We start from the raw sequence: 248,196 nt of genomic DNA on the forward strand, positions 1-248,196 counted from the left end.
GACGAAACTGAAGTACTTAATGATTGGTTGAATTAGCCACTCTTAAATTTGAAACGTTGAAACAATGAAAAATGTTGACTCTGACTCCGCCATGGCCATACTGACACATTATGTATATTTGCATCAAATTACCAACCAGAATTTGGGTCCAGAAAGCTAAAATGAGGCTTTGTAATTGAACTAAATTGAAGCAAAAATGTGGCGCTGTAATTTTCTTGATATAAATTTACATTCACATTTGCTTTCATGTTTGCAGTCGTGTCTTAGTCACGAATGAAATAACGAGTCAACTAAAATGCCAATAATATGCTTCATGTATAATGCATTGCAATTGCTTTGATCAAAGGACCACAAAACTCTAAAATATGCAGCAGACTAATTATTGTACCCTGGTTGTTGGGATGATTTACTCCCACTGTCCCAAAAGTAATTTAAGTTTAGACAATTTCCCACTAATTGTCTGGAACAAAGTAATTATCGTCGGTAAAGCGTTTATCCAAGGGGAATTTTGTGTAAGATATTAATTATTAATCTTATCTTTACCAAAATTCTTATCTCGATTCCCAGCCTTTGACATAAAAATTTAGCCTCTCTGTCGTGCTAATATTTGATAATACTATTGACTAATCCTGGTGCATTTTATCATACCAATATAGCTCATTGCTTCAGCTTTGGTTGATGTCCATGGCAACCACTAAGAATTGTTTTGGGGCAGCTTCTGGGCATTTTTACTATAGCTTCGGGCTATGTCCGAACAATAGCCCTGCTCAGTAATTACGATTTATTATTAAGACGACTCATCTTGTCAACTGCTCTTAATTGTCCTGATTTTGTTATTCGTTTAATTCGGATGCTCAATTTCCAAATTGTATATAGTTTGACGTAGTGTCACGGCTAGCCATCCTGTGTCCAGTGGCAGGAGGCCATTCTTTATAATGTACCTCACGTGCATCGCTCATTTTCTTATCATTGGTTTCAATCCGCTTAATCATAGCAATTACTTTTATTTCCGGTCAAATTTACTGTCGACTGTGGACTTGGGTTCGGTTTCGTTGCCTAGTTTGGTTTGATAATTTCGTGTAATTAAGTTTAACGAGATGTTACGTACTGAACTAAAATTAAGGGCTTATAGTTTAGTTGGTCTGTAGATTCTGTAGAACAATCCTGACATTTATGGATGACGTTCGAATTTAAATTGATTGGGCTGTCAAGTGCCAGTGTAACATAATTAGTGATAATTTTGGTGACATTTTATAATACGACAAAGTATAATTACCATAATATTGTATTTTATGTATGACGTGAGATGAGCTACGTTAAGCTTGAGTTACGTATCAACGTTCATGTCATGGTCATACAACCCGCAGACATGCGTCCTCTCACTATATCAGAACACTCGCATATCCTCCCCACCAAGGCATCAATCTAGACAAGAAAGGTTGTCATCGGGTGTTATATATCCACTTTATATCGGCTCTCGATCGATCGCGATTGTTTCTTGTAGATCAGCATATAAGGTTGCAAGGTGTGACAGCTTGTCAATTGTCACAGTTATATAGCGTCACGTTGTTGGGAATACCTGCCATTGACCTAAAACTGACAGTACTGTTCATTTCATTACCGCTCTCAGCTCACTCTCCTTCTTCTACCTCTCTTTGAAGTGTCCAGATGAGTCATATTGTTTATTACGGTCACCGTCCTCATCAATCACTTGACTACCGGTACGTACGTACATTCAACTGAAATGTACATGTAATATGTTTCGGATCTCGTCCGAGTATCATATAATAATGATCCATTGTTTTATCGTATTATATAGTGCGGTGATAGTTAGTGCGGTATGAACAGTGTCTGTGGCCAGTGCATCACTGTTTTATACTTTATATGGTCTGTGTACGTGCACTGTGTGTTGCTGTGTCATGGCTGGCTGTTTGCGTGAACTTGATACTTATATTTTAAATACCTATTCAATATTCATGCGACTTTGCTTACTTGGTAGAACTAGACATCGCTCTTGGATCTTCAGGATTTGTGGAGTTGTACAACCGCAATGCCTTAATTGGGTGAAGGAAGGAGACACCGTCGTCAGTTATTACTTGTAATTGTAACGTGTCATGTCTTATGTCAACACCCAGGTTATCATTCTTATCCCGAGCGTACAAGTAATTGCTTGCAACGTTATTTAATCTAGTAAAATCGTTTTGCGAACTTCTCAGAACTAGCTAGAAAAATTTCAGCAGATTTTCTTGGGCTTGCTTCTTTGCTTGTGTGAATACCGGTGCTCCAGGCGACAACCAACAAATTTTGTAATTTTGTAGTTGCCCTATCACCGACATGCTATGTTGAATGTTTACATTTCAGTTCAGAAGTTCTCAACTATGTACCTACACGCATATGGCAGTACCTAGATATGTGATTTCTGGACATTTTGTGCAACATAAAGTTTTCAGCCTGTTGCAGTTGCACGGCCTGTTGATAAGTTCAGGGACATTTGTTAAACATAAAGTTACACTGTGACAATAGAAAAACACATTTAGTTTTACAAAATAGCTCCAGCCCGGCCATGTTAAACAAATAACTGAGGGAACTCATTTTATTGTCAGAGTTCAAGAAGGTGGTAATATGACCCATTTCCATTGACACAAAATTAAAGTTGCGCCCTATATATGATATATGTACATAGTCTCTACTGAATTATGCGAGTGCTCGATAACAAAAAACATCGTTACTATTGTGGAGAACCCTTACCGCGACTGTTATTTGAGGTGTCCACATAGTTGTCCCGTTAGCGCACAATTGTTACTGCAATTTCACCTCGTGTTCTAAAGTTCCCGTTACACAGAGCTGTCACAAGTTCCACGTGACATTTTGTGTTGAAACCGCAGGTGCTATCCGCACATTCCGGTATTCAGGCTAGATTATGTTGATGATGGAGCATGCGCACGCACTATCCTAGGTTAGCTTTCGTTTTGCAAGGTTGCATCCGGCTTTTTAAACTAATCAATGTGTTGGTTTGAGCTGCTCCAAAGGTGTGGCAACAGCCTCAGACCAAAATACCTGCCTGTGTTTGCCTTGACTATTTTGAAGATTAAACGATCAAACGCTAATGACTGGACTGTAGAATTTTTTAGCTTCCATCTGTGATCAATTATAGTGAAAATACTTTTGAACCCGTGCAATGTTCACACCTTTATTATGCCAATTCATAACCGACCAGTATTGTGATTCCTGTAATTTTGCTAAAGCACCGCACTTTATATTATGAGTAAACTTCGACTGTATTTTAAGACCCAAGTAGTTAAAGTTGATATTATGAAGGATTTGATAGTTGGAAAATAAATTTTTTTTCCCCGATTTATTGTCCACCTCGCTAGCCTACCCAAAAAGATAACGACGCCACGGCATAATTGACTTATAAGTTATAGTTATTGTATGTATAAAACATGCAATATGTTTGCAAAATGTATCATATTGATTCTCTTAGAGACACAAGAGCCATTGGTTTATCACTTACCTAAGTAAGGCAAAGCATTGAGGAGACAATGTTGCGTCAAATTTCACGAGGGCAGTATTTTTTGTAGAATTAAATTAGCGAATGTTAAACATCATACCAATGCATTCCCTGTCTCGGCTACAACATATTAAACAGATTCACCGTTACAGTTCGTCCTCATTACAGTTATATAGTACAACAGATTGTATGATTCGAGAGTTACGCATAGCGATCTGCTGTTACAGCATCGATTTCAAACACCACCATTTAACCTTTATCACAGTTAACCCTCGTCGGGTATTCAATATTGCTCACTTCTTTACTTGTTCTACAGCGAGCCGAAAGGTTTCGTGCTTTAACATTCTTGATTCTCGCCGTTATTATCAGTCGTAGTCAGGGCAGTGTGTTTAAAGTATTGTGTTATCGTGTAGTTCAAATCCTATGCGGGAATGTTCCTCGTCGTTCATCGTCTTTAATGGGTTGTTGAAATATGTTGAATCTTGGTTTTACGTCATCATGTGTGCAATTAGTATTAAAACCGCGAGAGTCTACCTTTGGCTCGTATTAAGCTGTTACGTTTTAGCTGTCCTGCACATTTATCATTAGAAATTGCTTTATAATGATGTTAATTGGGCAAAGTAACGCGTCAATCTTGAACAAAGAATTTTATACCAATTTAGATCTGTCTGTCTGCTTTAAACAGGTCCGCCGTACGTTGATCAATCGTTTCAGGAAGTCTTGCTGCCTTGAGTGATTCTGCTAACTTGCAGTAATCAGATGTCAGCATTTTGAACTGACAATGACATTGGTGTCATTTGACGTACCCTTTTACGTACTTTCCTATAATACTAGGTCCATTCTAGAACATTGCACTTTTAAAATTATAACTCAACTTGTTGGTAACATAGTTATCAACAAGTTAAGTTATTTATTCGAACTTTTCATCTAGAAGTGAAACAAATTCTTCATGTTATGGAGCCAGGGTGTGGACAGTTATTAGCTTATGTTATTAATTTATGCTAAGTTATTTATTTTATTTTAATATGTTACATAAATGTTTTATAATGGTCAGTATATAACACGTTTTTCATTTCTTTTTAAGATTTAAGAACTTCTCATAGAATCTCTCCACTTTTCTACAACTTTCATATTATTATGTTTTTGACCTTTAGTTTAACTTTTAATTTGTATGTCTCGTTCATCATTTCTGTGGTACGGATTCATGAAGTCCTTTGATGAAGTAGAGTGAGATCTATCATCTTTGATAAACATTCATTTGTCATCGAAGAGTGTTTAATGTATCATAACATTCAATTATTATATATTAGATCATTCCAGGCCACGCTACTTTGATTGAGTACACATAACTGGAGATTCAATTACCATCACCTTGTATAAAACGAACAGTTATGTTAATTATGCTTCAGTAAATTTATGCAGCTACTGCCTGTATTGTATAATAATTTTTATTGTTAGCATATAATTATACGTTCTGAAAATTTATATGTTCTATATATTATTGTCGATTATTATTATTAGCTCAAGATATACATACTTAGTTCCAATTCATAATTGCGTAATATTTACCAAAAATATTTGTAGGGCATGTAAGGGAGCGGAAAGGCCACATAAGAATGAAGGGTGTTCTGTTTGGAGCTTTGGTTGGACTGCTTTTGGTAACTGTGTGTGACTGTGAAGCCGCTGAAGCTACTGAAGCCGCTAAGGCTGATGAAGCTGCTGAGGCCCCTGAAGCCGGTAATTATTGTAAAAAGAAGACTTCAGATGGTATCCCTACCGACGTAAATGGAAGCTGCAATTGCTTCTATAATGAAGTTGCCTTCTACCCAAAGGACCTATTCACCGAATGCCAAATAGGGGATGGTGCAGTTATTTTTCATGTCATGGGTATGCTCTACATGTTTACAGCTCTGGCGTTGATCTGTGATGAGTTCTTTGTACCCGCCTTGGAAGTCATCATAGAGGTTACCGATATCAGTGACGATGTCGCCGGTGCAACCTTTATGGCAGCTGGTGGCAGCGCCCCGGAGTTCTTCACCTCTGTCATCGGTGTTTTCATATCCGAATCACAAGTTGGTGTTGGAACGATCATAGGATCTGCTGTGTTTAATGTTCTCTTTGTGATCGGAATGTGTGCAGTTTTCAGCAAGGAACTTTTGACCCTTACCTGGTGGCCCCTATTCAGAGACGTAACTTTCTACTCCATAGGCCTAGGAATTCTCATTGTTTCTTTCCTCGATCAAAATATCTTTTGGTACGAAGCCGTTGTCCTATTCAGGTTGGTACATATGCTACTGCCTTTTCATGAAAATCAATGAACCCATGGAAAAGTTTGTCAGTGCCCAGATCGCAAAACTGCCTTGTGTTCATCATGAAACGAAAAACGAACAGCCGAATGATGGAAACATTGACCATTCCCTGAAGACGATATTCAATGAGAAGAGCAATGGAGGAAAATCATGCAACTGCCAAGCGGTTCAACAGGTTGGTACCAGATATACTTTGAGTGCAAGTGATTTATCTAACTAGGTGCTTTTCTTTGAAAACGAATTAATTCTGTCGATTCAAATTATGATTTGAGATCATCGCAGAATGAATTCACTCGCTTCGAATTTTGTAAACAAGCGTAAATCCTATTGCAATTTATAAATCACGTTTGTCCCTTGGGACTTGGCGATGTTACCTGATGCCAGTAAAACATTGCTGTGATATATGATTGGGTATTTCAGTGTAAACACCTGTTCACATTGCAGGCATCCTACGAATCGGTTGATAAAAATGGCGATACTGAATCCTTGAGGGAGAACGGAAAGGACGATGCGGCGGTCCTCATTCCATGCACCAATCCAGAATGCCTGAACAGCAAAGTTACCCAGTTTCCTACACTAGCTCTGTGCGCTAACACGTTAGACCCAGTTGGAAACGGTTAGACATCGATCTTAGTCGTAATTACTTGATTATCCTTCCAGCACATTTTTTGTTACACCTGTTGTAAATACACACCTGCTGTTACACAAGCTTTAAAAAACTTAACATTTATAGTAAGTTCACAGAGTTGCCATTCTTGGTGAACCTCGTACTCATAACCTTCCGCATTCAAGCCCTATACTCTACAGTGTTATGATTAGCGCACACACTCACACTGTATAATCATGAAATAAGCTGGCATAAGATCTGCTCTCTGCTAATTTGTGTTTGCGCTGAACTAGCTCTCGCTTCACTGTATATATAACACCTAGCTGGTACTACCAAAACAAACCTTGTGCGCACTATGACTGTACCATGCAATGGTAGCTGGTCATGCTAGGCAGACCAGACAGGCTAACTTTTTAGAGGTGGTCGGCACCTCCCTGCGCAGTTAAAACGTTTTTTTTTGTCCAGTCTGTACAATGCTCAGTTAAGAGCCGACATAGCTTAGGGTTTCGTGATTCAAAGTGTTATAGTGACATGTCCAACATTCACAGAGATTCTTACCCTCACAACTAATTGAGTTTTGAGCACATGTGCCACAGCCCACCAACCGGGCTTGGATCTAGAACCCTGAAATTTGACCGACCATCACTATCACCTGCTACACAAGTGATATAACATTTACCTGATTATGCCTTGACCCGGGCCCTATGGGGCTTGCATCGTCATATTTCAGGTGACGTGTAGCTAAGTACCGCAGATTGTTGTCTAAATCTAGGCCGCCATAACCATGGCGTCTAAATAAAGACATCGAACTACACAACACTATGGAGCCATTATACCAGACTGCTGCCAAATATAGAGATTCGTGAACTGTTTATGAGTGCCACGAAAGTGTGATTTATTGATCTTCTGACTGGCACAGGTATGCGTGCATAATGCATATGATATTATGGCGATGCGTTTTTCTTTGTCAAATTTAGACAATTTGACCCAAATAGAGTTGAAAAGATTAATTTGACATATTACTACTACATGTAAAACACTGCACTCCTACAATTAGATAAACCAAAAGCTTCATTATAGTATAATCCTTTACAATGAAAACGACTTTGACGGTGTATTTATGCGATCACCGTGAATGTACCTTGACACTTGAACAACTTGACGTCATGCAATGCAGAAGGTATGGCTTTGTAGCTGTTAATTTACGACATGTATTAGCTTAATCACCGACGACAGAGTACCGCCTTTATAATAGCCTGCAAATGTAGACGCTTCCTTCCCTCGCTGCTAGGGTGCTGACGCATTAAAGTCTGCTTATATTCTTTATAATACATGCAACTTTAAAATGCTCTCAACAATCTCAGATGTATTACATCATAGATTTAAGGACCTTTCTTGGAGAAATTTAACCAGCCAATCCAAATTTAAGATTTCTTCCAATTTGCTCTTCAGTAATCAGTAGGCTTGCAATAAACTGGACCAGGCCATAATTGTATGATTTTAGACAATTCAGAATAGATTAGTACGCTATGAGATTGATGAGGACAGCCATAGAACTGTGTCTCTTACAGACCTTTTGATCATGGATGATGGAATCGAAATCTCTGGTGAAATAAGGCAGAATAATTTGCAGTAGAAATTATGATATCTTCGCTAAATAATGTATGTAGTACAATATGCCTAGTGCAGAATTGATACACTTATCAATTAAGGCCAGAGGGGGGGGTAAATGGCACTTTTCTAGTTTTCACATATTTGATAATAGCTGCTGGAGACGAAGAAGAAGAAAAAAACCGGATCAAAATCTGACCTTGCGTTCCTGAGATATCGCGCGCTAAATTTTGAGGTTTACCTGTAATTACATGTTAAACTGGATCTTTAAACGGCTGTAACTTTTTTGACCTTTCGATTCCTTAGTTGAGAAAACCGGCCACTCCCTGATCTTGAGGTTTGGTACAGTGGTTCCTTAGACAATTATCCTCATTTATTATGTGAGCGATTTTTTTTATTTGACTCGGTTCTCGAATTATGAGGTTAACCATGTCAAAAATTCGGAAAATTTAGCTGGTTAACCTCATAATTCGAGAACCGAGTCAAATTTAAAAAATCGCTCACATAATAAATGAGGACAATTGTCTAAGGAACCACTGTACCAAACCTCAAGATCAGGGAGTGGCCAGTTTTCTCAACTAAGGAATCGAAAGGTCAAAAAATGTGTTTTGAGATAGATGCAATTTAGTGTTTTCAAAATTTTGAATATTCACTGGAATGTATCACAGTTCGTTAGTTAGGACTTTTTATACACTTAATAACGTTTGCTTGATTAGACCTGGCCGTCCCCTAAATGATTTTAGCCACTTTCAGTAGTTAATGTCCGTGTATTGTAAAAAATGAGGTTAACCAAGACTTCCTGTAAACACTAACTGCTTAAAATTTGGTTGTTAACCTCGCTTTAGACCATATAACACTGGGATTGGTTTATCAATATGTTATTATATATGTAGTAAAACATTTGCACAGTATAACGATTAAGGTTTTGAGGTTAACATGTAATTAACTGGTCAGATATTCAAAAAATGAGAGGTTAACCTCATTTTTTAGCCATTTACGGGTAAAATCTTCTACTAAAATATGGTCAGTTCAAATCACCTTTGTCACGTGATTATAGTTGTAGGCATTGTGATACCAATAGATACCTCACTTCGATATTGTGGTACATTACATAAGTAAGAATCGTATGTATATTCCCTACGGTACCAAAATGTGATGGTTAACCTCATTTTTTTCATTTTCTCAAGATAAAAGTAAAGTCAATCAACACGTCATCTATTTAGAAATTTGTATACCGTAAACTTACCATGAAAATAATAACTCTATCATTTGATCTATTCTCGCTATATCTAAAAGAAGAGGTTAACCTCATTTAATCACGTTTGGATATTACTTTTTCTGATAATTATGAACCTAAAATTTAGAGTTTACATTTGCTGACCGAAATAACAAAAAATTATGGCGTGTAATAAAATATGAACCTCAATTTTATTAACCTCAATGTTGTATAGTCAATTTTGTGAAAATCGGTTAACCTCAATCATAAAATAAAGTTAATCAGCTACAAATATGTGAATAGCAGCAATGTTTTTGTCATCAAAAATTAAATCGATTTAGAAAATAATATTTTGGTAGAATTTTTTGACCCCTTACCCCCCCCCCCCTCTGGCCTTAACATTAAGGCTTCCTGATTTAATGAGATTCATTAGAATTTCCAGGTTCTTGATAGCCACATGACATGGTTTTGCCTACTAAAAAATGGGTTTCAGAGCCTTTGTAAATAGCACATTTTATCTTTTGACGCTTCAGTCACTCTCCGGGATATTTGCATCTTGAATTTGAGACTTTACAGAATTTGTATTTATACATTCCACTTTTCAGCTGTCTATTTTCGAATTCTCTCGATACCTGTACAGTTATTATAATGAAATATGATTGGATAGCTTTTAGCTACATGAGAATAGTTTTAAATGACGAGGTTTCTAGTAACTGTTGATATCCAAGAATGCACGAGTTTTTCCTGGTGAAATTCTCAACATATTTAATTTATTATTTTCACTTTCTAAACCTCTCCACATGATGATTATTACTCAGTTGACGACTCCAGACAAGGCCAGTCTAGAGATATGACCGATGACCAAGGTAATCCTATGACACGACACTTGATAAAAAAATCTTTGCAAATTTGAGATCCGATAATGAATAACATTTGGTATAGATTTATACCTACCTCATTTGTTTCTTGCCTGGGATATTCGTTGCTATGATTTGTCATTGACGTAGAGATCCACTGTGTCCTTGTTCGAAGATTTCAGCACTTTTTAGTTATCTGAAATCGAATAGAAGATGCCATAGAATACCCCAGGTAAGACTTTTGGACATGTATTGCAATTACGATGCATATCTTTGCGAGGTCTGTAGCATCCCCAAGCAACGTTTGAACATGTTAAATGAGGGTGTGAGAGTGAGAAAAGCAGCCACGTAGCCAACCTACTGAGACTTAATACAGTGTTAATGAAGCACTATCTTGAAAGTCAAAGTGAATGCGCCTCAAATTTTGTTAAAACCCTTATCTCTGGGATTAGGGGATATCCCAAAAATTCTAAAAATTGTCTCAATGTGAGACTCTAATAGCCTTTGATAGTGCCAAAGGTGTTTTGACAAATGCAAAGGCTTCATTGGCGTGCTAGTAAGTTGATAGGTTACTTTAGTTATAAAAAGCACTCAAGTTTGTAAAACTTCTTGGATTTGCTTTATTGCGGTGCAGCAATTTTTCATTAACTTTCATCATGTCATGACCAACGATCACTCGGCACTCACATATTTTAAGTAAAGTGTTGTTGAAAGGTCGGAAATGAAAGTATGACACGATTTTAAAAACAGTCTCATCCACTGAATACAAGAATACATCCAGCAACGCTTTTCCCGTCAACCAGCCAGTGGTAGCCATGTTAGACATTTTCAAAGACTAGCATGGTTCCCTTAGCACGGAGTACAAGTATCATGTGCTTTCAAACAGTTAAGCCCGAAATTTCCAACAACTGTTAAAATTGAACAATTCTCCAGAATTCAGTCAGTCTACAATTTATCATAACTTCCGTAGCTGTCGAAGAATTAAACTCTTCTCACCTGGCAAATTGCAACTGATCAGTGATCGTTAATAGTAATTGAAAATTGAAATAAGAACTGCATGAAAACTCAGTTGAAATTAGCTCCGTGGCTGTTGAGATGCACGTGAGAAAGGAGAAACTCTTGGTGAGCAATATTGTCTCATGTCTTGATAGCATATGGAGTATGAACGATTCAGGGCAAAATTAAAATTTTACTTAACAAAACTATGACAGTAGATATTTTGCAGAATGTACTCAAAAATTGTGTTATTGAACCGTTAGCTCAACAGCTTGAAGTACAATATGTATGTATCTATCGCATTTAATTGCATCTATGACAATTCATTTGCATGACTCATAACATAATATTTGCATGGCATGTACATGCATTTGCATCTAATGTTATTCAATTATCAATATCAGCGGTTATTGGAATTTTGCAGTGACATTCGATTGTAACAAAAGTAATCACTATAAATGTTTGTATATATGGGTAGTGGGTACTTGTAAAAGCCCTGTTATAGCTTAATTTTGTCCATAATTCTATCCATGTGCATGTGCCAAGTTTGTCTATTAGCGTGACTGTGAACAAGTGAATCATTAGAAACGATGAAAAAAAATGTTCAATGAAAACGAGATAAAATGATTTTATATGATTTCAGCCACATTCAATGATCGTGTCGGGGAACTTCAGAGGCTTCAAAAGATAAAGCCAACCCCAAGATCCAACCGATCGTTTTCACGCGCTTCCTTGGCAACCCTAAGAGAGCACAGGTTCTCACGTTCTGCTCTCTTCATCAACTTGCCTCCGGTTAACCACACATCCAGCGGCTTGAGCGGAAACAATCTTAATACCCTCGTGGTAAGTTCAGCCTTTTATATTTTTCGCTGAGATTCAGCATTATTGCCTTAGGGTAAGTTTTCATAACAACTTTAAATTGATGATAATAAATAAAATATAATATTGGTCATCTTGATTTCCTTGTAATCGTAACTTTGTCGATGCCAAGCGTAAGGCTGTCTGTCGAAATTTTATCATTTTAGTTTTGTTGATATTACTCTCAAAGTCTTAGAAATTTATGTAAAATGATGGATTCCTTTCATCTTTCCCTGGTCTGTCAAAAATCATCTGAATAACTACTGAGCCCAGATGTTATAATATGAAAACAAGCATTCGTTTGTATTTGACTTTAGTACTTGATCATGCAGCCATGATGGATATAGATATGATGACTTTTTCTTTAATTTTCCGCTCATTAAAAAATACTAGTCTTTAATGAAAACTAATGACCGGATAATGCAATAGCCATTAGGTTTCCCACGGCACTTTATTTATTTTTTTCCATCTTAGCAAAATCTATTCGACTTTTTGTTAAATCAACACCGAAAATCACAAATAAATGTGAACATAATATAAGCACAAACATAATATCATCTGCATCGATAAGAAAGACTTCTCTGTTCTAACTCAGTAAGCTAGAGCAAGTCATCAAGTAATTAATAGAGTAAATCCTGCATGCATTATTCCTGACTGAAGTATATCCGGTGAAGCCCGAACAATATACAATTACAAATAGACAATATGCATTATGCATGATACAGACTGCCATACACTTGTCTTTGTCGTTTTTCATATTATCATGAAAGCTTTTGGGCGAATTGCACTAAATTAGAACATAGCGCCTCTTTGTATTCCTGATAAAACCCGTGCAAGCACAATTTAACAAATTATGACAAAAGTACGACAGACTGACTGACGCAAGGCTGACACACTTACATTTTTAAAAGAATTTAGAATGCAAGTACTTATCACTTTTGGTAAGCTTTCTTTTTCCGAAGCCTTCCAATCTTTTATCAAATATTATAGGAAGAAGGTACAGAACAGGAAACAGAAACTGGGAACGGAACAATTTCAAACAATAAGAAATATGTTCCGATCGTCGTAAGTTTGAGCGCTGATAAATATTCCGTTGATTATTTTTTTTCATCTGTGAGATTTCTGGTACATTCCCACTGTTAAGGCTCTAAGGCGGATCTTAGAGGGATGATTGGAATGAATATAATTATCCGTCTAGATAATGAATCATAAAATTCTGTCATGTTAATCAACAAATCAATTTCGTGTTCGTGATATGTCTGTGATAAATTCTTGTGAGAAGCTCAATAATGCAAGGCAGTTGATCTAAATTTCGTTGTTGCTGCTTCAGCATTTCCAATATATTAAACTATGTATACATATTTCACGTGTATACTACTATACACATGTATGTAATATATGTTGTATATTATATTTATAATAATTAACACAATTTTAGATAAGTGTTGCCTCCTCCGTTCATAACAAATGATATAACATTATATATTACATTATTTCAAGATACATTCATATGTAGTATTATCTAGTCGCCCAAATTATCGATAATTATATATTTTCACTTGCAACTATTCCTCTGCTTAACTAAGCCAGAAAGCACTACGGACACAGTTAGAATCCACGTCAGAGTTCAGTTTCCAACGAAGCCTAGTATATTATAATCGTTCGCTTCGATTTTTTAAAGCTGCCTGTCACTTCGTTGAAGTCTCAGTATATTCTTGGAGACTGTCTGAACCAAGCTGGTTGACTGCTTTCGTAACTTAGTTTAAGTGTCGTGTCCTTTTAATTTCAGTCAACCCAATAAAGTAAATTTTAAACTGCGATATCTTATGAAATAGAAACGCATCTAGATTTGTAAAGTTCATATCCTGGCCTCTGCCTGTAAACGCCTTCGCCAACTGTTCACTGCAATTTTTACCTTTTTTATCCCTTAAAAAAGGAAACAAATGTACATTACAATGTATCAAAATATGCACATTGATATGGTATAGTAAAATAACTTGAATTAAGTTGTTAATATGCCTAACAACAGTCTAGTTATACTTGAATATGTTATCTAGCAACTGTATCAAAACATGACTATAGTGTACATTGTATAACTTCTCCTATTAAGCTATTATAATTTACATCCATGGCTTCTAAAATCCTCCGCTGCGATTTTAGTCTGGCTTCGAAGTATAAGTACTACAAGTTATTTGATTGATGTTAAGGTCCCGGTTGCCACTATCACAATAGAAATCTGCATGAAAAATCTTGAAACTGCTGTCTTGGTTTTTAAGTTTCCTTCATTGGACTTTCTCTATATCGACGCACGTTACATCAACTATCAGAGAGCCCGTCCTTCGGACGCTTAAAATATAGACGTTTCTCGATCTATGGACTGAATATTGATTGTCACCGCACGTGCACTCGTCAAATTTCCTTTATGACATCTGGGGCCAATCAACAAAAATTAAGAAACTCTTATGACTCAGCTTAGTTTGATTGTTATATCCATGCCATTACGAGTGCTGCTTTACACGTTTTATTAGATAAGTTCTCCTCTGTATACGTATCCCATTTATATTGGGTGATTTTGTCACTGTAATTAGTGTTACCAATTATAATCATAGCACTGGATTACTCACGATTCTTTTATAATTAATCCGCATAAGATAATTCGTGTGAGATTAGCGCTAAAACCGTGTTCTTAACGTGAATAAAACCCTCGTAGTTCGATGGTCAGTATAATATCTAATTGCGAGTATGCGTTATCTGGCAGATATTTAGACAAACTAATTGCGAGGCGCGTGCTGCATACGACCTACACACGCCTTCCCTGATCACCATTATACCATACCTTTTATAATCGCTACATATTATCGCGTCGACTCATAACTTATTAGGCCTCATTAGCTGACGTAGGATCAAAAACAAGGCAGCACGTTGGTCGATGCAAGCTGTACATTGCTTTATACAGTGGATAGAGATCAAATTTATAAACGCTTTGCACATTACATGTGAGATCTATATCCAAGTACGTACGCTTTTGGTCGTAGATCGGGGCGTGTTTGCAAACATTTGAGCGTCGGTATAACTCAATATACATTGCTCTAACGAGATTAACGGGTAAGCTGGGCTGGAATAAATAGAAAGAAATACGATTTTGTGTAACACAATCTTTACAACACGGCCTCTTGAGTCTTGAACTCACTGGGCCCCATATATAACTATTTACTTACATATAAGAGCTCGTACTAGACGTACACTGTAGTTAGGGCCTTATGAATATTTTCTGGGAATTAGTTTGCCACAAGCATTTCTGTGCAGGAAATAGGAATGTGTTGTCCACAGCTCCAGGAACCACCCCAAAGAGTTGTAGATCTGATGGGTCATGGGCACAACAAACTTTTAAAATTTATTTCTGCCATTACTATCGGAGTTGTTCGTAGGCTAGGCGCCTGGAGAAAATATACTCTAGCTAGTTATGCCCATCAGATCTACCTTTAAAGGGGGGGGGGGGGGGGGGGGGGGGGGGGGGGGGGGGGGGGGTGTCACGTCCGTCTATGTCCGCTTGTCTCATAGAATCCAAAAAGGACAGGACATAGGCGGACATAGGCGGACATAGACGGACATAGGCGGACATAGGCGGACATAGGCGGACATAGACGGACATAGGACGGACATTAATGGACACCTAAATTGCTAAATAAAATGTTCAATTTTTGCTGTTATAGGGGGATCATGTTTTTTGTCCGTTCGGTACCCTATATTTTCAAAACGGACAAAAAATAGAGCGGACAAAAACGGACAAAAATGGACAAAAACGGACAAAAACGGACAAAAATGGAAATAACATTTAGATGCTTCCTCCTCCTACTCTTCCTCCTCCTCCCCCTGGGTCTTCCTGATCTTCCTCAGTCCTCTTCCTCCTCCCCTCCTCAGTCCTCCTCCTTCTCCTCCCCAGTCCTCATCCTCCTCCTGAGTCCTCCTCCTGGGTCCTCCTACTGGGTCCTCCTCCTCCTCTTCATCCTCCTCCTCTTCCTCCTCAGTCCTCAGTTCTCCTCAGTCCTCCTCCTCATCCTCCTCCTCAGTCCTCCATCCTCCTCCTCAGTCCTCCCCCAGTCCCCCTCCTCCTCCTCCTATTCAGTCCTCCTCCTCCTCCTCCTCCTCCTATTCAGTCCTCCTCCTCCTCCTCCTCCTTCTCAGTCCTCCATCCTCCTCCTCAGTCCTCCCCCAGTCCCCCTCCTCCTCCTCCTATTCAGTCCTCCTGAGTCCTCCTCCCTCCTGAGTCCTCCTCCTCCTCCTCCTCCTCTTCCCTTTCAGTCATCCTCCTCAGCCATCCTCCTCAGTCCTCCTCAGTCCTCCTCCTCAGTCCTCCTCCTCCTGGGTCCTCCTCCTCCTCTTCATCCTCCTCCTCTTCCTCCTTGGTCCTCAGTCCTCCTCCTCCTGGGTCCTCCTCCTCATCCTTCTCATCAGTCCTCCTCCTCCCCAGTCCTCTCCCAGTCCCCCTCCTTCTCCTCCTCCTATTCAGTCCTCCTCCTCCTCCTCCTCCTCAATTCTCCTCAGTCCTCCTTCTCATTTCTCCTAAGTCCTCCTCCTGAGTCCTCCTCCTGAGTCCTCCTCCTCTTCCTTCTGAGTCCTCCTCCTGAGTCCTCCTCCTCCTCCCTCTCAGTCATCCTCCTCAGTCATCCTCCTCAGCCATCCTCCCCAGCCATCCTCCTCAGTACTCCTCAGTCCTCCTCCTTCTCAGTCATCGTCAGTCCTCCTCCTCAGTCCTCCTCAGTCCTCCTCCTCCTCCTGGGTCCTCCTCCTCCTCCTCCTCCTGGGTCCTCCTGGGTCTTCCTGATCCTCCCCAGTCCTCTTCCTCCTACCCTCCTCAGTCCTCCTCCTACTCCTCCTCCTCGTCCTCAGTCCTCCTCAATCCTCATCAGTCCTCAACAGTTCTCCTCCTCCCCAGTCCTCCTCCTCCTCCTGGGTCCTCCTCCTCCTGGGTCCTCCTCCTCCTGGGTCCTCGTTCTCCTCCTCAGTCCTTCTCCTCCTCCTCCTCAGTCCTCTTCCTCCTCTTCCTCCTCCTCCTCCCTCTCAGTCATCCTCCTCAGCCATCCTCCTCAGCCATCCTCCTCAGTCCTCCTCCTTCTCAGTCCTCCAAAGTCCTCCTCCTGAGTCCTCCTCCTCTTCAGTCATCCTCCTCAGTTCTCCTCCTCCTCCTCCTAGGTCCTCCTTCTGGGTCTTCCTCCTCCTGGGTCTTCCTGATCCTTCACCTCCCTCTCAGTCATGCTCCTCAGTCATCCTCCTCAGTCATCCTCCTCAGCCATCCTCCTCAGCCATCCTTCTCAGCCATCCTCCTCAGTACTCTTCAGTACTCTCAGTACCCTTCAGTCCTCAAAATGTTTGTCCGCTTATGTCCACCAATGTCCGCTAATGTCCACCAATGTCCATCCAAGTCCGCCAATGTCCGTCCGGGTCCGCCAATGTCCGTCCGAGTCCGCCAATGTCCGTCCGAGTCCGCCAATGTCCGTCCGAGTCCGCCAATGTCCGTCCGTGTCCGCCAATGTCCCAAAAAACACGTCCGTTGTCTCATAGAATCCAAAAAGGACAGGACATAGGCGGACATAGACGGACATACGCGTGTTTAGCGTCATAGTGTTATTCAGTTATTCAGTTATACTATTTTATGTGGCTATGTTCGATGAACTATGAAAGTTTGTATAGCTTGTGACCTCAAATTCAGTTGAAGCTGTAGCTCGGCAACTATTCTTAAAGTTCTTTAAACAACAACATAATCTCATCTTATTCAATGACAATGGACTAATTGTTCACATCACGAACGAACAACGAACAATGGACATGTTTAACATGCATGCTGGTATTCTCAGCAAGTACAGTGTCCCAATATGTATCCCATCACAACGTTGAGATCATGCATTTAGAACTTTTCTTTTACAGAATGGTGACCTGATGATAGATACACAGGTAGGCGCGCTTCGAACATTTTAGACGTGTTACAGTAAAATGTGCAAGTGATTCTAGAGTGACCTAGCTATTTTAAAAACCTGCTATATAATTTGCGCCAAATGTACTGTTGGATTGTAAATTGCATGAGATCCCGTGGTTTTCAAGTGGTTTGACTAAATATTAAAATTATGATAATATATTAATTTGATCTGCTCCTGATGACCGTCTACTTTCGACGTTAGTGGAACAGTTAACCACCTCCATTCTTCCGGGCCAGACAATCCAAAGCTAATTACCCAAATTAGCTCGATTGACCATCTTCTGTTCATTTTCAACCGATCCTCATATCTTTATTTATAGATTATGCCTTTAAAATGCTCCTTACAATCTACATTATGCAGAAAATGTTTGTAAATTGTGAAGCATTTCATCAATGTATTATCACATATATTTTTCAGGAGGGTGAGAACGATCTACCTCAATCATTCATTCACGACATTTCAAACTCCAACACGGTACGTCACTCAAGTATTTTACTTAAAGCTTTCCCGACTACTTCACCATTTATCCCCTCAAAGCATTAAATTTGCTGCATCACGACTTTGCATCCTTCGCTTTACTGTGATCAAGCAGGGGCTTTCACTTAATACTTCAGATGTTCATGCCATGACAGTTCATGGTAATTTACTGAGATGCCATTACAAATTAGGTGGAGTTTTGTCAAGTTTTATAAAGTTGCTTGCACATTTGTTAACCTAATAAATGCAATGCCAATTATAACTAACTGTCGAAAAGATAATTGAGCTATAAACAAAACTAAGGGATGATGTCGTCACTTCGAACACCAAAATTCTAATCATAGAATTTCCAGGAAACTGAAAATACGTGCACCAGAAATACAACCATCATTACAGTTCTAGTTAGTATCATTCGCACATAATATTGTGATCCCAATGTGGCCTCACGGTCTGCCCATCTTGTACCATGATCTGATGCACACTACAAACACACAACCTTGTCATCTCAACTTACTCTGTCAGCACATGTTAATCATGTTGTGATGTTTGTATCTTGTATTATAAAATTGTGGACTGTGTTCTCAACTGATGATGTTATATTCTGTAATCAGCGCCAGATGAAATGTATGCACTTATAATGTGCATAATTCCAGAGAAATGAGATGTAGTGTTTTGACTCAACAACAGCTCGGTTTGGTAAAGCGTTTTTGTTATTGTAATATTTGACAATATTTTCATACGAAAAATGCTTCAAATATGTTAAAATAAGCGGATTAATGGCTTTGCTGCTCGGCAGTTCTAATTTTAAGTTGTTAGTCGTCGTACACAATCTGCTCCGTCCTTTGAACCAATAGTTTCACAAAATCTGAACGGCGAGGTAGCCTGTGATTAGTCACCCACGCACGTTATAACTATAAGATCTTGGCATTGCTCATACTCTCATAGATATGTGAATTGCGTGACGACATAATGTGTAGCTGCAGGAGCCTTCTTTTACTTGTCAAACAATCTCAATATATAATAGCGTCTAGGGACATGTCTTTGATGATTCAATATGTACGAGATTAATTTTGAATGTTAATCGATCTCGAGTATTCAACAAAAGAATAAAGGATCCTGGAGCGAGGAAATAATTAGTCGCTATAAGGGGAAGTTTCAGACACAGCTAAAATGTTAGTTAAATAGTTCTGCGAGTTTCGATAATTCGATATGGATCTGACACGGTTCTTTGCAGGAGGCGGAGCAAGTGGTCAGTAAAATATCCCGATAATCCAACTTAGTCTTGAACAGTGGACTTTTCTTTTACGCATATAATAAATATAATATAATGTTATAATATACAGCTATAATATACTGCTACAGTATGTATTGATGTTAGAATATGCGGTGGCTATTATTATACTCCAGATTGCAGCAATATTCGCTGTTCAGTGTCAGGTCTGTAAGCTTATAAAATTATAGGTATAGCGTCAACAATTACTGCAACCAATAGCGTCGTAGGACTAAATAATTTGATGTTGGAAGTTTTGCGGAAACCGAGGTCTCGTGTTAACCGGAAGACCTGTAAAATTTAACGTCCTAAATTATGCAAAATTGGGCCTATAATCGTCAAAATGACCTCGTGTTAGCTTTCGTAATTGAGCTGGATTCCTGACTCAGGTGTACATGAGGTCTTCCTCTATACAGAACTCGGACAACTTTTATCTATTTCCTCTATACAGGGCTTGTAAATATCACAAAAAACTCTGTTTCTAAATTTTTAGAATTTCACAGTTAAAAAGGAACACCGATGGAGAAAGCTTTGCCCGTATTGCGTGTATGTATGGGTGTACGGGAGGAGAAATGTGCCAGCACAATATTCAAGAAATTCTAGTTGAAGAAGGCGATGATATTAGCATGACATCAAGTGACAAGGAGTCATTGAAGAGTCTCTCAGCGGTGAGTTACAAATTTAGAGAAAGTTAAGTTCCTACCAAGTGTCCATGACAAACTAGCCATGATAGTAAAGTTGGAGAATAGTTAACATTAAGAATAAGGCTTCTTCTGTTAACGGAAGATCTTAAAGTCTGTGGTGGATTAATTATGTAATCCTTTCGGAGCTCTTTTAGAAATATCTCTAAAGGACCGGATCAATTAGCGAAAGTTAATCATAGTTTTATTTTCGTGACCAATATATTAGCAGCATCGCAATCTTCATTATACAATGAATGAATTATAATTAATTGAGGTCTTCACGGAACGCAGAGAACTGCTCTTGGGCAATAAAACATACGCTTCGTCAGTGATTCATTAATCATAATATTGACCTTATCGAATTTGATCCGCGTTCACGTGTTGCAAAATGCAAATGTATTCCAGGATTTGATGATTGATCGATGCAAACCTTCTGACCAAGACAAAAAGAATCTCCAGATTATTCAAACTCGATGGGTGTCTGCTGTTGCTAAAGCTCGTATAAAGAAAGAAAATCTCCGCGAGAAGGAGCGCGAGAAGATAAAGCGGGGAATGTCTGTTAGGCCTGTATGGTATTAAATATGAAACATGTTCAGTGTTGATTAAGTGTCCGTAAATCGTAGTTCTTGTAGATCAATGAGTAAAATTTATGTGGTCTTCCTTAACTCTGAAGTCAAAATAAATAATTCTTTCTTGACCTTGTACTCTGTTGTGTCCTTACTTTCTGTTATTTTTTATGTATAAGTTTAACAGCATAATATTATGCAAAATATGTATTAGTGTTTTTTTCTGTGGCAATGTATTGCACCAGGAAATCATCTCATACAATCTATGTTATATCAATTGAGGAGGCAGCTTTCTCGAACTAGGGCCAAGGGTTAATTTTAATCTTCAAAAGCTGATACTCGGCAAACTGTTGATTTTGATAAAACGAAAAGCACCACACGAGTTCCCATTCCCTCTATCAGGGATAATGGCAAATCAAAAATCATCTTCAACCTTTCAACCTCACCTTGCCGAAGACCCCTGGCTACTCAATTGAATATGAACATTGAGTGACTGAGTAGTACTACCGCATTTCAATTTTCATGGTATCACACTCCTTTTTTAGCCCTGAAAATTTACAGTTGAACCTTAATCAAGTTCTTATAAAATATCAATCATCAGGCTGCAAGTACACAAAATTCTTTGGCTCGGTTTAAATGAGGATGGTTATGAGATCGGCATTGTTTAGACCGTATAATGTAATATCGTCTCTAGTTGAGACGTCAGGCAGCTCCTGGCACGTGAGCACCTACACCGTACTGCTCTCATGTAACTGTGGCGGTCTGTCAGGCTCGAATAGTGGGAGACAAGCTTTTTCTTCCGCTCGAGTATGAGAAAATTTGTCTGTCTGTCTGTTAGATTGACAATGCAATACAACTGAATTTCTAACTCTCAATACTGGATCGTACCTGGTCAATTGCAATAGAAATAACAATATGTCTTTGTGAATGACCAATTGTTTGACTGGACGATGTTTACTACTTTCAATTATTATTCGTGTTCATTATTGGTTATCTGCACACAATCTGGCCACATTCTACAGAATTCTGCTCCTTCCGGAAATTTCCTTATAGAATAAACCATGATCCTGAACACCGCATTATATATTCACACATTTTTTACAGAATTCTGCTTCTTTCGGAAATTTCCTTATGGAAAAGACCGTCTTGAACAGCGCATTATAATGCATTAAATATTCACACATTTTTAATCTATCCCTATTTATACCCTTTCTTAAATCAAGATCCGCAACTTGCTTGTCATGACCGCAACTGTTTAATGATTTCTGTTTAAATTCCTGAAAAGGTCTCGGGCCGTTTTGCATGCCGTTGCCAGGAATTAATATGCTTTAAATATACTTTCTATATGTATGCAATAATGAATTAATATGCACAGTGCAATCGATTCGATATTGCATGTCAGTAAGAATCTGCCATATTTTCTGACGAACTTTCAATGTAAGTTTCAGTCAACAAAACGTAGTTTTGTTAAACAGTTTTCTGTAACAAATCGGAAGATAGAAGAATAATAATAATTAAATGCTCAGGAACTGTACTTCAGGTGAAGACTGAAGATCCACTATTTGTGGGGTTAAAATAGTATGAGAGTGATAATTACCAGTGGGACGTAGTAAATTTTCTATCGCTCTAGCTCTAGGTTCTGGGATGACCAGTATGTTTAACGAGCAGCTAGATCTATCGGCTGCCGCTGTTTCTTTAGTCTATAAGTCTATGCTTTCGGGTTGTCCTACAAAACTCGGAAAATAACACTGTAAAATATAAAACCAGACGCCCTATAACTAACAGTGCAGTAAGTGCTAAAATGTTTCTTCGCTAACATATACCGTCATCACGTTTCTACGATAGTTCTTCGGCCTTTTTTACAAAGCAATTAAAACTCTCAAGGCAGCTTTAGGAAGCTATAATCTATTACAGTGTAAGACTGTAAGAGTGTACATTCTAAATCCAAGGTTCTTAATATGATTATTGTACGGATCCTACATCAACATGACGTTCATTTGTCATTTTATGCTTTCCTTCCGCACGACAGTGTAGATTCATCCCATGTGTTTGTTCCCAATTCCCATGTATGGCTTTGTGGAACCTCTTTACGTTTAAAGATGTTGTTAGCGGCTGTGTTTAACTTTGTCACAATTCCTGGCTTAGCTACACACTAAACGTCATAATCCCTGACAAATAGAGTGGAAAACCAGCAATTAGCCTCAAATAGATTTTAGTATGACGCAAATCGCATGTACACGTTGGCTGGCATGGTTAAGTCCTCTAACCTGTAAACTGAAGCTCCAAAAGATTCAACGACCATATATCGATTTATCATATTTTGGTAGCTTGAATCCAATTATTTTTTTAGCAGTTCGCTCTTCAATTATCATTCTTACATATAAATTGTAAACATTATCATTCTCATATTATGCCATGTCAAAATATCCGCTATTATGATGATTTAAGAAAGCATACGTACGGTAAATTGTCCGCAACTCGCAACCCACGTGATTCTTAGGTTCTACAGAAGCAACCTAAAAAGTTCGCCCACTAATTTGATATTACTTTTAAAGATCTCGAATAGTTATTGATCTACGAAACTTCTGTGTCATCGGCTATCTTCCAGGATTATGAATTGGCAGATCACTCGGCACTTTATAGATCAACAAAAGAGTGTGTCACTTTTCACGTCAATAAAGGATTGATCTAGAATCCAGGCCACCCCGAAGATTAATAATTTCAAATGGTTCCTCTAAAAGTCATTTTGATCATGAAATGAAATGATCATTGATCAGCCATGATTTATTTAATTGATTCTAATGAAGTTATTGATATCATTAATCATTTAGAGGGAGAGTAATGACGATCTCTGTAAAAATGTAAGTGGAAATGTCTACTGTCATTGATATTTGATTAATCGGTTGATTTATGTACTTAGTGAGTTAATGGATTCTGGGGTATTTGATCTAATTCTATATGATCACGATTGGGTCTATGTATTCTATCGGGTTGGATTTACAGGGTTGATGACGTATAAATCGCTCTTATTCGTATTTTCTTCGGGAAAACTCACTTTTTAAACGTTATTATGTTTTATTTTCGCTGATCAAAAAGCGGCCGGGAGGTTTCCCATATCTGTTGCTCATCATCAGCATCTGACTCGCCTGACTAACGCACTAAGATCAACGTTGTTTGATGGATAGAGGTTAATTTTGCGTTTTTTTTCTCTTTGATTTGTCAAAATATGTCGATTCCCAAGATGCACCCTCACAGAGAATCACTCAAAGTGTTCATGATTGTTCAAATTTGGTTGACATGGATGGTTGCAGAATGTCTCCCAAATTCAAATTTAACTGTTTTTTTCATGACTGGCTGTTGATATATTGCTTTGCAATTATATTGGCGCAACAAATTAACAGGAAGAAGAGAAACGGTCGGAATGATGCAACATAAAATATCACGAAAGTTGACATTTCTTTATAGGCCAGGTTGAAATGACAGAAACTATTGCTGGGGTCATGCTGATCCCCGACACATAATCAGCTATTTTTGATGACATCATTAAATAACTTATACCAAGGATAGCTGTTCAACAAGATCTGCTCTCTTAAACTTTGTTGAAATACAATCAGTTTTAAAATTATATATGTAGTGTTTTGGTATTTGCTTGGAAGTGTCAGTAGTGTACTCTACCTTCCTCACAGGAGGACTCTAACAAGATAGCCTGTAGCGTTGTCTTGATAAAACCATGCAAGTCCATACAGGTATTATGCTCGCTGAATGTCCTTGTTTTACTACTCGGCCTTCATGTGCAATTTACCGTGTGTAGGAACCTTATATCAGCATTATAACAGAACTCTAATAATAGCATGTTATACATGCCTGATTCCATTGAAAAAATTAAGATTTTACTAATAAAGGCTGGCCTTATTTTTTGTTGATCGTCAACGTAAAATGTGTTTGCAGTGTGTCTTAAATAAATCTCGTAATTACTTTACCCGTTAAGTGTGGTTTGCATGGAAATAAAGAGGCAAATTTTGGTATATCTGATTTGTTTTTCATCTAAAAGAGTATTATATCAGATCATAGTAAAATGATGGGCCAAACAATAATCTTGTAGCTGGTGTAGTCAAGCGAAAACTTGCACAAGATATTTTCGTGCCTTTTCCGGCCTAAGGAATCTCCAGTTCGGAAAACCTTGACTGTTGAGTGTTACATGTCTTTGTTCAAGCCGACACTGTATTCAATTATTTAATTATGGGCTTCCTGTTATCATTATGGATTTGTAAAGGCATATAACATTCAACACAAATGTTCATACTTAATGTTCCATAGTTCTGTAACAAACATCCTATAAATAGCGCGACAAATCCCACCATACTCACGCTGGCTGAATAACAAGATGCATTCGGTTTTGCGGCTGCTTTGAATATTTCGCAACATATAGGATTATCTATATCGGTCCCTTGTGAACTCTATAAAGATGCTTTGACGTTGCAGATGAAGAACTTGCAAATTTGGTGGTCAAATTGAAATACCTGTATATTTTTATTAGCTTAAACAAAACAAATAACTAAATTCAAGACCAGATAATAGAGCTTTAAATAATAGCGAATACTAAACATTTACAAGATTATAAATCGCTGCTTGTTGCAACCGAATGTAGCCATAAAAGTGCAGCATTCTCAATTTCATACTCATAAATAATATTTACACTAGACATTAACATATAAATTCTTACCGGGTTTTTGTATTTTAACATTTTTATTGAAACATTAGAAAGCATTTAATATTTATGTCGCATATAATACTCTTAACTCGGAATGATCGACGGGAAACCAATTGCAATTATCAGCATATATAACATATTACATTAAATCAGCTCGTAGTCGTTCTATACTGAATGATCGTATCGGAAATTTCCTATCCTGATCATTTCATAGGATCTGACTAGAGGGTTCCACCACAATTTTATCATATTATATCTACGTCCTTACAAGGTCCCTTTGCATTTAGTGTCTCCTTTTTTGCCATCTGTATGAGTATCTGGTCCGTAAACCTTTTTGAGTTGATGAAAGCCCTGGCAGTCCTGTAAAACTTTCCCCTACTCTGACGGTGGCGGTACCGGTACCGGGGATATTGAGTTTTCTTCTGATTGAGTCGATACTCTGGCCTGCGGACGATATAGATGATTGGGTTGATTATTGGTTGAAGGTAGAACAGCAGCTTTGCCATGCAGGATATCATGGCGACTTTATCAGCGGTCAGCTGAACGCCTAGAGTGTTAGTAAGAAATACCGCTGGAATAGATACTGTGGTGATCATGTAGACCGTTACCAACAGGATCAGTTCATACCCAGCATTGTTGACATATCGTCGTCTTTCTTTTACCAAACCTGTGATCTTGATTTTTATCAGCTCCACGACAACCATGGCATTGATAACAAATATAACGAATCCTCCAATAATATGGAGTATGGGTAACGTCATTTTGTCTCCAAGATCTTCTGTTACGAACCCCCTTGTACCTCCGATGACGTAGCTAACGAAGCATTGCTTGTAAAGCAAGCTGAATCTGGCGTCCCAGAAGAAATTGGAAATCCCTACGAAGGACACCAAGAAAATGTACTTAGCACTCAAGGCGATGTAGATGTGCTTGCAGGTAATGTACGAACGGTACATCCGTGGGTACATGACAATCAGCACGCGTGTCGTACTGAGGATAAGGATGCTAATTGTTGAGCCCCACGGAAAGAGATGGAGGGCGGATGAGAAGAATCGACATAGCCACGGGTTCTGCAGAAAGAGCTGAGGTTTCAAGTAGGAGATAACAACCAACGGTTCCACCAGCAGAGCCGTACCACAGTCGTCTATTGCCAGCGAGAAGAGCTGAAGGTTACTGGGCGAGTTGTAGAGTTTGAACCTCATAAAGGTATTGATCACTAGGATGTTCATGATGAGGCCTACCACACAAAGCATGGTGAAAAGTCCCATACTAAGGACCTCTATTCTTGTATAAGTCATAATTTCTGAGGTGTTCGTTTTGGACCCCAGAACGATTGAGGACGACTCTCGATTTAGCCGTATGCCTCCGAAATCTGTCATCTAAAAGAGTGTATGAGTTGTTAAACGAAAACATTCTGAAAAGATCATACAACAGCTCTTTAAGTTGGTGAAATAAGATACTGGCAATGATAAGAAAGTATGCTAGAAATTCAAAGCTAGACGTAGTTACATGCACAGGTCAGTACAGGACGTTCGCGTACATAGCAATCAAATCATCACGCCCCCCATACAGTTCAACATGCCTTTGACTCTTCTAATCAATATCATTCTAGAGGACCTGATCCGCATCGATTTATATGATTCTGATTATAGGGGACCGGAGGTACTGATACTATACTTGGACAGTGGACACATGGTAGCAGATTGCTTATCTATGTACCAAGATCATACATTGTGACAAGTCTCCGGTGAGCGGTGGTTTGGTCATCTCCAAATCATTGCACACCCATGAAATGCATAATATGTTTTCGATCAGAGTAATCATGGTCGGTTAAACGTTATCGCGGTCTTCTTGATATCTGACGATGCAGTTATTGGATTGGATTTTCAGAGCCACCGACTTAGCGATGACAAGATCTCAAGCTTAGCGCCCGAAGGCGGTGGTCTGCACTGTCAGATAATCAAGTTTATACTGCTGATCGTGTTATCATGCCAACTAATATAAATACTGACTCTAAATTCAGAGCTGTAGATCCAGAAAAATTAGACCAATTATTAGATATAATTGACCGTTACATAGTATTTTGTTTTAAGCTTTATTTCTCTCCATGTATTTTATCATCATGAGAAGAACTGTTGATAACTAACTATAAGCGTTCTCACTCAAAATTAGTCGCTCAGCTGTGTTGAATATGTGTGAAGCATGGCCCAAATGATGTGTTCTTCGAGTGTGTATCTGGCCGGTGAAACCTCGAAAGAAAATGTTAAAAAATAAAAATAGACGCTAATAAATCAACACTTATTTTGTTCAGGAAGAAGCGGAAGAAAAGGCAGAAGATGATGCAGAAAGTGAAGAAGAAGAAAAGGAAGAGCCCTTAGATCTGTCTTGGCCAGACTCGTGTCGTGCCAGACTCTTTTACATCGTTCTTGCTCCAATCCTTTTCCCACTGGCATTTTCAACTCCAGATGTTAGGAGAGCTGTAAGTATCAATACTCTACGTTTGCATGTAAATTTTTTTAAAACAAAACTGTTTTTTGGTGGTACGTACTAATATATAAGATACGGCGGAAAATTCATAAGATACAAATTTGGGTGCACAATATATTATAAACATAACCAGGGGATCATCGAAAATTTACCAAATTGAATCGCATGAAAATATCACGTTACTTATGGCAAGTCGAATGAATTTTATTCTTGGATTGTGTCATTTCGATTCCCAAATTTAACTAAATTTCGAATGGTGATATTTTTTCAATTCACATGCCACAACTCACACGGTGACAGCACATTAAGATCTTGCTTGAACGTAAAGTTAATTTTGTCAACCCATGACATCATGACCATGATATACTAAAATAGATACGTGTAGCGTGAAAGAAATGAGACTCGCGATCGCCTAATTAAGTTTTGTGTCAATTTTTAGCCACACTAAACAGCCATATAACTCACTGTAAATGTCGCATTAAGAATATTTGTTGGTATCTAGCCCGATCGGAGTATGACGATTCTTGACTGTGTACACTGTACAATCTTGAATCTTGATGTACCCCAGAGATATGACATTTGACTCTCTGCACATCCCAGCTTTTGGCAGGCGGCCGATTAAAAGGAAATAGAAATTTGGGGAACGGAATAAAATGAATCGGAAAAATAAGATAATTTTTAAATTCGTATGTGACTAGCTTTCCTAGACAGAGAGAGAAAGAGAGAGAGAGAGAGAGAGAGAGAGAGAGAGAGAGAGAGAGAGAGAGAGAGAGAGAGAGAGAGAGAGAGAGAGAGAGAGAGAGAGAGAGAGAGAGAGAGAGAGAGAGAGAGAGAGAGAGAGAGAGAGAGAGAGAGAGAGAGAGAGAGAGAGAGAGAGAGAGAGAGAGAGAGAGAGAGAGAGAGAGAGAGAGAGAGAGAGAGAGAGAGAGAGAGAGAGAGAGAGAGAGAGAGAGAGAGAGAGAGAGAGAGGGAGAGAGAGAGAGAGAGAGAGAGAGAGAGAGAGAGAGAGAGAGAGAGAGAGAGAGAAAGCTCTCCTTAATAATTTTAAATAACTTGCTATCTTCACAACCCTGGTGTCGTGAGCCAGACTTTTTTTAAACTGCTAAAAATACATGTCAACAAGTTGGTGAAACACTTATATAACCTTTATCGGTAAACTAAATGGTAAACGGAGTGGGTTAGACTTAAAGCATTTCTCTTAGACCAGATAATTTAAAGCTTCTTGTAGTATTCGTTAGTGTTATGAAGCTACCAGCTATTTATTTGGTCTAAAAACCTAAAAAACATTGCAGTGACCTTATACCAGACATCGCATGGCAAGGGTTTCCCAAAAAAACCAAATTTGTCATTAAACAACTTTCTGCTTTGCAAGTCATGTGCTGCGATGCTATCAACATTTTGTTAAAAATTCCAGGGTTTAACTTTATCAGAAACCCTTTCATCCGAAACACCAATTTTTCTTTAAGAGCAGGGACAACATATGTAACTGGTTAGATAGGATTATCCATTGCATTATAATCTGAAATAAACTCTAGCTGCATAAAGATGATGTGGTAGCCATGTTATCAGGAGGGCTCGGTAACCAAAATCCTAATTAACTAGCAAAGATAAAGATAACAATTATTATTATTATAACAATTATTATATCAGCTTATAGATACATGTTGACCTTTAATAAATATTTTTGTAAAAACCGCAATGTACAGTAGTTGATCCTAAGTTCAACCTTGACATAAGAGAAAGAAAAGATTTCATCAAGCTTGGCTATTGGTTAAAAACCAAAACGTACACTGCACATGGGCTAAATAAAATAATGATTATTATAATGTTTAGTGTCAATTTGTTTTAGACATCAGTCGGGCGAGGCCAAGAGAAACCTTTGTCTTGACTTTCTTAAGCCAAAAATCTTGAAGGAAAGCAAATTTGATTAGAAAAACCACCAGATAGTTCACTGAGTCCACATTCTTGCCAATAATATGTCCCGCATCAAGAAGACGCCACCAAAATAATCAAATTAATCTGAGTTTTCTCTCAGCAGTGGTTAAACAACTTTATAATAATATGGAGATCATTTAGCCACTGACCTAATATCACGAGCTCTAGCGACTCTCTAATATCTTTTACCTGAGCTGTAAGATTACTGATATTATATGATGAAAATGTCTGACAGTTTTTGAAGGAAATCGATCGAAAGTTAACCACCAAGACCGGTGTGGGTATAATTACGAGTTATAAGTAAAATGCATGACGGGGCTGTCAGCGCTCAGGGTATCAAGGTGACAGCTTGCTTGATGGCTGTCTGGCTGGAGACAATTGGGATTCAGGAACTACGGGATTGCTTTTTTGGTAGAAGATGGAGTCAGAGATTAATATTATATTAGATTCCCCTCGCAATCGATGTATGATGCCGGCTCTCGTGTAATGTTATCCTGTGAAATTTATAAGGATAATTACCATTATTCGGTCTGGTATTCATCTTTCGTTCTAACAGTTGACAGTTAGTGATTGCAACCATGAACTTAATATGCCTTCCTAAACTATAAATAAATTAAAGTGAGTCAAGATAAGACAATTTTGACGTTAAATTGAAAATTCTATTTCCACACCGCTAAGCGAAGCCTCCGTGTGTGTAATGTGTACTCATAACCACTGGTGAATAGTATAGGCTTTCACATTGAAAAAGTTAAACTCCAGTTCAGGATGGAGGGGATTAGGACACCTCTAAATAAATATTATGCTTAAACCCTCTGTTACATTCTTGATAAATGTAATAGATTTGTAGTGCTGTAATTAGTTTAAAACTAACCACAGTTACAGTAGATATAGTAATAGCAAAACAGATAAAATGTCTTCACTCTTCAACAGAACATTGTTCCTAGATACTTCATTCTAATATATCGTGTAGGTACATAGTGCTCCAGATCGGCAGCGAAACAATAAGCGTGTGAGAATGTATGTGTGTGTTTGATTGTGTTATGACACAGGAAATAGGATTCCTGACTTCTCTCCTATTCTTATCATGTGTATTGTCTGTCAAAATTGTGTAAATCAGCGCTAGGATATGAAAGACATGTTATTGGTGATAAATACTTTTCTTTAGTATCTCCTCTCTGTATAATTTCATCGAATTAGGTGTGAATTTTATTTCTACATTCCGTGAGCAGGAATTTCTCACCCAAGATTTAATTCGTTTTTGAAATTTCGCGAACCGCCTAGGCCTATCGACATTCGACAAATAGTGCAAAAATTGACGGTAAAACTTTTCTTGTCAACTAATGTTAGATTTTAGTACTGCCAAAATGAACGTATCCTCAATATTCTGCTTCTCAATTTGTAAGCAGTAAATTCTAATGTAGGAATCAACATTATCATAGAAGTGTTGAAAGTAAACCCTTTTAATGCTTTCAACACAGCTATAATCTAAACCAGGTATTATTTGGCAAGCTAATAACCTGATGTTTCAGAAATGGAAGATGTTCTTCCCAGTGACCTTCATCATGTCCATCCTGTGGATCGCAGTATTCTCCTACCTCATGGTTTGGTGGACTGAGACACTCGGCCGAACTCTGGGCTTGGGAGAGAAACCAGAGGTTTGTCTACACTTCAAATAGTTTGTTAAACTCTTACTTTTTGTGTGTGTTCTTTACACAGTGAACACACAAGTCAAGTTCAAGTCATTACCTTCGAAGGTCTAAATTAGATTAGTCTCATGAAACTTAGATTTGAAACAAAAGAAAACAGATGCGATCGTGACGTCACAATTCTTGTGACCTTATATAGTGCAGAGAGTACAGAACATTCTATAGTTATTACAATGTATGTATAGTGTATACATCAATATCCTTGGAACACTCCGACTCATTGTAATATTTCTATGGTTAGGTTCGCAAATCAAGTTCCCTGATTATTTTTTCCATCCTAACATGCACTTTTCAGGAACATACAATTATTTTTATTTTGAGAACATTTTCAGGCAGTAGTGTGTAGAGTAAGATCTAGTACCAGATTTTATTTTTTAAACTTTCTGTGACTTTCTGTGACTTTCTGTCACAGTCGATAAAATACATTGACAGCATTTTCATTTTTAAGTTTTTAAATTAATCAAAATTCTGGCTGGACTAAAATTCTTCTGCCTGCCAAGTTTCAGGACGATCCTATCACAAATTTGGGAGGAGAAAAATTGCCCTTTTTGGGAAATTGCGGTTGAAATTCAAGCTTGCAATAGAATTACGAATACCCGCTGACCTTTTTAAAGAACCATAACTTTGGCCAGGATCAATATTTTTTGATGAGATAAAGACCATCTGGCGGATCTTACTCTCTTTGAGAAAACATCATCATTAAAATAAATTCCATGATCGACTATATCGGGACCCCGATATGGAAATTTTTGTCACAATTCATTGACAATTTCGTATCACGTATTATCATTGTCAAATGATCTCAGGCATTTTCACCAAGCTGCCCGATTCATTATTACGTCTGAACAAAAGCTGATATATCAGTCAGGTAAATGGTTAGGGTTAGGAGATGGGGATATTTTGGTTTGAAACTGGGCTAATGTTGATAATATCAACATATTACGACAAAAGGTAGGTTCGGCTCAAATTTTTCGTCTCCAGTTCCGAAGGTATTTGATAGTCCATTGTTGGGTTTACGAATCTTTATTTTTCGCAATATAACAGAATGAATCTACAGTGACAACTCTACTTCGCAAGGAAGGCGCCATATGCCCGCAAAAACACGTTCCGGTCGGATGCATGCACTGCTGTTCGGCCTTGCCTTTAAAATTTCGCAGCTTTTAAAATTCGTTCGATGACATTTATTGTCGAAATAAGAATCTTTTGACATATTTTGACCCTCTAGTAGAAAGAAACGCTGAATGCCGCAAAAGAATAATACAATATCTAATTTTACGTAACGCGCGAAATACAAAATAGTTGAAAATTTCGAGCTGTTGGGCGCTTGGTATAACAGAGAGAGGCGAGTCTAGTACGTCAGAAGGATATGCGCGCTTCAGCCAATTACTACTAAATTGCTTGACATAATTCAATTATAATTATCAATTATTCTTCTGCGTATTTTCCTTTAGGCAAAAATTAGACACATACCTAGTAGCTAATTTATGAACTTTATCAATCGAAAAATTTGAGGCAAATACTGACATAAAGTTTTTTGATGCCCTAGAAAGCGAAGTTTTAGTTGATCCATTATTGATTATTATATCATGATCGAAGGATCGGGCAGGGCGTAGCGGGAGCGGGGCGGGGTCCCAACCATATCATTTATCATAATGTCTACAGACTATAGGGCGTGCACGCTCACAACAACTTTTAAACATCGTTGGTTGCATATTATCAATATTTTCACCTAATAATTTAAAATTGTCTCCTAATAATTTTCACCCTATAATTAAAGAAACGAAAATATTTGTTTCCAACAAAGCGAACCCACAACCTAAACTTAAAGCACAGTTTAGTTGTCATGCGTTAACTTTTAGCGACACTTCCCAAATAGTGCGATGATTAGACAGTTATGAATAAATGATCTCCCCGCTGTGCTTTAATTTAAACATGTCACTATCACCTTTCATCAACATTTGGAAATGCATTGAAACTTCGATCAATAATGAACGTTTCAATGCCCACGATTCGATGCCCATCACCCATGCTCCTTATGCATTGAATTGCTAGAATTGTGCATGGCTTCAGTGCATCGGTAGGAATTCCCGGGTTTCGCCTAAACTCCTAGCTTTTGTAAATAAAGTACTAGAGCTTTAGCCGAGGCTGAAGCAATCAGATGATACGATTTTGGGACATATTATATTATGTAAAGCTGTGTACGTTCGAATCATAGAGTCTACGGCCTGTGATCATATACATGATGATATACATACATACACCTATATAGTGTCCTAACTCCTAGTAGATATTAGATAACCGTAGATATTGCGGTACATCGTACAATTATCTATGGAGTACATCGTATCTAGCCGTTGAATATCTACATCACTTCATTACTATACGAATTCCTTGTTTACCCGCAATCTCGATGGTTTGTTACTCACCAAGTTTCTATAATCGCACCACAAAGTCAAACTACCGTTAACTTATTTTTCTCAGCCTAGTCGAACGGTTTTTTACTGTTCTCAGACCTTGAGACCTTTAGAGTTTAGACTCGCTAACTACGAAGCCGATAGGTCTGACCATTTGTAATCTTTCAGATAATGGGTCTAACGCTTATCGCTGCCGGAACCTCTGTTCCCGACTTGATTACGAGCGTCATAGTCGCTCGTAAGGGTCTGGGTGACATGGCTGTCTCCAGCTCTCTGGGAAGTAACCTTTTCGATATCTGTGTTGGGTAGGTTTTATATATATCAAAACTTGTATGTGTGTTGATGACTGAAACTACATTGTAACAAATCCTGCATTCTTTGACTTATATGTTATGTACAGTAAATATATAGTGTGTAATTAGTATGATACTGCATAATTTGGTTGAGTTAACGTGATATTTCTTGATTCTGATTAAGAGGATAATATTATATTTTATATCTTTATACAGCATCACAGAATGACAAATTGACACTATTATTTCTAACTATGAATCTTATTGCTGTGATTTTATTTTAAAGTATATAATGCATACATATAAATATATTACAAGTACTGCAGGTAGTAGTGATTTCTTGACAATCACCTAGCCAGCTTTATTAACCACAGCACAAATAACTAAACATAAATTTATCCTTTTTACTCAACTTGTTCCCTCCGCAGGCTGCCAATACCTTGGCTTGTTGCAATAGCCTGTAATAAAGAAATCAAGGTCGACGCGGACGGTATGTTCTGTTCGGTACTCATGCTCTTCGCTATGCTCATGGCCATCATCATTATCATCGCCATCTCGAAGTGGAAGATGACAAAGGTTTTGGGACTTTCAATGTTCTGTTCCTATTTCGTATACCTAGCGGTAGCATTATCCATGGGACTAGACGTTATACCATGTATCTTTGACAAATAAAACCTAAATAACCCTAATTCTTTGGGTTAAAATTTGGTCGACAACACCGATCTCTTGTATGATAGAAGAATAGAAATCCAGCAAGTTATAGGGGGCTGATAATTAAGATTTGCTTGCTGGTGAAAGACATTCCTTTCTCGGAGAAGGAGAGGTCAATTTTAATCAGATGTCCGTTGGGTCCTTACAATGTCAAACTTATCCATGGGAAACGATACCTAAGCAAATACCAATACGCTAATACTTTCATGATCATGGCTTCGATTTAATGGTACGTCATACCATGTGACCTGGTGGAAAGATAAAAATCCTTACATTGGCACATGTAACAGGAAGGGGGAGTGTTCATTTGATCTGGTCGTGATGATTGGTGTTGAAATTTTTTCGGCTAAAACTGATGTTAGATAATTAAGTAGAGAGACAGGCTTTTGAGACGTATACTCTAGGTAAGGTGATGCCGATACCTTGATTTTTCCGAGGAAACAGTTAAAAAGCCTATTTCTACTTATTTAAATCATTACAATCTATTCAACCTATTGTGGTCGCATATTCGTTTGGTAGCAAAAATCATTTTGTACAGTTGCTTCTTAAAATTATGATGGATAATATTATCTTAAAGTCATTTTACGCTAGTCTCTTTTACAAGATATATTCAAAAATTTGTCCAAGTTATGTAATTTACGTTTTTTAATCCAACCACTTTAGTTTAGTGGGATGTGTATTTATAACAAGAAATTTCTGTGAACAATTTGTGAAACATGAAGTAATTGTGTCTACTCTATTCAAGGCTAAACAGTGATGCTAATATTAATATTTTTTATCTCTAAAGAATTGTTAATATATTTCTGTAAAATAGTCATAGATGGCACATTAACCAGCATGAGATAGCGCCTGAAATGGCATTTTGTACTTATAGCTTTAACAGCTAAACAAGTTCCCATGGTTTGAACGAGATTAAATTATACAATATACATAGGATTAGGATGGATGAAAGATTCACAATTTGTCGATTCAGGACCCTGTAAAATTAGAGTATCATTTTGATTTAAGTATAAACTGAGTTGATAAATTAACATATTTTCCCTTGTTTTCATCTTGAAGACAATCCAAATGGTTATCTATCACGTGACTAACTTTAAGTTTAACACGTACTCCAGCTCTATATATTACGGTTCTGACGCACAATCCAAAATCATAACTCCAAGGTTGTTAAATACGTATTAGGAGGGAATACGTATTGGAATACGAATACGTATTAATCCTCGAAAATTGACGTATTACGACGTATTCTTTATTCCAAAAATTCAAATACAAAATATGTTGAGGGGACTGAACTTTAGAAAATGGTCTTAAACTTTGATAATATTAATTGCGAGATCGTTTTAGGAAACGAAATCATTAAATATGTATTAATATGTAATTGATAATTTCGCAAAAAATGTTAGCTTATTATCCATGAAATTTGATTACAAATTTAAGTTATCATGTATAACTGCACTCCTTTAATGCATGATCAATGATGAGGGTGGCGCGCAGCTGTAATGTTTAATTTTGACAAATCAGCGTATTACGGCGTATTATGGCGTATTCGTGGACGTATTTAACAATCCATAGAAATTACCGTAATCCGGCGTATTACGACGTATTCTTTATTAGAACCGAATACGTCGTATTCTTTCACGAAAATTTGACGTATTTAACAACCTTGCATAACTCTACTAGCTGACCCTGACCCAGTCTCTAACCAAAGCATTCTGCATTTGTCAAACCGTAACCATATCGAGAATCAGAAATTCCTACTTCCTTATATTATTATTATGGTCATGTAACGCGATCAAAACAGTTCTTCGTTGAAAACTCTTCATGGAAGCATATGCAAGTGTCATGTAGGGTTGACAAAAGGTGCATTTCCCTTTGCGTGCGCGATAAAAAGGGACATGCTGATGCATCGTGTTACATGTGGAGCGATTTTACCTCGGGACCTCAGCGCGGCAGCCCTCAGGCTTTTTCTGTTCATAAACAGATTACTGGGCGGTGCTCAGCCTGTCTATTCGGCGGAATGATTATGATTATGAACATAAATATATTATATAATAGCTTGGGCTCCCCAGGTAAATAAACAGATTGAAGCTACGGCGTGGAATGACATTGACAAGCTGAGCGCCACCCAGTAAGGGTGATTCGGAATCAGCGATCAAAAATAAGTCTTAACGAAAAATCTCAACATTTGAGTGTCTGTGTATATATTGTCATATGTCATACGTTGTATGACCCGCCGCGCACTAGTGCGCGGCTCCCCCTGTATCGTAGAAACTCTACACTACTATAGTGAAGCGACAGTGGGGGTCACCACGTGATACAATGTATATAATATCAATGATTTTGGAATTGAATCCGCGAGCTTACCTAGGGGACCCCAGGCTATTATGTTCATAAACTAATAATAATAGGGGGTGCACCATAAAAATAAACTTGCTCGGATTTAAAAAATGTTTGTACCATTGTTTTCTAGAGACTGTGAGAATTTTCACAATACCAAATTTGTCATACTTTTTTAGAAAGATCAGTGAGTTTCGCCTAGGTGCCATATTTGATGGTGTGCGGCTTTGGGAGCAAAATTAGCTGTAAAAGTCGCGTAATTTGACCAAATTTGACCAAATTCGTTGATTTTTGTCGTATTATTTGGATATATCTTCAATTCCTTGAATTAGATCATTCTGAAAATTGGCGACGACCTTCCAATAAAGCTTTTACACCTGTCCGAAAAATTTGGTGGATATCGGAGTTGATATAGTAATCAAAATGGGGCAAAATACGCTGCTTTTAGCTGTAAGTGTAACATAATGTCTGATGGTTGGATATGCTTTAAACTTTTCGGACACTTTCCTTGTAAGTCTATGAGTAAGCTTACCAATTTTTGTTGCAATCGGAGGTCGGGAAGGATACTTAATATCTATTTGTTTGAAGAAAATTGTGCTGGCCGAAATTAGCGCTAAAAAACCATCCTACAGTCGGCACGCGCGGCTCACTGTCAATGGCGCACTACCTAATAATAAAGATTCGGCGGAATGACAGGCTGAGCGCCGCTTTGACCATTGTTAATGATTTGGCCCGGCGCGTGCTACTTCGTAGCACTTGCCATCGAGAAGAAAGCGGCGCGCGCTACTTCGAAGAAATTTAGACGAGAAACATCCGTCAAAGCGCCGCCCAGTAAATCCGAGCTTGGAGGACTTCGACGCGCCGCGCAAACTAGCATTCTGATCTTGCATCGCTTTGCAGAGCCACAATCTGGAAGGGTTGACATCGTCAATCAAATCCGAGCGTGCTTAATTGTTAATCACTTTACAGTTATAAAAAACATAACTCATTAAGTATTATCAATTAAAGAATTAATAATTTGTTAAGACCTGATGAATTCAGTAACTTCATGCTTGTGAGAAATAATATATGCTCCACTGAACATTTTCCTGGTAATTTTGTGTCAGGATGTACACGCGGGTCGCGTTATATTTACAATGTATTGCAATCAAAAGCAATCAATTTCATATGTTGTGGAATGTGGATGTCACTGTTTTATCATTATTAATTTACTCACCGGTCACACCATCTTCTGTCCTATTGATATTAATATTTGAGTCCGAACGTGCTGAATCACTATACACTGGATTTAATATGTTATAATCACTTATCACACCGTACGAGCTTACTGATACTTCGCTAGTAGTATTAAGTATAGTGGGTTATGTCCAATTTGTATAAGTTTAACTGGATCCTGCAGAAAAAAGTTAAAGGGCTGATGAAATTTAAAAAGTGCTGCCCTTATTTTGTTGAACTAACCTGTAACCTTGTAGCGCGCGATGCGTTACTGGGCCGCGCATCCAATAATGCTTCTTTTTTTTTTTTTTTTTTTTTTTTTTTTAAGAGAGGCTGGGCCAAGATAGCCCACGAGAGGATAGCATTGAGATGCTCTGCCTACCTCTGGGGTGTGGCAACCTTGGGGAAGGTTGCCGGTGAAATCAGAGTGATTGGTGGAGGATGGTGTAAGATGATATATGAGTCAAAATGATACGCTTAAATGCCAGCTGGGTTTGGAAAAGTAAAACGAGACGAGACAGCATATGAGCTAATACTTTAAGTCACCCCGGTCTGATCCAGCTCTTCCGGCACAATTAAGCGTTTGGTGCGGTTTGCGAAATTGACAATTGTGGTGATGTGTTGGTTGTCGAATATGTCATTGACAGAGAGGTAGTAGTCCTGGAAATATTGACCTCTAATTTGGGCAATAGCTGGACACTGTCCAAGGAAGTGTGAGACAGTTTCCTCTCCGTCGCCGCACATAGGACAAGCACTGGTGTTTGATTTGCAAATGGTGTGAAGGTGTTTGTTTAAGCCGCAGTGACCCGTGATGAGGTGAACTGCAGTTCTGTAATCTTGTCTGTTTTTGCTGAGTGTAGTGTTGAGGTTTTTGATGATTTTGGCATGCTTGTGGCCGAGTGTCAGTTTGGTGTGTCTGGGACCGTCAGTTAACCAAGTTTCCTGATTCAGTCTGTTGACTTTGTTGTCGATTTGACGCTTGATGTAGGATTGTGGATTTGGACACTTCAAAGTGGATTCACTGGTTGTACCAAGCTTGGCCAGCTCATTTGCTTTTTCGTTCCCCCACAATCCGATGTGTGCTGCAATCCATCGTATCTCTAGCGTGTTGTTGGATCCGAGTGCATTAAGAGAGTCGTAACAGTCTCTTGTAGTTCTACTTCGCGTTGAAAGCGCAGAGATAGCTTGTATAGATGAGAGACTGTCAGACCATATGATGATATGTGTGTTGGTATAGGTAGAGAGATATTTGCAAGCTTCAATGATGGCGGTGAGCTCTGTTTGGTAAACAGTGCAATAATCAGGGAGCTTGAATGATCTTTCTTCAAGGGTGGTGTTATTGTTGTCAGTTGTGATGATATAGCCAGCCCCGCATCCTGAGTCTGTGAGTGACCCGTCAGTGTAGCAGGTGATCGTTTCACTGGTAATGTTGTCGATGGTGTTTTGAAGTGAATTTCTATATTCAGTGGTATCGGCTCCAGGAGTTGTGACGGTGAAGTGCCGTCCCAGCATCATGGTTGGTGTTGTTAGGTCTCTCGTTGCTCTAGGTGGGATAATGAGGTCTGCCATGAATTGCTTGTTGATAGTGGTATGATTTTTGATAGTTCCCTTCCTGAAAGCGATAGTTTCAAGAGTGAGGCTGCCATAAGCTTGTAGCCTGGCCGCACCCTTTGCTGCTTCGCCTTGCAGGAACAGTATGATGTCAGAAGTGTCGGTGAGGTGATTCAATGCGATAAAAGGTGTGCTTGGCATGGCACCAGACATCATTCTGAGTGCCAATGCCTGAACACGTTTGAGTTTCTTCGCGTTATAGTCCGTTTGAGTGGCCCTGATCCATATACTACAGCAGTAGGATAGGATTGGACGGATGACAGCCGTGTACAATAATGCTTCTTGCAACCACTTCTATCACGCCGTGACCCCCATTGTCGTTTCACTAAGTGGCGTCCCCTTTAGCGTTTCTACGATACATGGGAGCCGCGCACTTGTGCGCGACGGGTCATACAACGTATGAAAAGCATATAACGTATGAAAAGCAATTAATTGACGATGTCAATTCATCTCAGCTCGGCGCGGCACAGTAACGCATCGCGCTACAAGAAAAGCAACCACTTCGTTAGATCGGCGAAATGCGCTACTGGGCCTCGCCGAGCTGCGAAGAATTGACGTCGTCAATTAACAATTAACCTGTAACCCTCCTAGCCCTATAGAGTGTAAGTGTCGTCGATTAATTGCACATGTGGCGAGGTGGAAGCCAGATCAATAGATTGTATATATAATTACACTGCATGCAGTATCACTATTTACCTGGGGACCCCAGGCATTATGTTCATAAAAGATTTGGCGGAATGACAGGCTGAGCGCCGCCCAGTAATATCACTATTAGCTAGTGAGTTATGTCCAATTTTAATTTATTTTTTAAGAATGGTATGGATCCTGACGAAACATTGCACTAAACCAGAATATAGCCCTGGCCTGCGCGCTATACTATTAGTATAACTAAAGAGACAGGTCGCTGGCGCAGAATTTGTAATTCTGTGCAGTGAAAACAAACACATTAAGTACTAGTAGCCTTAATCTTATCAAACTGCAAACTTTACCTGGGGACCCCAGGCCAATAATGTTTATGAACATATTAATATTATAACGGGTGATACTCGTAAAATATTTGTTTCAAATATTATAAAATATTTGTTTCAAATTGAAATAAGACCGCGTCGACGAGTCTGGAGTCGAACTCGGCGCGAGTCTTGGTAGGTTATAAACGGAAACCTACAATAAACATACAACATAGATTGTGGATTGAGGCTGCCGGTGACAGGCTGAGCGCCGCCCAGTAAACTTTGATTAAAATTATATAAGTATAACTAACTTAAATAAGTTAACTAACTTAAATAGGATATTAAAAATAAAATATAAATAATATATCCATTGTTAGTTGTTAGTATTGTTAAGCATTGAGATTGGAGATTGCAACTTTATTTAAATGAAAACATTATTATCATTTATGTCAAAAGTGGAAAAAAGTTAACAGGAGTTTCAATATAAATAGCGATAGATTGATAATGATAAATTGTTTTGTTGGACACACATTTTCATTCACACATATTAGATTTAGATAACATCAGAACTTTTTAATAATATTGCAAAAAAACTTCGCTCGCAACCGACTGAATTCAGGGACTTGGAAGAAAAAAAATTTACGACTGCAAAATTGCAAATGCTCATATTCAATATTGTAATAAAACATTGTATTATTCATTGTTGCCACGTGAATTACATGCAAATATTATATATTGAATTATTCCTAAAATAGTTTTAATCTGGAAAATTATTAATAGGTAAATCATGGGCTTCATCTGCGATCTGCAAATATCTGAAAGTTCAGAAAAAGACAATTTTCAAACAATTCTATTTACGGATCATTAAAATATTTATGAAGCAAAAAGTTTCTAACTTTAGCCCTCCCACCATTTTGCTTTGGAAGTTTATGATTTTCACCAAAACTAAAAAAGAAATTTATAGAACATTTATAAATGCTTCCTCATTCCTAAGCCGCAAACATCAAAATTTGTCAAAATTTTAGTTAATTGAAAAGCTTTAAATAATTGCAGTCACTTCGAAAGTCGTATTCATAAAAAGCTGAAAAAATTTGGTATTCACGAATACCAAATTTTAAAATACAATTACAAACTACCTTTTGCATAGGCATTGCTAGGTAGTCTGTATGCTGTAGTCGCTAATTTTGATGAATCTCTGGCTGTAAAGTTTACAGAAGGTTCTGGTATTTACTAGATGTGTGTATTTTTCGGTGAGGACCAACTTTTTCTCCGACAACTTTTTTGTAAAATCATTATTCAATAGGATAATTAGCTAATTACTTTACAGCCGGATATGTATCAAAATTAGCGACTACCTACCAATTCAGCTTAGCAATTGCTAAGCAAAAGGTAGTTGGTATTCATAAAAGGTAGTTGATATTCATAATTTTTTTATTTGGTATTCATGAATACCAAATTTTTTCAACTTTTTATGAATACGACTTACGCGATCTTATCTGTACAGAGCTAGATATAACTAATAATGTTTAACAATATCAGAAGAAAGAACACGTTGATTTTTCTATTCCTTTGCTCGAGTGTGTTCCTCCGTGTCAACAACAACGATGTTATTTGCTGCAGCTATTAACTGTACCACTGATATCACGCTCTGAAATAAAGACAATAACAATAAAGTGCACTACCTGGACCCAAGTTCGACACGTACTAAAGTTCGACAAGAGAACTTCGACTGTCGAACTACAAACTAGAGTTTTGAAATCTCCGATCTCAAGCAACAATCCCTTACGGTTTTGAAATCTATTCGTTTGTTTGGTTCCCACTTGTCTCATGCTGTTCAACTATGTGTGAATGTAATCTCTATATTCCATATCTATGAACATTTAATGGACATCAGACTGAATTGTTAGTTAGCAGAATTGTAGACTTAGCGGAGAGATAAAAGACTATCGTGGTAACTCGTACTCCGTTTTATAGATCTAGATTGTAGAGTACGCTATATAAATATCTACCACATACCACACTTTATATTATCACAAACGACTAGTAACCGAGTACCCGTCTAGAGATTTGGCTGTTGAACCGGAAACAGTCTGATATCAATCTATTTTCCTGTTAGCTAGACCAGAACTGATTGGCAAACAGGAAAATTAGAACTACGTATACTGAAAGGTTTTGGAATTTCTAACCGCTGGTTGCTAGATGTCAGAAAATTGTTTTATCTGCAATTGAACCCTGTGATCCTTCCTATGATGAGGACCCGGCAATAACCGTTGGATCACAAGCAGAAACTATTTGTCGAACTAGAGTACGCTACCTGGACTCTAGTTCGACTCATACCGAAGTTCGACAGGGGTGATATCTGGCGAACTTAAGTTGTCGAACTAGAATACGTGAATCACCTCCGGCTAGATTTCAAGAAATAAAATACAAAATTCCTCGAGAACCGGTTAAAATAACGTTCATCAACAAAGCAAGGACCTACCTTGAGGACCATAACCGGTGCACAGCAGATAACTACTGATCTGAAGAAACCATAACCTCCGATATTGGGACCTTCACTAAAGTAAAGTAGGTAGAGGGCCGCGAAGAATAACTCGTTTCCTGGGAGAGAGAGAACAGTGTAAATAAATCCAGTAAATAATTTGTGCACTTATAACGCATGGGACCCGGACTCTACGGCGTAAGATTTTCGGGCGCAAAAAATTGAGGTTTGGGTTTGGTTATGACATGCGAGAATTTTTCTGAATAGCTCACGCGGTAGAGTCTGAAGAGGTAAAGTACCGAACCCTTTTTTTTGTAGATTCCTCCAAGTTAATAGATTAATAATATCAGTGAAAAATTCGTCGGTGGATGGGTGGATACTCGTGTAATTCACGAATGACTTATATTACTTATATATAAGTAATAATAATATAATTATATTATACTTAATCACCAATCAAGAAAATGGTAAAAGTTGTGGGAATGGTTTTTTTCGGTATAGTGCCGACAAACCTCTGCAGACGAACCTAAATGATTAAGGTTTTTATAAATTGGAGATTCGGACGATGGTTTAATTGGTGGTTCATTAGTAAGGAGTCTAGTTGTTCATTAGTTGTTGTCATTTATTATAGCGGCGGGTGCTATCTGAAATATATACGAGATTTAATTCGACTTAGCTGCCCCCTCTCTCACTCTCCCTCATTGCGTAACCTGCAATAATTAAATATTCATAGTGGGCCTGACACCATGATTGCTACTGTCCGCGGGGTCTTTTAGGAAGCTCAATTGCTAATATTATTGGAAATAATGTTAAATAATGTTAATTTGTAATTAATTGGAAATAATGTTAATAAAGTTTGTCACTATGGTGATGTTTTATAATTTTGTTTTATAGATGACTCTTGATCGCTTGACAATTTTGTCGCAACACGCAAGCTTTTTTATAATGCAGTTTTGGACAGTTCATACTTTTGGCCCTTTAATTAAAGTTTAAACTGCGACAGTGAAATCCCGGCAGTAGGCTGGGTTACACTTGTAAAATGATAATGACATAAAGATTAATAGAGTTAAACTGCACCTGCACACATTGAGAAGAGAACGGTTCTGTTTTGGTAGTAGTAATACAGTATCGGGTTAGAGGACAGGTCTATAGTCTTGTGTGAGGTGGCACCTGATTTAGGCGGTATAAAATAATAAATTTGGAAAGGTTAGTTCCCCACCACTGGCACTAGCTTCACATCGCGATATTCCCATACATTTTTAAAATCTTCAATAAACTCTATAATGTATAATGTATAATATTTAAGTTTGTATCAGGATACGTTCAAACAGTAGATTTTCTCCGTAATTGTGAAATGATCCTCGTTAAAAAGGGTGATCGAGAGATAAACCATCTCTTTAAGTTTCAATTCAAGATCTTAGTAAATTCTGCAATAACCTGAGTAGTGGGAAGCAGTGAGATGAAGCCAGTGCGAAACTATGTCCAGGACTGCGTAACATTGGAAGAAAAAGAACCAATCTTTGTACAGAAGGCCCAGTGCCATAACCAGCCCTAATGTGCTACATCTGATAATAAATATTATGTTATTAACCTGTCAACCTGACACGTGATAATAGAAGTGTGATATTGAGTTAAGTGATTGGCCAAAAATTGATCGTTTCAATTTCTCATGGCAAACCTTTTTTTTCTTATGCTTCCATAAAAACAACTTGGTATCTAAAAGCTCCCGCCAACCTAATAGTCCGGAAGTATCAGACAAACCTGTCGGTGAGCATGTCTAACATTGCACCCAGTTTTGAAGTCTGGCCGAGCATTCTGGCGGCGTGACCGTCAACCGCGTCCAGCAGCTGACTCAACAGATAGCAGGTCATGGTCACATGGTACATTCCAGGATCTGTTATAAAGTAGAAAGCGACAAACATGAGCGCAACTCTGGCGTATCCGATGAGGTTCGGGACAAAAAGATAAACGTTGGGTTCCGTTGAAGCCATCTCCGTACTACTACTATCCATTATTTGAGGGATAAGCGGTTAGATAAGATGAGATTTGCTAAAACTTGAGAGATTTTAGTACGAAAAGTCGTCGTCGTCGTTGAATAGTATGAAATAAGCAAGGATGGTACTGAACATAACAGTGTCAGCACCAATCAATAGCCAGAGAGCTCCTCGGGCGATCTGAAAAGGAGAGGAACGTAAAAACACTAAAATTAAAAAGTACAAGCAACGTTATGCACTTGAATACCGGTGAGAAAGCAACTGAGGAAAAACTACTCTTGAAATATTATTATTCTATTGTATACGTTGCATTGTATATCGTAAGTTAATTAATGAATTCATTGCGAACAATATAATTATACACTCCCTTGCAAAACGCTCGACGTTAGAAGAACTTTCGAATGTTTCCCTTCCCAAACTTTCCAGCACAATACAACACGTTAAACAAACGATGGAGCATAATTACGTATGTCAAAGAAACAAAACTCATTATTATCTCCGGTTACACAAAACTATTTACTAAACACTGAACAACAAACAATGATCTAATTCTACGCACAATGCAGTGTGCAACGTTTACGTGTACATATTATTAGTTCCTTAGTGTAATCTGAAGCGAGAAAGGATTGGTGCCGCGGCCGCCAGGTTCAACCCTAAAAGTTGGTTGAGCAGTTTTTATTAGAAAAACAACTACCAGATTTACACTTTTTTTCTTAAGAAGGATTCTTAAGAAGGATTGATACCCAGGCAGCATATTATAAAATATTTGTTTCAAATAAGACCGCGTCGACGAGTCTGGAGTCGAACTCGGCGCGAGTCTTGGTAGGTTATAAACGGAAACCTACAATAAACATACAACATAGATTGAGCTGCTGCCGGTGACAGGCTGAGCGCCGCCCAGTAAACTTTGATTAAAATTATATAAGTATAACTAACTTAAATAAGTTAACTAACTTAAATAGGATACTAAAAATAAAATATAAATAATATATCCATTGTTAGTATTAGTAGTATTGTTAAGCATTGAGATTGGAGATTGCAACTTTATTTAAATGAAAACATTATTATCATTTATGTCAAAAGTGGAAAAAAGTTAACAGGAGTTTCAATATAAATAGCAATAGATTGATAATGATAAATTGTTTTGTTGGACACACATTTTCATTCACACATATTAGATTTAGATAACATCAGAACTTTTTAATAATATTGCAAAAAAACTTCGCTCGCAACCGACTGAATTCAGGGACTTGGAAGAAAAAAAATTTACGACTGCAAAATTGCAAATGCTCATATTCAATATTGTAATAAAAAATTGTATTATTCATTGTTGCCACGTGAATTATATGCAAATATTATATATTTAATTATTCCTAAAATAGTTTTAAATCTGGAAAATTATTAATAGGTAAATCATGGGCTTCATCTGCGATCTGCAAATATCTGAAAGTTCAGAAAAAGACAGTTTTCAAAGTTCAAACAATTCTATTTACGGATCATTAAAATATTTATGAAGCAAAAAGTTTCTAACTTTAGCCTCTCCCACCATTTTGCTTTGGAAGTTTACGATTTTCACCAAAACTAAAAAAGAAATTTATAGAACATTTATAAATGCTTCCTCATTCCTAAGCCGCAAACATCAAAATTTGTCACAATTTTAGTTAATTGAAAAGCTTTAAATAATTGCAGTCACTTCGAAAGTCGTATTCATAAAAAGCTGAAAAAATTTGGTATTCACGAATACCAAATTTTAAAATACAATTACAAACTACCTTTTGCTAGGCATTGCTAGGTAGTCTGTATGCTGTAGTCGCTAATTTTGATGAATCTCTGGCTGTAAAGTTTACAGAAGGTTCTGGTATTTACTAGATGTGTATTTTTCGGTGAGGACCAACTTTTTCTCCGACAACTTTTTTGTAAAATCATTATTCAATAGGATAATTAGCTAATTACTTTACAGCCGGATATGTATCAAAATTAGCGACTACCTAGCAATTCAGCTTAGCAATTGCTAAGCAAAAGGTAGTTGGTATTCATAAAAGGTAGTTGATATTCATAATTTTTTTATTTGGTATTCATGAATACCAAATTTTTTCAACTTTTTATGAATACGACTTACGCGATCTTATCTGTACAGAGCTAGAGATAACTATAATGTTTAACAATATCAGAAGAAAGAACACGTTGATTTTTCTATTCCTTTGCTCGAGTGTGTTCCTCCGTGTCAACAACAACGATGTTATTTGCTGCAGCTATTAACTGTACCACTGATATCACGCTCTGAAATAAAGACAATAACAATAAATAAAGTGCACTACCTGGACCCAAGTTCGACACGTACTAAAGTTCGACAAGAGAACTTCGACTGTCGAACTACAAACTAGAGTTTTGAAATCTCCGATCTCAAGCAACAATCCCTTACGGTTTTGAAATCTATTCGTTTGTTTGGTTCCCACTTGTCTCATGCTGTTCAACTATGTGTGAATGTAATCTCTATAATCCATATCTATGAACATTTAATAGACATCAGACTCAATTGTTAGTTAGCAGAATTGTAGACTTAGCGGAGAGATAAAATACTATCGTAGTAACTCGTACTCCGTTTTATAGATCTATATTGTAGAGTACGCTATATAAATATCTACCACATATCACACTTTATGTTTAATTATCACAAACGACTAGTAACCGAGTACCCGTCTAGAGATTTGGCTGTTGAACCGGAAACAGTCTGATATCAATCTATTTTCCTGTTAGCTAGACCAGAACTGATTGGCAAACAGGAAAATTAGAACTACGTATACTGAAAGGTTTTGGAATTTCTAACCGCTGGTTGCTAGATGTCAGAAAATTGTTTTATCTGCAATTGAACCCTGTGATCCTTCCTATGATGAGGACCCGGCAATAACCGTTGGATCACAAGTGCATGGCAGAAACTATTTGTCGAACTAGAGTACGCTACCTGGACTCTAGTTCGACTCATACCGAAGTTCGACAGGGGTGATATCTGGCGAACTTAAGTTGTCAAACTAGAATACGTGAATCACCTCCGGCTAGATTTCAAGAAATAAAATACAACATTCCTCGAGAACCGGTTAAGATAACGTTCATCAACAAAGCAAGGACCTTAGGACCTACCTTGAGGACCATAACCGGTGCACAGCAGATAACTACTGATCTGAAGAAACCGTAACCTCCGAAATTGGGACCTTCACTAAAGTAAAGTAGGTAGAGGGCCGCGAAGAATAACTCGTTTCCTGGGAGAGAGAACAGTGTAAATAAATCCAGTAAATAATTTGTGCACTTATTACGCATGGGACCCGGACTCTACGGCGTAAGATTTCCGGGCGCAAAAAATTGAGGTTTGTGTTTGGTTATGACAAAGGGGAATTTTTCTGAATAGCTCACGCGGTAGAGTCTAACGAGGTAGAGTACCGAACCCTTTTTTTGTAGATTCCTCCAAGTTAATAGATTAATAATATCAGTGAAAAATTCGTAGGTGGATGGGTGGGTACTTGTGTAATTCACGAATGACTTATATTACTTATATATAAGTAATATAAGTATATTATACTTAATCAACAATCAAGAAAATGGTAAAAGTTGTGGGAATGGTTTTTTCGGTATAGTGCCGACAAACCTCTGACGAACCTAAATGATTAAGGTTTTTATAAATTGGAGATTCGGACGATGGTTTAATTGTTCATTAGTAAGGAGTATAGTTGTTCATTAGTTGTTGTCATTTATTATAGCGGCGGGTGCTATCTGAAATATATACGAGGTTTAATTCGACTTGGCTGCCCCCTCTCTCACTATCCCTCATTGTAATTGCGTAACCTGCAATAATTAAATATTCATAGTGGGCCTGACACAGTGACTCCATGATTGCTGCTACTGTCCGCGGGGTCTTTTAGGAAGCTCAATTGCTAATATTATTGGAAATAATGTTAAATAATGTTAATTTGTAATTTATTGGAAATAATGTTAATAAAGTTTGACTGTAGTCACTATGGTGATGTTTCATCATTTTGTTTTACAGATGACTCTTGATCGCTTGACAATTTTGTCGCAACACGCAAGCTTTTTTATAATGCAGTTTTGGACAGTTCATACTTTTGGCCCTTTAATTAAAGTTTAAACTGCGACAGTGAAATCCCGGCAGTAGGCTGGGCTACACTTGTAAAATGATAATGACATAAAGATTAATAGAGTTAAACTGTACCTGCACACATCGAGAAGAGAACGGTTCTGTTTTGGTAGTAGTAATACAGTATCGGGTTAGAGGACAGGTCTATAGTCTTGTGTGAGGTGGCACCTGAGGGGGGCGGTATAAAATAATAAATTTGGAAAAGTTAGTTCCCCACCACTGGCACTAGCTTCACAACGCGATATAACCATACATTTTTTAAATCTTCAATAAACTCTATAATGTATGTTTAATGTATATGTTTAACTTTAAGTTTGTATTAGTATACGTTCAAACAGTAGATATTCTTCGTTATTGTGAAATGATCCTCGTTAAAAAGGGTGATCGAGAGAAACCATCTCTTTCAATTCAAGATCACAGTAAATTCTGCAATAACCTGAGTAGTGGGAAGCAGTGAGATGAAGCCAGTGCGAAACTATGTCCAGGACTGCGTAACATTGGAAGAAAAAGAACCAATCTTTGTACAGAAGGCCCAGTGCCATAACCAGCCCTAATGTGCTACATCTGATAATAAATATTATGTTATTAACCAGCCAACCTGACACGTGATAATAGAAGTGTGATATTGAGTTAAGTGATTGGCCAAAAATTGATCGTTTCAATTTCTCATGGCAAACCTTTTTTTCTTATGCTTCCATAAAAACAACTTGGTATCTAAAAGCTCCCGCCAACCTAATGGTCCGGGAGTATCAGACAAACCTGTCGGTGAGCATGTCTAACATTGCACCCAGTTTTGAAGTCTGGCCGAGCATTCTGGCGGCGTGACCGTCAACCGCGTCCAGCAGCTGACTCAACAGATAGCAGGTCATGGTCACATGGTACATTCCAGGATCTGTTATAAAGTAGAAAGCGACAAACATGAGCGCAACTCTGGCGTATCCGATGAGGTTCGGGACAAAAAGATAAACGTTGGGTTCCGTTGAAGCCATCTCCGTACTACTACTATCCATTATTTGAGGGATAAGCGGTTAGATAAGATGAGATTTGCTAAAACTTGAGAGATTTTAGTACGAAAAGTCGTCGTCGTCGTTGAATAGTATGAAATAAGCAAGGATGGTACTGAACATAACAGTGTCAGCACCAATCAATAGCCAGAGAGCTCCTCGGGCGATCTGAAAAGGAGAGGAACGTAAAACACTAAAACACTAAAATTAAAAAGTACAAGCAACGTTATGCACTTGAATACCGGCGAGAAAGCAACTGAGGAAAAACTACTCTTGAAATATTATTATTCTATTGTATACGTTGCATTGTAGATCGTAAGTTAATTAATGAATTCATTGCGAACAATATAATTATACACTCCCTTGCAAAACACTCGACGTAAGAAGAACTTTCGAATGTTTCCTTTCCCAAACTTTCCAGCACAATACAACACTCAACACGTTAAACAAACGCTGGAGCATAATTACGTATGTCAAAGAAACAAAACTCATTATTATCTCCGGTTACACATAACTATTTACTAAACACTGAACAACAAACAATGATCTATCTACGCACAATGCAGTGTGCAACGTTTACGTGTACATATTATTAGTTCCTTAGTGTAATCTGAGCGAGAAGGATTGGTGCCGCGGCCGCTAGGTTCAACCCTAAAAGTTGGTTGAGCAGTTTTTATTAGAAAAATAACTACCAGATTTACAATTTTTTTTCTTAAGAAGTGGGGTTGGTTCGACGCAAGGATTGATACCCAGGCAGCATGTGGCCCTTGTGGGCTATTTCCTCGTGATGACAAGACATTCGACAGAAAACGTACCACAACAACGGACCACAAATCTAAACACACAACTACAACAACCACGGAACACGAACACACAAGCAAACTGGTATGTCCCTATAATAACAAGGAATGTGATCTAAGTGAGTGTATGTACTTATTGTTATGTATAGCTTAACTATTTAATACAAATGCTGATAAAGGACCCCACTTTGAGTAGAGGCATCACGTTTATGTCATTGTCACCGCGTTTTGACAATATCACCTAGTTTTTTGTTCGTATTGTAAAGCAACGGATTGAGGGAGTGACAGCGCGTGGAATCAGTGGCGTGATTGTTAAGAGAATTCGGGGTTTCAGGACTTCAGTGTAATTGAATAATAATCAGTCATCAGTGTAATATTCTAGAAGACTTCCGGCTCGCTTGACAAACCTGACCAAATTTATGGTTCCACTTGCATTTTGCAGTGCCACTGTTGAATCATTCCGAGTCAGTCAGCAGCAATGTTTAACCTCCACTGAACTTATTGTGACCCGTGCAGAATCTGCACTTCTGACGGAGGAATGAAATACCCAATAAGATTTATTCCTCCTCTGAGGCGGGTTCTCCTTAAACGAATGATTGGCAGCGCTGACCCTAAGGGCTAACCTCCTTCTATAGTTCTATGAGACAAGGCATGGTCTCAGCCTGCTAGTGCCAAACAAAATTCCCGTTAGACTAAACGATTTTCTAAAAATTTAAAGCGAGCTGAAAGTTCCTTATCACTTATCCATAGTTCCATCCGTAATGGAAGTTGCAGTTGTTTTTCCAGACCATTATTACAACATCTGCAGGAGCTTAAAACCAGAAAATTTCCATATAATTATAAATGTCAATATTAGGAAACATGGACCAAAACCACAAGACAGTTTCAGAAGATTAGCTTTACTAAACTAGAGGCGTGACCAATCCGATTCATTTTCAATTGATCGGCTTGGCCAGCAGATTACATTTTTTAGCCGATCGGCCAACTGTTACCAGGATGTAGCCAATTATGGCCGGAGTTGGCTACATCTTATTCTTTGTTACAGTAAGTAACAATCCTTTTTAGCGGATGTTTTTCGCTTCGGATTGGGATATCACGGAACAGTAATCGACTATTTGCAATATCTTTAGGAGCTCTTAAAACCAGAAAGTATAAGGATCCATAAAATAACTAATAAATAAGGTAAAAAACTAAAAAATAGTATCAGAAAAGTGAAGATCAGTGAAGTTTAGTGACGGGTATATAATGAGATTTAGTGTCGTAATGAGATGTATCGTGACATGTTTAGGTTTGAGATAATGGCTGGGATATAAATTTAAGGTAAGAGTTTGAGTTTGAGTTTTTTAAAGTCACGTAGGTTTGGTGAGTGGGTTTAAGTAAGAATCACACTAACGACTAATCAACACAGATAAACAATAAATGCTGTTACATTTAAACTTATATTTATAAAACGTAGTAGGTACGCGTCATCAAATAAAGAATGTTGTGTAATGAAAGATAATAGTTGTGTATATTTAATCCTCGCTCTGAATAATAATTCAATTACAGTAAAAAATTTATATACCGGGCCTCTCCGTGACCGTCTACACCTGGGGTGTAGACGGTTATACCTCGAGGTTACACTTACAGTTTTATAAGACCCCAATAAAACAATCATAAACACTGAAGCTATGTTGAAGTGACAGGCTGAGAACCTCCAGTATGCTTCTCGGGGAAAACGGAAAATACAGAGTATATAGAACAAATTCTGATATAGAGGTTCACATGATCCCAATCCCCAGTATCTGTAGCCTCTCAGATATAACCTTTCAAACGTCTCATAAGCTATTAAAGCTAATGAACTAATTCACTAATGAACTAAACGTTTGGGACAAATGACAAGTGATATGTGGTTACAACTTCGGCAGTAGTCAGCCTACTAGTATTATATAATATTTATAGGCTTGCTATATGGTATTTTCAAAAAGACGGGTAGATCTATCGTCTCTACAAGTAAGTATCGACAACTCTCCTATAGAACGCAAAACGGAGGCCAGGTTTTTAGGAGTTATCGTCGACGACAAACTAAAATGGGCCAGCCACATCCGAGCCGTCAAAACAAAAATGTCACGGTTTATAGGTATTATGTTCAAAATAAAACGCAAATTACCAATCAAAGCACGCTTACAGATCTTCCAAAGTTTTGTACAATCTCACTTAAATTTCTGTTCACTAGTTTGGGGCTTTGCTGCAAAATCCCATATTGAATCACTGTTCACTAAACAAAAGCAGGGAATACGAGCAGTTATGCCGGGCTACGTGAATTACTATTACAAGGACGGTAAGCTTCCGGATCATACTAAAACTACGTTTAAAGAGTACGAAATATTATCTGTACACGGGGTCATCATAAAAAATGCTCTGACTCTGATGCACAAGATAACTTACATGCCTGGCCTTCTGCCGTCGTCGATAAAAGACTTATTTCCTCCCGATATACCAAAGTATGGCACGTCTTATGACGACAATATCGACTGGCTAACAACTTTCTCTCAACCAGATCTACGCGCTAGTGTTCTGTATAAAGGTCCTATATTAGCTATTACCGAGCACAACATTAGTCGCATAACTTGCCCATCTAGCATTTTCTCAATAAGCATATATAAGAAATCAGCGAAGCGTGTAATGATAGAACTACAAAGCTCAGGAAACGATGAAGAATGGCCACCTTTTCTGTTACATAATTTACCCGGGCTACGTAAATCGACAAGATCAGGCACACAACAAATCAACTACCTAGAATAAACTAAGGAATAAATAAAACCAGACGGTTAGCACACTAGTCACTATCAACCATATGCCACTTTTTTCACTGCCCATTCACTGTCATATTAATAGCATCATATAGATAGCGCTAGCAGGTGCTGATAAGACATGGGCTCAGTTATTCTTTTTTGTTTTAACCTCAAGTAGCTTATAAAACAGTGCGTGTGATCATCTGTCGTATCAAATCAATTTAATTGTCACTATATGTTAATAAATCATGATATACAAGTTTTAATTTTTAAAGTTTCTGTTTTTGTTTTTAATGAATAGACGTAATCAACATTTTCAATTTTCATATTCACGCATATTAAATAAAATTATATTGTTATGTATTATATTATTTTGTAAACATTGGCCGGGTATAAAAAACCGGTCCCCAAACAAACAATATACTTATAGCAGGACTAAGGAAATCAAAGCGCAGCAATATCCGTAATGCTGCTTAATAGTTATTACCGTGGGCAGTAGGCACCTCCGCAAGCATTAATGAATCAATTTCACTGCATACCATCACAGTTAATACACTGTCAATAATTGACCATGGCAACCACCGATGGGCTTTGCGATCGATAACATTATTAGGATATGGGATATGATACAACTTTACAAACTGCAAATATTTAAATAACATTGGCATTCAAATACGTCATATTTTGGATTACATGGGCACCCCAGGCTATAATGTTCATAAAGATTCGGCGGAATGACAGGCTGAGCGCCGCCCAGTAAATTTGGATACCTTAGATACAGGCATGATATGGTGAATAATGGATGTGCCGTGAGAAGGTGTGTGTGGGAAGTGTGATAAGATAATGGTAGAAATGAAAAAAGTAATGCCAATGGGCAATAGAGCTAGAATATATGTAGAGATTAGGCTAAACTGTAAACTGTAATTTTGTTCTCATGATCCTTAAATAAAATGTTAAGACTAGATACGTTAGTGATTCCCTCCTCGCCTTCCCTTCTTCTTATAACGCTTCCTAGTGGTAGGGTATTTGCTACCAATAACATTAACAGGGTATTTGCACCCCTACCGAGAGAAAAATGGCGTCAAAACAACTACAGAGGTTCAGAAATCGAAGATTTGTCCTTTGTGAACAGCAAATATGAAAGGTTAACCACGTATGGCGTAAAATAAAGGAGGAAATATTGAGAAACTCTCGACAGATCTTTTAGTCTTACCTGGGGACCAGTAACCCAGGTACCGCCTAGTAACAGATCTACTACTAAAATAATAATGCCCCAAACAACGAAACAGAACACACCAGCTCTCACAACAGAAGCATGCAGTCCTTATAATTATATTCACAATATTAGGTCATACTGTCATAGTATGCCGTATGGTTGATTATTTGTGTGTAACATGAGATCGGACAGAGTATTACTTGTTAAGTACCTGTAATATTAATTATTATATTTAATTTAATCACCTATTAAACCAAACTGGTGATATAATAGTCTACGTGAAATCGTAAAATATCCTAAACTAATAATAATAGTAATATGTATTGACCTCTTCAATGTTCAAGCAAAGCAAAATGTGGAAAATTGTGAATATTTCAAATCGTAGGACTAATAGTAATAGGAGTTCATTATTTGAAAGATTTAAAGTGCACATCATACATGTAACTAATACCATACTGATACACCACTGGCACTACTCGAAGTTCAAATTTGCGATTCATCAGAATACGCTCACCTCTAATCACTAATGATATTTTATAAAAAGGAGGAGTCACTCGGTTTACCAGAAATTCCAAAGAATAAAAGTTTCATTGGTGTCGCAAAAGCAAAAGCGACACCAATGACATAATAATTTTTATTTTACTTTTCACTTTCAGTGGTCAGTGGTGAGTAGTAGTAGTACTAGTAGTAGTAGTACCAGGACTAGGAGACGTTTCATTTTCGAAGACCAATTTTCATGATCATTTATTTCATGATCATTATTATATATAGTTTTACTGACTACTATAATAATAATGTAGTATTAGTATTATAAGTATAACGCCTATGATTTGAACCCTTAACGATGAAAGAAACACACTACAGCAAAGTGCACCCAACGTAGACGCCAGCAGTTCTGCACTTGAGCGAGCAAAATTAAAGCATTGAGGAAATAAAGGATTATAAAAGGGAGCAAACCGTAAACAAAGGCAGCTGGGGGTCACTGCAATCAGAACACTATGCTCCACGCGACGTGGTCGGGCTCCAGGACCAATCACTGAACAGGGCTCAAATAACATATTATCTTAGTGACGCTAATTAGGGGGGACACTGTACATTGTAAATTTATAATTATAACCCAGTCCACTCCTACTACATAATATAATAACACGCGCGCGCGTTGAGTTGCTTCACAACTCGTCGACACTCGACGAGTTGTACGGGTATCACCACGTTAACACTAATATAGTGTACATACTAGATCATAGATAGATTGAGATAGAAGCACAGGGAGCTGAGCTGTCATTACCTGGGGACCTCGTCCTCAGGCTATCGTGTTCATAAACAAACCGAATAGAGATTAGGCGGAATGATGCAGGCTGAGCGCGGCCCAGTGGCAGTATGAGTAAAGCTGTCAACATATTATTATTAATTTTTTATAACAAACTCAACTCTACATATTAAATATTGTAGCGCGATCATGCTGGGGGGGAACCAACGGGCATTAATGGGCATTAATTGTTAATGGGCATTAATGGGCATTAATGGCAGTGGCAGTCTGTGCAAAATTTTAAAATACTGCCATTAATGCCCATAATTTTTATTCGCTTTTGAAACTTTGCATCATGCTGGGTCGCGCCGCCCATCAATGATCGATCAAATGCAAAGCTTCTCGCCCCGCCTTCAGTTTCATTATTAAGTTAATATTAATAACTAGAATAATGTCAATCATCAATGATGATTAATCTCGAAGTTAAAGTGTAGTGATTTATATATTATTTAGCTTACCTGCTAAAGCCTGGGACCCCAGGCTTTTATGTTCATAAACATAATAGATTCGGCGGAATGACAGTGGACAGGCTGAGCGCCGCCCAGTATGCAGTAATTATTTAGCACGCTCGGAGGATTTTAAGCAATGACGCACTTTAGAGTTTAGCGTCGCGAAAGCTTCTGTTCGCCTAACTGTTAAGTTTAGTGTTCGTACTACTACTAGTATAATATAATTTGCAATGCTGTGAACTTTTATACACTAATTATATCATGTCATGAAGATGTAACTAGGTGAGACCGAGCTAATAGTGCGCGGGGGATCTAGTAACGACTATTTGCTCGGTCTCACCTAGTTACATCTTCATGACACTTATAATACTGGCAACTGATCAAACTATGGAAATCTAATAAGCGATCAAGAAAACAAACGCACTTTTAACAAATTCAATGTAAAACTATGGATATATTTAACAGGAGCATATCTATAATATTAATTCATGACAGCGAATATAATAATTATTATTATTAAGTAATTTTATCAAACTGCAAACTTTGATTAAAAGTATATAACTAACTCAAAGTTAAAAGGATACTCGCATTCAAATAGATATAATACATTGCTAGCATTGTTAAGCATGAAGATTCAATATTGCAGCTTTTCAACGAAAACTTTATTATTATTATGTCAAAAGTGGAAAAAAGTTAACAGTAGTTTCAATAATAGCAATAGATTGATAAATTGTTTTGTTGGACTGTACACCTATGCTTTATACTTACAAACATGTTCTTTCATTCACACACATTAGATTTAGACAATATCAGAACTTTTTAACAACATCGCAAAAAAAACTTCGCTTGCACCGACTGAATTCAGGGACTTGGAAGAGAAAAAACAACAACAAATGCTCATATTGTCAAAAAACGATCTCGTATGCGTTGTTGCCACGGGAATAAAATGCAAATATTGGATTAATCCAAAAGTTGTTTTCATCCAGGGCAAGATACTTGAATCATGGGCTTCATCTGTAAAGATCTGAAAATCCGGAAAAAGACAAATTTCAAACAATTCCACTTCGGGATCATTAACATATTACGGAAGCAAGATTTTCTTAATTGTATGCTCCCCACCATCTTGTGATAAAACTGTCACAATGGCAAAACTGAAAATATGTTGCTAAACAAAAATCTAATTTGAAAAAGAGAATGTAATTTTGTTCTTTTATTTAACCTTGTACGAACTTAAAGTAATAATTGTTGCTGACGTCAGCAAGGACACCCTCACCCAGTCAGCAACAGTAATCTAAATGCCTAGATCCCCTACTCCTTTTGGCTGATTACCTAATATGTGAATCCCTAACCAAACTCTACACTTAATTTACAAGATTTTTATAGAACATCAAATGCTTCCTTGGCAAACATCCAGATTTTGGTAGATGAAAAGCTTCAAATAATTACAACAGTCAATCGCTCTTATCTACAGAGATAACGTTTATTAGAAAAAAGAGCACGTTGATTTTTCTATTGTTTTGCTCGAGTGTGTTCGTCCGTGTCAACAATAACGATGTTCTTTGCTGCAGCTAATAACTGTACCACTGATATTACGCTCTGAAATGAAAATAATAATAATAAATCGTAGTTTACTTTCTAAATTTTCCAACAATTTGAATAAAATTAAGGAAAAAAATGAGACGACCGTATGCATACTAGAATAATCAAACTATATGAGCATAGTTACAGATCCATTCTCAAACCACGATGTGACATCTTCGGATAAACCATTTTTACATCCAGGAGGCAGAAAACGTTTTTTTAAAGTTTAATCACGTTCATCAACAAAGCAAGACCTACCTTGAGACCATAACCGGTGCACAGCAGATAACTACTGATCTGAAGAAACCGTAACCTCCGAAATTGGGACCTTCACTAAAGTAAAGTAGGTAGAGGGCCGCGAAGAATAACTCGTTTCCTGGGAGAGAGAACAGTGTAAATAACTCAAGTAATTAATTTTTGCATCAATAACTCATGAGTTCCGGACTCTACCGAGGTGAGGTTTGTGGGCGCAAAAATTAGGCTTAGGGTTTGGATATGACATATTATGACAACGTTTCTAAATAGCTCACGCAGTAGTCCCGGACCTTTTTCTTCTAGGTTCCTCCAAGTTCAATAGATAAATAATGACATAAAGATTAATAGAGTTATACTGTACCTGCACACATTGAGAAGAGAACGGTTCTGTTTTGGTAGTAGTAATACAGTATCGGGTTAGAGGACAGGTCTATAGTTTTGTGTGAGGTGGAACCTGAGGGGGGCGGTATAAAATAATAAATTTGGAAAGGTTAGTTCCCCCCACTAGCTTTTACTGTTTTACAACAAAGTTTAAGTTTGTAACATTATTCTCCGTAATTATGAGATAATCCTAGTTAAAGAAGATCCCTCTGTCAATTCAAGATCTTACCTGTGTAGTGAGAAGCAGTGAGATGAAGCCAGTGCGATGCAATGTCCAGGACTGCGTAACATTGGAAGAAAAAGAACCAATCTTTGTACAGAAGGCCCAGAGCCATAACCAGCCCTAATGTGCTACATCTGATAATAAATATTCTGTTATTAACCTGTCAACCTGACACGTGATAATAGAAGTGTGATATTGAGTTAAGTGAATGGCCAAAAATTGATCGTTTCTCATGGCACATGTGTGGCAAACCTTTTTAAAGTCTACAAATTTCGATTCCAGAAAAACAACCTGGATTTAAAAGCTCCCGCCAACCTTGGTGCGGGGAATATAAATATCAGACAAACCTGTCGGTGAGCATGTCTAACATTGCACCCAGTTTTGAAGTCTGGCCGAGCATTCTGGCGGCGTGACCGTCAAACGCGTCCAGCAGCTGACTCAGCAGATAGCAAGTCACGGTCACATGATACATCTCGGCATTTGTCATAAAGTAGAAAGCGACAAACATGAGCGCAACTCTGGCGTATCCGATGAGGTTCGGGACAAAAAGATAAACGTTGGGTTCCGTTGAAGCCATCTCCGTACTATCCATTATTTGAGAGATAAGCGGTTAGATAAGATGGGATTTGCTAAAACTTGAGAGATTTTAGTACGAAAAGTCGTCGTCGTCGTTGAATAGTATGAAATAAGCAAGGATGGTACTGAACATAACAGTGTCAGCACCAATCAATAGCCAGAGAGCTCCTCGGGCGATCTGAAAAGGAGAAAAACGTAAAAACACTAAAAAGTACAAGCAACGTTCTACACTTGAATACTGGCGAGAAAGCAATCGAGGAAAAACTAAGATTACTCTTGACATATTAGTATTCTATTGTATACGTTGCATTGTAGATCGTAAGTTAATTAATTAAGTCATTACGAACAATATGCACGCCCTATAATTGCACTCCCAAAATGTCTTAAAGCTCAACGTTAGAAGAACTATCTCTAAGTCGTATGTTGCCCTTCCTAAACATTCCAGTACAATTATACTTGACAAACGACACGTTAAACAAAAGCTGGAGTATAATTACAGATGTCAAAGAAATAGAGCTCCCTATTATCTCCGGTCACACTATTTAGTAAACACCGAACAACAAACAATGATCTACGCACAATGCAGTGTGCAACGTTTACGTGTACATATTATTAGTTCCTTAGTGTAATCTGAGGCGAGGGAGGATTGGTACCGCCAGGTTCAACCCCAAAAGTTGGTTTTTATTAGAAAAACAACTACCAGCAATTATTACACATTTTTCTTAAGAAGTGGGGTTGGTTCGACGCAAGGATTGATACCCAGGCAGCATGTGACCCTTGTGGGCCCATTTCCTCGTGATGACAAGACATTCGACAGAAAACGTACCACAACAACGGACCACAAATCTAAACACACAACTACAACAACCACGGAACACGAACACACAAGCAAACTGGTATGTCCCTATAATAACAAGGAATGTGATCTAAGTGAGTGTATGTACTTTGCATACCTTAACTATTTATGCCCACCCGGATTCAACCGTTTCCGCGTGAAGCCGCACCAATTAAAATTATCTCTCGAACAAGCAAATACACATGCACTGCACGAATTGGAATACAAAAAATGACGAGCAACTCAACAAAAGAATTGTATGTTGAGTAGAATTCACAATAGAGATGCAGACTTGAGCGACGAGCGTGTGTATCACCTGATATTCGACTTATCGAGCTTCAGAATGCTCGACGTCAGATTCATGAGAACTCCTCGTAGCGTAGAGCTAACTATGTGCGCGGCTTTGCGCCGCGCAATACAAATGCTGATAAAGGACCCCACTTTGAGTAGAGATATCACGTTTATGTCACCGCGAGCGACAGTCATGACAATATCACCTAGATTTTTGTTCGTATTGTAAAGCAACGGATTGAGGGAGTGACAGAGCGTGGAATCAGTGGCGTGATTGTCAAGAGAATTCAGGGTTTCAGGATTTCAGTGTAATTGAATAATAATCAGTCGTCAGTGTAATATTCTAGAATACTTCCGGCTCGCTTGACAAACCTGACCAAATTCATGGTTCCACTTGCACTTTACAGTGCCACTGTTGACTCATTCTGAGTCAGTCAGCGGCAATGTTTAACCTCCACTGAACTTATTATGACCCGTGCAGAATCTGCACTTCTGACGGAGGAATGAAATACCCAATAAGATCTCTTCCTCCTTTGAGGCGGGTTCTCCTTAAACGAATGATTGGCAGCGCTGACCCTAAGCCCTAAGGGCTAACCTCCTTCTATAAGATCTAGTGTAAACCGTACATTAATTTGGTCTCTACCTATAAAGGAGATATAACTAATATCAGTAGAACTAAAAGCAGCAAGGGTATTGTATCCTTCTTAAATGCAAGGCTGCAGATTGCTGACGTAATATCATGACGTCACATACAATGCAGACCCTCATCTCAGCCACATTTATACATATCAATTTAATACAATCAAATCTTCAGTACAATAAAATATTTTCAAATATGTGACATAACCCCAGGTACACAACACTAGGTACCAGTGACTGGAAAACATGGCAGGTGTGACCACTGTAAAGCACTGATTGACGATAAACAAACTGAAACTGGATCCTAAAATAATAGTCCTTGAGCCCTCACTGAAAGTTACCGAACAATAAAACTGAAAATCACTGGATTGAAGAGCAGCAGAGTGTGAAATAAGTGGCATGATCGGAGGCTGGCTTTTAGATGATAACATGTACACTAATGTCAGTGTAATTGAGTGAGACGCGAAGTTAGGGCATATCTGAAGTTGGATTATCAGGGTGATCTTTAGGAAGGGTTTGTAACCGACACCAATTAAGCGAATAAAGAATATTCAATGTACGTTTAGACAACTTACATACGTTAAGACTACTTACCTATCTTATCTACGACACTGTGTTACACACTAGATTACACACTAAAATACGAAACAACTATAAGGGATCAGACAATTCATTTTAACCTGAAGATAAAGAATACTCACAGTTTGATGATGTGCGAGGACGACCACAAAACCTGAAATGGAAACGATAACAACCAGTTTATAACGTCGAGGGGTCTACAACTTTAGAGGGGTCTACAACTTTAGAGGGGTCTACAACTTTAGAGGGGTCTACAACTTTAGAGGGGTCTACAACTTTAGAGGGGTCTACAACTTTAGAGGGGTCTACAACTTTAGAGGGGTCTACAACTTTGCAGAATAAACCAAAACCTAAGCAGCCCCAAAATAGCACACCTTTTGAAAATAAGAAATTGACTCTTGTATGTCCAATAAACACCAGTGTGCCAAGTAAGTTAGAATTGGGATCTTTTAAAGTTAATTGGTTTTTGTGCAACTAGGCGCACATTGCACACCGTAATTTTAAAGTGAGTATAAGTTATTTAAGCATTTGCTGTGTAAGTATGATAAAAAGTATGGTAAAACTCTTCTTAAGTTAATAAAATTAAAGATGTGATAATATAAGAAAACAACTATAACTATAAAATATCTGAAGAAAGTAATAAATTATAAAGTAATAAATAAGAAACGTACTGCAGCTGGAAACAAATAAAACTGCAATTCTAGAGACAAAACTAATGTTACACGTTTAACTTGATAAACGTTATATCATACATTGGAGGGGTCCTGGTATAAGCAACACGACAGGTTATTTCTTTCAGAAGCTTTCAAATTACTTATACATAACTGAACTCGCCCCGATTTTCTGAACACTGAACTCGGCTCAATGTTTAACAGGACTCGTTTCAATTTGTCGATAGATTGTTGGTTTTTATACCTAAGGTTGTAAAAATTGTGCGGGAAGTTCCAAATTGTGCGGAAAACAACTGTTAGTGCGAATATGTGCAGGAAAAAGACTAAAACTTCGATTCCGCAGCGCCGCACTTGTGTGTTGCCTATGCACTACTTTAGTCAGTTCATATCTTTTTTTAGATTGACAGCTCCCAAATGAACCCTCTCTGTACAATGTACATGACAGAATTAAACCAGACTGGTGACAGTCACATATTCTAATTTCTAAAACATAGTAACATATACTAAACTAATGTGTAATAACCTCTCCAAGTAAAGCAATATGTGCTAAATTGTAATTATTTCAAAACGAAGAAGTTCGTTTACTCTAGTAGCAGGGAATAGTTGAGTGTGCACTTCGATGTGTACTATTTCTGACAACACAGGGTTGTTTGTTAGGTCATTCTTAACCAAAATCGTGTGGGTGCACAATTTGTTTCGCTAGAGACAACCCTACAGGGCAAATTTTCTAAATTACCCTCAGTCGCGTATACGAGATTTTCGTATTTCGGCTCCTGAAGGTCATAGGGACTTCAATTTTAGCTTAAAATTACCGCAATAGCCATATTTATATACAACTTATGAAGCAACATAAGGTCTCCAGTGCTTTGTTTTATAGATATTGACAAAACACTGTTTTTTGGCTCAGCGAACCAAAAATGGGACTGAATTTTGGTAACTTGAACTAGGAAGATCGTAGAGACTTGAATTTTAGCTTAAAATGAGCGCAATCATCATATTTATATACAACTTATAAAGCAATATAAGCCTTTTAATGCTTATTTGTTAAGATATTGACAAAAATCGGTCATTTTGACTACACGCGTGAGGAAAAATACCAAATTGGGCAACAACTTTGGTCTTTTTTTTAACCAGTTTTGTGCTCAAGTTATTAAAATGTGCTTTGATGTTGTAGATCGGGTGTTTTCTTCCAATATGGGTTTCGGTATAAATCCGGAAGCACCCGGTTCATGGGTGATAGGGGTTAAAAACCCTAAAATGTCAGGCGATGGGCGAGACAATTGTCTGAATTTGGTTATAAACACACTTGCACTCTTTGCTAGGGTTTGCTTTTTTCTGCTACATCGATCCGATTTCTAACTACTAATCATCCCCCTCTACATCATTCTCTTTTAGATACATGATTTCTATAAGTTCTTGAAGGTACATCCGGCATGATGTAAAGTCTATATCAAAGCATTTTAATGTGGTCTTAACAAGTTGCAAGATATTCAAGTTCACTAATAAAACAGAGATTGTAGGATATTCTTCTTTTACATATTGAGTAATTGTGGGCTTTTTGAGGGGAGGCTATAAAATGGTCAAATATAACTTGAACGTAAACGACCCAATAATAATATTAAACGTAGAATGAAACTACTTAAAACTTATACAGATTCATGGTGTCCTGTTTCAAGACGCTTGCTCCTGATTTTTAGCAACAATATCAACTGACCCCACGACGTTGTAATATAATTGTGGGTAGGCAATCATTTGATCCATAAGTTTTGAACGGTAGTTTGTAAAAATAATTACATTCTACAAACATTATACGCTCCTACTATGCAATTACTAGCCTCTGGACTAACTCCCAATCATCTGTCCATATAATGGTGTTTCTGGACAGATAGATGGTGTATGATGGCCTTTTTCTCTTTAGTGTTTACGTTCAGGTGGTTCATAAAGGTTTGGAGGCTGCAGTTGTAAATGCCTCGAACTCGAACTCGAACTGCTACTGTCTGGAGCTTGCAATCTCTTCTGTCAGCTGCTGATATCTCTTAATATTCTTTTCTCTTGATCAGCAAAGTTCTCTTTATTTCAGATGCACCTTCTTCGCTTTATCTGAATAGATTACTACATCTGGTCTCAGTGGTATTACACTAATGTAATGTCTAACAATAACGTTTATAAGTGCTAAAATTTCGAACTAGCGGACCATATTCGGAGGAGAAATTTGGGGCAGTTTTTTGCTTGGAAATACTGATTTAATCGAATTTTAACCACAAAATGACTCCCAATAATATTCTTATGGAGAGTGTGGATAAATATTAAATATTTAAAATAATACAGGTTTGACTATAAAGTTGCGTCAATAATCATGTAAAGAATAATAGATAACCTACAATCTTCGTTTGGTAAACCAATTTGGTATCTTTCCTCACATGTGTAACCAAAATTACTCAATAATCAATATGTAAAAGAAGAATATCCTACAATCTCTGTTTTATTAGTGAACTTGAATATCTTGCAACTTGTTAAGACCACATTAAAATGCTTTGATATAGACTTTACATCATGCCGGATGTACCTTCAAGAACTTATAGAAATCATGTACCTAAAAGAGAATGATGTAGAGGGGGATGATTAGTAGTTAGAAATCGGATCGATGTAGCAGAAAAAAGCAAACCCTAGCAAAGAGTGCAAGTGTTTTTATAACCAAATTCAGACAATTGTCTCGCCCATCGCCTGACATTTTAGGGTTTTTAACCCCTATCACCCATGAACCGGGTGCTTCCGGATTTATACCGAAACCCATATTGGAAGAAAACACCCGATCTACAACATCAAAGCACATTTTAATAACTTGAGCACAAAACTGGTCAAAAAAAGACCAAAGTTGTTGCCCAATTTGGTATTTTTCCTCACGCCTGTAGTCAAAATGACCGATTTTTGTCAATATCTTAACAAATAAGCATTAAAGGGCTTATATTGCTTTATAAGTTGTATATAAATATGATGATTGCGCTCATTTTAAGCTAAAATTCAAGTCTCTACGATCTTCCTAGTTCAAGTTACCAAAATTCAGTCCCATTTTTGGTTCGCTAAGCCAAAAAACAGTTTTTTGTCAATATCTATAAAACAAAGCACTGGAGACCTTATGTTGCTTCATAAGTTGTATATAAATATGGCTATTGCGGTAATTTTAAGCTAAAATTGAAGTCCCTATGACCTTCAGGAGCTGAAATACGAAAATCTCGTATACGCGACTGAGGGTAATTTAGAAAATTTGCCCTGTAGGGTTGTCTCTAGCGAAACAAATTGTGCACCCACACGATTTTGGTTAAGAATGACCTAACAAACAACCCTGTGTTGTCAGAAATAGTACACATCGAAGTGCACACTCAACTATTCCCTGCTACTAGAGTAGTTATTTAAAAGAAATCAAAGCGCACATGTAACTTGGCAAAATATTTGTCCAATGATATTTTATAAAAGTGAGGAGTTACTCGATTTACCAGAAATTCTAAGGAAAGAAAGTTTCATTGGTATCGCGAAAGCGAAAAGAAAGAACAAATAATATGACACCATTTTCATTGTACTTTTTTCAGTGTTGACCCGGAACCGTTTCAAGTACTGATTATCATAATCATCTATTTCATATCTACTGACTACAAGAGCCCATGATTTGAACCCTAAACGACAAAAGAAACGTACTTTAACAAAAGTGCATCAGTGAGCAGTTCTACACTTGAACGGGCAGAACTAAAGAAGAACTTGAAGAAATAAAGGATTATGAAAGGGAGCAAACCGTGAACAAAGGCAGCTGGGGGTCACTGCAATCAGAACACTATGCTCCACGCGACGTGGTCGGGCTCCAGGACCAATCACTGAACAGGGCTCAAATAACATATTATGTTAGTGACGCTAATTAGGGGAGACATTGTACACTGAGAGAGATAGAAGCAGGAGCTGTCAACATATCAACAAACTCAACTCTACACTACAACTAATAAGCGAGAAAGAGAGCAGTTATCCAGGTTGCTCTCAGCAATCGCATTATAGAACACCCGATTATACCTTATTTGGTCAGATTGCGTAACCTTATATGGTAACACGTACCTCACTTTTACCATATTGGGAGAGAATGTGTTACATTTGTCACGTGGCAGAGTAACCAAGCGCTTGTAGATCAACGAGATTAAAGGTTGCATGGCAAAACTACTAATATCACGAAGAAATGTGGTTACTGTATCTAAGCAGACTAAAAGCCCGGTTGAAGACACGTATGATGTAACATTGTTGCTCTTTTGATGCTGCTGCAGATCTGCGATTCAAGTAAATAATATAATAAACCACAGATTTACCGCAGACTTATAACTAGTCCTCCTGTAAAACAACAAATATAAAGAAAAGGAATTACACTCAACACAAAACGCACACGCCCAATGGTGTGCCAGATAAAAAGGAACCGAAATAAAGTATTAAATTACGACTAATCTCCTGGCGAGTGGCCTAACAAGGTTTCGTGACATCATAAAGTGGTGAAATGTGGGTGTAATGTCCCCTGAGATTACAGGACAGACACACTTGTAGGATTACGTCATAACTTTCACAGACTTGTAGGATTACGTCATAACTTTCACAGACTTGTAGGATTACGTCATAACTTTCACAGCCAAGAATATACGTTCAAATTGGATTTTTGTAGTGCAGGAGTAAATTTTCGTATGATTTGGAAAATGCCGTTTAGATGACACTTCAGTTTAATGTAGATTAAAATTATAGAAAATCAGCTATATAACCATAAAGAAAATCTAATTGAAAGCGTTAAAACGGCGCCGATCCGAGGTATTAAAAGACATAAGCTTATGTATGATTTCTTAAAACATTAACAAATGAAACGCAGGTTTGCTATACTGAATACTAATTACACTGGGGACTGCGAACCAGCCAGTTTCAAGCTAGTCCATTGTGAGCTGTCAAGTAGATCAATTAAGAAGTATCATTAACTAGACTGCACTAATGCAACTACTACATAGCTTGGCAAGGTTAAATGCTAAAATTGTTAATAAAATTGAAGATGTTATAATATAAGAAAACGACTACAGTTATAAAATATCTGAAGAAAGTAATAAATAAGAAACGTACTGTAAGGGACTGTAACCAGTATAACAAGGAGTAAAAGAGAACAGAGTCTCGCTCTTATTCAACACTAAAATATGTAAATTGTAATTCTGAAGAATTCTAATACACAGATGGTCTGCACATTGACCTGCATTTTATAAAGTAGAGGCAGCTCCATTCTCCACTTAGGTCTTTAGAACTAAGTTCCGAGCCCAAAAATTCAGACTGGGAAAATCGCCCTTGTGGTCACGCTCATTTGTTTTAAATTCATAATTATCTATCTCGTAGAGACTTTTCTGTAGGCTCAAATTAACTGTTATTGGCCAAAAACTGATTTTGGCCACACACTGACCAAATTTTGCTTACTTTTGATAAAAAACATGCTGGATTCTAATTCTAGATGCGTTGAAACTAACCGCAGGGCCGGGGAGTGACGGGGTAAACCGGTGAGCGAAAAGTGATATAGAGTAAAACTTTGTAACTTCCTACACTTTTCAAAAAATTTTCCGGATAATTTCAACAGAGAAACTGAATTTCCGCTAGAATAAAATAATTCTGAAGCGTTGCTAATTGTTGTGAATTAGAATATTAATTCAGCTCCATGATATTATATTTCATCTTAGTGTAAGTTCCAACCATAAAGTGACTGACGTCTTTAGATCAGCGACGTATGATTTATCTTGTGAACAATTAAGTGATCGGAAAATTTGCTAAAGCAAACACTAGAAAGAAAGGACAAGTCATGATTAACAACATTTACATTTAATTATCAATGCTGATCAGCTGATTAGATCATTGTAAAAGGTAGAATTAGCAACTCCATGAGGGTTGAGCCTTGAGGCTTGGTAACCTTCCAGCAAGACAAATTTAGAGAATAAGACACTACATGTACCTTTTCAAGGTCCTAAATATGTATTCCGAACATAAATCTTCTGAATTTATTACAATGTTTTACTTTGAATCACAAAAGCTTTTGTTAAAGAAGCTAACATACATGTATGTGCATAACTGAATTACTTGATGTGTTTAATGAATGTAACGGTTAATGGATGTACTTAATGAGGTAACTTAAGAAGGATACACGTCGTGTGTTTGGTATTCTGTGCGTGGATTATTACTGATAGTTTTGAGTGAGCTGCTAGCAGGATTGATTGTAGAGAAGGGGAGGTGAAGAAGCTGGCGAGGGAGAAGCCCACTATTTTGAGTGGATATACTTGTTGGGGGAGTTGGAGTAAGGTATAGGGTGGTTTTACAGAGCATCTAGACTCTAGAGGAGATTGGCATCTGGCGTTATCTTGTCGCAAATTGCAAACTCTAACAGGTATCTTCAAATGAATCTCGGATCAGATGGTTGTCTAACTATATATGAATATAACACAAATGGGCGTGGCCAAAAGGGCGAATTTCCCAGTTTAATTTTTTGGCTCAGAATTTTTTGTTCTAAAGACCTAGGAGAGGCTCCAAAACTTTTTCAGCCCTCTATTATGAAATGCAGGTAAACATATCATTTCGTTCACAACTGACCAGACTAAGAAAATAAAAGAAAAATTGAAGAATATAGCGTCACAAAAAATTGAGAAGAATAATACATAGTGTTTACAGTACACTACGATGTAGAATGTAATTATAATATTAAGTCTATTAATAATACGCACCGTAAGCTGAGATAACAAGAAATGAGGTAAGAAAGAGGGCAACTTCAAAATACGTACCGTAAGCTGAGATAACAAGAACAGAGGTAAGAAAGAGGGCAACTTCAAGACCACAGTTAGAGCCAGAGTAGGAAGTCTCGCTGTACCGTTGAGTTAAACTGTACGGTATGGGAGCTAATATGTAGAATATCACTGAAATATTATGTAGATAATCAAAGATATTTGTAGAAAATCACTGAAATATCTCATAATTCTTGTATTTTTAGCATGATAGGTCACTAATTACTAAATCTCTGAGGGGTTGAGGATGAGCTGTTTTCCTAACATAATATCATCCATACTGTTAAGGAATAAACGAGTAGGTTAATTAGGTTAATTAAGGAAATTCACTCACCAACAAACGCAGGCCACCAGTTGCTGAAAGAAATGTTTGGTGAACGCTCATACATATATTTTAATGGTGATAAATGCACTGTTAAAAAACATTCCTTCGTAAAAAATGCCACATACTGATGTGTCAAACGGGTGTCAGGACCTGTCTACATGTTTTACTTACTGATAGAGAGCACAGCCAAGGGAAAGTAAGAGTACTCCGACTGAGAACGAGAAGGACAGTCCTATGATACCTGAAATATCGGGGGTTTTTCAAAGTTATATAACTATATTACTTTAATTTAGTCAGTTAGAGGAAGCAAAATGAAATTAGGTAATCTTATCATGTGATAAAATAACAAGCAGTGCAGCCCTCAGATTTATTATATTTATTGTCATGATGAGATTGATGACGCGATGACGCTATTACAGTGTAGTACTATACTATTATGATCATGCAATGAAAAAGAGTACAGCAGCGAGCTAAATTTAAATGAAAAACCACATTTCTAGAACTTACCACTTATAGTGGATCGCATCGCATCTCAAGGAGCGTATACCTATTCGAAAGAGAACACCATTAAATAAAGAATATGTGGGTAGGTAGATTATCGATAGACGATGTGTATTAAAATCCAACATTTTCACCAAACCGGCTTTTTAATAATAATTCAAGCAGATGATGGAATGGGTTGCCATTTCGTGCACTATTCAAGGTATACGAAGTAAAGCTGTCCACGTCCCCACCTAAGTGTCATTGAGACAACAGATTCAGAAATCTAATCTACCGCCTACAAATTCAGGGTAAAAAGACAAAAATCTATTTTGATTAGTTTAAAAAGGATGATGAAGCACTACATAGAATATTAGCCCAAAATATCAGCAACACAGGCATTACTCGATTGACTAGTAAATCCGCGGTAAAATGATCGAACTACAACAAGAGGTACAATATCGAAGTACTGAAGTCAAAGGTGCTTCTTGGCGCTCGATTCTAAAAGTGCTTTTTCAAGAAATTATTGCAACTGTACGCTGTACGCGCGGCGGGCAAACAAAATAATTGAAGGACGTCGCCGCTAAAATGCGCCGCGCGCATTATATTATCAATTATCATCAATCATCCTTGCTTTTATTCAAGAAAGGAATAAATACTTTTAACGGTTAAATAATCCAAGCACTACATGATAATCAGATAATATTGTTACAGAACTACAATATATAAATATTGGTATTATACTATTCCCTATTTAATTGGTATTATACTAAAAAAACATTTTTGTGCAATCAAACATAATAACATGAAATACAAAATTTGTTTATAATCAATTTTACATTTGAAAATATTTTGTAGCGTTTACAACCTACCAGGACGCACGCCGAGTTGGACTCGGAATATGGAACAGATATTTTATTAACGGGTGATACTTTGTATCACGTTGTGACCCCCACGGTCGTTTCACTATGGTGCTGACGATACAGGGGGAGCCGCGCACTTCGTGCGCGGCGGGTCATACAACGTATGACAAGTGATACTCGTATAATATCTGTTCCATAGTCGACGAGTCCAACTCGGTGGGCGTCCTGGTAGGTTGTAAACCTACGAATATTTTACGAGTATCACCCGTTAAAAATATTAAAATGTGTTTTACAAAATGATTAATATTTTTAAAGTACGCATTTTTGGGAAAAAATGTTTTTCAGTTTTTAGAAGTTTAGTCTTTGACACACGAGAAAAGTATTAATACTTTTATCACTACTATATAACAAATAATTTGAGCATGAATACGAAGTTGTTACTTTGAAACGTCGTTAATCCTAACAGTACAGTATCATTTGTCGCAATAAATCAGAATAATCAGAAATTATTTGGAACTGCCAAAAACTATTCATTGTTATAATGCGACTAATAAATAATTTTCCAGTCCGTAAATCTTTGATTTGTAACTTAGCTCCATCTATTGTTTAATTATAAAATCCTTTTTGTACATTGTACAGATTGTAAGATCGTTGCTCTGCGAAGCAAGAATGCTAGTTTGCGCGGCGCGTCGAAGCGGCGAAGTCCTCCAAGTAAAAATTAACCAAAACAATTTTAAAACGACTAAAATATCGCTATTACAGTGACAGACTTTTCAAAATTGAGAAAACTTTCCAAAAAGAAAATATTTTTCTTCGAAAGTGCGTACTCTCAAAAAAAAAGTTCAATGTACCAAATCTTATTGTTTTTATTAATAATTTCATTACCTGGGGACCCCAGGCTATATAAGTGAAACTTAGTAAAATATATTTAGTAAAACGACAATGGTGGTCGCAATGTGATACAAATATGTTTTATATAAAAATAGAAGGAAGAGTTAAAATCGTCAATCAATCAAATTTAGCAGGGGTACAGTGCAGTGAGCACAAACAGCAAAGATCAAAGATGCATACAAAAAATCTGCTGCCTAAGGCAATATGTGATTTGGACCTTAACCGGATCTACACTATACTCAGATTTAAATATTCATTTTAAATTTGCTTTAAGATTTAAGGCTTATTCTAACGAAAGTGTATTTTCCAGGTTGCAGGGGTTTTGTTCAATAATATGGGTTGTTCTGTAAATTACAAAGCTGGTTTTTATAAATTTTACCACAATTTCGAATCCTCTTTTCTATTTTGGAGCAAATGACGAAGTTATGCAGTTTGGTCTGTCAATTTGAGGTCTCCTAGATTTGTTTATGTAAATTTTGTAGATATTTTACTGTACTAGTTTATATTGTATACAAATTTACGGACGAAATGATCCCAGGTGGGACTCCCAACCCACCGCTTCGGTGGGTAGTTGATGCACCGTTCACAAGCAAGAGCCACTTTGGTCTTCTTGCTGTGAGGTGTTTCAGCTACATGGGTTGGCCCCCCCCCCCTTTTTCTTTCTTTTTTGTTGTTGTTGTTTGGTCTGTCAATTTGAACTTGTATTGGAGCCACAAGGTCAAGGGTAAATTTAAAATGTTTTTGCCAATATTTTAGTTGGGGAATATATTGAATTTTTTAAGGTTTCATTTTATATAGGGTCATTGTGATATTATGTGTATACTAGTGTAACCCGTGCCTACGGCCAGGACTTCACAATCGCAGTTGAAATGCAAGTATAAACCCGCCTATTATATTTGAAAACACGAATAACATTGTCGTATGAAAGTATGAACTCTCTCTACAATCCAAACAGACCTCAATGAGTTTCACCTCCCCTAATAAGCTTATAGTATTATATGACATCGAATATCGAGGCTGAACTAATTATGATTTATGTACCAACGTTGCCTATGCAGTAATGGGAAAGAGAGCGAGAAGGGAGAAAAAGTGATCCATTTTATGTCACATTTGTGGTACAAAATGTGACATAATAAAAGAAACCTTAATCAAAACACCTTATTAACATGGTTGGTAATTGATTGGCAGAGAAAATCTTTCTTTGCGTTTGTTTAAATAGATCCCTCATCCCTATAATGTTGTTGTCTTAAAGGGGGCAATGCAGGAAACAAAGTTGAAATAATTATCATTATTTTATATAGAAAAGTTGTAATTCTTTTTACTCAGTGGTCTCAAATCTCTATCCCTGTATTGCTCATTCCTTTGCAATTTTTCAGGTGAAGTTTATCATCTAATGGTCTATGGAGCTTGAGTATGGTACAGACTACAGCTACTGGTATCAAGTTAACGAAAAGAAACTACATGATACTGTACAAGCTAGCTTTAAAAAGCACCACTATGATGATGAGACTGAGAAATTCATAGTTGATGTTTGCAACATTTCATATTTCAAACATATTTTCGACAACACCATGTCCATATTTCTCTTACCATTTGTAAGTGCAACATCCAGAAATGCTTTACTGAATCGTGGAATAATGTTTGTGGCTTCAACAGAACTTTTTGCTGAGATGCTGGCTTACACTGGCAAGTATGAAAGTTTGCTTGACATTGGTGCTGGCTGTGGGAATGTCACGATAAAGTTCTCCAGCTTGTTTAAGGATGTGTTTGTTACAGAGACTAGCCCAACTATGCGTCAAAGATTACAATCTAAAGGATTCACAGCATTAGAGGTTGAAAATTGGAGTAGCAGAACGTATGACGTAATATCTTGTCTTAATGTTTTGGACCGATGTCATGAACCAATGAAGTTATTGGAAGACATTCGTGACTGTTTGACACCAACTGGGGGGTCTGCGTTGGTTGCTCTTGTACTACCTTACCATGGATCAGTAGAGGAAGGACAGGTTTGGCAACGTCAGCGCCAACCATTGCCAATCAAAGGGGCAACTTTTGAAGAACAGCTCTCATCACTTGTTGTTGACATTTTAGAACCAATGGGATTTGAGCTTAACTTGGCAACCAAAGTACCCTATCTCTGCAGTGGGGATCTACAAGCAAGATATTACTCTCTTTCAGATTGTCTTCTGTCTTTGAATGTCAGACCGTCAACAACATCAAGCAAAGGTAACTCAATCGGATCAGATTAGCAATTAGAAATTTCTGATATATTCTAACTTAACTGTGTTACGCTAATTATGTAGGTGAATAATGATTGATTATCAAATATTTAATTTAAGTTTTTACAATGTTTTTAATTATTCATGAGCGTAATATTGTAATATTTATAAATATAATCATTGATCCAGTTATGCAATTAAGTGTTGATCCTTTATAAGCACTAGCAGGAACCCGTCTAACCCTAAAGTGGTGTCAAGACTCGAGAGACTAAAATAATTATTACCTATTTAATTCGCGTTTTTGACACCACTTGAGAGTCCAAATTTTGGGCACTAAAATTATTATTCCTTGGCCAATTTTTTATTTTTTCATGCTGATTTGAAGGCCATTAAAGCATTTGACCCAGTCAAAAAAGTTTCAGTTGTATATGTTTTACGGTTTTTGCGGAAAGTCGCGTTAAAGTTGATGCCGTGGTGTCAGTAAAATGGCACGGATATATACACATATATATATCGTCTCGCTTTATATATAGTAAGATGGATGTTATCATTTATTTACTATTATATCTTAATCATGAATGCTTGGGGTTTGTTTAGGACATTATTCAATCAGTTTTAACATAAAATAAGAAGATTTGACTAACTGTATGACATATAATCGACTATCTAACTAGGACAACATTGCGTTTCTGTATTTTTACGTTAGATGGTGCAACCCCTGTTTGAAATCAGAGCATTTCTATACCTACTTTTTTGATTGATGATTTGTACAAAATAAATCTGATTTGGAATGAATTCAACAAATCGTTAACATTGAATGATTCATTATTTAAGCACGATTACAATCTTTAGCAATGAAATCTATATTACTTTTATTTTTATGTGTAAGGAGTTCACTAACTGTAGTCAAAAATTATTAGAAGTACAGTAGTCAGTATAACCCAGATTTACCGCACCCCGATTTACTGCAAACCCTGATTTACCCCAATAAAACGGGGTTTTACTGTACTAAAAAGAGTTTATGACAATTTCTTTATAAAATGTTACCATATTGAGAAAGTTAACTGCAGTTCAGGATGGAGGGGATTAGGACCCCTCTAAATAAACATTATGCACATACGTATACCCTCTAGTCTGTTACATTCTTGATAAATGTAATAGATTTGTAGTGTTGTAATTAGTTTAAAACTAGTATCCTTTTTCACCAGGTTCACTGAATATACCTGGCCGAAACAATTCCCTGATTTCCAGAAAAATAATCTCTTTCTCTCCAATAGGAATTTAAACGATGATCGATTAGGTCAGCATTCTGGATTCCACCATGCCTTTTTGGAAAAAGAACAGTAATAGACCTTCCAAAAGGGAGATTGAATCATTGCAAGATGCAAAAATGTCACTTGCAGAAAATCTTCCTGCTCACGTCAAGATAGTGGACATCAGCCAGATATACCTAACAGAGATTCCATATGGAGTCTTCTCTGTTATAAAATATCAGCAAAAAGATTGCCTCATAGTCAATAACAATGAGCTAAAGGACTTGAAAGGAGATTTGAGTTCGCTTGATGAGCTCAAAAAATTCGATTTATCGTTCAATCTTCTTAAGAGTGTCCCGAAAAGTATTTCATCATGTCAAGCTCTAGTATATTTGAACTTAGATCACAACGAACTGAAATCATTACCATCAGTTCTGGGATGTCTTCAAAACCTTGAGACCATCTCGGCTAGTTCAAACAAAATCACAGTTATCGCCCCTGAGATTGGAGCTTTGAGGAAACTCCACTCCCTTCTCCTGAAAAACAACGAAATCACCAAAATCCCAGACAACTTTGCTCACTGCTACCGGTTGAAAAATTTAGACCTTGACGTTGAGAAGATCATTTACCCACCCGCGGAAATCGTCATGGAGGGGGGCAGGGCCACCATTCTGTGGCTATGTGACGAAAATAATGTCGATAAAACAGCAATTGAGGGTCAACCAGATACGGAATACGGTACCAAGTTTGAAGCTATCAGCGCTCAAGAAAAAGCGGTAAGTACAGTGATGTTGCACTCTATTATTATGGTATCAAATTTCACAGATCATTCAGCCAGTCAGTGTTCACTCTGTAGACTTGTTTTGATTCGTTTCGTTGGAAGTGCAGTCGTGAGACGTTGGCATCTGAGTTCTGACTTCTGATTAAGACTTTAATAACTCTGAGGTATTTGTGTCTTATCAAGTATTCTTAAATGGCCGAGGACATTTTCCTAAATATTTCTTGCCAAATGTTAGCTGGCAACTTATAGTTAAAGTAATCACCCTACGCGCGTGGGGTGGACTCCTGGGGTGGACTTTTATTCAGCGCGTATTTTGTAGCCTGTTCAACTTGACGTTTTGATTCGTTACTATCTCAATGTCACAGATACACAGAATGTGAGGTGATCATCTTAAAGAGAAACGTCTCAGCTTTCACCTGGTGTAAAGTTTATCTTTGTACTCAAAATATAGCTCGCTCAGTGTGCAATAGAAGTTGACAATACAATAACCACGTCTGCGACCGGTCGTCAGATACCGGAGTGTTGCACAAAATTGGGTCCCTAAATTAAAATTCTATGACACAGTTACCATGCAGAAATGTCTGGAGTAACATTTGGTGAAAATTTGAAGGGTCTACTGTAAATATTGCAAAAGTTATTGAAAACAAACTAGCTTAATCAGAAGTTTTTGGGAAAATTTCAAATTTTGTACGTAGTGGGGTCTACAGGGGTGGACTCTTGCGGCGCGCATCTGACGGAGTGGCTTTTTCAACAGCCGTCAGTACGGCCAATATCAGAGCACAAATTATTGTGAGTAAGACCTTAATGATCAGCTATGAACCCCTCACTAGAGTAGTAACCGTATCTAAAAACAAGGAAATGTTATTCCGTCAAAGCTCAAATTTTTTACTCTTCTCAGTGCAGTTAGTGTTACTATGAATGTACTAGCTAAGTATCGTTGATCGTAGCTGCATTACACAGTAGAAAGTAACCAAGGAAGACTGCTGATTAACGAAGCAATTTCAACGTGAACAGTTCCAAAATACATAATCATGGCGACGATAGTTCAACTTGAACCTTTATAGTTTTTACAGTCTAAAATCACAATAAAATCACGTGAACTGCAAATCACAAAATCAAATCACTCAAATCTGATAGTCCCGTTACAGTACGCTTTCGTGACAACCTCAACGCTTAAAAAATAAATATTATCCAGTCTTGTGACCACCGATGGCCCTAACTCTCCCTTGTCCGCGAGGAGCATCGTTGCGACCATGGGGTTTCAGTTCTTTGTTCTTCCCACTCGGCTTCGATAGATCGAATTGGCTGGAAGTCAATCTATCAGAAAGACCTTTGTCGATCTCAGGGGCGTGGTAAATTGTGGATGTCGGAGTATAAAGCTTCCTGAAAAGATTGAGACATTCACTCGGTCTGTTGTAAATATCAAATAGTCCTTGTAGGCAGAGATTTAACTTATGTTGGGTTTGATAACTAGAGAAGGCGATTTGATATTCATTGATAGTATAAGCATATAAGCATAAGTGATAAGTTTATATACCCTTTTTATGGTACCTCGAGGCTCGATATCTGTATTCAGTAATCATCACTCAAAATCTACTTATTAAATTTATTAACTAAACAAGTTAATGTATTACCGTCCTAGAGAGGTTTCCTGAGAATTTGAAGTCTCTGTAGGTTGCTGGCATGTCTACTAAGCTCTTCGATTGAGGAGTTTTGGACCCCTCGGCGGTCCAAATGATTTATAATGCTGTGGGCATTTTCAACATCTATCGAGGTAAACGCCCTCGCAGCATAACCTGTAGAGAATGAACATGTCATCAATGTGAAGTTCAATGATAAAAATCAGAGTGGCCGATTTCAACGGGCAGAATTCTAATATCATGGCCATGGGGAATGGACTATTTTTTGTCGATTTTGCAAACCAAACCGGCAAACGATTGTTGATTTTCGTCACTAGTCTAAAATGAATGCAAACGTTCGGCCGAACATTTACATGATTAGAAACTTACCGGTTTCTTTCGTTATTATGTACAGACATGGCCGGGCTTGGGTTCCGCATACGATATCTTCTATCAGATTAAAGTTGAACCCACACTTTGTACTGCTCGTGGGAGGAGGAAAGCAAACGGAGACCTTTTCCATGAGCATCTCGTGTAGTACCATCATCATGTCGATTCTGATATCAGCTGCAAAATTCGTCTATTACTAAATGCTAGCTTTTCGAACTTCGTATCTTGGAAATAACAACTTCTATGAAAGAACACACACACACACACACACACACACACACACACACACACACACACACAGACAGATACACACACCCACAAACACATACAGACATAGACACACACACACAGAGACACAGACATACAGGCATACAGGCATAAACACAGACACAGACGGACACACAGACAGACACACAGACAGACACAGTTACACACAGACAAGGACACACAGACACACACCCACAAACACATACAGACATAGACACACAGACACAGGCATAAACACAGACACACACAGACACAGACGGACACACAGACAGACACAGTACACACAGACACACACAGACACACACACATAAACACACATAGTTCACTTCAGTGCACTACATTACAATTACAGACACACGCAGTACAATCAGAGACACACACACGATACAAAGACAGACACAGACACAAACACACAGAGTACACTTCAGTACAATCACAGACGCAGGCACAAAGACATATACAAGAAGAGCAGATTGAAGTACCTTCATTTGCAGATGTTGACGCATTGATCTGTGGGATATGTTCTTCAGTCTGTAACTGATCATCTGCTAGAACTGTCTCATCTGGATCAACCGGAGGAGTATCTTCCGGCAGGAGTCTGAGTGGGTCTATCGGGACAGCCATGGATCGCTCTCCCTACCTTGTTGAATTAAAGACAAAGGTCAACGACGGATGTCGCATGTTAGTCCTGTAACTAAATGTAATCCAAAATAGTGAATAAATAATTTTTACATCTGAACGATTGTATGTCTGAATGGTGATTTTTAATCAATGAACAAAAGTTCAGGATTTTACCTTCTGTTAAGCTGTTAGCAATGACTCTAGCACCCTCTCCCTACAAAACGACCATATCTCGGTCTGAAGCTTTAAACCGTCTTGCCTCAGCAGCCATCTAGCACAGTCGACCTGTCCTGTTAATTGTGTGATCATCAAGTTACCAAATTTAATCCTTCAATATTCAAATAATTGATTATTAGACAAAACAGAGTTTAGAGCTCGACGTATGCTTCAGGGTTTCACACTGTGCTGTAATCAAACGCATGACTAAAACCTCTTGCTACTATTACCAATAAACCCATATTGTTAAGGCGGTCGAATGATTTACCTGAGTTGATCGCGTCCATGAAAGGGTTAAACTGCGTTCTGTCCAGCTTGTTAATGTCCGTTCCAGCAGCCAGCAGTGCCTCCGCCTCCGTCACTCTCCCTGCTTTGCATGGCCAGTGAAGCGTAGAGCTCCCCTCTAAGCTCTTTGACGATCCGACGAAGGATCCAGATTCCCTTCTTTTCTTTTGAGATTGCTTCAATTCTTCCTGGAGTATGCGGATTACCATTTATATACTTCCATACAGGGCGCGTGAACAATCAGCAATGAATTATCAATTAATCAATCTAGTTTTTGAGTAGAAAGTCCACAGATTGTGATACATTGGATTTGATATTGGAAAAGACATAGCTTACCAAATACCTTTTCATGGGCTTTTTGGAGGACAGGGATGACTTATTCCTGCGTGCCATTACACCATAACTATCTGCTGTAACAGCAAAAATTAGAATTATGTCGGACATAATTCTAAAAAATTGGAACATCGTAGTTAATCAGTGTGGTGCTAACAACAGAGAGCGATTTGAACGGTAGGCAATTTCATAAATTCCATTAACGCGATATAAGGATGATTGGAACAGGCTAAAATCTACTATGTAGCATTGATAACTGGCTATATCGCTGCATTAAACGATAAAAGTATTGCTAACTATGGATATTCTAAGTGATCTAGGCAGAGGGGCCCAGGTCAAGATTTATGCGAGATTGCGAGCCAGACTCATCGCACAAAATTTGTAAATAAATGAGGAAACAGAAAAAGTTTAACTTAAAAGTTGAGGGAATTAGGAACTTAACATGTATTTTATACTCTTAAAGTTAACGTGTATTTTATCACTTGTTTATAGCGTGAAAACTTCGACGTAACGCGCGCGAGATTTTTGCCAGATTTTTGCGAGTTTCGTTTAAATCTCATAGCTAGGCTCACGATATCGTGAGATTCTCCGCGAGATTTCGGCATCCTCTTTCAGCACTACATATTCGGTCGCGCGCTTGCATTTTCATCGCTTTTCAGCGTGTTTATTCACTGTACTGTCTAAGTTTTAAAGGATACTAGTTCTTATAAGATCAAGATTCACAGTGGTTACTATAGTTACCATTAAAGGAGGTACTATTCCTGGCTACAGTCTACTCCATCTTTATCAGAATATACTTGATACTGCCATAGGCATAGTGAATATTTCTTCATTAAAAGTTTGAGAAAGGGTCTCTTCAACTGGAGAACTGACTTATTAATCCTAGCAGGTAATTAACTCTGGATCCTTATCACATTGATTCCATTCTAAATTCTAGTATAGTACTACCTGAAGTTGCAGGAACGCGCGAACATCTATATGTAAATATTACATGAGTATGTATGGAATCGTGGCCTAGTTGGTTAATCCGTCGGTTCTAGATTGGCAGACTGCGAGTTCGAATCCAGGAGAGGATAATTTTTTCCACTCTTTTGGCAATTATGAATAACTATACTAATGAACTAATAACTATACTAATGAATAACTAAACCTCTGTAATATAATTAGCATATAATTAGCAAAGTGAAATGAGATTGTTATCCGGCCGCGGAGCGGCCGAAAAATTTATGGTAGTCGTTTTAAAAATATATGGTAGCCGTTTTTTCTTTCCAGACTGGATTCCTAGTCCCTTTTTAAATTTATGTCACTGGGAACCATCGTGCTACGAGAGGCTTACAACGTTTACAATATGTAACATAATATAATTCATAAAAATACGCACGTAAATTTTTCGTTATTTATGGATCCAATAGCAGCGACATACTTACAATTTTGAGAAATAAACATCGAGCGACATAAAGCAACTTACTTACAATTTCGCTTACAAAGGGACTCGCGAAATCTTTTTAAATAGAAAATAATTGGTGGGGCAAGAAATCTTGCAGGCTGGGAGGGGGGTTGGTGGGGAGTACATTTCGCCTCTGCACGTGACACGTGAAAATCGCACTTTTAGTCTCAAAATCCAATCTCATCGCACTTTTTTTAGAATCTTGATAGGGGCAGAGGGGAACCGGCACAGCCAGATTGCGTTGTCTTCAGTGACTAAGTTTCACGATAGTAAAATTGACCTTATTTATTTTTAAAAAGGATGCACAGTTCAAGCAATAAATCGATCAGCTGCTCATATGATATTTGCATTTAAAGGAGGGCCCAGTGCAGTGACAAGTAAGTCTGTTAAGGCAACATTTAGTTCTGAGATTAGCTGAGTCTTGACAAAGATAAGTTGAGTTTCGAGAAAGTGCACACGGATAAAGTTATCAAGTGAAAATGATAAGACTAAGTTAGGGTCCAGTCAACAGAATGGCAGCTGTAACAGAAACAGTTCATTGGATAGGGGAGTAGGGGATTATGACGGAGTGAAGTTTATATAGCAGGGCAAACAAAAAACAACTGACAGCACTGAGCAAGTGAACTGGAAAATTGAGGAAGGGAAATAACTGTGGTTGTCAGCCCTTTCCGTAGCAATCAGGATTTCCCACGAGATCGATCAGGCAATCAGGATTTCCCACGAGACTGCTCCATCCGATGCGCGCACTTTTGTCACGTGACGGCCACGTGACGCTCAAATCGTTGTCACGTGGTACAGAAGGAAGGTTCCTAGAGCGTTGATCTCGACAAGAGGGAGTTTCTCACGGTTTATCTTCAATAACTATCGCTATTTTTATAGTAGAGAGTTGAAACTTTCACCAAATGTTTCCCTAGACATTTCTGCATGGTAACTGTGTCATAGAATTTTAATTTAGGGACCCAATTTTGTGCAACACTCCGGTATCTGACGACCGGTCGCAGACGTGGTTATTGTATTGTCAACTTCTATTGCACACTGAGCGAGCTATATTTTGAGTACAAAGATAAACTTTACACCAGGTGAAAGCTGAGACGTTTCTCTTTAAGATGATCACCTCACATTCTGTGTATCTGTGACATTGAGATAGTAACGAATCAAAACGTCAAGTTGAACAGGCTACAAAATACGCGCTGAATAAAAGTCCACCCCAGGAGTCCACCCCACGCGCGTAGGGTGGTAATACAGTTTCATCTTATTAAAGATCAGGTTTCGTTACATCAAATCTATTTATAAAGACAGTGTCCAAATAAACAGGACCTTACAAATTACTATTTATGAACTTATGAAGGGGTTCGTACATGGTTTAAAAGTCGGCTTCACTGTTATATATGTGTTTAAATAAGACTCTGAATTATCTCGGTAATTACAATATACACCGCTCTTTGTCTACCTGTCATACACCCTACTATATAATATATAGTTTTAAACTTCTTACAGCACTTCAAATCTATTACGTTTATCTAGGACGTTGCAGATGGAATATACTTAATGTAGTCCGAGCAGTCCTCACTCTCCTCGCGTCTTAAGATGGCGTTACTCTTGTCTCATATATATATTATATATAGTATATAATATATAGTATATAATCAGAGTATATTATACTCTGATCCAAGGTTCACAACACGTGACCGCACACTCTCGTGATCAGTCACATTTAATACAACCACTCTCACTCGCTCTGCTCTGACACATCACGACTATTTGCGGGAGAAAAGACAATTAATTATACTGTGTGTGGCTCGTTGTTGTATATATGGAGAAGTATAATTGCAGTTTGCCATTTCCTCTTGACATGTTGTACGGTGCTGGTCTCTTTATAACTCTGGTATGTTGGTATGTTGGCAGGACAGCAGGTTTTGCTTGATGCTGTTCTACAATCTACAGGTGTATTGGTAGTTTGTGTATAATATCGTGTATTTCTCTTTCTGGTTGTTCTTGTTTTGCCGTAATAATGGTATTTCCGGGGTATGGAGGTTGATAATTGGAACCAAATTGAAGACGTAATGTTTGATACAATTGCCCGAAATAGCTTACAGCCTTCTCAAACCTGGATTATATAAGTTCAGAGTGTACTGTTCGCCCACAAGTGTGTTGTTGGCCCACTAATGTGTTGTCACAAGTGTACTGTTCCCCCACTAATGTGTTGTCACAAGTGTGTTGTTGCCCCACAAGTGTGTTGTTGCCCCACAAGTGTGTTGTTGCCCCACAAGTGTGTTGTTGCCCCACAAGTGTGTTGTTGCCCCACAAGTGTGTTGTTCCCCCACAAGTGTGTTGTTCCCCCACTAATGTGTTGTCACAAGTGTCTTGTTGCCCCACAAATGTGTTGTTACAAGTGAGGATGTATTCTGAGAAGGGTGACCCAGCTTACGACGCCATGGTTAGGAAACTCCGGGACGAGCAACATAACGTGAGTGTGGTTCAGATCTGTGGGTAACACTGTGCATAATAACACACAGTGTCTGATGAAAATACATGGTTGATACTGAGTTTATCACAACGTTTAGATGCTTTAGTATAATTAGATTTGTGCTGCTATATCGGATGGTTTTATTGGTTATGGGTAGTGTGGTACCGTAGAAGTTATAAACACTCAACACAGCTGAAGTTTCCAATTCAAATGTACATTTCAAGTTAAAATGTTAGGTTTCTCATCGTTTTCTGATTAAAAACAGTTCACACAGATCTCACAAAATGAACATATATTAAATTACTGCACGATAGCAGTATGGATAGCACATCCACTGTGCCAGCTTTATTTATATTTTCCATTTTGGAAGCGTCTCTGATGGTAATCAGCACATATTATGTAATAGCTCAGAGCATCTGAGCAGTGAGCGGTGTAATACACACACTGCAGGGTGATATCAGATCAGAAGTTATCATACTCGTGACGTTCAAATATCATACAAGCAATTCCCTTGGCAATTAAACTGGATTTGTTAGACAATATATCACATAAGAGATACAGTCTGACCAGACCTCTTCCCCAGGCGGAGGAGATGATGCTGAAGAGACAAGAGCACGAGGCGGAGGAAGCAGCCGAGATGTTAGCAAAGATAAGGGAAGAGGAGGAAAACTTGAGGAAAATATCTGAAAACACCAACACTAGAGACGAACTGAGGGTGGGTACATTGTATCTCCTTACTGAAACTTTATTATTACCCTAACACAATATCACAATAAAATGTAAACCCTTAAGAGTACCCTTACCCTTCCTTTAGTTAATTTATTAGCAATATGATCGTGCTTTGTTGAATTTGTATATCGTTTCAGAAAAAGCGATTGCATCAAAAGATGAAAGAAGAAGATGCTAAAGAGGCAAAGAAGCTTTCAGAATATCTCGAGTTTATGGATGATGTTAAGATGACCAACATCCGGGAGGCTCTAAAGGAAGTAGAGGATGTGAGTATTAATAAGAATGGGGGTGTTTTTCATTAGTGCTATTTATTTACAAAAATTTACAATAAGAGCTATTTAATAGGACATCCTACCCCCCCCCCTCCCTGAAACAGTCCAGCAATTTCACTGTATTCATGTAGAGCGATTATCCCTCATAAAGTGTTTAAAAACCTATAAAATTAATTTTAGAATTGAGTAATGGGGGTTCCAACCTCATTTTGCCTCATTCGGGCAGCCAAAAAGGACAGTGATGCTCAGTGCGAGGGAGCATTTTTTGTTTTACTTTCAATGTATTATTATGTAAGCACTCAGCATTGATCTACCTATGTGACCTATGTTGGGTTTCGTCAAGAAATGGCCGCGGTAAATCGGAGTTTGCTGTAAATCGGGGCGCGGTAAATTTTACTGTACCGCACTTTTTTACACCATCGTATCGGCGTTATTCATTCTATCAGATTTGTGTATTTGAATTTGGTATCGCTGTATACAATGAAATATGATCGAAATGCCCATAACTATGGTCAGGGTCAAACGTTTTTCATGCCGTAACATGAAAATAACTTGGGAAACTAGAATTTTTTTCAAAAATCAGGAAAAACATATAATATAGAACAATTTTTCTTCCTAGAAGTTCTTTGTTATTATGTATTAATATTATCAGATGGCGAGTTGCTAATTCATTGACTTAAAATACTATTGATATTAATTGATAAAAACGAATGAGGGTGATTCCTGGTAAACGAATAACTTGTCAGACTGGATCACAATCCCTCAACGGATTGAGATTAAGTCACATTAATCACGTCATCACTTTTACACACAATGAGTTGGAATATTATGTTGTAAAGTATATTAAGGTTATAATATTGAATTAATTATGCTTATCACCAGCTGTAAGGATAATTCTAGAATGTTACACAAAAATCGTAAATAATTCAATCTGAGAGTATTAAAGGCTGCAAATGTGGCGAATTGTTGAACAGCTTAATTGCGGTGTATTTTGTGTCCAAATGTGCCGCACTTAAAAAGTTTTGGGCAGATGCGGAATCGCACAATTTAAAAAATATTACCGCACCTAAATGTTGCCGCTCATTGCACCAAATATTATTGCGCCAGCACAGTAGAGTTCGTATTTGAAGCAGTAAACGACCGGGGGTAGGATTTGGCCGGGGCCGGGGCCGGGGCCGGGAATGTCCAAATTTTGCCGGGGCCGGGAATTGGCCGTTCTTGAATTTGGCCGGGGCCGGGGCCGGGGCCGGGGCCGTGAATTTAATAAATCCACGGCCAAGTTAGAACTTTTCAGGACTTAGGATCTGAACTTATTTTTTTTTAATTTAAACTATCAGAGGTTACAAAAACAAAGGACTGCTCTTGAAAGTTGGCACTCTGGACATCATCCTTTCAAAATTGAAAATCCATTTTAAGATTTAAATGAAAGTTTTAGGCCGATTTCGATCAAAAATTCCCGGCCAAATTCCCGGCAAAAATTGAAAATCGGCCGGGGCCGGGAAGAAATAGCTCCCCCGGTGCCGGGATTTCACGGCGCCGGGAATCCCGGTCGATTACTGATTTGAAGGGGTGTATCCGCTGATTGGCGGCTTATCATAAACTGGGTGAGCTCATCTTTGAATTGCTCGAGATCTCGAATGACATTCCGACGGTAGGGGATCACATTTCACAATTTAGGTCCCTGAACTGTAAATGAGTTGTCAAACAAAGTGAGGTTTGCTGATGTGTGAACGAGTTTGTCATGTAGCATCGTCGTGTAATGTGCTATTGTACTACCGTAGTGTAATTAATATATAAGTGTGCATAGCAAATGCATAGATAATGTAAATACAATACCACTCACATATTTGAATACACTGTAGAAACATTGTAGGTCGTTTTGACCAAAATGAACTCATAACATTGATCGCAGTGAACAATAATGATAAACACCTAACAGTAACTCGGGCTAATTTTGACCAAATCAGCACCGTATCAACTTAGTCTCGAACGCTTGATGACATCTACTAATTACATATGATGTACTGTTAGTTATAGAGCATCTGACCTTCAAATTCCAACAACCGCTCGGTAAAAGAGAATTTAACACAACATGATAAGCTGTAAAGTGTAAACTGCAATACATAATATGTAGAATATCACCAGTAGTATCTACAATGTAGATCTAGATTGTTCTAGATTGTTCTAGATTGTTCTATATTGGCCCACACCTGTACCCTGTCTGTGTTATACACTGTGTCATGTAGTGTGTAGTGTTGTAGTGTGTACTGTGCGTATTAGAGAGTTTACTCTTAGTAATAGTAATAGTAAATATTATGATGGTTATACCTTTTATTCCTTTGTTTTACACCGCTTGTGTATTAGTCTCCAGAAATATTGAAAAGCTGCAGAAATATTCAAACCATGTGTTATGTACCGTACATGGTATTTATTACTCGCATTTTGAATACTAATTTCTGATAAATATTACATGTAATTAACAATGTAACATAGACTCAACCTTTCAATAATAGAAAGATTAAAAAACATTCAACGCTCGTTCCGATAGATAAGGACTGCAATTAGAGAGCTTAGCCAGGAAATTATCGGAGATGAATGTAATCAAAACTGTTAAGTTATAAGCTACGAACAAGCTTAATTTTATGGTAAATGTACATTTCAGTAATCGATTGGAAGCGTGCCATTATTATACCATGAACATTTGCCATGTATTAGGAATTAGCTTATAAAGCACATTTCTACTGTTTCCGATTGTAAGGCTACATTTATGGCTGATGACTGATATTCATAACAGTAATTATGTGTTTGTTTAATTATTGTAATATTATGTAAGTAATTATATCCTCATTATATCTTAATAATTTCATCGCTCATAAGTCATAACACGTTTCTGTGAAGCTCAGATATTTGCTGTTGTACATTGAACGCTTACACTGTTATACACACACCTATAGTGCGAGTTAAACGCTACACAAACAGTGTACACTGTACAGTGCTTCAGTAATTTCCTCATGTAGCTCACAAACAAGCATCTTATAGGAAGCTCCTACTGGGATCGGAGGAATTTCCCCAAAATGAAACCAGGAAAATAGGTTGATAGTTTGTTGTACAAATTGTACATGAAATTGTTTACATCAGAAGAATTGTACTTCCCAGAAATAAGCTGGAGTGTCCCTCTCTGCATCCCTGTAATTTTACACTCGCACTATTTAAAATCCCCACTTACACCCACTTCTAAAGCTTTGCGAACATTGTATATTACATTACACTTTACAGTGTTGATTGATTGATTACTTGATTGAGGAGCACTACCCGGAGACAGTACTCGGCACTAACGCCTTAAAATCTTTAATTACAATCAAATATAAATATATGCACACATGTATAAATATGATAACGCTATTAGCAAATTTAGACAGTAAAATAACTCTTGTCTCTTGACATAAATTTAGAGTTCAGAGACACAGGGTCTGAAGAATGCGCTGATATTTATCTGGTAAATGACAGTGAAATTGCGCGGTAGCGATAGCATTGTAAAAATGCTCGAAGATAGTCATATTTCGTTCTGAGGTTAAAGTTTTGTTACTCGTCACTATCAACGTAATATGCTGTACCAAATTATTTAAGTTTCTAAAAGCACGAAATTTGAATCGTTCCAGTCCTTGTCATTCTGCTCAAGTGCTTGTACAGTGAGCAAATGCTTGTTGACTGTAGACTTGAATGAATTTAAGAATTTGTCTTGTAGGCAAGTCGTGATGTATTTTTTGTCCTTTTTAATAATGTTGGCCGTTTTGTTGTATAACTTCCGATAACTTAGGGCCAATTAAATGTTAGAAATGCTCTTGTCTGGGTTAAATAAACGGTTCAATGGTGTCAAGTAAATTTATATATCATTTATAATTGAACGGCTTAACTATTATTCGCAGTAATAACAAAAACGTTTGTATCTGTTCATAATCTGCTGCTACCCTCAGAAAGATATAGATGCGGTAAGGATACTGGCGGAAGTGACTGCTATGTTCGAGGAGGAGAAGAGACGTCTGAAGGAGTTCCTGGCAGAGGACGAGGCTATCCTTAAAGAGTACGTTTTAGTGGGCACATACCTCCCACCCCACAACACATACCTAATCACATACCTCCCACCCCACAACACATACCTAACCACATACCTCCCACCCCACAACACATACCTAACCACATACCTCCCACCCCACAACACATACCTAACCACATACCTCCCACCCCACAACACATACCTAACCACATACCTCCACCCCACAACACATACCTAACCACATACCTCCCACCCCACAACACATACCTAACCACATACCTCCCACAACACATACCTAATCACATACCTCCCGCTAGATACGCAGCTAACCACAAGTTGGACATGTCGTTCATATCAGACGAGATGGAGAAGATACTGCAGGAGGAGCAGATGATGGAGAGGTTCACACGCAACGCAGAGCACGAGCTGGAGCAGATGTTCGACATGGTCCAGGAGGAGGAGGGTCAGGAGAGTGCTGTTCACAAGAGAATGGTAGGTTGGTAGTCAACATAGATTCAGTTGTTTGATTCTGATATACATGTATGATGATTGTATGGTCCTTAGTTCAAAGGTAGGTCTAGAATGGTCTTAATAGGGATTACTCTTCTGTCATGAGGAAGAGAAAACAGCAGTGATGATTAAGGTGTAACCTTGATATCTATTTTATTTTATTTGAAACTTTTAAAGAGTTGATTTATATTATGAAAATAATAGTACAATAGTTGTAAGACAAATGTTCGCTTTTCTGGTCATTTTCCTATTTGATAAAATAACAATTATATAAATAACAATAATTTGAGCCCAAAATGTGAGTAAAATAGTCTTAACTCGTAACCTAATAATGCACTGTCAATATTATAGTATGAACAACCCCTTTTCGAGAACTATCTTTTAACCAAAGAATGTGAGTTTGTTTTCAACTTCCATTTCAAGTTCCAGCTTCTGACCGGGTCCCGGGAATGATGTCGCGTCTTCAGACACGTAGATGGCGTAGTTCCCGTAAACAGGTCCGCTCATCAGGTAACCGTCAATCTGCGTCCCCGCGTCACTGCCCTGCAGCTGAACTTTGCACGATGTACTCCACAAATTATTTGGGCAATTTTGAATGTTGGATATCTCATGATGCCACCTGTCACTCGCAGACACTCCGGTGAGGGGGTAGCAGTGGAAGTCGTTTCCCAGTCCGTGGGTGTTGTCGTCGTCAACACCGGTAGGTGACAGATTTCCTCCCGTCATCACGATCCTGTGTCCATTGTTAGAGTACGCCCAGTTGAAAGCCAGATCTCCTCCTACAGAAAATATGGGGTCGTCTCCCATGTTCTGAGCGTTCTTGCTTACGCTCTCTTGGAGAGGACCACCCTCCGTAACCACATCCCTGCCCGGGTTCATGTCCTGAAACCGGGAGAGAAGGGACCTGCCACTCTGTGTAAACCGGAACACTTTCACTGCGTCCACCTCCCCTCCCTGGTGTCTCACAATGGCTATGTAGCTGACGGGGTGGTTCCAGATCACTCTGTTCAAGTAATCTTTAGTCAGAGCCTCAGTGTAGGTTCCAATGAAGACGTCCGTGAGCCCAACCAACAGCGTAACCCATTACGTGGCCATCAGCTGGGTTCAGGTTCATGGCCAGGTGCCAAGTCTTTGTTTCTACTCTCTCAATTCTCTCTATAGATTTCGAATTGGTTACAACCAGTACCAAAAGAAGGGTTAGTAGAAACATAGTATTTGAATCTGAAATTAGTTGTGTGAGGATATCATTTTGTAAAAACCTTATATATATTAACGATATAAAATGTTTAAAATACCCTCAATAATTTGCATTACTATCAGTAGACACTACTAAAGGTTTAAAGTAACTGCTACATTTTATGTAGTTTTTTAAGGACGGAATTATAAATATTGGCCAAAATATTTTCATATGATGGATAATTAAAAACGAACATCATCATTCGCCAGCTGCACACTATGATTTGACAATGAGTTCAGCTGTTAATGTAGCGACAAAAATCCGAATCCATTAGAGTGATTTCTGATGAGAACTAATCAACAGTGCCTTTTTTCCAAATTGTAACTCAATTTAGGATTTTATTAAAATTGAACGTAATAACTGGACAGAAAGCGGAAAACACCTCAAAATATTACAAAGAAAAGTTATCAGAATTCAGGAAATAATGATGTGCCGGCATGTTCAGCAACTCAATATATGGATTTTGTTGGGTGAACCTTCTCTTATCATCTCTTATCATCCAATTCTACCCTGGTTCTTATATTGCAATTTCTATAATACCTAATAAGTAATTATTTCTCTAATTAAGCTCATTTTTAATTAATTATGAACCTTATCTATAAGCTGCTTTCCCTCCTTGTGTCGTGCGGTGGGAAAGTGTTGTTGAAACCGGAATTTCGATAATTTCCTGGGAACACAGTGCACTTATTACAGTTGCACTTATATTCGAGAAGGGGGCAAGGAAAAACCTACATTGTTAAAACGTACCTACATAAATAGCTAACATACCTTCGTCCTTCAATCTACATCCTTTCTCACTCTGAGACTACATTATAGAAACACACCTTAGATTATGAAATGAGGTATTTATAATCAAAAGTAAGATTTATTAAAGATTAGCAACACCTTCAAAAGTTACTCGTTTTGCTATTAACCAGCTACGTGTGTCTATGTATAATGTATAATGTATATTGTATACACGTGACTGTAATATGCTATATCTTTATCAATCAATGCTGGTTGCTGATTGGTTAATCGTTGTCACGTGCCAGTAATGAGTAAACACATGGTTCACCATTCACCAGTATCCAGATCTATTATTCTATTACTTGCAGTTTGCACAGTGCTCATGTAGATCTCGACTATCCCGTATCATTAGATGTACAGTAGATGTGTAGTAGATGTGTAGTAGATGTATAGTAGATGTATAGTAGATGTGTAGTAGATGTATAGTAGATGTATAGTAGATGTATAGTAGGTGTGGCGTGTATAATGTGTGCATTAGTACTTTAAATATACTTTTATTGTCTAGGTATGCTCATTATTGTACTCGTCATTATCATATAATATTTACATGTTAGGTTACATTGTTTCCAGACTCCAGTATTGAAAATGTCAGTTATCACAATGTACATAATATTATTTTATAAATAGTAAACTTTTAGTTTTTGAATATCATGGAGAAATATCTGACATCACAAGGTAGCACAGGTTAGTGTAGCACTACAAGACTGGAACGTGTAATTTCATTTGCAGCAGTGTGACGCCTCCCCCTCCTCCTAATTAAAGAGCACTCAGATAAATATTGATGAGATTAAAGCTCTCGGTGGATTCTACTCTTATCTAAAGATACACACAAACACTACACACGCATTACTGCAATATTACACATAAAGTATAAACAACACAAAGATAACATGAAAATTACACCAAAAGTTAACACTACTGTACACCAAAATAACACGAGCATTACATTCAGGCCCAGGGTTTTGAGCAAGATAAAAAACAGATGTTACAGATGATATTGAAGGATGAGGACTTGCAAAGGAAAATGTTTATAACTGCTCAGCAGGAACAAGATAAAGTTTATAAGGTATGTTCGTTATTATCAGTGTTTAATTAATTAGTTAATTAGTTAATTAGTGTAGGATGCGTCTAGGATTAGTAGGATTTGTGAAGTTCTAACTGTGTACGATTCGTATGTTATCAATTAAAAACTTGATTAGTTGACAAATCTTATAATTACGATACGTCATACAAACGTAATCTGTATAATGTATACTGTGTTTAGTATACATTATACATATTACGTATGTATGGTGTGAGTGTTATGAACGAGAAGCTTTTAAATACATCGATGTACATTGTACATTGTAAAATGGCACCCTACGATTGCTATGGTTCCTATCATGGTTACTACGATTACTATGGCTTCTTTGCACTGCTAGCCGTGAAAATTGCTCTAGCGTAACCGATTTCCCGTGTTCATTTTCACGCAACTCGGTTCACTAATTGGCAAACTTCTGTTTACACTGCATACTATAAAGCATTCATTTACATACTGTATAGTGTATACTGATGACTGTATACACACGATAATCAAACTTGTAAACAGTGTAGAATGTGTAGAATGTGAAGAATGTGTACTAGACAGTGTAGTAGACTGTGTACACATTGTCATTGTAGCTAGTGTAGACACTGTAGACAAACCAAGAGCCCCTGATAAAATAATCCCGGCAGGCTCTCTCGACTCAGATAGAGAATATCCAAGAGAACCTGTACTTGCTGACTGTTCTGGAGAACAACCAGAAGAAGCTAGATGAGCAGGTTTTTATCAGTTTACTGCTTTGTTTTAGATTTTCTAAAGATTTGTTTCCAACGTTGCACGCGAGCGGCATACTTTAGAAGTTCTATAACTTCTTAAACATGTTAACACTAGGTGGTGGATGATATCAGAGGCCAGAGAGCGGATATGGCAGGACTGCTGACCCAGCTGATGACAAAGCAGGAGGAGAGGAGGACTGAGCTGGAGGATGCAGCCAGAATGATAGAGCAGCAGTGCGAGGACGAGCTGGTACGTGATACTCGATGTTACTAGGTGTCACTAGGTGTTACTAATGCTAGGTGAAACTAGGTGTTACAAGGTGTTACTAATGCTAGGTGTCACTAGGTGTTACTAGATCAGGTGTTAATTAGGTTCTGCTAGATGGTACTAGATGACTCTGGTGGTGTCATGAAAAATGAGAATGATAAGGTAGGATTGAGTGGAGAGAGAGGGAGGAGGGAGGGAGGGAGGGAGGGAGGGAGGGAGGGAGGGAGGGAGGGAGGGAGGGAGGGAGGGAGGGAGGGAGGGAGGGAGGGAGGGAGGGAGGGAGGGAGGGAGGGAGGGAGGGAGGGAGGGAGGGAGGGAGGGAGGGAGGGAGGGAGGGAGGGAGGGAGGGAGGGAGGGAGGGAGGGAGGGAGGGAGGGAGGGAGGGAGGGAGGGAGGGAGGGAGGGAGGGAGGGAGGGAGGGAGGGAGGGAGGGAGGGAGGGAGGGAGGGAGGGAGGGAGGGAGGGAGGGAGGGAGGGAGGGAGGGAGGAGAGAGAGAGAGAGAGAGAGAGAGAGAGAGAGAGAGAGAGAGAGAGAGAGAGGAGAGAGAGAGAGAGAGAGAGAGAGAGAGAGAGAGAGAGAGAGAGAGAGAGAGAGAGAGAGGAGAGAGAGAGAGAGAGAGAGAGAGAGAGAGAGAGATCGCATCAAAAAATATCCATCTCAACCGGAGATACTCATACAGCCGATTTTAATGTAGCTCGCACTGAACACAACGTAATTAACACAAAACCGATCAAAATGTCAAAATGTCGCTCGCAAATTTTTGCACGTGCACGAGCGCTTTTGAACTTTTGAACACGTTAATGTTATCATGGTTGCTATGCAACTTCCTATTTTTCATCTGATTTGCACGTGGGCGGTCGTACATACATACAGGTCATTTTTTGAATTAAATAATGATAGTTAAAATATTGTAAAATGCTAAAATACTGGTTAAATTCCTTAAATTCCTTTACTCTGGTTTCATCCTCGACATCCTCTTGAACTTGTAAGGTTCAACTCTTAGTCTTGCTTTTGGTTTCGGTTGTTCTTGTGGTTTCTGTTTTTTTGGTGAAGGTAGATTGGCTTCGAATTTTTGGCTTCTTTCGGGGGCTCTTTTCTTAAGAACTTTCTTGGGGGCGTTGACCCAGGTACCCCTCGTAACTGATTCGGGAAGTTCTTGCTGTTCGCCGATATATGGTAAAAACACTTCTCGCGCCATTACCTTATCAAGCTCCTTTGATTCCAGTAGTTCTAAAATGTACTTGAAATCTTCCCCGTTTCTCCCATTGAATTTATACCTATGTTCGGCGATCCACTCTTCTCTATTTTCATACTCTGCGGCACTACGTCTAAGTGCCCTCAAAGCAAATGCAGGCCACTCGTAAACTGTCATGCCTTGCTCAACCAGACCCACAAATTCTTTGGTGATGGCAATGTCAGAGACAATGACCTTGGCGATCCACCAATTAGCTTGACTCATTTGATATGGGTGCCCCGACAAGTGAAGTGCCTGGGCTAGCATGAAAGGATGGTAGCTAATGTACACGGCCAGTTGGGAGGCGTTGGCAATCTTATTACGGGCTGTTGGGTTGTGGTTTTCATTTTTTGTCTTTTCGACTTGGATAGGGTCAACGTTGTACCAGATTCTTCTAATATTGTTGTAATCTTGAATGAACTGCTGCAGATCCTTTTTGTAGTCTTTGAACACGTTCAGCGGAATTTTCTGAAAACGATATTATATTATCGTTTATATATTACTGAATTATCATGGTTAATGTAAATTGTCATATAATTACGTTTTGAAACGCTAAAGTGTGCTCTTATTTGTTTGCACGAAAACATGTAACTCCTAAACAGATCTAGTGTAATGTTACCGGGACAAACAGATCTAGTGTAATGTTACAAACCTGAACATATTCCCGAACTTCAGCAATGTTGTGAGGATCCATGCGAGTGTTATGGTAATGTATGTCATACTGAGGGAGATTATCTTCTTTGGCGGCGTACTTATCTTTTGAGTATGCAAATTGTCCAATTTCGGAGCACGAAGGCAGCAATGAGTTATCGTCCCACTTGTAGACAGAGTTCTTGCCGATGGAAGGAGTGAGTTTGAGCGTTACTTTGTGGGTTTCCCAGTTAATTTTGAATGCCTCGTATGCCTTTAAAGCTCTTTTCTCATTTTGTTTCAAATCCCAAGCTGCCCGGAACCTTACATGCATATCCTTCTTTTCCGCTTTATATTCCTTGTAATTAAAGGATCCGTCCCGTGGATTACTGGGAATTAAACTGCTATACGAAGAGTAGTCCTCGAACACATCTTCAGGTTCGGGTTCAGGGTCCTCCGCGATCCTTGTTTTGAAGTACATTAGTTGACCGCTAGAGAAGAAATTGCCAATGCTCGATAGGTACCATTGTGTGAAAATTTTACTGTCCGGACCATAGGTAATAAGGCTGGGAGTACGACTTTTGACTTTTTGGATACCTGGCAGGAGTTTCACGGCAGATGTAGCCAGCTCCGTGAAATACAACTGACGTTTTGCCTCTGTGTCAAATCCGGTGTAACCCCGAAAATCATATGTCGCCCCCTGCACTGATCTAAGCTTCTTTTCTTTTGGGCCGGGTACGCCCTTATCAGGCGCCGCGTTTTCTGGAAAGGTGTTGCCACGGTCAATCATTGGTTCCAAAAACATGAGCGCTTCAATGTACAGTGCTTCTTCGAATGAAGAATCCTTTTGTAGGCGAAAGTTTTCTGGGAGTAATAATCGACTGGTATCAGGAGAGAAATAATCACTTGACACTCTGAGATCGTAATGTTTCTCTTGTTCTTTCTTAAACTCAACGTCATGCTTGACAGATTTGATGAATCTGGCTACCTGATCGTTGTGAACTTTCTTGACTGCGCTGGTTACCAGTTCCTTTCTACTCGTTGCATACTGGAAGGTTTTCAAGAAGTCCTTGTGGAAGTCCATATACTCTCCGATAGTGATCTTGTTCCTTTCCGCGATACCTGACTCATCATCCCCAAAGTCAAAATAGTCGTACTTTAGTTCTCTGAACAGACCACGGAGCTCTCCTTCGCTGAAGTTGCTGGGAAGTGTGGCGTAGCTATCTTTGGTAAATCTGTTCACATTGCATTTTACCGCATTCCATCCTGTCTTCGCTATCCTGATTGCTTTGCCTTCGTCCTTTTCTTCAGTAACTCTCTTGCTTTTACCCATCTTTAGTTATTCTGCCGAAAACGAAATAGCTTTGTTTGAATTGGTTTAAATTAAAATTTGGTCTTAGGATCGGAACTTATTGTATTTATACACTTTTGCACGTGCAAGTGTTAAACTTTGGCACCAGTCCCGGTTGGCACCGTGTCAGCCTAAAATCTATCATATTTGCACGTGTCAATACTCGAACACTTGGCAATTTTCCCAAGTCTTGACTATGCGTTGTAATTTAAATGTGTGCCGGTTGGTGCGCGCGCGCCTGATCGTACACAAAGTTATGAAATTGTATACTTTAATTGCGCGAGAAACTGATTAAAAGTACAAATTGTTGGTCCCCAGTTTGACAAGTGTCTTAAGGAGGGATATGACGTCATTTTGAGCATTTCCCCATTAATCTAGCGATGAGATCAAGATTTCTGCAAATCAAGAAATATCACTGTATTCGACTACCTTTTGGGAAATTTAAAAAATGATTTTATCCCGATTATTGTTATCCCTGGAAAATCAAACGCTTCGAAACCTTTGGTCGCATTATTTTTGTTGTTTTATTTGCACCTGAAGCCGGTATTGGATTTTTGTGCGGTTTAGTTTTGGCTGAGCAACCAGAGATCACTGAAAGGAGAAGTTGTGACGTCACCAGTCACGAGAGGTATTTTTTGTGTAGATTATCTGGTTATCCCTGCCACTGGTTCAAGAATGAAGATGGTTCAATAATGAAGATGACCACCCTCTGTATTTTATTATACATATGCACCTGAAGCCGGTATTGAATTTTTGTTTCTGAGACACTGATGTAAAATGTATTTGCGAGCAGAATCTCAATTTAAGTGTTGGCGGTTTCGGTATTTTAAAATAACTCATTTTAAATAAACATTTTATTCAATGTAAAAGGGTATTACGGATGCCCGAATCGAAATATGTTGCCTTAGAAGTCTCTGAAACTTGTATAACTGTCCCGAGTATCTGCTGCAATGTGTTATAAACTCGAGGCTTACAAGTTGATCTCAACATCTTGTCATCCAATCCAAATTTAACGAGAAAAGCTGTCAATTTGTGGTTATTACTACACGGAAGCAACGATGACTAATAGTAATCCTGACCACCCTTTGTATTTTCTCAGGCTAACTTCTGGCTGTATCAGTACCAGATGTTGATGGCCAGTAAGCCGGTGAAGATCCTAAGAGAAGAGGAGGAAGCCATGCACGCGGCGAGTAAAGCAATGCAGCTGGAGAAACCCCTTGGGGATGATGAGTACGAGGGACCACCGGTAAGTGCCCTATATGTTACATAATACGTTAGACAATATTTTGTGTATGTTCATCGTTGATTCATGTTAATCGATCGACCATACCATATGCATATGGTCGAACTTTTGATCGAAACTCCAAAACCAGATTAGTTTGTAATCTCCTATCGACAAATCGTGAAAATTGTTGTGATCCACAGAGGCGGCTCGTGGGAGCTGGCTGGCAGTTTTGTTGGGGGTCCAATCGATGGACTGGGGGGAGGGGGGCTTGGGAGCCGGCTCAAGCTGATCCCTCCAAACTACCGATTACATTACACACAGGGCCTTGTAAATGTAATGTGTAACACTTTACAGGCGACAGCAAACAAAAACAAAAACTTATAACATGGGTGAAACAGGACACCACACGTGTACGATCTCAGCCGCGCAGTATCACAACAGTCAATAGTTCAAAGGGTCCTGGACCCCCAAATCGAGGCAAATCATAATAGATTACCTGTAGTGGGATGCGCACGATGTGCTTTGTAACGTTTACAATTAACTATGTGTTAAAACTGCGCGGCTGAGTAGTCCAGAGGTAGGATTGGACTCCCTACAACACAAAATTTCACGAAGATCATGCGTGCGCTTACATTAAAACGTATGATAGTAAACGAAGACCTTTATATTGCGATTTGTTATTTCCTAACACTATTACTAGTTACTATTTCTATTTTAAGCACCAGCCACCAGATAATAATTTAAAGGCGTCCACGGACGCCTGGACGCCCTCAATAGCCGCCTCTGGTGATCCATGATTCAAATTTTAATGACAACCTAATAAACCTTTTATCGGCATAGCTCAATTTACTGAAGAAGTTGCACATGGAGTAATCCAGTGTTTTAGTTTCGACCACTTGTTTGTTCAATGAGCACAAGTCCAAGTGTCGCTATTGTTTTTATCTGATAGATATTATCACATTGTTGATGATCCGTGTAAAATACACGTTTCCGTTCTGAAAACCATTTCTTTTGACTCATGATTGATTCAGTGATTATCATTTAGAGTAACTTAGTCAGTAGACAAAACTAACGCTGCGAAATCAATCCCGTCTCTTGTTTAAATTATACGGAAATAATTTACACTCAATTAAAACACTGTCATGTTTATCCGGCACATCTAAATAGCGACTTCCACAGGTGCTACCAGATGCATGGAACAACACTCCCTCAGCGCCGACCGCAGACGCCACGCCTACCGCTCCCTCTGATGCGGCCCCAGCTCTCGAACTTGGGGGTCAGGCCCCACGTGGAGGTGTCCAAGTAAACGCAGAGTCGGAGTGCTGCATCTGCCTCGACAAGGCACCTTGCGTGGCGTTCTTACCCTGCGGGCACGTGTGTTGCTGCGCAGACTGCGGCATCGTGTCTGTGTGCCCGATGTGCCGCGCGCAGATAACCACAACTGTACGGTTATATTTCACTCAGACTTAAGGGAAACAATAAAACTATCGCTGGTATAATCAGATTTGTTGTCACGGAAGTGCCTTTAACTTGGTGTTCAGATAGTTTTCCCAAAATTGATTACCGGGAACTCATGATTTAGTCGATTCATTTTTACGGACTGCATTGTAATGCTATCATTCGGCTGGTTTTTTGTATATTATGGCGACGTTTTAGAAATTAAAAAGATACATTTTTTAAGAGGTGATTAAAAGCGTGTGAAAATGAAAATCTGAAACGTTCTGGACACACGACATACCTTTTCTTTCAAAAACGTAGATCTGACAGAACACATTTTTCTTTATTATTTTTGTGTGAATTTGGCTGCGTTTGTTTTACCTCCACATCGTATAACGATACGAAGAAACGGATAGGTGGCCCCAGTTTTAATAAAATGTTTTTGATTATTCTTCTTTCTTGAATTCTTACCAAGATATAATAATTAGTATAATTGATACTTAATTGCATATGATTAGTATTATTGATACTTAATTTGCTTGCACTCTTTTTATGAAGTTAGTTTTTTAAGATTGTCGAGGTTTTTATGTAGATACATGTACTGCACATTTGTAGCTAATTCTTCAAGAAATTCAGCGATGTCCTGTTTTACTGCGTCACACGTGCGATCTGATAGGTTTAAAGAGACTAATAGTAATACTGAATACGCACAGTGTGATTTCATGTATCTTGTGACCAATGATCATGACGTCGTCTCACAGATGTAAACACAAACTTGCAGGAACGCGCTAAGTTCCTTGGCCATACAATACCGCGCTGCTGTGAGCATTGACTGTACCTTCAATCCAATCGGCCGACTGCGCTGCGTGATATTATTATATAGCCAGGTTCTCACACAGCTTTGAGTTTTAAAGAGGATGGGGCATTGCAATGACAATGTTAATAATAAGTTCGATAACTTGAAGACTAAACAGAGGCTACAGTTTGTATACAAAACGATTTGTTGTTACTGGTGAATTCCATATTAGGAAGAAACTGATTTATTGTAGAAAATCCTCAAACAAGTGTTATCATGTTATTGTACATGTCCAGATTGCGTCTTGGTGAAATTCTGTGCGCGAGAAAAATTTCACGCTTATATCGAGAAATTCTCAGCGCGCCAGCCGCTATCGACAATCTGTGAGTGTATTGACTGTAGTGACAGTCCTTCTGCCAGCCATTCTGGTTGCACCACCGAGCGGCTAAGTCTGAAGTTAAATGAGTTCAGGTTCACCAGAATTCAGACTTAACAGCAGATTACCAGACCATACCCTAACCCAGGCTCCAGAATCACCAATATCACAATGGAATGAGCCCACTCTTGAAACTTCAGGGTCAGGAAATAAGGGTGCATGGTAGGAGTGTCATGCCGATTCTCAGATTTTGACACGAACTTTAGGATCATTTTATAAAAATGGACAGAAAAGAACATTACTACGCGAAATAACATAAAGATAATAAAACATTTCACATTGCTGAACTAGAGTAAAATAAAATCAAGAGAAAATGGGTTTAAATGTTAATATCCAAAGAGAATCTTTCAAGACAACAGTCATAATTTTCCAAAATAAAATATCCCAAATTATATTAAAACTGTTGTATTTTTGCCACATATTCTATTCAAATCTGCCATCCCCAAATGTTACACTTTACTTTTCTTTTATCTTTTCTTCACGACAGAACACAGCATACACGATCGCAGAAAAGCTTATAAAAATAGCAGCTAGTGCAGAGATCTGAACAAGAGGTAGATCCTGTAACCAACCGACAGGTAGAGAACTACACACCTCCTCAACCCCCACCACCGCCACTTCCTCCCACCCACACTCCGGATGAGACGTTACCCCGCACGGCGCGCGCAGCAACCTGCACCCCCGCGCCTCCTCCTCCGCAGCAATACCCACATCCAAATCAGGGTGCTCATCAGGGGAAACAGCCGGAATAAAGACTCTAGGAAAGGGAATACAGGCTGAGGTGTAGGGTTGTGAGCTAGCTGGTTGATATCTGTGGTGAACTGGCAGTGTCACATGATGTGTCTCACATAACACACCCACTATGTGAGCGGGGGAGGAATCAGACGGCTGTTCTACGTCTATAGGATCATCAGGGAATACTGGTGGATACCCGAGGTAGAGCCCCTCTTTTATCTGATCGATGTCCATGTAAAAGTAAGATGTGGTGTTCTCCAACAGAAAGGCCCGGGGGATTTCCCCCAGCTCCAGGTTGGTTGTAAGGTCCTTGTGGAAGCCGCTGTTAGCAAGGGTCCGTGTAGCTGATATCACGTGATCAGCCTGGCAGAGCGGCTGCGAGAGTTGGGTGATCCATCGGTCACGTGACTCACAGAGTATCAGGAGGAGGAGAGAAAGGAGGTATTGGATCATCCTAGGAGAGAGTAAGGTAGTGATCATGTGAATGGAGCAGCTTCTTCAATCAGAATAAGCATTTATTATTAGTGTAAGTTTTAGTCCAGTTTGGTAATATTAAACCCAATGGACCTCAAGATCAGGTCATGTTTTAACCCATACTTTCATTTTAAAGAAATGCAGCAAACAATCAGGATTCTGTTCAATCGTGTTTAAGGTGTCGTTCACATATTACGTAATCAGCCGAGGGGGAGGGGGGGGGGGGGGGGGGTTTCCAAACGATTACGCTCTAGTGTAATTTTGACACAATAGCTATGTGTAAAAATGATTACGGAGGGGGAGGGGGGTTAAAAATTGGCCAAAAAGTGATTACGTAATATGTGAACGACCCCTTACCAAGAAAACAGCACACCTTAAAATATGTGATAAAATTCTTAATGTAAATGTTATTAGTTTCAAGAACTTTTTATTCGAGTCATGATAATATGTCAACGTAATATACTACAATAATATTAAATAATATACGAATCGTTATATAAAAATAGAGTTAAAACTTAAAAGAAAACACATACCAATCTGAAGCCCAAAATTCCGTTCCAATACAACAAACATCTTTTATAAAGAATTTTACAATAATTCCTTCTATTAGTTCTAATTCTATATCAAACACAATTACAATGTTCTATCAATTTTACACACATAATTTAAATGTTCATGGCAGTGGATCCCAATCAATGGATTTATCATTGAAAACATCGTCTAAAACAGCTTCATCGACTGTTTCCAAACTAGGGGGGTTCCAATTAGGATTGTTATCTTTATCAATTAAAAGTGCTCTAACCCCCTCAGCAAACTCGCCCAGCGCAAATGTTTTGTTAGAGATGTTACATTCCATTCTCAGACATTCTGTGAAGTCCAGGTTTCTAGATAGTATCTGAGTCCTGTGAGATATGCACAGAGCGATGGGCGACATGATGGACAATGTCTTCAGGGTCTTCTGCGCAAAATCACTCCCGCTTTCTTGAAGTCTATCAATTATCTCTAAAACTGAAGCAGCAGAAAAACACTTAGATATCTCCAGCAGATTGTCCTTCAGAGAAAATTCGAGTAAATCACATGGATTCTCATGGCTTCTCAAACAATGCACTAAATCATCCTCAGAGGAACAGCTCAAAACTTCATCTTTTAACAGCGTGAGTTTACCTAACTCCACAAAATGTGTGACAAAGTCAAGATGTCTAGCATCATAACCCCTGATCCTGTGCCCCGTCAGCGCCAGATACATCCCGACATCACCCAATCTTGATAAAAAGTAGGTAGCCCCAGCATCAGGATAATACCCAATCCTAGTCTCGGGCATAGCAAACATGGACCTCTCCGTCCCTACTCGATACCTGCTGTTACAACACAAACCCATTCCACCACCCATCACAATCCCATCACCTACACTTATCACCGGCTTCTTCAAAGTCTTTAACTTGTGGTGAAGCTGGTTCTCCCGGGTGATCTGACCCAGGTGAACAATATCACCACCCGCACAGAAGGCCCTGTCACCTGCACCCTCCATCAGGACCATCTTCACTGTATCGTCCCTCTCAAACTTGTAGAGATGATCTATTAGGAGCTCCACCATTTCTGAGTTGTAGGAGTTGAGGGAGTTAGGACGGTTAAGGAGGATGGTGGCTACATTGCCGTGGTGGTTAAAGAGGGCTGGAGGGGAGGAGGTGGTTAGGGAACGTTTTAAGGGGGTGTGGGCTACTCTGCGACATAATGCTTGCATCCTGTTGGCGAGATTTGACGAATTAAAAAGGTTTAAAAATAATATTAAGTTTTTGGAATGCATTTCATAGATTGAGATTGGTTTTCAAGTATTTTTGGCGGACTTTATTTTCAGTTCAATTAATCCATGTAAGTAAGTGTTAATTATGATAAAGTTAAAATTTTGACTGCAATAATAAGTAGGCTCAGTGAATTACTGCTACATTACAATATACAGTATTACAACTGAAATAGTGCACAATGTCAGTACAAAAGAGGACCGAGAAATGATCCAGGATTAGTTATTCCGCAGTTTGGCATTTTACGGTTTAAGTATATGGCCATGCAAAACATGGAGTCCAATTTGCCATGCTTAAAGTTAATAGAAAATCATACATCAATTTAAAGAAATCTGTGAATTATTAAAGCAAATAGATCATACTAATCATAATCAAAGAAAAGTTCAAAGCTAGGGATAGTAAGAAACAACGCTCAAGTCTAATCTTTTGTAAACTAAGATACATGAAAGTAGGAATATACCATACGATGAAAAACTCCGGATAAGTTGTCTTGTCAAAGAAAACAAACAACCAGGTGGCGATTTCCAAGAAATAAAATATTAATGACGTCTTATCTGACATATCTTTAGCAAGGTATTTTAAATATAAAATTATCATATGAAGAGGCAGAAAAACTAAAAACGTATATATTAGAGATGTATAAATCACCGCATAACACAGCGGCAACCAAATTTTGTTTAAATTATTACCAGATCTCCACTTCTTAGCATACTGTCCTCCACGTCTTCTAACAGCAGCGAGAGGTGCAGTGACTTTTGCTTCTACGATGGAAACAAAAATTAACATACTGAGTATAAGAGTCACATCGAATTTTAGCCATATCTGCTCGTCGTTTAAGAGTAATAGGATAGATGATACAGAAATGACTATATATGCAACATATTTATAATGATGCAATCCATTCTGTTTTCCCATCTTGAATAAATCATATAGTTCGAAGATGCAAATGGTACAGAACAAACAAGTCTCGAAAGGACCTCCACTGTTTCTTAACAATGTCAATGGGCTCGTCAAATCAGTAGCAGATGTAAAATCCCAAGTATGATCAATTGCGAATTTATCAAAAATTTCTTTAGAAAAATGTTGACAGTTTTTATCGATGACATCATACTTATTGGACTGTAGCAGATTTCTGAGGCGGCGGACAAGGTCAATAACCGACGAGGTTGACTTATCTTTGACAAGCATGTGTATTAGTTTGGGACGAGGTTTGTCCTGAAAATAAAATATAACGGAATCATGATTGTTTCCTCTACTAATATATATACCATCGGTCATTTTATCGAGTGCCCACCACGTTCCATCACTTGTTTCAAAAACCACAAAAGCGTGATAGTCCACAGGGAGGTATTGTCGCTGTATGTAATCACGAACAGACGGTGTAGAACTAGAGAAGGGGCCACTTAAAGGACTACTGTAGACACCAATAGATATAAGAGTAGCTGCTTTATAAGGTTCAAAGAATGGATCAACATTAGTAACAGTGATCCGTCCAGAGCTGGCTGGTTGGACGTTAGTGTCCGAGGCAAGATCGACTAATGTTCCATAATTCTTTGACTCAAAAATCTGCCATGTCTCTGGATTACGAATTAACTGAGTGACCCACAACAAACTGTGCAATGAAAGAACAACAACTTCGAGGAACCTACGACCTCTTGATGGCATGACAGAGATCACGTGACTCACAGAGGAGTCTTCATCTTGTACACTCATCCTCTGTCACTCAGTCACTCAATCACAGCTCCTGACATCTAGGGATAATGTTAATACTTTAATAAGATTTTAAAATAGTTTATTTACATAATTATCTATTGAAACTTAAAAGGGAACGAATTAAATGCCCTACATTGGGTAGGTTAAACTAAATAAAGATGGTTCCCAGTGGTAGAAATGTTAATTCCGCTGGTAGAATTGATAACAGTGTGGAAACTGGAATACAACACTTAACTTCCCATTATGTCAGTGACAACTATATAATATGACCCCCCTAGTGTAAGACGTGTTAACCCACTAGGCGCAGGCCATTATAACATGACCTACTGTCTGACAGAGACAACATGTATTTTCCTTTTCATATTAGCTGATCAATAAATAGTTTTACCGTATTTCAGTGCTGTGGGAATGTATTATTCCTAGACGATGAACTCATCTTTACATTATTATGGTGTCTGCCAAATAGAGTGCCGGAGGAGATGACGTTTTAGATAGAGTCAAATTTAACTTGGAGTCAGTAAACAAAATGTACATTATGTACTGCTAGTGTTCGCTTACGTTAGTGATAGACAAGAATGAAAACACAGTTATCATTTTTAAAGCATGCTAAAATAATTGAAAAATTACTATTTTACAGAATTTGAGCAATGTTCATTTACATAGTAAAAAGATTAAATATTCCGAACAAGAATAAAGATTTTTTAATTTTATACATTTTTTGTTTTTAAAAAAAAAAATCTGCTGCCTGTCAAAATAATTACATACTTATCTAAAAATATTAAACAATATCTGAATTCTAAATCATTATGAACACAACTATTTTTGTCAAGTAACAAAATAATAATAAAGATTCCGAACTCGTTAACGGGAATTGGAATAAAGTCTTTTTTTCTATTTTTATTTCATTAATTATTTATAATTACTATTGTTTTAAAAATCAATCTGATGCTTGCCAAAGCCCCAGAACTCCTGAACTCTCTTTTAACAATAATATCTATTCTGGGTATATGGCTGATGTTAGAAGAGGTCCAGATTTACCATATCCTTGCTCGTCACCAGTCAGCACTGATCGAGCGATTTAAAAGAGTTGAAAACCAGCCCTTTCTTATGATTAACATTTAATGAAGGGTATATTAATGTTGGGGAACATTATGCATGTTTCCAGAGTTTCAGAGTTTTTAAAAAATGATGCTTTTACATACTCATTTTCTGTCTAAGCTCGAATGGCTGTCAATACAATAGATGAACATAAACATACTTCATTGATTTTTAAATCAATTAAAATTAACATTCAAGATACTGTGCCATGCTTGCCATGCAGATTATAATATTTTCCGGGAATTATTTCTATTTCCCGAAAAGTCGTGGACACTGGTAACAGATAATTTTCCGCATCTAGCAAGGGTTGCCAGAGTATTATGAGGACAGACTGCGAGTCACCTCAGACTGGCTGGCGGGAAGTTTCAAAACAAATAACAGTTGCGCACTATATATTATTACACACTATATTGTATCATGCGCACGTATCACATTACACATCTTCCAATCAGAACCGGAAAATATTATAACAAATAATACCTTGGTTTAGTTTCGTGCTCGCCCTCTGCCAAGGCGTCATGCTTTATCGCCCGTAGCATTCAACAGCCAAGGTATTATTGTTTTATAACTATGTCCTATTAATTGATATTTATTTTAAAAGAAAGAGTAGAACATGCAAGTTGTCTAATCTTGATGTTGTTTAGGCCCAGGTGGCAGAGCTGACTTAGCAACCCAGAAGAGATAGGGTACAGTGATTATATAACATAAGAGGCTATTAAAGAAATGACTTATATATCCGGTTTTGCGCCACCAGGTAGCAATTCTAAGCAACGGATATAAAACTGATAATTGCTGCTTTTGGTGATAGTTGTCAAGTTCCTCAACAGGTACACATATGAGAAGACTATAAACATGAGTTGAATATGTTAACGTAAAGGAAATAGGCAACAAAACATATTTCTTTATCATACTACTCTTATTCCACATTTCGCCATTCTGTGCAGCTCGTCTTCTGATAGTACCAAGGGATGAATAGAAAACAGCTTCCACGGGAAGAAGACCAGTCAAAATATAGACCGGACACAACATCAAATTCTCACACACTCTCCTACCAACAAAAAACCGCAGGACACATGATACAACTATCACTATATATACCACATATTGATAGTGAGATGAACCAGTTTCTTTGCTCTTCATGAAAAGAAGATACAATTCGTAGATAAAGAAGAGTGGGAGTAACAATCTATATAGAGTATCTCCATTGTCAGTAAACAGTTTGAGTACGCTTGTCAAATCGACAGGTGATGTGAAATCCCAAGTAAGATCTCTTGCAAATTTATCAAAAATTACTTTCGCGAAATTTTGACAGTTCCTATCGACAACATCATATTTATTTGAATTCATAATTCTTCTCAGACGGCGAACTAAGTCAATCAATAAAACAGAAGACTCGTCGTAGACAAGCTGGTGCACTGGATTAGGACGGAGCTGCTTCTGGATGTAAAATAGTACTGAATCACGGCTCCTTCCCCAGCTTACGAATAAACCTTCAGGCATTTTATCAAGTGCCCACCACATTCCATCACTTGTTTCAAAAACCACGTACGAATGGTAGTCCACTCCGAGGTATTGACCTTGCACGGTGCTGCGAACAGGTGCGTTAGAACTTCGGAATGGAGCATTCAAAGGTGTGCTATAAACAGCAATAGACTTCAGAGTTGCTGTCTCGTAATCTTTAATTGTAGTGTTTTGCATAAAGATTTTTTCAACATTATATACATTCTCTTGTCGCGGTCGGGGCCCATAATCATCATTATCATATTCGTAATTAATATAATAAATCTGTCTTTTAACAAGTAACTCTGTCATGGCAGGACTGATGTTTTTGTCAAGAGTATGGTTCATAAGGATTCCAGGTTTCTCAAAATACTCACTGAAGTCCGTAAAATGATGGATACCCTCAGGAACCCGCTGTAAGAGAAACAGCGACATAACTACCACTTCAAACATCATATCACCTCCTGATAGTATGACAGGGGAGGAAGTGTATTCCCTTTGATTTCTCAAGCTACGTATAGGAAGACAGAACAGACTTGGAAATATCAATTTTGCCCAAACTAGGAGGATCTGTGTCCAGACTGTCACATCCAAGATCCATGAACTTCTCATCTTTATGTACATTGTACACAAAAGAAGATCAGGTAAACATAATATTCATCCTTTTTAAAGACCCCATGGTTGAGACATCCTCACATCCTGCCAAGATAAAAATTTAATAGATTTTTCATCATCCATCGAGGTATAATTTTGTAAATAATGACAAAATTATAATTATACAATCAAATTTTGATGACAATATCAATATAAATTTATTCAAGTCTATCAATTTACAATAACCAACTAACGTCAACGAATTAAATAAATTACCGTTATACAGTGACTCAAATACATATATATTGCATATGGGTCATGGGATAACTTTGGATATGATTTGAAAGTGTTAAACGAATTGCTCAATTAAAACATGTATAACTGTATAAGAACCAAAATGACGTCCTAAAACATTCTGGATGGATAAATCATAACAAAGTTAGTATTAGCGGTTAATCAAAATCTACTTCTGGAATCTACCGTCTGGAAAACAATTATGTAGGTACGACCAGAATGAAACAAATATTTCGCTATAATTTCAGAATTTTACGGTGGCTTGAAGTGAGAGGGGGTTGGAATGGCCATGATAAGCTGACGTAATATTTTAGTGTTCCCGAGTGTGTACACTTTATGGGGTGTTTAATGGTTACAAGAGATATTCACGAGAGATCTTTATAAACTCGCTCACTAGCTCCAAATAGTATTTGCTATGTTGAAATTGTAGGACTTATAATTGAGACTAAGGCGGGAAAGATATGGAGTGGTTTCGTTGAGATAAAGGTTGATGATAAAATCACATAATTTCTACTCTATTATGTTTACATAATATTTATATTCATGATATTATATCTTCATCTTGTACACTCATCCTCTGTGAGCAGTCACAGCGAACATTATGCAAGTACTCTGTAGACCTTTCTCACAGGTACAGACATCCAGGGATAATTTTAAATAAATTAAAACAGTTTATTTCTTTTTCACTCTATTTATTAACTTACCTTTTATACAGTGTTATACAGTGAACGTATTACACGCCCTGCGTTGGGTAGGTTAAACTAAATAGATATGCCCCCTAGTGTAAGATGTGTTAACCCACTAGGCGCAGGCCCTTATAACATACTCCCAATTATAACATGACTTACTGTCTGACAGAGACAACATGTATTTTCCTTCTCAAATTAGCTGATCATCCAATAGTTTACTGTATTTCAGTGCTGTGGTAATGTATTATTCCTAGACGATGACTTCATCTAAGTTACATTATTATGGTGTCTGCCAAATAGAGTGCCGGAGGAGATGAGGTTTTAGATAGAGTCAAATTTAACTTGGAGTCAGTAAACAAAATGTATAATTATTTACTGCTAGTGTTCGCTTGGGTTATTGGTAGACAAGAATGAAAATACAGTTATCATTTTTAAAACATGCTAAAATAATTGAAAAATTACTATTTTACAGAATTTGAGCAATGTTCATTTACATAGTAAAAAGATTAAATATTCCGAACAAGAATAAAGATTTTTTTATTTTATACATTTTTTGTTTTTTTAAGATAAAAATATACTGCCTGTCAAAATATTTAAATAATTATCTAAAAATATTAAACAATATCTGAATTCTAAATCATTATGAACAGCACCATTTTTGTCAAGTAAAAAATAATAATAATAAAGATTCCGAACGCGTTCAAGGGAATACAGTTTTTTTTTTCTATTTTTATTGCATTCATTTTTTATAATTACTATTGTTTTAAAAATCAATCTGATGCTTACCAAAGCCCCTGAACTCTCTTTTAATAATATCATATATTCTGGGTATATATGGCTGATGTTAGAAGAGGTCCAGATTTGCCTTTCCTTGCTGGTCACCAGTCAGCACTGCTCGAGCGATTTAAAAGAGTTGAAAACCAGCCCTTTCTTATGATGAACATTCAGACACCCCCTATTGAGAAATACGGTCTTTGGCATGCACCGAAGCAACATATAATAGGTTAACCGTAAAATTTAACAATGCTAGGAAGTCTTAACTTAACTGATGAAATTACTATGGGATCGTCCACATATAATTACATATTACATAAGCTAGATAGAGACCATTTACATAGTAAAAAGATTAAATATCCCGAACAAGAATTAAGATTTTTTATTTTATATATTTTTTGTTTTTAAAGATAAAAATCTGCTGCCTGCCAAAATATTTACATATCTAAAAATATTAAACAATATCTGAATTCTAAATCATTCATCATTGTCAAGTAAAAAAGAATTTAATTCAAAAAAATAAAAAAAGGAAACTTTAAGGACAATGGTAAAAAATGCTGCATTAACATACTCATTTTCTGTCTAAGCTTGGATTGCTGTCAAAACAATAGATGAATATCAAAACATACTTCATTGATTTTTAAATCAATTAAAATTAACATTTAAGATACTGTGCCATGCTTGCCATGCAGATTATAATATTTTCCGGGAATTATTTCTATTCCCCGAAAAGTCGTGGACACTGGTAACCGATAAATTTCCGCATAGCAAGGATAACCATCATGAGGACAGACTACGAGTCACCTCAGACTGGCTGGCGGGAAGTTTCAAAACAAATGGTGGGAAGTTTCAAAATAAATAACAGTGGCGCACTATATAAGGGTCTAACACACTACCTATACTAGCAGGAACCCGTATAACCCTAAAATGGTGTCAAGACTCAAATAATTATTACCTATTTAATTCGCGTTTTTGACACCACTTGCACTTGGGGGTCCAAATTTTGGGCTCTAAAACTCCTATTTCTTGTCCAATTTTTTATTTTTTCATGCTGATTTGTAGGCCATTAAAGCATTTGACCCAGCCAAAAAAGTTTCAGTTTTATATCTTTTACGGTTTTTGCGGAAAGTCACGTTAAAGTTGATGCCGTGGTGTCAGTAAAATCACGATATATATGGATGGAGGGTTCCGTGCCATTTTACTAAAATGGCACGGAACCCTCCATCCATATATATATCGTCTCGCTTTATATATAGTAAGATTGTATCATGCGCAGTGCGCACTGCACGTATCACATTACACACCTTTCAATCAGAACCGGAAAATATTATAACAAATAATACCTTGGCTTAGTTTCGTGCTCGCCCCCCCCCCCCCCCCCGCCAAGGCGTCGTGCATTATCGCCCATAGCATTCAACATGAACAGCCAAGGTATTATTTTATTATAACTATGTCCTATTACCTTAGGGCCAATAAATTTGGTTCACAATAAAGTTGGTTGCCATAATTTTTGTTACCATAATTTTAGTCACAAATTTCGCAAATTTTTAGTCTACAACAATTTTAGTCACATTTTGCGACTTTTCGGGACCATTTTCCATTCCATACGACGTATTTCATGTCGATATGATCATTCAGCTGTTTCAACAGAGCATGCATTGGGATGGATCGATTAAAAATGTAATATCCAAGAGGAGCTCTAACCCTTTAAGTGCAATAGGACTTTGGTACAGTTTTGTGAACGGTGATGTCATTATAATAATTATAAAGCCCTATAAACAATGTAAGCTTCAATATTCATGTCATATACCTTACAAGACATATTTATGGCGGCCTAATTTGCGACGACCGAAATTTTGGCGGTCCGAAAATATGGCGAAATTGAACAAAAACCGTCAAATTTCGGACGTCACAGAAAAAAAGGGTATTTTTCATCATTTTTTGTGACAGTAAGCAGTAAGGAAATATCTGAAATTCGGTAAAATCATGTTCAAACTTAGTCTGTATTAAGACTGTAAGACTTTCATGTTAGCACATACATGTATTTTAATGCAAATTTAAACTGTATTGCTTGACATTCAATTCGTCATTGGTGTGGTGATAATTTGTCCCAAGATGCCAGAATTTATTTATTTATTTTACTTGAAATTACTTTTTAGAAACAAAATAAAGCAGTGAAGGGACAGTCATTGAAATAAGCTAAAAGATAATGCGACGGATTCTATTACGACGACCGAAATTTTGGCGGTCCGAAAATATGGCGAAATTTTCGGAAAACCGCCACATTTCGTACGTTATAAATATGCCTTGTAAGGTAATATGCTCTACTGATATTTTGGTCTCCTTTAAAATTTGTCGCCGAAAAATTTAGTCTCATGAAATTTGGTTTACAACAATTTTAGTCAAAAGTTTGACTAAATATATGGTAGACTAAATTTTTCGTTCTTAAGGTAATTATTGAAATTTATTTTAAAAGAAGGTGTAAAACAAGTTGTCTAATCTTGATGTTGTTTAGACCCAGGTGGCTGAGCTGAGTTAGCAACCCAGAAGAGATAGGGTACAGTGAGTATATAACAGAAGAAGCTACAAAAGAAATGATTTACCATTCCGATTTTACGCCACCAGGTAGCAATACTAAGCAACGGATATAAAACTAATAATTGCTGCTCTTCGTGATACTGATAGTGGTAAAGCAAATCAACAGGTTTAAATACCAGAAGCCAATAAACATGAGTTGAATATATTATCTCAAAGCACAGAGGCAACAAAACAAGTTTATTGAACATATTATTACCTTTATTCCACATTTCGCCATACTGTGCAGCTCGTCTTCTGATAGTACCAAGGGATGAATAGAAAACAGCTTCCACGGGAAGAAGACCAATCAAAATCCAGAATGGAAACATTCTCCATTGCTCGCACACACTCCTACTAACAAAAAACCGCAGGACACATGACACAAATATCACTATATATACTACATATTGATAGTGAGATGAACCAGTTTCTTTGCTCTTCATGAAAAGAAGATACAATTCGTAGATAAAGAAGAGTGGGAGTAACAATCTATATAGAGTATCTCCACGGTCAGTAAACAGTTTGAGTACGCTTGTCAAATCGACAGGTGAAGTGAATTCCCAAGTAAGATCTCTTGCAAATTTATCAAAAATTACTTTCGCAAAATTTTGACAGTTCTTATCGACAACATCATATGTATTTGAATTCATAATTCTTCTCAGACGGCGAATTAAGTCAATCAATAAAACAGAAGACTCATCGTAGACAAGCTGGTGCACTGGATCAGGACGGAGCTGCTTCTGGATGTAAAATAGTACTGAATCACGGCTCCTTCCCCAGCTTACGAATAAACCTTCAGGCATTTTATCAAGTGCCCACCACATTCCATCACTCGTTTCAAAAATCACGAACGAATGGTAGTCCACTCCGAAGTATTGACCTTGCACGGTGCTGCGAACAGGTGCGTTAGAACTTCGGAATGGAGCACTCAAAGGTGTGCTATAAACAGCTATAGACGTCAGAGTTGCTGTCTCGTAATCTTTAATTGTAGCACTGTTATGCATAAAGATTTTTTCAACATTATATACATTCTCTTGTCGCGGTCGGGGCCCATAATCATCATCATTATCATATTCGTAATTACTATAATAAACCTGTCTTTTAACAAGTAACTCTGTCATGGCAGGACTGATATTTTTGTCAAGAGTATGGTTCATAAGTATTCCAGGTTTCTCAAAATACTCACTGAAGTCCGTAAAATAATGAATACCAGTAGGAACAAACTGTAAGAGAAACAGCGACATAACTACCACTTCAAACATCATATCACCTCCTGATAGTATGACAGGGGAAGAAGTGTATTCCCTTTGATTTCTCAAGCTACGTATCGGAAGACAGAACAGACTTGGAAATATCAATTTTGCCCAAACTAGGAGGATCTGTGTCCAGACTGTCACATCCCAGATCCATGAACTTCTCATCTTTACGTACACAAAAGAAGATCAGGTAAACATAATATTCAATATTCATTCAGTTTGAAGACCCCATGGTTTAGACATCCTGCCAAGATAAAAATTTATAAATAGCTATTTCATTATCCATCGAGGTATAATTTTGTAAATAATGACAAAATTATACAATCAAATTTTGATGACAATATAAATTTATTCAAGTCTATCAATTTACAATAACAGACTAACGTCAACTAATTAAATAAATGACCGTTATTACAGTGACTCAAATATATGGGATAACTTTGGATATGATTAGAAAGTGTTCAACGAATTGCTTAAATAAAACATGTATAACTGTTTAAGAACCAAAATCGTCCTAGAACATTCTGGATGGATAAATCATACAAAGCTAGTATTAGCGGAGAATCAAAATATACTTCTGGAATCTACCGTCTGGAAAACAAGTATGTAGGTACGACAAGAATGAAACAAATATTTCGCTATAATTTCAGAATTTTACGGTGGCTTGGAGTGAGAGGTTGGAATGGCCATGATAAGCTGGCGTAATATTTTAGTGTTCCCCGAGTGGGTACAATCTAGATGGGGTGTTTAATTTTTACAGAGATATTCAAGAGGGATCTTTATAAACTCGCTCACTAGCTCCAAATAGTATTTACAATTTCAAAATTGTAGGACTCGACTTATAATTGAGACTAAGGCGGGAAAGATATGGAGTGGTTTCGTTGAGATAAAATCACATAATTTCTACTATATTATGTTCACAGAATATTTATGTTCATGATATTATATCCCCATCTTGTACACTCATCCTCTGTGAGCAGTCACAGCGAACATTATGCAAGTACTCTGTAGACCTTTCTCACAGGTACAGACATCCGGGGATAATTTTAAATAAATTTAAACAGTTTATTTCTTTTTCACTCTATTAACTTACCTTTTATACAGTGTTATACAGTGTTATACAGTGAACGTATTACACGCCCTGCATTGGGTAGGTTAAACCAAATAGATATGCCCCCTTGTGTAAGACGTGTTAAACCACTAGGCGCAGGCCCTTATAACATACTCCCAATTATAACATGACTTACTGTCTGACAGAGACAACATGTATTTTCCTTCTGAAATTAGCTGATCATCCAATAGTTTACTGTATTTCAGTGCTGTGGGAATGTATTATTTCTAGACGATGAACTCATCTTTACATTATTATGGTATCTGCCAAATAGAGTGCCGGAGGAGATGACGTTTTAGATAGAGTCAAATTTAACTTGGAGTCAGTAAACAAAATGTATAATTATTTACTGCTAGTGTTCGCTTACGTTAGTGGTAGACAAGAATGAAAATACAGTTATCATTTTAAAAACATGCTAAAATAATTGAAAAATTACTATTTTACAGAATTTGAACAATGTTCATTTACCTTACAAGACATATTTATAACGTACGAAATGTGGCGGTTCTCCGAAAATTTCGCCATATTTTCGGACCGCCAAAATTTCGGTCGTCGTAATATAATCCGTCGCATTATCTTTTAGCTTATTTCAATGACTGTGCCTTCACTGCTTTATTTTGTTTCTAAAAAGTAATATCAAGTAAAATAAATAAATAAATTCTGGCATCTTGGGACAAATTATCACCACACCAATGACGAATTGAATGTCAAGCAATACAGTTTAAATTTGCATTAAAATACATGTATGTGTTAACATGAAAGTCTTACAATCTTAATACAGACTAAGTTTGAACATGATTTTACCGAATTTCAGAAATTTCCTTACTGCTTACTGTCACAAAAAATGATGAAAAATACCCTTATTTTCTGTGACGTCCGAAATTTGACGGTTTTTGTTCAATTTCGCCATATTTTCGGACCGCCAAAATTTCGGTCGTCGCAAATTGGTCCGCCACAAAAAAGTCTTGTAAGGTAGTTAAAGATTCCGAACAAGAATCAAATTTTTTATTTTATACAATTTTTGTTATTTAAGATATAAATCTGCTGCCAGTCAAAATAATAACATACTTATCTAAAAATATCAAACAATATCTGAATTCTAAATCATTATGAACACAACTATTTTTGGTAAGTAAAAAATAATAATAATATAAAGATTCCGAACTCGTTAACGGGAATAAAGTTTTTTTTTCTATTTTTATTTCATTCACTTTTCATAATTACTTGTTTTAAAATCAATCTGATGCTTGCCAAAGCCCCTGAACTCTCTTTTAATAATATCATCTATTCTGGGTATATATGGCTGATGTTAGAAGAGGTCCAGATTTGCCTTTCCTTGCTGGTCACCAGTCAGCACTGATCGAGCGATTTAAAAGAGTTGAAAACCAGCTCTTTCTTATGATGAATATTCAGACACCCCCTATTGAGAAATACGGCCTTTAGCATGCACCGAAGCAACATATATGATATAGTAGGTTAACATTTAACAATGCTAGGAAGTCTTAACTTTACTGATGAAATTACTATGGGATCGTCCACATATAATTACATAAGCTAGATAGAAACCATTTACATAGTAAAAAGATCAAATATTCCGAACAAGAATAAAGATTTTTTTATTTTATACATTTTTTTGTTTTTTAAGATAAAAATGCCAAAATAATTACATATCTAAAAGTATTAAACAATACGGGGGAGTGATGAACATTCAGACACTCCCTTTTCATACGTGGTGCATTTACCATAATTACATTGTCTTTACCATACATAGTAAATTTACATATTAAAAATCTGCAAAATATCTCAAGTTAACTACAAAACTGAAAGAGAGAACTGTAAAATCCTTAATAAACAACATCATCTGCAGTATCTTAATTCTCTGCAGCATACTTTGGAGATTAGTGTAATAATGCATGTTCCCAAATTAAGTTTTATCGTCTGTAGCTTTCAGTACATTAGCTGGTGTAATTACCTTAGAATACATGCTTATTTGTCGATGAACTTTACACATGCAATAATCTAGTAATTCATATTATTATTGAGGTAAATTGCAGTAGGTATATAGTGTATTGTGATGATGCGTAAAGGTGAATTCGAATCAAAGGTCCAGTCAATTAACCACGTAACGACATTTGGTAAAAGAGATAAGAAGGATGTTTTATCATTCAGTATGCCCAGCGGTACACACACACAGAACAATACCGCAGGGACAGTATAAATGATCGTATAGCACAGTGGATACCAAATTAACTTTGAAAACATTGTTGAAAACATTATTGGAACTGACTGACACATTTTACGATACTTTGAGGCTCGTTCTCGAAAACAGTGCAATGGAGAGAAAAATAAAATAGCTTCAAAGAAGGAGATAAATATAATGAACACAAAAAAATGCTCAAAAAACAAATAAGAAATGTCAAGACATACCAGGACAAGCGACACCACTATTATTACAATGTATGTAACAAATTGAAAGTGGTAGGATGCATCTTCTTTCAATAAAAGATAGAGTTCGTATATGAGACTAAATACTAGTAATAAAAAAGTAAAAAGATGATCTCCGCCACTTTTGAAAAGATTGAGAGGGCTCGTTAAATCTGTAGGTGTTTTTAGGTCCCAAGTTTTATCCATTGCAAATTTATCAAATATTTCTTTGGAAAAATGCTGACAGTTTTTATCGATAACATCGTATGTATTCGATTCTAATATTTTTCTCAGACGTCGGGCAATGTCAGTAACTGAAGAAGATGAGGAATCTTCGGCACGCAGGCATAAAGGTGTGGGACGGAGCTCTTCATGAGAGGAATACAAAATCAAATCTCTGCTTTTTGCCCAACTTGCAAATATACCATCCCTTGTTTTATCAAGTGCCCACCACATTCCATCACTTGTTACAAAAATCACAAACGCATGATAATCCACTAGAAGATATTGCTTTTGAAAAAAATTGCGAACGGGTGCTTTAGAACTAGAGAATGGAGCACTTAAAGGACTACTGTAGACTTCGATATACTCTAGAGTTGCTGTTTCAAAATAATAAGTGTTATCTCGGAAAACTTGTCCAACATTTTCATCAGTGATTTGTTGGGTCCTGACAGTCTCAAATGTAGGTTTTTCGTTTACATTCAAATTATCCATTCTCCGTTTCTTGAGACAACCTTTATTGTTCATACCCTTCATATCACCAGTAATCAAAAAAATAAGAGAAAACATCCCTAGCATAATCGATGACAGTAAAACGACTTCGAAGCACTTCCGAAAGACGTGATAAAACTTCAGATTATCGACAGGATCATCTTCAAATGTAGTAAATAGCTTGGGACACAGCGAAAAAACAAACCATTTCAGGAGCCCTGATGGTACGGCACGGGAAGGGTCGTCATCTTGTACTGCTTCCATCTCCTGTGGTATTTCACCATCTCTCGGCGGGTCAGACATCCTGGGACATTATAATATTATTTACTGAATCTTATTTTCTCATACTTACAGTTATTGGAGATTGGACTTAACCCCTTCTCCAATCATTGGAGAAGGGAGTAACATATTGCTCAAGCAGTGATCGCCACATTTGTTGTTAATTGATCTAAAATCATTCAATACATATTGTGATGTCGGTTTCTGGAATGCAAAGCTAGATTTGCATGTTCCACATTTTATTGGCTCATTTTGTGCCGAATTAAAGCCTAGATTTGATCTATCGCTGCCTATAAAAAGCAATACCCCATCGCAAAATCATTTAACAGTCTGTTTCAAAGGAATAAATTATAATTTGGCAAACTGGAAAAAAATGTTGAACATGCTGAGCCTGAGGTAAAAATCCTGAAATAATTGATTAGAAAGCAAACATTTATAAACACCTTTACTATAGTTTGTATCAAGATCTCATAAACTTTATTACATTCTCAAAGATACAACAACAACGTAATGCATAAAATTTCCGAAAAACTCAATTATAAGGATAACAGCTATTATCTAACAAAATATATAATAAAATTTGACCTAAAGGAATAAATTACAGAATGTCCCCTTAAATTATCACAGTCAGAACCACCAAAAGTATCTAGTCAAGTTTCAATGGCTCCCACGCCCTAGTCCTCTCTTTAAAATACTCCTCCACCATCTCTTCTGTCACTTCCTCAATCTTGGCAGGATTCCAGACAGGCGCGTTATCCTTGTCAACAAGCAGCGCTCGCACACCCTCCGTGAACTCGCCACTCCGCACGATCTGATGCGCGGCTCTGAACTCCATCGCAAAGCACTCCTCGTAAGATTTGGAGGGTGCAATGGAGAGGAGCCTGTGTGTTATGACAAGGGACCGGGGTGACATGCGCTGTAAACTTTTCACTAGTTTCAGGGCAAAGTCCGAACCATCCTGTTCTAAACGTGACAAGATCCCCGCCACAGAATCCGCAGAAAAGCAATGTTTTATCAGACTCTCGTGTGGGTCTAACGAGAAAGGAGCCGGGGCCTCAACCTCATGTTTCTGTAAAATATCTCCAATAGAACTCCGATCACTGGTCAAAATATCAGCTTTTAGAGCTGGTAACTTCTCAGCTGTCGTGTAGTGTGTGGCTATTCCCATGTGTTTCAGGTCAGCTCCTCTCAACCGGTGTCCGGTCAGTCCTAGGAACATTCCGTACGGTTGTGGGAGACGTGATAGGAAGTAGGATCCTCCCACATCTGGGAAGTACCCGATAGCTGTTTCCGGCATGGCATAGAGAGACTTGTCTGTGGCGACACGATATTTGCCGTGAACTGATAACCCTACCCCTCCTCCCATGGTTATACCATGAATGAGCGCTACATAAACTTTAGGGTACGTCCCAATCATATGGTTCATCTGAAACTCATCATGAAAGAAGTTCAGAGCCACACTCTCCACCTGCTCCTTAGTGATGGACACAACATCACCTCCCGCACAGAACGCTTTAGTCCCCGCTCCCTCAATACACACAACCTCCAGGTCCTCCCTCCCCCGCCATTCCACCAGCTTACCGCTGATCTGTTGAACCATGTTCTCGTTTACAGCGTTCAGGGCTCGCTGTCTGTCCAGGGTGATGAGCCCGACACGACCAGAGTCCTGGAAATGAACTTCGGAGCTCATAGCTCTGGTCAGGTGGTGGAGTGAGAGGAAACCGGGGCGGAGGAGGCTCGGTACTCTGTATGCCATGTACCCTGGGTGGGGGTTAGAGGTGAGAGTTGGGTTGTGAGAAGGTAGAGTTGGGTTGTGAGAAGTTAGAGTTGGGTTGTGAGAAGTTAGAGTTGGGTTGTGAGAAGTTAGAGTTGGTTGTGAGAAGTTAGAGTTGGGTTGTGAGAAGTTAGAGTTGGGTTGTGAGAAGTTAGAGTTGGGTTGTGAGAAGTTAGAGTTGGGTTGTGAGAAGGTAGAGTTGGGTTGTGAGAGGTTAGAGTTGGGTTGTGAGAAGTTAGGGTTGCGTTGGGCTTGAGAAGTTAGAGTTGGGTTGTGATAGCTTAGAGTTGGGTTGTGAGAGGTTAGAGTTGGGTTTTGAGAAGTTAGAGTTGGGTTGTGAGAAGTTAGAGTTGGGTTGTGAGAAGGAAGAGTTGGGTTGTGAGAAGTTAGAGTTGGGTTGTGAGAAGTTAGAGTCTAGTTGGTTGTGAGAAGTTAGAGTTGGGTTGTGAAAAGTTATAGTTGGTTGTGAGAAGTTAGAGTTGGGTTGTGAGAAGTTAGAGTTGGTTGTGAGAAGTTAGAGTTGGGTTATGAGAAGTTAGAGTTGGGTTGTGAGAAGTTAGAGTTGGGTTGTGAGAAGTTAGAGTTGGGTTGTGAGAAGGTAGAGTTGGGTTGTGAGAAGTTAGAGTTGGGTTGTGAGAAGTTAGAGTTGGCTGTGAGAAGTTAGAGTTGGGTTGTGAGAAGTTAGAGTTGGGTTGTGAGAAGTTAGAGTTGGGTTGTGAGAAGTTAGAGTTGGGTTGTGAGAAGTTAGAGTTGGGTTGTGAGAAGGTAGAGTTGGGTTGTGAGAAGTTAGAGTTGGGTTGTGAGAAGTTAGAGTTGTGCTGTGAGAAGTTAGAGTTGGGTAGTGAGAAGTTAGAGTTGGGTTGTGAGAAGTTAGAGTTGGGTTGTGAGAAGTTAGAGTTGGGTTGTGAGAAGTTAGAATCGCCGAGTTGGTTGTGAGAAGTTAGAATTGGTATGACACCTTGAATGCTGGCATTTCAGTGATGTACGAATAATGACAATGTGATTATCTTCAATGCAAAGAAAATGGTTCAAAATTTGCGTGTCGTGTTCGAAGAGAAATTGATTATCATTTGTACTTTGTATTTGTATTACTCATAATAAGTTGAGTTTCAAGCACTGGATAATTAAAACAACAATCTCAATATAAAAACGGCATCAAATAATCAAGGTATAATTATAGTTACGGGTATATATTTTGATAACATTGAACGATTCTTGCAGAATATAATTATAGCGTAGTTTGATACGATTCAACATATCATTACTCAGAAAATATCATTATTAGATATTTGTGTACGTGAAAACTCGTTGATAAAATCAAACCTACGTTTCAAAACCGTGTGAACGTGATAAATTATAAAAAGGTTCGAACAATACGGAATCTCAAGGAAAGAGATTATAATTCATAAGTTTGCAAATAAAACAAACAGACACCATTTTGTCAAACACAAAAATCAAAACTCGAAAATAAAATTCAGTTAACAGGCCGGTAGTCAGTTTTCGAATGTCTAACAGGCTGTTCCATGAGATGTTTCTGGGTTGGTGATCCCAAACTCAAAGTCAACAACGTTGGTAATTTGTAGAATAAGCAGATCAGCTTTCCTCTCCTTCAGCTCAGTCTCACTCTCTTTGAGATTGTCATCTTTCAGTTCTTGGAGGAACTCGTCTTCAGAATCCTCACTTTCAATCTCTTTGATCAGTTCCAATACGTCCAACACTCTGGATTCGCTGATCTTTAACTCTTCTAAAACCACATCTACATCCAAATCGATAACATTTTGAGATACAAGCTTAAGGTCGACTAGAAGTCCGAAAATCTGATTCACCTGGAGAGCAATACCCTCGAATTCCTCAAAATCTTTCTCCTTAACCATCTTAACTAAATCATCCCGGAAAAGTTCCAGCAGCAACACATTTTCTTGTAATATCAGAGAATGAGGGTCTTGACCGTTCAAGTTACCCCAACGTTGGAATTGTCCTGCATCAAGAGTTCTCTCAACTCGACCCGGTTCAAAACTCTCAATGCTCACATTAGGGTACTCAACATGATGAGTGAGAGGGATATCTGCCAGATCAAAAGTTTCCTCGAAGCTCATAGGACTGCCTCTGTCACTGCCTACCGTCTCCTCACCAGTGACATCATCCTCACCAAACCAGTTATCAAGCTCCTCTGGATTATCGATCAGGTATCTGAAGTTGTACGGTATATCAGGCTTTCTGCTCTTTTTAGGCCGATCACTAACGACAGGTTTGACTTGAGGTTTGATAGGTTGAGGAGGAGGAGGTTTCACGTACCGACAGGGAGAAGCTGGAGGGGTGTTAGGGTTGAGCGAGGGGAAACCGGTTGCTGAAGCTCCAGAAAAGTTGTTACTACTACTACTCTGGAATATTCCAGAGTCCTGCGTGGTTCCACGAGCCACCTCACGTGACGTCACGTGATTAGCAGGGCGTTTAGTGGGAACATGGTCTTCTGATTTTACTGTAGACTGGCTGCGGGATGATCTTGGGGTGTGGTACGAGTCTGAGTTCTCTGAAACACTCTTGTTCTGTGAAGCAGTCTTCTTATCGAGATTATTAAGGCTGGAACCCGCACCTCGACTGTTTCTCCCGGCTCTCTCTAAATGTAGTGATCGTAGCATGGAGTTAGTAGGTTCCAGCTCCACCACCTCCACCTCTTCAACATCAGACTCAACACCTTCTTCACCCCTCTCCGAGGTCATGTGATCAAACAGCTGACGGAAACTAGACGACAGTCTAGTCGGGGTAGAGTAGAATTTGGTGATGTCGTCGAGCTTTGAGTCGTGCTGTTTGACGTCATCAAACGTGGCCTCCTCCATCGGGTCCCGCTTCAGACGGCACGAGTCTTCAGCCTCGTTAGTGGTGGGGTCTACACGGAGAGAGCGTGTCAGTCGTACCTGGCAAAACAAACTGTGTTCAGAAAGTGGAAATAAGAATTTGTTTGTCTGATTGTTATAGTGACGGATGCAACAAATTTGGCAGTCAATTGTATCATGATATTCATGTAGACAAGATTAATGAGCTGTGATGAACGACACGCGTGTTAATTTAAATACATAAAACCGGTGTATAATGTACATATTATTTGAATTCAGTTGAAACCAGATGACTGTCATATCACTGATTTAGAATAGACCCTGTACTGTTTCAAAATATTCAAGGACCTATCATATATAACCAACCTCTTCGCAGTTGTCCTTGACAGCGTGAAAGAGTTGACAAGAAGTTCTAGAAAGTTCATTGCTGTAATCCCTGGAACTTGTAGACGGCGTGTTAAGGATATCCTTGAGGTTTATACCTAACTCTGTAGCTTTCCTGTGACACAAAATTGGTACTTTCACACGTGTAATTATAATACTTTTGTTATTGTTTTTTTAAAGTTCTTTGGATGGCTGATGATTTAAGTAGTACCTAACGTAACGAATTCTCATCTTCGGATGAGTCAAGCTGGTTTAATAACCTGAGAAGAACTGAGATTCGGGCTTTGAGACGACTATCTTCGTCCTCCTCGTTCTTCTCTCTGGATACCCTGATAGGAATAGTGGTTCCCTTCACGTGCAACGAACCCAGCTGAAATAATCGGTTGTCAATGATAACACTGGATTATTGACTTAAGATATAAACCTTGGGATCATCTCGCATTATATGTATAAATGTATACTTTATGTACATATATTATATATATGATTGTTTACTTGTAATTATTCAATTGAGATGCTGAAAAATATAGTTCATAATATGCATCAAACAATCTTCACTAGTCACGTACCTGTTTCATCTGCTCAAAGTCATCAGCACTCTGCGGGGTTACAAAGCCAAAGCGGGTATTATCATTAACACGCTGGCGAATAGTCACCCTGATGGTGCTGATCCTGTAAACTGCGAGCGCTTTCTTGATGTCATCTTCTCCTACGTTACTGGGCACTGCGTTGAGGAAAAGGTCGCGTTTCTCGAACTGGGTCCCCACCATCCGCGGTTCATCTCTGAGAATTAATCAATAGTTATTCGTCTGTAATGCTTCTGAATAGCGCAGGTTAAAAGCAATCATCTGTCAGGCATCAGTGAAGATAATGCGGACAGATTGAAAGTTTCGATCTACATTTTTTAACTGTCCGAATTAGTTATTTATGTCTGAACTAGATCTTGTAGGTAATATTGACTAATAAGAAATGCGTATTAACTCCCAGGAACTATTGATTAATTAGATCTATTTAGATTGTTTGCAAATTACTGCATCAACATTCCAAAAAAATTAACCATGCTGTCACACACAGAAATGTGAACACGAAACTAACGTACCGAAAAGCTGATGGTAACTTAATATCGAAAGTTAGCATCCATCTAAGTAGAACATTTTATGAGTTGTACGAGTAAAAAGTAAAATCCTTTCAGTTTTAATCCACTACTAACCCTTCCTATGAATTTTCACAGAAATCAAATATACTTTGTCCGTTTTGAGTTTATTCAAAAAATAAATATTGGCCGAACTTTTGCTTCACTCTTAGAATAAAACCTCGCGTTTAGAAACATCATTTTATGATGAGGGCAAAATGTTTGAGCAAATCAGGTACATTTTACCCATGTTTACTAAAAAATACTGCAGAAAAATATTCACTTCCACACAAAATGAGAGGCACATGAAAAACGAACTTAAAAACTGACCTATACAACTGGTGACGTGGCTGACGACTGACACTACGTGGAGTTGACCTGAAGTTGAGTGGTGCATACTTCTCACTGTATCTGGGCGGAAGTTTACTAATATTCACAGGATCTCTACACGGTTCTATTTTCTGTTTTGTGGGAACATAACACGGCTCAGCTCTCTCATTAGCAGACATGATGCACTGCTCAATTCTCTGTTTAGCAGCCGCGTGGTTAAAATGAGCCTGTGATGAGTCCAGCTTGCCATTTCTGTCAAACGCTGGTGGGCGGTAGGGAAGTTTCTTTGAAGTTCTCCGTTTTCGGGGCAGACGAGGCTCATCGTGGAATCTTCTGGGGGCTCCCAACATTTCGATAAAAGTTTAACAAAGCAAACCAGGCGAACACAGAAACAAATAAAATGCTGTTGGCAGTGAAATGAAGTGTGGTAAATGGAACTTGAACCCGTGGGTTGGGAGTTTAAAAAGTTACCTATTTTAACGAAGACTGCCATCTAACAAGGTTAGAGGACCTGGAACTTGTTACTAAAAATAGAATCGGGAGTATCCTGGCAGTGTACACTAAATTACAGTGTTTTACATGTTCCCTGTCCAAGTTCAGTCTTTTGATTCACTAATATAGTACCTGATGCTCCTGGGTGAAACGAAGCCACATTCTTCCAAAATAAATCGGCTGTTACGATGTTAATAAAATTCGGGGCTGTTGTGATGTTAATCGAATTTAATTCGGGGATATCAAATTTCGAGCCTCAATGTTGCATCAACGGTTAGCAGAATAAACTAAGAAGTGTCGACACTGTCACAAATTAAAGTTCAGCTGAAATTGGTTTCACAGTTCAGTAAATCTAGCTTTTGAAGCACGTCACGTCGTCACTGGAGTATGACTTCAATTTTTATCGCATGAATGCCAATGACAACGAGAGATAGGCAAGGAGCCGGTTATCGATCGTTTTATTGACGATCAGCATCTACCGTCTATAGTTGATGTACGAATTCGTCAAGTAAGCTAAAATTAAAGAAAATATGACTATGTCCGATGTTAACTTGTGGTACTGAATGACTGGTTAAACAGACAAAAACTTTTTATCGACACTGGAATAGCAGGTCATCGATAGCGCTCGATTTTGAGTCTGTAAATAATACGACACGACAATGGATAAAAAATATTGTCTATTGTGCGCGGCTTAATTTTGTTACAATATTTTCGTAATAAGTTTTTAAAATATGTACTTAAATTTAGATTGTACATTGTTCCATTGATTATTTGTTTAATTTTATTAAATATTTAGAAGTGAGCATACCATTAATCACGAAAAAAAGTTAATACAATACAAAATTAAGTTCATTAAGTTTAAAATTTTTGTTTAATCATAATAAAATTAACTTTAGCTGTAAATTAATTTTTATTTAATATTATGTTGTTATTGTTAATTTTTGATTTACAATGAAATCGATTAAAAGCAGTAAATAGAAATGTCATAAATTAGGAAAATTTGGGAAATGATTGCGCGTTGTGAGCCGCGCATTATGAACCTTGTAAGGAATATTAGTACACACATTTTTGTACAACCTGAATCGAGCGCTACCTAGTCGAAGTTCAAAAACATTGTGAGTTTCATGAATGCCGTTCCGATCGTGTAGAGTATGCCAGCAAATTTTGTTGACGATAGTTACCAAGCTCAAGAAGGTTTCGATCCTTGCTTTTTACCTGTTTTAATAAAATATGCTGTTTCCACCCTCTAACTTACATTTTGTTCGAGCATTCATCTAGTTTCTACAGTTCATTTAAAGCAGTACTCTTTGGTGTAATCTGCTGCATACGTCTTTTAAATCGCTTAATAAAACTTCGTACCTTTCATCATTTTTGTCGAGTTTGATAGTTAGAAAATGCAAATTTTTCTTGTGAATACTGAATGTCAGCTGGGCCTTCTGTTTTCTTGTGAATACTGAATGTCGGAATTATACATAGAATTATTGCTTTGTTCAAATTATGTAGGCTTTTGTTTTACTGTGTTGTGTCTTGCCCAACTAGTTTAAAGCCCCTAATTATATTATATTAAGTTTTAAATGCTTCTAGAGTATGAACTATGAAACCATGTGACAAAGTTACGCAAAGTGCAAAGGAAAATAAGATATCAGGGAACTCATTTTCAGTTTTGACATCATTTTGTCTGCAATTCAACAGCTCCATCTCGATAGGAGTAGCAGCATTTCTGTAGACAAGTACATTGTTGAAGAAAGTGTCACAACAGAATTATCTTCCTTCAGGAATGATAATATTGTCATGGCTTCTTCTGAATAAAATAGCCGTTGGTTCAAACCATGCTTGCGACCTGCCATTCATTAAGAATGGTCAGTGTGAGAGTGTAGGGGATTACATTCATGTCAAATGTGGTGTTGGTTACAAACTTACTGGTACCAGTCAGATACCCTGTCAACTTCGTGAGTATTGCACTTCATGGCTTTTAAAAACTAAATTTTAATCTATGGTCTTATACAATTCGAATTTTGTACATTAAAATGTCTCTAAAATCTGAGGTGTTAAACTACTTCTAATTTGCAGGAAAAGATAACTATTCCAATCTCCCATCCTGTGAACCTATTCCTTGTCCACTTCCTCTCAGTGCAAAGGACATCATACCAGACTTTGTAGACAACAATGTTTCTTACATCCAGCCAAACCACAAAGTAGAACTAAACTGCAAATCAGATTACATCGCTCCCACACACAATGCAACGTGCATAACAAACAGTACGTTCTCAGAATGGCCTTTACCTGTTTGTCAGACAAGAAGCTGTGTTCATAATGCCATCAAAAATGGCCAGATAACCTCCCAGCATCTTGCCCCAAACACTAAAGTTCTCATTGAATGTGACGAAGGGTTCAAAAGAGATGAAAGACTCAGCGATATAATCTGTATCTCCCACACATTGTTTTCAGAAGACTTGAACGCGGTATGTCAAGCAGTGCCTTGTGCTGCACTTGAAGTTCCCAATGGGTACAGTCTCAGTAATATTACCCAGCCTGGGAAAGAGTTGAGGTACAGATGTGACTCAAATTATGATAAAGACTTGCAACCTGTTTATTGTAAGTCTGGTCACAAATTTTTTGGTGATACTGCGCCGAAGTGTGAGCCCAAGAACTGTTCAGCAAGGAATATTGAGAATGGTGAACTAATGCTGGCCAAGCCGAGGGAAACAGTGAACATACTCTGCAATGACGGTTATGAGATGGAACAGGATATTCAACTGACCTGTATTTCTAACAACGTTTTCTATCCTGAAGAATTGCCCCGCTGTAGAGGTAAACTATTGAGCAAATTTAATAATTAATAAAGAATTTGAGTGAAAAGTTTTTCCTTGTTTCGACTCATATCGAAAGTGAGCAAGGGATCCGTTTGAGCATTTGTAGCGGCTAAACGAACATAATATAATGCTAATTATGTTGAGCTGCAAATTATGGCTTTTTAATCATTTCGATATAACCCCAGAAAAGAGCTGCATACCTCCAAACATTGCAAACGGAGAGAAGATCGACTTTGATAATAGTGAATCCATACGACATGGCTCGTCCATTACAATCAAGTGTGGGACCAACTACAGACAGAGCGGCGCTAGTACCATCTTCTGTAATAAGGGGGAGTACAAGCCCTCAGCTCCTACCTGCGATGGTGGGTGTTTCGTTATCAGTTTCTTATCTGATGTGTAGTACTCGAGGTTGTGTGTAGGTTAAAAATGTTATGAAAATTCTGATCTAAGAATTCTTGAAATCATTATTATATTATCCTTGAAAGGGGTGTTTTATTAAACGATTCTTATCACAGCGATGCCTTGTCACCTGCCTCTCTCAAAGCTGCCCCACGTCCAGTACCTGAATGAGATGCGGGTCTACCCAGAAAAGAAGAACTACGAGCTCAGGGCCGGTTCTGTGATCCAGGTTATCTGCAACGAGTCTTACTCCCTAGACAACCAAACTGTGGTCACTTGTATCTCACAGAACATAATTGATCCTCCACTACTGCCTAAATGTATCCGTGAGTAGTTGATTATTTTGGTTTGTTTTCTGTGTTGTAATTTTCGGAATTGGGTATTGGAGTTATAAATAGTGAGTTGCATATTCAAATTTAACATCGAAATTTTAACATTACAATTGATGTAATAGTATGCACATTATAAATACTACTATAAATATAATACACATTGTTTTGTGAATTTTAACTGGTATTATGACAAACAGTGACATTTATGAAATGTACAAGTTACCCCTAATTTAATAAAACAAAAGGTTTGGCCCAGCCCATTCTCAAAGTAAATTGCGGCATCTCCTCGCAACAATGACCCACTCCAATTATACAGCCCGTCATATTTTCTGACTAGGTGGACACGTAACTAATACTCCACAGACAGCCTAATTGAGAGCCATCTGAAACACACGGATGGTATCTCCAGGAAACACATGTCACCTTATTAACGCGGACCCTTCAAAGATATCGGCTCTTTGTTTTAATTGGCACATCCTGGGTGTGTGCCGGACTGTGCTGCTGTTAACGAGTAACTACTCCTTTTATAGGCCTCAGCTTTAATGTTTATACTTCATGATATATATATAATGTACACACTACTCATTCGTGTGATTTAGTTTATAATTATTTTGAGCCGTGTAGTTGGGATGACAGATGCAATAAAAGAGACACAGAAATACCATTAAACAGTCATAAGATATGAACAATTTATATAACACCAAAGTAAAAACATTCAAACGATGTACATAATATATATACAAATTAGTATCAGTAGCGGTATTTGTCCAACTATAAGGTCAGACAACCATACCGTTCAACACAGTCACTCTTCAGATATAAGAAAATAAATAAGATCTCGCTACCCAAAAGAAGTTGGGGTCATCATCAACCTCTCATCAATCTGGTGTTAAGTTTTTAGCAGTTCAAATCTTAATATCATCCTAAAAGTTGATGTGGAGTCTGAATATCTCTTGTGTTGGGTTGTACTTTAAAACATCTGATTTTGACTAATTTAAACTGCAAATGGTCATCAAAATTAGTCACTGCATCCCCCCAGCCCTCCAACAAGGAACAGAAAATAATGAAGATTAAACAGTCCCAAACAAGAGATTGAACTATAAACACTGACTCCTTTTCTATTCAGTAAATAACTATGATCTCACATGTGAACTCGAATATTTTCCAGTCCCACGAATAATTTCCGAGGTTTTGAGAAATATGCTTCCAGAAGATTCTTCCACTGTTTAGTAGATCTGCGAATGACATTTGGGGTCATAATGATAAATACCACCGGATTTGCTGCTGACAAAAAAGGTGGAATCAGTCCAAAGATTACGAAGAGCATCCCTTGAAAAGAGGGTGTGAATCGTCCGTCCTTGAGCACCACAAGGAATAAAAAGGAGGACAGGCAAGCAAGTGTCATCAGAACATTACCGCTGTTTGTCATGATGATTTTAATTGATGTTCTAGTTTTGTTGTAATGGCGTCGGGGAGCTGATTTTGATAGTTTTTGGGGTGAAGGCTTAAGAAGATGTAGAATTGTCAGGGCGGACACAACAATTGAGACTAACTGTGCTATTACATAGGGCCACTCCGAAAACAGATGGGACAAGATGAAGTACTTCATGGGATGGAAGTATCCCAGGTTTATCACGGAAAGTGTTGTGTAATCGTAGATTGCATTCTTGTCAAAGTACAGCAAACAGTAGATGGCGTAGATGTACGTGATGCTGATGACCGGGAATCCTAGACACACTTTCAGCTTCATTTCCTGGAACGGTCTCACTATCTTGATGTACCTGCACACAACCAGGGTGGCCGTCAAACAGCTGGGAAACACAGCAAATCCCCGGAGTAGCGTGGAGAGAAGCCGATCACTTGTACTGGGGTCATCGTGGTAATCACAAAAGAAGAGGAACCTAAGATCCGGACCACTGTTAATGGGCCCGTACTCTGGCCTGTCCCGACACTTGGTGTCCTCTCTTCTGCCTATCCTAACCACGCTGTTTGTACAGAAAATGAGGGTGGTAAAAAAGTCACAGGCAGCCAGGGTCCGGTACAAACAAGCGGGGACTGACTTGGTGCGCTTGTTGTTGTACAGAAACACAATGGGGTTTAGGATGGAGGAAATTAGGAGGATTGAGATGAACACCACGACTACAAGGTTGTCAGGGAACGAGTCGATACCTTCGCTGAACAGTGCCATTCTTCTGAGGAAATTATACGATAGGTTAGAGGTGTGTGACGAAGGGAGTTTGTGGTATGGCTCTACAAAATTCTGGGCCTCGACACCGAATTCAACGCCGAAAGTTTTTTGAGAAGCTTAGAAATTATGAGGAACGAACATCACCCGTGTCCTACGATTAATCACGCACCAGCAGTGCGCCTGAGGTTTCATCTAATAAGCTAATGAAATGCAACTCCACCATATTATCGAACACTCGTGAAATGAGTTTCAATCTCGTTCTGAAATTTACAGGAAGTGGTCTTTAAATTCGGGACATGTGACTGCATCAAGCCTCTTCAATAAGTAGATTAAAAGCTCGTGTATCAAAATACGCTAAATACTAAAACAAAGTTGTGAATTGTGGCGACACAACATTTGTATCAGATCGTTCTATTGCACGCCAGGCGCCAGCATTAATTATAACAACTTGATTTGATGGAATGCTTGAAAGCAGTCAGGCATATTCAAACTTCAAGAACAAAGAAGTACTTTCAGTAAAATCACAATAAGTTGAATTATCATCAGACTGATTATGATACAATCAGTATTATTCTGTTACAGTGTACCATATGTCTGATTCAATAGTTTAGATAACTACAGCCCGCGACATAATATACTGGTATCCACGTTAAACTCAATACAAATACAACTTCATAGAATGATGATATCAGAAAACAGCCAATATGGGAATTGGATGGGCCATAATGAGCAATATAATCAATAAATGAGTATCATTACAAAGTGTAACACTGTCTAAAATGGGAGGAGGAGGGAAGGAGGGGGAGGAGGAGGAAGAGGATGGGGAAGAGTAGGAGGAGGGGGGAGAAAGAGGGGGGGGGGGGAGGGGGAGTAGGAGTTCGCACGGTGACCTGTGTCTGTTCCACAAACCGTAACAGACCAAGACAAACAGTGTCCTCCCACCAGGACAACTATTAATTCCAATATTACTCTCGTCGTCAAGTTGTAGATTAGCTGAGGTACTTCACCTCTCAGATTCTTCAAAGAACACACAGTATTACCTACTCCTACTACTACTACTACTACTACTATAATTCCGTGTTATGTTGGCCATGCTGCATGTGATGATGAAGATTCTCCGGGAAATGTAATCTAATTATTAATACAACCCGACAGTATTAACAGTGGTATTATCATTATTCCTGGTAGATGATTTCCTGACCAGACAATCTGCTGATTGGCCGCCCCCACGTGTTTACCACGTGTTTACTACAGATTGTGGTGTTTTCTCGGCAATAAACACCAGATAAGGTGTTTGTCAAAATGATCATCATATGATTGTGATTTATTGATAAGTCATATGGTGTTTCTCTAACTGTTTTATCATCTGATTGTGATATTATAATGATAAGGTGTTTACCAAATTATTTAATAATCTGAGGAATAACGTGTCCTCTTGAGACCCTGATAATTCCCACAACTATCTTGTCGACATCAGTTTAACATGATTAGATTAAGCTATAATAGGCGGTGTTTTCCCGTTCACACCAACACCTTATTATCTTATTATCTCATTAGGAGCTCACCAAATTAATATCAGGATCCATATTCCATTTAACACCGTGGAGTTGCAATAAAAACAAGATTGATCAATGATCAGCTACCAAGTCATAAGAGTTGATAATTTTTCTTGAATTATCTGAATTATAGCTGTGACCCTGGGACATAGTTTAATCCGTGTAGTTAGTGAGAATCATGATAGGGCAGGGCTTCTTCAAACACCCAATTAGAGCCATTACCACCACCAGTGCCCAATAATTACATCTAAACATTTGGTCACGTGCTCAGTTAATGTTGAGACGCCTCAGGGCTTGGCAGCATTTTAGACGTGCTCCTCTTGGCCAATTATCCCATATAAGGAAGTAATTAACCTCAGGTCTAAGCTACTCAACATCCTCATCCAATGGCAGCGCCTTTATTAAGTCTATTGTCCAAATTCAAATTGTCCCGCGCAGTGCTGAGCCAATGCTATGTATCACAGTGGGAGGGGGCCGGGGGGGGGGGTCGTTAGAAGTTAGTCGTCGCCCTTTCCCCGGTGTAGACCGCAGCCGTGATGAGAGGGTGTTCGAAGTGGTTAATTAGGTTGGGAAACACTGGTAAAGGCATATGATCAAGAGTGGTGTTGAGTGGGTTGACATGAGACACCTTTCACGGTTGGGGCGGCGGTGTAACTCTTAAACTCTTACTGGTCCCTATAATTGTACTGTTATAATAGTCATCACTTCTGTGAGGTGTACTGTGAGGTGTATAGTGATTAGTGTATATTGTATACATTGTATAGTGAAGGTAAATTTCACTTACTTACAAATTCTCTTTTTTCCCTGGCAATTTGTGTAAACAAAACAAGTTTAACACAATTGATGTCCTGCTTAGCTAGGAGCAGCTCCTTCGATGCTTGCAGAAATTATATACTTTCAGTGGTGGCCACTACTTGCCGGTCAATTAGTTGCATTAAAATTCATGTGTTCAAACAAATCCGGGGCTTTCCAAGAACAATTTTTTAATAAATTCATCTTATTTTAAGAATTACATTAAGAATTTTACTTCAGAACCTGCTTAGAAATTCAAACTTTTCGCTTGCGAGCTGGGCGAGCTGAGATGTTGCATAATTTTTATTGGGCTCCTGGAATACGGCCCTAGTTGTCATAGATACGGCCCTAGTTGTCACAGTTTCAATCTTGGTAGGGCCTAGTAGGGACTTGCAGATTGAGGAATATTGAAATATATCTATCCTTATTTCACCAGACTGGCCTTCAGTATTGTATCATTGTATGTATTAGGTATTTTTAAAATGGCGCCTAACGCCGAGTCATGTCATAAAAAATACAAATTCCTGAGAAATTCTTTAGTTTTCCAAAACTGATGTGGTTCATACTTGGTCTATTTTTGAGCTGTATCATCACGATTTTCAGCTAAACCGCAAGCAGACATCACAGGATGTCATTACTTGTCATGCAAGACACGCATTCCGCGTATTAATGTTCACTGATTACTTGGTAACTTTACTTACTAAAAGTATTTTACTTCGTGCACGCCTATATTACTACTAGGTTATTTCTTCAACACTTCAATCAACCACATAAAAGGGAGCTGAGTAGATTACTAAAATGAAATAATCTTTGTGCTAAGGCGGCTACTCAAAGTTAAGAATAGATCTCAGTCGATGACCGGGCAGGCACAGTACTATGTGGACATTTAGCAGACTCCCAATGAAAGGGCCTCCATAGCTCAGAGAAGCTACATCGCTGGGACCGGTCACCGGTGTGATTTAAAATTTTTGGAGAGATGCTTTTAAAGTATTTATGGAATGCTGACAAATATGTCAAAAGTTCAGAATGAGCGTGACATTATGGTATGATAACGTTCCACACGACTAAGTCCGCTACGTGAACTGTAATGGTTTATCAGTTCATTGCAGGTTGACAAGACTAAATCTGGATCAAGCCAGATAGTTAAAGATTTTAATCCGGTCCGGTTCCTACAGCACCGGATTTTAGCTACGAGATGTCAACATTTTAAGAATTTCTAAAATATGATAATTTTAATAGCCTTTTTAGTTTGAAATACAGTGGAACTTTTTATACATAAAAAACCTTAAAGCTGTTGCAGTCCGGTGCTAAGAAAATATGCTAAAGAGATTAAGAATATAGTAAATTAAGAATATAGTAAACGATACATCTCGTGATCATTACCACTTTCATATTAAGAAATACCTGGAAGTTAAAATTGAGAGAAAACACCAGAATAAAGGTAGAGAAGACTGGTATGACGGAACTGTTTTCAATTATTAAAACTAACTTGTAGGACGCAACCACGACTTTAATTCATTACCGCTGAAAATTATCCAGATCTAGGTGAAAGCTGTTTTAATCATCTATTAATTTCTCAATACCATAGACAGCTTATTAACAATTTATAGAGTAACACGTGTGCCCTAAAATAAATGTCTCAGGGAGTCAGACTGTGAAATTGGGCCACAAAATGTGTCCGGGCTCGGGAAAAGTGGTGGATGATTCCCCGCGATGATTCCCATACAAAATTTCCTAGAATTGTGCGCTGGTACAGGATTAATTAATATAAAAGTTACTAATTTTGATTAAGTTTCATAGTGGAGTACTTAATAATAATAAGTCCATAGCGTAAGAAATCCAGGTGGGCGAGACTGATTGGATGATATTTAACACTTCATCAACTGATGAGGTTTAATCCTTTAACCAAGTTAAATTGAACACGCGATAAGTATAATAATCCTACTAATTTTACTAATTAAACTGTGGTTTTATAATAGCTGGTATTGAAATACTGCTACTGATCCTGAATGACACAGTATAACTATGTGCTCTGTTAACTTGATGAGACGGTCTCTTAAAATTCTAATCATCTAACACATAACTATGTGCTCTGTTCACTTGATGAGACGGTCTCTTAAAATTCTAATCATCTAACACATAACTATGTGCGTCAAACCAGCCTCTTCGGAAGATTCACAAAATACTCGCTGTCTGCAGGATCAAGTGTCTCCCCTAAACTATTAGCAGTAAATGGCCGGGAAGTTATTTAGTTAGCTGTCTGGTCGGTGACAAGACTGTGGAGACAGAGCGAAATGGTCATTTGAAAAAATGGTTGCCGCAAAGATCAAATTGAGTGATATGGGCGTCGCGCCAGCAACTACCAAACGAGCCAATGGATTTAGAAAATAAAGCTCTTGTTGGGAAATTCTATATGGTAAAGAGCTATTCAAGTAAATTACTTGCAATTGTAGCACCGCCAAACGAGCAGCAGGATTCAGAAGATGAGAGAATCTGAGAAATGGTTTGAAAATATAGCACCGCCAAACGAGCAGCAGGATTCAGAAGATGAGAGAATCTGAGAAATGGTTTGAAAATATAGCACATTAAAAAATTCCTTGCAGAACAACTGCTGATTGGTTTCTTACAATAATGTCTTTTTAGAAAACACTTCTTCATTTCATTTTATTTTATGTTTCTCCATGTTGGCCTCGTGGGGGTGCTTGTTGAGCCTGACATAAGATATGGTCATCCAATCAGTGGTCATGATTCCGGACCTCCTCGTATCGCACAGAAAAGCCCTTGCTTGGCGTGCTGGGCGATATGGACGAGCTTCATCAGGTTTTTATCAGGCAGCATATTAGAATCAAATAGACCAGAAAAAAATAATATGGATATAAGAAAATAACTGCTGCTGATCGTTATAGCTACATTTCGTCCTTAATTTTAGAAAACCCACATATTTTATTTGCTTTAAATTGCCATGTATATTGTGTATGGGTTTCAAAATAAATCCGGGTGGCTTTGCCCCCTGACAAAATTCTGCAGCAAAACGATCATTCCTCAATGTTCCAAGATTTCGTTCGTTAAGAACACTGTATTGATCGTAAAATTTAGTCCAAATTGACTCTGTTAACGATCCTGTTCAGTATCACTCACACAAAATCCCCCAGCTTGAAACGTTTAAAATATGGCAACACTTCTGAAAATTCATTTCTTTACGGTTGGAATGGTAATTATGTGGCGAAGGTGCTATAAAAGGAGTCAGAGGACTTCTAACAATAACTATTCGAAAGATCGTAGGGGATAAGAAATAGGGTTTGGATATAATATGAGGTGGCGAAACATTGCAACGGTGAGGACAGAAGTCGACTCCTTCTTAATATATACTGCGCCATCTCTGCGGAGGCGTCTATTTTGCTGCGCGAAACGCCAGTCACGTGATAATTTTTTGCACGCATAGCAACCACTTAACCACTGGCGGGAAAATCTGACTTCTCAACCACTGGAAGTGATTTTGAAGTGAGATCACAGACAGATTCAACTATGGGCGTTTGCTACTGAAATAAATGGCTTATATAGGCCTATATATAACTCTGTTTGACTGTCACACAGATTTATGAACCTTTGAAAAGTAACTTGATCGGCTTCAGGTGTGGTCTCACTGTGTTGTTAAGTAATGTACTTTATCTTCTTTGTTCCAGTATTTGTATTCAATTTGTAGTACATGAAGTGTCGATATAACTGAAATAAACCCCAAGAAAAAAGTTCCTATATTTCACCAAATAGTACAGTCAAATCCGTCCTTATTTGAGCCTTTGTCGGACAAAATTCGCAACAAAGCGATTTTAACGGGATATGGTCGGGACAGGTCCCAGGAATCATTCCAGAAAAGTCCCAAAAAATCTGACTTGAGCAAAATCCACAATTACCACTTTTTTACCACCTTTTTACCACTTTGGTTTTCCGCAAATAAGTCACGTTCTGAATATCTTAGAAGATTCTAGTTTAAAGCAGTGTGTTTAGGAAACAAAGGAGAACAACTTTTTCTTTAACAACTTTTTCAAAAATAAATTATTTAATTAATTAATTAAATAATTAATAAATTTTCAAATATTTAAAAAATATATTTTCATAAAAAATGTTCACAATTAAATTCCACGTATATTGAACTAATTCTTATAAAAAATTTGAAAATTTTCACTTTCAATATTTTGGACTTGTAAAATTCGTAAAGAATAACTAAACCACTATTTACCACTTTTTACCACATAGGATCTCCGCTAATAAAACGACTTCTGAATGTCGTAGAAGGTTCTAGATTGAACCGATGTGTTCAAAATATAAAAGAGAACAACTTTTATTCGCCAACCTTTGGATTAGATAATTAATCGATTAATTAATTAGATGATAAGTAAATTTTTAAAAATTTCAAAAATATAATTTTTTTACCAAAAATCTTTGCCGTGACGTAAAACGTAAAATGAATTTACTTGAATAATAGAACAAACACCGTCACATAGATTAGATAACAGATAAAAAGAGATGCAGATAAATGGAATAAACGGTAAAATATCCAAATTTGTACGATACTATTATATTATAGATAATAACTATTTACACATCATCTCTCGACTTAGTGTTGTGCTTTTAAACTAGATTGTTAAACTGGTTCGTTTGGAAGCGTAAGCTTCAATATTTAATTTAAGGAATGAATCCTGGCATCACCAACCAGCGATGGAAAGTCTATCAGCTCCAACCCGATCCACACCCCTTTCTTCACCTTGACGGAAACCCACCTCAAGTCGTATCACTTAGATGCGGAGGTTCACATCCCAGGTTATACCGGCTACCGAGCGGAGCGTACCAGTCGAGCTTGTGGCGGAGCCGCTACCTATCTCCACAACTCCATCACAGAAGAAGAAACAAAGTCCTTCTCAAACTCCTACTGTGAACTTGTCGCCATCTACAGTAAAGAAGCTAACATCGTGATAGCGGGCATTTACCGGCCCCCTTCAGCTCCTTTTGACAAGTTTGATGAATGCCTCTCTACCCTCCAACAGTTCATCAACGGAATTCAACGCACCCCTGTACTGCACATTACAGGAGACTTCAACCTACCCTTTATCAACTGGACGAATTCTTCTATCGACTCAGGATGCAGTATTTCCCTTTCAGACCGACAATCAGCCCTAGCACTTCTGAACTTCAATGAAGAATGCCTGCTCCAACAAGAAGTCCTCGAGCCAACTCGCAAGAACAACATCTTAGATCTCGTTTTCTCAAACGACTCTGACTCGATCCATAGTATCTCTGTTACCAAGACAGAGTTATCAGATCATGACATTGTGAGCTGCACTCTCCTCAATCCTGAACTCCTCCTCCCCTCGCAGACTCCGGAACGGCCAGTCTTCACCCCCTCCTGCCTCCTTGATGACATTAACTTCAACTCAGCATACTGGGATGCCATTAATGCAGAACTGGTAGAAGTAGACTGGGCTTCTATCACTGACCCAAGCAACGATCAGGATACAGCTTGGACATTGTTTGAAGACAAGGTAGCGTTCATATGCTCTAAGCACGCTCCCTCGCACAGCAGAAACATCCAAGTGTCATCACAATCCTCCATTCCCAAGCCCAGAAGAGAACTTATTCGTAAGATGTAGCGAGCATGATGCTCCTGTACAAATCCTACGTACGATCTCATCTGGAATACTGCTGTCCTCTGTGGTCTCCTCACATGCAGTGCGAAATTATTAAACTCGAAGCAGTTCAACGATCCTTCACTGCTAAAATCCAGGGTCTTGGAAATCTCAACTACTGGGAACACCTCCGTCGCCTGTCTATGTACTCCCTTCAAAGGCGTCGTGAGAGATACACTATCATCCTAGTTTGGAAGATCTATAACAATCTTACTCCAAACAGTATGAACATCAACTTCCGCGAGACCTCACGATACGGAACTACGTGTATACGACCACTAGGGTCCTCCAAGTACACTAGTGTCAATAACCTGAGGTTCAACTCCTTTGCCTCTAGAGCCTCTGTAGTCTGTACTGTACAACGTGGTCCCTCCTAGCATCAAGTCCCTCCTAACCTTGACCGCTTTCAAACCTGCTCTTGATGCTTTCCTCAATGAATTCCCTGACACTCCACCATTCAACACCTGGGTACACTGGACAGAACAAGAACTCAATGCTGGAGTGGGCCGGTGGCACGTGCCTCTGACGCGCTACTACTTGGCGGTGGATATGCAAGACATTCTTGGCCTGGTAGCACTCTAGCTCGGAACCCAACCCAAGTAAGTAAGTAATAATAAAGGGCCTTTAGTAGGAGTGCATACGCTAGGGTATTGTTTCTCCGTAGCTTAGTGCACTAGATTCCCACTATAGGGATCGTGCACAAAGCCCAATTACGGTATCGTAGCACCCTGTCGCATGATTAGCGATTAGGTAATCATTGATTACCCAATCAATTTCGCTAACGAGATAAACGAATTACTTGATGACTTCGTCATTTTCAGTCTGTTTCGCGCCAATATCTTTTCAGAATTCAGATCATATTCCGAATGTAATGGCCTATTGCAATGTGCAGTTAACAGCATGTTCGCAAACACGATTATGTTGATTACAAGACTCAACGTATGTGTATTAACTCACGGCACCCCCACTCCCCCTAAACTTGGAGGATATTTTGATTTCTAAATGGTATTTAACGACCACGTTCATTCAAAACATCAGTTGCAACTGTTTAAAGTCAGGTTGTGGCAATGCTTGTTCATGCAGAAAAGCAGGAATACATTGTGGATCAACCTGCCTCAAATGTCAGGACAATTGCACCAATGTGCCAGCTGAGGACTCATAAGTATCTAGTATATATTGGTTATATAAAGTGCTGCTTCGATTTTCCAATCAATTTGATGAAAAATTGTTAATTATTCGTGTTATGCAATTTTAAAATATTTTGATCGAAAATAATTTTTATAATTTTTGAATATTTGTTAAATAATTGATTAACTGATTAATTAATTATCTAATCCAAAGGTTGGCGAATAAAAGTTGTTCTCTCTTATGTTATTAACACATCGGTTCAATCTACAACCTTCTACGACATTCAGAAGTCGTTTTATTAGCGGAGATCCAATGTGGTAAAAAGTGGTTATTCTTTACAAATTTCGAAAATTTTACAAGTCCAAAATATTGAAAGTGAAAATTTTCAAAAGTTTTATGAAAATTAGTTCATTGTACGTGTAATTTAATTGTGAACATTTTTTATGAAAATATATTTTTTAAATATTTGAAAATTTATTAATTATTTAATTAATTAATTAAATAATTTATTTTTGAAAAAGTTGTTAAAGAAAAAGTTGTTCTCCTTTGTTTCCTTAACACACTGCTTTAAACTAGAATCTTCTAGGATATTCAGAACGTGACTTGTTTGCGGAAAACCAAAGTGGTAAAAAGGTGGTAAAAAAGTGGTAATTGTGGATTTTGCTCAAGTCAGATTTTTTGGGACTTTTCTGGAATGATTCCTGGAACCTGTCCCGACCATATCCCGTTAAAATCGCTTTGTTGCGAATTTTGTCCGACAAAAAGACGGATTTGACTGTACTAAAAATCAATGTCTATAAAAATCGTGCCCAAACCACAGATCACATGTTAAAATGTACAGTAAAAGTATTTAAAGATTGAGATCCAAGCTGACCTGGTGTCAGTAGTTGGGACGCACATTACACCACGTTCCTTATTAGTTGTGGCCCCCACAACAATTAATTGTACTGCAAGCAAGCCAGCTTCCTGGTTACCTGCTATATAATGTACGGGACTACTTGTAAGGGGGATTTTTCTAGGGTAAAATTTAGAAGTGGTCGTGGGGTATCCGACATTGTTCCTAGTGGATATACGTGGAAACAATCTCTAGGTACCGACCACAAACTCTAAATATAGATATTAGCACAAAACTGTATTTCAGCTGTTAATTGCAACGAGAAGCCAAATATTGTGAACGGTATGGTAACGTCAGAGTTTCCTTTGAGTCCGAACAGAACGTTAACGATACAGTGCAATGCTGGATACAAGCTTTCTCACCAGATCACTCCTAAGTGTTTCAGTAAAAGAACCTTCGTCCCACCCCTTCCCGAGTGTTTACGTGAGTCTCCTGTTCATTTCTAAACTTGTTCGAATATCTTATTGTTTTAAATATATTGGTGTAGTAGTTCGTAAACTGTGCCAAAAAGTTTGGCACGCCACTCAGAAATTGGGCATTACTTCAAGTTAGTCGAGTTGATGAATCCAGATTTTTGGAACATTTTTGGAACATGTGCCAAAATTGTGCCAAAAGTGTGCCATGCATTTATTTGCCCTAATAAGCTCTAAATAGTGCCAAAAATAATTGTAAATGATGGATATAGTTGCAAGCTAGGTCTAAGGGCCATCGAAAGTAGCATAACATTACCCAGGTTCATGGAATGAACGAAAATGAACAAAAATGAATATTGTCCTAAAAATGCTCAGAACGGTTTAAAATTGGTCGGAAAGTGTTTATATTGTTCCTAGGACCACTCAAACCAAGTTTGGGAATCACTGCATGTCTAGAACCGATGTTACCTATGTTCCAAAATGTTCCAATTTTGTCACAATAATCCTCCTGAGAATCCAGATTTTTGGAACATGGGCACATCGAAGTATTGGCTGTATTTAAGTGCTGGGAAGCCTCAATTCGGTTTTCTAAGATGGATATAGGTAAAAACTAGGCCTAAGAGCCATCAAAACTCAAATAACATTACCCAGGTTCATGGAATGAACGAAAATGAACAAAAATGAATATTGTCCTAAAAATGCTCAGAACGGTTTAAAATTGGTCGGAAAGTGTTTATATTAGTCCTAGGACCACTCAAACCAAGTTTGGGAATCACTGCATGTCTAGAACCGATGTTACCAATGTTCCAAAATGTTCCAATTTTGGCACAATAATCCTCCTGAGAATCCAGATTTTTGGAACATGGGCACATCGAAGTATTGGCTGTATTTAAGTGCTGGGAAGCCTCAATTCGGTTTTCTAAGATGGATATAGGTAAAAACTAGGCCTAAGAGCCATCAAAACTCAAACAACATTACCCAGGTTCATGGAATGAACGAAAATGAACAAAAATGAATATTGTCCTAAAAATGCTCAGAACGGTTTAAAATTGGTCGGAAAGTGTTTATATTGTTCCTAGGATCACTCAAACCAAGTTTGGGAATCACTGCATGTCTAGAACCGATGTTACCTATGTTCCAAAATGTTCCAATTTTGTCACAATAATCCTCCTGAGAATCCAGATTTTTGGAACATGGGCACATCGAAGTATTGGCTGTATTTAAGTGCTGGGAAGCCTCAATTCGGTTTTCTAAGATGGATATAGGTAAAAACTAGGCCTAAGAGCCATCAAAACTCAAATAACATTACCCAGGTTCATGGAATGAACGAAAATGAACAAAAATGAATATTGTCCTAAAAATGCTCAGAACGGTTTAAAATTGGTCGGAAAGTGTTTATATTAGTCCTAGGACCACTCAAACCAAGTTTGGGAATCACTGCATGTCTAGAACCGATGTTACCAATGTTCCAAAATGTTCCAATTTTGGCACAATAATCCTCCTGAGAATCCAGATTTTTGGAACATGGGCACATCGAAGTATTGGCTGTATTTAAGTGCTGGGAAGCCTCAATTCGGTTTTCTAAGATGGATATAGGTAAAAACTAGGCCTAAGAGCCATCAAAACTCAAATAACATTACCCAGGTTCATGGAATGAACGAAAATGAACAAAAATGAATATTGTCCTAAAAATGCTCAGAACGGTTTAAAATTGGTCGGAAAGTGTTTATATTAGTCCTAGGACCACTCAAACCAAGTTTGGGAATCACTGCATGTCTAGAACCGATGTTACCAATGTTCCAAAATGTTCCAATTTTGGCACAATAATCCTCCTGAGAATCCAGATTTTTGGAACATGGGCACATCGAAGTATTGGCTGTATTTAAGTGCTGGGAAGCCTCAATTCGGTTTTCTAAGATGGATATAGGTAAAAACTAGGCCTAAGAGCCATCAAAACTCAAATAACATTACCCAGGTTCATGGAATGAACGAAAATGAACAAAAATGAATATTGTCCTAAAAATGCTCAGACAGAACGGTTTAAAATTGGTCGGAAAGTGTTTATATTAGTCCTAGGACCACTCAAACCAAGTTTGGGAATCACTGCATGTCTAGAACCGATGTTACCAATGTTCCAAAATGTTCCAATTTTGTCACAATAATCCTCCTGAGAATCCAGATTTTTGGAACATGGGCACATCGAAGTATTGGCTGTATTTAAGTGCTGGGAAGCCTCAATTCGGTTTTCTAAGATGGATATAGGTAAAAACTAGGCCTAAGAGCCATCAAAACTCAAACAACATTACCCAGGTTCATGGAATGAACGAAAATGAACAAAAATGAATATTGTCCTAAAAATGCTCAGAACGGTTTAAAATTGGTCGGAAAGTGTTTATATTAGTCCTAGGACCACTCAAACCAAGTTTGGGAATCACTGCATGTCTAGAACCGATGTTACCAATGTTCCAAAATGTTCCAATTCGAGTGGTCTTAGGACCAATACAAACACTTTCCGACCAATTTTAAACCGCTCTGAGCAATTCCAAAGAGTTTACGAAAGAGTCATAAGGCCAATCAACAGACTATTCATTTACTGTACTGTTAAGATGGTTCGGTATTCTGCACCCCTCGTATCGGTTCTGGGCATGCAGTGATTCCATAAACAGTCAGACAGTCACACAATGTACACCCTATATTTAGATCACATCAGTTTCATTTGTATCACATCACTTCGTGTAATAGATGTGTGGAAGCAAATAAAGATGTGATCTGAATAAGGTGATCCGAGCGTAGCAAGGTTATCCGATCTTATTTGGTGTGATCGGATGTAGAGGCGTAAGATCAGATCAGGTCATCAGCAATAGGATTAACTTAGCAAGCTTGTTAATGAATAAGAAGAGAATAAATAGATAATTAAGTTATACAAATCATTTTCCCTCTCTGTTAACCACAACAACTACAACGACAATGAATCCCTTCACTAAATTGATGAGCCTACCTCTTTATCTACCAGTTCAAAGAAGCACCAGCAGTCCACCTCACTCAACCAACCCCTTCACCAGCAATCTTCATCCCTCAACCAACTTATTCACCACCAGCCTACCTAACGCAACCAACCCCTTCACCAGCAACCTACCTCGCTCAACCAACCCTTTCACCCGCAACCTTCATCCCTCAACGAACAAATACATCAATATATTGGGGGACTATTAAAACCAAAATAGTTGCTCAATAAAATAATTTCTGCCTTCTCTTGGAGGTACGTGTGCTAATTGTACATAATTCTGAATGCAACTTTAAGACTCTGTTGGACGAAAATATTGACTCTTTGCCACCATTTTCTTACCATTCTGAGCGCTTTAAGGAAAATTTTCATTTTTGTTTCATTTTCGTTCATTCCATGAACCTGGGTAATGTTATTTGAGTTTTGATGGCTCTTAGGCCTATTTTTTACCTATATCCATCTTAGAAAACCGAATTGAGGCTTCCCAGCACTTAAATACAGCCAATACTTCGATGTGCCCATGTTCCAAAAATCTGGATTCTCAGGAGGATTATTGTGACAAAATTGGAACATTTTGGAACATTGGTAACATCGGTTCTAGACATGCAGTGATTCCCAAACTTGGTTTGAGTGGTCCTAGGACTAATATAAACACTTTCCGACCAATTTTAAACCGTTCTGTCTGAGCATTTTTAGGACAATATTCATTTTTGTTCATTTTCGTTCATTCCACGAACCTGGGTAATGTTATTTGAGTTTTGATGGCTCTTAGGCCTAGTTTTTACCTATATCCATCTTAGAAAACCGAATTGAGGCTTCCCAGCACTTAAATACAGCCAATACTTCGATGTGCCCATGTTCCAAAAATCTGGATTCTCAGGAGGATTATTGTGCCAAAATTGGAACATTTTGGAACATAGGTAACATCGGTTCTAGACATGCAGTGATTCCCAAACTTGGTTTGAGTGGTCCTAGGACTAATATAAACACTTTCCGACCAATTTTAAACCGCTCTGAGCATTTTTAGGACAATATTCATTTTTGTTCATTTTCGTTCATTCCATGAACCTGGGTAATGTTATTTGAGTTTTGATGGCTCTTAGGCCTAGTTTTTACCTATATCCATCTTAGAAAACCGAATTGAGGCTTCCCAGCACTTAAATACAGCCAATACTTCGATGTGCCCATGTTCCAAAAATCTGGATTCTCAGGAGGATTATTGTGCCAAAATTGGAACATTTTGGAACATTGGTAACATCGGTTCTAGACATGCAGTGATTCCCAAACTTGGTTTGAGTGGTCCTAGGACCAATGTAAACACTTTCCGACCCATTTTAAACCATTCTGAGCACTTTGAGAAGAATGTTCATTTTCGTTCATTTCTGGTCATTCCATGGGTAATTTTATACGACTTTTGATGGCTCCTAGGCCTAGCTTACGGCTATATCCATTTTAGAAAACCGAACTGAGCCTTCCCAGCACTCAAATACGGCCAATACTGCGATGTGCCCATGTTCCAAATTTATGGATTCATCTACTGGGTTAGTCAGGCGCACACTCCATACGAAATAAATATAATTTGTAACGCGCGTGATAAATGTGGAAAACAATGCGCGGCATATTCAAAAGCAAAATTTTACTCGATAGAAAAGATCAAGTTATTAGTTAACCCACTTTTTACAGATATCTCGAACCTTTCCAACACAACATATGCTTACCTAGCCTCTTTGACACCAACATTTTCAGCTCTACCATGCCCGGAGTTTGAGATACAGAATGGGACAGTCCGGCACTCTGGAGGTACGATACAGCCGGGTCAAAGTGTCTTGGTGTCATGTGATGTGAACTTTGAGTTGATTGGTTCTGCTAGAGTCACGTGCACAGCAGGGGAAAGGACCTCGACCAAGCCCACGTGTAAACGTAAGTGTGGAGTTTATTCAGTGTTATAGTCGTGCGTTTTTATGCGATTTCAGTGACCTATGGTGGTTTATGGACTTAAACGAAGTTGGGATGATACTAGAAATTCGATATTAGCAAGTTTGTTAATATCACACTAATCACTACAGTCTACAGTAATTTGTGTAGTAAAGTACTAAAGGACAAGAAAACTCGCATTTTAAACATAATTTTCCTGGAATGTTTGACTTAATTTGTTTCGCCCCATTAGTCTAAGACCTCTGCGAGAAATACATATATATTGAATACAAGCTACCAATTAATTTTAATTGGAACTATTTTGCTTATGTTATTTTTCTTCAATGAGCAGGAGATTGGGTTGCTTCAGGTTTAACCTTGAGTCCTTGAGTGTTGGCGTATTATATCAGGACACAATTGTTTAGCCACTAGTTGCATCATGTAATTCTTAAAGTTTTGGTTGGTTACCAAATAGATTATTGGGTTGGACCACAGTTGTAGGAAAGTGATGAAAACGATGACTCGCATCTTTAGCTCTCTGTACCGATCAACTATGATGGCTGACCGATCGACATCATAGTTAACCAAAATAAACACAAAATAAGGCAGCATCGAGAGTAGGAAGGAAGCCGTTACCATGACAACAATCAGAAAATTCCAAATATTAACAGATCTGTTGGATTTCTTCAGCGCGTAGGTTACAAGAATCGTGTTTAAGGTACACATACTTAGACAGGGCAGTAGTTGGATTATACTCACCAGAAGTAATGCTGAAATAGGAGCGCCGGTGATGTTGAACGACTTTTTGAATGACACACATTGGCATCTGGAAGGCGAAAATTGCACGATAAACTCATGTTTGATAGTGTACTTGAAGAATTGGAAAGCTGGAATGATCATAACTGAGACAGCTGTCACTATGGTAACCAACCTTTGTTGAGTTTTGGAAGTGTTCATGAAGCGCAGTGGAAACAAACATCTCAACATCTTATTCAAGCTGAGAGCATTTATCAAGATCGCACTGGCGACAATACTGCAGTTGTTGTAAAACATCGATGTAGTGCAGAAGGTATCACCCAGGATCCACTGATCGTTGGCGTGAAGAGATACGATAACTGGAACCAAGACTAGAATCGAATTGATCAGATCTGAGACTGCCAAGTTTTGTATGATCCACACGGAAAGTTTGTCTAATTTGATTGCTTTGTGTTTGACTGTGGAGTAGATCACAAGACTGTTACCAAGAACACCAAAGATGAAAGATAAGTGACACCATACTTGTGATAGTATGTTTTCTAATGTCATGCCTGAAAATGATGAACTTTATGGTCTTTTTCAACCAAATTAAAGCGAAATTTTACTAGGAGTAATTTTCGCCGATTGAATTTATTTAAATATTAATTTATATATATTGTCTGTACTGAGGTAAATAAAAAATTATATCGTTATGTTTCGTGTTACCCTATTTCTAACAATCAGTTCCTTAAGGTTGGTAATATCAAAACCTTTAAACGAACATATGAAGACACACCTAGCGACCTGATAAAAGCAACGAAACGGAACGTGAACTTCGAAGTCTAACGGAATATCGCCAAACAAAGCATCTAAGCTGATAATTTTAGAGCCATTGTTCGAGCTCAAATTTACACCCCCTGGACTTACCTGGGGACCCCAGGCTTAGTATTTATATAACACACTGAATGAAGAGGCTGTGCGCTGTCCAGTCATCCCTGCACTAAATTGTCATTTACCCCCAAGTTAACCGTTGTTAGAGTGCTTTCAGTGGTGGTTAAAATGCTCTTGTATTGTCAAACTGAATTTGTGTACCCTTATATAAAATTAGACTAAATACACTCACTGTTGACAATGTTACAATTAAAGTAAGTAGATTTCATAACGACTTACGACATGCTACATATTCATATTCATACCCGGAAGTTGAGTTAATTAAATTCAAACTAGTTATCGACACCAAAAATGTAACGAAGAATTTTGATTCAAAATCTTAGCATTTTCAAAAAATACATATAATATAATCACGATCACGAGTTAATTAGTTAAACGAACTGGAAGCAAGTGCCAAAACAGTTAGCGTGGAACTGACGTGTTTACTGTTCGCCACACATCCATGTTAGTGCGTACCAACACGTGATCAGTGCATACCAACACGTGATCAGAACATACCAACACGTGATCAGTGCATACCGACGCGTGATCAGTGCATACCAACACGTGATCAGTGCATACCGACACGTGATCAGTGCATACCAACACGTGATCAGTGCATACCGACACGTGATCAGTGCATACCAACACGTGATCAGTGCATACCGACACGTGATCAGTGCATACCAACACGTGATCAGTGCATACCAACACGTGATCAGTGCATACCAACACGTGATCAGTGCATACCGACACGTGATCAGTGCATACCAACACGTGATCAGTGCATACCAACACGTGATTAGTGCATACCAACAGGTGATCAGTGCATACCAACACGTGATCAGTGCATACCAACACGTGATCACCAAGTACCAACACGTAATCACCAAATATTCTTTCAGCGCGGAACTGCACAGGGTTTACAATAACACACGGAGAGGTAGTGTCCGCTGGTCCGGAACGGAAGATGCAGGTCCGGTGTGATGAGGGATACCAGCTGGTGGGCAGGTTGATGATCTGTTTGGCTGGCAGGGCCAGGTCCGGCGATACTCCCACCTGTTCGCGTGAGTGTCTTGTTCGCGTGAGTGTCTTGTTCGCGTGAGTGTCTTGTTCGCGTGAGTGTCTTGTTCACGTGAGCGTCTTGTTCGCGTGAGTGTCTTGTTCGCGTGAGTGTCTTGTTCGCGTGAGTGTTTTGTTCGCGTGAGTGTCTTGTTCGCGTGAGTGTCTTGTTCGCGTGAGTGTCGTGTTCGCGTGAGTGTCTTGTTCGCGTGAGTGTCTTGTTCACGTGAGTGTCTTGTTCACGTGAGTGCCTTGTTCGCGTGAGTGTCTTGTTCACGTGAGTGTCTTGTTCGCGTGAGTGTCTTGTTCGCGTGAGTGTCGTGTTCGCGTGAGTGTCTTGTTCGCGTGAGTGTCTTGTTCACGTGAGCGTCTTGTTCGCGTGAGTGTCTTGTTCGCGTGAGTGTCTTGTTCGCGTGAGTGTCTTGTTCGCGTGAGTGTCTTGTTCACGTGAGCGTCTTGTTCGCGTGAGTGTCTTGTTCGCGTAAGTGTCTTGTTCACGTGAGTGTCTTGTTCGCGTGAGTGTCTTGTTCGCGTGAGTGTCTTATTCGCGTGAGTGTCTTGTTCGCGTGAGTGTCTTGTTCACGTGAGTGTCTTATTCGCGTGAGTGTCTTGTTCGCGTGAGTGTCTTGTTCACGTGAGTGTCTTGTTCGCGTGAGTTTCTTGTTTTAAGTTATGTTTGGGTTGATGTCGTTCTATTTTTGGCGGCAGGATGAAATTAGTTGGAAATTCAGAAACAAAAGTTATATTTTATTGAAATTATAATTATCCAGCCCAGCCATGTGCTGGTCAGCACGTGGACCACGGAACGGTAACACCAGGAACTAGCGTGGAACCAGGAGAGAGGGTTAGGGTGTCATGTGACCGAGACTATTACCCCTCCCACTCTTACCACGTCACATGTGTTACTGAGAACACGTTCTTTCAGCAACTACCGCGGTGTTTACGTGAGTTTACATCAAATTTTTTTGGAAATTTTGTGCTTTCCTAATTTAGTGGACCCAAGTTCAGAAATAAATTTACAAATTTTGAAGGTAAGATTCCAGTTGCAGTTCCATGTATGTAATTTTTCGTTTTGTTTTCAGCCAGTAACTGTGCAGTTGGGGCTGTCGAGAACTCCACAAATCTACACATTAGAAGTTATAAGCCAGGTAGATGCAGATATTATCCGTCTCTTCTATTCAGGATATAGTTTTCAACCTATCCTTCACCTCTTTTGACCACTGGTACTACCACTTACCACTCTCTAAATTTTCTCTTCACTTCAATTTTTCTGAACGAGTTATCGGATTGCAAATCTTCAAACTTGTATAATAACGGATAACACAATAAAACCACTTTAACTAGATGACTAACAGAATTTAATTGATTAGCGCTGGAACCATCGCCAGTTAAACTTATTCGTATGAATAAACTTCCAGTAGAATTCACTTTAAAAGCTTTGAATCGGCGCTAAAAGTTCGTTGTGCTTTCTCCTAGCTAAAATATCAACAAATTATCAACCGTAAAATAAAAACATGATACTCTTAAAACGATGAAGGCGATTGCAAGTAATTAAACGTGACGACTTGGCCAGTAATTACTTTTATCCAGCAATAGTTATAGTATTAGATGTAAAAGAAGATAGGTCATGACCTTTTAGATTATATCATGCAAGAAAGAAACACGATCAAAAACCCTTTTTATCAGAATATTCGCCAAGTCAATAATCAAACAATCCCACCAGAAGAGGTCTAGGGTTTGGTTCTTATCAGTTTGAATTAGCAGATGTATCCAACAGATATCCATTCTACATTCCAACCCCAGGACTCAGCGTTTCCATCCTGAGGATCGTACCCTGATACTGGTCCATCTACATTCATATTAAAAGATGTTGTGGTTGTGTGGTAGACTGCAGCAAGACCGGTAGCTTTCCAATGATAACCTTTTCCCTCAACCGAGGTAGTGACAGTTGGTACCTTGACAAACCCGCAGTCGCTAATGTCCACACTCAACTGGATACCGGTAGAAGAATATTCAATCCAACTGGTGGTGCCTCGACCAGTGGTTCCAGCACATACTCTAGCACATCTAGCCTCACCTGCTTCTTCCTCCTCACTCACTATCATCACCTCCCTAGGGGTAGCTTTTAGGTCTGCCCTATCTTCCTCGACTGTAGTCTTCAGGTCCGCCATATCTTTCTCAACTGTGGTCTTTAGGTCCGCCATCTCTTCCTCAACTGTGGTGTTCAGGTTCGCCATTTCACTATCAACTGTGGTCTTTAGGTTCGCCATATCTTCCTCGACTGTAGTCTTCAGGTCCGTCATTTTTTCCTCAACTGTGGTCTTCAGGTTCGCCCTCTCTTCCTCAACTGTGGTCTTCAGGTTCGCCCTCTCTTCCTCAACTGTGGTCTTCAGGTTTCGCATATCAGCTTTGGTATCGGCAAATGAGATGGTCAGATCAACAACTTTTTCCGTGAGCTTGGTAACGAGGTCGTTCAGTAAGATTATGCTCTGCATCGATGAGTGGAGTAAATCCTTGAGGTCAGCCGCATTGTCTTCGTCCTGAAATTTGACGAGGAGGAACAAGGTTTTAGGCACAGTACATGGTTAGATTTGAAGAACTTGTTAGTGACCAAGGTAGTGACAAGATTACGAGATATTAGCTATTTAGGGGGGGGGGGGGGGGGGGGGGGGGGCCAACGCCCCAAAAGGCCCCACACATATCGAAAATCCAAAAAGGCCCTAGAAATCGGGGCCTTTTGGGGCCTTTTGGGGCCTTTTGACCCTGACCCTAATATCATTAAAGCACTTAGCATATATCAAACTTGATGAAATTGAAGTTAATTCTAGGGCGCCAAAAGGCCCTACACATATCGAAAATCCAAAAAGGGGCCCTAGAAATGGGGGCTTTTTGGGGCCTTTTGGGGCGTTGCCCCCCCCCCCCCCCCCCCCTATTTAACGAAGAAATTATCGCTTTTATATTTGGAACTACTTGTAAAGAAACCATAATAAGTTTAATATCTAACTTACTATGATGTTATTTCTGGGCGAGTTGTTAGTACTTGATGCTGAAGCTAATAAGAGCATAAATCCAAGTACCATGTTTGCTGAAGAGGCCATTCGAAAAGGCTGACTTCAAAGTTGAATTCTATAGAAAATTTCTTAGTTTTCAATATTTATCATCAATCAATATTGTGAACGTACTATTCAAAGGAAACGTACTGTTTAAAGGGAAAAAAGCTTCAGAATTATAACGGATCTGAAGATGCTTCAAATCTCAGATCATACAGAAACATTTGATAAATAATAGTATCAACTATTAGGTTAAAGTTGACGTGTTCAAAAATTGTAAGCGCATACAGAAACTGCGTTATTTTCCGTAAAACTAAAACTACACGGAGAAAAAATGCAAGTCTCTATGGAATCTTATTGGCTGAATTAAACATCGGTAGAGATCTCGAATAAAAGGTTACAATAAAGCACTGGCACCCCGGCTCGGATAATACATTGCGGATGGATTTACAGTGCCCTAATTCAAAACATAATTAGCCTAAACCTAGTGAACCTATTGAGAAGTTTAGAAGTAGGCATCTTAACAGTCAACACCCAATCTGCGGACCATCTCTTTGACTACACAGGATTTACACAGGATTACACAGGATTTACACATGATTACACAGGATTGACTATGTTTTCGATTATCGAAATTATGTATGAAAATTTTGCGTCCGGTTGTCATTTGTGGGAGAGTTATAAAACAGATTTTACTGGAAGAATGAAGAAAACAGAAAGACTTACTCGTGTTACCGCTAACTAACATTACATATCAATAGCTAGCACAATCTAACGCTAACTAACACCCACTAGCACTTACAGCGCTAATTATCACGTTGTGCTTACTAGCGCCACATAGCGCCACATAGCGCTAGCTGTCGATAGGTAACGCTAGTTAGCGCGTTTAGACTATCGCAAAAGAACCGTATGAGTTAATCTCTTGAATCTCCCAGGAGAAGCAATAGAGATTGTTTGTAAGCGAGGTTACAGAAAGAATTACGACAACATCGTCAGATGTATAGCTGGATCACAAACTGTGCCTGCAGCCCTACCAACTTGCCATGGTTTGAACCTTTACTTAAATTACTCAAATTGATTATACTATCACTAACAAACACTAAAATTGAGGGACCACATGCAAAACTGGTATATCTGAACATATACCAATTTTGCACAGGTAGCTCATAGTCTTCAGGGTGAAAAGGTGCATCTTTGGAACTTTTTTTGAACAATTTTGAAGAAATTTTTGAAAAAAAGTGAAATTTTATTTTTCCAAAACTGGTATATGTTACAATATACCATTTTAGCTTTTAACAATCATGAAAACAAAATGGTATATCTGCAGATAGACCACCTTCAAGAAACATATCTTCTATAAAACCGGTATATCTATACACATTTTATAGACTTTAGCCAGCCCAAATGGTATATCTTCAGATATACCATTCTCAGTTAAATTATTTTATTGTTTATAGTATAGAAAAAATGGTATATCGTGAGATATAGTACCAGTTTTGGTACAATTCTAGTTTTAAAAATGGTATATAGACAGATATACCATTTTTTAGAAGTGTTTTTTACACATGATATAGAATCTTTAAATCAGTAAAATGCATTTATCTCAAAACTATCAAAAACAGATATACCAGTTTTGCATGTGGTCCCTCAATTACTTATACTATTACTAACGTACTGAATTCATTCAGTGAGCTATTTGTATTATTAAACTACCATATGCAATTGATCCATCCATTTATTTACCTGTTAAAAATGGGTAAAAAATATTGGCGTGGCATGTGATCATGGTTCCCGGTAGAGTTGAAACTTGAAATTTGTTTGGTGGTTATTGAGCCTTTAGAACGACAAATAATCCTTGATTAACAATTATTTTGATATATTTTGAATTTAAGAATTACGAACCAACCTAATGTTGGTGACATTATTAGAAGTTTGATCAAGTCAAACGTGAAGTCATGGACAGAAGTTGAGAATATGCTTTATGTTAGGTGATTTCCAATCAAATTAATTGAAAATTAACCATCAATCAAAAATAAAATAAAATATAATATGTATATACTACCGATCAGCTAAAGATGCATGCATTTTATATTCTAGAAATTTATAAAAAAGTTCTCGCATTTCAACTCGCTGTAAATAAATCCAAGGCATAGTGAAAATTGGAAAATGAATATATTATAGGCTTAACGACTTAGTGGCTCAGTTGGTTAATCTGCCTGACATTGCTTGAGGTACCAGGTTCGATTCCCGACTCTGTCACTAGCCGTGGGGTGAGCGTCGTCGATGCTCAGCTAAGGATCTTGAGTGGTCTATGCAGCCCCCCGGTCTACTCAGCCAAATACTCGAGAAATCGGGTGAGGTTTAAATGAGGAGCTGTCCATTGCAGCAAAGTCTCGGGCGAAGAAAGTATGGTACACACTACCTTAACCGTCACTGGCCTAATGTATAATTGAATCCTTCGGCTTCCTGTAATTGGCTGGTTACACACTTGTGTAACAATGTGGCTGTTGGAATGTCCGAAGTAAAATAAGTGTTGAGATTTTAAAAAAGAGATAAATAGTGAAGACTAAGTAGTATCAATATTATATAGCTGACTCAGGAGATGTTCCCCTCGAGTCGTAATAATGAAGAACTCAACGACTGCAGTCGTATTGATACAGCTAACTCCCTGTCCCACAACGCGTGCACTGCCACGTGCACTTGGTGCACTGCACCGTGAGTGACTGTGAATCGTGACCTGAATAAGCCACGTAGAACAACAATTCTTGTTGTGTCTTCGATTTCCAGCTGAATAAATATTTGAGGATAATTGGTTGTCTTATCATTCGATTTCCAGGTACTTTCTCGGTATGGATTTTAACAAGTTTCTCTTTAATCTTTATTAAATTATCTTTCATCAAGAACCTCAGATTTGATAAGGGGTCGTTCACATAATGCGTAATCAGCCGAGGGGAGGGGGGTTTCCAAACGCTTACGGTTGATTACGGGGGGGGGGGGGGGGGGGGGGGGTGGGTTAACATTGCTAAAATATTCTAATGTAACTGTGATAAATTTGTTCGACACTAAATTCTAAAATATGTATTATTGTCTATTTTAAGTAACTACACATTTTATTAACAATGAATTTGAGTTGATTTTATTTGTAGTTGTGCTCTTAAAGATAAAAGTAACTGGAAAACCGGACGTCCGGGGGATGGGAGTGGTTTTGAAAATTCGGACACACCCGGACAGGGGGAGGGGGTTATCTGAAAATCTGCGATTTTGGCGGACGTCTAAAGCACGTCGGCGTTATAATTTTCATAATAATCCCTCGTGCTTTGCACTCGAATTTATGATCAACTTTTCCCGCACGTCGCGGAAAAAATTGAAATATAATCCCTGTGCGTGCCGGAGTTATGTGTGTTATTATACATATTATGAGCTATTGAGACTCGGAAAATAGCCAATAAAGGGGCCATCTACTTGGGATGTCCGCCAAAATCGCCGATTTTCAGATCACCCCCTCCTCCTAGCCTGTCCGGGTGTGTCCGAATTTTCAAAACAACCCCCCCCCCCCCTTCCCGGCCCCGGACGTCCAGATTTCCAGCTACTTTTAAGAATACAAATGAAACCAACTTAAATTCATTGTCAATACAATGTGTAGTTACTTAGAATAGACAATAATAAATTTAGTGTCAAACAAGTTAGCACAGTTACATTAAAATATTCTAGCAATTTTTACACCCCCCCCCCCCCTCCCCCTTGACTTTTTTACCTAGAAAAACACTTTTCTCTACGCTTCATGCTAGTCGCTACCCTAATTATTATGTGAAAGACCCCTTATCAAATCTGAGGTTCTAGATGAAAGATAATTGAATGAAGATTAAAGAAAGACTTGTTAAAATCCATCCCTGGAAATCGAATGATAAGACAACCAATTATCCTCGAATAATTATTCGAGAGTATTTACGTGCTATTGGAATTCAGCTGGAAATCGAAGACACATCGTGGCTTTATATGATCACTAGTGTAACCCGGCCTACGGCCGGGATTTCACTGCCGCAGTTAAAAAGGGTAGGAGTAATTACCCGCTGAGTCAAAACCCGCATTAGGTGACCCAATAGTTTCTTAAACAATAATCTCATAATCAGTTATTTCTTGTGGATAATTTAATCATTATTAGGCACCACATTCCATGATCATAAGGTCTGAACACCGAGTATTACACCTCATCACTCCCGTCCTGAACCGCTTAAATCGTTATAGAAATTAACCCTTGTTAACTCCGCACCACACCCGCATATTATATTTGAAAACACGCATAACATTGTCGTATGAACTCTCTCTCTCTCTCTCTCTGCAGTCCAAACAGACCCCAAACACTAACAGTACTCCCTCCCCTAATAAGCTTAAGGTATAACATTACAGCAAATCTTCCGGGCTAATCCAATTATGACGCTACTTAAATGCAGCAGATAACATATTACACAGTAATGAGAGAGAGCGAGAGAAAGAGAGAGCAGGCGCCGTAACTCTTGCCGTTCTGCTCAAGCAACTTTATGTAACATTTGTGGTACAAAACCATCAATAAAACCACTTACCACCGGCCGATTTTTAAAAAAATTTCCTATGGGCTTCATCAGAGTTTTGTCGACACTATACCGAAAAAATCAGTCCCGTAACTCTTACCGTTTTTTTTTGTATAACCGACCGGAAATTACACACGGACAGACAGACAGACAGACACACACACACACACACACATTCTGGTGTTATTAAGGTGATGTCACGACTCACGCACAGCGCAGTGCGAACCACACCAAGTGCACGTGGCAGTGCACGCGTTGTGGGACAGGGAGTCACCATATAACCAGCAACGACATTAACGTGCATTTTGTCTCCATGCCACGTTTTGGAAACTTTGCAGTCATTCCATCTGCATGCAGACACAGCTCAGCAGCAAATCAGTCACTGTATGATAATTCATTTGCAGTCAAAGGCCCAAAATTGTGGAATGCAATGCCTTACCATATGAATTGCATCGACGACCGAGAGCATTTCAAATCGCAGCTCACCCTGCAGTTCATGCTATCTCTTCCGGATACACCGCCCATCAGGGGCTACACTCCTCAGAACTCAAACTCGCTGCTTTGCTGGAGGAATGACAGAGATGAGAGAGATCTCCTCTCTGTGGGGTGGTCACACAATGTGATGGCCCTGTTAAACCTTAACGAATCTCAACATAGGTGACATAAGTAGGTGACAATTCTGCTAAAATTCCCGGACGTCCGGATTTTCAGAAACCACCCCCTCCCCCTGTCCGGATTTGTCCGAAATTCCAAAATCATCCCCCCTCCCTATTTGCCGGACGTCCTAAGTAGACTGTAGATGGCCCCTTATATCTTTATATGCTAATATCAAGTCAGTCCAGGCCATGCTGTGTTTGCGCGCGACTAGTTTATGGTATCCTGGCCAAGGGGGATGAAGGCTTACTTCACTATGGCGTCAATGCGCGCTACGTTTACTAAATATTAATGATGGACCATGTGGGTCACGCTCATTATTACTAACTATTCGTTATTACTCGTTATTACCAACTATTCGACTGATGTCATGGAGAATTAGTGTATCATTTAGTACATAAGTGTAGTACACCTAGGCCATAACTTTGTCTAACTACAGAATAAATTGCAATAATGATATACCGCGCACACTTGTCAGCAATTTGTTCTACTTATCAAGACATGTGCCTATTATCTACCTGGGATAAACATTAATAACTTAAATCGCTCACATGCACAACATTCTTTACACACTGATACTTGTAATTGTAAACCTACATTACTACCCTCAGCCCAGCCCTGCAAGTTACCCAGTATACAGTACAGTGACGTGACGTCACAGCGTCAGCTAGCCCCCGGGGCGCAAGTGACTGTCTCATGTAACAGAGGATACCAGATATCATCTTCTAGTGTAGTGAAATGTGTTACTGACGATATCTTTAAATCTTCTCTTCCTTCGTGTATTGGTGAGTGAAAGTTAGCAGTGCCAAAGTTTTAATTTTGATAAACGGGTTAAGGAACAGCTACAGTTATATAATTTGCCGAATAAGCACACTAGCAGCTATCTAATAGAGTTGATTAACAGTTATTATATATTAGTAATTAGTGTAAGATTATTCCACAGTTATTCTCTCACATGACAACGAACCAGTCAGCTATAAGCGACCAATCATATGCGTTAATCACTATCACGTATCAGAAACAATATACGGATTTAAACCAACTGACAAGTTATCTTCCTGACAAATATTTTAAATTCCAGCGATGCCCTGCCCGAAGCCCGGCTCCAGGATACCAAACGGCAGGGTTCTAAACACAGGGAACAATATCCAGCCTGGAGCCAGACTACATATTCAGTGTGACCCTGATTACACCATCTCATATGAACAACACGTCACTTGTGTGACTAGCGACATATTTCACCCTAGCCTGCCCTCCTGCAACGGTATGTCTTAGATCTCATTTCTGTGTAGAAATTTAAAAAAATATTTTCAAACCGAATTAGAAATCATATCTGAAATGGAGTGACTGCTTGCTATTTGCTACAATCTCCTTTACTTTGCCCTACCTTCATACTGAACGTGGTGAACAAAATTGATATTCAAGTTTTATTCTATTGGAAAACGTTATTCAACACAGACCGAGAGTGCAGTATACCCTACATAAGAAACGGCAGAATCACATCACCTGCTACCTCTGGGAGTGTATCACCTGATACCACGATCAGTATCTCCTGTGATATAGGATATGATCTCGTCGGTAGGAAAAGGATCCAGTGTATCAGAGCGAACACTTTCTCACCTGATCTTTCCACCGTATCTTGTAGAGGTCAGTCCTGTCATAATAGTTTAACTTGGGCTATGTCTAGTATACATTTAACATACTATTTTAGGAATGTAATAACTGGACGTTATTTAGCTAGAGAAGCTTATTTTTAGTTATCGACGCACATTTGATCCCAGACATGATACTTTTTAAGTTCATGATAAAATCATATTACTCATCAATACAATAATTAACTAATTAACCCTCTAATTCCTCCAGCAAGACCATGCCTCCTAGCATCAGCACCTCGCCACGGCACCTTCACGACAAGTCAGGCAGAGCCGGGAGATGTGATCTCCCTGTCATGTGATCCCAACTACCAGCTCAGCTTCTCTGATTCGGTCTACTGTGTCACTGACAACCAGTATAGAGTCCGGGGAGAATCCGGCGGACTGCCTACTTGTATTCGTGAGTAAACTTAAGTCCTGGTTCTTTCTATTGAACACAATTGGAACAGGAGGCTAAGATAAAGGCGACCTGAACTGTTGATATTCTTTTCTCATTGCTTTATCTTTCCATCTAAGAACACATCTCGAAGACAAAAAACTGCAGCTGAATGTTGATTCCCAAATAAATCTGTCACTTCATCCCCCAGCACTGCCCTGTCCTGCTCCTGAGTTAGAGAACGGAGCAGCACTGGGACCGGTGACCCCAGGAGATCCTCTAACTGTGTCCTGTAATACCGGATACGTGATATCCAGTCAGCAGTCCGTAACATGTGTAGCCGGACAGATCTTCTCTCCTCAGCTTCCTCGGTGTCAGGGTAAGAGGATATGGCGGGTTATTTGAAAATATATATACGCCCAACTCTAATATAATTTCTAGTTGAGTGTTGACCTGCTTTATTATTATAGAAGTTTGACAATTTAAGTCGATAAGAAATTGGGCACTTCAGATGCACGGCAACACAGTTTGGAGATCCAGCCAAAATAACACCATCTCCGCAGCCCAGCCTTGTCCAGTTCCGAGGACGATCCTCCACTCCCTACCCAGCACGGTATCACATGTACAACCAGGTGATCTGCTCCAAATCACGTGTGATCCCAACTACCAGCTAACTTCTCATAGTGTCACGTGTGTTACCCTCAGCCGGTTCAGTAACAGTCTCCCCACTTGCAGAGGTTTGTGTAGCATACTTTCATTTGATCAGCTCTACATATTATTACGTTAAATGCCATTATTTGTGTTTTTTGGAGATAGGCTGAACCTGGTTGGCCCATACGAGGATAACATAAAGATCCTTTGCTTGAGGTGGCAACTCTCCAAGGAGAGATGATACCGGGAAATCTATAGTAAATGAGGGGTAGTGGGTTTGAGTAGACAGTTTCCTAAACTTGGAATATAAGCTATAATAACAGAAAATAATTAACATGGTGTATTTCTCTATGATATTCTTCACATAATATCTGACATCTGTAAGTACTATAAAAGTGTCCTTCACTTTTTTACGAACAATAATATTTGTCACGTGACCAATAAGGAGACTATAACACCACCTCCCTCAACTCAGCAACAAACTGCAGACTGCCCAGTGTGCCACACGGACAATGGTCGGACAGTACCCTGACCCCCGGACAGTCCGGACAGCTGGAATGTACCTCTGGGTACACTGGTACCGGTACATCTCAACTTGTTAGGTGTATCAGTGGCAATAAACTTTATCCCGGGACTTTGGACGCTGCTTGCGTGGGTAAGAGCACATGTTTGTCATGTTGACACTCTACAGTATCGCACAGACATTATGATCTTGTTAATTAGCGTTAACTGTAACGAATCTTGTTTGTGCGGTGATTTTGAATAATAAACCCCAATAAATGGTGAAATTCGCCAATATAATATAAGGGGTCGTTCACCTCAGATCAGCCGAGGGGGTTTCCAAATGATAAGGCTAGTGTAATTTTGACACAATATCTATGTGTAAAACTGATTATTATAACATAACATGTGAACCTAACACAATAGAGGGGGCCTCTTGTTTAATTGTAAGATCACCTCAACTACCAGTTTCTCCTGGTGTAAGAACTAACACTACCTCCGCAGAGAACTGCCAAGTTGACGCCCAAATAGCCAGTAACAGATACTTGGAACCGGAGACCAGTGAGCCGGTGAGACCAGGTGATAAGGTGAGGGTGAGGTGTAACCCGGGGTTTGAACACGTGGTGAGGAGCGAGGAGGTGCTGACCTGTGTCACCGGCACTATTTTCCAGCCTACTGCTGTCCGCGGTTGTAGAGGTCGGTGCTGCTTTGTTTGATTAATCCTTTTGAATAATCACTTTGTATATTTTAATTGTACATTTATTTAGATAATTACTTCGTGAATAAATAAGCTTGATAAGTCGTTAATAACTTAATTGTTTCTCAACTGTCTCGGCAAAAGAGTAGTTTTGGTTAACGGAGACAGGTTTATTGTTTATAATTAACGATCAGATTTATTAATTCTCTTATCTGGTTAATTAACTTAGTGAAGCATAAAAACATATTCAGATTTCAGACCTTCACTTAGCTCAGTACCAGGTGGTCCGCTACAAATATTTTTGATTACACCCTTTCTCTCGTCCTTTACAGTGGGAAAAAATATTCATTTGAAAGGAAGCGCAAATTAAATGAAGCTCATTTGAATTAAATCTGAGGTTGGATCGATTAAACATAATTCCTAGTAGTATGCGTACTGTTATGTAGTTTGACATGAACTGTAGTTCGACACTTAAAATTTGTCGTTCCAGATGACTATCGATCTTTAGTACGTGTCGAACTTAAGTTTGTGTCAAAGTCCAATAAATGGATCTTACGGGAAAACTTTGAGGATTATTTGAATAAGAAACAGATTAATTATCACGTGCACTTTCTCTAGACGTGATCTTAATGAAACTTGAAAGTTCAAAGTTTTAATTCGAACACCTGATCGATGACTTGACAAGACGATCCGTCAATCCGTGATTTGGGAATATAAAACCTTTTAATACCCATTAATGGTTGCCTTAATGGTTGCCTTCACCTCTAACAAAGAGCGTGGTAGACCAAATTCTCCTATAAAAACTCCTACAGATAACTAAAACTTTGCAAGTCAGGCCGTTCTCTAAATGAGCTCAACAAACTCCTCAACTCCCGACCTTTCTTCGCTGGGAGTTGAGTCTGAAGTGGAGCGGTACTTCCTGATATCATGGTGTCTGATCACCATGCTTGGGAGTCTGGTTGGCAACTTCATCATCCTGCTCTCCACCATTCGGTACAATGCCATCAGAATGGACAAGATAAGCGTGCTGTTGATAAAAAACATCGCAGTGAGCGACATATCAATGGCATTATTCGGAGTTCACCCTGTACTGGTATCCCTGATCCGGAACGAGTGGTCGTACGGGCGGATCCCGTGCTATGTGTTCCACTACCTACAGGTCCAATCCTTTACCGCAGCTGTTCTGCTGATCTGCGCTCTGCACCTCAGCAAGCTCCACCTCCTCATATACCCTCTCCACTCAATGGGACGGACCAGAAGATGTGGGTACCTGATCAGTGCTGCTATGTGGCTCCTCTCCGCTGTTATGCCCCTCTTCCAGATGGCTATAGACCGACATGATGTCTCCTTTGACTACCGTATCTACAGGTGTAAGTACTTCTTCAGGGCTCCAGTTTGGCAGTGGTTGCTGGCTCCTCTCGGACTTCTCCTCTTCATGATTCCGCAGCTCATTGTTGTTGGGACCACGATAGCTCTGTTGGTGATCGTTAAGAAGGCTAAAGGCAAGACAAATAAACAGGGCGCCATAACCGCCATGTATGTTGGTTGTGTCTACCTTCTATCGAACGTGCCCGTTGGGTCCTTCACTACTATTTACCCCAACATTTCCCATCTTCTGTCTCCCGATGTGAGGAATTTCTTTGATGTTACCGTGTGTAGGATTTCCTTTTTTGTGCTTTTTCTCAACTGCATGTCAAATGGTTTTGTTTACTACCGTTCGGTTAATAGTTTCAAGATATTCGTTAAGCGAGCCGCACTTTCTTTCTTTAATAGAGTATTTTTCCGTCAAGTTGTTCGTCCTTCCGCAAATTTCCGGATGAGAGTTATGAATAGAATTTAGACGGGCAGTTCATTCCGTAGATCAGATGAATTTAAAGATATTGTCAAGTTTGGCTTCCAATGGAGCTTTCTTGTTTCAAATGTATATTTTTGCAATGAAAATCGTTTTTCTGTTATGAAAATTGTTTCATTTACTACTATGATTTCATTGAAATCTTGTGTTCGATATTTGTTTTTGAAACGAAATAAGGAATCAAAATGACCTGAAGTACTCAGGAATCAAAATGACCTGAAGTACTCAATAATGGCTCACAACGATGAATGAAATTATGACAATGGGACTCACCTACAGACCCAAAAATTATATAAACTTTAATGGGGCTGTTCACTTTGAAACTAATTGTAATCAAGCAATAATTTAAAGACATATTTAATTTCAGCGGTACCGTGTCGGGTACCACATGGTCCACAACACGGCAGATACACGACATCCCGGACCACACTGCAACCCGGAGATGAGCTCACGGTCACGTGTGAGGCTGGGTACCACGTGACTGGCCCACGTGCTGTGACGTGCGTTACTGCGGAAACATTCAGCGGTGATATCCCCGCCTGTAGACGTGAGTAACTTTCACTCTTACCAACCGTAGATGTATTCTGTGTCATATAATGGGTATATCAATACTGGGTTAATACCCCATATGGAAATGCAAGATCCTTATTCCTTATGAGTCTTGGCTGCGGTGCTTCTCAAAGCGATCATACTATTAATACACAAATATCACCCGTCTTAAAGTTACCTTTACTGCAATCTACACAGCTACAGGATAATCATTACTGTAACCAACATTCAAATTATCTACATCTATTACTTACTGTAAACTAGATAATTATAAAATAAATATAGCTATGGTAGCGACTAACACGCATGTTTAATTTAAGCTGGACCGTGTCCTGTACCCACTATCATCAACGGAACAGCACTCCACAGCTCTCCAGTCTTACAACCTGACCAGAAGCTCGAGTACAGGTGCCTAGAAGATATCAGTCAAAATAAATTATCAGTCCAAATCTTTATTTTCCTTCCAACGACCATCGCTTATAATAATGGTCGTTTCAGGGGAATTTTGGGGCAAATCGTCGCATATCATATTTTCCTTTGGATCTTTAAACCGGAAATGCTGGCAGCACATTCACTGTTTTACTACTAACTCAATATTTTAACCAGATGCATGTCCGGCTATTATAACGACCAAGTAAAGAATGTGTTCTGTAAAACTGAGAACCAATTCACAGCCCCCATACCCGTTTGCAAGCGTAAGTTGGTACTTTTATTTCCTATTAGAGTATTAGGGATAGAAATTATGTATAATTTTTTAAAATTTGATTAAAAAAAAGCTGTCTTGTTCAGCATAATCCAGATTACAGTGTTTTAGTTGTTTTATTCGACATGGCGAGGATTTTTCAATCGCACGTACTGAAAATCGAATCTAAAAGATTATCTTCTTCCAAAAAATTTTAAAAACAAATGTACTTGTACGGAATTTACTATATTGCACACAATAGGCGGTCTTATTTGGGATGTTCACCCTCACCCTCACCCTCACCCTCACCCTCACCCTCACCCTCACCCTCACCCTCACCCTCACCCTCACCCTCACCCTCACCCTCACCCTCACCCTCACCCTCACCCTCACCCTCACCCTCACCCTCACCCTCACCCTCACCCTCACCCTCACCCTCACCCTCACCCTCACCCTCACCCTCACCCTCACCCTCACCCTCACCCTCACCCTCACCCTCACCCTCACCCCCACCCTCACCCTCACCCTCACCCTCACCCTCACCCTCACCCTCACCTTCACCCTTAAATGAATTTAGTATTTGTTTAGCTTCTCCTCCCACTAATGTTGATACGAAAATCAGCAAACGTTGCTGTTTTGTTATCATATAATCTATTATCTAATCACCACCATCTAATTACTGTGATAAAATAAAGAATTTGAGATTCACATTTTCCGTATTTTGACCCAAGGCAAACATGACGATTTTTCATCACTCATTCTTATTGACAATTAATTAAATAATTCTACAGCGGTGAGCTGTGGAGCACCTACAATCCGTTACGGTACAGTTGCCAGCTCCACGCCTCCCGGAGATAAGGTTAACATTACCTGCAGTCCCGGTCTGGAAATTCACCCTCCTGATCCGGTCTTCTGTGTCACCGAAACTATTTTCTTTCCTTCTTCTTTACCCCAGTGCAAAGGTAATCTTATTTAACTTTTCTTAATTTTATACAAACACGATTGTCGCATATTTTGGAGCAACAGGATCAATTATTTTTCACTTGAATGAGATTTAGAGTAAGAGGTAATTTTATAATCATATGTTGCACCTGTTGAGCGAAATCAGACAAATGAATTTAAAGATGTAAAAAGGAACGTAACACAATAATGACACGGTACTGACTTTTACTCCTCTTCTTTTATAAATTGGCTCTAGGGAGATGTGATCAAGGTTGAACCTTGATCTAGCTATAGACTAGTATAGAGCTAAGGGAATATTAATTAGGCATGAGGATACTTTTTTGACTTAAAATCGGGGTTAGAAACTTCAGTGGGATAAAAGTTGAGGAATAAAAAGTCGTGCTCCCGTTTAAACAGAATATTACATAATTTACGATGTTCAACAAAAAGTTAAGAAGCTATACAAATTAAGAAGCTATGCTTTAACAACGAAAGTATTTATTATAAAATATCGCAAGCAGTCAGGCTATACCTAATTTTTCTTGATCCATCATTCTTGGTGGTTGATCTTGCGTTACATTTTTCGTTTTACAATCTAGCTGAAAATAAAATCCTATCTTTTAACACAATATATTTAAATAATATCTTCAATCACCGATTTTATTACACAATCGCACATATAAATAACATAATATGAATAAGCTAATTATTAAATAGTTTAGAAAGCACTCGTCTTCGTTAAAAAAGTCTACTTGTAAAAATGATTACCATTAACTTTTCCGGCTTGGTAACCGGTACTAGCCAATAGTTTTAATATAACTTAGAACCCGGAGATTAATCTATCCAAATCATTCATCCTATAGCACCGCCGCAAAAAGCTCGAAATTGCGATAAAATTACATTAAAATCTCGACATTTGGAAGCCAGTTTTTTGCGGCTGTGTTGCAACTGTGATTAATCATTCGTATCCAAAATACAGCGATATAATAGCTCGTTTACACTTTACAGTGCTCTATATGTACAAGTCAGCGTAGATAACATTATATTATTCAAACTAAGAAGAAAGATTGCGATAAATCAAGTCATTTATTAAGTTAGCAGTGTGTACCTTCTATAGATATGGATTCTGTCGAGGAGGCATTTTTGTTGACAGGTGACAGTGATTCAGTGGTTTGATGGGTCAATACTGGATGCTAGTTGGTTAATTAGTTAACTAGTTGGTTAATTGCTGTCACGTGTCAAAAAACATGCTTTCCTTCCCATCAGCATCCAGTGTTATTAGCTGATTGTTAGTAACACTAGCTGCTCCCACCTCTACTTACATTACTGATTTATAAAGTGATCTACGTGTGTGGCGTACATTCTTATTCATTGAACAAATCAGTATTCAGAAGCTCAGGCCGCAACTCGCAATGTTTCAATCTACACTGGATAATGTATACTGGCTGCTATGTCAAGTGCAAGTGCCTAATATGATATTAAGTCAAGTAGTTCAAGTGCTGCTGTCAAGAATTTACCAGAAAGTTCAGAAAATGTCGTTAACATTCTAGGAACTTTTCTTTTAACTGAACATTAAACAACCTAAACTTTTATCGTGAAATAGTCGCACTACTTTACTGTTGAATAATCTGTGATCATTGTAAAGCTCTTAAGAGGTTTTGGCATAATATGCGGTACCGTATTATAATGGCATGTTGTGGCATGTTAATATGGCATTGGTGTGTAAAAATAAGATTATTACTTTACTAGACTGACTTACTTAAAAATAGTTGAAAAAGAACGTTACCACTGCAACATAATATTTATAAATTATTAACTACCGCTATGTGGTCACCACTCACCAATAGAATGTTGCTTAAGCTTTGTGTAGTGTGCACACTTCACAGCAATCCCGTCCTTTAACCGCTAAATCACTAATCCATAATGTCTCTGTCATGATCTGTTAACCAAAGATAAATTAAAAGTCCTTAATCAATTTAAAGTAACCTTAATTAATTACGAGCTGTTTCCTAAATGTCCTATCTCCTAAACATTCTCAGTCCTCTGGCCACACCCCTGAGCAGCGCAGTGTGGTGGTGTGCTAACGGTGCAGCACTGGTGTGTGCTAACGGTGCAGCACTGGTGTGTGCTAACGGTGCAGTACTGGTGTGTGCTAAAGGTGCAGTACTGGTGTGTGCTAACGGTGCAGCACTGGTGTGGTACCTCCGGCTTCCCGGTACTGTGAAGTCCAGGACATGAGGTCGGGCGGGGAAGGGTTGGAATGTTTTGGTGTTCTGATTACGACTCTCTCCGTCAAACTTCTGTTGCTGAAGGGGTGGAGCACGTTCTGGCTCCTGCCATGAGAGTACTTCTTAACCATCTCCCTGGCGAACTTGACCCCTCTCACTGAGTTACCGTAGCTGTCTAATCGCGGGCTCCACAGAGCTAGTCCCATGACGTCCGGGATAACCACGATGATAAGCCCGGACACACCCGACTTGGCCGGAATGCCCACCTCGAAGGCCCACTCTCCGGAGTAATCGTACATTCCACAGCTGAACATGATGGACAGCATGTTCTGGACTGAACGCTCCGAGATGATCTGCTCGCCCGTGAACACGTTCCGTCCCCCGTTTGCAAGGGCAGCTGAAATGGTGGTCCCGATATTATCATGGTTAGACTGACATTGTTTTATAGGACTGTGCGATCATGACCATTTCCTGCACGGTATAAGTAAAAACCATATATGAATATAAAACGAGGCTGTAATAAGTTAGAGATATACCTGCCAATACGGATGCGTTTCTAATAGATGTCTCAATAGAGCACATTTGAAAGTAAAGTTCCAGCGTCTCTTTGAGATTAACCTTGTCTTTCAAACAACCTTTACTCTTCAAGTAGTATCCAATCGCATAGTTCCTGCAACAAGATTAGTGAAACTTTTATCCCGAACCAATTAAGGTCGCTTAAAATCGCAATTTTCCCGAAGTGTAAGAATTGAGTAGATTCGGTAAAAGAATTCTTCATGTTATTGTACTATGTAAAATATGGCAAAATGCCGAAACTTAACTGGTCCGGTAACAATTTGGTCCGGGGTTGTCAGGTTCGGTGTTTGGTGTGTCACTGTAGTGTAACCTCGGAATGTTCAATATTACGGGAGTAAGCCCGTGCTCTAGAACTTTCCCAAATATGCAAGTGAGTAGACAATGTTTGACACCAAGAACAGTTAGGCTTGTGTGGAATGCACATAACATATAATAATATGCAGTTGGTCTGTGTTAACATTGTACTAAAACTGCTCACCTGTGTCCATTATCAAGCTCCGAGAGATACACAGTGTTATTGAAGTGGAGCATCTCCCCAGAACCCTTCACAAGAGCCTGATATCTGGACATGGCTGACTGGAACCTCTCTGCCATGGGGTGTTCAGGTAGGTACAGGCTGGCCAGTGATATGGAGCCAGTATTGATGAGGGGGTTGTGGGCCTTGTTGTCCCTGGTCAGGGTGATCTTGTTGAAACCGTGCCCGCTCGGCTCCTTTCCCACTTTCTCGTGAACCTGTCTGTTCCCCGATTTCATCCAGACAGATGCCGTAGAAAACAGGTTTAGTAACGGACTGCAGAGTAACGAGATCATCAGCATCACCACACACATGAACTTGACCATCTGTAGTGCAGATGGAAGCGCCCCATTTTTCCGCAGGATATTGGGCTAGAGATGGAATGTAGGTTGTCACTTGGCCTGATGTTTCAGTTTTACATTCTTCAAATATTTCATCCGCTGCCTGGACCAGGTCGGGAAAGTCCTCCACAATGAACTCTCCTTTGATGGCTGAGAGAATGGTTGGGTTGCTCAACACAATTGATTTGAACTCGTCGTGTGGAATGTGCTGCCGGATGTTGCTGTAGAAGTAGCTTGATTCTGGTTTTGTGCTGACGGCTGCGATAAAATCTGCAAAATAGTAATATTACTTGATCTAACATAGCCGAATTCTAGTCTTCTTAATTAGATTTACATACACGAACGTGCCTTTTGCTCACTGTACCTCGTTGATCAAGACTAAGATTTTATTTAAAGGGGTACCCTGGCTTACCTTTGAGTCTAGGATCAACAAGAGGAGAGAGACCCCTGGCTTACCTTTGAGTCTAGGATCAACAAGAGGAGAGAGACCCCTGGCTTACCTTTGAGTCTAGGATCAACAAGAGGAGAGAGACCCCTGGCTTACCCTTGAGTCTAGGATCAACAAGAGGAGAGAGACCCCTGGCTTACCTTTGAGTCTAGGATCAACAAGAGGAGAGAGACCCCTGGCTTACCTTTGAGTCTAGGATCAACAAGCGGAGAGAGACCCCTGGCTTACCTTTGAGTCTAGGATCAACAAGAGGAGAGAGACCCCTGGCTTACCTTTGAGTCTAGGATCAACAAGAGGAGAGAGACCCCTGGCTTACCTTTGAGTCTAGGATCAACAAGAGGAGAGAGACCCCTGGCTTACCTTTGAGTCTAGGATCAACAAGAGGAGAGAGACCCCTGGCTTATCTTTGAGTCTAGGATCAACAAGAGGAGAGAGACCCCTGGCTTACCTTTGAGTCTAGGATCAACAAGAGGAGAGAGACCCCTGGCTTACCTTTGAGTCTAGGATCAACAAGAGGAGAGAGACCCCTGGCTCTGAGGTACTCAATGAACTGGTGGATATCCACGTAGTCTGGTGTAGTGCCCTGCAAGAAGCCCTCTAACAGTTGCTCTTGTAGTTCCTCGCCCACCCAGGTCAGGGCCCGCTGGTACACTTGGTCGGGGTTCCACTGCTCCAGGGGGTCCAACGTGTCCGGTTCCTGGTGTTGGTTTGGGTAGGGGGTGTTGTCTCGATAAGGGATGAATATGCAGTGAGAGTTTGGTTAGGGATTTTAAACAATCGTATCATGCGTTTTAAAACCTATTTACAATTTACGGGATAATTAATATAATATAGGAATACTTATTTAGATTAATTCGTTAAACAGGGTTATATATTTAAAACATTTCAATCCAGTCGCAGTTTTAATCATGTTTGTGGCTCCTGTCTAATGGTGCAAATGGTTTGTAAAAATGGCCAATTCTTCAGTTACAATTTCATGGCTAACCAAATGTGACGAATCTTCAAAAATCCATCTTTTGATCAGAGAATAGTGCTATATTAGTATATTTATCTGGTGTGGTTTCTAGTCACGATCCGTCACAATGTAAGTGGTCGCTTTACCTCATTTGCCGCATTCTTGTCATTTCACGGAAACCGTCTAAATAACCGGAAAACAGTTATCTGAGATTAAATCGCACATACCTTGGATGGCATTAGTTCACGGTACAGATTGGAATCATTGTGACTCATATCTAACAAACTAAAATGATTTAAGAACAAACAAAAAAATCAATAAAGTCTATACTGTTTTAGGAAACATGCACAGCTTGTGCTACAGGTCAAAAAAATAGAGGACTTCAACAAACAAATATCGGGCTATCGACATATAGAACTATTGCGTTTGAAAACAGGCATTTCTCTACGTGCTACATATATGCTGGGTATGCGGTGTTAAATCTGCTATGTCCACGCCAACATTATACATCGGCTGCTTTAATAGCAGCGTTATTCTTATCCTACTTGCAGAGGTAAATGGGTATGATGAATATTAGTGACGTCACAGTCTAGCCTGGGTCACGTACTTAGATATTTAAATCTAAATTCTCAGATACTTTTATTGTATCATTCGTCGTATCGGAAACTCTCTCGATCATTATATAGTTATATGGCTTGGAAAGGTTATTTCCGAGTGGAATTGATCAGAAAAAGTATCGGACATGTGCAATTTCTTGATAATTAGTCCATATTTTGTGACTTTTCCGCTAAAATATTGAGTTTACAGGTACATCAGAATCGAGGAGTAAGATGAAGGCTGGTGACAGACATTTTCGAATATATATATTTAATTAAGTGACTACTGACTAACTTTAGTTAAGATTGAGTGATAAAGGTTTTTAATTGACGACCTCCTGCATCAAGATTAGCTCTCAACCGTCATTCGGCCTTGCTCTAAACCTATGTCCAGACCTTTAACCATAGGTAGAGGAAGATGTTCAGAGTATGGGAAACAATTTTGAAAATTCACAAAACATATTTTGTGCACTCTCATGAAAATCCAAAGATGCTTCAGATCTAAATCTTGGATTTCACTTTCCTTCTCTAAATTTAAAATCTATTTTTGGCACACAATCAATTTTACGATGACAGTCAGACTGTTTACATACCACTGCACCTTATACCCTAATTTCCTGACGAGTTTTTGTCGGGAAATGGAGAGCAATTTTGATGGAAATTGAGCGATCGCATATGAATCATTCTCCATGAAAACCCTGAGGGATTTAAGATTGAATGCCTTGAACAATAAAATATACGACAGTTATTACAGAGAGGTGACACAATATTGTTATGACCCGCGACAGTGACCAAATAGAAAGTAGCATCAATCAATCAAAACTCAGAATCATTGTCACGAGTAAAAACAAATTAACACCAACTCTGACCTACCGTGATATAACCCTCCTCAATGATCTAAAATCTAAAGGCTAAATCAAGGTTGTAGCGAGAAGATTAGCGCGGCTTCACATGTACACCCCATGCACGTACTTGAATGCTCATTAAAAATCACATCACAAATGAAAGATAGGATTGAAAGAATGCAGTACGGCTTCATACACAGAGTCACACTAGTACATCGCGTACTGTACATGTATAATGTATTATATATAACTTACCAACTGACACCCAATTGTTTTTCCTTGTAAAACCTTTACATTTTGTCTCGGTATACCCTTCTTCTGAAGCAACTGCCACGAAATAATTGTGAATACAAGAGCATTTTTTATCTTATGTACATTGTACATTGTACACTGTGTAGTCTAGTGTACTCTTTGTACACTTGAATTTGTGGCTCTCGTGTATTGATTGCCATTTGCACCACTAGCGATCTATAATGTATAGTATGTATTTACTTACACACTAAATATTCATTATTATATAATAATAGTACCTGTCCGCAGTTACAATATGGATAACAAGTAGATTAAAGATAAGAAAATTAATTCTAAGTAATTATTAAATTAGTATTTAACTCACCGCAGGGTCATTTATAGCTTTAGCTTCCTGGAGTGTCTCTTTCGCTGCCTGATAAGGTATCTCCAGGTTATAAACTTATGATCATTTTGAAACAAATACATAACGCTAAAACGTGCACAATTTGTAATTTGTTTTATTTGAATTCGGGCAAATAAGTTTACAAAAGTCAAGAACCTTCAGAAAAAATCTGAATGGCAGTCAGGCAGTTGGTAATTTACCTGTTCGACAAGATTTCTGCTCAGCTTGCGGAGTTCTTCAGGTTGCACGCTGAACACCGGAGCATCTTCTCCTATAACCATCAAATACCTAGATTGAAATTAGAATAGTAAGAAAATAAATGTCCAGTAGTAAGACTTTATTTAATAATAAATAACAACTTATAACTGCAGTTTTCTACGGAATGCATCACACATTTTAAATGCATTGTAGGATATAAGGCTTGTAAATTGTTTTTGTTTTTGTTTTTGTTTTTTTGGGAAGCAAACTAGTCACATTATAGGTTCAGGTCTCAAGATCATGATATATATTATATTCATTACTGTACATATAGGAAAGGTGCTAGGATATGGGACTGTAAATTGAAATGTGTAATAGAAAATAAATTAACGTTTAGTTTGACACTTACAACCTACGTACAACAGCATATCATATTGATCGGTAATCTTGCGGTCCATTGCCAAATTATCTAATTATATAGCAAATCTGTTAGGGGGGGGGGGGGGGGGAGGGGGAGAGAGAGAAAGCAAGAGTGAGAGAGAGAGGGAGAGAACGTGAAACACTTTAACATTTGGGTCACAAAATCATCAATTAAACCACTTACCACCGGCAGATTTAAAAAAACTTAAGCTCTTGGGCTTTTTCCAAGTTTTGTCGAAACTATACCGAAAAAATCAGTCCCATAACCTAGACCTCTTACCGTTTTCTTGATTAAGCTGTTCGTAAATTTTCCACACACACATTTATTGAGACTATTACTTTAGATAGCTAATTCTGTAATCGCTAGTTCAATGTATAACATAGGACGGTTGTCATGGAGAGGTGGCCCAGGTGCTTTTGTTACACGTGACAGCATGCACCATCCTCAAATAATTATCTTCACGTCTGCATAATTAGTGTTATCTAAGCTATGAGACGTGTAGTTTGTATATTAACCTTATTATTATATAATCCATATTGAGGGACAAATCAGCATTACCCTCCATATACAGAGGCATACAAAATCGAATGAACAGACAGATTATATTTTCAATCTAAACCTTAATTAAAACTTTCAGCGGTGCCCTGTACTCGACCCCTCGACCTGCAGAACGGCCAGATCCTGAACAATGATATGATCCAGCCCGGAGAGGAACTACAGATAGAGTGCTCTCCTGAGTACATGATATCATCTGATAAGCGGGTTGCGTGTATCTCTGGTGATGTGTACACTACCGGAAGTGTACATACACTCGGCACTTTGCCAAAATGTGCACGTGAGTATAATTATGTTGTGATTACTTAAAAACTTGGTGATTATACGTGCTAATTACTTGAGAAATGGATAATATCCTGTTTGGAGATTGAACTATTGAAAGGATCCATACTTTCTTGGACTTAAATTATGCAGTTCTAAGAACACATTAAATTAAATCAGAAGATGGTCACAAAATTAAAATATAAAGTTCGCTTGCAAGAAAGCTTGTACATGAGCTCCAGCAAAGAATAAATATACTGATACGGTGCACTACAACAATCCGAAATAGTTATGAAGAAGATATAAGAACTTTCTCTGATTAGAAACAAATTCGAAAAGTTAAACAAGTTTAAACAACATAATGCCTGCATGTTGTGTTTAGTGCTACGAAAAGTAGCTAGCGTGCAACAAATGAAAAGCTGCTTTGGTTAAGAAATTTAAAATAGCAAAGGGTCACGTACAGGGTGGCCATAGCAACGGGCTCTGTAATCACAATGTAGAAGTGATTACATAGTATTACGTCCTGTATTAGTGATACAAAACGTGAAATTCGTGCCCTGAGTGTAACCAACGAAGCATAATGCAATGAAAGTCTAGAACCATCTTTACTGAAGAAACGTATTATCGTCCACCTGGGTACATATTATCCTCCACCTGGGTACATATTACCCACATTGGTGCGTGATGAGCTGAAGTCACGCGGTAGATTACTCTGCGATCCTACTGTAACGATCTGGTCACATTGTCAATGCCACGTCATTCAAATAGCATATTGAATAGACTAAATACTTAGACTAAACATTTAGAACTCGAATAATCCATTAGAGAGAAGTTGGGAGGGATGTGGCTGATTCGTGACGTATAATTAGGCATACTATTCCTTGTATGAAGGCTTATAATCCTGACTCCTGAGTCTATGTAGCCCCCCACAATCTACTCGGCCGAATGATAGGAATACTGTAGAGAACCTGACACACGCTGTCTTTTACATCGTTTGCCTTGTAGCAACTATCCGCTTCATGTTATTATTGGCCGGTTACTTGGTGAACATGTGTCTGTTGGAAAACCCAAGTAAAATATAAGTCTGTATAAACTAAACAAAATGAACAAACTCGAGTTAATAACTTAATTGGTTCGAGCATTCTTTAATTGTTACAAAATACGCCCTTCACAAGCCAACCTCCAAATAAAATTATCATAATACTATCTCAATTTCAGCGATGCCATGTGAAAAGCCCGTGGTGGAGAACGGTGTTATAGAGACAGCTGGTCCGATAAAGCCTGGTGACAAGGTGGCAGTGACGTGTGGAGCTGATTACCAGATCACTGGGCCGGGCTATTTGGTCTGCACTTCCGCTACTGAGTTCAAGTACTGGAACCAAACCCTCTGTAAAGCTAAGGAGTGCGGTGAGTTTTACTGATATATCAATAGTGCTAAACCCTCTGTAAAGCTAAGGAGTGCGCGTGCGGTGAGTTTTACTGATATATCAATAGTGCTAAACCCTCTGTAAAGCTAAGGAGTGCGGTGAGTTTTACTGATATATCAATAGTGCTAAACCCTCTGTAAAGCTAAGGAGTGCGGTGAGTTTTACTGATATATCAATAGTGCTAAACCCTCTGTAAAGCTAAGGAGTGCGGTGAGTTTTACTGATATATCAATAGTGCTAAACCCTCTGTAAAGCTAAGGAGTGCGGTGAGTTTTACTGATATATCAATAGTGCTAAACCCTCTGTAAAGCTAAGGAGTGCGGTGAGTTTTACTGATATATCAATAGTGCTAAACCCTCTGTAAAGCTAAGGAGTGCGGTGAGTTTTACTGATATATCAATAGTGCTAAACTCTCTGTAAAGCTAAGGAGTGCGGTGAGTTTTACTGATATATCAATGCAATAGTGCTAAACCCTCTGTAAAGCTAAGGAGTGCGGTGAGTTTTACTGATATATAAATAGTGCTAAACCCTCTGTAAAGCTAAGGAGTGCGGTGACTATTGCTGATATATCAATAGTGCTAAACCCTCTGTAAAGCTAAGGAGGTTCTTTTGCGATAGTCAAAACGCGACAACTAGCGCTGGATGGCGACAACTAGCGCTATCCAGCGCTAGTTGTCGCCATCCAGCGCTAGTTGTCGCTATCCAGCGCTGGATAACGCTGGCCAGCGCAAAATATATATGTTCGATAATTGTCGCTATCCAGCGCTAGTTGTCGCCATCCAGCGCTAGTTGTCGCCATCCAGCGCTAGTTGTCGCTATCCAGCGCTAGTTGTCGCTGGCTATGCGACACTGTCGCACGCGATAGTTTGCGATGGCCAGCGCAACTGGCCATCGCAGAAAACAGTTCGATAACTAGCGCTGGATGGCGACAACTAGCGCTGGATAGCGACAACTAGCGCTGGCCAGCGCTGGCCAGCGCTAAGCGATAGCCAGCGCTGGCCAGCGCTGGCCATCGATATCCAGCGCAAAATTTTTGCGCTATTACTGGTCAGCTAGCGCTAACCAGCGCTGGCCAGCGCTAGCCAGCGCTAACCAGCGCTAACCAGCGCTAACCAGCGCTAGCCAGCGCTAACCAGCGCTAACCAGCGCTAGCCAGCGCTAGCCAGCGCTAGCCAGCGTTAGCCAGCGGTAACCAGCGGTAACCAGCGCTAGCCAGCGCAATGTATCAAAATCATATACTTGCGATATTACTCGGATGATGATTAATCACTTTACACTTGACTGTCACGTGCCTTTTTTAATCCATTCTCTGACTCTAGCTGGTTCTGAACGACTTTTCGAAACCCCAACCCTCTAAGTCTAATCTGATCCCAACCCTAACCCTAACCCAATCCTTAACAAAAACATATGCTGAAACCCTAACAATAACGAGAAATTAGACTAACTTCCTTATACGGTCATATCACGTGATCGATACATGTAGGTACAGTTTTTCGCCAATATCTCGTCAGGAGAGCATTTTAACCCTATGTCATGGGCCCATGGGGGTTGATTCGGAATTAGCGTCCGAAAATACATCGATTGAAGTTGGACACAACCATCGGGGGCCCTTTTAGAACAATCTCGAAGATCGACTGTAGAGTGATTTAGCACGCTCGATATTAGTATTACTCGTCAGCCAGCGCAATATAGTTCAAGTTGCGATATTACTCGTCAGCTAGCGCTGGCCAGCGCTGGTTAGCGCTGGCTAGCGCTGGTTAGCGCTGGCTAGCGCTGGCTAGCCCAGCGCTGGCCATCGATATCCAGCGCAAAATTTTTGCGCTATTACTCGTCAGCTAGCGCTAACCAGCGCTGGCCAGCGCTAGCCAGCGCTAACCAGCGCTAACCAGCGCTAACCAGCGCTAGCCAGCGCTAACCAGCGCTAACCAGCGCTAGCCAGCGCTAGCCAGCGCTAGCCAGCGTTAGCCAGCGGTAACCAGCGGTAACCAGCGCTAGCCAGCGCAATGTATCAAAATCATATACTTGCGATATTACTCGGATGATGATTAATCACTTTACACTTGACTGTCACGTGCCTTTTTTAATCCATTCTCTGACTCTAGCTGGTTCTGAACGACTTTTCGAAACCCCAACCCTCTAAGTCTAATCTGATCCCAACCCTAACCCTAACCCAATCCTTAACAAAAACATATGCTGAAACCCTAACAATAACGAGAAATTAGACTAACTTCCTTATACGGTCATATCACGTGATCGATACATGTAGGTACAGTTTTTCGCCAATATCTCGTCAGGAGAGCATTTTAACCCTATGTCATGGGCCCATGGGGGTTGATTCGGAATTAGCGTCCGAAAATACATCGATTGAAGTTGGACACAACCATCGGGGGCCCTTTTAGAACAATCTCGAAGATCGACTGTAGAGTGATTTTAGCACGCTCGATATTAGTATTACTCGTCAGCCAGCGCAATATAGTTCAAGTTGCGATATTACTCGTCAGCTAGCGCTGGCCAGCGCTGGTTAGCGCTGGCTAGCGCTGGTTAGCGCTGGCTAGCGCTGGCTAGCGCTGGTTAGCGCTGGTTAGCGCTAGCTGACGAGTAATAGCGCAAAAATTTTGCGCTGGATATCGATGGCCAGCGCTGGCCAGCGACAACGTTAGCGCTGGAGGCGCCAGCGCTAGGATGTCGCAATAGCGCTAGGTCGCCATCCAGCGCATTTTATGTTTTTGCGATGGCCAGGTTGCGCTGGATCGACAACTATCGCTGTGGGGACACAGTTCGCATAGCCAGGCGACCAGCCCAATGCGCTTTTGGGTAGCGCAAAAGCGCTGGATGGCGAATAGCGACTGGGTACACAATAGGGTGGATGCGACAATTATGCATTATATTTGAACTGGTCAGCGTTATACTGGTTAGCGACAACTGCATGCTGGGTCAACAACACCGGATAGCGCTAATTATTAACGCATCCACCTTAAGTTGTGGTTTTGAATATCGCAAATGAATCGCTATAAGGGGCGGTGATTTTTGCTGTTATTTGTCCCATGGAATAATATTGCTAAACAATTTTGTTTTTCGTAAACAAAGGTCACGCTGATGTATAATGTTTCGCACATTATCACATCGCTGCCTCAAAATCGACCAAGAATTTAATCTCTAATTTCTCTAACAATCCCTTAAGGCAGGATATGTTCTAAAATTTTGAAATTTCCTTCGATTAGATTTTAAAAGGTTGTTTTCTGATTTGAGGGATTATTCTATTTTGCGATTTTTGGTCCAAAAGGAAAAAAATTTTACCTATCTAAAATTTATTGTCTTCAAAGGTACCTTGATATCGTAATTGTTTGCGGGCGATTTTCAAAAGTGTGAAAGATAAATTTATATCTTTCCACCATTGAAATGCTCACCATTAAATTTTGATATGAACGCGACCTTTGAAGATACATTCGCTAGAATTTTATACATAGGGCCTAAAACATTTCAATTCGATTTTGAAATCTACCTCTTTTAGAAACAAATCTATAAAATCAATTTTCCTTTTTTTAGAAATAAAATTTCATTAAAGACCCCGTTTCCACGCGTGCCTCCGCCATCACATGACCCCCTTTAACATATACCTATACCTCAAACGTCTATAACCAAAACCCCATAACAAAGTGTTGCCCCAGAGATAGCACACGGTCGTCTCTCCTCTCCCACCCTCTCCCCTGGACAGGTTGTCAGCATACAGTGTGACCTGGGCTATAAACCGGACTGTCACGTGCCCATCACGTGTATATCAGCTGACAACTTCCAGCCCATCAAACTACCTCAGTGTCTGCGTAAGTTTCAGGTTCTTGCTTCGTTTCTTGAGGTATAACAGTTTTAGTTCAGAGACCCCAAGTATTAGAACTCAATTCAGTAACTTCAAGTAATCATTTAATAAAGTAAGTAGTAAAAATATTGTTATCGTTTCTAATACTAAAAAATCCCAAAAAATATTCTTTTAACATCCTATATGCTTTTACTGAAGCATCCATCCCAACTCACGAATACCTACAAGCTCCCTTAAAATGACAACCTCACACTAACACTCACACAACTCCCTGCAGCTCAGCAGTGTAAGAAGCCAGTGATAAGAGCCGGGATAGTGACAGGACCAACCCCTCTCATCCCCAACAACACACTGATAGTGCAGTGTGAAACGGGCCACACCCTCACCAGTGTGGTTCCTATCACGTGTGTTACGTTAGAGAAATACGATCCACCCTTGTTACCGCATTGTGCACCAGGTATGTATCATGAAAATGCCATGCTTCTTAAGTGATGGTGCATTTGCATTTTGCAATGACCATTGCATTCTACTAGGGAAAGATTTCTCAAAAACAAAACGATGCGACTTTATAGTCTGAAAAAACTGCACAGAGTTTTTGGTTCTGTTTCTATTTTTTGCCCTTAAATAACAGTGCAGGATAATATATGTTGACAATCTGTCGGCAAATATGTTTGTCAGCTGTTATTACTTATAATGTTTCCTCGAAATCGCTTTTAAACATGGTCCCAATATAATCCCACATCCAGAATCACGGTAGTTTGACTGCAAGGCAATTTTGGATTTCTGAGGAAATATGGTGCTAAAGAGGGAATTTGTAGAAGACCTGCAGCCCCTTTTTTTCCCAGGGCATAAGACAATTTTAGGGGGGAGACATCGGGGCATTGGAGTGCGAAGAAATTTAGAACTTTGTGGATGTGGGAACATAATGGCCGACACAGTGGGCGAGTTTTCACTAAGTGTTAGGTTCAAACTGGCATACTTGGCTTAGAGTCGTAAACCTTCACGTCTGAAGGTAAAAACCTGACAAAAATCACACCCGCAAAGTTTTACTGGCCGCTGTTTTAAAATTCAAACGAAACGAAGCCATTCAAAATGAAAGCCTCCAATGTCAACTCTATCCCAGTTTACTGAGTTAAAACCTTCAATCTTCAAAACGTTTCAGTGAGCAACTGCACTGTGCCACATATCTCAAACGGAGGCTACATTGGCAAGCCGCCCAGTATGATATCACCCGGCGCGACGCTCCGCTACGCGTGCAACAACAAGGGCAGCTACGTGCCGCTCTTCGTACCTGTGGTTACCTGCCTGACAGGACAATACTTCCATCCTTCCCCACCCATATGTGTTGGTAAGTACTACGGTAAAATAGGAGAACATTTTACAAACAAACAAAACGCTCGTAATGAAGTGCTTTAAAGAGATGAGGGATATACATTATACAGGTCATCAGGTTAATATATCATGTTGATAAATATTGATGCATACCGAGAATCTGGGCATAAGAAAGGTAGGAATATACAACTAAGACCAACAGCATATATATGCTTTAATCTAAGAGATGGCGTAAAGAAAGGCTCTGACAATGGAAATTAGGACGATTATACCAAACTGAGCACAGTAAACATTTCAGCGGAGGACCAAGTACAAAGCGCCCGCCTCAACTACAACCGTGCCACCATCTCAATCAGAGGTAGACTATAACATAATGATCATATTGTAATGATGCAAATTTTGTCATCCGTTTCAAGATATACTATTATATTATTTTGTCGCGTACTGGCATGGGCAGTGGTCCTTAGGTTGTTGTCGTTGAGAAACTCTGCTAGTGGTCCATTCTATTTCTAATAACTAATTCATTAACTGTTGATGTGATATAGCGGGGAAATTAGTCAGAATGTTTTCAGTAATGATCAATCGCCCATGAATTTGTCATGAAGTGGTTATTATTCCATGGATATTAAATAGGATCAGTAGAACAATCTAGCTCTTGCTCCAAGATATGATTAATGAAAAACAACCATCGCGAGGGTACAGTTATATACTATTACAAAATAAATCCATTTTTCTCAAGACACAATCCCTCCAGATTTTGAGAAGGTTGAAATCACCACACCCACTGAAGCCAGCAATCCACCGAGCAAGGTGGTCGGGGTACTGGTGGCTGTTATTGTAATCATCGCACTGGTAGTCGTGCTTCTTGTCCTACTTTTCAGAAACAAGGAATATGTAAGTTAAAGGCGTGATTTTATTTCAATAAAATGATGCTAGACCGTATTATTATGTTTAATTTGAAGTCGTGGTGCAGTGGGCATTCGTGGAGAAAGATTTCCTGAAATCACAGAAATAAAAACGATATGACTTTTGCATCGGTAATGATTCAGATATATATTACATTTTTTGCCCGATCAACGATTTCGATCATGTCTAAAAGACTAAATTAACCGAACAACAAAATTTCAGAAGCAAAAGTTAATGAAATTGTTTGGAGGAAGCACTTATCTTAACAAGTACAGACCTGTAAAAGCAGTCAGAAAAGACGCTGAGCAAGGAACCAAACCAGGACCACCCACTACAAAGAAGAAAACACCTCCAGCAAAACCACCACCGCCCAAACTCCCTCCCTCAGTTCCACCTACACAACCTGGCCCTTACAAACCCAGTCTTACAAACACTCCATCTAGACCAGCAAAGTCTGGGGCAAAGTCTGGGGGTTCAAAGAGCCAGACTCCCAAGAAACCCACCTTGTACCCACATCTCAGCGAGACCTCCTCCGAGGTCTTAACCCAGACCAAAAACAACACAGACGCTGAACTTCCCACCTATCCTGTGTATAAACCTAAACCAAGTAAACCAAGTAAACCAGGTAAAACAGGTAAAGCTGACAAACCAACCATGAAACCTGTCGCTGTCTCTGATCTGAGGCAGGGTGGGAAGCGCAATGGTCGCAGCGCTTTCACTGCACCCCGCAGCACTTTCACCCCAACACCGTCCAGTCTTACCAGACCTGTCACAGAAACAAGTTTCAGTACAGACTCTGTTTCAAATATTGACTCGATGGACTCAGAGAGTTATGAACAGCTTCTAAATGATATGGGGTTGAGTAAAGAGGATTTCAAGGCTAGGATACCTAGGTCAAGATACATGCCAGAGGATTATTTGTAGTGTATTTATATTATAAAGGAGTTATGTGTTATAATATTGATCTATTATAATTATCTGTTAAATAATATTTGTCATTTTTAAGTTATCGTAATAATGTGTCTGTTGAATTGTGTAATGTGACCTTTGAAACCACTAGGATTATAAACCAAATCCATGAGTATTTGGGCTTGTATGTATTGTCATATTAGGAGTATTTTTAGAATTGTATAAGTATATTATGATATTAGGAAGAAACCTAATCATATTCTAATTGTTTTTAGATTAAAGAATCGGCATGATTTGTTAAACTATTTAAATCTTGATAACTTGCATATATGGCATATTAGTAGTATAGCATACAGTTCAACTTTACATAGCAAGAGATATTATTATATTATAGCACAGAAATGATAAATCATACTTAACTATTTTTACATTTTGTTTTGACCCTGATTTCATTTATTTGGTCTAGATTTCATTTCATTTATTAAAAGCAATTATTATATTTTAGGTATTTGAATATAACTTTCTGTTTTGAAACGGAGCTCGTTTCTCGTTACAACATAATATATATATATAATGATACTGAGATAGTCAGGATCCAGATTTATATTATATGAATCAATTTGATATTCATAATGCGTTATTAATGCGTAACAACTATTCAGATGAATTATTATAATTCACATGATTATAATACATTTCATATCTAGCTAAGCTAATAAATTAACAAATGAACCCTTTATTTAAACTAATTGTTTGAGAGTATTTGTCTAATATTATGAGTCTATACATGTATAATATTATGATGTGTTTGTTCTTTATTTCATGAATGATATATTTTATTACACAACCAATAATTGAATCTTTTTTCTTGTAATGATCATCAATCCATCGAATAGAAACATTTTAAAACAATTGTCACCAATTTAATAATGTTTTAATAACAATCGAAAATAATTGCTCGGAAACATCTTACTAGTCCTAAAAACAAAACCAGCCAAGGTTAGATAGTGGACAGCCACTTGGTAATGTGCAAAATAAGGCTAAAACTTGACTTTTTTAACCTTATTGGCGTTGCATGAGGGTCACATGATTTGTGCAACTCGACTGCCTACACTTTTAGTTACACAGTCAATTTAGTTACACGGTGAATTTAGTTACACAGTAAATTTAGTTACCATACGCTACTGGGAGGCAGTGATGACATATCTTTGTCATCAAGCTAGGGTAATTTGTTAAAATCACAATCTCTACATTGTCAAATCTGACTCATAAGTTGAGAAATGTCCAGGTCGTTTGTTTTTCCTTCCTCTAAATCCAAAAAATCGCAAAAACCGATCAAAAGGTTTTGCTACCTTTCCCAAAGTTTTATTATCCTTCCACGATCGCTTTCTCCGGTACATAGTGGGCATAGCAGCCGAGATCTCTTCAGGAGTCTCCTTCAAACTGAACCCAAACGATCTTCTCCGGTCGCGTTGGTCCCTGCTATCGTTACTGTCAGTTTGCGAGGAGGAGAGGCAAGATTTGTACGGTCTCTGAGAAGAACCCGAGCCTGATGATGTAGGATTGCTACCTGACTCTGACGAAGCAGGTGACTGTGGTTTGTTGTTTCCTCTATCTTCTGGTTTCGGAGGGATTATCCTGTGTTTCAGGGTCAGGGCTAGAGGTGGCATTACCATGTCCTCCACACCGTCTTCATCTGAAGTTTCCTGAAAAATAGACGTTACTCTTGTAGTTGTCTCACAAAATAATAATTTCTTTTGACAAATTCATAATTCAAATTGTTACAGCTTTTCAATAGGATGATGATAAATCACCTTACACTGACCATTACGTGACTAACTTTAACACGTTCTCTATAAGAATATTTTATGGCTCTGTGAATATAATATGGCTCTGATAGTGATAATCCAAAACCCTAACCCTATACTCACTCTGACCCTAACCCTAACCAAATCATGGTCATATCTCAAGCATTTGCTAAAACCTTTAGCCTGACGAGTAATTTTACCTACGTATATAATGCCACGTGATTTTTTCGCCGATAACTCTGATAACGCCGATAAGTGGTTTTGAAGTAACTCTAAGTGCCGATAAACGTGGCTCCCTAATCGCATCCTCCTTTCCTGTATCTTCATAGTTGCCCTTGGAAGTTAACCATGGAATTTTTTGAAGGATTGACCAAACTTCCAGGCTACGTTTTAAAGCGCCATCCTTAAAATTCTAATGTAGCAGCCATCGAATGATCGAATATTAATATCAATGTGCTTCTTCAATGACATGTTTCTGAGCCATACAATAGTATAAACTCAATTGTAGCGACGATAAACCGCATATTGAGTCACCTGGCCATGTTCGGAGCCATGAAGTTGGTCTCAGAGCGATAAAAAGATAGACATCTTAACATCAATGGATTCAGAGTTCATAAGTTTTAGTTAGAACCTCGGCTGACTAGACACGCAGTTTTTGCCATGCTTATCCTAGATCACAAACGACTTTTAATATACTAAGGATTTCATCTAATTAATGTAATAAACTAATAAACTAATTTAGTATAAAAAGGTTTTTAATAGACTACTTAGTAATATCACGCATACTTAGGCATTTAAAACACAATTATTACCCATAAAATTTGCCATATTATATAAAATAAGCCGAAATAAGATAGAGTTCATTCTGTAACTGACTTCATATTAAAAATTGACAATGTCCATAACTCGAGTATTTTCGTTCACCCTATCTGCATTTTCCATGACGGAAACAAACAAATCCTGGACTTCCTGGGCATCTTTACAATTATTGTCTCCGTCACAGCAGCAAGTTGTGTAGTTTAAGGCCCCGTTAACACTGTGATACAGCACCACTTGGTTTGAAAAAGGACACCAGTAAGATCCCACCGTATCGGTTGAAGTCATCTCACCCCAGCTGTATTTGGTGGGGTACTTGAACCCTACCTGGTTACTCGGCAGGAACTCGCAGTAGGTTCCTTCTGGGTGAGAGTTGAAGTACTCGGAGTGTGTCCCTGTCTCCACTCCTTCTTTGTACTTCGCAAACAAAGGAAACCTCTTTCCTCGATACAAGATTTGAGCGTGGTTTCTTTGGTTATCTTCTCACTTGTTTCAACCTCAGCAATGCAGAGCATAAAGCTCTCATCCCCGGGATCTGGATCTACCCGGCTCCTGAGGTTAGCAACAACATCAGTGTACAATTTTGGAACCCCCTCTTCGGGAAACTCTCCTCCTTTTCTCTTAATGTGAACTGCTGCTACCGCGTAGAACAAAGCTGCAAAGCTGTAGCAATCAACAGTCACCCCTGATCTCTTGCACAGGGCTTTTAACTTGGTCAGACCCTCTACAGTTCCTATTGCATGCAGAGTTTTATTAATCCAAGGGTTGCCTGCCTGAGATGCCGCCAGTTCTTCACGGTTGAGCGGCATGAGCATCTCCTGAACCTTGGCTCGTTCCATTCTAGCATCAATCATCTTCTCAACTAGCTCGTCGTTCTTCACAAACTTGGACATGTCCTCGCCTGATATCAGCACCGCAGCTGGTGACAGATCCACTGCCTTCCCAGAGACCAACAGATCATATTGCCTCAGTATCTCGTTGATTATGCGGAACCCTGTGGTCCCGTCACCAATGCCGTGGTGGTATCGGTTAAGCAGCATATAGCAGTCAGGTCTCTTTACAAGGTAGGTTTTGTGGAGTTGAGCCCCAGATCCACAGGAGAAGGGTGTGTTGACTAACTTCTCTGAGAGCTCCCAGCAGCCGGTGTAACCTGTAATCCCTCCCGTATCTCCACTTTGGTCAATGAACTCAAACACATCAGAGAAATCAGTGGCAGGAGTGAAGCATATCACTCCATCTTCTCCCCTCCTCACATCTGCTCTAAAGTTAGGCTGATTGTAAATGAGAGCCCTGACTGCTTCCTCAAGCTTAGCAGGGTCAATGTGATCCGACTAGATGCACGTGTTCATTACAATATTACAGTTCGAGGTGTGATCCAGGTTTCCAAACAGCTGATTCTCCCAGTAACCTAACCTACGAGTGATCCAGAGAGTAGGGTCAACAGGTCCGTGTAGAGCCATGTTGTCTCACTGGAAACGTACTGATTGTTACGTTTTAAATAAAAATAATATAATAATGTCTACTTTATTATTGCTGTCAATGATATTTTATTACTTAAGGGGGCCGGGGGGGTCTTCATCAAAAATATTTTTGCATGGGACCAAAAGCAGCTGGTAGATATCACTCCCCACTATCAGAAACAGCTATAAAGTCAATTTCGAGAGAATTTTGATGAAGACCCCCCCCCCCCCCGGCCCCTTAATGGATATTGTTACTATCTTGTAGTATACTAAGTTAGCAGTTTTCATATTTTATTACTACATTATCTGTCAAAACCAACATGGCCCATGTAGGAGGGGGCCTGGACGTTGTTTCCTACTTGGCCCTGCATCCCAAGCTGACTGTCGGCCTCCACTCAAAACTTACCTTTAGTGAAGGCCGATTGTCAACAAATAGCGATGTTGGAGCTTGGTGTGAACAAATCTTGACCTCCTTTTACACCATGGGAGACGACTCTCGCAAATGCGAGAAGAAAGATCCCGGAGAAGGCACCATTGGTTTTGGTTGCATATTTAAAAATATAAATATTAAAATTAAACAAAATAAAAAATAATGAGGTCTGATCGTCATCTTCTAATACAGCGTTTGATGTCTGTGTGAAGGTAAATGGTGACATCCTCTGGATCAGTAAGAGGTCGAGTGTTATCGGGTAATACTATTCTGTATATATCTAATTTCGTTTTCCAAAAAAAAAGAAAATTTCTCAAGATGTCCACTACATGATGTTGCTCTTTGACATATGTCCCTTTTAACTACCGTTTACCAAACCTTGACTGCAGCTTTGTTAACAAGGTTTGGCCGGTGGAGGGTCCGCAGTAGTCCCATTGCCTTAGTATTGCTGTACAACCACTACAAAAATAAAAAATAATAAGTTTATGGCATGGAATACATTACTAGGCAATCAACAGTTATCAAAAAAGATACAAATAGAATTTAAGGCTTTATCAGAAAATAGCACTAAAAATCCAAGGCAAGGGTCGCTCATGATATTATATAATTACTAGTGTAACCCGGCCTTCGGCCGGGATTTCACTGCCGCAGTTAAAAAGGGTAGGATTAATTACTTGCTGAGTCAAAATTCGGATTAGGCGAGCAATTCTAATCGGAGTGCCCTCAAGTATCCAATAGTATCCTTAAAAAATAGTACCTTAAACAATAATCAATAGAAATTAACCCTTATTAACTCCGCACCACACCCGCATATTTGAAAACATGTATTACATTGTCGTATGCAAGTATGAACTCTCTCTACAGCTCAAACAGACCGCTATGAGCGATTCCTTCCCTAATAACTTAATAAGTTTAAAGTATTACATGACCGTGTAATATATACCAACGCTACATAATATTATGCAGTAATGAGAAAGAGAGCGAGCCCCGTAACTCTTACCGTTTTCTTGATTCATCTGGTCAAGCCATTTTATGTAACATTTGTGGTACAAAACCATCTTACTGGACAATACTGAAGAAGGGCTGCAGGAGTCCACTGATCTTATCGCTTATTACACCTCTTATGCTGGGTTAAAGATCAACGCTAAAAAGACACAATGCATGGCGATCAGCAAGTGTGCGTCCCAGCGACCTTACACCGAAAGAGACAGTATAAAGCTAACAGTGGAGGGAAAACCTGTTGAACAGGCAAGTAACTTTGTTTATCTTGGTGCCAACATCAGTGGGGATGGTACCATTGACCGAGATCTTGACATTAGGATCCAGCGTGCTAATGGTGCGTTCCATCAGCTTTGGAAGATATGGAACAGTAGAACTATAAGAACGCACACTAAGATCCGTATCTACAAGGCTGCTGTTATTACTATTCTGTTATATGGAGCTGAAGTGTGGAACACAACAAAGAAGCAGATGAAACGGTTCGAGGTCTTCCATCTGACCTACCTGAGAAGAATCTTGAAGATAAAGTTGTTCTTCCATGTCTCCAATGAAGAAGTTCTCAGGCGTGCTGGAATTAAGTCTATTGAAACTTTCATCGGTTCGGCTAGACTAAGGTGGTACGGACACGTTGTCAGAATGCCAGAGACACAGTTTCCCAATTTTTTACTGGATTGGAAACCAAACTATGGAAAGAGACTGAGAGGACGACCCCGCAAAGGCTAGATGGCCTGTGTACTTCAGGATGCGGCTGACTTTACAGGTGTGATAACATCAGCAGAGATGCAGTAAAACAGTTAGCTCTAAAACGAGTGGAATGGAGGCACATGATACACCGTAGAAGAGATGTGTGTGATGCAGGTCACTCCAACGACTAGGAGGAGACCTCTTCATGTAGCATGTATGTATGTATGTATGTAGCATGTATGTAACCCGACCCGTGCCTACAGCTAACGTAAATTGGTGCAAAAGTATGAACTCTATCAGTCCAAAAAGACCGCAATTTCATTCCGAGTTCCCCCTAATAAGCTTATAGCAGCACTGAGCACATAACAGGAAATATCGCGGCTGATACATTACCAAATAACCTAATTAGATTTATGTACCAACGCTACAGTAATGGGGAGAGAGCGAGGAGGAGCGGGAGAAAAAGTGAGCAATTTTATGTCACATTTGTGGTACTGTACGCGGTTTTATTCTTTTATTGTACGCAGTTTTATATCCGTCCTATTTCGAGCATTCCAAGTGATCAGTTTTGAATGGTCTTGACTGGTATTTTGATTAAGCCAGTCTTCACGATAATAACAAATTATTAGAATGATTTACAGGTTACTGAGTAACTACTGACACCTGATCGAACCCTGGAGCAGAGAGTAGAACATCGAAAACTGGTAGCAGAATTGAGAGAGAAAGCTCGAGAAACGCCAAACGAACATCATTTTATCAGGAACAGTGCAGTTTGCAGTCAAGTAAAATCAGTAGAGGATAAGAACACTGTCTCGACAAGTTCAGCAATCAAAAGTAGCAGTGCAGGAGTAACTAAGAAAAAGGAAAAGAAACCCAGAAAACTTTTATCGCATCATATAGCGTGTAATCGACGACCACCACTAAGAATTAAGATACGTGTCACCAGTCACAACTGACTCATCAGATTATGATTATTTCGACAATTAAAATTTTGGTCCCCCGTTTTTCAAATTTGTTATTATATAACTGGGTTGATTTCTGAGTGATAACGCTGCTTATCTATTAACAGCAATACATTTTCTGGATTACATGACCGATAAGAAGTTTGTTAAGTAGATGCATACAACGGTTTTAATATTATTACATGGCACATTATAGGATTGAATTAATATTGTTATTAAAATGCTCATTGTAGCCATATATTTTAGATTTTCATCATCATCATACAGGTTACTTGTTTGTTTGGGGACCGGTTTTTGGTACACCGGCCAATGTTTACAAAATCATATGATACATAACAATATAATTTTATTTAATATACGTGAATATGAAAATTGAAAATTATGATGTAACCTTTTACGTCTATTCATTAAAAAAATTAAAACTTTAAAAATTAAAACTTGCATATCGTGATTTATCAACATAGTGACAAATAATTTGATTTGATACGACAGATGAACACACGCACTGTTTTATAAGCTACTTGTGTCAGATTACTAGTTAGTGGGCAGTGCAGAGTCGATGGTATAGTACTCTGTATCAGTATAGTGCTCTTGATTGAAGTTAAAACAAATAAGAATTACTGATCAAAGCCTGGAGGAATTTGAATCAGACTTTCACGTGCGCTTATTTTAATGAACAGAGTAGCATGAAACGTGGAGAAAAGTGGTTTTCAGAAAAACTGAAAAAATTTGAACTTAGAAAATTTTAGGTCCAAGTCATTCTCGATACGTACCTCTCGTATCGAGAGCTCCCGTTTCCGAGCTCGTGTTGCAAAGGGGAGGCCTGCCTTCCGAGATCAGATTACCAGGGGAAGCCTCGAGTCCAAAATTGTGTATCGAGGGGTGGGTGCGGACATTGAAAAACCGAAAAAATATTTTCGGCTAATAATGAACAGAGTAGCATGAAACGTGGAGAAAAGCGGTTTTCAGAAAAACTGAAAAAATATTTGACAATTTTGTCCCAAAAATTTGTAGAAACCTAAATAAAAAAGTTGGCCCTTTTTGGCCCCTTGCCCAGATTTTATGGGGGGTGATGGCCCCCCCCCCCCCCTCACAGTGGGCTACCATGCTAGCATAGGCCTAAAATCGACTTTCTTAAATTTCTTTGAAAATAAGCTTTCCTTATTGTAAAACGCTAGCCCGATTTCATGCAAAAAACCGTAATTAAAAACTTTGCAAGATGCCAAAATGGCGTCGCGTGAAAAAATAGCATTTTTCACTGTCAAGAAATTTTGCCAGCAGAGATGCAGTAAAACAGTTAGCTCTAAAACGAGTGGAATGGAGGCACATGATACACCGTAGAAGAGATGTGTGTGATGCAGGTCACTCCAACGACTAGGAGGAGACCTCTTCATGTAGCATGTATGTATGTATGTATGTATGTAGCATGTATGTAACCCGACCCGTGCCTACAGCTAACGTAAATTGGTGCAAAAGTATGAACTCTATCAGTCCAAAAAGACCGCAATTTCATTCCGAGTTCCCCCTAATAAGCTTATAGCAGCACTGAGCACATAACAGGAAATATCGCGGCTGATACATTACCAAATAACCTAATTAGATTTATGTACCAACGCTACAGTAATGGGGAGAGAGCGAGGAGGAGCGGGAGAAAAAGTGAGCAATTTTATGTCACATTTGTGGTACTGTACGCGGTTTTATTCTTTTATTGTACGCAGTTTTATATCCGTCCTATTTCGAGCATTCCAAGTGATCAGTTTTGAATGGTCTTGACTGGTATTTTGATTAAGCCAGTCTTCACGATAATAACAAATTATTAGAATGATTTACAGGTTACTGAGTACTGACACCTGATCGAACCCTGGAGCAGAGAGTAGAACATCGAAAACTGGTAGCAGAATTGAGAGAGAAAGCTCGAGAAACGCCAAACGAACATCATTTTATCAGGAACAGTGCAGTTTGCAGTCAAGTAAAATCAGTAGAGGATAAGAACACTGTCTCGACAAGTTCAGCAATCAAAAGTAGCAGTGCAGGAGTAACTAAGAAAAAGGAAAAGAAACCCAGAAAACTTTTATCGCATCATATAGCGTGTAATCGACGACCACCACTAAGAATTAAGATACGTGTCACCAGTCACAACTGACTCATCAGATTATGATTATTTCGACAATTAAAATTTTGGTCCCCCGTTTTTCAAATTTGTTATTATATAACTGGGTTGATTTCTGAGTGATAACGCTGCTTATCTATTAACAGCAATACATTTTCTGGATTACATGACCGATAAGAAGTTTGTTAAGTAGATGCATACAACTGTTTTAATATTATTACATGGCACATTATAGGATTGAATTAATATTGTTATTAAAATGCTCATTGTAGCCATATATTTTAGATTTTCATCATCATCATACAGGTTACTTGTTTGTTTGGGGACCGGTTTTTGGTACACCGGCCAATGTTTACAAAATCATATGATACATAACAATATAATTTTATTTAATATACGTGAATATGAAAATTGAAAATTATGATGTAACCTTTTACGTCTATTCATTAAAAAAATTAAAACTTTAAAAATTAAAACTTGCATATCGTGATTTATTAACATAGTGACAAATAATTTGATTTGATACGACAGATGAACACACGCACTGTTTTATAAGCTACTTGTGTCAGATTACTAGTTAGTGGGCAGTGCAGAGTCGATGGTATAGTACTCTGTATCAGTATAGTGCTCTTGATTGAAGTTAAAACAAATAAGAATTACTGATCAAAGCCTGGAGGAATTTGAATCAGACTTTCACGTGCGCTTATTTTAATGAACAGAGTAGCATGAAACGTGGAGAAAAGCGGTTTTCAGAAAAACTGAAAAAATATTTGACAATTTTGTCCCAAAAATTTGTAGAAACCTAAATAAAAAAGTTGGCCCTTTTTGGCCCCTTGCCCAGATTTTATGGAGGGTGATGGCCCCCCCCCCCCTGTCCCTCCCCCTTCCTACACCTCTGTCAAAAGTCAAAACCAATTAAACAACTGCTTGATCAGATACGACAGTCAATATATTGAAATCCCTCCAGGCTCCTATTATAATAAAAGTAAACTTTATTCAATAAAAAAACGTACGATCATAACGATGGATGCAAAGCTACGAAGAATTAAAAGTTACCTATCTTTACCCTAGCACAAACTCACAAAGTGAGTTATCGAGGATAATATGCGATTGTTCAGGGATATATGCATTCTTCAGGGCGGACTGTAATACAGGGAATACAGCATTCGTAAAATATTTCTCGAATACGTTTACATTTGCTTAGCTCTCTTATCTCGTATTTCTACTCGTGATAAGACTGGCTCATCAACTATTTACAACGGTTGCCCTGGTGGCCATGGTGGCCAGTCAGGGCCCAATTTTGTCTCCTACTACCAGGCTCAACAACAACTCAATCGAAACAACTAATCCGAAACAACTAATGCAAACTACAATCAGTGAATGCTTATCGGACCCCTTATCTATGTATAGCTACAACGTAACAGTACATTTTGAGACCACGCTGCATGTTGAACATTTTACTGCATGTCCCCACTTTCTGGACTTTGTGTGTCTTGCACTCCTCGTGTCAGCACCCATGTGCTTGTTGGCCTACATAGTTTTACTGCTAGGACATTCTTCGCTCAAGTGGACATTCTCAGCTACCAAACGTATGTTATTGAACTATCTATCGATGCTAAGACAATCAGGCCACCTCAACAATCTGAAACTTTTGTGTGACGAGAGATTAAGTTTTATGATGTTAGTGTTTTTAAGATTTCGTCCTCTTTTGTTAAGTCACCTGGTGCCGATCTTTGTAGATTACTCACTATTTTACTTGGACAACATTTTTCTTGATCAGTATGACATGCTCCACGATCCAAACAACTCATACTTTCTCCACATCACGTGTCTTAACACCGATCTAGTTACCATTTATCGTCATCTTCTCACAACACTTTTAGAAACATCTCTTAAGTGCCAGCTGGTAAAGTCTAGTGCACACCCGCGCCAACTTTGGATTGCGATTTTCGATCACCGCCGACAGGTCAAGTCAGATCAATACCGCATAACTAACAACCGTCACGAACAATCTGACCTTGACAGCTCAAGTGAGCATCACGCTCGCGCAAAGCAGTTAAAAACCAATGTCTGTAAGCCTGTGTACAGTGCCAGCGTACCATCTCCGTTTGTCCTCTCTTCTCCCTGTTCTAACACTAGTTTTCCTCTTCGGAAATCAATTGCTAGCACAGTATGCTTCCTGGTACCAGATGGTAAATCTCATGCAGATGGAAAGGGCTCCTGCGCCTCAACACCAACTAACAAAGATGATTCTAGGGAACCTTCAAGTCAGGAAGGTGAAAACGGAAGTGGAAACTCTCCCAACAGTGTAGGACAGGACTCTTCGTCAAGCGGCCCCCAGGACAAAGGGGACAGTGATGATGACGACGATGACCCTAAAAAATCTGGTAGAGAATCCTTTAAAGATACCAGCCTCTCACCCGATCAGGATAACAAGGATGAGGAAACGGAGCCCGAAAGCTCCAATCATCCTACTAACAATAACAGTGAACATGATGGCTACACTTCAAACCAAATCCAGAGTCAAGATAAGAACTCTCTCACGAGTACCTTGGCTTGCTCCGGAAAGCTAGAACTCAACTTTGGACCTGAAGAGTCTGAAGAGGACCTACGCTGCAGATTAACACCAACGGAGGATAATCTCAGCTTTTGTGATGAAATAACAACTGTAAGACGGTTAAATACGCTACCAATCATAACAGGGCTAAACGACCCTATCATCAGACTGAGAAACCTCTCATCATCTCCAGGATACACCTCGGTCAGCTCAGGAAATCATTCTGCTGAGCCCCCTCGAGACATATTCCACTGCAAAGCTCTCTTCCCAACTCAGCCTGCGAACATCCTTTACTGGTCGACAGACAGTACAGTATCCTTCAGGAAATATGGAATTCACCAGCGTGAGTTCTGTCTATTCAGCTCTCGCTACTACCCGAACAAATCATGGGACACATATGATGCCAAGGAATTCAAAGAAGTACCTATCTTACTTCAGTGCATGAACCAAATCATAAGCGATCATCGCATCGATGAGAACCCCTCTCTCAACAGCTGTCTGGTCGAAAAGATCAAAATGAATGAACACACACCAGAGTCAACAGTCTTTCCCCCCGAGCTCGATTCATATGCAGAGGAAAACTCCGCACTGGCAATCCTCTGTCTGGGTGAACAGAATGCTATTGATGTCATACCCAAGGCACACTCCGGAACTTTGCTTGATAAAGTTGAAGCAGGGAGGCTTTCTCCGGATCATGGGGCAGCGGTATTCTTGTCGAAAGATGCACTCAAACGTCACCAGGTCCGGTCAGGGGTTGGACTTGATAACTCTAAAAGAACCGATGCAAGAACTTCTTTCAGACTTGTCTTCTTTCGCTCAAAAATAGACCCTAACGGCACGTTGTCATGGGACAGTGAAGACATTCCCAATGAGAGCATCAGAGCATCCAGATTCTGTAATACTCTAAGCTTCAGAATGGGCCAAGTACATATATACCAACAAATATTGGATAAGCTTACCCTAGCTGACTTTACTCTGATACTGGATGCCATGGATCAACCCACATCTAGTAGCGACTCTCTGAATGATATGAAAACTAGAACAGAAACTCTCTTAGCAGACCCTTACTCACCCCCCAGCTATGCTGCTGTAAGTGTGATATTAACTAAGATGAAACTGAAAGACGCGAAGGAGGAGCTGGCTGCATGCAACCAGGAAAACAATGGTGCTGTAGCTCTATTAAGACAGAGACTAGGTAGATACCTAACTAGGGACACCGAACAGTCACGGGACACAAGTGGAGATCTCTTCTCTTACTCCCCTGAACCACCACTCTCCGAAACTGCCCCAGTTCCAAACAACGCTGTGTCTCCTAACGAATTCTGTTTTACTAGCTCACTGCCCAACGCTAAGGACTTCCTAAGATCGCAGCTGGACAAAAACTCCTCTACCCAGCAGAAATCCAAAACTAAGAGGAAAAGAGGACCACCTGACACCACCTCTGGACTAAGTTTTCAAGGACTTGAAACTTACATCAAATCACTCGAATCAGTTACAGAAAACGAACTCACAAAGGAACTCGGATTCCTCAAACTGAGTAGTGAAGGAAGCTCAAAAATCAGGAAAAAGAGAATCACTCAACACCTGAAGAACCCTAATAATCTCTCCGCTGCTACATCTGAGCAACTCAGTGATGTGCAGAATAGACTGGAAGTGATGGAAAGGTCTAATGTGTCAATCAGCTCTATTCTTACCGAAATAAAAACCGAGATTAAAGAGCTAAAACTCACGATAACTGAGATGACCCCTGCAACCAAATCAACCGGGAGCTGCCAGGTAGCAACAAAATGCTCAAGTGGCGCAGATCTACTGAAAAATCTGTCAAAAGCTACCCAAGACACCAGCATGCTCCTGGAGAAATCTGAAATAGGTCTGAAAGGGCTCACACAAACCCTCAAAGATACTATGTCTGTAAAGAAAGATCTGGAAGTTTGGAGTCAGAGTGTCTTCAAAAGGGAAGAAAATGAAAAAATCAATGAAATCCATGAAATCATCTCTGCCTCAAATTTCAGAAACAACCAGGCAGACCCAGCTCCAAATGTTAGCCAAAGCTATGTGAGACATATCCCCAGGTCACCAGCTGACACACGGACTAACAGTGACATCCCCGGGCTGTCACCTAATCAGGGACGGTCTTCCTACAGGAGAGAAGACCTAGAACCCAGACAAAAAGGCAAGATAATCACAAAAGAAAGTGCAACAACTCCTCGCAGCACAGGGAGATCCAAAAGAGCGAGTAACCCAGTACAGCGCCAACAGAAAATTGTTCTCCTCTGTGACTCGACCATGCGAAGCTTTAAACCTGACGAGTTTCCAAAGAGGTACAATGTCTCTGTAATATACAGGCCAAGTTTGAAAGAACTTGACTCGTGCCTCGAACGAACAGTAGAAGAGATTTCAAACCTCAATCCAGATGCAGTGTACATTCACCTTGGTACTCGGGACATCCTGGAAGGCAACAAGGCTGATATTGTGGTGGGATCATTAATCAAGTCTACTGAAAAGATCCTTAGACAGACCTCACAACACTGCCAAATATTCATCTCTCACCCCTTTCTGCGCGACCATCCTGGAGAGGAATGGGGTAAAAATAGTCGACTCATCACAGAGGCAATCAGAAATCTTAAAGATGACAGTGAAAAGGCTGATTTCTGGATGAGATCAAGAGAAAACAGAAACAACAATTTCTACCCGGGGGGATCGGATATCCCACACGACTATCTGTTTGTCCCAGATCAACCTCATCTAAATGACAGAGGTATCAGAGTAATCATGGGAAACTTCAAGACAAGTCTCAATAGTACATTTAGCAGGGACCGTACTTGAATTCTAGTCTCTCATTCTCAGCTCCTCCAAGTCTTCCGAGTTCTCTTCTTCTTTCCTCCTCTCCTCTTGCCTCTCTCATCTTCTATACCTGACTGATGAACATCGTCAACGGTATAATTTCCTGGAATGTTGCAAACATTCATGGCTTGCTCGGAAACAAAGTTGAGGATCCCGAATTTGTCAAAATCATCAGTCCAAATGATATAATCTGCCTCCAAGAAACCGGATGCGAAGTTTCCCTGAAAGGATACAAATCCTATAGTGACATCCGCAAATCAGGTAAAGGAGGAGGAGTAACCACTTTGGTTAGGAACACAATTGTGGAATATTGCTCTCTGGATAAATGCACACTCACTGCGGACCATACAATGAATATTGTCATTGTTAAAATCACTGATCCCGACAGCAATCTCAACACCTTTGTTGTCAATAGCTACATCCCACCTACAAATAGCAAACAGAAAAACCGCACTAACTGCTCCGAGGCAAACTTTGATGCCCTTCAGGAAAAAATAGCCAGCATCAAGAATAACCCCAGTGATGAGCTATTACTTCTTGGTGACCTTAATGCCAGGATAGGAGTAGCTCCAGATTTTCATATGTATGACAGAGCGGACGAATTCGAGCTCTTTCCAGAAACTGGCAGGTCTTCCGACTTCATGGTTATACCTGACGTGGCACCTATATCTCAAAATAGGAACAGCCAGGACAAAATTACCAATAGACACAAAAACCTTTTGCTTGACCTCTGTGGATCGCAAAACCTCCTGATCCTTAATGGACGTACCATCGGTGACTCTGCTGGAAAATACACATGCTACAAGTGGAACGGAAACAGCGTAGTGGACTACTTCATTGCATCAACATCCTTTCTTCACCGTGTCAAGAGCCTCTCAGTGGGTGAGCACACTCTGTTCTCCGATCACAATCCAATCTTACTCAGCCTTTGGCATAGACGAAGGGCCCCTCAAAGGAATAGTCAAGCTCCCACTAGTATCTACGAGGAAGCTCCCTTTCGATACAAGATCACAGAAGAGGGTTTAGCCAACTTCACAAAATCATTTGAACAGCCTGAGTTCATTCAAAGAATCTCCCAACTGACCAAAGATGTCGAATCCACTCCAAAAACCCATGAGGCAGTTGAAGCACTGAATAGGCAGATTACAGAACTCATAAACGATGTCGCTAAAAAAGAGTTCGATATCTCTAAACAAACTAAGAATCCAAAGCCTAAGTTCGCCTCATGGTTTGACGGCAAGTGTCACACTGCACGACGCCTTTTCAAACGGTCAATAAAAATTGTCGACAATAATCCTGATAACCAGAGAATCAAAACACGGCATCGTGCCAACTCTAAAGGATATCGAAAGATTGTCAATAAGAAAAGGGATGACTTCTTCAATAGTCTTAACAAGAAGATTAAAAACGGTAAAACTATATCCTGGAGAGATTTCAAGAAGCTTAAGAACTACAAGAAGGAAGAAGTCCAAACTGAAACGGAGCAACTCAACTCTTTCCATCAGTTCTACTCTGAGCTATATTCTGACAATCATCCAACCGTAGACACTCTCACTAAAAGAGCTCTCCTCGAAGAAGCCAACGCCCTATCCGAGGGATCTGCCCCTAATGAGTCACTGAACAGCCCATTTACATCGGATGAGCTGAACGCTGCGCTAGGCGAACTCAAATCGGGCAAAGCATCTTCTTTTGACCACATCAGCAACGAAATGCTCCGGGGTCTGAGCATGAATATGAAGTCGCTCCTCCTCAAACTCTTCAATTTGTGCCTGGAGACAGGAGTCTACCTCTGGAGCAAAAGTGTGATCACACCAATTCACAAAAAAGGGTGCATCAGGAACCCTGACAACTATAGAGCAATAGCAGTCTGTAGCTGTATCGGAAAACTGCTCTCTACGATGCTGCTATCTCGGCTCGTTAATCACCGCCAAATCTCACATCCTGATCCACCCAACCAAGCAGGCTTTACCAAAGGAAGCCAATGCAATGACCATATATTTACGCTGATGTCCACCATAGAAAAATACAAAAAAGTCAAAAGTAAAATATATGCAGTGTTCATTGATCTTCGCAAAGCTTTCGATCTAGTCTGCAGACAAGCTCTCATGTTCAAACTAGCCTGCTATGGTGTCAATGGTGGCTACTACGACATCATCAAAGACATGTACAGCAAATCAGAGGGTCATATCAAGATGAATGGTAAAATAAGTGAAGCATTCAAGATCCTTAAAGGAACTGAACAAGGACACCCACTTAGCCCTGAGTTTTTCAAAGTTTACTTTAAAAAGCTTTCTGACCTCCTTAACGAAGCTACTGCGAACTGTCCGACACTCGCTGGACTTTCAGTGACTCACCTAGCGTGGGCTGATGATCTAGTAATCCTCGGCCTAGATCCTGAGTCTCTCCAAAAGTTGCTTACGATTATTGGGGACTACTGTAACGAATGGGGTCTGGAAATCAATATCTCCAAAACCAAATTCATGGTCTTCAATGGCAAAGGACCAGACATTCCAAATTGGCGTCCTTCCATTCACGAAAGAGATATCGAGATGGTCTCCAGCTACTGCTATCTTGGGATTATTATAAGCAGCACAGGGAAATTTCGGCAAGCAACTGACTCTCTATACCGTAAAGGACTTGGAGCTTACTTCAGCTTGAGAAGCACTATAAACCGGAGATTTGTTGATGCATCCTGCCTTAACAAATTATTTAACACCCTTGTTAAGCCAATTCTACTTTACGGCTGTCAAGTTTGGGCCCCGGTTCTACCCACCGTCAATAAGGTCCTCTCTAGCTTCAGCAAGTTTCACAATCTTGATCATGCGGTCTCTCACATCGCTAAACAGCAACTTGAGCAAGTGCATCTACGACACCTAAAATACCTTCTTGGTATAAACAGAAGGGCAGTCAATGCTACAGCCTGGGGAGAAACTGGCTCATACCCAATCATTATTGAAATGTTGAAACTGAGTACTAAATATTTCAAAAGAGTTATGAGCCTCCCCTCTACACAACTAGTCAAAGCTGCAATGACTGAGCAGATTAACCTCAAATTGTCATGGTTTGTAGGCATCGAATCAATCATCAAATCATTCAACAACATCGACCTTCTTGAAAGGAATTCATCGTCGCTGTTGAACGCAACCTCACTCGCAGACTCCTGCAGCCCTGATTTAATCACAGAGAACCTGAAAAAACAGTTCCGCGATTCCTGGGGTTCTCTTGTGAAAGATTCTAGAAAGCTATCATTCTACAGTGAAGTCAAAACAGAATTTGCATGGGAGCCATATCTAACCTATGCTAGGTCTTTTCAGGACAGAAGGGCAACCACACAGATTCGGTCCAGTTCGCATCACCTTAGAATTGAAAGGGGGAGATATGACCAAACTCCAATTGATGAAAGGACCTGCAACTATTGCGAGCTTAACAACAACCAGCTATTCATCGAGGACGAGAATCATATGCTCCATTTCTGCCCCCTAGGGAAGGGTCCTAGGGACAATTTTCAAAATCTCAGTGGAAACCTACTCAACAATGTTGGTAATGGTAGCTTCAATCTTGCCTCCACGTTCATGTCGCAGTCTGATTGCAAGGATACTACCAGTGATGAGGACGTAAGTTTGATCAAACTCTCAACCAGCACCATTAACAAGATCTACAGACTAACCCTCAACTTCAAAGACAGTCTGAAAGCAGATAATTAGTTTCCTTTCTCAGTTTTCTTTTTTTGTATTCTTTTTTCTTTTTTCCTCTCCTCCAGCTCCCATTTTTCCTCCCAGCTTTGAATCTGTGACGGATGTGATGGAAGGCTTGCGTTCACTTTTATCCCTACATGGGCTCCCGGCCGTGCGTCCATGTAGGAGCTGTGGGGCCTTCCGAGTGATAGGGTTACAGTGACTGCTAGTAGAGAAAATATGAAGGTTCCACCAGTAGACATAAGTATCGAAAGCAGGGCATTGGCTCGACCTCCGAGGCGGGGTATCCGCGAGGACCCTGGTCGTAATCAGCTCTGCACTGTTTCAGTGTATCCTGATGCCTGAAATCTCGGACACTGCCTACGTACGGGGTAGACAGCCACGGATGATTTTGTCTGTGAGCTTTTCATCACTTCCTGACATGAGCCAGACCTCAGCTGGATCCTTCCTTTTCCTTTTTCTTCACTTCCCGTTCAGTCTACCTCTTCATCATCAGTTTGAGTTGCTTCGCCTTGCATTCGAACTTAGCCTCGACAGTTCACCACGGCACCTCTTTTGGATGCCTCCTGCCGGGGAACACTAGCTCTCAGACACTGGCTAACTTACCGCGCACGGTTTAGTTTCTGTGTCTTTTCTGTGGCCGTGTATTCCGTTTTATGCCACCCTCTCTGCCGTTCTCGCGCCTGCGCTCACCCACTCCTCAGTGGGCTGTTCATTTGACAGAGTTACTGGCTGGCACTCCCATCATCTTCTCACTCACCATCACTGCCCAATCAAATTTATGCAATCAAAATCACTATACACCCATAATCATATGATCAAAACACAAAGCTTTGAAATATACTTTTTTTGTTTGAGATTTGAATAACGTTACTGTAATGTTCCGAACTTCATTTTTAGATTTTGCACATTTATTTATAATGTAATTTTACTCCCTCCAAACGTTCAAATCGAATGTTAATTCCACATTTTGCAGGAGGGTCTGTGGCTTTAGACGTAGCATCCTGGGTAGTGGGTGTCTTCCACGAACAGTTTATGGTGTATTAAAAATGACAAATTTATGTACACCTCTTCGTTTGTCATCCACGAACTGAGTCTTAAGTACACATTTTTACATCTGAATCTGACATGGCGAATCAGATCACGTCACTCGTGATTGGGAACCTGTTAATGGCCTGTTAAGGTGTGGGAAACGGGCGCAACTGTCGGTAAGCCTTTAGAATACACTTGTCCTAAAAAACGGGAGCATTACGTTGAATCAGGTGATTGGGTTGACACTAGATCCCCACTATGGGAATCGTGCAGAAAGCCCAATTACGGTATCCTAGCACCCTGTCACATAATTAGCGATTAGGTAATCATTGATTACCCAATCAAATCTAGAACCTTCTACGACATTCAGATTCAGAAGTCGTCTTATTAGCGGAGATTCAATGCGGTAAAAAAGTGGTAAATAGTGGCTATTCTTTAAAAATTTCGAGAATTGTACTAGTCCAAAATATTGAAAGTGAAAATGTTCAAAAAATTTATTAAAATTAGTTCATCATACGTTTTACGTAATTATAAACATTTTTTATCAGAATATATTTTTGAAATATTTGAAAAAAATTTACTAATTATTTAATTAATTGGTAATATTTTTTTGCTCTTATGAGTGGGTCAATCATTTATTTTGAATTGTAGTTGACGAAGTGAGAGTCTCCACTCAGTGTGTTAAAACATAATTCTTTGTCGACGTTTCGGCTACATACCTTTGTCATAGACATGACGTATTGATAACTTACATAGCTCAATAAATGTAATAGATTTGTAGTGTTGTACTTAGTTTAAAACAATTATGTTTTAACACACTGAGTGGAGACTCTCACTTCGTCAACTACAATTCAAAATATTTAATTAATTAATTAAATAATTTCTTTATTAAAAAGTTGGTAAAGAAAAAGTTGTTCTTCTTTGTTTTCTAACCACACTACTTTAAACTAGAATCTTCTAAGATATTCAGAAGTTGACTTATTTGCGGAAAGTCAATGTGGTAAAAAGGTGGTAAACAAGACGTGGTAATTGTGGATTTTGCTGACGTCAGAAATTTTGGGAACTCTCTGGAATGATTCCTGGGACCTGTCCGCGACAAGTTGCGCATTTTCCTTCAAATCTGCGGGCAAAATATCACGTTTTCTATAGGTATAAGAGAACAATGACATCCACAGTCTTCCGAATGTAGGTGCGGACTTCGAAAACCGAAAAAATATTTTCGGCTCATAATGATCAGGGTAGCATGAAACATGAAAAAATTGACAATTTTTTTCCCACAAACTTTTAGAAACCTAAATAAAAAAGTTGGCCCCCCCCCCCCGCTTCCTACACCCCTGAAGTGTGAGGGGAAGCCTCGAGTCCAAAATTGTGTATCTGAATGTGCCCTGAATCGGGAACTATTGTGCTTTGATACTCAGACCTGCATGAAAAAAAAGAACAACTGAGTCTCACACGTGCAATAGCGCTCAAGGGGTATGGTAGGATATGCCAATCGCATATCATTTATGATAATAACTTGTCTATGCTTGTTCCAACGTTCTGCTTGTTGATTTGATATTTGACCTAGATGTCTACTGTTAGGCCTAAACTGTAACCATCATCGGCCTGGTCGTATAAGCTTACACTTATTGTGTAATTACAAACTATGGCATATAAGGATTAATATCATAATTGATAATGACAAAAGCCCAATAATAAGGATTAATTTAAATTTTCCGGCAAGATCCGGCACAGTCCGGCAACCTTATATTTGCCCTTCCTAACAACCGGTTTCGGTCCGGCAAAATCCGGCTAACCGGATAATAGATCGATATCAGACAAAATCCAGTCCGGCAGCCAAAAGCCCATTCCGGTCGGTTCCTAATCTCAACTAACTTAGATTTACAAAAACCCAAAAATCAGACCTCAGGAACCTTGACTGCGTTTGTGAGTATAGTAACTTGACGCAGGGCGGATCTTATTAATTTATTTATTTCGAAAACAAACCAAAATAAATAGCAGATTTGCTTACCGTTTTATTGGATTCTGTATTAAAATCGTCCGGGTCTGCTAAACATATACTGATAACACTTGTTTCTCCCTTCTCTAGTGATTCTGCATCCGCCTACATTCGGGAGAAAGGGAGATGAAGATTAATCTAGGTTAGAAAAAATTAGATGATTTTCAGAAGAGAGTTTTAAAGATAAACTGATCAGCAGATTTGGCCAGATTTATTTGAATGATTTATTTTCAATGTAGATAATAATAATTGTCCATTTAATTTACAAATTTGAATTATATATGCAATACCTCAGATATCATTCTGTCATCAGGGGTTGGATTTAGACCAAGGTTCTGCAAGATGAAGGAGGAATGATCGTTCTCGGGACTGTCCAATACTTTATCAGCATTCTTTAATGGTTGTTTATTTTTTTCGGCATTACTCCCCTTACTGAAGCTCACTATGCTACCCTTCTCACTGAATACGCTAATCGCATCTGTCCCAGAGGATGGTGTATCCGGCACAGGATTACCACAGTTCAGGCAAACATATCGACAAGGTATTCCCAACGATCCACAGCCGTCCTGCAACATACAGTAATTACTGATAACAAGACAGTTGTGGCACCCTCTTTCAGTTCAACTAGAGGGTGTGCAAGAATTATAATTAGTTACAGTCAATATCAAATGATCGCTTTAAAAATGATCGCACCCAATTCTGCTTTTCTGTGTCCTGTCTACGGCACTTTACCCACATATTTTGTATGGACGGGACATAACCATGGTCAATGACCTATACCACAACTGGCTATTTTTAATTTGTTTAATTAAATACTTTTCAAATTTTCCAGATTACAGCAATGAAGTAATAAAATTGACTGATAATTAATAATAATCTATCTATTAATTTAGTAATAACAATAGTTCATGAGATTCAAAACTCACTGATTGCTTTTGCAATGACTCAATATCCAATCGGGGGACAACTGTTCCGCCTGAAAGATATCGTTATTATGAAAAAAAATACAACTTTATAAAATAAAACGTATAGTGAATTAGATTATCGTCAGGAGATGTTATTAAAGTTTATGAATTATTCAGATATTGAATAATTTGATAGAAACAATTAGAACAAATGAGTGGATGAGTGCAATTTACATTCATGGTTTGTTGATGATGAGTCGATTGATTGACTTTGAGGTGAAATGGGTTCTTTTGTGGACACACTTGGTGAACCAGGTGTTGATGTTTGGACAGCAATGCTACGTGCAGAGTCTCCATATTGTTCTGATTTTTGGTCCCTGAGTTCATTGGAATGCATTTGTAAATTTCAAATTTATACTAAAAACAAACAATTCATGTTATTGTGTTTCAGGAATAATTAAATTACCTGCTCCACATAATAAATGAATTTCATTTACCTTAACAAATTGGCATCGCCAAGTTTCTGTATCGAATCCACCAATACATTGGAGACGTCTTCTCTTCTTTGAACAACCCAAGCAATGTTTGCCATTGAGATAGTGACAGTTCACATTACTTTTTCATTTAGTTTCTACTGCAAAGATGTGATAAGTATAAAAGATGGAAATTAATGAACTCTTTAAGGCCACAGGGAGGGAGAGTCCGAGGTCAATTTTGAGATTTTGAGATATGTTGTAGAGCTCGATTTAAATTTTCAAATGCTTTTGTCCTGACCGAAAAAAAAGTTTCCCATGGTAGATATTGCGCATCATGAAATTGTCAACAGTTAAGGGGGTCTTCATCAAAATTATTTTGAAATTGTCTTTATAGTTTTTTCTGATAGAGGGGAGTGATATCTACCAGCAGCTTTTGGTTCCATGGAAAAATATTGCTCCTAGCTGAAATTATTGCTGGTCTAAGGTCAGCGCTCATGTGTAATTGTATTGCACGAGCGATTTTCAATTCAACCAGCAGCTGGTAGATATAAATCAAGAGGCTTGCATATAATGAACATATTGACATGGGTGCAGAGTTGAGTCTGTACGGAACCTAGTAGTTTCAGTTCCTTGTTTAACTTGCTGTACAGCAAGGACATCCACTACTTTAGCCCGGCGAGGCACATAGCTCACTCTACAACTCCGTGTCAAATGTTTCATATATAATAGCCAAGTTCACAAGATATATCCTTGTGTTTGAGAAGCGCTCGTTAGAACTGCTTCCTTTCCCTTCAGTATCCCACAGTCTCTCGAGTATCACTACCCTCTATAGCTATCAGAAACAACTATAAAGTCAATTTCGAGATAAATTTGATGAATTCAGCGGATCATCTTCATTGTAACTACTTGCAGATTTGCTGCTAACATTCTTTAATTTACTGAACTCATTATTTACATGCATTTTGTGCTCTTGGTCATTGGGTTGGTTTTGAAGGTGTTTTCCTGTGAAGAAAGTATTAAATAACAATTCTTCCTTATCTTTTTCAGATGTGACCAGCAAGTCACAGTCTTTGAGGTTGCAGATAAAATTGTCAGTTTTGGCCCCAAAAACCCGTTTATATTTCCTCCAGAATTGAGTGCAGTCTTTAGCTTTGGTGTTTAGTGCTTCAACTCTTTCACGAATCCATTCATTCTTTTCTTTAATCAGCGCTTTATTGAATGATTCAATGCTTTCAGTGAGTGTGGCCTTGTTTCTGGGAGTTGATCTTTGCTTAAATCTTTCTTTCACTTTTAGAGCTTCATTAGATAGAGTTGTAAGTGCAGAACACCAATATGGTTTTGAATGAATGGATAGAAAAGAAGACTGGAGATTCTTCACTTTAGTTTTAACTAAAGTTTTAACTAAAGTTTTAACTAAAGTTTTAACTAAAGTTTTAACTAAAGTTTTAACTAAAGTTTTAACTAAAGTTTTAACTAAAGTTTTAACTAAAGTTTTAACTAAAGATCTGGTCTTAATCTTGTTTCAGCCAATAGATGTAGTAAGAGTTTAAAAACTCTTACTACATCTATTGGTTGAAACAAGATTAAGACCAGATCTGCTCATTCTGTACAAACCCGATCCATATTCAGTCAAACCACTAGTTACTTTAAAAGCTTCAATAAGGTTCCCACGTATTCGCCGCTCTGCCAGCGCTGTCAAATTGAGGAGATCCAGTCTACGGCTGTATGGAAGAGTACCGACCTCCTCAATAAGACTGGTAAACCGCCTCTGGACGCTCTCCAGCTCCAAAACAGTCCCCCAACTTCCATGAGCCGCAACTGGATTCCACAATTGGACACAATACTCAGGAGGAGGTCTTATCAAAGCTTTATAAATAGCTATCATTACAACCTGTTCTCTAATAACTAAATTTCTTACAATCCAGCAGATCATACGATTTGCTTTAGAAATATATGCTTTTATCTGTTCATTCCAAAGCAAGGAGCTTTGGGTAATAACCCCCAAATCTTTTCCCTGTACTGTGCAGATACTTCTAGTTCTACTCCATTTACAACATAGTTTAAGTTAGGATTATTATTCAGATTAATATGAACTACTATTAATATGAACTATATAGGAAAAATAAGAAAGTTTTTAGACATACTTTTACATTTAAACGATTCCAGGAATTCAGCTGATGTGATGGTAGTTTAGTAAGTATAGTAGTTACTGGACCGCGCTCAGCCTGTCATTCCGCCGAATCTCTATTCTGCGTATGTATATGTTTATGAACATGATAGCCTGAGGTCCCCAGGTAATGTGGTACTGGGCCGCGCCGCGCAACCAATAATGCTTCTCACAATCACACGCTAGATCGGCAAAATGCGCTACTGTGTACTGGCGGTCTCGCCGAGCTGCAAAGAATTGACATTGTTAATTAACTTTCCTCCAATAAAATTGCTGCATTAAAAATTATTTTGCTTCTAAAACATGTTGGCTCTAGTAATTAATAAATGTGACATATAATTGTAAAATAATTATTGAATAAACCTTATCTGGGGACTTCAGGCTATCATGTTCATAAACCGAATAGAGATTAGGAAAACAAATTTTAGGAAAACAAATTTAAATTTTGGTATTTATTAATAACAATCAAAAACATATCATATCATAAAAATAAAGCCGCGCGTTGGTTGACTGCCTCAGTAAGGTGAATAATATAAGCTCGAAGGTGCCCTGCGCATTTACAGAACCTCATGCGGCGATCACATGATCATGAGGACCTGTGAGCGCCAAATTTAATTTAAAGTTTCTAGAAATCATACATCACTACGAGTTACTCATGCTTTTTAAAATTTTTTATAGGAGTGTAGATTGTCAGGTATTTCTTGGAGGACTTCGCCGTTTCGACGCGCCGCGCGAACTAGCATTCTTGCTTCGCATCGAATCTCGACGGATTGACGGATTGACATCGTCAATCAAGGTATTTCATTCATACTTATAGTCGGTTTAAAGCTGTATTAGTCGGTTTAAACTTTTAAAGCTGTATATATTTAGAACTCACTATTATTTATACTATGAAAGCAGAACGTAGGTAATGGACAATATACCGACGACAATACCAAGGGCCAGAGTGCCACAATGACTTTTCCGGATCTGTTTTTACCGAGGGCTTATCCACCAGTTACTCATGCTGCATGTATAGTCTAATATTATTTATTTGTTTTATTCTATAGCAAGCTTTCTGTTGACCATTGTTAATGATCTGGCCCGGCGCGCGCTACTTCGTAGCTCGTGCCGTCATTTCAGTCGCGCTAAATCACTCTACAGTCGATTCTTCCATTTTCACCACTTTTAGTTTCGCATTGGATAAGCACATGTTATACGCGCGCGTTACGTGTCAATCATATTTGATCCCGATTTCTTACTTTGGGTTTCAAACTTGCTTGTCGAGTTTTCGTCAATAATCAATTATCATCCATGATTCATCATTGCCACTTGTGTAATACCTTGAAATCCTATAAGTTGAATGAATAGGTTTTAAAATTGTTGACATAGCATAGAAGGACTGTTGTCAGAATGTAGAATGATACAGAGCCGCCTTCAGAAGTTAAAATTGTTGAGCCTTATTTTCTAGTGTACTGTTTCGTATGACATATGAGTCGAGGTACAAATAGAATTTTTCGCTGGATCAAAATGCTGAGATTTTAATATAAAGCTAGTTTAGATTACGCCTGATTGCTTGAGTCCTATTTAAAAATATTTTTGATATGTCATCCTAGAAGTAGACTCACAAATTTTGCATTCGTTTTAATTGTGTTTTTTTTATGCGAAGAGCATATATTGTTTTTCCTTAAGCCAGCTGATCCAGCTATTGTAAAAGTCTACGGTCTAAAATGCTACTTACTTTAGAAACACTGCGCTTCTTATTTGAATCATTAAATCTAGGCTGCATAAAATGATAGGTTTTCGGATTTTGACCTGAGCAGCCGAAACTGATATTATTATTATTGTTATCCATATAATATACTATTATCGATGTAGTTTAATAGACTATAAATTTATTATATAACCTGGTTTTATTTCCATAGAAGTGTTTTTACCAGTTACTTTAGTAAATTAACAAAATGTACGTCTCCACTCTGCAGTTCCGACTGCAATTCGAACTTTGCCGTCTAGAATCTAGTGTGAATATTATAGATATTTACAACAAATATTTTAATTATCAGGTTCATCAGCATGGGACAAGTTGCAGATCAACCGCCATATAGGTACGTACTACAAGTGTTCATTTATGACTCAGTAATACAATTAAACAACAAGTTAACTTAAGAGTTGCAATTTGATTGATATACAATATCATGCGATAGTTTATTAAAAAACTTCGAAGGCTTTTAACTTGAATAACAATATCATTTTTAAAGCAAGGTTTGTAATTGAAGGCAAGCATATCGGTCTGTACTGATGTAAAGGATTTTTGTTCTCAGTTTCTATGAAATTGTACCATGTACATATTTTTACCTCGTTCACCCTTCCAGCTCATGCATCAAGGCTGATTCTTCATCCTCACACTTACACATCTTCAATTAGTCACCACCTGGAACTAAGGAACTTTATCATATATAATTATAATCACGTCATCGCCCCATCATCCCTTATAGTCGAAGACGATAACATATGCATATTGTATAATTCTGCAAAATAAAACATGTTTTATTACTTATATGTTTGAACCAACTCCCTATCCCCTCCTAGATTATCCATTTTTCTCAATTTTTGCTACTTTTCAAAAGTTCAAAGAATCTTTTAATAAGCTTGAACCTCCCATAATATCTCTGGACAGTATAATGTATGTGTCCGGTGAACGAATCAATTCTCTCTCAAATTATATGTGTTCACTGTTCACAGTTTATTTGCGAAAAGTTTCTACTATCAGCTAATTTAATTTGATTACAACTTGTTTTATTTAACCTTCCCCAGTTTGGCTATGAAATAATTGATATCACCAAATAAAATCAGCCCACGTTAAGATTCACCGTTAATAAGTACAAAAAATGCATACTCACATTCCTACTCAGTGCACACTATGTATAATAACTGTTGCCAGATAAAACATTGAATGAGTTGCTTTAATTACAATTAATAAACGATGTGCAATGTATAATATTATATATAGATAATACTATATATATATAGCTTACAACTACATGTTTCCATGGTAAAATGGGTGGGCGACAATTAACTTAACCCTGACCCTGACCCTGACCCTGACCCTGACCCTGACCCTGACCCTGACCCTGACCCTGACCCTGACCCTGACCCTGACCCTGACCCTGACCCTGACCCTGACCCTGACCCTGACCCTGACCCTGACCCTGACCCTGACCCTGACCCTGACCCTGACCCTGACCCTGACCCTGACCCTGACCCTGACCCTGACCCTGACCCTGACCCTGACCCTGACCCTGACCCTGACCCTGACCCTGACCCTGACCCTGACCCTGACCCTGACCCTGACCCTGACCCTGACCCTGACCCTGATCCTGATCCTGATCCTGACCCTGACTTTAAACTTTCCAGATAGTTACATGGCTATATATGAATATATGAAACATTTGACATGGAGTTGTAGAGTGAGTTATGTGCCTCGCCGGGCTAAAGTAGTGGATGTCCTTGCTGTACGGCAAGTTAAACAAGGAACTGAAACTACTAGGTTCCGTACAGACTCAACTCTGCACCCATGTCAACATGTTCATTATATGCAAGCCTCTTCATTTATAAGACGGATAATCTGAGCAAGTTTGGGCAAATTTCTATGTGCCAAACTTGAGATATGACTTCAAACACATTAAAATATCTCAAATTGGCGGTTTTGGTACGATATTTGACGAAAGTCGATTATCTCAAGATCTAACTAATAGAATTTCTTTAAACTTTCCAGATAGGGGGGAGCCAAGTAGATTTTTGTAGATATTTGGATACGTTAATTCACCACTTTTTTCGTGAATTATCCATTACAATAATCTACAAATATCTACATTTATCTACAAAAAATGTATATCTCAAATATGTGCCCAGAAATTCTACTGAATTTTTGGAGATAAATGTATAAATTTGTAGAATTTGTAGAATTTTCGTGAATTATCCATTGACAATAATCTACAAATATCTACATTTATCTACAAAAAATGTAATCTCAAATATGTGCCCAGAAATTCTACTGAATTTTTGGAGATAAATGTATAAATTTGTAGAATGTCAACCACTTTTTTCGTGGATTATCCATTCTACATTAATCTACAAATATCTACAAATATCTACAAATATCTACTTGGCTCCCCCCCCCCCCAGATAGTTACATGGCTATAAGACGATTAATCTGAGCAAGTTTGGGCGAATTTATATGTGCAAAACTTGAGATATGAATTCAAACACATTAAAATATCTCAAATTGGCAGTTTTGGTACGATATTTGACGAAAGTCGATTATCTCAAGATCTTACTGATAGAATTTCTTAAAATGTTTCCAAATAGTTACATGGCTATAAGACAGACAATATGAGCAAGTTTGAGCGAATTTCTATATGCCAAATTTGAGATATAACTTCAAACACAAGAAAATATCTCAAATTGGTGCGTTCTAGCGGAACGCGGGCATATATTTTGAGATCTAACTGATAGAATTTTTTAAAACTTTCCAGATAGTTACATGGTTATAAGACGATTAATCTGAGCAAGTTTGGGCGAATTTTTATGAGCCAAACTTGAGATATGACTTCAAACACATTAAAATATCTCAAATTGGCGGTTTTGGTACGATATTTGACGAAAGTCGATTATCTCAAGATCTAACTGATAGAATTTTTTAAAACTTTCCAAATAGTTACATGGCTGTAAGACGGATAATCTGAGCAAGTTTGGGCGAATTTCTATGTGCCAAACTTGAGATATGACTTCAAACACAAGGAAATATTTCAAATTGGTACGGTACGCAGGCATATATTTTGAGCTCTGACTGATAGAATTTCTTTAAACTTTCCATATAGTTACATGGCTATAAGACAGATAATCTGAGCAAGTTTGGGCAAATTTCTATGTGCCAAACTTGAGATATGACTTCAAACACATTAAAATATCTCAAATTGGCAGTTTCGGTACGATATTTGACGAAAGTCGATTATCTCAAGATCTTACTGATAGAATTTCTTAAAATTTTCCAAATAGTTACATGGCTGTAAGACGGATAATCTGAGCAAGTTTGGGCGAATTTCTATGTGCCAAACTTGAGATATGACTTCAAACACAAGGAAATATTACAAATTGGTACGGTACGCAGGCATATATTTTGAGATCTGACCGATAGAATTTCTTTATATAAACTACATGTTTCCATGGATAGTTACATGGCTATAAGACAGACAATATGAGCAAGTTTGAGCGAATTTCTATATGCCAAATTTGAGATATAACTTCAAACACAAGAAAATATCTCAAATTGGTGCGTTCTAGCGGAACGCGGGCATATATTTTGAGATCTAACTGATAGAATTTTTTAAAACTTTCCAGATAGTTACATGGTTATAAGACGATTAATCTGAGCAAGTTTGGGCGAATTTTTATGAGCCAAACTTGAGATATGACTTCAAACACATTAAAATATCTCAAATTGGCGGTTTTGGTACGATATTTGACGAAAGTCGATTATCTCAAGATCTAACTGATAGAATTTTTTAAAACTTTCCAAATAGTTACATGGCTGTAAGACGGATAATCTGAGCAAGTTTGGGCGAATTTCTATGTGCCAAACTTGAGATATGACTTCAAACACAAGGAAATATTTCAAATTGGTACGGTACGCAGGCATATATTTTGAGCTCTGACTGATAGAATTTCTTTAAACTTTCCATATAGTTACATGGCTATAAGACAGATAATCTGAGCAAGTTTGGGCAAATTTCTATGTGCCAAACTTGAGATATGACTTCAAACACATTAAAATATCTCAAATTGGCAGTTTCGGTACGATATTTGACGAAAGTCGATTATCTCAAGATCTTACTGATAGAATTTCTTAAAATTTTCCAAATAGTTACATGGCTATAAGGCGGATAATCTGAGCAAGTTTGGGCGAATTTCTATGTGCCAAACTTGAGATATGACTTCAAACACAAGGAAATATTACAAATTGGTACGGTACGCAGGCATATATTTTGAGATCTGACCGATAGAATTTCTTTAATTTTTCCAGATAGTTACATGGCTATAAGACGGATAATATGAGCAAGTTTGGGCAAATTTCTATGTGCCAAACTTGAGATATGACTTCAAACACATTAAAATATCTCAAATTGGCGGTTTTGGTACGATATTTGACGAAAGCCGATTATCTCAAGATCTAACTGATAGAATTTCTTTAAACTTTCCAGATAGTCACATGTCTATAAGACGGATAATATGAGCAAGTTTGCGCGAATTTCTATGTGCCAAACGTGAGATATGACTTCAAACACAAGGAAATATTTCAAATTCTATCAGTATCAGTTAGATCTTGAGAAAATCGAAAATAACCGTCAGCTTATGTAATGTAATCACAACTTGTTTAAGTTGACTATGAAAACCTTCCCCAGTTTGGCTATGATATAATTGATATCTCTAAATAAAATTGGCCTATGTTAAGACTCACCATTGAGCGAGCTACAAAAAATACACAGTACACACTCACATTCCTACCCAGTGCACACTATAACTGTTGCCAGATAAAACATTCAATGACTCGCTTTAATTACAATTAATAAACGATGTGCAATGCATAATATAGATAGCTTATGACCACATATGTTTCCATGTATATTCAGTAGTCAATGACTAGACAGTGTTATTGAAAATTACAAAGAATAAAATGGCGTCTGGACTTGGGACCAGCTCATAGTACATTTCATTAATGCCCTCTGAAAACCATTCTGCTAGCTAAAAAATGATATTTTTAGGTAAAACGTACTGAAAATTAAAATTAAGATCAAAAATTGAAAACGAACTAACAAAAAGAATGACACGTCATGCTAAAATACATATTCCGAAGTAAGATTAATCCCAGAATAATTTTTAGCAACTTTCAGACACGTTTTCAAACATAATCCAATAGCTACAGACAACTGCTGCAAGGAACTATTTCTTCCAGATGTAATGAATCGAAATTTAATAGGGTCCTTGTGCATTTTTGTCGTACCATACAGATATGGAAGCTTTCTTTTCTCAGACTTGATTTTAATTCCATGAGACTTGAGGAAGTCTACATGTCAGAGAATGATTTCAGGATCTTGTTAAGGTTGATATCCTCAACATATTTATTAGTGTACTGAACTACCATGTAATTCTGATATCTGGATATTATCCGGTTGGAAGAGACAAGGACAAGTGAAACAAGGAAGTTAGGAGTAAGGGCAAATTTTCGGCGTCAACGCCATCTTCAGGCTAAAATTGTTATAAACGTTAGTATATAATAAATGCTTCTATACTAGTTAAAATGCTAAATTAAAATTACACACACTGAATACAGGTTACATCAAATGGTATTGTACATTACATTGAAAATAGTGATGTACACACGTTTTACACTCTGTCCAAGTACATAATATCTACTGAACAGCAGGGTCGTGTGCTATTTGTTTAAATTTGTCTTTGAATATGTTGTAAAAGAAATCCCTTAAGCTTCTCGCACTCTTCTTTGTTATTGATACTAGGTTTAAATAAATTAATGTAGTAAGCTTCTGTCACTTTACGTTTAATGGTGCTATATAAGTTAATTTCTAAAATATCGAAGGAAATATCTGGTTCTATGTTATCGTGAAACTCTGAATAATTTATTAAGTCGAAAAACGTGCCATTTCAACGACCGTTTGCTGGTGCTCCACCCACCACCAACCTCGCCATGGAACATCACCTCCGCCAACTGTGTTACATCATTAACACCAGATTAGAACACAGTAAAGTACCCTCTAACCTAACAGCAAAACAACGGGAGGGACTTAAATCCTTGATTGCAAGAAAAGAAGAACTCCACTTCTCGAGAAGCGACAAGGGGGGTGAGTTTGTGATTATGAGCAGTGGAGTACAACAGCAGATTACGCAGAAACATCTGTCAGACATGACCTCGGAAGAAGCGTACACCTACGTTGCACCTACCACCACGCGACAAAATCGGATCCAACCAATAGCAAACCCCTCAGAAGTCTCCTACAGCCGCCTCATCAACAGGGTTACTGAGAGACTAGAGACTGAGAGTAATGTGTTATGGACAGAGATAAGTAGGATGTGTAATTATGACAGCAAAACAGTAGACTTATTTAAATCACATAATACCCAACTACCGACTATTTATTTAATACAGAAAACTCATAAATTTGATTGTAATGTCTTAGTTTCAGATGTAGATATTATTTCTAATTGTAAAATACGTCCAATTGTGTCTTGTATAAATTCCCCTTCTGAGAAGCTTGCTTGGATTGTTAAATCTATTCTATCTCCTCTGCTTAATCATGTTCCATCTCACCTGAGCAATATACACACTCACCTAGAAGAGCTTCAAAACATGTCACATCAACAACTCTCAGGTCTCTCATTCTTCACAGCTGACGTCACAGCACTGTACACAAACATCAACATCAGTGGCTGCATTCAAGACCTCATTACACTCACCGAAGAACATTGGGAAGACCTCGACACCTGGGGTCTAACACTCACGCACATCCACAAGATCCTTGAATTCGTCTTCACCAACTCATACTTTACATATCACTCAAGACTCTACCTCCAGAAAATTGGTCTCTTCATGGGGTGCCAACCATCACCAATAGGAGCGATAGTACGAGTATATATGTTCGAGAGAAGATCGATTTACACTGATTTACACGTCTCATTCTACCGGAGATACGTGGATGATGCCGGGAGTCTAGCCAGCTCCAAAGAAGAAGCTCTGAGGATAGTGGAGTCCATCTCAAACGAGGACCCAGACCAGTTGCTCAAATGGGAAATTGACTATCCGGAAAGCCGTCAGGATTTCACCCCATTCCTCGACACCCAGATAAAGATCGACGAACAGGGAACACTACACCACAAATTCTACAGAAAGAAGCAGAAAAAGAATATCACACTGCACGCCAACAGCCACCACAATGAGGGAACTAAAGTAGCCACAATCAAGAACTTCTACAAAACGGCTGCTTTTTGCTCATCAACACCAGAGTATAAAGAAGAGTCCATGAAGATAGTAGACAACTTGTTGGTCAACAACGGTTACCAAGACCCACGACGTATAAACAAAACAGGACGACTTCACCCTCTCTCACCTACAACACGTCATAACCCTTCATCATCAAACATACAAGATACCGACCACGTAACATGCACTCTACCATTCATCAACGAGCCATTTTCCAAAGAAGTCACTCAATTTGCCCTCTCACACAACTTACCGGTCAAATTCATATTCACACCAGGTAAGAAACTCTCAGAGATCTTATGTTCATCACGACCACACGACAAACCACACTGCACCATACCAAACTGTATCATATGTCCACTCATCACAACAAATCACGACTGCAAACCAAAAAGTGTCATATACAAAGTTACGTGTAAATTATGTCAAGAGCTATATATAGGGGAAACGAGTAGAACAGCACACGATAGATTTTCAGAGCATCGAAGAGCAGTCAACAGGCCTTTAACCTATCTTACTATATATAAAGCGAGACGATATATATATATATATATATATTTATTTATCCGCACCATTTTACTGACACCACGGCATCAACTTTAACACGGGTTTCCGCAAAAACCGTACAAGATATAAAACTGAAACTTTTTTAACTGATTCAAATGCTTTAATGGCCTTCAAATCAGCATGAAAAAATCGAAAATCGGCCAAGGAATAATAATTTTAGTACCCAAAATTTGGACCCCCAAGTGGTGTCAAAAACGCGAATTAATAGGTAATAATTATTTTTACTGGGAGACTTTAGGGTAGGAAACTGATCCGGCCACCAAAGAGCCTTGACACCAGTCTTAAAGGTTTGACGGGTTCCTGCTAGTCCTGATAATGCGTTGGCTGCTCATTATTCAGAGTTTCACGATAACATTATAGAACCAGATATTTCCTTCGATATTTTAGAAATTAACTTATATAGCACCATTAAACGTAAAGTGACAGAAGCTTACTACATTAATTTATTTAAACCTAGTATCAATAACAAAGAAGAGTGCGAGAAGCTTAAGGGATTTCTTTTACAACATATTCAAAGACAAATTTAAACAAATAGCACACGACCCTGCTGTTCAGTAGATATTATGTACTTGGACAGAGTGTAAAACGTGTGTACATCACTATTTTCAATGTAATGTATAATACCATTTGATGTAACCTGTATTCAGTGTGTGTAATTTTAATTTAGCATTTTAACTAGTATAGAAGCATTTATTATATACTAACGTTTATAACAATTTTAGGCAAGTTTCCATAAACGATATTTTATGATCGGCGCCGATAATCGCTTATTGAGCGCTTTTTCGGCGCTTTTTTTTTAAAAACCGTTTACAATCGCTTTTTTTACGATTATAAACGGTTCAAAAAAAATCGCTTATAATCGACTATAATTGGTGTCGTAATTAAAAAAAGCGCTTTTTTAAATTTAAAAGCGCTTATAAGCGCTTTTAAGCGCTTACTAGCGTCGCTGAGCGATTTGAAAGCGGTTTTCCAGTAGGATTGGCGCCAAAAACGGGTGGATAAGCGGTTGGCCGGATAAGCGATTCGTAGGCGCTTTTTTGAACCATTTATAAGCGATTATAAGCGCTTATAATTGGGGTGCAATTTAGCTGTTTGTAAAGCGCAAATAAAGCGCTTATAAGCGCTTTTCAAATTGAGTCAGGAAAACGCTATATTACATCTTATAACCGCTTATAATCGATTATAAGCGTTTTTTTAGAAATCGCTTATAACGGCTAATTCATCGCTATTTCACCGCTTTTACCGCTTTTCCTATCATCCATGGCCAGGTGAGCAGGAATTAAAAAGCGCTTATAAGCGCTTTTTCGATGCTGCCCCTAGCCTGGTCGGAACGGGGTAGTGCCCAGAATTTAAAAGCGCTTATAAGCGATTTCTCAATTCCCCTTAACCTGGTTGGAACTTTCAAATTCATGTGCTTTTCTGAGCAACCTGGGGTGCACCGGCAGAGTCAGGATTTAAAAGCGCTTATAGGCGCTTATGATCGCTTTTCTACCACTTTTCCTATCACCCATGGCATGGGTTGGCAAGAATTATAAAGCGCTTATAAGCGTTTTTCAATGCTGCCCCTTACCTGGTCGGAACGGGGGAGTGCCCGGAATAAAAAAGCGCTCATAAGCGCTTTTTAAATGCTGCCCCTAACCTGGTCGGAACTGGAAATCAGAGTGCCCGCTTATAAGTGCTTTTCTGAGAAACCTGGGGTGCACCGGCAGAGTCAGGATTAAAAAGCGCTTATGATCGCTTTTCTACCGCTTTTCCTATCACCCATGGCCTGGTTGGCAAGAATTATAAAGCGCTTATAAGCGCTTTTTCGATGCTGCCCCTAACCTGGTCGGAACGGGGTAGTGCCCGGAATTTAAAAGCGCTTATAAGCGATTTCTCAATTCCCCTTAACCTGGTCGGAACTTGCATGTGCTTTTCTGAGCAACCTGGGGTGCACCGGCAGAGTCAGGATTTAAAAGCGCTTATAGGCGCTTATGATTGCTTTTCTACCGCTTTTCCCATCACCCATGGCCTGGTTGGCAAGAATTATAAAGCGCTTATAAGCGTTTTTTCAATGCTGCCCCTAACCTGGTCGGAACGGGGGAGTGCCTGGAATTAATATGCGCTTATAAGCGATTTCTGAATTCCCCTTAACCTGGTCGGAACTGGAAATCAGAGTGCCCGCTTATAAGTTCTTTTCTGTGCAACCTGGGGTGCACCGGCAGAGTCAGGATTTAAAAAGCGCTTATAGGCGCTTATGATCGCTTTTCTACCGCTTTTCCTATCGCCCATGGCCTGGTTGGCAGGAATTAGAAAGCGCTTATAAGCGCTTTTTCAATGCTGCCACTAACCTGGTCGCAACGGGGGAGTGCCCGGAATTAAAAGGCGCTTATAAGCACTTTTTCAATGCTGCCCCTAACCTGGTCGGAACGGGGGAGTGCCCGGAATTTAAAATCGCTTATAGTTATAAGCGATTTCTCAATTCCCTTCAACCTGGTCGGAACTGGAGAGTGCCCACTCATATGTGCTTTTCTGAGCAAACTGGGGTGCACCGGCAGAGTCAGGATTTAAAAGCGCTTATAGGCGTCTATGATCGCTTATCTACCGCTTTTCCCATCACCCATGGGCACCTAAGGATTTGAAAAGCGGTTATAAGCGATTACAATCACTTTTTATTGCTGGTTTTTACCGATTTATCTATCATTTATTTGACGGATGTTACTCGTCTAAATTTCTTCGTAGTAGCGCGCGCCGCTTTCTTCTCGAAATGGCCCGACGGCACGAGCTACGAAGTAGCGCGCGCCGGGCCAGATCATTAACAATGGTCAATCATTTATCAACATGGATTTAAACATAGTTGTTTGACTGGCGATCTAGAAGCCAAGCAAGAAGGCTAAGTGCACGGCGCGGCAAAGTTCTCCGACAATAATTGTCAGAAATTGTAAAGCGCTTGCAAGCGTTTATTTATATGTTGTTAATGGTGATGGTTGTCCTGGTGGCGGTCGATGCGCGCTGCGTCATCAGTCATACACACTTCACATTCAGAACTTGCAAAAGAAAAATATTGTATATGAAATTAAATTATTGCGCTGGGCCACGCTCAGTCTGTCAACGAGTATGACAGGCCTCAGTGGCGTAACGTTGCCTGTTGGCGCCCCCGCCGAAAAGGCGCCCCCCGGCCCCCTGTTGGCGCCCCCTCCCCTTTTGGTGCCTCTCCCTAAAATTGAACAAATTAGGTGATTTTAGAAGATACGCCTGTAAAATCTCTAAAAAAGTGTATATATAAAGCAAAACGCGCAGTTTTGCTAGTACTTTAGTTAAGTTTTCGAAATTGTCCCACATTCAAACGACGATTTGGCGCCCCCCTAAGACGGCGCCCCCTGCACAGCGGGGTCAGCGGGGCCCTTCGTTACGCCACTGACAGGCCTGTTCATGTCATTCCAAGGAATCTCTAGCCGGGCTGAGCGAATCACGACGTCTGAAAAAAGTGCGGTGCTCATTGGATTTTAGTGTACGTGCGTGACCACACTGACCAGCATTCACGTACTTGTTCATAATCAATCGTGGACATAAAAACAAGTGCACGCTGAGTACCAATAGGAAAAAAAGTAATGTATATATACGCTAGTAAAGCCGCGCGCGTGCAGGCGTGCTGAGATAGCTTGTAAAATTTGGTTATTAGATAGTAAAACAGCAACAAATAAACCGCGCCAGCTTGCGCGTTTGAGTCGCTCCTACGACATCGCTCGCCCAAATTTTAAGAAAATTCTTGTGAAAAGGCCTTTGAGTTTGGGTATGACATTGATCTAAATCGGTGTATTTTTTGGACGCTGATCCAGAATCACCCGCCATGACGTAGGGTAAAAATATTTCCCTGGAGAGTTACATGGGCAAAACCGTGTTAGTCACGTGACAGGCTAGTAAAACATGATTTCGATTGTTTAGGGCTCATGTTAGGGTTTGGGTTGTGGTACGCGGGTTATGGATAGCTCCGGGGTTATTATATGGTTGGGATTAGGGTTTATGTTAATTTGTTTTGTACGGCTGCAAAACCATAAAAACCAAGGTCACGTGAAATTTTTTCCCGATCCATGACTCGTGCCGAAGGCACAAAAGAGTCAAGGACAAGGGTTAGCGATCGAGGTTTTTTTTTGTATATGCCTGCGAGCACAATTATCGCCCACGTGACTACCTGCGCAAAGTTATTTTGCGTGATAATCTGAATTATATAATTGTTGGCGCGCGGCGCTGAACCAACCAAGTACATTATTAATTTCATCATGTAAGTATCCCACTAGGCACTAATTGATAGCATATTATTATTATTTTGAGTGAGTATTACTATTTTGCACAGATCCGTGTCAGGTTGCATAAACAATAAACATATGGTTACATAGAAGTATACACGATTTTCAAATTCAATATAGAATTTATATATTAACTGGGCGGCGCTCGGCAGTCGGCATGTCACTTCGCCATATTTGCATGTTTATACAAACAGTAAAGACTGGGCCGTCCCCAGGTTGTATGGAATATGATAAATACGCCATCACGGATCGGGAAATTGAGCGGCCATCCACAAAAGAAAAGCGGCCGCATTTCTTGTTGGGCGAGCGAATAAGCAAGAGCCGGTTTTTATATACAAAAATAAGCGTACACATGATATACAATGCAATAAAGCTAAGAGTTTCTGCATGTTCGATTATTTTGCACCTAACCATGTGCCTTCGTGCTGCCGTTGCTCTATTCAGATAGGTAGTGCACCATCAACATTGAACATTGAGCCGCGCGTGCCAACTGTATAGTAAGATAGTTTTTTAGCGCTTATTTCGGCCAGCACAATTTTCTTCAAACAAATAAATATTGAGTATCCTTCCCGACCTCCGATTGCAACAAAAATTGGTGAGCTTACTCTGTACTCATAGACTTACGAGGAAAGTGTCTGAAATAATACGACAAAAATCAACGAATTTGGTCAAATTACGCGAGTTTTACAGCTACTTTTGCTCCAAAAGCCTGGCATAGCCTGGCGTAATTAAACCCTCTAAAACGCGCAAATAGGCGTGTTTATGCGATTTTACAATCAAATAATCAGATTTTACAATCTAACTCAGCGCGCGGCTCTTGTAGCGCATACGTCACTTCTTTTTTATTGGTAGTTGGCGTGCACGTGATCTTTTGCGCGGCTGTAATTGGTTCTGAACGATCACGTGAATGCTAGTCCAATGAGCATTGCACTTTTTTAGGGCGATGAAAGTCGTAATTCACTCAGCCCGAATAAATATTTGGCGGAATGCGGAATGACAGGCTGAGCCAAATTCCGACCAGGTTAAGGGGAATTGAAAAAAACGCTTATAAGCGCTTTATAATTCTTGGCAACCAGGCCATGGGTGATGGGAAAAGCGGTAGAAAAGCAATCATAAGCGCCTATAAGCGCTTTTAAATCCTGACTCTGCCGGTGCACCCTAGGTTGCTCAGAAAAGCACATGCAAGTGGGCACTCTCCAGTTCCGACCAGGTTGAAGGGAATTGAGAAATCGTTTATAAGCGCTTTTTAATTCCGGGCACACCCCCGTTCCGAACAGGTTAGGGGCAGCATTGAAAAAACGCTTATAAGCGCTTTATAATTCTTGCCAACCAGGCCATGGGTGATAGAAAAAGCGGTAGAAAAGCGATCATAAGCGCCTATAAGCGCTTTTAAATCCTGACTCTGCCGGTGCACCCCAGGTTGCTCAGAAAAGCACATGAAAGTTCCAACCAGGTTAAGGGGAATTGAGAAATCGCTTATAAGCGCTTTTAAATTCTGGGCACTACCCCGTTCCGACCAGGCTAGGGGCAGCATCGAAAAAGCGCTTATAAGCGCTTTTTAATTCCTGCTCACCTGGCCATGGATGATAGGAAAAGCGGTAAAAGCGGTGAAATAGCGATGAATTAGCCGTTATAAGCGATTTCTAAAAAAACGCTTATAATCGATTATAAGCGGTTATAAGATGTAATATAGCGTTTTCCTGACTCAATTTTAAAAGCGCTTATAAGCGCTTTATTTGCGCTTTACAAACAGCTAAATTGCACCCCAATTATAAGCGCTTATAATCGCTTATAAATGGTTCAAAAAAGCGCCTACGAATCGCTTATCAGGCCAACCGCCTATCCACCCGTTTTTGGCGCCAATCCTACTGGAAAACCGCTTTCAAATCGCTCAGCGACGCTAGTAAGCGCTTTTAAATTTAAAAAAGCGCTTTTTTTAATTACGACACCAGTTATAGTCGATTATAAGCGATTTTTTTTGAACCGTTTATAATCGTAAAAAAAGCGATTGTAAACGGTTTTTAAAAAAAAAGCGCCGAAAAAGCGCTCAATAAGCGATTATCGGCGCCGATCATAAAATATCGTTTATGGAAACTTGCCCAATTTTAGCCTGAAGATGGCGTTGACGCCGAAAATTTGCCCTTACTCCTAACTTCCTTGTTTCACTTGTCCTTGTCTCTTCCAACCGGATAATATCCAGATATCAGTATTTCAATCATGAGACTAATAAACAGCGAACTACTCCGTTATTTGATACCATGTAATTGTTACTTTTAGGTTGACTCTTCTTTGACCAAACGTATTTACATCGATACAATTAGTATAATGTAAACAAACAAAACCCCGATTTACCACGAACCCCGATTTACCGCGGATGTTTCCTTTCCCCCAAACTGCGCGGTAAATCGGGGTTTTACTGTATTTAAAAAGTTTCGATTCCGCAATAATTTCCGTTCACAAATTAGTTGGGATCATGATTCATACATATCAAATTCTGCATACATGTATATATTGATATTGTATAACTCAATCTATAGCATATAATAAGACGGGTGTACTCATCAATTAATTTGGTTTAAACACTACTTTATTTAGCTCCTTATTATATTTGAAATCCAAATTGAATATTATTTATGAGAGTCAAATTTCTGTTGATCCCACGTTTGATTACGATGTTGTCACATTGAAACGTTGGATAATTCCTTTCCTCCTTATTTTATTTTTCATAAATATCTTATCATAAATATCTTATCAGGAGCAAAGAAAAACAGTCCTGGCTGTTCAAGAACCCTAACAGGGCCGGAACACACAACCAGTGATAGCAGGAAATACAACAAGCAGTGGCGTAACAACAAAAAGAACTAGAGGGATAGAACAGGTTACCACTTCCTGCAAAGAAGAAGAATAAAAAACATTCCCCCATCTCACGTGCAGGCAGATTAAAAATCTTACTGTTATCTATATTTTGAGACCTCATGTGGCGTGTTTTTCTGCTTTTTATACTTATAATACTAAAGATTCTGCAGTCTTAACTCTTATACTTTTCAAGTAAAAATAATTGACTTCGGTAAAATTGTAATATATTGCCGACTCGCTATAAAGGTTTAAAACATGAGTGATTGTTGGTTGTAAAGTGCTAAGTATTTTTCCTTCTTAAATGGCTATATAAAAAAGCTTGTTATATTAGCCGGAGTTTAGCAGCTCTGAAACAACCTTATGATAGAGCGCACAAATACAGAGCAGCTGTTATGAACAGTAAACTAATAGCCATTTAACGGCCGTGATCATGTCGTTACGATCATACATAATAGCCGTCTCAGCTTTTTTAGCCGGTTAATTAGTTTACCGGCTTACGCAGTGGGAGATTTATAATTCGCATCGTTTTGTCGTTTTAGAACCTAGAAATAGTGCTCAAAGCTGGCTTTGTGGTTAAGTTTTGTAGTTGGAAAGTGTTTTTAATGTAGAGTGGGAGCTCTTAGGATTTATAATTGGCATCATTTAGTCGTTTCAGAACCCAGAAATAGTGCTCAAAGCTGGTTTTGTGTTTAAGTTTTGTAGTTGGAAAGTGTTTTTAATGTAGAGTACTGGGAGCTCTGAGGATTTATAATTGGCATCATTTAGCCGTCTCATAACCTAGAAATAGTGCTCAGAGCTGGTTTTGTGGTTAAGTTTTGTAGTTGGGAAGTGTTTTTAATGTAGAGTACTGGGAGATCTGAGGATTTATTATTCGCATCATTTAGCCGTCTCATAACCTAGAAATAATGCTCAGAGCTGGTTTTGTGGTTAAGTTTTGTAGTTGGAAAGTGTTTTTAATGTAGAGTACTAGGAGCTCTGAGGATTTATAATTGGCATCATTTAGCCGTCTCATAACCTAGAAATAGTGCTCAGAGCTGGTTTTGTGGTTAAGTTTTGTAGTTGGAAAGTGTTTTTAATGTAGAGTACTGGGAGCTCTGAGGATTTATTATTCGCATCATTTAGCCGTCTCATAACCTAGAAATAGTGCTCAGAGCTGGTTTTGTGGTTAAGTTTTGTAGTTGGAAAGTGTTTTTAATGTAGAGTACTGGGAGATCTGAGGATTTATTATTCGCATCATTTAGCCGTCTCATAACCTAGAAATAGTGCTCAGAGCTGGTTTTGTGGTTAAGTTTTGTAGTTGGAAAGTGTTTTTAATGTAGAGTACTGGGAGCTCTGAGGATTTATAATTGGCATCATTTAGTCGTTTCAGAACCTAGAAATAGTGCTCAGAGCTGGTTTTGTGGTTAAGTTTTGTAGTTGGAAAGTGTTTTTAATGTAGAGTACTGGGAGCTCTGAGGATTTATAATTGGCATCATTTAGCCGTCTCATAACCTAGAAATAGTGCTCAGAGCTGGTTTTGTGGTTAAGTTTTGTAGTTGGAAAGTGTTTTTAATGTAGAGTACTGGGAGCTCTGAGGATTTATAATTGGCATCATTTAGTCGTTCAGAACCTAGAAATAGTGCTCAGAGCTGGTTTTGTGGTTAAGTTTTGTAGTTGGAAAGTGTTTTTAATGTAGAGTACTGGGAGCTCTGAGGATTTATAATTGGCATCATTTAGCCGTCTCATAACCTAGAAATAGTGCTCAGAGCTGGTTTTGTGGTTAAGTTTTGTAGTTGGAAAGTGTTTTTAATGTAGAGTACTGGGAGATCTGAGGATTTATTATTCGCATCATTTAGCCGTCTCATAACCTAGAAATAGTGCTCAGAGCTGGTTTTGTGGTTAAGTTTTGTAGTTGGAAAGTGTTTTTAATGTAGAGTACTGGGAGATCTGAGGATTTATTATTCGCATCATTTAACCGTCTCATAACCTAGAAATAGTGCTCAGAGCTGGTTTTGTGGTTAAGTTTTGTAGTTGGAAAGTGTTTTTAATGTAGAGTACTGGGAGATCTGAGGATTTATTATTCGCATCATTTAGCCGTCTCATAACCTAGAAATAGTGCTCAGAGCTGGTTTTGTGGTTAAGTTTTGTAGTTGGAAAGTGTTTTTAATGTAGAGTACTGGGAGCTCTGAGGATTTATAATTGGCATCATTTAGCCGTCTCATAACCTAGAAATAGTGCTCAGAGCTGGTTTTGTGGTTAAGTTTTGTAGTTGGAAAGTGTTTTTAATGTAGAGTACTGGGAGATCTGAGGATTTATTATTCGCATCATTTAGCCGTCTCATAACCTAGAAATAGTGCTCAGAGCTGGTTTTGTGGTTAAGTTTTGTAGTTGGAAAGTGTTTTTAATGTAGAGTACTGGGAGATCTGAGGATTTATTATTCGCATCATTTAGCCGTCTCATAACCTAGAAATAGTGCTCAGAGCTGGTTTTGTGGTTAAGTTTTGTAGTTGGAAAGTGTTTTTAATGTAGAGTACTGGGAGCTCTGAGGATTTATAATTGGCATCATTTAGCCGTCTCATAACCTAGAAATAGTGCTCAGAGCTGGTTTTGTGGTTAAGTTTTGTAGTTGGAAAGTGTTTTTAATGTAGAGTACTGGGAGCTCTGAGGATTTATTATTCGCATCATTTAGCCGTCTCATAACCTAGAAATAGTGCTCAGAGCTGGTTTTGTGGTTAAGTTTTGTAGTTGGAAAGTGTTTTTAATGTAGAGTACTGGGAGATCTGAGGATTTATTATTCGCATCATTTAGCCGTCTCATAACCTAGAAATAGTGCTCAGAGCTGGTTTTGTGGTTAAGTTTTGTAGTTGGAAAGTGTTTTTAATGTAGAGTACTGGGAGCTCTGAGGATTTATAATTGGCATCATTTAGTCGTTTCAGAACCTAGAAATAGTGCTCAGAGCTGGTTTTGTGGTTAAGTTTTGTAGTTGGAAAGTGTTTTTAATGTAGAGTACTGGGAGCTCTGAGGATTTATAATTGGCATCATTTAGCCGTCTCATAACCTAGAAATAGTGCTCAGAGCTGGTTTTGTGGTTAAGTTTTGTAGTTGGAAAGTGTTTTTAATGTAGAGTACTGGGAGATCTGAGGATTTATTATTCGCATCATTTAGCCGTCTCATAACCTAGAAATAGTGCTCAGAGCTGGTTTTGTGGTTAAGTTTTGTAGTTGGAAAGTGTTTTTAATGTAGAGTACTGGGAGATCTGAGGATTTATTATTCGCATCATTTAGCCGTCTCATAACCTAGAAATAGTGCTCAGAGCTGGTTTTGTGGTTAAGTTTTGTAGTTGGAAAGTGTTTTTAATGTAGAGTACTGGGAGCTCTGAGGATTTATAATTGGCATCATTTAGCCGTCTCATAACCTAGAAATAGTGCTCAGAGCTGGTTTTGTGGTTAAGTTTTGTAGTTGGAAAGTGTTTTTAATGTAGAGTACTGGGAGCTCTGAGGATTTATTATTCGCATCATTTAGCCGTCTCATAACCTAGAAATAGTGCTCAGAGCTGGTTTTGTGGTTAAGTTTTGTAGTTGGAAAGTGTTTTTAATGTAGAGTACTGGGAGATCTGAGGATTTATTATTCGCATCATTTAGCCGTCTCATAACCTAGAAATAGTGCTCAGAGCTGGTTTTGTGGTTAAGTTTTGTAGTTGGAAAGTGTTTTTAATGTAGAGTACTGGGAGCTCTGAGGATTTATAATTGGCATCATTTAGCCGTCTCAGAACCTAGAAATAGTGCTCAGAGCTGGTTTTGTGGTTAAGTTTTGTAGTTGGAAAGTGTTTTTAATGTAGAGTACTGGGAGCTCTGAGGATTTATAATTGGCATCATTTAGCCGTCTCATAACCTAGAAATAGTGCTCAGAGCTGGTTTTGTGGTTAAGTTTTGTAGTTGGAAAGTGTTTTTAATGTAGAGTACTGGGAGATCTGAGGATTTATTATTCGCATCATTTAGCCGTCTCATAACCTAGAAATAGTGCTCAGAGCTGGTTTTGTGGTTAAGTTTTGTAGTTGGAAAGTGTTTTTAATGTAGAGTACTGGGAGCTCTGAGGATTTATTATTCGCATCATTTAGCCGTCTCATAACCTAGAAATGGTGCTCAAAGCTGGTTTAGTGGTTAAGTTTTGTAGTTGGAAAGTGTTTTTAATGTCGTGTTCGGTGTTTTATAACTCCCGACATGGCTGCACAACAGTCTCCCTTAAGAACACTTTCCACTGTTAATACAAATTATCATTTACGATCGTTGTTCTACCAATCTGCCTTAATAAATTCGTTCATGAATTCATACACTGTAAGTGTAGACTGTATTATTAGTGCCGTACATTTGATTAGCAATTTACTGGGCATGCGACTTAATTGTGCCATGATGTTGATAGTTGCCAAATTTCGGTAACAAATTAGGACTTAATTTGAGTTTACTGCACGCGCGATGAATAATTTGTGTTTATAGAGATCTGCGGCGCGTTATCAGGTTAACCAATGAAATCACGGCGTTTTCGTCACGTGACAGTCGACTGTAGAGTGATTAATTATCATCCCCGTCATTTCGAGAAGAAAGCGGCGCGCGCTACTTCGAAGAAATTTAGACGAGTAACATCCGTCAAGCTTTCTGTAAATTTGAGTGTCGTATTTATTATAAAAGAGCCAGCCAACCTCCGCATTATAATCTTTTGTGTGCCAAGTTCGTTTATAAAATTGATCCAATAATCTTAGATGAACGGTATATATATCATAGCTCATCGTTGTTAAAATCCGAATGGATGAATTAATCAAGTAATGTTCCCTTTCAACACAACTAAACAACAAACAAATGCTTGCTCACCAGTGGTGACGCAATCGTAGGGGCATGCAGTTATTTCGGATAACTCTCACCCCGATGACAGCGTCGAAAAATAATCAAATTATGCATTTGCGCCATACTGGACACATTTTATATTTAATATTCTACAGTTTATAGAAATTCGTGTTATCTACTGCAGTAAGCTTAACTGGCGAGCAGGCATCGTCCCACTCGGCCGGGACGAAAATACCGAGTCCAATCACAGAAAGTTAACCATAAACTAATGATAAATATAAGAGCTCGGACATCGACAAAAATCACACACTCCAGACGACGGGGGAAGAGAGGAAAGAAAGCTGCTGGGCTCAACAAATTTTGATAATTGTAAACAAATTTGTTCTTGTGCCCTATAATAATTTGGTATTGAGGTATGACCCTGTACTGTGCGTGATGGTGAAAGTGAAAGTGAATGTGAATCTATAATGCGAACGAAATGAGTTGTGGCCAAACGATTCTTCAATTTTAAAATAACAAAGTCAAAGGACTCTGTTTTAAAACACAAGCTCATTCTTATCGAAGTTTAATTCTGTCCATTCTAATTCTCCGTACCTGGACTGTATCTTGAGTAGCTCACTTTTCAGTGTTACTTTAACTAAGTTTGTTGACTTAGTAAAGCTTATCAAACTGTCAATTTTTCGACAGTCGTTCCACATTTTTGTTGATTGATAAATGAAAGAGGAGGATGGGTTCGGGGTGATGAACTGGTCTGAACGTCTTTGTGATGGTGATCTGTGGAGTAAAGATAGGAGTGAGATTGGAGATTCTAATCTGACAATTTTGAACAGTTCTAATAGACATGTGTATTTGTACAGGTTGTGGACGGTAAGAAGGCCGTTCTTGTTAAACAACGGCTTTGTATGCTCTTTTTCAAAGAACTCCCTTCCTAGGATTTGTTCATCTATACAACGTGTTCTGGCACATGTTCTAAACTTATCTAGATATGCTTCAAGGTCACCAAATAGTATTCTGATACATTTTTTCTGAGTGATGAAGATAGGTTGAAGCATATTGTTACTCGACCCACCCCATACCGATATTCCAAATCTTAGGTGAGACTCAAATAACGTGTGGTACAATTCTTTATGGTGTTTTTTCGGGATAACATGTCGTATTGATTGACAGGCTGAGCGCGGCCCAGTAAAATAAACCCTGCGCTTGTCTATTGTAAATGGACTAGTGTGACGCTTACAGCCGCATCTACAGCTAGATTTTGCCAACAATATATGGCTGTGTGTGCAGCGGCGGGCTGTGAAGTATATGGTCGAATTTAAAATTTGAATTTATCAATGAATATTTTGTGTTCTCCAACGAGCGGGATCATCAATAATTAGGTCTGATCGTTATCTTCTAACAAAGCCGCAGTCAAGGTTTGGTGAACGGTCGTTTAAAGCACTTAAGGGATATAAGTCAAAGAGCAACATCATGTAGTGGACATCTTGAGAAATGAGTAATAGGTATTAGGTAGCATGTAAGGTTGCTCCTTCATGTCACCATTTCACTTTCACACAGACATCGAACGCTGTATTATAATAAATAAATAATAAATACAACATTTATAAACCGCCTTATAGCTAAATCATATAACTCGATATAATTTAATCCTGGAGATAAACTCCAGTGCTTTCTAAAGCGGCTCTTACATTAACTGAGCTTAGCTTAATTGAAAATTAGACATGACAAGTTCATTTTACCTATGTAAATGCAAAATCAATCAAATGCTAGAGAAAAGAAGTATGTTTTAAGTTTGGTCTTGAAAGATGTAACTGACTCAGCTGATCTTATGTCGTATGGCAAGGAATTAAATACTTTAACTGCACAGTGACTAAAAGCTTTCTCTGTGTTTACATAGTGACATAATGCAGCTGTCATTTGGAATTAAATACTTTAACTGCACAGTGACTAAAAGCTTTCTCTGTGTTTACATATCTGTTGGTGATTATCCTATTCTAGCTGACGTCCTAATATCACATCTGCTCTGGGCTGACGATCTTGTCCTACTTGCCCTAAGTCCCAAGGCCTTGCAAGACAATATAAACATCCTATTCGACTTCTGTAACTCTATGGGCCTTGAAGTAAATATTAAAAAAACCAAGATTCTCATATTCTGCCCTCCTAAAAGAAAACAATCCTATGAAACATTCATTTTGGGAGGCCAGCCCATCCAACACACCGAAAAATACTGCTATCTTGGCATTATATTCCACAGAAATGGATCTTTTTCAGCAGCAAATACTGAACTGAGGGCCAAGGCTCTCCGTGCTCTCTATGGCCTCAAAGGCAATATCGTCAAAGATGCCCTCTCTCACCGTTCTCTAAACATTCTATTTGACTCTCTAATAAAACCGATACTGCTCTATGGCTGCCAAATCTTATGTCCTCACTCAAAAACCATGAGATACCTCTCCAAAACAGATAGCAAAGCCAACCCCCAGCATACTCTAAGGTACATCTCACAAGACCACTATGAAAGATTCCACCTTAAGTTTATCAAGTGGTCCTTGTCTGTCCATTCAAAAGCATCAAATATAGGCTGCTGGGGCGAAAGTGGGCGCCACCCCCTCTTCTTTGAAGCCTGCAAACTTGCAATAGATTTCTATACTCGCCTTGAAAGCACTGAAAATGAACTTCTCTCCGCTGCATTTCATAAGCAGATTATGCTGGGCCTTCCTTGGTACACCAACATCTCTAATCTTCTCACCAAATATAACTTCCCCCACTCATCCTCTTCAAAATCCAAGCTCTCTACCCAAATCAGTCACAACATGAGGGAAGAATTTGTGGATACCTGGAAATCTGCCAAGGCATCCTCACCTAAATTAGAATTCTACAATCAAATTAAACATGATTTTGAACCAGAAACATACTTAGGAGTGGTTAAGATCCCCGATGCTAGGAAAAGCTTAACAAGGTTTCGTATTAGCTGCCACAATCTTTACATTGAGAGGGGCCGTTACGAAACCCCCCTAGTACCAAGAGAACATCGATGGTGCACTTTTTGCTTTTTCAGCAAGGGGCTTAAGCCTATTGAGGACGAAATTCATGTTCTAACTGACTGTTTACTCTACTCCTCAGTTAGAGAAAAATTTAACTTCCATCCCAAAAATATTACTGACCTAGCCGGTTTGCTATCCGATAAAACACTAGACCCTACAAAATTTACTGCCACAGCAAGAGCAATCCATTCAATTCTCTCTGTGAACGAAAATTTTACAGCCTACTATAAGAGCCCAGATTTCCACTCAAATACTGGCCAATGCATAATGCTATAGGACCTCAAAAATAGTATTATATTAAACATTTCTATTTTATCCCTACACATCTGTAAATAACTAGAATTGTGTAACCTTAAATTATTTCAGAATTATAACTATTGTGAATTCAATAAAATAATTATCACTTTTGTATCCTTGTATCCTTGTATCCTTGTATCCATAGTGACATAATGCAGCTGTCATTTAAAAACAATCCCCTTCAACAAATTTAATCCAGTGTTCTCGGCCCACAGGTTCCTCCCATTAAAAAATTTTTGATTTTGGTAAATGTGTGCTGACTCCACCACCTATGTATTTAGCCTAATATTTAGTGTTTTACAGGTAGACATTGACTTAGGTAGGTATTTTTCTCTTAAGGTAGATATTAAGAATTTGGTAAATTTCTTAATTGTATGACTATTTCCATTGTTGAGACGTTTTAAATATTTGATTTAAGAGGTTTTTTTTATAGGACTGGTTCACAGTGTGAACAGATTCCAGATTTATATATTTTTTAAGTGATATTTAATAAATGATTAAAAGAACCAATTTTAAAGTTGCCATAGTAAAGCCTTTAGGTCCAAAAATATACCCATTATGCTCACTTAAAAACAACTCTAAATCAGTAGGCTGTCACTCTATTAATGCACCACACCGCTTCCTCCACTGCACTAAAAGTTATACAATAAATTCTACAATCCTAATTTTGTATCGTGATGGAGACCGGTGTCCATACAAAACATTTACTAGGTTGCCGTTTGGTGTGAGCAATAGCGAACAGCACGCACACTCCTTTGCCCCGTCAACCTATATCTAATCTATTTAAAGAGTGACAACCATACTACACATTGAATTAGGATTCCTTTAAATATCAAATTGATTTTTTGTAAACTTGTTTACTCTGTAATAAATGGCATAAAATTGAATTTTGTTTAACTGAATTTTTGTTTAACTGAATTTTTGTTTAACTGAGTTAGGAGAGGGCGGAAAACTAAGGTAAAATAATCATTGGAGGACTTCGCCGCTTCGACGCGCCGCGCAAACTAGCAGAGCAACGATCTCGACGGATTGACGTCGTCAATCAAAAATAATCATTATCAAGACGTACATTTTTAAAACTTTGCTGCCTAGGAGATATTAACTCTTTTTAGTAAGTAGAAGATGACGATCAGACCTCATGATAGAAATTGCGGTCTGTTTGGACTGAGAGAGTTCATACTTTTGCACCAATTTACGTTAGCCGTAGGAACGTGTTACACTAGTAATTATAAAATATCATGAGCGACCCTTGGATTTTTAGTGCTATGATAAATTTTCTGATAAAGCCTTAAATTCTATTTGTATCTTTCTTGATAATTGCTTTGAGGTCTCCTAGATTTGTTTATGTAAATTTTGTTTATATATCCTGTCATCACTCCTGGAGTAATGGATATTATATGTTTATTGCAATAAATATAATAATCAATAAATTATAATAGAAACTTGTCTTCTTTTCAGCTCACTCTTCTGAAACCTCTTCCTCTACATTCTCAGCCTCATCATCAACTTCATCATCTTCATCATCAACATCATCACCCCTGTCTTCATTGTTGGTGGTGTGTGCAAGATTTAGGTCCAGTTCGTCAACAGGTATTACTTTCTCATAATACCGTCCTCTGTGTCCTCTTACTGCAATCAAAACTGTCTTAAGTAGCTCAAACTGCAAACGACGTCTTAGATTTGCCATAATGAGGCTTTTGTCCTGGCTGGTCTTGGCTGCCAGAAGTGTTGCTACTCGTTTAAGGAACATGGTAGCCTGTGGGCCCATACCTCCGGTGGTCGAGAATACAAGGCCATTACAGGTTCCTTTTTCAATCTGTACACAGCGGTCTCCATATTTTCTTTCTTTCTCTCTCTCATGCTTGCTGTACATCTTTGCTGGGGTGTTGTAATTAGCGTTGGATTTGGCTCCGGGGTGTAAAACCCTAATATCAAAAAATGCCATCTCCATTGGTGACCTCAAACCTCTAGCTGCTATGTCGAGCCTACAACAACGTAATGTATGTAAATTTTGTAGATATTTCACTGTACTGTTATATTTTGTATACAATTTATTTTGTTTAATTTTAATATTTATATTTTTAAATATGCAACCTACCAAAACCAATTGTGCCTTCTCCGGGATCTTTCTTCTCGCATTTGCAAGAGTTGTCTTCTATGGTGTAAAAGGAGGTCAGGATCTGTTCACATTAAGCTCCAATATCGCTATTTGTTGACCATCAGCCTTTACTAAAGGTAAGTTTATAAGGAGTGGAGGCCGACAGTCAGTTTGGGATGCAGGGCCAAGTGGGAAAAAACCTCAAGGCCCCCTCCTGTTGGTTTTGGCAGATACTTTAGTAATGAAATATGAAAATAGCTAGTAGTGTACTACAACAGAGGCGGCTCGTGGGAGGTGGCTGGCAGTTTTGTTGGGTGTCCAATCGACGGACTGGGGAGGGGAGTGGGTGGGGGGATTTGGGGCCGGCCCAAGCTCCCTCCAAACTACCGATTTCATTACACACAGGGCCTCATGTATGTAATGTGTCACACTTCACAGGCGACAGCAAAAAAACAAAAACTTACAATATGGGTGAAACAAGACACCACACGTGTACGATCTCAGCCGCGCAGTATCATAACCGTCGAGAGTTCAAATTGGACGAGCAAATCATGTCCTGATTACCTGTAGTGGGATGCGCTTGATGTGCTTTGTACCGTTTACAATTCACTATGTGTTAAAACTGCGCGGCTTAGTCGTCCAACATAGGATTGGACAACCAACAACACAAAATTTCACAAAGATCATGCGTGCGCTTTCATTCGAACGTTTGAGTGAATAAAGAGTATTATATTGCGATAAGATATATTTCCGAACACTATTTCTAATCACTATTTCTATTTTTAAGCACCAGCCACCAGATGGGTGTCCACGGACGCCCTCAATAGCCGCCTCTGTACTACAAGATAGTAACAATAACCATTAAGTAATAAAATATCATTGACAGCAATAATAAAGTAGACATTATTATATTATTTTTATTTAAAATGTAACGATACAATTCCAGTGAGACAACATGGCTCTACACGGACCTGATGACCCTACTCTCTGGATCACTCGTAGGTTAGGTTACTGGGAGAATCAGCTGTTTGGAAACCTGGATCACACCTCGAACTGTAATATTGTAATGAACATGTGCATCTAGTCGGATCACATTGACCCTGCTAAGCTTGAGGAAGCAGTCAGGGCTCTCATTTACAATCAGCCTAACTTTAGAGCAGATGTGAGGAAGGGAGAAGATGGAGTCATATGCTTTACTCCTGCCACTGATTTCTCTGATGTGTTTGAGTTCATTGACCAAAGTGGAGATACGGGAGGGATTACAGGTTACACCGGCTGCTGGGAGCTCTCAGAGAAGTTAGTCAACACACCCTTCTCCTGTGGATCGGGGGCTCAACTCCACAAAACCTACCTTGTAAAGAGACCTGACTGCTATATGCTGCTTAACCGATACCACCACGGCATTGGTGACGGGACCACAGGGTTCCGCATAATCAACGAGATACTGAGGCAATATGATCTGTTGGTCTCTGGGAAGGCAGTGGATCTGTCACCAGCTGCAGTGCTGATATCAGGCGAGGACATGTCCAAGTTTGTGAAGAACGACGAGCTAGTTGAGAAGATGATTGATGCTAGAATGGAACGAGCCAAGGTTCAGGAGATGCTCATGCCGCTCAACCGTGAAGAACTGGCGGCATCTCAGGCAGGCAACCCTTGGATTAATAAAACTCTGCATGCAATAGGAACTGTAGAGGGTCTGACCAAGTTGAAAGCCCTGTGCAAGAGATCAGGGGTGACTGTTGGTTGCTGCAGCTTTGTTCTACGTGGTAGCTGCAGTTCACATTAAGAGAAAAGGAGGAGAGTTTCCCGAAGAGGGGGTTCCAAAATTGTACACCGATGTTGTTGCTAACCTCAGGAGCCGGGTAGATCCAGATCCCGGGGATGAGAGCTTTATGCTCTGCATTGCTGAGGTTGAAACAAGTGAGAAGATAACCAAAGAAACCACGCTCTTGGAGACAGCTAAAAAGATCAGCCACCAGCTCAAATCTTGTATCGAGGAGAAGAGGTTTCCTTTGTTTGCGAAGTACAAAGAAGGAGTGGAGACAGGGACACACTCCGAGTACTTCAACTCTCACCCAGAAGGAACCTACTGCGAGTTCCTGCCGAGTAACCAGGTAGGGTTCAAGTACCCCACCAAATACAGCTGGGGTGAGATGACTTCAACCCATACGGTGGGATCTTACTGGTGTCCTTTTTCAAACCAAGTGGTGCTGTATCACAGTGTTAACGGGGCCTTAAACTACACAACTTGCTGCTGTGACGGAGACAATAATTGCAAAGATGCCCAGGAAGTCCAGGATTTGTTTGTTTCCGTCATGGAAAATGCAGATAGGGTGAACGAAAATACTCGAGTTATGGACATTGTCAATTTTTAAAATGAAGTCAATTATCGGGTAAATTTCTGTAGTGGTTGTACAGCAATACTAAGGCAATGGGACTACTGCGGGAAGTTAATTATAATAATAATAATAACTAGAAATTTATACAAGTTTTTAATAAATGCTAAATATTAATATAAATATATGTATATTATACATACTACAACGGAAGTAGGTTTGCTCTGAGCCAGGTAGCGACAGCTTCAAGACATGGGCAATGAAAATACCTTTATTTCGACTTCTTATTGGTGTCATTACTCGAGGACTTGTTGTATTGAGGTGGGAAGAGTGATTAAGGCTATCTGAGGATGAGGTGTACCTGGTATGACATCAGTTTTCCTATGAGATATAGTTGTTTATTGCTCTGAATATTCTGGTGTTTGGGCATATGTTTTAACCCCTTCCGATTTCACGTCTGTGTGAGCTATATTAATTTACCGTTTCTCCTTATCATTTTATACTTTTATACTTGAGTGTGCATGTCAGTTATATTTCACTTGTTTTTATAACTTAAGATATTTGCCAGATGTTATGGGCTGGTTTTTATATATTTTTAAAGATTTTTAATTTTAACAATCACTAATTTCCTCTGGGTTAAACTTTTACATCCTTCTTAAATTATTAGTTTGTTTGGCGGGAGATTGTTATATCATTATTTATAACAATGCTCTTATTTAGGACAGGATGTCAAGTTTCGTTTCCACCTAGTGGTGAGTTTGTATGCTTTCGAGTACTATGTTTTAGAGTACTATTAGCCGTTTTATAAATCCCGTTTTATGATGTATTCTTGACTATTGAGCAATGAATATTGGATTATGTATTTCTAATACGTTTTCTATTTCAGATTGTTATAACTGTCATTTGGTCGTTTTATTGCATTAAACAGGGGTCTGTTGCTTTGATATTTATTATTTTATGATTTCGTATATACTTTGGGAGTTGCATTCTGTGGGCACGGTGATAAGACCTCCCTCTTAAAGTAGGAGGCCAGAAACCGTTGACCAGAACAGAGAGAGAGAGAGAGATGGAAAGGTTTATTTTTATGTTTAACTAGTGTCAAAAAAGCCACTGTTTTCTAGTGTTTTTCATACAAATTTATTAACATTGTAAATAAGCTCGGGTTATAAATGGAACATTATGTTCATTAGGTCCATTAGCACCTTGGTGATCAATTAACTCGCTTAGGAAAGTTGTCCGTCATGGCTATACCTGATACAGAAGTTGAGAGGCAAATCCAGCAGATGATTCAATTTATTGACCACGAGGCAGATGAGAAGGAGGTCGAAATTCTTGCCAAGGTTCGTTTAAATATTTAATTATCCCATGTACATTAACTACTAGCAAAGTGCAGAAAATTGCTTAACTGGATTTTATAAACTACTCCAAAGTTGTTCAATTTTGATTGATTCTGATAATAATTTGATGATGTAAATAAAAAATAATGCACAATTTTTGAAGGCTGATGAGGAGTTCAACATTGAGAAGGGCAGATTAGTCGAACAGGAAAAGCAAAAGATACGATCTTTTTACGAGAAGAAAGAAAAGAATGCTGAACTCCAGAAGAAAATGTAGGTTAAAATGTTTAATTTGTATTTTGTAACATCAATTCCTTGATGCTAAGATTTGATGATATACTTCATTTTAAAAGTTTGTACGTCAACCACTGGTTCACATATATTAAGTTAAGTTTTGGTAGAATTCAATGGAACATGCAACTGATCTCAATTGTCAGTCATAGATACCTTTACAACCATGATATCCTTAAAATATTTGTTACTTGTATAAACACTACTAGCATAATATTGATTGGTTAAGAAGTAGGCATCTTCACGGCCATCACGCAATCTGCGGAACACCTCCTTGACTGCACCAGTCTATTATCGAGTTAGAGTTTTCTGCACTGTATCCAGGAGTAGGGGGTTTGTCTGGAAGGGTGTCTAGGAAGTTTCCAAGAGATGTCTTGAAGCTTGTCAAAGTCCTTTGAGTATTGACAATTTTGGGGAGAACATTCCAGAGTCTTCCAGCTCTCACTGCGAATGAGTGGTCGTAGGTGGAGCGTGCAGCAGCTGATGCTTTTTTTGTGAGAGAAGGGAGTATAACTTTAACTCCCAGTCTGGCATTTTCTCTGAACTGTACATCTAGGTCATTTGGACATATACCCTGGAGAACTTTCCACAGATGTATGATGGTGTAGCGTTCTCGGCGTCTTTGCAGTGATGTAAGTTTCGGTTCCTTCAGTCTATTCCAATATTCGGTGTCTCTGAGCCCTAGAATTCGTCTAGTGAACTGGCGTTGTATGCTCTCGATAGACTGGATATCATAGATCTTGTTTGGATTCCAAAGCGGGCAGCAGTACTCCACTCTAGACCTTGTCCTGTCTTTGAATACTCCAAGAACCCAAGATGCCATCTGACGAATGATATTACGTAATATGTAACGAACCCTAAGTTACACTGTTGAAAATGATTCATCTTGAAACTTTCTTTCAGACAGCTTAGCAATCTGCAGAACCAGGCCCGTCTGAAGCTGCTCAAACAGAGAGAAGATCATCTCGACGTGAGTAGAACATTCTAGAACATTCTAGAACACCACACCTCGTGTCCTCGTGATCAGATACAATATACCTCGTGATACATCTTAATCTATCTATCCACAATCTTCTTTACTTCTCTTATATATTATAAGATAATGAATCCATTGTCAAACCTAGTAGATTTCAACTGAACAAATCTAGAATCTGAAAATTTATCGAGAGAAATTCGATCTTCGTGTAGCTGATATTACCTTGATTCTCTGTAACCTCCTGGTTCTTAATTCTTTGTGTTGCCCCATCTCAAATTATGTTTATTTCATAGCTGTCACATGTTCATTGTTAAAGTTCAGTAGTAAAACACAGTTTTCTCTTGCAGGAAGTTGTGGTAAACACAACAGAAAAGCTGCGGTCCATGACCAGCGACATTGGCAAATACCAGAACATGTTGCAAGGGCTCATTACTCAAGGATTGTGCCAGCTTCTCGAACCCAACGTTCTCATCCAGTGCAGACAGAAAGATCTGCAGCTGGTTAAGGTTTCTTATCTTATCTTCATTTTACATTTTAAGCTGATTTCAAATTATGTTCGCAAATGGTTTGATTTAGGTCACATTTTATTGCCTGCCTCCACTTAAAATCATGTTGCTAATATGTATAATACGCATTTAATTGTGATTCTTTTCATTCCAAATTGTAACAGGAAGTATTGGATAAAGCATTGAAACGATACACAGAACTCAGCAAACTAGATGTTGTTATTAAAGTGGACGAAAAGACTTTCCTTGCCTCCGACATGTGGGTGACAAGGGTTCATTTATCTTTTGTCACATAACTGAACGGAATGTTTATACATAGTACACCCCGTTAATATGTTAGAATGACACAGAAAGGCTCGTACACTACTTATGTGTGTCCAATGTTTTCGTGTGTGGGACACGTCCAAAGAATTAACTCTTGTACTAGCCGGAAATAGTTCGCGTTTGCATACAAATTTGCGCGGCTTTAAAGTCAGCGCACAACAAAAACACGTACGTACAGTGCACTATACTACTTGCACTAGCTGGATCGAACATTTTACTTAACGCGCCGATTACAGAGCCGGTGGAGTTCAATTGTCTGCACGAGACGGAAAACTGCTGGTAACGAATACTTTGGAGGCTAGACTCGACCAAATAGTCAAACAGGTGAGTAATTTAATTTTTATTACTGTTTTATATGAGAAATAATGGGAAGTAAGGACTTTCAGTCGAATACAGTCAACGTAGACAGAATATTATGTTACCTAAATAAATATGCAGTTCACAGATAGAGCTGGATATTGTTTGTTGTTTAATGTTTCTGTGGGATCGATGATCTAAATATTCAATATCAGTATAACAAATAACTTTCAGAAAATCCCTGAGGTCCGAACAATGCTGTATGGCAACAATCCGAACCGACGATTCTTCGACTAGATGCACCCCTACAAATGGACGAACTGAAAACTTTTTACATTGGGACATTGAATTAGACATTGACTGATATCTGTGAAGTTGCTAAGTATTCGCTGAATTAAGATTGATTACGTATGAGAAGATTTAGACTATCATGTTTTAGACCTTTCGCAGTTTCTCTGGGACCATGTGAATTGGTTATGATATGGAACAGTTATCGATAGTGGTGGTCTGCAGGCAGACACAGCATTTGTGAATTGTTAATTATACCTTGATTAGATTTGATGTTATTCCAGTAATTCAATTTTATACAAGCATGTCCCTCTTGTTGTACATAAGGTTATGACAAATCAAACAAGCTGTGTAATTTCACGACGTTTAAATATATATCCTCAAAGTCACATGACTCATAAAATAACAGTGCAATAAACGCTATTAAACAAAAGTCGCAGGTATCTAGATAAGATAAAGGTAAAAGACTATCTGAGAGTAAAGGCCCGTAAAAATAACAAAAACACGTTATAAAATCTAAAATACTCTCTAATGTTCCACGAGAAATCCGCCCCAAACAATAAACTCAGAAGGTATAACTGAGTGATAACTTATACAGGAAGGTATGTAAATGGTTAAGATAGAGTACTTAAATGTGTTAGGTCCATTAAAATGAATCTGCCGAAAATAAAATAAAAATTAGTAAATTAAATCAATTTTTTTGAAATGTTGGCTGCATCATGTTCAACAGTAAAAAAATAAATTTTACGCGACTAAACTTAATAATATCAGTAGTCAATGACTAGATAGGGTTATTGAAAATACAAAGAATAAAATGGCGTCTGGACTTGGGACCAGCTCATAGTACATTTCATTAATGCCCTCTACTCTAAAAACCATTCTGCTAGCTCAAATTATTTGTTATATTGTAGTGTTGAAAGTATTAAAACTCAAAACTATTAAATATATCTCACAAATTCAAAATCTAAAGTAAATACAATCGAAAATCGCTCAAAGTTATGGATATCGCATTCTTAAACTGTAAATTTCGTTAATTTTCAAAACTAACCATTTCAAAAAAAATTGCACACGCTTAAACGTCTTTACATTTCCAATTACATACTATTGTGTTTAAATTAAAATCAAATATAATCTACTTTAATAACCATTTACCGTTCCGGAGTCAAATATACATCGAAAAGTAATACCATAAAAACTTCGTAATAATAATGATAATAGTAAGTAATAACATAATAATCATCATCATCCATATTTTCTCTAAATCTACTCATAACAACATCGCGTTAACTCTAGTTCCAAAACAAATTGAAAACCTAAACCGTGATTGTAAACATATCTCCTTAATAGCTTCCGGACATTTTTGAGCTGCTTAAATTCTGTGATACCCGCAAACCTTGCTCTACCCGTTTGATGTACAACTTGAATAATTCCTTAATTAAAATCTAGTTAAAACGCTACAAAACGTGGCATCGGAAGCTGTGAGGTATCCTTGACGTCACGCCCTGTGCTCTGACACGTGAGACGCATCATATCATGACGTCACGTGGTACTGGACGTGGACATCACAAATGGTGACACTGAATCTTATGGCACATGATGCATGAAAATGTTGATATTATTTGAAAATGTTGATATAATTTGACCCTCCAAGTTTTTACCTTCCACCATGGGGAATGGGTAGAAGAGAGCGACCAGTGAGTTACAGATAACAGCTAGTAAGAAGACGATTTTTGCCCACAGGGGCATGTTCCTACTGATAGCATACAACAGCGGGTTATCTGAAATGTTATATGTGAATAATGTAAAATATTTAAAATAATAATATGAAGAATTTGATTCACTTCTAGATGAAATGCTCTTATATGTCATAATTATCGGATAATTAGAAATATTTCATTAGCAAACTAGAACCAGTGTCCAAAACACAAACCTCGGAGTTTCTTCTGCTAGATCATCTCGTTAAAGAGGTCATCAGTACGGGAGAAGAAGTCAGTGACCTTGCTGCCCTGTTCATCTCGCTCAGCTGTAAAGAGGACCTTCAGTTTACTGGTTTTAGTCAGGTAATTACAGATGGGCGGAACCTGGAACACGATCCTTTCCAGTGATCTGTCGTATCGTACAACCTGAAAGTGAAAGTGATGTAGAAAAATTTGTGTGGGGTTCAGTTACCCTTAGGTTCATACGATATCCTCTTCTGACCCATCATTTTGGATCAGAGGACAGAGATATTTTAAATAAATTCTGATCCATTGTTGGACCTGAAAAATAACCTCAATCTGAGCAGTTCGTTTAGAATAGTAATCGAGAGCAGGGTCTGAGAGTCTGCTAGCTTCGTTAATAAATTCTTTACACAACAAGTGAGCCAGCTCCTTGTTATACTCTGATAGCTGAAAGTGAGAGACATTGTCAACTTGTTATACTCTGATAGCTGAAAGTGAGAGACAATGTCAACTTGTTATACTCTGATAGCTGAAAGTGAGAGACAATGTCAACTTGTTATACTCTGATAGCTGAAAGTGAGAGACAATGTCAACTTGTTATACTCTGATAGCTGAAAGTGAGAGACAATGTCAACTTGTTATACTCTGATAGCTGAAAGTTAGAGCCTAAACTGTGTATGATTCGCCTCTCCAAACAAATCTAAAGTTAGAGATAATGTCTACTACCACACAACCTTTTGCTGAATATGTACAGAATGACTTGACTTTGAGATGCTTATCGTGATCCCGACTTTGTTTCGAGCCAAAATCTTTTTCAAGTTAACATAATAAATTAAACGATAGCTGAAAGTTAGAGACAATGTCAACTTGTTATACTCTGATAGCTGAAAGTTAGAGACATGACAATGTCTACTTGTTATACTCTGATAGCTAAAAGTGAGAGACAGTGTCAACTTGTTATACTCTGATAGCTGAAAGTTAGAGCCTAAACTGTGTTTGGTTGACGATGTCAACCCATCGAGATCGTTGCTCTGCGTCGCAGAGCAACGATCGACGAACTAGCAAGAATACTAGTTCGCGCGGCGCGTCGATGCGGCGAAGTCATCCAAAAACTGTGTATGATTCGCCTCTCCAAACAAATCTAAACCCTAAAGTTAAAGATAATTATGTCAACTACCACACAACCTTTTGATGAATATGTACAAAATGACTTGAGATGCTTATCGTGATCCCGACTTTGTTTCGAGCCAAAATCTTTTTCAAGTTAACTTAATAAATTCAACGAAAAAAATAAGATCAGTGGTCAAACCAAACGCTCGACAAATGTTAATCGGTACCCTCGAGACTAGCGCTCAAAGACGCAAACGAACAGGAATTAACAAATAATAAAGAATATTGAACTGAACATTCCAGTCGTATATCTACTTAAAACTGCAACGTGGCCGCGTGGCGGTGCAACGCGCGTCTGTGGCGACGTGGCGTACCACGTGACACGCCATCTGGCGCCCCAATGAGCGAATAGCAGTTTCATGGGGCTTTTACTAAATTGTAAATCGCTCGCCCAAACCATACGACCAATTTCAACTTTTGCGCGTCTCCTCTTTAAATAGATTTAATGTTAGATATAGGTTGACGGGGCAAAGGAGGACGCGTGCTGTTCGTTATTATTATATTGCTCACACCAAACGGCAACAGCTAGTAAATGATTACTGGGCCGCGCATTGACATACGTTGCATGCCACTTTTCGAAGCGCGCTCAGCCTGTCATTCCGCCTAATCTTTATGTTTATAAACATGATAGCCTTAGGTTTGTAGGTTTACAACCTACCAGGACGCGCGCCGAGTTGGACTCGTCGACGGTCCAATATATGGAACAATTAATATTTTACGAGTGTCACCCGTTAACCTGTGGTCCACAGGTAAGTAAATGATGGCAAGTGTTGTAGCGCGATGCACTACTGGGCAGCGCCGCGCATCCAATAATGCTTCTCGCAACCACAAATCGGCGAGATGCGAAAGATTGACATCGTGAATCAATGGCAAGTGCTACGAAGTACAAAGTAGCACGCGCCGGACCAGACTGGCCATTAAAAATGGTCAATTCCGATTTATTATATAGTATTCACAACCAAAGCTATACAATGTAAAATATACATGTGATTGACACATTGTTCATTGTAGTCAACGGGCACAAAGAAGCACTACTAGCAATTGTGTCCTTTACCCTCCTACATAATTTGAACATTTTTGTGGCTAACTCATTGAACAACATCTGAATTAAAATGTGTCTAGTATTAAAAGATTCAGTAAGTAATTTTTCATGTACGCTGTACACTGTAGTTAGTAAATCAAATCAAACTTTTTCGATCAGCCGCGCGCTGAACCAGTGTTGCACTAGGTAAAAATTGTGTATATTTTGTTCATTTTTGAGTGTAAATTAATTTATTAATTTATCACAAATTATTTTATTATAATATAACCACTTATGTAAATGGTTATTTTGACTTTAAATATTTGAACTAAATATGAATTGATTGTGGGTATAAAATAAAATTTGTTTTACTGTTGATGAAAAATTTTTGGAGGACATAATAAAAAACAATTTCATTGGCCTCTATGAGTCCAAAAACTGTTTCCTTGTTTGCTTTCATTAAAAGTTTTGAAAATTACACTTAAACATTAAACTCACAAAAACCTTCCGGGGGCTTCACCTAACACGCCACCGGGCTGCGCTTGGGGGCTCTGCTCCCAGACCAATTGCCCCCTGCTCCAAACTCATGACGTGAGTCATTGTTGTAGGTTTATAACCTACCAGGACAAATATTTTACGAGTATCACCCGTTAAGAGTCATTGCAATTAAATGTATGTTTAAGTAATTCATATTGTGATTCTATCTGGTTCATAAATACTTACTTACTTGTACTTGATTAGGTTTCCTCAATCATTGGTATGCTCCAATGAACTCCTGTTGGTATCGTATCATCTTTCTCCAATGTTTGTGGTCACTAACCAGGTCGCTCGCTCCTTCTAGATCTAAATCAGTGTTTTCTGAAAACGCTGCAGCATCTTCCCGCAAGCTTTTCGTCCAGTTCTTTCTTGGACGACCCCTAGATCTTCTCATATGCGCAGGAGTTCAATTAAGCAGGTACTTAGGAAGCCTGGTGTCTGGCATTCTGATGACAAGGCCAAACCAGCGCAATCAGTTTCCTATGTATGTCTCTACTAGATTTATCCTTGCACGCTTGAGCACTTTAGTGTTTCTAACTTGGTCGAGCCATCTTATCCTCTTATCCTTTGTATTCTCCTCAAGCAATGCTGATGGAACACCTCAAAGCGATGTAGCTGCTTTTTGGTTGTGTTCCAAACCTCAATAATTATAACAATATTGTCAAAACTGAATCCTAGCAAACAACTCACGGTCGATAGTGTCGTCGCTGGAAATAATTGTACCTAAGTACGTAAAGTCACTAACTTTCTGCACTGGCGTGTCTTCAACAGCAATGTTCACTGTGGCTTCTTTCAAGTATGGCCGTCCAGAGGTTGATTTACCAATTACCATAACCTCAGTCTTTTTACCATTAATTCTGAGACCTCCCTGGGCAGCATACATACTCAAAAGGTCAGTAGTTTTTTGAAGACCTTCCTCGCTGTTATCTAGTACAGCCATGTCATCTGCATAATCCGTATCTAACACAGTGATATCATCAACAAATGGACTAATGGATCTTTGAAGAACTGCTCCTTGAGACACCACTTTGCTGCTTTCTGTTAGCTCAGCAGCCACATCAGAGGCGGCTATTGAAGGCGTCCAGCCGCCCGTGGACACCCTAAAATTATTATCTGGTGGCTGGTGCTTGAAAATAGAAATAGTAATTAGTAATAGTATTCGGTTATTTAGAATATATATTCGCATGTATCCACACTATATTTACATTACACGTTCAACGTGATATCATTATCAGTGCAGTGTGTACAACACCAACTACACCGATGATTGCCAATCTGCGAAACATTTAATTATTATTATCACTTCGAGATGGCCAGGCCTACTCTCATGCTGTCTATATGTGATGATTAATTCTGAAAAACTAGGGACAACTGGGGAATGATCCCAGAGTCTCGAGATTTCGCGTCTCTTGCTCTACCAATTGAGCTACTGACCCTGATTCTCAGAGCGAAATCACCACTCATATACAGCACAATTTCATGCTTTGTGTGGAATATCATTTATCAGTTATTTAGAATATATATTCGCATGTATCCACACTATATTTACATTACACGTTCAACGTGATATCATTATCAGTGCAGTGTGTACAACACCAACAACACCTGGGATCATTCCCCAGTTGTCCCTAGTTTTTCAGAATTAATCATCACATATAGACAGCATGAGAGTAGGCCTGGCCATCTCGAAGTGATAATAATAATTAAATGTTTCGCAGATTGGCAATCATCGGTGTTGTTGG

The 248,196-nt window shown here is 38.7% G+C and overlaps 21 protein-coding genes across 43 annotated transcripts; 7 read left to right on the top strand and 14 right to left on the bottom strand.

Annotated features, from left to right (window-relative positions):
* The first annotated feature begins 5,073 nt into the window (after positions 1-5,073).
* On the top strand, positions 5,074-36,272 carry LOC134815116 (sodium/potassium/calcium exchanger 1-like). 16 transcript variants are annotated; one of them, XM_063823596.1, is made up of 10 exons: positions 5,084-5,995; positions 6,265-6,436; positions 10,073-10,120; positions 11,751-11,950; positions 12,956-13,030; positions 23,768-23,797; positions 27,956-28,123; positions 31,596-31,721; positions 34,355-34,491; positions 34,908-36,272. In XM_063823596.1, exons 1-10 carry the CDS (start codon positions 5,816-5,818, stop codon positions 35,149-35,151), a joined length of 1,380 nt encoding a protein of 459 aa, XP_063679666.1. In that variant the 5' UTR covers positions 5,084-5,815; the 3' UTR covers positions 35,152-36,272. The 16 variants fall into 16 exon arrangements, with proteins under 16 accessions (XP_063679677.1, XP_063679664.1, XP_063679666.1 ...); XM_063823595.1 differs by lacking the exon at positions 23,768-23,797 and adding an exon at positions 24,623-24,682; XM_063823598.1 differs by lacking the exons at positions 12,956-13,030; positions 23,768-23,797 and adding exons at positions 17,891-17,917; positions 24,623-24,682.
* On the top strand, positions 5,128-5,725 carry LOC134815405 (sodium/potassium/calcium exchanger 2-like). Its single transcript, XM_063823938.1, has 2 exons — positions 5,128-5,583; positions 5,720-5,725. Exons 1-2 carry the CDS (start codon positions 5,128-5,130, stop codon positions 5,723-5,725), a joined length of 462 nt encoding a protein of 153 aa, XP_063680008.1.
* Positions 19,922-100,949, top strand: LOC134815115 (E3 ubiquitin-protein ligase LRSAM1-like). The gene is made up of 11 exons (XM_063823591.1): positions 19,922-19,933; positions 76,380-77,131; positions 85,365-85,496; positions 85,648-85,776; positions 89,757-89,863; positions 90,154-90,328; positions 93,322-93,435; positions 94,083-94,169; positions 94,282-94,416; positions 98,750-98,896; positions 100,055-100,949. Exons 2-11 carry the CDS (start codon positions 76,424-76,426, stop codon positions 100,343-100,345), a joined length of 2,025 nt encoding a protein of 674 aa, XP_063679661.1. The 5' UTR covers positions 19,922-19,933; positions 76,380-76,423; the 3' UTR covers positions 100,346-100,949.
* On the bottom strand, positions 41,807-45,822 carry LOC134815118 (CDP-diacylglycerol--inositol 3-phosphatidyltransferase-like). The gene is made up of 5 exons (XM_063823610.1): positions 45,547-45,822; positions 45,223-45,350; positions 44,863-44,955; positions 43,786-43,904; positions 41,807-42,951 (listed from the first exon to the last, which is right to left on the bottom strand). Exons 1-5 carry the CDS (start codon positions 45,795-45,797, stop codon positions 42,865-42,867), a joined length of 678 nt encoding a protein of 225 aa, XP_063679680.1. The 5' UTR covers positions 45,798-45,822; the 3' UTR covers positions 41,807-42,864.
* Positions 46,620-51,092, bottom strand: LOC134815119 (CDP-diacylglycerol--inositol 3-phosphatidyltransferase-like). The gene is made up of 5 exons (XM_063823611.1): positions 50,686-51,092; positions 50,363-50,490; positions 50,002-50,094; positions 48,918-49,036; positions 46,620-48,059 (listed from the first exon to the last, which is right to left on the bottom strand). The coding sequence occupies exons 1-5, from the start codon at positions 50,934-50,936 to the stop codon at positions 47,973-47,975; spliced, it is 678 nt and encodes a 225-aa protein (XP_063679681.1). The 5' UTR covers positions 50,937-51,092; the 3' UTR covers positions 46,620-47,972.
* LOC134815406 (CDP-diacylglycerol--inositol 3-phosphatidyltransferase-like) lies at positions 57,903-60,510 on the bottom strand. Its single transcript, XM_063823940.1, has 5 exons — positions 60,266-60,510; positions 59,925-60,052; positions 59,676-59,768; positions 59,318-59,435; positions 57,903-59,072 (listed from the first exon to the last, which is right to left on the bottom strand). The coding sequence occupies exons 1-5, from the start codon at positions 60,508-60,510 to the stop codon at positions 58,988-58,990; spliced, it is 669 nt and encodes a 222-aa protein (XP_063680010.1). The 3' UTR covers positions 57,903-58,987.
* Positions 60,565-90,930, bottom strand: LOC134815121 (leptin receptor overlapping transcript-like 1). The gene is made up of 7 exons (XM_063823615.1): positions 90,920-90,930; positions 71,157-71,198; positions 70,821-70,890; positions 70,659-70,681; positions 70,325-70,456; positions 62,961-62,992; positions 60,565-60,672 (listed from the first exon to the last, which is right to left on the bottom strand). Exons 2-7 carry the CDS (start codon positions 71,173-71,175, stop codon positions 60,565-60,567), a joined length of 384 nt encoding a protein of 127 aa, XP_063679685.1. The 5' UTR covers positions 71,176-71,198; positions 90,920-90,930.
* On the bottom strand, positions 78,124-81,175 carry LOC134815120 (uncharacterized). Of its 2 annotated transcripts, XM_063823613.1 has the most exons (7): positions 80,878-81,175; positions 80,518-80,722; positions 80,208-80,323; positions 79,895-80,052; positions 79,146-79,322; positions 78,771-78,932; positions 78,124-78,519 (listed from the first exon to the last, which is right to left on the bottom strand). In XM_063823613.1, the coding sequence occupies exons 4-6, from the start codon at positions 80,034-80,036 to the stop codon at positions 78,775-78,777; spliced, it is 477 nt and encodes a 158-aa protein (XP_063679683.1). In that variant the 5' UTR covers positions 80,037-80,052; positions 80,208-80,323; positions 80,518-80,722; positions 80,878-81,175; the 3' UTR covers positions 78,124-78,519; positions 78,771-78,774. The 2 variants fall into 2 exon arrangements, with proteins under 2 accessions (XP_063679683.1, XP_063679684.1); XM_063823614.1 differs by having other exon boundaries at positions 79,895-80,722.
* LOC134815114 (uncharacterized) lies at positions 95,336-97,700 on the bottom strand. The gene is made up of 2 exons (XM_063823590.1): positions 96,322-97,700; positions 95,336-96,137 (listed from the first exon to the last, which is right to left on the bottom strand). Exons 1-2 carry the CDS (start codon positions 97,630-97,632, stop codon positions 95,385-95,387), a joined length of 2,064 nt encoding a protein of 687 aa, XP_063679660.1. The 5' UTR covers positions 97,633-97,700; the 3' UTR covers positions 95,336-95,384.
* Positions 100,950-103,289: 2,340 nt separating the features above from the next.
* LOC134815039 (3-hydroxyisobutyryl-CoA hydrolase, mitochondrial-like) lies at positions 103,290-104,491 on the bottom strand. Its single transcript, XM_063823489.1, has one exon. The coding sequence runs from the start codon at positions 104,345-104,347 to the stop codon at positions 103,427-103,429; it is 921 nt and encodes a 306-aa protein (XP_063679559.1). The 5' UTR covers positions 104,348-104,491; the 3' UTR covers positions 103,290-103,426.
* A 15,530-nt stretch (positions 104,492-120,021) lies between these two features.
* Positions 120,022-127,129, bottom strand: LOC134816000 (uncharacterized). 7 transcript variants are annotated; one of them, XM_063824655.1, is made up of 7 exons: positions 126,651-127,124; positions 126,027-126,356; positions 125,134-125,347; positions 124,825-124,934; positions 124,547-124,679; positions 123,642-124,261; positions 122,485-123,536 (listed from the first exon to the last, which is right to left on the bottom strand). In XM_063824655.1, the coding sequence occupies exons 2-7, from the start codon at positions 126,203-126,205 to the stop codon at positions 122,855-122,857; spliced, it is 1,938 nt and encodes a 645-aa protein (XP_063680725.1). In that variant the 5' UTR covers positions 126,206-126,356; positions 126,651-127,124; the 3' UTR covers positions 122,485-122,854. The 7 variants fall into 7 exon arrangements, with proteins under 7 accessions (XP_063680724.1, XP_063680723.1, XP_063680721.1 ...); XM_063824654.1 differs by having other exon boundaries at positions 120,022-124,261; XM_063824653.1 differs by having other exon boundaries at positions 120,022-124,261; positions 126,027-126,359.
* On the bottom strand, positions 120,022-162,090 carry LOC134816001 (3-hydroxyisobutyryl-CoA hydrolase, mitochondrial-like). The gene is made up of 2 exons (XM_063824658.1): positions 162,086-162,090; positions 120,022-121,333 (listed from the first exon to the last, which is right to left on the bottom strand). The coding sequence occupies exon 2, from the start codon at positions 121,326-121,328 to the stop codon at positions 120,219-120,221; it is 1,110 nt and encodes a 369-aa protein (XP_063680728.1). The 5' UTR covers positions 121,329-121,333; positions 162,086-162,090; the 3' UTR covers positions 120,022-120,218.
* Positions 121,841-122,502, bottom strand: LOC134815407 (DNA-directed RNA polymerase II subunit RPB1-like). The gene is made up of 2 exons (XM_063823941.1): positions 122,498-122,502; positions 121,841-122,312 (listed from the first exon to the last, which is right to left on the bottom strand). The coding sequence occupies exons 1-2, from the start codon at positions 122,500-122,502 to the stop codon at positions 121,841-121,843; spliced, it is 477 nt and encodes a 158-aa protein (XP_063680011.1).
* Positions 128,237-151,552, top strand: LOC134815408 (sushi, von Willebrand factor type A, EGF and pentraxin domain-containing protein 1-like). Its single transcript, XM_063823942.1, has 9 exons — positions 128,237-128,467; positions 128,589-129,329; positions 129,517-129,696; positions 129,850-130,059; positions 142,552-142,728; positions 147,469-147,642; positions 150,207-150,368; positions 151,134-151,307; positions 151,446-151,552. Exons 1-9 carry the CDS (start codon positions 128,296-128,298, stop codon positions 151,550-151,552), a joined length of 2,097 nt encoding a protein of 698 aa, XP_063680012.1. The 5' UTR covers positions 128,237-128,295.
* LOC134815290 (uncharacterized) lies at positions 151,705-153,484 on the bottom strand. The gene is made up of 2 exons (XM_063823804.1): positions 153,372-153,484; positions 151,705-152,903 (listed from the first exon to the last, which is right to left on the bottom strand). The coding sequence occupies exons 1-2, from the start codon at positions 153,459-153,461 to the stop codon at positions 152,121-152,123; spliced, it is 873 nt and encodes a 290-aa protein (XP_063679874.1). The 5' UTR covers positions 153,462-153,484; the 3' UTR covers positions 151,705-152,120.
* LOC134815409 (complement receptor type 2-like) lies at positions 154,355-165,502 on the top strand. Its single transcript, XM_063823944.1, has 11 exons — positions 154,355-154,459; positions 159,247-159,420; positions 159,717-159,899; positions 160,094-160,282; positions 160,499-160,687; positions 160,875-161,042; positions 161,227-161,400; positions 161,790-161,969; positions 162,320-162,511; positions 164,732-164,911; positions 165,234-165,502. The coding sequence occupies exons 3-11, from the start codon at positions 159,719-159,721 to the stop codon at positions 165,500-165,502; spliced, it is 1,722 nt and encodes a 573-aa protein (XP_063680014.1). The 5' UTR covers positions 154,355-154,459; positions 159,247-159,420; positions 159,717-159,718.
* An 878-nt stretch (positions 165,503-166,380) lies between these two features.
* LOC134815410 (uncharacterized) lies at positions 166,381-184,349 on the top strand. Its single transcript, XM_063823945.1, has 10 exons — positions 166,381-166,557; positions 174,931-175,128; positions 176,328-176,516; positions 176,684-176,690; positions 180,194-180,357; positions 180,628-180,807; positions 181,513-181,698; positions 181,981-182,040; positions 182,437-182,576; positions 182,811-184,349. The coding sequence occupies exons 2-10, from the start codon at positions 174,987-174,989 to the stop codon at positions 183,510-183,512; spliced, it is 1,770 nt and encodes a 589-aa protein (XP_063680015.1). The 5' UTR covers positions 166,381-166,557; positions 174,931-174,986; the 3' UTR covers positions 183,513-184,349.
* Positions 166,713-170,094, bottom strand: LOC134814684 (putative glutaminase 3). Its single transcript, XM_063822852.1, has 3 exons — positions 169,820-170,094; positions 169,302-169,435; positions 166,713-169,162 (listed from the first exon to the last, which is right to left on the bottom strand). Exons 1-3 carry the CDS (start codon positions 170,092-170,094, stop codon positions 168,714-168,716), a joined length of 858 nt encoding a protein of 285 aa, XP_063678922.1. The 3' UTR covers positions 166,713-168,713.
* On the bottom strand, positions 184,237-207,377 carry LOC134816003 (uncharacterized). The gene is made up of 6 exons (XM_063824659.1): positions 206,296-207,377; positions 206,033-206,175; positions 205,820-205,869; positions 205,184-205,459; positions 204,906-204,998; positions 184,237-185,203 (listed from the first exon to the last, which is right to left on the bottom strand). The coding sequence occupies exons 1-6, from the start codon at positions 206,388-206,390 to the stop codon at positions 184,745-184,747; spliced, it is 1,116 nt and encodes a 371-aa protein (XP_063680729.1). The 5' UTR covers positions 206,391-207,377; the 3' UTR covers positions 184,237-184,744.
* LOC134816005 (uncharacterized) lies at positions 186,078-203,669 on the bottom strand. Its single transcript, XM_063824661.1, has 2 exons — positions 203,647-203,669; positions 186,078-187,586 (listed from the first exon to the last, which is right to left on the bottom strand). The coding sequence occupies exon 2, from the start codon at positions 187,159-187,161 to the stop codon at positions 186,445-186,447; it is 717 nt and encodes a 238-aa protein (XP_063680731.1). The 5' UTR covers positions 187,162-187,586; positions 203,647-203,669; the 3' UTR covers positions 186,078-186,444.
* On the top strand, positions 193,272-242,088 carry LOC134816006 (V-type proton ATPase subunit E-like). Its single transcript, XM_063824663.1, has 8 exons — positions 193,272-193,283; positions 238,993-239,107; positions 239,268-239,377; positions 240,299-240,365; positions 240,719-240,877; positions 241,042-241,136; positions 241,438-241,525; positions 241,733-242,088. The coding sequence occupies exons 2-8, from the start codon at positions 239,009-239,011 to the stop codon at positions 241,793-241,795; spliced, it is 681 nt and encodes a 226-aa protein (XP_063680733.1). The 5' UTR covers positions 193,272-193,283; positions 238,993-239,008; the 3' UTR covers positions 241,796-242,088.
* The last annotated feature ends 6,108 nt before the right edge of the window (positions 242,089-248,196 follow it).

This window comes from Bolinopsis microptera, chromosome 5 (genome assembly GCF_026151205.1).
Source record: "Bolinopsis microptera isolate Bmic1 chromosome 5, MBARI_Bmic_1.0, whole genome shotgun sequence".
NCBI classification, from domain to species: Eukaryota; Metazoa; Ctenophora; class Tentaculata; order Lobata; family Bolinopsidae; genus Bolinopsis; species Bolinopsis microptera.

Coding starts and splice junctions, on each gene's coding strand:
- LOC134815039 (XM_063823489.1), bottom strand. CDS start 104,347: ATGGTGGAGCTCCTAATAGATCATCTCTACAAGTTTGAGAGGGACGAT.
- LOC134815405 (XM_063823938.1), top strand. CDS start 5,128: ATGAAGGGTGTTCTGTTTGGAGCTTTGGTTGGACTGCTTTTGGTAACT.
- LOC134815116 (XM_063823593.1), top strand. CDS start 5,816: ATGAAAATCAATGAACCCATGGAAAAGTTTGTCAGTGCCCAGATCGCA. Junction 20,938..27,955: donor GGGGAATGTCTGTTAGGCCT/GTATGGTATTAA, acceptor TATTTTGTTCAG/GAAGAAGCGGAAGAAAAGGC. Junction 31,722..34,354: donor GCTTGGGAGAGAAACCAGAG/GTTTGTCTACAC, acceptor GTAATCTTTCAG/ATAATGGGTCTAACGCTTAT.
- LOC134815120 (XM_063823613.1), bottom strand. CDS start 80,036: ATGGCTGTCCCGATAGACCCACTCAGACTCCTGCCGGAAGATACTCCT. Junction 79,323..79,894: donor GTCAACATCTGCAAATGAAG/GTACTTCAATCT, acceptor CGAATTTTGCAG/CTGATATCAGAATCGACATG. Junction 78,933..79,145: donor CATAATAACGAAAGAAACCG/GTAAGTTTCTAA, acceptor CATTCTCTACAG/GTTATGCTGCGAGGGCGTTT.
- LOC134815406 (XM_063823940.1), bottom strand. CDS start 60,510: ATGGATAGTACGGAGATGGCTTCAACGGAACCCAACGTTTATCTTTTT. Junction 60,053..60,265: donor TTAGACATGCTCACCGACAG/GTTTGTCTGATA, acceptor ATTTATTATCAG/ATGTAGCACATTAGGGCTGG. Junction 59,769..59,924: donor CACTGCTTCTCACTACACAG/GTAAGATCTTGA, acceptor CGCCCCCCTCAG/GTTCCACCTCACACAAAACT.
- LOC134815121 (XM_063823615.1), bottom strand. Junction 62,993..70,324: donor TCTTGTTATCTCAGCTTACG/GTACGTATTTTG, acceptor TTTCCATTTCAG/GTTTTGTGGTCGTCCTCGCA. Junction 60,673..62,960: donor TCCTCGCACATCATCAAACT/GTGAGTATTCTT, acceptor TCTCCTTTTCAG/ATCGCCCGAGGAGCTCTCTG.
- LOC134816001 (XM_063824658.1), bottom strand. CDS start 121,328: ATGGCATACAGAGTACCGAGCCTCCTCCGCCCCGGTTTCCTCTCACTC.
- LOC134814684 (XM_063822852.1), bottom strand. CDS start 170,094: ATGAAATCGGGGAACAGACAGGTTCACGAGAAAGTGGGAAAGGAGCCG. Junction 169,436..169,819: donor GAGCTTGATAATGGACACAG/GTGAGCAGTTTT, acceptor ATCTTGTTGCAG/GAACTATGCGATTGGATACT. Junction 169,163..169,301: donor AAACGCATCCGTATTGGCAG/GTATATCTCTAA, acceptor CCACCATTTCAG/CTGCCCTTGCAAACGGGGGA.
- LOC134815118 (XM_063823610.1), bottom strand. CDS start 45,797: ATGGATAGTAGTAGTACGGAGATGGCTTCAACGGAACCCAACGTTTAT. Junction 43,905..44,862: donor TCTCTTCTCAATGTGTGCAG/GTGCAGTTTAAC, acceptor TCTCTCTCCCAG/GAAACGAGTTATTCTTCGCG. Junction 42,952..43,785: donor CACCGGTTATGGTCCTCAAG/GTAGGTCCTTGC, acceptor TCTTTATTTCAG/AGCGTGATATCAGTGGTACA.
- LOC134816003 (XM_063824659.1), bottom strand. CDS start 206,390: ATGGCAAACATTGCTTGGGTTGTTCAAAGAAGAGAAGACGTCTCCAAT. Junction 206,176..206,295: donor GGCGATGCCAATTTGTTAAG/GTAAATGAAATT, acceptor CAATGAACTCAG/GGACCAAAAATCAGAACAAT. Junction 185,204..204,905: donor ATACAGAATCCAATAAAACG/GTAAGCAAATCT, acceptor TCTATTTTTCAG/GAAACTTCAGATGAAGACGG.
- LOC134815408 (XM_063823942.1), top strand. CDS start 128,296: ATGATAATATTGTCATGGCTTCTTCTGAATAAAATAGCCGTTGGTTCA. Junction 147,643..150,206: donor GACCAAGCCCACGTGTAAAC/GTAAGTGTGGAG, acceptor ATATTCTTTCAG/CGCGGAACTGCACAGGGTTT. Junction 151,308..151,445: donor GCAACTACCGCGGTGTTTAC/GTGAGTTTACAT, acceptor TTTTGTTTTCAG/CCAGTAACTGTGCAGTTGGG.
- LOC134816000 (XM_063824651.1), bottom strand. CDS start 126,376: ATGTTGGGAGCCCCCAGAAGATTCCACGATGAGCCTCGTCTGCCCCGA. Junction 125,348..126,026: donor CCACGTCACCAGTTGTATAG/GTCAGTTTTTAA, acceptor ATTAATTCTCAG/AGATGAACCGCGGATGGTGG. Junction 124,262..124,546: donor TCAAGGACAACTGCGAAGAG/GTTGGTTATATA, acceptor TTGTTTTGCCAG/GTACGACTGACACGCTCTCT.
- LOC134816006 (XM_063824663.1), top strand. CDS start 239,009: ATGGCTATACCTGATACAGAAGTTGAGAGGCAAATCCAGCAGATGATT. Junction 239,108..239,267: donor AGGTCGAAATTCTTGCCAAG/GTTCGTTTAAAT, acceptor CAATTTTTGAAG/GCTGATGAGGAGTTCAACAT. Junction 239,378..240,298: donor GCTGAACTCCAGAAGAAAAT/GTAGGTTAAAAT, acceptor ACTTTCTTTCAG/ACAGCTTAGCAATCTGCAGA.
- LOC134815114 (XM_063823590.1), bottom strand. CDS start 97,632: ATGGGTAAAAGCAAGAGAGTTACTGAAGAAAAGGACGAAGGCAAAGCA. Junction 96,138..96,321: donor AAGTTCGGGAATATGTTCAG/GTTTGTAACATT, acceptor TATCGTTTTCAG/AAAATTCCGCTGAACGTGTT.
- LOC134816005 (XM_063824661.1), bottom strand. CDS start 187,161: ATGCTGCTTAACCGATACCACCACGGCATTGGTGACGGGACCACAGGG.
- LOC134815409 (XM_063823944.1), top strand. CDS start 159,719: ATGCCCTGCCCGAAGCCCGGCTCCAGGATACCAAACGGCAGGGTTCTA. Junction 161,401..161,789: donor CAGTCTCCCCACTTGCAGAG/GTTTGTGTAGCA, acceptor CCCTCAACTCAG/CAACAAACTGCAGACTGCCC. Junction 161,970..162,319: donor TTTGGACGCTGCTTGCGTGG/GTAAGAGCACAT, acceptor CTACCTCCGCAG/AGAACTGCCAAGTTGACGCC.
- LOC134815115 (XM_063823591.1), top strand. CDS start 76,424: ATGCCTTTTTGGAAAAAGAACAGTAATAGACCTTCCAAAAGGGAGATT. Junction 94,170..94,281: donor AGAAGAAGCTAGATGAGCAG/GTTTTTATCAGT, acceptor TGTTAACACTAG/GTGGTGGATGATATCAGAGG. Junction 94,417..98,749: donor AGCAGTGCGAGGACGAGCTG/GTACGTGATACT, acceptor GTATTTTCTCAG/GCTAACTTCTGGCTGTATCA.
- LOC134815290 (XM_063823804.1), bottom strand. CDS start 153,461: ATGGCCTCTTCAGCAAACATGGTACTTGGATTTATGCTCTTATTAGCT. Junction 152,904..153,371: donor CGCCCAGAAATAACATCATA/GTAAGTTAGATA, acceptor GTCAAATTTCAG/GACGAAGACAATGCGGCTGA.
- LOC134815119 (XM_063823611.1), bottom strand. CDS start 50,936: ATGGATAGTAGTAGTACGGAGATGGCTTCAACGGAACCCAACGTTTAT. Junction 49,037..50,001: donor TCTCTTCTCGATGTGTGCAG/GTACAGTTTAAC, acceptor TCTCTCTCCCAG/GAAACGAGTTATTCTTCGCG. Junction 48,060..48,917: donor CACCGGTTATGGTCCTCAAG/GTAGGTCCTAAG, acceptor TCTTTATTTCAG/AGCGTGATATCAGTGGTACA.
- LOC134815410 (XM_063823945.1), top strand. CDS start 174,987: ATGATCCAGCCCGGAGAGGAACTACAGATAGAGTGCTCTCCTGAGTAC. Junction 175,129..176,327: donor CACTTTGCCAAAATGTGCAC/GTGAGTATAATT, acceptor TCTCAATTTCAG/CGATGCCATGTGAAAAGCCC. Junction 180,358..180,627: donor CAAACTACCTCAGTGTCTGC/GTAAGTTTCAGG, acceptor AACTCCCTGCAG/CTCAGCAGTGTAAGAAGCCA.